The 288,358-nt window shown below is 36.4% G+C and overlaps 3 protein-coding genes across 3 annotated transcripts; 1 reads left to right on the top strand and 2 right to left on the bottom strand.

Annotated features, from left to right (window-relative positions):
* The first annotated feature begins 50,435 nt into the window (after positions 1–50,435).
* On the top strand, positions 50,436–165,773 carry LOC138705264 (neprilysin-2-like). The gene is made up of 11 exons (XM_069834098.1): positions 50,436–50,592; positions 124,537–124,667; positions 135,109–135,692; positions 144,025–144,419; positions 145,938–146,096; positions 150,239–150,382; positions 153,750–153,846; positions 153,942–154,110; positions 158,262–158,380; positions 159,608–159,739; positions 165,217–165,773. Exons 1-11 carry the CDS (start codon positions 50,570–50,572, stop codon positions 165,553–165,555), a joined length of 2,292 nt encoding a protein of 763 aa, XP_069690199.1. The 5' UTR covers positions 50,436–50,569; the 3' UTR covers positions 165,556–165,773.
* A 44-nt stretch (positions 165,774–165,817) lies between these two features.
* On the bottom strand, positions 165,818–201,358 carry bor (ATPase family AAA domain containing bor). Its single transcript, XM_069834099.1, has 10 exons — positions 200,834–201,358; positions 200,495–200,708; positions 200,152–200,412; positions 192,825–192,982; positions 187,756–187,909; positions 183,334–183,436; positions 177,564–177,811; positions 177,321–177,488; positions 172,242–172,440; positions 165,818–166,234 (listed from the first exon to the last, which is right to left on the bottom strand). The coding sequence occupies exons 1-10, from the start codon at positions 201,021–201,023 to the stop codon at positions 166,130–166,132; spliced, it is 1,800 nt and encodes a 599-aa protein (XP_069690200.1). The 5' UTR covers positions 201,024–201,358; the 3' UTR covers positions 165,818–166,129.
* Positions 201,359–219,875: 18,517 nt separating this feature from the next.
* Pgd (phosphogluconate dehydrogenase) lies at positions 219,876–254,209 on the bottom strand. The gene is made up of 9 exons (XM_069834096.1): positions 253,491–254,209; positions 253,194–253,414; positions 251,966–252,210; positions 246,399–246,575; positions 246,230–246,314; positions 239,316–239,551; positions 231,930–232,063; positions 226,311–226,533; positions 219,876–220,138 (listed from the first exon to the last, which is right to left on the bottom strand). Exons 1-9 carry the CDS (start codon positions 253,499–253,501, stop codon positions 220,019–220,021), a joined length of 1,452 nt encoding a protein of 483 aa, XP_069690197.1. The 5' UTR covers positions 253,502–254,209; the 3' UTR covers positions 219,876–220,018.
* Between the last annotated feature and the right edge of the window lie 34,149 nt (positions 254,210–288,358).

The raw sequence follows: 288,358 nt of genomic DNA, 5'->3' as shown, positions 1-288,358 counted from the left end.
GTCGTTCCTTGAAGAGTAATTTGGCGGTTGCAACCTATTTTTTATTTCACTCCAGGCAGGCTCACCTCTGTATGTTTTGAACAGTGCGCATAATCGAATTCGCGTTCTCCTGTCCGTGAGTGTGTCCCATTTTAATGGTGAATTTTTCCGACAACACTTGAGAGCCCGTTTTTGAATCTTTTCCAGTGTCTTAATATGTTCTAATCTGTAAGGATCCTAACATGCAGCACCATATTCCATTACTGGACGTACTAGTGATTTATATGCAATCTCTTTGGATTTATCAGCTTTGGATTTATTTTTATGAAACTGTTATTACCACAGACCGGAAGTTTAGGCATTATAAATCATTAAAATAGGCAGGCAAAAAGGCATCATAAATAGCTAAAACAGGCAGGCAAAAAGGCATTATAAATAGCTAAAATACTCAATAAATGACAATTACAAAAACCTTGCACTAGACCCACAACTTTGCACTTTCCACAATGGGATTTCGGCAGCAAGAAAAGCTTTACATAAGTCGAATGCAAGTTGAGATTTTCGACTCGATGTTGCAATTACTGTTGGAAGCAAAGAAATCTTCTTCCCAGTAGCCTTGGAAAGTGCATTTTTGTGTTTGGTTGTACTGATATGTTGCGATATGAAATATTCAGCTAGCTACAACAACGTTGCAATGAAAACTGAAAGAAAAATAACGTTAGACACGCACTCATTGTTGCCTTGTCAAATAAACACAAGCGATAATTAAAAATTATCATAAAATTTCGGTTACAGATTTATTATTATTATTATTATTATTATTATTATTATTATTGTTATTATTATTATTATTATTATTATTATTATTATTATTATTATTATTAAAACAAAATTGTTTCATTTGTGAGTTATTAGTAGGGTTCACTATCTGCTAACGAGTGAATTAGTATCGTTAATAACGATCATCGAATAATGTAGCTACTTGTAAGAAGGCAGTCAGCGCTACTGATAAGGTGGTGAACTAGTAAGTCACAAATGTAAACGATTTTGTTTCATCATTACTTATTTCGCGCCACTATTGACTTATCAAGTCTACGTGAATTCAGTTTCTCATAGTTGAGTTAGTTAACAGTATCTGCTCTAGATTCTTAGGTGGTGTAACTACACAATAGTAATGTGCGTTACGAGAGCGGTATGTTGAAGTTTCATATTCGAGGAAAAGTTTGAAAAAGCTCAACTACGTTTCGCTTTTTTAATTTCCGAGAATTGAAAGAAAACATACCGCTCGTGTATCGTACATTATTTTGTGTGAAGATCGTTTATTACATACCTGAAAGAGGAATTTCTAATTAGTTGCAATGAAATCTCCATCTTGGTTTCTGTTCAATGACGGCAAAGTTGCAAAACAAAAATATCTATCTTCAACATTGTTGCTTTAAAATGTTTTCTGTGTTTACTTTACTCCAGCAGGCCGTGATTTACATCTGTCTTTTTTTTTTTTCCAGTCTATAAATGTTATTGATTTTTTCACGGCTTCCTTAATGTTACTTGCATAACTTTAGTGGAGTTGTAGAGTTTACTTAATTTTTGCAAATATTTAAAAACAATAATTAACAGTGCAATTTAGGTGAAATTGCAGTGGTAAGTTTCCAATTTATAATTGTTACTATATTGAACGTCTCTAAAAATAATATGTTAAAAGCCTAAGGCAGTAAAATTAATATGTCACTTAAGCGGTAAGAAGAGGGAAATTGTTATGTGTGTTAGGTTGGGAATACTGAATGTGGAATTTTAGACTTACCGCGGGTTGGTTTTGTGCGGAGAAAAAGCAAATACGCACGATCTCGCACAAAATTAACAACTTCATTCCTCTTTGGCAGATGTTAATGTAATTTTATATATAAATTATTAATAGCATCTATTATTTGTATGTGCAAACTCTCATTACGTTTCACCCCCTTCTTATGAGGGTGTAATTAGACAAAATTATAACTTCACTCCTATTTAACAGGTTTAAAAAAATTATATCAGTAGCATAGGTCTATTATTTTTATGTAGGCCTATAAGTTGTTTTGGTTGTACCGAAGTGATTGTACACATTACCGAAGCATACGCTAAAATGGGAAAGTCCACACCTGTGGAGTAACGGTTAAGGTAAGCGTTCAGTACATCGTATCGCACTCCTCGTACGAATCGCACGCAACGGATATTTTAAGTGCAGTGCGTTCACTGTAACGGCTCCACCTCATCGCTTCATCGGATTCCCTATCAGCTGTTTGAAACATGACGTCGTACGATATTGACATTGCTGAAAGCAGAGGAGTTGAGGTTAGGTCTATTAATTATGACTGTTAGCGAATAAGAATTTGTAATTGCTTCATGCGTCTTAATTGAAGAGGAAGAAACGAAAGAAATATTGGTTACATGATATACTTGCAAGAAATGATTTGATTACTGTAATGGGAACGCCTCAAATTATATAATTCTTCGCAATTTTCTACAAGCGAAATAAGTTTTCCGTCTGCCATTTTGGCGCGACACTGAACATGGCACAACATAATAGTAACAGTTGAGCAATTAAAATTGATTTATTAAAGAAGGCCATGATCGCACGCATCGGAAAAGTTGCCCATCCGAGAAACGCGGACGGATTTGCCGTGAAGCGATGCGTCCGATACGATGTAGTGAAAGCGGTTACATAACAATTACAGCAAAGATAGTCTTTTTCCGATCCGTGCGATTCGTCCGATGAGTGCGATACGATGTAGTGAACGCTTACCTTTAGAGCTTCTGACCGCGAAACCAGGTGGCCTGGGTTCGAATCCCGGTTGGGGCAATTACATGGTTGAGGTTTTTACCGGGATTTTCTCTCAACCAAATATGAGCAAATGTTGGATAACTATCGGTGCTGGACCCCGGACTCATCACAGGCATTATCACATTCATTTCATTCAGACGCTAAATAACCTGAGATGTTGATACAGCGTCGTAAAATAACTCATTAAAATGAAAAAGATGAGAGGATGAATAAGACGATATGGAAGAGGTTACGATACAGATATTCCTTAAATATACTCTCAGGGAAAGTACATCTTTTGTGAAACAAAGTAGAACCTTTCCTTTCAGAAGTATCTAATTTTTACCAAATAGCACAGTCCCTTCTCCGAACGAGTACTTTCTATTTTTTGGAATGACAATCGCAATTATATTTTCTTGAATAAATCGATGTTGTGAAGCAGAAATTCAATTTAAAGTCAACGTTTCTCAGAGCTGTTCCACTTAATTAGTTACGTAGTTTTTCTTAAGTTCCTATTAATCACAAAGCAGATGTAATTAGATACAATTTTACGGATTTGAAGGAAGACAATTGAATTGCTACACACAAATTAAATCTTAATCACATGGAACAAGTCTTCTAAGTTAATTCTTAATGAGAAAACGCACAATAACCTGACACTGACAAAAGTGGCAGGACAGGGGATTCCAGGAAATTGCTACAATTGCATTTAACGTCTATACAGGAATTAGGGTAATGACATTAGGATAAATAAAATATACCATTTGCTGTAAAACTGAAGTGAGTCAAAAGAATACAATGAAATAAGCCAAACCTAGCTGCTTCTGTGCTTCAACTGCTAGCGTGCTGGTCTTCCATCCAGGCCGGATTCGATCCCCGACCAGGTCATGGTGGAATTTGTTGTGGAAAAGCAGATGTTGCAGAGGGTTTTCTCGGGGTACTCCCTTTTCCCTCTATCACTTCACAACACTCTCCACCTCCTCATTTCAACATCATCCGCAATAGTATAAACAGACTGGGTGAAGTTTTGGAGATATTACAGGTTTCCGATGTTATAGAAAGGACTTGCTCCTGGAGCATAAGGTACGCGCATGCGGACGGGATCTGGCTCTGTCAGGAGCTGAAGTAAGATGGCCCACCTGTCAGTTTCGGCTGATCAGGAAGACCTTGGGGCTACTGGCCGCTGAGGCTTATCAGGCTATTCGTCTGCGAAACGAGACCTGGCTCTATCAGAGGCTAAAGTAGGGTGGCCATCTGTCAGCGTCTGATTCACCTGACTCATCTTGTCGGACTTAGACAATCATCGCACATACGTGGAACAGTCATTAAGTTCTGACACTGACGCCTGAAGGGTAGGCACCCACAAGAATCTGGATGTCTCAGAAGATGCCGCGTGATACGGCGTACACTTAAACAGATCGACATCCTCCCTCAATATAGTCGCCGTTGGCCGCTATGCACGTCTGCCAACGTTGGTGTAGCTGCTGGAAGCACCGCTGAAAGATGTTGGCAGGAAGATGCCGTACGGCTTCTCTTGTGGCAGTCATGACCTATTCGGCCGCATAAAAATTACGCCCTCGTAGGATTGATTTCATGAGGGGAAAGAGAAAAAAAATCGCATGGTGCGAGATCAGGTGAGTACGGAGGGTGTGGCAAAACAGCGACCTGTTGCCTTGCAAGTTCCTCTTGGACAAGGATGGAGCGATGTGCAGGGGCGTTGTCGTGTAGCAACAGCCAATTCTTTCTATGCCAAAACTCAGGACGCTTACGACGAATTGAATTGCGTAAACGGCCAAGAATATCTTTGTAGAGGATCTTGTCTACAGTTGCACCTTGTAGGATGAATTCTATGTGAACAATTCCATTTGAATAAAAAAAACTGTTAAAGCATCACCTTGCCTTTTGACCTGTCTTGTTGCGGATTTTTCTGTTGTGGAAATAATGGCGTTTTCCAGGTGGCGGATTGTCGCTTCAGTTGCGGATCGTAAAGGAAACACCATGTTTCGTCTCCAGTTATGATCGGTTATAGCAGTTTCGCCTAATTTCTGACAGAACGTGACGTTTGCCCGTTGCTCAAACTGCAACATACTAGAGTTCCGACGCGCGCATTCAAATCACCGTCACAACAAAGATCGTAGTTCTGCTTACAGTGCTGTCTCTTGTTGGGTCGAGAGACTAACTGACAAGGTATCATAGCGCCACCTATGCGCTATAGTGCACCACAACGCCACTATGCGCTTAGTATTAGAACTTAATGACTGTACCACGCATAAGGCATACAATGGGTCAAAGAGTGTCTAAGTTTACAGACCAGTCCCAGGCTCAGCCCTCGTCAAACCAGCCAGCTAACAGTCAATCCTTTAGTGGTAGTAGTAGTAGTAGTAGTAGTAGTAGTAGTAGTAGTAGTAGTAGTAGTAGTAGTAGTAGTAGTAGTAGTAGTAATAATAATAATAATAATAATAATAATAATAATAATAATAATCAGATTCCAAAGCAGATCATATAATTATAATATTTATAACCTTTATAAATCAAATCTTATTACAGTAAAAATAAGAGAAAAAATAACCCATTGGACGGAAATAAACTCAGGAGTCAGACAAGGCTGTGGCCTCTCTCCTTTGCTTTTTAACGTTTATATGAATGCCATTGTAAAAAATTTTACAGAAACAAAATACGGATATATCACTATTAACAGAAATTTAAAATTAGATGTAATAACGTTTGCACTTGATCTTGTTTTACTAAGAACATCTGAAGATGATTTGCAATGGTCAGTACATAATTTAAATTTAATAGCTCAAAAATATTCAATAGAAATATCCATTAACAAACCAAAAATAATGGCCTTTTGTGGTAAATACCAATACCAAGCAAAATTTGTTTAAATAACAGAATTTTGGAAAGAGTTAATGAGTTTCATTATTTAGGATATAAACTTTCTTTTGTTGAAAATTTGGATTTATCAGAGAAAATTGTAAAATTCAACAAATCAATGGGCATCATTAATAGAGTTTTAAAACCTTCATTAGTACAAAAATCAACTCGTACTCTCTTTATCAAATAATAGCTCGACCAGTCTTATGTTATGGGAGTGAAGAGTGGACTATAAGGACAAAAGATGAAAGCAGACTAACAGCTTGCGAGATGAGATTCGTGCGCCTAACAGCTGGCTACACTAAATGGGATCGAAAGAAAAATGAAGATATCCTTCAAGAACTTAATGTGTCATCAATACTGGACTATATCTCCAGATATCAGTTAAACTGGAAGGAACACGTCTCAGGAATGGTTTCATCCAGGATCCCTAAGGCAATAATGAAGTATCGTCCAAATGGGAAACGGTCACTTGGTCGACCTATGAAAAGATGGCAAGAAACTCTCTTTTTCAGGCCGTAACAGTTCTTTTGGGACTAGTACTTGACAGGATGGTGATGATGATGATTATGATGATGATACTTCTTTTACCGATGATATCCATATTATAGCAAGCGGGTACAGCTTTGCCGTATGTGCTGCTTCATCGAACAGGAGTGTCACACTCCTATCGCGAAGAGCTGAGAAGTGATGATGGAGTAATGAGGATTGGAAAGGAGTCGAGTTGTGGCCCTTGAAATTGTTACTACCCCAGCATTCCCCTAGACCAGTGGTCGTCAGCACTCGCTGAAATGTGCAAAGGGTACGCGGTGCTGTCCCGTGTGCACCGTCGTGCAACAGGCAGAGATAGAGAGCATACCCGCTAGCAGCTACGGAGTGCACCCTAGTGCACTGGGTTTTCCGCGGGTAAGAGAGACTAGCCCCAGCGTGCTCTGTGCTGACGACCCCTGGCCTAGAGCCTTAGGGGAACTTTGGAAACCACGAAGTCAGAATAGCCGGCTCTTGGAATAGAACCTCGGACATCCTGAATAAAATGTGGGAATGATAACAATTACCTCATCGTGCTCGGTATAATATAATAACAACAACGAGTCAGTCAGGATAGGAGAAGGAATGTGAGAAGGAAGCGAAATAGGGAGAGGAGTACGACAAGAATGCCCTTTATCACCTACCATGTTCAACATCTCTTGGAGGATTTAGTGAAGAACTGTTTTCAGAACATGGGAGGAGTGATAGTAGGAGGAAGAAGAATAAAATGCTTAAGATATGCTGACAATATAGCGTTGTTAGCAGAAGAGGAGATAATATTAAGGAATATGCTAAATGACAGCTGTGAGCAGTATGGAATGAAGATATATGCCAACAAGAAGAATACCATGGTCATAAGAAGAAAAGTGAAGAAAGTAAACTTGCGAATTCTAAACGAGGTAGTAGAGCAAGTGGACAGTTTCAAATAGGTACTTGGGGTGTACCATAAGCAGTAACATGAGCTGCTGCCAAGAAGTCAAAAGGAGAATAGCAATGGCAAGGAAGCTTTTAATAGAAAAAGGAGCATTTGCTGCGGATCTCTGGAGAAAGAAGTCAGAAAGGGTCTAGTGAAGAGCTTTGTGTGGAGTGTAGCATTGTATGGTGCAGAAACATGGACATTAAGACGAAATGAAGAGAATCGACTAGAAGCATTTGAAATGTGGATATGGAGAAGGCTGGAGCGTGTGAAATGGACAAACAGAATAAGAAATGAAGCTGTGTTGGAAAGAGTGGGTGAAGAAAGAATGATGTTGAAACTGATCAGGGAATATGTTCCTTCTGCCTCCCTATTCAAGATATGTCACCTTCCGCCTACTTCATCACTGATATCCTCAGCCAACGGAATATCTCTTCAGGTGGTGGAGCACTGTTGAATAATCTGGAAAGTGTTTGAACGGCCTGGTTCGAACCCAGATGCAGTCACACTCGAGCGCGTGCGGGGTAGCTCAGATTTTTGCCGTCACGGCGTTGTGTAATCGTGGTTTGTGAAGGCCACGCAATTGTTCTGTAATTGCATTATTCCACACAAATAGCGCGCGTGACGCAACCGACTGTATAGAGAGACACGACGTTGCAAAAGTTCAGAAAATAACTATGTTTCTTTAACGACATGTTTTTAAATTGATAAGGCATTCTTTAGACATTTGCACTGACAAACTTTTCAGAGTTCGTCACCCCTATGAAATAGACGATCTCTTCGCTGTATTAGATCTTCAGTACACCAATATTACATTCGTATCGAATGAGATTCTTCAGTTGGTATTCCGCATGGTTCATGTAATGTACCATTTATAATTTCCTTAGTTTTCTTTTCTTTTTATGTTTCTGTTATTTCATCTTTCATTCTTCCTTTATCTCGTCTCTCTTTCTCCGCTCCCTTGATTGTTTAATTTATTTCTTCCTTTCTTTCTCCTACTTTATAGATCTTTGGCTGTTTCATATTTTCCTTGTATTTATTTTTTCTTCTTTTTATTTCCTTCTTCCGAATCATAGTTTCTTCTTGAGTTGATTATTTTTTTATTTAAGTCTTTCTTTCGCTTCTTTATTTATATTTATTTTCTGTTCTTTCCACTTTTTCTCTTTTTCATTTATTTATGTATTCTTCCACTCATTCCTTTGTCTACCATTCATTCATTCGCTCGTTCTTTTGTCCATCCATCCATCTTATTTAGTAGTAGTAGTAGTATTTATTTATTTAACCTGGTAGAGATAAGGCCGTCAGGCCTTCTCTGCCCCTCTATCAGGAGATTTCAACTATAATATGAAGAATAAAATTACAATTAGTATTAAATTTACAATTACAAATAAAATTACAATATTAAATTTACAATTACAATTACAATAAAAATCAAAGTACCTGACTAATGAAAGCTAGATAATTTATCAACAGTAATCTCACTAGAGGTTTTGATTTATCTAGAGAAAATCAAAACTCGAGTGGGATTTAATTGACTATTACACGATTAGAAGAAAGTGTATAAAGATTAGAAGTAACGAAGTACTCCAATACAATAAAATATTAATTGACTTACGAAAATACAACTGTCTTCAAATGTATTATTGTACCATCTCAACATTACAAATATTACGCTAGATGCATGCTAGATGGCAGTAGTGAGTTATGATTACTAGCAATGCCTTCTCGTCGAGAAGTTATCGATCTATATCACGATGACAATGTTACTAGTCAAGAAGGCTTTGTTAATTCAGTTTCATTTTTATTAAAACAGTTGCATTCCACTTCAATTATCCGAATCCCAGTAATCAACGTCACTTGACAGATGATTTTCAATAAATCTTAATATTAAACAATTTCTGATACGTGACTATCCATAATATCATACAGCAGAAGCTATAACATAACCTAACTAATATACACAAGTGTTAGAAAAGTTTTAATTAACGACGATGACATAAAAAATAAACATGAATAATTTTAAAAGTATTAATTATTGAATGTACAATTTTCAAATTTGAATGTGATTGGTGGTTCAATTGATGTTATATTGGACGTGTACGTAATAGAAGTGGAACTCGTTGATTTAGGCCTACATGGTGTATTCAACTTCTTCAGGATTTCCGAATGGTGCTCTTCATTTATTTGTAAATAGGATTTCAGAAGATGCATAGGTATGATCAGTGATTTTTATTAATTCTTGTTCTTGAATGCCAATGCAAGTCATATTTGAAACTGCTGTGCATCAACTGGAGTGGTTTGTAATTTTTTTCTTTTTTTTTTTTTTTGACGTCCAGACCAGCGCAATGTGAAATGTTGGCAAACAAAGAAACAAATGCTAGGGACGCGATAAAATTAAACAAATGCTAGGGACGCGATAAAATTAAACAAATGCTAGGGACGCGATAAAATTAAACAAATCGCTAGGGACGCGATATAATTAAACAAATGCTAGGGACGCGATATAATTAAACAAATGCTAGGGACGCGATAAAATTAAACAAATGATAGGGACGCGATATAATTAAACAAATGCTAGGGACGCGATAAAATTAAACAAATGCTAGGGACGCGATAAAATTAAACAAATCGCTAGGGACGCGATATAATTAAACAAATGCTAGGGACGCGATATAATTAAACAAATGCTAGGGACGCGATAAAATTAAACAAATGCTAGGGACGCGATAAAATTAAACAAATGCTAGGGACGCGATAAAATTAAACAAATGCTAGGGACGCGATATAATTAAACAAATGCTAGGGACGCGATATAATTAAACAAATGCTAGGGACGCGATAAAATTAAACAAATGCTAGGGACGCGATATAATTAAACAAATGCTAGGGACGCGATAAAATTAAACAAATGCTAGGGACGCGATAAAATTAAACAAATGCTAGGGACGCGATATAATTAAACAAATGCTAGGGACGCGATAAAATTAAACAAATGCTAGGGACGCGATAAAATTAAACAAATGCTAGGGACGCGATATAATTAAACAAATGCTAGGGACGCGATATAATTAAACAAATGCTAGGGACGCGATAAAATTAAACAAATGCTAGGGACGCGATAAAATTGTGCGATAAGTAGCCATGATTGGTTGAAAGACGTCCTTTAGTACCGTTTTATTGGTCGAAAGTAGTGTGACGTAGTAAAAGTGTAATAGTCATAGAAAAACAAAGAATATTTTATATTTACTGAATTACAAATTAAACCTAGAATAACAAAATTGTATAGTGATGAAATTACTGGATATTGAAATATTTTGTGATAGATTAAGGAAACTATTTACAAGAAATCAATTACTGACCAAGTGCCTAGTAAGTTTGCGTTTGAATTCAATTTTATTTCGACAGTCCCTGATGCTAGCAGGTAGCGAATTCCAGAGTCTTGGCAGGGCTATTGTGAAAGAGGATGAGTATGAGGAGGTGCGATGGGATGGTATTGTTAGTATTGTTTCATGACGAGAGCGTGTGTTCAGATTGTGGTGGGAAGAAAGGTAAGTGAAGCGAGACGACAGGTACGAAGGAATAGAAAAGTTCAAGTTTTCGAAGAGAAAGAGAAGTGAATGTACATTTATTTTCTTATCTAGTTTAAGCCAACCTATTGCTTCCAGGGATGGGGTGATATAATCATATTTACGAACATTGCTTACAAAACGTACACACAAATTATGAGCACGTTAAGTTTCCTTTTGTTGTCGCTGGAGAGGTCAGTCAGTAAAATGTCAGCATAGTCAGTCTTATCCATCTTATTTATTTAATGTTACGTTTTTATCCCATGTGATCTTTCATTCTTTACCAGATTATCACTTTATCCTTTTTCTATTTTCTTAAATTAATTACTTATTGTTCGTCCCCTTTTCTTCCTTTTTCCCTTCTCATATTATTCGTACCTTTTTTTACTTGGTTATTTAACGACGCTGTATCAACTACGAGGTTATTTAGAGTCGATGGCATTGGTGATAGCGAGATATTTGGCGAGATGAGGCCGAGGATTCGCCATAGATTACCTCACATTTACCTTGTGGTTGGGGAAAAGCTCGGAAAAAACCAATCAGGTAATCAGTCCAAGAGGGAATTGAACCCACGCCCGAGCGCAACTCTGGATCGGCAGGCAAGCGCCTTAGCCGACTGAGCTACGCCAGTGGCTTATTATTCTTATCCTTTTTTTTTTTTTAAATCATGTATTTTACTCCTCTCACATAATTTGTAGCTATTGAACATCAGTAGCTACAGCCAGTGTACCTAATTCAGTCATTAACAAAAGGCAAAAGTAAAATAACTCCAAAATTCGGATTTAAAACAAATGAGAATCCGAACGCCTCGTTAGATTATGAATAAAGCAAATAGAACTTCAGTTATATTCTACGTATTCTAGTTCATTGTAGTTCATTGTCGCTAGACGAATTTTTGTTTTTTGCCAGGTAATGAAGAAAGACTTTTGTGGCTAGTGTAAAATAATCTGTTGTTTTCGAATGCATTCTTTGCGGGTTTCCCCTTTATAACCCAGCAGGTTTCTTCCTATATTGCTTGTTTTCTTTTCAAGGTTTCTTTATAACAACAATTAGCTTTTATTTTGCATAGTTCCTGTTTCATGGTACAAAGAGCATTGAATTGTGATTAATTTAAATCTATGAAGGTATTTTGTGTTGCATTTATATAACACTCATCCTATAGGTATGGATTATTAAATTTGACATTCAACAACGCATAACTCCATTTTAATTTTCGTAAACCGAAATCCAGGATTTTTCATTTTGCTCCTCCGGGTAGCTCAGTTGTTAGAGTAGCTACGGACTGGAAGGTCCGGGGTTCGATCCCAGGATTTTTTTCTCGTTGCCAAACTTTCAGAACGGTCCCGAGGTTCACTCAGCCTCCTGTAAAATTGAGTAGCGGGTCTTTCCCGGGGGTAAAAGGCGGTCAGAGCGTGGTGCCGACCACACCACCTCATTCTAGTGCCGAGGTCATGAAAGCATGGAGCTCTACCTCCATGCCCCCCAAATGCCTTCATGGCATGTTAAGGGGATACCTTTACCTTTACTTTTACCTTTATCTTTAACACTGAGCATTCTGCACAAATTCAAAACATGCAGTTGCAAGGAAATAATTGTGTCAAAAATGAGAGCCACCATGGTATTATAGCTCTGTTAACAGAGATCTGGCTTACAACAACCGCGGCAAATCTCTGCGGAATTTTAGATGTTTGTTCTGAACAAAGCCAAGGTCTGAGGACTTTTTAGTGTTCTATTTTCTTCCTCGTTGTATCACCAACACGCTCCACAATTGAGGCGCTTAGAATAACAACAGCCTCGAATTTTGAGATGGTATACGACTGTGTACTTCTCAGTGGCCGCTCTAGATGCTTAAAACGGGGCGGGGGGCGGACTGGAACAGAAACCAAAGGATGTCCAAGTGCAAGAAAAATTTAAGGGGAATTGGACGTTATCGCATGCAAAGTAATGGTAAAAATAGCCTATTTTCAAGCGGTCAGAATTGTAATACTATTTATCACAGCTCTTTCGTTTTTTTTAGTGATATATGTATACACATTAAGCTTTAAAATGAAAGAAGAATGGTTAATCTAGTGTAAATCTTACCCTTAAATTAATTTTTTAATTTAATCATATTTTTATATAAATTCACTACATACCTGTGATTAGGTACACTCTATTCACTTATCATAGCACACATTGAATTAAAATTTTGGCCACTTACTGCTAATAGATACTAAAACATACCCTACTAAAATTATTAAAATATCTGTAACATTATGGGCATACGGCTCATAATAATCTTCAATTCCTTTTTAATTTATTGACGGTGATGATTGCTATAAGCCCTATGCCCATAATATTATAGATACATGAATAATTTTAGTAGGGTATGTTTTAGTATCTATTAGCAGTAAGTTGTCAAATTTTCAATTCAATATGTGCTATAATAAGTGAATAGAATGTACCTAATCACAGACATGTAGTGGATTTATAAAAAAATTGTGTTTAATTAAAAAAATTAATTTAAGGATAAAGATTTATCTAGAGTAACCATTCTTTTTCATTTCAAAGATTAATGTATATACATATATCACTAAAAAAATAAAAGAGCTGTGATAAATAGTATTATATTTATGACTGCTTGAAGAGAGGCTATTTTTACCATTATTTTGCATGCGATAATGATCAACTCCCCTTAAGGGTTGGCCAAAGTGCATGCAAAATTAAACAAATTATAAATTATAATTTCGAACTCATTCGCAGAAACTCCTATATTTCACATTTTGTACTCAATTTCGCATTTTATCGCGGATTAGAAAACCACCGCAAGGAATGAAATTCCCTCTCTGCGACACAATTACGTGATTACGTAGCATTTGGAAACTTCTCGCTATTATCGCGACTGCAGAAATCTGCCATCTCTAATAATGATATTTGATAGCCGTCCCAACCAAGGTTTAATAATCGGCCTTCTAATCAATTCTAAATTAATATTTATATTTAATTTAATTTTTTCTTTAATAGAAACCCTAGTAAGGTAGGCTATCATTGAAAAATTTATTGGATATGTAACAAACAATTAGGCTACAAGACAAATTACATTTTATAAAGAATATAAATGATAATTAATTATGCTAAACGTTGACTTCAGTGCAGTGGAGGATATCATGTCCAGGGTGATGTCAGGAACTTTTAATTTTCGGAAGACTTCTAAGGACTCCCGTGGGATTGTGCCTCTAGCCCCAATCATAATTCCTATAACGTCCCATGTCTTGATGTTATATTTGGTCCCCAAATCACTGCAGCATGGCAGATAAATTGCCCGTTTTTCTTTGCAGACTTCTCTAGGTTGTTCCTCGCTGTTCTCAAAACGGACTGTGGGGTCGAGAATGAGTCCACAATTTTTTTTTCCTGTCTATAATTATATCTGCTACTGTCAGATGTACCATATTTTGAATGTAGACAGTATTGTTGGTTGTATAGAACTATCTAAAAATGTTGATTGTGGTGTGCATGTACTGGATGTACTATGCATGTAAAAATATTACGTTTAAACTTTATTTCATTTGTTATTTTTTAACAGAATAAATAAACTGTATGTTAAAAATAGCATATTGTTATCTTAATTCCAAAACCTCTTAACTCGCTCGGATATCGATTTTCACTTTTTGCGCGTTTTCAATAGACTGGTATATCCACAGAGCCATCTGCTGACAAAGCAGTGAAGCTTAATTTAAAATACTAGCGCTAATACTGACAAGGGAAGTACCCCAGCTCGAACGGCTAAAACCGAGTATAAATGATTTTAAAATACAGAGCTGTGCTTGTTCTACCACCTATCAAGGTTATTTATCTGTAAACCTCCGCAGTCGTGTACAATCAATGATTGAAGAATAACGAATCTAATGACTAGAGAAGCACAAATCGCTGAAGAAACAACATCGTGTAACAGACAGTTACGACAAGGAGATCCACAAAATACATAAATGAGGTATTATGTGGCAAGAAGCTACACGACATTTGCTTTAAATAATATACGAGTATAGGGTATTTCAAAACTCAGTTCAAACATTAAACCGCTATAAATATTATAATATGAGATAGGGAAAAAACAAAAACATCACAGTGTTGGACACACAAAGATGTTTACAAAACATTGGGAAGATGTTCGCCGTTCTCTTGTTCAACGTACAGCTTTCTTTCTGCGACACCATGTACAGCATTTTGGAGATAATGTCTTGGAATATTGGCAATTTCTTGCGAGATGGCGTCTTTCAGTTGCAGTAGGGTTGTTGGATGTGTCAGGAAAACTCGTTCTTTAAGGTAACCCCACAACCAAACGTCGGCCGGATTGAAACCTGGAGATCGCGGAGGTCACATTGTTGGAGTGAAGTTAAGTATTCACTTTGACTTGCAGTTCCTTTATTTGCTGGAGAAGACGTTCCAGAACTGTTGGAACTCTCATACCCATGTGCTGTTTCTTCTCCGCCATCAGACTCACAATCACTATTCCTATCCAATGTGTCGGTATCTACTTCTGATAATTCCCGGTAGTATTTTTGCATTATAATATCAACATGTATGCAAACGGCTCATCCTCACCCCAATTACATCCTCATTATCCGGTATTTAAGTTCGACGTACGTTTTCGCGCAGCAGGTAAACAATGTTCACAGGATTGACTTCAGCCTACTCATGTCTGCCGTTAGTACGTGCACTTCACTACTGAACACCGCAATGGTCTCGCTCGTACTCTCTGTACAGCTACGACGTAGTGAGGCCAGTACGCTAACTTTCAGATGGTGATAGCGGCCGCACACGTAGTTTTACAGATGAATGGCATTGATAGCTATTCGAACAGGTACAACATTATATTTTAAACACGTTTCCAGTCGGTTTTAGCCGTTCGAGCTGGGGTACTTCCCTTGTGAGCTACTACGAAACCACTTAATTTCTTTCTCTGTGAATACACTTTCAAAACGCGCAAAAAAAATTGACATCCGAGCGAGTTACGAGGCTTTGGAGTTAAGGTAACGATATATAGAATAAATAAAACTTTAATGAACTAAATTTCACATTAATTTTAAATTCATTAGTTTGCTTTATATCAAGCAAGTGAGCAGTTTATTCAGCAATAATTAGGGAATTTTAAAATAACTATTTCATTAAAACTGGGGGAGGCGGGCTCCCCGACCCTGGGCTAGAACCGCCTCTAATACTCCTGCTATTTACCTTTCATACGGTGTAGTATGAAATTAAGTGGGATATGTCAAATCTCTCATATTCCACATTGAAAATAATTATTAATCCTTAGCGGGAAAGAAAACTTGCTCAGTGAATAAATGGCATAGCCCAACTGCGTGGCCTCTTGTTTGCGTCCACTACAAGTTCATGGCGTTGTAGTCAATATGATGGCGTCCACTAACTCTTTTACTGGACAAAACAATAGTAATATACGTTACAAGAGCGGTATGTTGACGTTTTCATGTTCGAGGAAAAGATTGAAAAAGCGAAACGTAGTTGAGCTTTTTTAATTTTCGAGAACATGAAAACAAACATACCGCTCGTGTATCGTACATTATTTTGTGCGAAGATCGTTTATTACATACCTGAAAGACGAATTTCTAATTAGTTGCAATGAAATCTCCATGTTGGTTTCTGTTTAATGACGGCAACTTCGCAAAACCAAAATATCTTGTTGCTATAAAATGTTTTCTGTGTTTACTATACTCCAGCAGGCCGTGATATACGTCTGTCTTTTTTTTCCCCAGTCTATAAATGCGAACTTAAAACAAACGGTAAGGTTATGTAATGATTTATTTTTCATTTTAATATTTTAACAATATTATTTATATAACATATTGCAGTAATAACATCGGCATCTGGAATCTTGTTGATTTTTTCACGGCTTCCTTAATGTTACTTATATCAGGAATGCAATAAGTTTCGTGGAGTAGTAGACTTTACTCAATTTTTGCAAATATTTAAAAAAATAATTAACATTGCAATTTAGGTGAAATTGCAGTGGTAAGTTTCCAATTTATAATTATTACTATGTTAAACGTCTCTAAAAATAATATGTTAAAAGCCTAAAGCAGTAAAATGAATGTCGCGCTTAAGCGGTAAGAAGAGGGAAATTTTTATGTGTTACGTTGGGAATACTGAATGTGGTATTTCACACTTACCGCGTATCGGTTCTGTGCGGAAAACAAGCAAATACGCACGATCTCGCACAAAAATATTTATTTTGCTCTTTGGATTTACTTTGTAAAAATGAAAGTTTCCGATTCAATCATACACAGTGTTGCCAACTCAGAATTCCATTTACCGCTGCACAAGCTTAAAAAAACCGCTAAGCTGTAGTTTAAAAACTCCAGATTTTTCTTAACACATGATTTCCAAATTTTAAATACAAACTATATAGTTTTAGGAACCGCAGAATTTTAGGTTTCAAATTTTTAAAAAATTCTAATATTTGTAATATTCTGGAAATTGAAATAATACTCACCTCTGGCCAGAAGCTTGTTGTGAATGGCAATATTATGTTGTTGAACAACAGAAAAACACTCGCTACTCCTTTGTGTGTGTATAATTAAATCTGAATATTTTGCATTTGACATCACCTTACATCATTTACACCGACTTTCGAACTATCACCGGTAACTTCTTCCACCCAGTCTTTAAACACATTATGTTGTTGTTTATTTTTTTTTTCTAAACTTTTATACGTATGTATGTAGTTTTACGCGGCATATGTCTTTAAAATTTAATGAAGTAGATCAAGAATATACTGGACACCGGAAATAATTTACATTCACAATCACACCAGTCGGTTCGAAAACTTATTTCAAACTGAGCTGGAGACGTGACGTGCCTGCTGACAATGAGTTTGGTTTCAAGTTTTAAGTATATCTGTGTTAAATAATATACCATAAATTAAAATAATAATTCAGTTCATTATTCTATTCTTTATGATTAAATACATCTATTCATTTACAAAAACAATGCATACATTAGATTAAGAGGTTAACGAATGCGGAATACCTTATTTGTACAGCAACAATGGATGAGACAGGAAATGGACGTGGTTGCACTAAATCGAGTTCACATAAAACGTTGATATTGTATACTCGCACAATGAAAAATTGTGCTAATACCATACTAAACTCTGGTTTATGATTAATTAACATTGTCCGCAAATACATATAAAAAAATATAACATCTTTACACAAAAAAAACTTTAAAATATCATCTCTCTCTGCCTGGAATCATAAAAAACGCCAAATAAATAGCTAGCCGCTGACGGTAAAATTCTGTAGCTGACCGTAGTCCTAAAAACACCAAATTTAGCTACAAAACCGCTGACTTGGCAACACTGATCATACATAGATTTCTCGTATGAGGACACTCTGTAGGGATTTTGCAGTTATTGAGTGTATACAGTCCCGAACAATAGTGTAATGTCATTAAAGCAACAAGAGTTAAAAAGCCCTTTCACACTTTATGAAATGAACACAGAAGATTTTTTTCATATTAAAAAAAGTATTAGTTCCAAATTTGTGTTCAGAAAAAAAAAAGTTGATGGTGTTCTTCTGCTTTTACATAATGGTAGGGGAGAGTCGGGTAGTATCGGACATCGGGTAATATCGGACGGTGAGTTTCTTTCATCTACCACACGATTATAGTACCTGATTGACATGGTTACGTTTCTGTGATGTCGCATAGAGAAACGTAACCATGCCATTCAGGTACTACCATATGGCTGTAGATGAAAAAAACCCACTGTCCGATACATCTCTGATTGTAGAACATGATAATCCTGATATTGTAAAATTCCAGTGCAGTGAACAAATAAAGAAAAAAAAAGTTAATTTCAATGATTTGATGAAATTTTTAAACCTATATATTAACCATTTACCATAATTTTTAAAATAAAAATCTTATTCATCATAGTCTTAATGTTGCAGACGAATGTTAAAATATGGAAATGGAGTTTGATTAGTTAATAATTAAGTTTCCATATACTCTGTTTAAATAAAAAGCACAAAAACGAGAAACTACTAATGATAAAGAGCCACCGGCGTGGCTCAGTCGGTTAGGGCGCTTGCCTTTCGGTCTGAAGTTGCGTTCGGGCGCGGGTTCGATCCCCGCTTGGGCTGATTACCTGGTTGGGTTTTTTCCGAGACTTTACCCAACCGTAATGTGAATGCAAGTTAATCTATGGCGAATCCTCGGCTTCATCTCGCCAAATATCATCTCGATATCACCAATTTCATCGACACTAAATAACCTAGTAGTTGATATAGCGTCGTTAAATAACCAACTGAAATATACAGTAAAAAAACTAATGATAAAAGCTAAAAAATTTACAGGTAAACTTTACACAACATATTTAACACACCCTGAAGAAATGAAATCTTTAGATAAAAAATTTGCAGAGCTTTAAAAACAAACATAAAATGTTATTTTTCTCAACATGAATTTCGGTTGGGATCTGCCGTTATTATTCTGAGCGCTTCAATTCTCCATTTCATTATCTTCTCAGTCTCGAAAAAAATAGGACACCACTTATATTTGTTTCACGCTGAATCGATCGTCGTTATGGTTGGTCCAGATATTTGTATATGTCAGTGGCGGTGGATTCTAGACGACACATAGATGTGTAGAGGCACCGGAGCCCCCAGGTTGCTTGTCTGAGGGGGACATGACGACTCGTGTGGTTCTGCACGCCACCACAAGAAGTGTGGTATATGGATTTGATGGCTTGAGAGGAACGTGCAGTGTGGCAGATGGTGGAGTCGGCTTAGCCGGGCAGCATAGGTGGCACGCAACTCATTCCATCATGTGTGCACAAAAGCCTACTCGGACTGAAGTGTATAGGAATGCTCTAAGTTTCCGTCCGAAAAGGACTCTACAGTACAGGGATATCATTTTATTTTTACTAACATTTCTAATATTAACCTAGCTATACCTTTGCATTAACGGTTGAGAACCAGAAACACCGTTTACTACTCTCTTCCACAACTGGAGTTCGATGATAGTGACGTAAAATACAAAAAAATCACTTTACTAGGTATAGGAGGGAAGAAAAGTAGGTCATCTATTTACGTAAACTAGGAAATATCACAATTTTAAGTTTGATAATTTTCATTAGGTTTTGTTTAATCAAAATACAGTACTGTATTAACACTAAGTGTTTAGTCACGAACTGAGCTATCCATTTGGACGTATTCATTATACTGTCTACAGCACATTAGTGTACAATATAGAGAATGAAGTTAAATTGAAAAATAATCATAATATGGATATTTAAACACATTTTTGAAAATGTGTGCATTCACTTCGATACAGGCTTCAGTTCTTTTGTGCATATTATAGTACTATAGACTATTGTACCTAATTCCAATTACCAGTTTCGTCCTTCGTACTAGTAACTCATGTTGAAATAATTCTGTACCTATTCTATAAAAGAGTACCTTACGTACTGTAAATTCAATCTTCACTTCTGCCCGATCCAAAAAGATAAAATTACTCCGACATGCTATCTACAGTCCATGCAAGTGGTTTTGTCGCAGGGTAGTAAAAAGGGGGAATCACGTGGCAATTACTTAACGAGGCCCTTTTATTTAAGTTATTTGAAACAGTTGTATAATATTACGTAGATGTCCAATTCCTAACAGAAATTAATGTTTTCAGAAAAGAGCTAAGACAGCCCAGCCACTAGCCTTTACAGAAGGGCGAGCAGAAGCGGGTGGGGGAACCGAGATGCGACTTAGCCAAATGGACGACAGTACTTGTGCGAGAATATGATTCAATATTGAAAGCTCTTTCGTCACTGGAAAACGCGAACATATTTCTGGAACGTACTATACTCACTCAGTACTGTTTACTATGATCGCAAGGCGACTTTGACTGCAAACGCGGCCTTGGTTCTGTGTTGTGGACGGTTGGAAGTTTACTTGTAGAGGGGGTGGGAGTGAAGTACATTCAAAAACTCAAGTATAATAAAAATTGAATTAAAAATAAAATGATGTCCCTGTATATCAGTGATGTCAAAGCAAGCGCATTTTTTTTTACCTTGACGTCGTGCGTGGGCATCAAGCGCTAAGTATGGAAAGAGGAAGGGTTGTGAATATGAATAAGCAGCCTTTTGGATTAAGAAAACAGTGGTGCACAAACTTCAAACGGAACGTGAAATTGTATGTCGTTATTTTTATATGGCTTCTTCCTATTTAATATTATCTATATTGTCTGTAAAACAAAAGTACTAATGCCAATTTCTTAATACTGCAGTTGTGTGTTAAATGTTAATAACATAATAAAGAGTTAAGAAGAAAAATTCACATAAATTCCATAGTAGTACAACTATACTGTACTAAATGGATAAAACACATCATTCATAAAGAAAGTGATATCCTAAAAAAAAAAGAGACTGAGTATGACATGATAATTTGGAATTGATATTGATGGTACCTTTAGCCTTATAAAAGTAATCAATAAACCAATCAAAACAATATTACAGTACAAAGCAAAGTTACCTAGATGCTGTATATGTTTTAAGTGTAACTAATATTCCATAACAAAACTCTTATCGCATTATGCTTTTAAGGTGATATTTGTGAGCAACTTCCTGTCATCAGAATATTAAATTATTTTCTCGAAATTTGGTGAAGCTATAGTGCTGACATTTTTCCAACACATGGGCACGTATCTTTCGCTTATGATGTAACAATAGTTGCTTTGTTAATTCATTTCCTTACAAACAATTTCCATGCGAATATTTTCAAAATTTTCAATACACTATCTTCAGTAATACGTATTTACGGTATATTATATTTATGAAAACATTCTGTAAGGCTACTAAATAAACAGGCCTATATCTGAAAATTTTACTTTTCTATAAAAATAAGTTGAGAAAATATTTATTTTGAATAAAAAAATCAAACTTGTGAAAAGTGAACATTTAAATTAAAACTTACATTCTTATAATGCACTTATACTTCTCAGGCAAATCTAAAAATTAACATGGATACAGTTTTAATAAGTTCTCTTCCCTTTATCTATTGAATCAGTGCTGGCCATCCCTGAATATAGCTCGACCAAGAGGCGTATAGCTACTACCTCTTTCGTCTGTCTCTTTCCTTTCCGCTGTAAAGCCCTCAGGCTCTCCTGAGCTCTAAAGCGCGCGCTTGCTCCTATGGGCGTCAATTGACATGCCTGCTGTATATCTCTATGTCAACAATAGGGATGAGACTCTTTGATAGAAAATCGTACTTCAATTTTAATTTAATGAATCAGAAATAAAGAATAGGCCTACTTCTCATAGTTGCAGTAATATGAATATTTCATGCATCATTAAATAATAATGAAGAACTCAGAATTAGACACAAAATAATGCGGATCTACCAATCAGATATTTTGAAGAACCTCGGAAAAATCTTTTCATCCATAGATGCAACAGTGAAAGTCTTAGAACGACATGCAGACACATGCTTAAAAGTTACTCTCCGTCACTGTTGCACCTGGCTTAAAGGCTAGAAATGCCCATGCTGAACATGCCTGAACTACAGAATATAGATTCTAAAGGGCTATTCACAATGAAAATTAAACATAGCCGTAACATAAACACAGAAGTTTGCGGCCAGGCTACAAATGGGATCATTCACAATGATTCACATAAGCATTGACATAAACATTGCCGTTAGACGTTAACATGAAAGTCTACGAACTCCAAACTTTCATGCTTATGCTTACGTGATGTGCAAACAGTAGACAATCGTGGAGCGCTGATGTAGGTATCAGTGGCGTAGCGTCAATGTAAGCTAAAAAGCTCAGCTTCCCCAGTTAATAATAATTTCATAATAAACCGGCAGTTTATGGACATAATTATTTATTAATTTTAATAGAATATATTTACGCGTTAAATATTGTGATGCGGCAGCTCAGGATGATTTGTGATGCAACAGTTAACAAGAAGCCTGCACACACCAGCTTCCAAGCAGACTGGTTTCTTCTGTGTAATCCACCCCGCAGATTTTCCATCCCTTTCTAACTAAACTACCCTAGTCGCAAGGCTCGCAAGAAGCTAGCTTTAACATTGAAAATAAGTAGTTTCCGAGTTATCCCTTTTCGTCAGTTGTGTTCAGTTGAAGTGTTAGTGTGCATTGTGGCTGATATAATAAAGAATGAGTGAAATAACAGATCCTGACACTAATTTACTTGAATTTTTTTAGGACAATTGTATTATCAAGACTGACTTACGAACAAAAATGTGATTTAAAAAACAAATGACCGACTCCCTTGCTGTCAATGAAGGACACAACCAAAAGACAGACGTATACTTACGTAATGATACTAATATTGTGATTTCTCTAAGTATGACAGGGAGTGAGCTAATGTTATACGTATACGTGTCTATTTGTTAGAGATATGTGTAAACCGTGAAATCATATTTTACTACGTATCATTTGAGGTCAAGCCTTATTGGTGTTACTTACGATGTTCCAACCAATCTTCGACTGCTGACTTGACATTGACTACTATTTATTTTAAGACTGTATTTTTGTAATACGTTTTCTCATAATGCATGAAAGACAACTTGAGTTAGCTTCTTCTGCTCAAAATTTCATGGTACGCCACTGGTAGGTATACGACAGAATATGAGGAAATGGCGTCGTTATGTTTCCATGGTTACCAAAGTATCTTTGCGGTTATGTTTATGTTCCCATCGTGAATGTTCTTGATTTTACCGTAACGTTTACATTTTTAAGTCAACGCTTAGGTTATGTTTAATTTTCATTGTGAATGAGCCTTAACGGTTTATATCGACAGATTCGATGCAAGATTATATGGCAGCCACACGTCACTGACTCCTCTATCAGCTGAAAACCTGCATCCTGCTTTTAGTGTTTCAGTAGATAAGTTTGTATGGAAACTTGCAACCTTCTGTTATAGTGTCACCATAAAAATCTTCGTCCATTTTGTAGTTTCAATAGTGAGAATGTAAACTTTTTTGGAAGTGAAAGTGTAGAGTTTCCATGGGAATCATCAACTTTTCTTTATAATTTCAGCATCGAGAACGTAAACCCTTCATAAAAGACTTCAACTTTGAGTTATAGTTTTTTAATCAGAATGCGAAGAGTCAATGGAAGTCTTCAGCCTTTTATTATAATAATTAATAATAATAATAATAATAATAACAATAATAATAATAATAATTATTATTATTATTATTATTATTATTTATTTATTTATTTATTTAATCTGCAGAGCTAAGGCCAGTAGGCCTTCTCTTCCGCCCAGCCAGACTCTAATTCTAATTGAATACAATTGGTTGCATAGTTATTATATTAATATCTAGACTATAAAACAACATGAAAATAAATAATGAAAGTTGGATAAGTAACGTTAGTCTGACAATAATAAACATTGGTAAGAAACGATGATGATGATGATAATGATAATAATACTAATAATAATTTATTTATTTTATTTATTTATTTAGAATATTAATGTGCGAAACAACAGCACAAGGCCAATAATAATAATAATAATAATAATAATAATAATAATAATAATAATAATAATAATAATAATAATGAGATAATTTAAATATTTATTCTGTGATATATACAGGGTGTTTAAAAAATACGGGGCATAATTTCAGGTATTTCCCACATGTAGACAATCAAAATAGTTCATTACAACATGTGTCCGGAAATGCTTCATTTCCGAGTTATGGCCTTCACAACATTGAAATTCACCGGAACGTTTTTCTTTCCGCAGGTCGTTGTCATTACAGAAGGTGTTCAAAATGTCCACCTCCTGCTTGAATACAGACCTCACATCGATGTCTCATTGACCTGCGAACACGATCCAAAACTCCAGGAGTATTGCGTATGTCCTCAGAACATGCCACAATTCGATTCCGAAGGGATTCCAAATCAGGCACCGGAGACGAATAAACCAATGATTTTAAATGGCCCCACAAGTAGAAATCGAGAGGGTTCAGATCAGGTGAGCGTGGAGGCCAAGCAATTGGGCCACCTCTACCTATCCATCGATCAGGAAACCTTCGATCCAAGTACCGGTGAGCCGTACGACTGAAGTGTGCAGGAGCGCCATCATGCAAGAAGTGAATCAGTTTACGACTGATCAGTGGAGTGTCTTCTAAAACATGAGGTATGGTTCCGGTGAATTTCAATGTTGTGAAGGCTATAACTCGGAAATAAAGCATTTCCGAACACATGTTGTAATGAACTATTTTGATTGTCTACATGTGGGAAATACATACCTGAAATTATTCCCCGTATTTTTGAAACACTGTATAACCATTAAACATTGAGAAACCTGAAAGAGCTATTATTGTTAACAAGAATTGTTAGGAAAATATTTCGTTAGTCTATTCTTAAATTGGTTTGATGTCTGACAGTCACTGACATTACTCGGTAGGGAATTCCAAAGCCGAGGAACAGCCACAGTGAAAGAAGATGAATATGAAGATGTTCGGTGGGAGGGAATGGATAATATTGAGGAGTGTTGTGATCGTGTGTCTAAGTTATGATGGGTAGATAAATTTTGAAAACGAGACGCAAGATAGACAGGAGTGGAGAAATGCAATATGTGAAACAGAAGGGAAAGACAGTGGATTTTCCTACGATCTTCTAGACGGAGCCAGGACAACATTTCGAGGGATGGTGTTACGTGATCAGCCCGGCGAATATTGCAGACGAAACGGACGCACATATTATGAACACGTTGTAGTCTCTGCGCCGAAGTAACGCTTAGGTCAGTAAACAGAATATCACAGTAGTCGAAGTGGGGCTTCACGAGTGTTTGCACTAACATTTTTTTCATGGAAAAGGGTAGAAAATTCTTCAATCGCCTAAACGAGTGGATTAATGAGAATACTTTTTTTGCAGGTTTCTGCAACTTGAATGTTCCAATTTAAACTTTTATCCATATAAATACCTAGATTCTTTACTGATTCATTGATCGGAATTTCGGTGCCGTATATTTTAATCGGGGACAAATTTCGTATGGTAATAGTGCTTAACAAATGTGAATGGCCCACAATGATTGACTGTCATTTTTCTGGATTTAGTTTAAGTCGGAATTTCCGTGTCCATGTCCAAATTGAGTCCAGATCGTCATTAATTAATTATAATGTCAGGTATGAGCAATGCTATTGTAGCATTACTAAGAATGGGAAGTTTGCTTGAAAATCTTCACATTTTCGTCGTAGTTCCGGCAATGATAATGCAGGGTTTTTACAAAAACGTTCATCCTCCTGGCATATATTCGGCAGTGAGATTGCGAAATTCCCATAGAAATATTAGTTTGATTAAAATTTAAACAATAATAAAGCGAAATGTACATAAAAATGTGCGCACTTGTCTTACAGTTTCATCAGCAAGAATTGTAATTTACAAAATATATCTGCGCACTTCTCTAAAATTGCGAAATTTCTGTAGAAGCGTAACAAATAAAATTACGATAGAAGATGTCAAAACAAGGTATAAACAGTACGCATCATGCCCTTGAAGGTCACATTACTACTGGAGTATAAACAAGAATTCACAGCCTCCGAAATACGTAGAAACTGAAAGTGTGTTGATGAATTAACGTGACGCAAGAAACCGGTTTCGACTGCGTATTGTTTCGGGGAACATGTGCCGTTTGCAGCAAGTGGAGCACAGCCATTAATAATCATCCGACACTTTCGATCGCGATTAAAAGTCCAGCATCGAAGGACTCGGTATGGCATAGTTGCGCCCCCGCTATCAATTGGGAGGCCTAGGCATGGCATAGTGGCGCCCCGAAGAAATCAGGTAGCAGAATGGACGTGGCATAGTTGCGCCCCGAAGAAATCAGGTAGCAGAATGGACATGGCATAGTTGCGCCCCGATGCACATAGTACACAAAATAAATAAATTACTTAAAACTATTAAAATGGTAGCTGCATTGAAACCAGGTAGGCCTAGTATATGATCAATTTTGCTGGTTGAATGTTAGAAAAGGCCGTATGGCCTTAACTCTGCCAGGTTAAATAAACCATTATTATTATTATTATTATTATTATTATTATTATTATTATTATTATTATTTAAAATAACACTTTTTTATCGATCACACACAATAAATGAACTGCATTTTTTGTTTGTACACCTATATCTTAACCCTACGGTACAAGGTTTCGAAAATTGAAATTTACAACCATAGCGAATTGTTAACTCTTTACCCTTTTCACTAAACTTAACATTCATTTTAAATTAACCTCACTATACGCCACAGACGGTGTGAAAATCACTTATAAAATGTCAAGACTGCTAAGATCCCATATTCCAACGACTCAGTCATTTGAATATGTCAGTTAATAAAGTACTGCCAACTTCATGGTATCTATTTTTACGGTAGGCTATCGATAATCGCTGCATGAACAGTAGAAAAATAGTTAATAAAGTACTGTCAACTTCATTATGTCCATTTTTACGGTAGGTTATCGATAATCACTGCATGAACAGTAGAAAAACAGTTAATAAAGTACTGTCAACTTCATTATGTCCATTTTTACGGTAGGCTATCGATAATCACTGCATGAACAGTAGAAAAACAGTTAATAAAGTACTGTCAACTTTATTATGTCCATTTTTACGGTAGGCTATCGATAATCGCTGCATGAACAGTAGAAAAACAGTTAATAAAGTACTGTCAACTTCATGGTGTTCATTTTTACGGTAGGCTATCGATAATCGCTGCATGAACAGTAGAAAAACAGTTAATAAAGTACTGTCAACTTCATGGTGTTCATTTTTACGGTGGGCTATCGATAATCACTGCATAAACAGTAGAAAAACACTTAATAAATAACTGTCAACTTCATTATGTCCATTTTAACGGTAGGCCATCGATAATCGCTGTATAAATAGCAGAAAAACATTACTGCCAACTTCATGGTGTTCATTTTAACGGTATCGATAATGAATATAAATCGAATAAGAAATCAATAAGGTTGGTTGATTACGAGCTCGAGTTTCCGTAGTGTCTTTTTCTCTTCCTATTTCATCGGGGCGCAACTATGCCATGCCCCTTTTCTCTACCTGATGGGAACGGGGCACACCTATGCCCACAAAACAGAGACACTTTTTATCCGCTGCATCTTACTTGACCGTGGGGCTCAACCATGCCTTTCCCGAAGGACCGGGCCCAAAATTTTGATCCTCCGACACCACGGAATACATTCACTGGTTTTTTGCCCCGGTGAAAGCGTGTCGCCGCCTGGGTCCGAGGCCGTTGCCCTCGTGTAGAGCGATATCTCCGCTGCCACATTGAATCATTAATGTTTACGATTTTTAAATATGGCGTCTCGAGAGTTGATCGAAGTTGAACGAGAGTGAATTCTAATTCCTTATGTATTCCTGGATGAAGGAGCAATTGCAAGTAGAATGTAAGAAAGTGACAACTCTGTTTTCGAATGAAATCAGATGTTCATTAATTTGATAGCAGAGTAAAGGCTCATTTAAAATGAAATTTAAACATAACGTAAGCGTTAACTTAACGCTGTTTTCGAATGAAATCAGATGTTCATTAATTTGATAGCAGAGTAAAGGCTCATTCACAATGAAAATTAAACATAACGTAAGCGTTAACTTAACGTTACAGTAAAATCAAGAAGTCATACCATCATTCACGATGGGAACATAAACATAACAGCAAACATACTTGGTAACCATGGAAACATAACAACGCCGCCATTTCCTTATATTCTGTCGTATACTTCAGCGCTCCACGATTGTGTTCTGTTTGCAAATCACGTAAGCATAAGCATGAAAGTTTGGAGTTTGCAAACTTTCATGTTAACGTCTTACGGTAATGTTTATATCAATGCTTATGTGAATCATTGTGAATGATCCTATTTGGTAGCCTAGGCGCAAACTTCTGTGTTTATGTTACGGTTATGTTTAATTTTCATTGTGAATGGGCCTTTATAATCATTGTATCGTCACTTTCTTCAAGCATTGGGTCTTTGATTCATTTTGTCCTCACAAATGACGTCTCAGCGATTCTGTTTACGTAAATAGAAGACAGTAGACCTGTATGTTGACGTCATTAGCTTATATAGAGTGCAGGATACAGCAGCTGTAGATTAAATGATGCATCTATGTAAAATTTCCTCTATAAACTCTTCTTACGTACAAATTGTGGTATGTTTATCTTTTGTGGGTGAGTTACTTGTTCTGTAAGCAACAAGCCACCGGACGTAGATCAATCGACCAAGGCTGGGCGCACACAGGAAGAGACGAGACTGTCAGAGGCAAAGAGGTTCAAGACAAAATGTCAGAGACTAAATACACAGTCTACTATATACAGTCGCGAAGCTTGAGGTGTTTTTTTGCAAATCTCGTGATAAAGCGCTCCAAGCGGTTAGCAACTAGAAACAATAGACTGTCCATGGTCGACTTTGGACTGTGTCGTATTTCTATCGAGTGCTAGCTCGTATTTCACATTGATGCTTGTGAAATGTTCGTTATTGGTTATAATGAAAATGTTAATGGGTAAAATATAATAATTGGAATAATAATATGGGACAAGGAGGAGACGTTTGTAGTGCTATAAATTGTAGCAACAGTAAGAGAAAGAAGCCAGAGTTATCCTTTTTCAGATTTCCGAAAGATTCAGAGAGGTTCCTGGGTTTCCACAAGAATGCTGTGCAGAAACAAAACTGTTAATTTGAAGTTCTTTGTGACTGTTAGAATACATTATATCCTTAAATTTCACAATGAAATGTTTCAGTCTAACCGAAAGGACATTAGATACCGGTTAAAGTTCTGTCACTTAGGCTGCTAAATTTCCAGAGAAATAAAGGTTAGGTCTACTTTTATTTTCAGAGGATATATTTTTAATTGTAGCTATTAATTTTGTTATTATTTGTATGTGTTATTTTACTAAAGACGTAGAAAAATTAAGTTTGTTTTAATGAAATTTATTGATCACGTTTTATTTTCAGTTCTGGTGAGATTATTATTGCTTAGGCCTACTTTTTTCTTCAAAGGATATGTTTTTAATTATAGCTGTTAATTTTGTTGTTATTTTTATTTGTTGCTTTACTGGAGACGTAGAAAAAGTCTGTTACAATAAAATTTATTGATCACGTTTTATTTCCAATTCTGGTGTGATTATTATTGCTTAACCTCATCCTACTTTGTTAACTACGTAAGCCTACACTACAAGTACCGGTACACGTTAGTTACTCCATGAATTCATATTTCCAATATTATTGTTGTAAAGAGAAATGCAAATTAATATTTATTGGTTTCATAGTTAATTATCGCTATAATCTTGAATGAGTGAAGCTATTATAGTAAATTTCAGTTCGTTTTGCACAAACAAAAATGATATTAACTTATTTCTTGCAGGTATCTTCGAGTTTATGGTGGAATTTAATATACTTAATTAAAATAATAAATTAACTTTATGCATTTAATATTTCAATAATGGAAGGAAGGTGTTAATTTTTCCAAAAGAACACGACAACGAAAGTGAAACATATTTTGTCGGCTGCTAGGAAAGAGATCTACGATGATGAGGCGATAGTAGCGATCCTAGTGGTGGGCAACTACCCATGTTTGCATTTTTACTACATATTGAGCTTCGCGACTGTATATAGTAGACTGTGCTAAATATCTAGTTTCATATCTTGCTTCTCTCAGTTTCAGTCATTATGGCATGTCATGAAAATGTGCCTATTATTTTATATTATTACCTGCTGTGTCTGGACGAAAATCCAGTTCGCAAATTTCGGATACATCCCATAAACCAAAGGAGGAACCTTTCACATTTTATAGATGAACTTCGAGACGATCATAAGAAATTCTTTAACTTCACACGAATAAATGCACAAAGTTTTGACTATCTAATTTCATTGTAGTACTGGTGCACGATAGAGGTGGGAAAAAATAACGTAACGGTTATTTTGGAACAGTTCCTTGCTTGGAACTGTTCCAAAACGTAACGTTCCAAAATACGCTAGCACAAAATACTTGCTAGTACAAAATACTGGTTTCACTTTGGAACTACATTATGACAACGCCTGTTCCACAGAACGGATCATGTTTGGCACTATTGAAAGCAGTGGTGCCAACTTTTAGAAGACACTGGGTGGACTCAAACATTTGAGGTATAAGTTAAATAAATGTCATAAGTATAATGATAATACGATAAATTATTGGGTGGGCTCGGATTCCACGAGCCAATATAAGTTGGCGCCACTGTTTGAAAGCAGAATTGAAAATCCTTTCGTCGAACTGAAAAAAAAATGTTGGAATCTAAAGTGAAAGATAAATAGTAAAGATATGAAGAGCCTCTTTAAAAAAATGTACACATTATCTTGAAACTAACGTTACTGAGTAGGGGAGACTAGGGAGATTTGATCCCCTGGGAGACTTGTTCCCTCGTTTGAATCTCCCTCCAAAAATATGTTATTCTGGTTACTTTTAGGAAAACAGGTTTGCTATACTGCTGGCTTGTGTTTTGTTTCTGCCAGTTTGAACAGGTGCCATGTACTGAAGATTAGCACATGTTTTATGATTTCCAGACGTTTTGAGAAGTTTATTTGGTAAGCAACATTTGCATATTAATTTTAAATGTATATTTGTTAAGTTTTCTCATAGCAATTATTGAAATCACTAGTCTATTGGCTTTCTTATAACATTCCTTGCAATTTTTAGAATATGTTCTATGTTGGCCAAAAAGAAAGGTTTTTATTAATCATGTCTGAGTGGGAGACTTGATCCCACAACTATCAGGGAGACATGTTCCTGGGATCAAGTGACCCCAGCATAATGATATATACCTAGATAAGCCTAGTATATATTAAAATAAGTATTTGGTGTTGTTTCAGAAATGCCACACAAATACAAAAGAAAAGAGGGTGCTAAACCTAGAGAACCAATAGATAGTGATGCAATGAAGAATGCTGTTGCTGCTGTGAAAGCTGGGGGGACCTATAAAGGGACAGCTAAAGCTTTTAAGGTCCCATTAATGGCACTTAAGAGATTGTGCAGGAAGTTAATACAAATAAAAGTTATACACCAGACTACAAAAAATCACAAGTTTTTACAAAGGAAGAAGAAGAAGAATTGACAGAATATTTATTAATGGCCTCACGTCTATATTATGGTTTGACCAACAATAATACAAAAACACTTGCTTATCAATATGCAAAAATGAATAGAAAGAACTATCCTAAAAATTGGGATAGAAATGAGGCTGCAGGTTCTGATTGGCTAAGAGGATTTATGGAAAGAAAACCTGTATTTTCACTGAGAACACCAGAAGAAACTAGCCTAAGCAGGAGTACTTGCTTCAACAAGCACACCGTTGGAGTGTTTTTTGATAAGTTGAGGGAGGTACTGGCACGAGAACAGTTTCCTCCAAGTTCCATTTGGAATGTAGATGAAAGTGGCCTCACTACTGTTTAAACCTGGGAAGATAATTGCAGAAAAGGGTGTGAAACAGTGACATCTGGTGAAAGAGGATCTCTGGTAACTATCTGTGTTGCAGTAAATGCCAGTGGAAATCACATAACCCCTCAAGCCGTAACTCCAAAGAATATAATGAGTAGTTTTATCTCAAGTGGTATTTGGCCATTAAATTCTAATATTTTTACTGATGATGAGTTTTTGACGTCTTATGTCACAGATAGACCAAACCCTGTTAAAGAACCACTTCCTCCTGTGGAAAATTCAGTAGCCTCATCTTCTGAAATATCTGGGCAAACAACTCCAACTAAATTGCCTAAAGCAAAGGAACACTTTACGCCAGAAGAAATTCGACCATTTCCCAAGGCTCCACCAAGAATAGCACAGTCTGCCAGGGGAAGGAAACGTGGTAGCAGTTGCATACTTACGGACACTCCTGAGAAAAATACAATTGAGGAGAACGTCATAGCAAAAACAAAAAAATGTAGGCCCATGAAAAAATATAGAAATGCCACCCGTGTAAAAAAGATTGCATTAGATGTTACTGACAGTTCTTCAGAAGAACTTGAGAAAATAAGTCTTCATGACAGCAGTGATGACAATGACTTCTATGAATCATCAAGCAGCCCAGAAGACAATGAACCTAGTGAAAAGCTTAAAGTGAATGACTTTGTGATTGTCAAATTCTCCACAAAAAAGACAGTAAAACATTTTGTGGGAAAAATAATATGGCCCGATTCTGAGGTAGAAGTAAATTTTTTAAAGAAAAAGGAAGGTTCTTATTAATTTTACTTCTCAGAGCAAATAGACAAAAGTGTTGTAAATGTAGAAGATTGTGTTACCAAGTTGCCACAGCCATCTATTTTACCGGGAACATTGAGAACGGCAGGACTAAAAACCTTTAAATTTGATTTGTCTTCATTCTTTTTGTAGGTGCTTGATCTAGGCTAACATTGTATTTAATTTTTGTCTTAAAATGTTCTAATGTAAAATCAAGAGTGGGAACAAGTCTCCCTAGTTGAGGGATCAACTCTCCCTAGTATGAGGGACACTTGATCCCTTTGTTTCTTCATTTATATATACATTTTCTTTTAACAATTCAATTCTAAGAAGTCTAAATTCCATTTTATTTGTTATAACAATGTTTCATTTAGTAATAAAAGTCGACAGTTATTAAAAAAATGAATGATTAATCAATCAAGGGCTAATTATTCAAAAAGGGGATCAAGTATCCCTGGTCTCCCCTATAGGATCCTATCAAACAATTATTAGCATAATGCCTGTATTAGAGTATAGTAGAGCAGAGTATTGTGAATTTTATCAATGGAGATGAAAATATATAGGTTATGTTTTATTTACAGTTGGAGGTCGCAGTATAAGTCTCGCTCAAAATGGGGAGTTGCGTGAAAACATCTAAGCCAGGGCCGGGCATGAGAGCGGCTCCATTTAGCCGGCCAGAGCTGCTCTCGCTCCGCAAGGCACTTCAATTCCAAGCCAGAGCAGAACGCTCACGCAGTGGCGGACTCGCATTACAGCTACCTTCCCTGCATTAATATAACAAGAGCCACGGTTGTTATAGTCATTCAGTCTGTCAGTACATAATAGATTATAAGGATATTACATCAATCCATTGTACAGTACACAATTTATAAGAGTCTTATTAATTTAATGAAATAAACTTCGCTCTATGCACACACACAAATCATTAGGCTTATTTACATAAGACATACGCACATACTGCAATCTCCTCACCACGGTTCTACGAGACAGGCGTATGGCTTCCACTTCCCCTACTTGCTGTAGACAGAGTTCATCTGCCAATATAATTAAACATCGCTTGATGAATTCACCTTCGTTGAATATTTTCAATTCCTTTGCAATTTCGTCGCAAATTTTGTAGCTAATTCTCATAGCCTATTCACTAAGTGCATTATTGTCATCCTGTTAACATATAATATAATATAATATAATATAATATAATATATAATATAATATAATAATGATATATGATATATGACCATAAATTAATACAATTTAAAGAAAATTTTTCTCAGGTAACATTATATTAGAGTATCTATTCTATATTTATATTGCATTATAAGTTATTGTAATACATTTAGTAATATATAATTTTAAATTATACAAATATTGTGATATATCATAGTATAGTATATTACAGTTCATGATATATAATATGATGTATGATATATCATGAACTGTAATAATACTATATTATGATATATCATAATACTTGTATAATTTAAAATTATATATTACTAAATGTAGACAAACTTATAATGCAATGTAAATATCAAATATATAATGTACCTGAGAAACATTTTCTTTAAGTTGTATTAATTTATGGCGTTCATTACCAACATATTTGCCATATTCAGTAGCATATTGTAAAGAATAATGTCGTTGGATATTGAACTTCTTAATCAGTTGGAGTGTTTTATGCCAAATTAAACACTTTGCTAATCCACTCTCTCTACCAAAAAGAACTCCTCCTCCCATGATACATTAAAAGCATTGGGAGTAGCGGGACGCTTTAGTGTATGAGCGGAAGCTCCGTCTTCAAAGTTCGCCATCATACTGCAGAGTCACCACTGCACCGACACTGAATGACGTACAGTATGCATACGTCACAGCGCTCGCAAGATCCGCTCTTTAAAGCACACAGCGCTTATTTCTCAGAATCACGTAATGTGCCCAGCCCTGGTCTAAGGTAACACAACATGAATTGAGAAAAGTTGTCTTTAAAGTCCATTAGACTAATCAATCTGTTATACATGTGATCAGGGGTTAAACTACTACTAGTACTACTACAACTACTACTACTACAACTAGTACTACTACAACTACTACTACAACTACAACTACAACTACAACTACAACTACTACTACTACTACTACTACTACTACTACTACTACTACTACTACTACTACTACTACTACTACTACTACTACTACTACTACTACTACTACTACTACTACAATTGATCTCTTTGGCCCTTTCGTCCTCAATCTCAATGAGGTCATGAAAGCTCAGAGATAGCCTATACAAGTTATTTGTCATGTGGTCAGCATGGCGCAAAGCCCTTTCGGAAAGCTGAGACAGCATCAGTCAGGAGTCGCGTGAATTTTCAGACTTTTATTCTTCCTGTGTCTTTACATCGGAATAGATAGTTGAGGATTCGACCTCGAGTGGGGAAGGAATCTTTTATTTCAGCATAACATATAGAATGATTTACATCCCACTCAGCATCTTATCAGTCCAGAACCGGAATTGCTTCCCACATTATGGAAGTCCCGTCGTGTGTGTGCGTCTAGTCTAGAGTATAGGTCAAGTAAAAAAAGGAACACCGTGAAGAGGAACAGGACATTCGGTATAACAAACAATGCATCTTCTATTGCCAAGGTCGTGTACATAAGGAAAATATACTTCTTTGCACTTCCTACGCCTATATTATGACGTGATTATAGTTGCATTAATCTTCAGTCTGTTAGGTTTTCCTCGTGATTTATGGGATTTATCTGAAAACCTTTCCTGAACTTCACAACTGGACTCTCAAAATCTCTATGATATAAGCGAAATTTGAGCTCATAACCATTTATATCACGTAGCGTGAAGGAGTGTCTAAATACCGACCACATTATAGCTGGAGATATAATTAGGCCTATTCTTCTTCTTAAGGCGCTATGCCATTCTTTGGATATTCTGACCTTATACAGGGACATCATTTTATTTTTACTAACATTTCTGATATTAACCTGCCTATACCTTTGAATCAACGATTGCTAACCCCTTCCATGACTGGAGTTCGATGGTGTAATATACAAACAAATCACTTTACTAGATATAGGAGGGAAGAAAAGTAGTTCATCCATTTACGTAAACTATGAAATATCAAGCTAATTTTCATTAGGTTTTTGTTTAATCAGAATACAGCACAGTTTTAACACTGAGTGTTTTTACTAATGAACTGAGCTGTCCATACGGACGTATTCATTATGCAGTGTATATTAGAGTGTCTATAGCACATTAGCGTACACTATAGAGAATGAAGTTAAATTGAAAAATAATCATAATATGGATATTTAAACACATTTTTGAAAATGGTGGCGGTTCATTTCGATTAATGTATGTAATTCCAATTACCAGTTTCGTCCTTCGTACTAGCAGGCCTAACTCATGTTGAAATAATTCTGTACCTACTCTATAAAAGAGTACCTTACGTACTGTAAATTCAATCTTCACTTCTGCCCGATCCAAAAAGATAAAATTACTCAGACATTCTATCTACTGTCCGTCCAAGTGATTATGTCGCAGGATCGTAGAAAGGAGGGAAATCACGTGACAGTTAATTACTTAACGAGGCCTGTTATTTAAGTTATTTTAAACAGTTGTATGGGTATAATATTACGTATATGTCCAATTCCTAACATAAATTAATGTTCCCAGAAAAGAGCTAAGACAGCCCAGCCATTAGCCTTTACCGAGAGGCGAATAGAAGCTGGTGGGGGAAACCGGAATGCGACGTAGGCAAATGGACGACAGTACCTGTGCGAAAATGATGCAATATTGAAAGCTCTTTCGTCATTGGAAAACGCGAACATATTTTTGGAACGTACTGTGACGGTAAGGCTACTATGACTTGGATCTGTGTGGAAGACGGTTGATCTTCATTCGTAGAAGGGGTGGGAGTGAAGTACATTCAAAAACTCAGGTTCAATAAAAATTGAAGTAAAAATAAAATGACGTCCCTGTATTAGTACCAACACTAGATTCCTTCACATGGCAGGCCTCCCTGACTGTAGGGTCAGCACGATACGGGGCCACCGCGGAGACGACGCAGGGCAAGTATATGGCCTGTGGAATTGAATTAAATCTCCGCCCATGCTGGGACATAAACCACGGACCGCTTGGTTAGATAGCGCACACTCTATACACTGAGCCATAGCTGCGGGCTTAGAGGTGGAAACCTTTATAATTTCTTTGGACATTTTTGCACTGGACATTATTGCTTTGGATATTTTACACATTGGATATTTCGCTCAAAGAATAATACATATTTCTTCACAGAGTTTTGTGTTGGACACTATTGCTTTGGACATTTTACACTTTGGACATTGTTGGTTTTTAGGCATTTTGCACTTTGAACATTTTAAACTTTGGACATTATTGTTTTGGAAATTTTATATTGGACATTTTGCACTTTGGACATCCGAGCTTTGGTTATAAAGTAGTCGAGTTTCTCGTTTGCACGCCATGCAGTTTGAAAAAGGCGCGACAACATCGCTTTAGAACAGTATGCAATCGACAGGTCTGTTATTGTTGTTAACCTTTTCTTTGATCTGCCGGTCGTTACTGAGGCTCGCGCGGCGATAATGTGCCGGCGGCGTATCGTTTCAAAGGATAGAAGAATGGAAATTTAATTTTAAGAACTCGAATGAATTACCGCAAGTAATGCACACTGGTAACCTGGGAACTAGAGTAGCAATTGAACATTTTGTTTAATGTATTACAGCAAGTTTTGAATTGATTGCATTTTTTTACATTTATGATGTAAATTACGTATTTCACATGTCGTGTAGAAATTAATTTTTGTACGTACAGCATAACTTCCCAACTCTGCTTGCAATTAACAAGCAAAGTAAAGCCGGAAGGTCCGGGTCGTAGATTTATGATGTACAGAAGAAGTCTATCTCTCATAGAGAACTCTAGGAAACATTTCACGGCCATTTACGGTCCTAGTCAAGATTTTGAGCTAGATTAATGAGCCCTCGGTAATGACATAAGTGCACGTAGGCTTGACCTACACTCCACCTCTAATTGATACCATCTATCTATTATATATATAATTTGAACTGGTAATGGAGATTACGGGAAAAAAGGCTGAACGGATTTTAATGAGTGACCCCTCATTTTCATGCCTGGCATCCAAAGTTTTTCGGAAAAGTAGTAGTTTTCAGTGAAATGTCAATTTTCCCACATAATTTTCCTATTTTCCAAAATCCATCTGTTGTCAGTTTTGAGAACTAATTTTATTCAATCACGGCCGACTTCATTGAATTTCAGAACAAAACACACACTACAATAAACAATAGGCTATTACACGAAGGCCATGACCTGCAGGATTGCCGACATATTTAGAGCTCAATTCAATTTGTTATTAAAAACTGATTCTGCAGTGTATAATTTTCTGAGTACAGCTGTGTATTGGATATTCAAATCTACGAAACTTGAGGTGGTTTGATGACATTATTGCCATTATAAATTAAATATTATTATAGTTAATATCATGATGTGACTATTTTTCATTAATTGTACATATTAATGCTATATTGATGATATGAAAGTGAAACGTTTTGAGGTTATGTAAATAAATGTAGACAATATCTTAATTTAGATCTTCATTTCTATAATTTACTGAGTGACTGCTATATATAACTACAAAACTTAAGTAAGATAATAATATTGTTATTAAAAATCAAATATTTTTATACTTATTAAACCAGTGGGGTTGGGTCTTTTTCATATAATTAATAGCGGTGTAGTGTAGATATTAATATGTGTCATTGTCTTCAGTATTGGCTCGAGAGAGCGCAAAAATTACAGTTCCTAAGGAAAGATCAAAAGGTATTACTTACTGATAAAATAAGAGGCCTAGAAAATGTTGTAGTCTCCAGATCATTTCAGCAAGATCTCTTAGTAGGATAAAATGATTTTACGCTCTACATTTCAAGTTCTACATGCAGCAGCTATACGAAAATGCTATTGTTCGAAAGCTTAGCAAACCTGACATTTTTTTAACTTTTTCCTATAATCCACAATGACCTGAAATAGCTACTGCTATCGTCCTGATATTGATACTTGCGTTTTCGCGTTGAAACTCAAAAACTGAAATTGGATAGGTTCAAGAAAAAGTATTTGGCCTAAAAAAATCCATTCAGAGGGAGTATGTTTCATTATTATGGAAGCAAATAACTATCAAAAAGACAAGTATTCTTCATTGAAAATAAATCTGAAAAATTTTTATTTGAACGTCTAACGAACTTAGTTTGCAGCAGCATTTGCTGCACAAGCCACCAGTACAATACAAACCGATCGGCTATCTGGAAAACCTGTCTTGCAATGTCATTTTCAAAATATCGACATTACATATGAGCAACACTAATAAAAATAAATTCAAAATGAGAAATTAAAAAAATAACATTATGATTTGGTAACGTGCGTTCAGAAACCAGTATTGTGTGAAGAGAAGAGAGTGGGCATGACAGAGATGGAAGATTCGGCACACGCATAAAACATCTCTCTGCCTCCGATAACTTATTTCCCACAAACATTGCTCTCTGTGAGAAAGAAACACGTGCTTGCACTTCAAAAGTATGGTATTTTACTTCCGTTTGTAAAATGTGTTTATAATATTATTAGTTTGAGAATATTAAAGTCATATAATGTTTATGGTACGGAGGTACATCAGACAGACTATTTCGTTTATACAGGGTGCGTCAGAAAGAACGGATGGATTTCACATGGCAAGAAAATTGTAAAGATTCATCAAATCAAAAATTTATTGTTATCAACATATTCACCAATACATGCAGTTTATATATGTAAAACAACATTATCCATATAATGTCCTTGGCTTTCAATACAGGCATCGAGGCGTTTTCTGATGTTCGCCATCACTTTCACAGTCATAGCTGGTGCAATTGCCACGATTTCTTCACGAATCGCTGTCTTCAGTTCGTCCAGTGTATGTGATCGATGTTTACAAACTTACGCCTTCAAATGGTCCCAAAGAAAGAAGTCGCAGGGCGCGAGATCTTACCGTAGCCTCGGACAATCTCAGTGCAATAGAATTTCGTCCAGGTGATTTCTTATTTAATGTTGAACCTGTGATACGAAATGAAGCCTCCCACCGCAAAATTGTATTCCGAGTTGGAATCCTAGCGTGACATCCGATGTCGAAATGAGTCCTGAGTGGCGATCACAGACTCTTCATTTTTCAAAAATGTCTCTACGATGAAAGCACGTTGTACACCAGACCAACACCATGTTCTCAACTGAAAATGCATTCTCTGGCTGACCCAACAGTCGTGGTCCCCCTCACTATATCTCTCTCCTCGTTGCGTATCGATAGTTTGAAATCCATCCGTTCTTTCTGACGCACCCTTTATAACGTCATTCCATTTTCCACCAATGAAGTGTAATGAAATTTTGAATTTCAATCAATCACAATCAAACATCGCGATAATTTTTGTAGCTATATTTATCGCTATCAATTTATCGCATGGTCGTTCTTTTGTTTAGTCGGTGTCGCCAACTGTTTCCCCGTAAATTGATGAGTATGAATCCATTAAGATGCATATTACTTACTTACTTACAAATGGCTTTTAAGGAACCCGAAGGTTCATTACCGCCCTCACATAAGCCCGCCATCGGTCCCTATCCTGTGCAAGATTAATCCAGTCTCTATCATCATACCCCACCTCCCTCAAATCCATTTTAATATTATCTTCCCATCTACGTCTCGGCCTCCCTAAAGGTCTTTTTCCCTCCGGTCTCCCAAATAACACTCTATATGCATTTCTGGATTCGCCCATACGTGCTACATGTCCTGCCCATCTCAAACGTCTGGATTTAATGTTCCTAATTATGTCAGGTGAAGAATACAATGCGTGCAGTTCTGCGTTGTGTAACTTTCTCCATTCTCCTGTAATTTCATCCCGCTTAGGCCCAAATATTTTCCTAAGCATCTTATTCTCAAACACCCTTAACCTATGTTCCTCTCTCAGAGTGAGAGTCCAAGTTTCACAACCATACAGAACAACCGGTAATATAACCGTTTTATAAATCCTAACTTTCAGATTTTTTGACAGCAGACTGGATGATAAAAGCTTCTCAACCGAATAATAACACGCATTTCCCATATTTATTCTGCGTTTAATTTCCTCCCGAGTGTCATTGATATTTTTTACTGTTGCTCCAAGATATTTGAATTTTTCCACCTCTTCGAAGGATAAATCTCCAATTTTTATATTTCCATTTCGTACAATATTCTGGTCACGAGACATAATCATATACTTTGTCTTTTCGGGATTTACTTCCAAACCGATCGCTCTAGTTGCTTCAAGTAAAATTTCCGTGTTTTCCCTAATCGTTTGTGTATTTTCTCCTAATATATTCACGTCATCCGCATAGACCAGAAGCTGATGTAATTTCCGTGTTTTCCCTAATCGTTTGTGTATTTTCTCCTAATATATTCACGTCATCCGCATAGACCAGAAGCTGATGTAACCCGTTCAATTCCAAACCCTCTCTGTTTTCCTGGACTTTCCTAATAGCATATTCTAGAGCGAAGTTAAAAAGTAAAGGTGATAGTGCATCTCCCTGCTTTAGACCGCAGTGAATTGGAAAAGCATCAGATAGAAACTGACCTATACGGACTCTACTATATGTTTCACTGAGACACATTTTAATTAATCGAACTAGTTTCTTGGGAATACCAAATTCAATAAGAATATCATATAATACTTCCCTCTTAACCGAGTCATATGCCTTTTTGAAATCTATGAATAACTGATGTACTGTACCCTTATACTCCCATTTTTTCTCCATTATCTGTCGAATACAAAAAATCTGATCAATAGTCGATCTATTACGCCGAAAACCGCACTGATGATCCCCAATAATTGAGATGCATATACACGGTTAAACTGTTCTTTCAAGTTTATGCATTCAAGCAATGAATGTAAGTGAAGACGATGTTCAAAACGGTCGACCATGTAGACAAAATCTTCATGCATCTTAATTGAACGTGCGTTTTAAACTTGGTGATTTCGATATTCTTCCCAGACAGAATGCATACGCGCATGGACAATTGAACTGTGTGGTCCCGTTACACACTACAGCGAGAATGAGTTTGTCGATCTATGGAAAATGCTTTCTTGTAGCACGGAGTAACGGTCGAAATAAGGCAAGCTGACACATGGTCCCGCGCCCACAGGTAACTAACCTAATTGTAACCTATAAAATCTGTATTACGTGAATGAAATTAAACAATTAATATAAAGTCAGATGTTCAAATTTATGTAACATCAGCGCATATCAAACCCAAAGATCTATACAAGGTCTTTGATCAACTGCCTTCCGTATGGCCTAATAAAATACGTGTTTCAATTATCTATACAGAGATGGCGTCACTGTTTAGCAACATATGTCTCGCTGTAGTGTGAATACATAAGCGTTGCTATATACTGTTTCCACACAATATTACATAGTTCTTAGTTCTTGGTGTAGTGTGTAATGTAACGACGAAGTACTGAATAAAGTGTGATCCACATCTTCATCATCTAATTCCATGTCCATTGTAGGCTATCTGAAAAAAATTACACTACTTCATTCTGATTTGATAACTGCGTTTTCAACAATTCTTAATTTAAATTAATCAGGTTATTTGTAATTATATTATAAAATGTTTAAATTATATTATGATTTCAGCAGATAATGGAAACGTATTTCTGTTATAATAATAAGAGAAAAATGCAGTACATGTAATGAACATTGTTAAACCTGTATTTCGCTTTTCGCAATTGGCATTACTGAATAATATCCTATTTCTTTATTGCAGTAATCGATATTCAATCTATCTCGACTTCACAATGTCTGAATAGGTTAAGTATTCGTAAATATACAATTATTAACAATTTGTGAGCGAATTTTAGGGATATATTATTTATATTTTTATTTTATTCACGAAATAGTCCTAACAAATGTCACTGGAGGTCTGAGATTTCCCAGACTGTTACACTCTTATTACGTCATACTACTTTTGACCAATAAAACGGTACGAAAGGACCTATTTCAACCAATCATGGCTGCTTATCGCACAATTTTATCGCGTCCCTAGCATTTGTTTCTTTGTTTGCCAACATTTGAAACTGCGCTGGTCTGGACGTCAAAAAAAATATATATACATATATAAAATTACAGACCACTCCAGTCGATGCACAGCAGTTTCAAATATAACTCGCATTGGCAATCAAGAACAAGAATTAATAAAAATCACTGATCATACCTATGCATCTTCTGAAATCCGATTTACAAATAAATGAAGAGCACCATTCGGAAATCGTGAATAAGTTGAATACACCATGTAGGCCTAAATCAACGAGTTCCACTTCTATTACGCACACGTCCAATATAACATCAATTGAACCACCAACCATATTCAAATTTGAAAATTGTACATTCAATAATTATTCCTTTTAAAATTATTCATTCGGAAATTCTAAGTAAGTTGAATACACCATGTAGGCCTAAATCAACGACTTCCACTTATATTACGCACACGTCCAATATAACATCAATTGAACCACCAACCACATTCAAATTTGAAAATTGTACATTCAAAAATTATTCCTTTTAAAATTATTCATGTTTATTTTTTTATGTCATCGTCGTTAATTAAAACTTTTCTAACACTTGTGTATATCAGTTAGGTTATGTTATAGCTTCTGCTATATGATATTATGGGTAGTCACGTATCAGAGATTGTTTAATATTAAGATTTATTGAAAATCATCTGTCAAGTGACGTTGATTATTGGGATTCGAATAATTGAAGCGGAATGTTGCATTTTAATAAAAATGAAACAATCAACAAAGTCTTCTTGACTAGTAACATTGCCATCGTGTATGAGATCGAGAACTTCTCGACGAGAAGGCATTGCTCACTACCGCCATCTAGCATGCATCTAGCGTAATGTTTGTAATGTTGAGATGGTACAATAATACATTTGAAGACAGTTGTGTTTTCGTAAGTCAATTAATATTTTATTGTATTGGAGTACTTCGTTACTTCTAATCTTTATATACTTTCTTCTAATCGTGTAATAGTCAATTAAATCCCACTCGAGTTTTGATTTTCTCTAGATAAATCAAAACGTCTAGTGAGATTACTGTTGATAAATCCACTCTCTTCGCTTCCACTGCTGCAGAATATATAGTGTAAAATTTTTGCCGATGTTTTTACGACGAGTGGTACTGTAATGTGCCCTCCTTTCACGATATTGAATGACCGCAAAGTTATCCTGCTAGAAGTATAAAAGTTAGGCTACACTTTCATGTTTCAAAATGTAGACAATACAGAGACTGACGTAAAATTTTCAAACGTCACCTCGCTTTTCAATAGCCACACACAGGTCTACCTGGTCACTGCCTACGGCTTGTAATAAGAATTAGTGGAAGTTCGCATATAGTAAAGACGTAAGAAATTCCTATACCCAAGAAGTCAATGTTGGTCAACAGACGTGTGAAGAACAGAAGTGACACAAACATGAGTGAATTCAGATTACTTTTTGGATGCCCACAAAGAGAGAAGAATGGCATTATAAGACATATACAGGGTGTTTCCGGGCTGGTGTTGCAAACTTTCAGGGATGATGGGGAAGGGCACATATATCAATTTGAGATAAGGAACCCTGATTCGGAAATGACTGAGTCGAAAGTTATAAGCAAAATAGTTGAGTGGAAATAGAATTGTAATTTCGCAACACGTGCTCTTCTTCCCTTAACCTTTGGAACAGTCGTGGAAAGACAGTATGGGCCGGATGTCTCCTACGTGGGTACTTGATCCCAGGGGCGAATGCTGGTCACGAAAGTTAGGCTTGCTCTTTTATTGATGAGGGAAGATGGGAGGATATAATTCATCTGGTTTGCACACTTTTCGTGTCTTGTAATAGACAATGTTAAAGTATTTAAATTGTCAAAGCCACTTTTACACCATACACCATTATCTGTAGAAAATAACAAACACGGGCAACAAAACAGTTTATTCAGTTTTTTTTTCGATCCTGCCAACCAATGCGTATTGTTGTATTGAGATGTACTGAACGAGCGCACATATTCTCTAGTTTTCTCCTTATGCTGTCTTTTTAAATCTGGGAGTTTTTTGTGGTCTGCCGTTCTTTATAATGTCGGTCTTCTCTTGAATAGTCCTCCGGGAAAATGGATTTAATAATGAAATTTCAATAACACACAATTCCGAACTCATTGCAACACTTCAAATTAACGTTTAAGAACTAATAATACATGCAGCAGCTAACATATGCATTCCGCTCATAAAATTACATTACACTCGCAAATCACAGTACATTCACTGGTAAAAACTGCTGCCAATCAGTGTTGCCAACTCGATTCTTAAACATCCGCTGTGAAGCCTTGCAGAAACCGCTAAATTGCTATATTGTCAATGTAAAATTATATTATTTTGCCGCTGTGAGTGCTAAAAATACCCGCTAAATCCCTAGATCAGCAATACAAGTTTCATAAATTTTACCCGCTAAACTAACGCCGAAAAACGCTAGATCTAGCGGGAAAACCGCTGAATTGGCAACACTGCTGCTATCTGTGTAACGTTAAATAGTTTGGTGTAGCTCTCGGACCAGAGCTTCATACAGCATATAACAGAAGCAAGTGCGACTGAGACGTTCTAGGAGGAAGGCACTTGCGCGCGCATCATATTCTCGCTGTTTCTACGTCTTTCCTGTAGCTCCGAGAAACGAGCAAGCGTTGCGATCTTGCGGTGTGCAACCTGCGGATGGTATTATGCCTGGACATTATTACAAAAATCAAAAGAAACTTTAATGTACGTAATCCCATTTTGAGAAATACACATTCTACGAAAATATTGGGCTTGCGCAGCAAGCCTAGCATGCCCTGAGAAATCGCCCCTGCTTGATCCCGATACAATCTGTGAGTTTGTGTACTGTTCCCATTGGCTCATCCATATTCGAAAATCAGGTCTGCATATTCCGCTCTCTCGTCCACACCTGTGGAGTAACAGCGCGTCTGGCCACTAAACCAGGTGGCCCGGGTTCGATTCCCGGTCGGGAAAAGTTACCTGGTTGAGGTTTTTTCCGGGGTTTCCCTCAACCCAATATGAGAAGATGCTGGGTAACTTTCGATGCTGGACCCCGGACTCATTTCACCGGCATTATCACCTTCATCTCATTCGGACGCTAAATAACCTCAGATGTTGATAAAGCGTCGTAAAATAACGTACTACAAAAAAAAATATTCCGCTCTCGTGTACTCCTCCATTTCACCAGGATTGATCGACTGGACACTGCAACTTGTACACATACACTTCTGTCTACAGACGTGCATATCAGGACCGACCATGTCCGTTACACATTACGCTATCTGCATTGCTTTAGTGTAGTTTCCTGTCCCTACCCCTCAGACAGCGCACTGAATGGAATACTGTAAGTAGACAACGTAAACAACGTCAGATGAATACAGTATGTGTAAGATGTACAGATAAATACACATAAATAAGTTGTACAGAGGAATAAAATTATTCCATTTACACACAACTATTTTTGCTTGTAACTTTCGGCTCGGTCATTTCCGGACCAGGGTTCCTTATCTCAAATTGATACATGTGCCCTTCCCCATCATCCCTGAAAGTTTGTACGGAAGGTAAAGATACGTGAAAGAAATGAATGAGCTGTCGACAATTTAACGCTTTATTCATCACCAGGCTTCGAGACTTTGGACCCGATACAATAAATTTACTGTGCATGTACTATAGGTTGTTGACTCGCTGCAGGTAGTGAAAGGTAGAGATGTGTTCAGGTAACAACGTTGTTATTTAGAATAGAGTATGGTAGTATGGGGAAACACACACATACAGTATGTACATTCTGAAAGTAAATATACATTACACAATGACAATGTCGAAAGAATGTGAAAAGCATTTATTCTCCTGCCTTTTATAAGCATTTGTGTTTAATTATACACAGTGTTAATGGTGGAAATAAACATGTATGAATTTTAATTTCTTCATTTACCCTATTGGTCGTCTTTAGGAAGTGCAGTTACAGTACCGAATTGCAATGTACTACAAGATACATTTTCAGTGTCAAAAACGTAAATCTTTTTCAGTTGTCTACCAAACACAGTTTGTCCTGTGAAAAGCTGCGCTCTACGTCGCATGACTTTATAGGAGCAAAACGAAAAAATCTAACATCATTGCAGTCTCTGAGAGACTGTCCTTCATTCTCGGGTGACTATGTCCACTAATTTGCTGTTTATATTACACAGTGATCCATATCTGTTATTTTTACATAAAATTGATTTCCATTTCTGTTTTACACGTTCAGTAACCGGTGTACTTGGTGTCTCATTAATTCTCTGTGTCATTTCCTCAACTAATTTGAGGGCTTCCGGCATCTCTTGCTCTGACTTTTCTAACCGTGTAATAGTTTCAGACACAGTTTGAAAATAGGTTTGTATGAAAACCAAATTATTCATCAGAACCTTCAAATCCAGAGCGTTTTCCTTTGCGTATTTGTTGGCATTCATTCTACAGTACCCCCACCCACTGTATGCTTTACCACTATACTCAGTACGCCGTTATGCGGATTTCCCACTGAACTGCTCTATCGGGTCCGAAGTCTCGAAGCATGTTCATCACCTACATCAAAATTAGATAGGAGGTAAATGCGCACAAAGTATGTTTTCCTTACACAAGTAACTAATGCGAAATTACTGTTGTCACGCCAGGAGAAGGCGGCTGAAGTACTTAGACGGGGCGGAGGGGAAACAGTCGCGCATGCGCACCGCGCTGTTCACTGCAATATTCCTGTTTCACGAACATCTACTGCACGTGTCTATGAGTCTTTGAGACTTTGTGAAAATAATAGTGGGGTTTTTACTGTAGTGTTTTATTAGTTTCAACAAGACAGTATACCAGTATACCACAAATCTTGTATTGCTTTAGTTATCCTTTGCTTTTCGTGTTAATAGTGTTGATAATAATATAGTTAATAGAATTTATGTTATTGTATACTGTTATTTAGGTTTATAGCAGTCTTTTGTTTATTGTAAATATGTCGACAAAGAGGAAACAAGGATTGACAATCTATAGCGAAGAAAGGAATATTATTAGAAGTGCAAAATAATTCTGTGATGAAGAAAAAGAACAACAGTGCCTTTGCATTCCTCTTACGAAACCTACAGCAAAGGTAGAAAAGTACTCTAATCTATCCACAAGAACAATACAGCGTATAAGGAATGAAATGAAAGACTGCACAGAAGAAAGTGCGTTGTCGACACCTGAGGGAGAAAAAAATGTAAACGTCCAGACTACCGAAACGCAAATGTAGATAACTTCGACGGGAGATTGACAAAAAAGATATAATTGAGAATTTTTATTTGAAAAAGAAAGAGGGCCACCGGCGTAGCTCAGGATGTAGCGCGTTTGCCTTCTGATCTTCAGTTGTGCTCGGGAGTGAGTTCGATTCCCGTTTGCGCTGACTACCTGGTTGGGTTTTTTCCGAGGTTTTCCCAAGCGGTAGGCAAATGTCAGGTAATCCATAGCGAATCCTTGGTTTCATTTCGCCAAATACCATCTCGCCATCATCAATTCAATCGACACTGAAGAAGCTAGTAGTTATTACAGGTCGTTAAATAACAAGTTAAAAAATAGTACCAAGCTGCAACAAACGTCTTTTACAAGAGAAAATTGATTTGAAATAAAAGACAACATTAAGACGAATACTGAAGAAAAAGGATTTCAGGTGCAAGAAGTGAGCCAAAAAAAAAAAAAAAAAAAAAAAAATTAGGAAAACGCTGTAAATTAGAATACGTGAAGATATCTACAGCAAATAAGAAAGCTTAGGAAAGTGGAAAAACCGATTTTGTATCTGGACGAAATGCGGATAGATGGGCCTACCAATTTAACGTTTCCCAAGTGCTGGCAGGATAAAAATGTTACGGGAGTTTTGACTACCGTAAATGTGTCCAGAACACTCATTGTTGTCCATCAGGATGGGGGCGGTGGGGCTAATGGCTTTGTTGAGAGATTCGAATTAATATACACGGCTGGAACATAAACAGACGATTATCATGGACAGATCATACTCCAGAAATTTTGAAAAAATGTGATAATGATAGTCATAGCGACAGCACCGAAGATGCGGAATCTTTTATGTCTGACTCCGTTGTAGCCAAGTAAGTGGACGAAGTTTTCAGGTCAGAGTGTAGCGTAAAGTTCCCCCGTCCCGCCTATCTACTCCCCGCGCCAACTCCTAGCGCGAAGACTTTTAACTTCGATGATAAATTTGACGCTACAGGAGGCGCCATCATATGTGAAATGCAATGAAACGCTGTGGTTGCCAAAACAATACTAATGTACGAATTCAAGAATAAATATTGTGAGGTGCACTTTTTCTTTGTGGGGTAGGAGGAAATATAGCAACGCTCTTTCTGAACAATAGGTAGAAAAGGAGTCCCTCAGGCACTCACTGGACAACTGAAATAACCTAGGGTGGATGAGCTTCCTACAGTAACGCAAAGTGTGAAGGAAAAAACCAGGGTGTGAGGTGTATTCCCATACTCTTTTCTCCACTAATGCCTTTACAATTTTTTGGAATGCTGGAAAACCAGCCGTGTATCTATCTTTATTTACAGTATTGAGTGACTGGACCCTGACCCTTTCTCAGCAACTTTTGAATAGCTTGGGAAATCCGTTTCAGTGTCAGGTACCAGAGTTTCTAATGTGAACAAATATTGTCATACAGACTGTTTTAAATTATTTTCCACTTACGATTTTTTAATTAAGAGACAGGATATGTAGTTTTACATAAAAGAAAGTAGAAATATATAAAACATATGTAATTATTATCAAATATGTAAAAATATGTAATGATAAATTTTCATATATGGTGGGTAATGTTCTAATTCGTGAACATTTATCATTTTTAGTTATGTATATGCAAAGGGAAAGAACACATACAAATCCTAGTCTTAGTGATTACAAATGAGTGCAAAGTTCGCAGGTTCAAACTTGGATGAAGGAGATAAAAACCTTCAGCATGGCTTCGCTCAGAAGGTAAATGAAACAGGAAGCCCTGTGTCCTAAGTTTAAGGTACGTGAAAGAAATGAGTGGGCTGTAGACTAGTTAACGCTTATTCATCACCTACATCAAAATTAAGTTCGATAGACAGGAGGTAAATGCGCACAAAGTATGTTTTTCTTATACAGGTAACTAATTGCGAAATTGGTACCATGTGAAAAAATTCAATTCTGATGGTAAACAGACACGCAGACAGATAGGTAGACAGACAGACAAGCGTGCGGACAGATAGACAGACAGACAGACAGAGAACTACTTGTCTGTCTGTCTATCTGTATGCGTGTTTATCTATCACTCTCCTCCATCGTCAAGGTCTTTCGCAAATGTAACGCATTCTATCCTGCTAGAGCGTACCGCCTTTGGTACTAGTAGAATGTAGGGGTTGTTGCACACAGGTGTTGCGTGGTGCGAGGTTGTGCACCCCTTGCCTGGCACGGCCGGCGCGGAGCAGCTCACGTAAAGCTCAGGCAGAGGCCCGCAGCTCTCAGTTCGCGTCCAGCAGCCTCAGCGACAACATGACCAAGCAGACCGTCATCAAGTAAGTGGAGGTGCATGCAAATCAGGAAGTCGCGGAGACTTTCAGAAATACTCGGCTTTCACTTATACAGGGTGTGTCTTAGCAACAGAGTTCCGGATCCCGGAGCTGTAGTGCAAGTGTTGAATTTTTCGGGTATCGAACTCGGAAAGGGCAGACGTGACGTGAAGTGTTTCAACGCCGTTATATTATTTTCTTAGTTTCTGTGTGGTGACCCTTTGACGTTTCTCTGATCTTCGTTTCGACCGTCGTGTAAATTTATGTTCTTCTTACGGTATTTTTTTTACTTATGTCATATGAAGAGTCCACTGCAAGAATGATGGATGTCACTTTTTTTGTCGAAATGAAGCAAGACCGTCAATACATAGCTTAAGACATATGAAGGATACACGGGAATAACGATCAAGGTCCATTTTAGAAAGCACTTAATATTTTGTTATGTGTGTATTTAATAAAAATTGACGTAGTGGAATGTCGAGAACGATTATTTCTTATTACTAGCTAGACCACATGATAGTACTTCCTTTCCACTATAAGATGGCATTATTACAGAGGTGTGAAAATTATTAGAATAATCTTAATTTTAATAGTTCCTTCACAAATATTAATTGAACTGATGAATATTGGTATATATTACTATACTGATGTAGGATATATTTACTACTAACAATGCCGGAAAGCATTGTTGTACATTGGTATTTTTCTTATTTTACAATTGTTATGGGAATTCAGAAATTATTATATTATGTTGGCGGAATTGGAAACATAAAAAATTATATGCACAAAACAGATGTATACGTTCATTTTAACCTTCACAACAATGTAAACGCAACGAACAATTTGTTTAAAGCATTTTTTAATTAATTTTTTATGTTTCCAATTCCGCCAACATAATATAATAATTTCTGAATTCCCATAACAATTGTAAAATAAGAAAAATACCAATGTACAACAATGCTTTCCGGCATTGTTAGTAGTAAATATATCCTACATCAGTATAGTAATATATACCAATATTCATCAATTCAATTAATATTTGTGAAGGAACTATTAAAATTAAGATTATTCTAATAATTTTCACACCTCTGTAACTCAATTTCAATTTTTGATGGGCCCTGATCGTTTTTCCCGTGTACCCTTCATATAGAATGTGCATAGAGAGTTATATGGCATTAACACTGATAGTCATTGTCCAGTAATGATCTGAAAATCACAGTTAAGCTTTGAGCGCTAAGCATTTCAAACTTTCAATTGCTTCTCCTGCAAAATGTATTCCAAATGACATCCATCATTCTTGCATTGGACTATGTATTCCAAATGACATCCATCATTCTTGCATTGGACTCTTCATGTTTTTTTCTAGGTTTTAGATGACGGCTCCACATTGTGATCATTTCATTATACATACGCCATGGAATAGCCTTAGTCTTAAATAACAAAATAAATAGAATGGTTAAAAGATGGAAAGAAGCAATGTGACATCAGTGAGGAGAGATTTGGTTTGGATTGTTTCTTTACATAACTGTTACAAGAAAAGTGCAGTTTCCACCTTTTAATAGATTTCCTTTGAAACGTAAGTTGTGTTTACTTGTAACTTTCAACAACAGCTTATCTTCGAAATGTGTTTTCTTGTAACAGTTCCACAATAGAGTTCCTTAGTACGGTCATATTTCATTATACAGTATGCGTTTAAAAATAACGAGAGATTTCTTATGATCATAACAATTGTCCGCATTTTAAATGTTCAGCAATACATCACTTTTCAAATTGTCGTGTTCTCACGTAACGGTTCAACTGCAATTCACCTTCTGAACGCTGTTTCTCCTTCAACAATACATTACATTACAAATATTTTTCTATGATATATTTTTTTAAATATTCTAATTTTTTTAACAATCGACAATACCTGTACCACATTTCTAACGCAGTGCCAACAATAACACCTCTAAAATGCGTGCATCACCTTCCTAATACCGTATTTCCTTCAACAATAGATTACTTCCTGAAATCGTGTTTTATATCGTTAAAAATACATCACTTTTGAAGCTGTGTTCATGTAAAAATTCAAGAATACATAAGTTTTTAAATGTCTTTTCATGTAACAATAATTTAATTTGCACATAACTTGTTTCCTGAAGGAAAATGAATACAAAGAGGCATGCTTCAAGAACTAAAATTATAAAATATTGCAGCCTCTTTTTTTCACAATATGAAGCCATTTAATGCATATAGTACACTAAAATTTTGCGCGAATTTATTTATGAAAACATTTTTTCAGAGACTCCATTCTCTTTTTATTTTCACTAATTTAGGTGCGTTTTGCTGAGATACTGTTCCATCTGTATGTAAAATGTTTATTTTTTTCGTAAACATTTCTGAAAATTTCCACCTGAAAGTTTAGCAAATAAATGCATTAGTTGAAGAAAAAAAATAATATCTTGCTCAGAAGTTCGTTAACGTTTTGTAACAATAATAATACTTTAAAAATAAAAAAACTAAAACTAATTTATACATAATTTTATCTATAAATTGTAGAAGTAAAAGTTTAATTAATGTGTATGAAATTGTTCCTGAGAAAAGGGTAGGCCTATCTAAATAAGTGAAAACATTTTAAAAAAATCAGAATACAGCCTTTGAAAAAATATTTTCCATAAAATAATAAATATTTGTCTAATATATGAATTAAATAATTCTCAGATTACTTTATAATGTAGCAAAGTGTCATTCAGTTACCTTCAGTAGTATTAAAAATACGAAAATGTTCTAACTTTTTTCTGAGTTATAAACACAGGAAGGCGTGCTCTAGTTATCCCGTGTCCTTAAACAGTAAATTACGTTCCAAAAGCCGTATTTTTTTATAATATTCAACGAAACATCACATTCGAAGTGTGTTTTTTTTTTTTACAGTGTTCAACAATAAATTATCTCCTTAATGCAATATTTCCTTCGCCAATAAATCATCTTCGAAATGTATTTTGTGCGAGATCGTGCGTATTTGCTTGTTTTCCGCACAGTACCAATACGCGGTAAGTGTGAAATACCACATTCAGTATTCCCAACGTAACACACATAACAATTTCCCTCTTCTTACCGCTTAAGCGAGACATTCATTTTACTGCTTTAGGCTTTTAGCATATTATTTTTAGAGACGTTTAACATAGTAATAATTATAAATTGGAAACTTACCACTGCAATTTCACCTAAATTGCAATGTTAATTATTGTTTTTAAATATTTGCAAAAATTAAGTAAAGTTTACTACTCCACGAAACTTATTGCATTCCTGATACAAGTAACATTAAGGAAGCCGTGAAAAAATGAACAAGATTCCAGATACCGATGTTATTACTGCAATATGTTATATAAATAATATTGTTAAAATATTAAAATGAAAAATAAATCATTACATAACCTTACCGTTTGTTTTAAGTTCGCATTTATAGACTGGGGGAAAAAAAAAAGACACGTATATCACGGCCTGCTGGAGTATAGTAAACACAGAAAACATTTTATAGCAACAATGTCGAAGAAAGATATTTTGTTGTTCCGAAGTTGCCGTCATTAAACAGAAACCAACATGGAGATTTCATTGCAACTAATTAGAAATTCGTCCTTTAGGTATGTAATAAACGATCTTCGCGCAAAATAATGTACGATACACGAGCGGTATGTTTGTTTTCATGTTCTCGGAAATTAAAAAAGCTCAACTACGTTTCGCTTTTTCAATCTTTTCCTCGACCATGAAAACGTCAACATACCGCTCTTGTAACGTATATTATTATTCTCATAATATTCAACAACGAACCAAGCGCGCTTTCTTACAACATAACGATTCAGTAATGAATAAACACCGAACAAAATCTCTTTTCATTAGAAGACCCGGAATTAGCAAAGGTACAAAACTGCAAGATTTAACACAGATACTGTCAGCTGATGAGTTGACGACTGTTCACCTAAAGGACCTATGTATGTTCAAATTGCTTCAGATAGTATGTGATGGACGAAGTAGAAAGTTTTTCTCGGAAATTTAGATTTCTTCTATGGTTCTCATTCCATAATTTTTCCAACAACTCACTTCTAAAATTTCAGTTTTTTTTTTCTGTAGATTTATCTTTTTATTTAATAGTGTTTGAGCGGGTAGGAAAACCTGTTACGGTAGACGTCAATCATATTAATTAGCCTTTGAAGGTGGAATATATTCAATGCCGTATGACACATTGGGTTTATAGTTAGACAAGCATACATTCACAGTTTTTTCTTTTTCAGTTGAAATCTCTTTCCAAGAAAACCGAAGTTCATTCTCGGTGTCTTTTTTTTTTTTTTTTTTTTTTTTTCATAATATTTTGGTTTATGACTATGTCTCGTGACCAGAATATTGTACGAAATGGAAATATAAAATTAGGAAATTTATCCTTTGAAGAGGTGGAAAAATTCAAATACCTGGGAGCAACAGTAACAAATATAAATGATACTCGGGAGGAAATTAAACACAGAATAAATATGGGAAATGCCTGTTATTATTCGGTTGAGAAGCTTTTATCATCCAGTCTGCTGTCAAAAAATGTGAAAGTTAGAATTTATAAAACAGTTATATTACCGGTTGTTCTGTATGGTTGTGAAACTTGGACTCTCACTTTGGGAGAGGAACATAGGTTAAGGGTGTTTGAGAATAAGGTTCTTAGAAAAATATTTGGGGCTAAGAGAGATGAAGTTACAGGAGAATGGAGAAAGTTACACAACACAGAACTGCACGCATTGTATTCTTCACCTGACATAATTAGGAACATTAAATCCAGACGTTTGAGATGGGCAGGGCATGTAGCACGTATGGGCGAATCCAGAAATGCATATAGAGTGTTAGTTGGGAGGCCGGAGGGAAATAGACCTTTAGGGAGGCCGAGACGTAGATGGGAGGATAATATTAAAATGGATTTGAGGGAGGTGGGATATGATGATAGAGACTGGATTAATCTTGCTCAGGATAAGGACCAATGGCGGGCTTATGTGAGGGCGGCAATGAACCTCCGGGTTCCTTAAAAGCCAGTAAGTAAGTATTTTGGTTTGTGCAGAGAAAATAAACTTATCGCTGTTTCGTTACTGTCCTCATACCGTAGGCACACGCTGGATAACTTCGTTAATTACTCTGTACGGAGTGAATCGTAAGTAATATCATTAGTTCCAGGGGATTATTCTTCGAGATATTTGAAATTAAATAGTTCAATATAGTTTTGCTCGTTTTTGGTTCTTTTTCGAGATAAATATTCTTGTATACGAAACATTTAATAGCGTTTTTTTTTGGGAAAGTTATTGATTTAAATTTCAATATGCTCAATCAGTTTAAGAGAGCAGTGTATTATGATAATAAATGATTGAAAGAATTTTAATTTTGTCCTTTAAATACGCAGAAATTGTATCTGAACAAATGTAACTTTTCGTTTTGAAAAGAATTTTAAATTGTTACTACATTTGTTCGGATCAAATTTCTGCACATCTAAAGGACAAGGCTAAAATTCTTTCAATAATTTATTATCATAATACACTGCTTCCTAAATTGACTGAGCATATTGGGAATTAAATCAATGGTTTTCGCAAAACACTCTATGAAATGTTTAATAAAGGAAAAGGAAGAAAAAACGAGTAAAATTGTACTATACTTTTTGTTTGAAATATCTCAAAGAATAACCCCCTGAAATTAATGACATTACTTAGATTCAGCCGTATATATATAAGTAACAACTAAAACACCGGCTTTCAGTATTTTATTTGTGGCATGATTTATTGTGCATAAAGATGGATTTGGTTCAGATTTTATTAAGATGTTCCCATTATCATTTTATTTTGCCTTAAAATTCAAAACAACCTTTTAACACATTCTATTTTTTTATTCTTCCTGTGCATGAGCGTAAGAACGCGCGTATTTTTTACTTATTTTTCCTCCTTTGTTTCTCTTCTTCATCATTATCATTCCTTCTAATAATAAAGATGCAGAAAATAATGTGACAGACTTACGTTGTATGGTATTCACAAGATGTTTGTTCTGTAGGTTTTCTAAGGCAAGGCAGCAAATGTTTACAATTTTCACCAACACTCTCGATTTATCGGCTAGGATAGTCGTCACATAAATAAAGTGAGTGAAAGCCGATTGATTTTTATCTTCGCACGAACTACACAACGTGTGAAACTGGTGTAATATATAACTTGACAAAAAATGTGTTTCCTAAAGGTGGTCGTCTCTTTAACCAATGTACCGATTTCAGAATTCTTAAAGAGATTTTGGGTTTTCCAATTGTGAATTAAGATTTAACGTCTTAACACGCGGTTGAAAATCCCGATATCTTCTAAAAATAATCACTGCTAGGGACTAAAATATCATATCAGTAACCTTTAGATAGAAAACGTATCAGAATATTTGTAACTTCTAACTTGATGTTAGTAAAAGCAGAGAAATTTCTACACTCTTTAACATTTCCGCGTCATCCCACCGTTTTTGCAGCTGCAACATAATGTCAAATTCGCAAAGGACCGAAACGTGAGAGAAATGAAATATTAAATCGTTTCGGAATATGTATGATAAGAACTTTGTGTTAAATTTTAACGTACCTTGTTAACATGTTTCGACCTATTTTGGGTCATCTTCAGAACTGGTCGTTGTTGGTCTTGGCGCCTCTTGTTTCCTGTGAGGGTGCGTTCGTATTGTAGAGTCAAAGAGTGTGTGTGTTTTGAAATTGAGTTGTGTGTTCAGAATATCGTTGGGGTGTGTTTTCGTGTGTCTGTATATTTCATATTGTTCTAGTGTGTTGAGTTTCTGGCTTTTTGGTTGGATGTGCAGTATTTCCATGTCTGTGTTGATGTCTCTGTAGGTGTGGTTGGCATTTGTGATGTGTTCTGCATATGTGGAGGTGTTTTGTAATTTTGTTATGGCCAACTATACCTACAGAGACATCAACACAGACATGGAAATACTGCACATCCAACCAAAAAGCCAGAAACTCAACACACTAGAACAACATGAAATATGCAGGCACACGAAAACACACCCCAACGAAATTCTCAACATACAACTCAATTTCAAAATACATACACTCTTTGACTCTACAATACGAACGCACCCTCACAGGAAACAAGAGGCGCCAAGACCAACAACGACCAGTTCTGAAGATGACCCAAAATAGGTCGAAACATGTTAACAAGGTACGTTAAAATTTAACACAAGAAAGTTCTTATCATACATATTCCGAAGTGATACAGTTTTAAAAGTTGTGTAATCAAGATGTATTAAATCGTTGTTGAAAACCAAAAATTGTTTACACAAACAAATTGTAAAATCCTCATATTTTATATATTCCATTTAGGGATTCATATTTTTGTTTGTATTTCACATTCGTTAACAACATACGTTTTGTCTTTTTCCACATTGTATGTATGTATGTATTTATTTACACTGCAAGTGGGCAAGCACCCGGTGGCAGTGGTATACACAATATAAACAATACACAATAAAATTTACAATACACAATACAATTTTACAATACACATACAATTTAACACAATAATAATAATAATAATAATAATAATAATAATAATAATAATAATAATAATAATAATAATAATAATAATAATAATAACACATAGATAAAATACCTAATTTTACAATACAACCTACATAATTATGTATAGGTCCTACATAAGTTTCAATAGTCTTTCACTTTACTCTCATCTCACTCACTGTAGTGGCACTATGACGCATTTCACTGACACTTTAGCACACATTTCACTGACACTATAGAACACATTTCATTGACGCTATAAATTATCCCTGATCGGAACTATTCACTGCACTGTAAAACCATAACTTCACTGACTCACCTCGCTTCACTGATACAACAGTTCAAATAAGTCAAATAATTATACCCTTATGCATACTTATAAACAGAACTACATTTAAACTAAACATTTCTAGTCTAAGGCCCTCTTACACGCTATTTTTAAATAATTTACAATTCGAACCAAGGAAGTAACTCGTCAGGCTAAATAAATACATGTCACATTAAAAAATTAAATGTTAAATGTCACCTTCATTTTAATTTGCACTTTATACACATCTTTTTAAATTATTCTTGAATCTCCTTAAGGAAGGACAGCCCTCAAAGACCGCTGCAGGTAGGTCATTCCAATCATTTATAGTTATATTTAAAAATGAGAATTTACCTACATTTGATTTTAAAATCATGATCGTTCCTACCATAGTACGTTGGCTTTTCTAACAGCCGTTATGTCTGCCCATGCTTTCTGACCTAGATGTGCTCTTTACAATGATGTTATTCTAGTTTTCCTAAGTCTGTTTTCCAAAATTTCCCATTTAAGTTCTTTTATCGTATCGTTTCCATCTTCTCTTTTACCTTTAACAAATAAACTTCTCTTTTACCTTTAACAAATGAATTGCAATATGTTTTTCTCATATTTCGTAGTATAAAATTAATATTTCTTCGTTGTTGGATACACTCTTTTAACACTTGTATAATCACTGATTAACGTTAAAAAAAATACCTGGCTGACTAGTTTCGATGTCGTGTCCGTCGATCATCATTGTCCGAAGCTCCACGTGGAAACTAGTTAGCCAGGTAATTTTTGTAATACTAACACAGTAAGAAGTTATAACGTTAATCAGTGAATATTTCTTTCTCTCAGAAAAAGCTTGCCACGCCACGCCTCAATTCTTTGATCAGTCACGTCAAGGACTACCTCAATGTTTCTGCTAGTAATACAGTCAAGGAACCGGCCCTGTGTTACATAACCCAAATTCGTCCAGTATTTCCGTAACGATGCTTCCAGGTCAAGCGTCTTTTCAGTGTCGACAAGATGAAGGAATAATGAAGATTTCGAAGATCGAAATAAGATATTCCTACTCCGCTTCAAAGGGACCCATAGCTAGCTAGCTAGCTCACGGCTTCTAACTAAAAGTATGGGAATTCGATTCCGGGTAGGCCCCGTGAGATTTGTTGTGAACCCAGTGGAAGTTCGACAGACATAAATACATAAATAAACTTCCACATTTTCAATCCAGTATTTGGCCATTACTGTCATATTATGAGCTCATCATCTCTGATCAGTTTATGTAGTAGAAAATAAACATCATCAACATCACCATCATAATTATCGCAATTATAGTGAGGGTCACATAAGAACAGTTCTTAAACACCAAATATTGCCGTCTTGTCAGTGTCGCCAACTGTTACCAGATATCACACGATCCTTCGTACTTAGGGTGCTATTCATAGACATTTCGCAGCACGCGCTACGAGCGTACTAAGCTAGCCCCGGCTATCCACTGATTACTTGTACAGAATTCAAATCATATCCTATCGTTAACACTGGTTTATAAACACGAAAAACGCTGATCATCCACCGGAAGCCCGCGCTAAGAATGTCTATGAATACGGCCCTAAATGACTTATTTACTTACCATACTTTATGCTGGAAGGTTTTTCTAAATAACTCAATAATTTGTAACATATTTTCGTAGACAAACTATACGAGAAAGGAATCAATATATCAAGTAGGCATATTTGGTCTGTTAATACGAAATTCATTGGTTTCACTAAACAATTGACTCACGAGACCTAACCTAAAAATGTATTATGTTTGACCACATGAAATTATTAGTACTAACTCCGAACTTACTTGACTATAGTCTTGAATTATAACCACAATGCAACACATAAAATAATTATTATGCATTAATATTAATACTGATATTAATTAGTTACTTATTAGTATGTTCAAATTTCACGAGCTTCCAGTAACAGGCTCAGAAATCTAGTACAGTTTCAATTTCATGGAACTCCAGTACCGACAAATATTGTCGATATTTGCCTCAGTTGCCAACATACTAGTTACAAAATCACTACGATTTGTAGTATTTGTCAGTATCGAAATTCGAAACGAAGTTGGCAAAAGAAAATTCAACCTGCAAACTAGAAAATCACCAAAATCCACTAGTATATGTAGTAATGGGGGAAAAATGGTTAGGTTTCACCCTTAGGCCCGTAACACACTTGCAGAGTTTTCGCCAGCGAGAAATGTGTTGCGAGAAAATTAAAAAATTGCTAACATGGATTCAAATGGACGTCCACACACTGGAAGAGATTCTCGTTCGTGGCAAAAATCTCGCGCGAGTTTCTCGCTGGAATCGGTAGCTCTGCGAATTTTCTTGACACATTTATCAAAGATGTTTGACATTTATACTCTTTATGACGATTGAATGTTGAAAAAGATATCACAGGTGGCGATGAATTGTATTGTTTTTATTTGAAAATGAGGAAAGATGGCTGATAATTGCAGTCAGAAACTTATCGAACTTGTACGATGTCACCCGTAGGCCTATTTATATGATACACGAAACTTAAAGAAGAAATCTGGAGACAAATATCAGATTACCTGAAAATAAATACGGCTATATTTTATTTTGACGAGATTTAATAGTATTAATTAAACATTTGAAAATATGTATCTATAACGTAATTTGAATCAGAATATAGCAAAGAATTCGCTATCATATCATGAATGGCAAAAAAGAAACTGTGGTCCGTTGAATCTGAAATAACGCCTAAACGTATCATCGTTCAAATCGAAACCAGTGTCCAAAACTCGCCCTTATTTTCATAAGATACAGTGTGGTTTTCAGATATTTCTGGCTTTAATTTTAGGCCTACTTCTCCTTTTCATTAACAAAATATGTTCATGTAATTCCATTTCCTCATCATCTGAATACTCAGATTCAACATAGCGTTCGTACGTAATTTGTAAAGTACGACAATATACTTACAGGTTATATATTTAAGAACGACATTATACGTAAATACATAACCTATAATATTTCCCCTAACGAGACATTACTATAATCAGAAAAATGCTTTCTGCATGAAGGCAGTGCATAGATGATCATAGCGAGGTGTGATCTGTGATAGCGAGAACTCGCCAAGTGTGTGGAGGAAGGCTCTTCGCTTCTTTCTCGCAACACATTTCTCGCTAGCGAAAACACTTCAAGTGTGTTACGGGCCTTGGGGTATCAAGTAAGCTGACCCGGACTATAGACAAAAACCTGTTCCAATTATGAAGTTAAGAACTATTTATGTTTCATTCTAGCGTTTCCTTAGACGTCGCACTTTTCTCCTTCCTGTGGGTCTGTAAATAAATAAACAAACAACAACAAACAAATGCGTTGCGCAATAGCCTTTGAAGGTCCAAGGCCTGCCAACCGACTGCTGGCCTCACGTCCGCATGACAGTACTGGTGGACGACGACCTAATTAGTACGGGTGTAACGTATGGTTGGCACAATGATCTTGCGAAACGGATTTTGCTATTAACTGTATTGTAGCTCTTCAAATTCATCACAATGCCGAGTGGGCGTCGGTCTCGTACACAGGCCGAAATCTCATGAGAAAGTCTCTCTCCCCACGAAGATTCGAACCAGTCCAAGGCATGGCGCCTCAGAATACGCAGCTACGATGCGGAACCTATTACTAACTTCACGGAATTGTAATAATAATAATAATAATAATAATAATAATAATAATAATAATAATAATAATATTTATTTATTCTGGCGAAGTTAAGACCATCAGGCCTTCTCTTCCACTAGAAACAAAAGAAGCTGATACAATTTTACAGACTATGTGGTTCCATGCTTAGAACGTGCTCCATTTTAATCTGTTCTTTGTTTTTATATTATGGCCGGGTAGCTCAGTTGGTAGAGCAGCTGGCTACGGACTGGAAGGTCCGGGGTTCGATCCCAGGTGGTGACAGGATTTTTTCTCGTTGCCAAACTTTCAGAACGGCCCCGAGGTTCACTCAGCCTCCTATAAAAATTGAGTACCGGGTCTTTCCCGGGGGTAAAAGGCGGAAACTTTTTTCCTATTTGGTGTAGATTATGAATTTTTTTATGTAGAGAGCTCATAGCTGTGGCAACTCAACCTAATAAAAATATTTTGAAAAAAAAAATTATTTGGGGGCCCAAATTTGAAAAAAATATACCCAATGCAGGATTGTACTAAAACCGATATATCTAAACCGTTTTTAAAGATAGATTCAAACAGTTTTTTGCAATGTATTTGCAAAAGCATGTTCTACAAACTGTCTAACAGAATTTTGATATTAGTCCCTACGTTTGTAAAGAAACAATTAAAATTTAGTAACAATTTTCTGATTTCCTTTCTTGCAAATAAACGGACGTATTTTTTAAATGAAATTAATTAACAAAATTCTGTTACAGAGAAAAGTTTCCTAACAGTCCAAAGAATGTGTGTTCTAAGTTTCTTGCATATATCTTTAATAGTTCAGAAATTATATCCATTTTGTCTGGCAATGTAGCAAAAAAAAATAAGTTACTGGAAACCGATAAAAGCGGGCGTGTGATTTAAAAATCCATAGCGCAGGAAGCTTAAAAATGACGTCTCAACATCCGATAAGGACACAAATACCCACAAAATGTTATGCAATGCATTCCACACATATCAAAGGGTATTTTAAAGAAAAAAAAATTTGAAAATTTAATTTACCGGAAACAACAATAAAAGTGGGCGAGTGATTTAAAAATCCATAATGCAGGAAGTTTAAAAATGGCGATCCACACATGTCACAGAGTATTTTAAAGATTTTTTTTTTAATTTAGTCATTTTTCATCAAAAATACCATCCTCTCCCCTTAAAGTTTCCAGCTTAAATTTTCCCAACATATATTCTGGCTAGATTTGTGACCTCTTAATGGATAGATATCCTATTTCGATTCTTTCAGTTCTTGTTGCAGTTATTCTAGGATTTCCAGAATGTTTTTTTTTTCAGGAACGGGGCATTTCCAAATTTTTACTTAAAATGCTGGGACATTTTGTAAAAAGGGACATATTAAAAATTGAGAAAACTGAAACTAAAATAACTGCATATAAGACATTACTTGTGTAAAATTACACATCTATACTAATAATTAGAGCCCGGATGTTAGGCAAAATGCTTTTTTAAACTGAGTGTATGTATGAAAGACCTATTAGAGATAAGCACGTTTCCACACATTTGGGGACGATAGGCCCAATTTTTATTTTGCCATTTTTTTGCCTATTTTAGTTCCCGTTGCCTATTTTAAGGTAAAATGCCTTTTTTTCAGCCTTTTTACGTCGTTATTGTACATTGTCTATGTTTTTAATGCATTTAAATAAACCGTACATAAATTATATCAAAAACCAAAAAAGAACGGTTAAAATATTAAAAATATATATTCACTTCATACAAATATTTGCTGAGAATCTTATTCTTCAGCAATACATATGTTTCCAAGAAGTCGTAAACTTTTCTCCCCTACCGATTTCATCTTTTATGTCACTTAACAAAGATGTTTGAACAGTATAACCCTCAGTGCTCAGGTCACATCGAGGTTTACCAGCGAAAGAAAGGGGATGAGGGAAGTATTAAAAGCAAGTCTCCAGGTCCCGTTACTGTTGTCGCTTGCACGCACAAGTCACTCGTACTTTGAAGTCTCTAATCCTTCTCACACCCCTCTTTTTGAGACAATACACAGTCGGTTTTCCCCGATCTCTGAAATAAAGTAGAGACAGTCCTTCTGAAATAAGTTGTTTTAAGCTTGCTCCAATCACTTCTGTAGAAGTAGAAAGATCTTTTTCCACTATGAAAAACGTTCTCTCTGACAGGCAATATCATAATGATAATGATAAAGTCATGGCATAATATATTAATGAACCTGATGTTAATTACTAGGCTCACTATGACAGTTGACAACTTAAAAAAGCATCTTGTTGTGACATGCAACCAAGGAAAGTGAATACCGTATGGAATATTAAGTATTTGTCTATTTTTTGTCTGTTTTCATGAATAATAAAGGCCTATTTCACTGCCTATTTTTAATATTTTTAGTCCCTATATGCCTGCCTATTTTAACCAAAATAAATACCTAAACATCCGGGGTCTACAATAAATCTGTAACCAAAAGTTTTCTGATAATTTTCGCTTTTCCAAAAATAATTGGTGTTAACATGTATAATTAATTTTTGTTTGCATGTCTGTCTTTCTGTCTGTCTGGATGTTTGTTACCTTTTCACGCGAGAATGGCTGAACGGATTTGTATGAAAAATTGGAATATAAATTAAGTTCGCTCTAACTTAGATTTTAGGCTGTATGGCATTCAAAATACTTTATTTAAAGGGAGAGGGTTATTAGGGGGCCTGAATTAATTAAATCAAAATATCTCGCTTATTATCGATTATCATGAAAAATGTTACATAACAAAAGTGTCTTTAAAAATGATTTCCGATAAGTTTTATTCTACGCAAAATTGTGATAGGACTGATATTTAACGAGATACAAGGGTTTTAAAATAACAATACGTTTTATCACTGCCGCCTCAGACTTTAATGAAATGAAAACAAATGACTTCGTCTATTTAAGGCGGCACACAACAAACGGAGAATATTATTCATTTAACACTATTTTTATACGGATATATTTTCATTCTATGATGGGAATATATAAATGTTTATCAATATTAATATACAGATAATGTTTGTGTGTTTGTATGAAGTAATCTCAGAAGCTAATTATCCGATCTCGATAATTCCTTCACTATTTGAAATTGTAGTTTCTCTAGATGGATGTAATGCTATGTGAGGACTGAGGTAAGATTAAAATACGTCTTTACGCACAGAAAACTTTATATTCTGTCGAAATATTGTGTAAGTTGATTATAGAAACTTTATTTAGTCCACATAAAGTACTCTATTTTTATACACTTCAGTTTCTTTCTGTCCACAGAACATAATAGTATTTTTAACTTACTACAAATGCTCGGAATCACACTGTTCTTGCACTAAAAGATCGGGCATATTTTTTAACGTATGGAACAATATTCAATTCTTCTTTAGAAAATAAGGATAGATCACGCACCTTTAAAAATACAGCCAACAGAAGCATAGAGGAAAGAAGAACATCGCCATAAGCACTACCAACACCGTAAAAGAAATTGGTTAACAGTGTTTCATGCAGTGGTTAAATTTAAAAACAGAATAAAATCTGTAATCCACAGTTACTTTTCAGGAAGAGCATGTAAAAAGCGGCGAAATTGAAATAAATTCAGGACACCAGGTCGGATTACCAAAGGTGGGACTGTCCCAGGAAAAACAGCAACAATGGAAATCCTGTTATTCTTTTAACGTGAAATTCTCTAAATTGTATGTCACAAAGAGCTAGACAAGTTCGTAAAGTAAATATTAATTTTATCTAAACTTATTTATCTTCGGAAGGTCCACTTCATTGTTTCTAATAGGTTTTGTAAGTTTATTTCAGCATATATGAATCATAGCAAAACAGCGTAAACAAAGAATTAGCACGGAATAATTCCAATTTTTGTCTTTAAATTATTGCGAAAATTGTGAAAACAGTAGTATAGCCTGTCTTCGGGTTCGATCTTGTCCACGATGTCTTTATTAAAACGCTATTAGTCTTGAATGAATGCTAGATGTGCAGTAAGTCCTACATGAGGTTGCCACACGAGTGAGATATACAAACATCGCAAAGCATTGTTTCCTTTGAAAATAAGAAAGAAGATAAAAATAATGATAACGACAAAATTAATCCGACGACCAGCCTTCTAGAAGTTCCCATGGATTTAAGAAAAATAAAAGCACAGAAAATGCAACATTTAGTTTAACTGACAAAATTCTGGAGGCAGTTAATAAAAATTACAAGTTGGAGGGATTTTCTGTGATTTATCCAAAGCATTTGACTGTATAAATCATAAAGTGCTGCTAGATAAATTAGATTATTATGGAATTAAAGGTGTTGCACACCAATGGTTTCACTCATATCTCATAGATAGAAAACAGAAAGTTGAAATCAATACAACTATGAAATCTACATCGACATGGGGAACTATTAATAATGGAATTCCTCAAGGATCAATATAAGGTCCCCTACTTTTTCTAGTGTTTATAAATGATCTTGCCCCCCCCCCTAATAAAAGATGTAGGCCATCCCATATTATTTGCAGATGACACAAGTATAGTAATTATAGCCAATAACTCCAACACATTCCAATCTTCAACAGAGGAAATTCTCTTCAAAATATGTGACTTCTTCTCAGTCAATAAATTGGTATTAAATTGTAACAAAACTAACATGATTCAATTTAAATCCTGTGCAAATTCAACCTCGCAAATTTCTAGCGCAATAATTAACAATAGATCCCTATTAGAAACAACAAGAACCAAATTTCTTGGCTTAAAAATCGATAATGTGTTAAATTGGAAAAATCATATTAAAGAAATTACCCCCAAACTGAATTCAGCTCGTTTTACTATTAGATCTATGCAAAAGATAGTAAATATCAATACCTTAAAAACAATATACTTTGCATACTTCCATTCGGTAATGAGTTCTGGAATAATATTCTGGGGAAATTCCACAGATAGTAACAGTATATTCCTATTACAAAAAAGAGTTATTAGAATAATGGTAGGTGCCAAATCTAGCGAATCGTGTAGGACTATTTTCAAAAAACTACAAATAATGCCCATGGCTTGTCAGTATATCTTTTCATTAATAGTCTTCCTCGTATGTAATCGTGAAAACTTTGTAACTAATTCAACAGTTCATAGCATAAATACACGTCAAAAAATGACTTTCATACTCCATCGGCAAGTCTATCGTGCTATCAAAAAGGAGTGCATTATATGGCAGTAAAAATTTCTAATAGCCTCCCTATCGATATAAAAAATGAAACTCAAAATATAAGATTATTTAGGGCCAAATTAAAGAAGTACCTAATTTCTCACGCCTTCTATTCTGTAGGTGAATTCATGACATTCATTAACGCTTCATGAAATTGATACTAAAACTTTGTGTTGTACTAGTAGACTATATTGTAAATCTCGTCTGTATATATTTCATCTAGACTATGACTATAAATTAAGACTTTATAATAGTATTAAGTTTTTTGACTTGTTCCATATTCTAGCTGTAAAGCAATGTATGAATACCATGGAATGTTAATAAATACAATACAATACATAATAAGGGAAAAACTCTTGAAAATTCTTAACAAGGCAACTTGTTCTACTCGTATTTGGGATTAGAACCAAGGCCCGTTAGTCTCATACAAACTGTGATCGCTACTCCACTGTTATTAGTCTTGCACTCGCCACATTTGTATTGAATATGACGCAGGTAAGACCCGCATTTACCACTTCCCATCAGTTTGTGTTGCGACAATGAGGTTCGCCGCCCGGGGCTCGCGACCAGTAGGCCACTGGGTCACCTGTTAGGCGCCCGCTGCCCCGAGCCAACTCGAACACTGCTTCACTAAACGACGCATAACAATGAAAGTCCGCGCCCAAACGGACCTCTTGTAACGGTCCCAGTTGAGACACTTCAACTAGTCTCAGGTCGCCATTCAAATCCTCTTCTTAGTCAAACTTCTCGTACTCCATCTTCTCCTCTCATTTCTTCTTTTCTTCACTTTATCCTTCACTTCCTCTTCTCCTCCGTTTTCTACTTTTCCGTCTCGCTGTACTCCTCATTTTATTTATCGTCTTAACGTTCATCATTATTTAATCTCTTCTTTCGACCTACATTCCTCATGAACCTATCGGTTTCTATATAAAAAAAAAATGTATACTGAAACCTGCATTATGGTTCTGCTGAAAGACGTACAAGATCAGTCACAAGTTACTTCAAACGGCATAAATATAATAAAACTAGTGGCTTGTGCAGCAAACTAAGTTCATTAGACGTTCAAATAAAAATTTGTCTAATTTATTTTCAATGAAGAATAGGCAGACATTTTGAAAATTATTTGCTTCCGTAATAATGAAACATACTCCCTCTGAATAGTTTTTTTTATGCCAAATACTTTTTCTTGAACCTATCCACCTTCAGTTTTTGAGTTTCAACGCGAAAACGCAAATAACAATGTCAGGACGATCAGTGAATTTTTCATGCTATTTCAGGTCATTATGGATTGTAGGTGAAAGTTAAAAAAAAAAAGTCAGGTTTGCTATGCTTTCGAACACTAGACATAGATCTTGGTATAGCTGCTGCATGTAGAGCTTGAAATGTAGAGGGTAAAATAATTTTATCCTGTTAAGAGATCTTGCTGAAATGATCGGGAGACTACATAATTTTGTAGGATTCTTATTTTATCTGTAAGTAATACCTTTTGGTCTTTCCTTAGAAACTGTAATTTTTGTGCTCTCACGAACCAATACTGAAGAGAATGACGCATATAAATATCTACACCACACTGCCGTTAAGTATATGAAAAAGACCCAACCTCACTTTATTAATAACTATAAAAATATTTGATTTCTAATAACAATATTATTATCTTACGTAAGTTTTGTAGTTATATACTATTTAGCTGCCACTCAGTAAATTATAGAAATGAAGAACTAATCTAAGATATTCTCTATTCTATAACCCCAAAAGTTTCACTTTCATATCATCAATATAGCACTAATATGTATAATATTAATGAAAAGTAGTCACATCATGGCATTGACTATAATAATACTTCATTTCTAATGGTAATAATGTCTTCAAACCACCTCAAATGTTGTACATTTTAATATCCAATACACCACAACTGTATTCAGAAAATTACACACAGCAGAATCAGACTTGTAAATTATTTTTAGTAATTCTTCAAGTTTTTAATAACCAATTGAGCGACTAGAAGCATTTGAAATGTGGATATGGAGAAGAATGGAACGTGTGAAGTGGACAGACAAGAAATGAAGCTATGTTGGAAAGAGTAGGTGAAGAAAGAATGATGTTGAAAGTGATCAGGGGGAGGAAAAGGAATTGGTTGGGTCAATGGCTGAGAAGAAACTGCCTACTGAAGGATGCACTGGAAGGAGTGATGAATGGGGGAAGAGTTCGGGGCAGAAGAAGATATCAGATGATAGACGACATTAAGATATATAGACCATATGTGGAGACAAAGAGGAAGACAGAAAATAGGATTGTAGAAAGCTGGGTTTGCAGTGAAAGACCTGCCCTTGGGCAGAACACTATGAATTAATGAATAGTAGTGTGTATGAGTCTGCCTACTAAAGGATGCACTGAAAGAAATGGTGAACGGGAGAAAAGTTCGGAGCAGAAGATATCAGATGATAGGCAACATTAAGATACAGTGCGAGCCAGAAGTCTTTCCGCAGTGCTTGTGTAGCCACGATGCAGCCGAGAATCCACTAGGCAGAGAATTCAAGTAGCAGCACTGGCAGCTAAGCATATGATGGGCTGGGGATGTGAGGTTGTCAAACCGGAATTAATGTGGAAGTGTCAACCTTCTACAGGATTACGTGCCAGCTTTCTACGGGATTACTACAACTAATGGAGCTGCGGAGAGACTTTTGGATCGCACTGTATTTGGATCGTATGCGGAGACAAGAGTAAGACGGAAAATAGAGAAGATTGGAGAATGCTGGGTTTGCAGTGAAAGACCTGCCGTTGGATAGAAAACTATGAATGAATAGTAGTGTTAGTCAAGTGTCCAGGCATCTTCAAATCAGTTACAGTAGAGTCTAGAGTATTCTAAGGAAATATCTGTGCCCATATGAACTAAAACTAGTGCATCACACTCAAAGAAAATGGCAAGCAGAAAATGTTTATTTGTATTAGCAGGATTCTACTTGATAGTCATTGACTGAACAAAGTATTCTGGATGGACGAAACACACTTGTTTTTAATTGTGATGTTAACACACGTAATTGAACAATATGATCTTAAAATGACCCCAACAAGATCTTCATGATTTGAAAGTCACTGTAGGATGTGGCTTCACTTCGCAGTTCATCGTCGGTTCCTATTTTTTCGAAGAAGATAGGCTAACACTGGAATAAGAGAGAAAGTTACAGTGAGCTTTACTTTACGTTACAGAACTTTGTTACTCCTAGACTGAGGAATCACGACTTGCAAGATAGCGAACCGAACCACACTTACACCCTTGCAAAACAATTAATTACACTGATCTTTGGCGATCGTGTCATTCATAGGTACTATTCACGATCTCCAGATCTCAATCTGGCTCATTTTTAGTTCTGGGGTTACCTTAAGAACCGAGTTTTCATGGCACACCCAACAACCATAAGGCAAATGAAAGAAATTGGAATATTCCACGACATTGTCTGCAAGATGCTGTGCATAGTGTCGGAGAAAGACTGGCGTTTGTCGAAAAAGATAACTGCGAACATATTTATGTTTTGTAAAAAGCAAACTCCAAAGTTTGGCCAATACAATTATGTATTTCTTCTTCCGACTTCAAATGATATTAAAATATTCATAAAGCTTTACATTTTAAAGTTGCTTTTGAATGAACTTGCTCTTTTTTTAGTTCATATAATATAACGTGTAATGATGGTAACTACCTTCAAAACATTCCATAATTCTCTCCTCGATATCACATTAATAGCAAAAAGTTTTAGATAAATGTTGAGATGAGCCTCAGTAACGGCCCATGGATCTACACAACTGGTTAAATTAAAGCCCTTTTCAAATTAAACTTTCTATTCTGTTGGGAAATGCCTGTTATTATTCGGTTGAGAAGCTTTTATCATCCAGTCTGCTGTCAAAAAATCTGAAAGTTAGAATTTATAAAATAGTTATATTACCGGTTGTTCTGTATGGTTGTGAAACTTGGAATCTCACTTTGAGAGAGGAACATAGGTTAAGAGTGTTTGAGAATAAGGTGCTTAGGAAAATATTTGGGGCTAAGAGGGATGAAGTTACAGGAGAATGGAGAAAGGTACACAACACAGAACTGCACGCATTGTATTCTTCACCTGACATAATTAGGAACATTAAATCCAGACGTTTGAGATGGGCAGGGCATGTAGCTGTTCTGGGCGAATCCTGAAATGCATATAGAGTGTTAGTTGGGAGGCCGGAGGGAGAAAGACCTTCAGGGAGGCCGAGACGTAGATGGGAAGATAATATTAAAATGGATTTGAGGGAGGTGGGATATGATGATAGAGAATGGATTAATCTTGCTCAGGATAGGGACCAATGGCGGGTTTATGTGAGGGCGGCAATGAACCTCCGGGTTCCTTAAAAGCCAGTAAGTAAGTAAGTAAGTAAGTAAGTATTCTGTTGGCCTATAGCATCATTGACCTTGGTGGTATGCACCATGAGTTCACAGAATTGCAGATATGAATCCCGACTTCGAGTATGAGTGACTGCTTTGTCTGTACTTCGTGGAACATTGTTTAGCGACTGGTTCTCCTCCGTTATGTGATCCAGTAGGTTATGTCCTCTTTTCGGCTTCTCTTCCTTCAAAACCTTCCAAGTTCGTTCAGTAGAACAGTGTACTCAGAGTGAGACAAATGACCTACAGTCTAGGAGCATCATGAATATTCCATTAGTACCGAGATACTTGCAAAGTCGAGAGTAGCTTATGTAATTATAATAAATTATACGAATGTCGTTCTTGGAAAAAAAATTAGTTGTAGTTTCTTGTGACAAGAAATTAATCTAATCTTCAAAGTAAAGTAAATCCATGGCACTACAGCCCTGAAGGGCCCAGTCCGACCACCCGGCCTTACGCCCACATGCCAAAGCAGAGGTGAACGATCATCCAACCAGAACGGAGGTATCGTGTGGTTAGCACGATGATCCCCCCAGCCGTTATAGCTGGTTTGCTAAACCGGATTTTCGCTACGTATCGTAGCTCCCCAAGTGCATCACGATGCTGGGTGGGCACCAGTCCCATACACTGGTCGAAATTTCATGAGAAAATTTCTTCCCCCATGAGGACTCGAACCAGCGCGCATTCCGTAACGCGAGTCCTAGGCAAGATGCCTTAGACCACGACGCCAAGGCGCGGGACTAATCTTCAAAGTAAAGACCATTAAATCCTACGGCAGCTTTTCTCAACCTATGGTCCACGGACCACCTGTGGTCTTCGAGGTCTGCCCTTGCGGTCCTTCAAAAAAGACAGAAGAAAAAATAAAATTCAAAAGAAATGCGTATCACACTATAGCTTAAAATCTCAGAGTTTGGAAATGACACATGCCAATGGAATTTCACTCACTTTTTCTCTCAGTACTGACGTTTTATGAAATTCATTACCCTACCCGTCTATAGACTTCCCACTCTACTCTCAGCAACAAAAGAGGGATTTAAAGCACTATACACGTGGTGTTTCTCGCCATCTTTGCCCTGCATATCTGGTACTGAGCCTGTAATCCAACCAGGGACCACCCAAATTCACAACAGAGGACCAAAGTACCGAACCTTAATTCAGTTTTAAAATATAAATATACTGGTATCAAAATATGCTACGAAAATGATAAATTTGCTTTCGAAGAGAACAAGAGTAAGGTGGTCCGCGGAACTGTTCTGACTTTAAAAAGTGGTCCGCACTTCAAAAAAGTTTGAAAAACGCTGTCCTACGGTCTTGAGCCATCATTTAGCGAGGTTTGCTGTCCCGCGACTGTACCTATTTCTGTTTTTTGATGCGAAGAATTCGGTGATAAACATTTCATCGGTTTCCAAGATTTGGAAATTTCTTCTACACAGGAAATGGGCCAGGGATCGAAACAGAAGGAATCTGAAGCCGCAAGATCAGATTTATGTGGCGGATGTGATGATAGCAGTTCAAATTTTTCACTTCTTGGATTTTCTCCATGGTTTTCCGAGCGATATGGGGTCTCGAATTGTCCCGTTACAAGCAGTGGCGGCTATTCTAGTGAAGTACGTGAAGGCCACCTTCACCCATTTTCTCGTGCTTTAATAAAATAATAAACTGCGTTTTATCAATAAATTAAAATAAAATGCATTCCACACTAGACCATATTTTGCTCTACATTTTAATCTGTCTTGTCCGGCTTAATCCGCTCAGTTAACCTCCCTCTACAGAAGAATCCCTCTAACAGTCAGGCCACAGTATAAGAAGAATCAGCAGGGACAACTCTTGTCGGCACCTTTGATGTTGTTGGTACTAAATTCAAGCTCAGTAAGGTCTAGTTCTCAAAGAATCCAACTATGTCGCTAGTATCAAATCAGTATAAAAATATTAGTAAAATATTTATTTACTTATTTATTTATTTACTTATTTACTTATTTATTTTTTATTTTATTGGTCAGTAATGCGAATAATCTTGTATGTATATTATCTATCATTAATATTATGTCGCTAGGAAGTCAAAATACTTATATCCATTGTTGACGTTCATGTTCGCACTTCACCGCAACGGACGCCATGATGTATTATGTTGTACTTGGATCAATTTTACCAACATAAGCCTCAAACAGTGACTTGAACGTTAGCGTCAATTAGTGAATATTTTCATGATGATTGCATACGGAAGTAATTATTATTATGGTTATAATGCCATTCCTTTGCCTCATGTCTTTAAAATTGTTAAAAGATGAGTAATGAATGTCTTCAGTTAATATTAAATTATGCCAGCCCTGTCGTAGATGGAGATCCATCTGGCGGAGGTTCCAGATAATACACCCGGCTTCGTGACATGCGCACTCAGAATTTGTTCCCACGAAATGGTTTAGGTGTCTTTACTGTATGTTCTCTATACTGTGGTCAGGCCACATGGCTAGCAGACTAGGTAGTGAGGGATTTGAATGATGAAGGTCCGAATGATACTTTCCTTTTCGCCTTCAGTAAACAAACCCGGTTGCCATGACAACGAGTTGCTTACTGTGAACTGCCGACCCTCAGCTCGTCTGGTCGTACCGTACCATTAACGCGAGGCTCTTATGAAGGTCTGGTAAGAGGCATTCACCAACAATCGCTCTCTAGTACCATCGCCAGCTATTAGCCGACGATGCTCGTACAAACATTGGACCAGGGTTGCAAACTGTAAAATTTTGTAACTAAATAAGAAAACAAAAGTCAATAATTTACAATTCATTTTATATATCAATATGCCTGGTAAATTATTAATAAGTATTTAATGAATTTCAATCTTAAGACATATCAACTTGCAAATGTTTATTTGCAAGTTGATATGTCTTAAGATTGAAATTCATTAAATACTTATTAATAAAAGTCAATAAGTATGCTGATCTTTTAGACAATTATATCTTTGTCCCCTTTGCTGTGGAGACCTTCGGTCCTTGGAGTCATGACGCTAAAGTTTTGGTATCTCAAATCGGCCAAATTTTGATCTCCATTACCGGTGATCGTCGTTGCACTACTTATTTGCGTCAACGTTTAAGTATTGCAATTCAACGCGGAAATGCAATGAGCGTTTTGGGTACCCTTCCCGAGTCTAGCCCTTTGGATGAACTCCTTCTCTTGTAAAATTTATTTAGTATAGATAGTTATTTTAGAAGTAATTTATTTTTTCATTAAAAGATAATAAGAAAACATAAAATAATGTAATAAATAATATGAAATACAATTCGATCGTCCAGTTCAAAAGTGCGACAACTCAAAAATTGCCATTTTTTAGTTATTTATACTACTGAAAGCCCCTTTCGGAACTCTTTCCGATTCAGTATTGAGATAAGTCATATTTACAACCATATAGAAAAAAAATAAACTGCTTTAGAAGTAATTATAACTATGGACTTTACTAATTCATTATTACTACATTTCGAAATGTATTAATAATGAACTGGAAGATTGTGATATACTCGTCCTGAATACTGACTCATTTCTAATTCTCGTGGTTATGAACCAGAACTCTGTTCCTGTCTAAGTGATTTATTTGAAACTTTCAACTGAAGATATCTCAAAACTTGTTTTTTTTAGTTGTCGCACTTTTGAACTAGACGATCGAATTGTTTTATAAAGAAATAATGAGTTTTTATTTAAAAGCAAACAAATAAAATAATGAATTGCCTTATCCAAAAACTGCTCTAACAATTGCCTCTTTTAATTTTTTCTGATATCTTTAACTTGAAATTACATTGAAACTGTGTAGACTATATTTGTTCTAAGTTATTTCCAATTATTGTAAAAAAAACTCCGGACGAAAGTTTTAGGACTTTAAGACAATTATGAAAATGATTTCCTATATTAACGTAACAGTAACGGCTACGGTTACGGAGATAAAGCAGAAAAAGACTTCATTTTTAAATAATAATAATAATAATAATAATAATAATAATAATTCGCGGCGCGATAGCCCATGAAGGATCAAGGTCCAACAACCGACTGCTGGTCTCACGTCCACTTACTTCAACGCAAGTGAAATATCATCCGACGAATAGGTCTACTAGATCGCATGTGGTCAGGACAATGATCCTGTAGCTCAGACCTGGTTACTAATACTTCAATCAATGCAGTGCAATCCTTAACTCCTCACCCTGCCTTCCCAGACTCAGACAGTAATGTTTTGGTTAGATACGAGTAGACAGAAAGGTAAGCATTGCTCAGTGACGGATTGTACAGGGACATCACTTTATTTTTACCAACATTTTTAACATTAACCTGGCTATACTCGGAAACCCTGTTGCCCCCTTCCATTACAGGAGTTTGATGTTACTAGTGCAATATGTAAACAAATCATTTTACTAGGTATAGGAGGAGAGAAAAGTAGTGTATCCATTTATGTTGTAGGGAAATATGATATTACAATTTTCAGTTTGGTCATCACTTTTACGAAATTTATCAAGATACAGTAGTGTAGTAACATTTTTTTTTCAAAAACTCAACTTTTTAGGCGGCTATGTTCGTTATGTAATGTCTACTTTATTTAGCATATTAATTTTTGATGTTAACATACAATATAGAGAGTGCATTTAAATTGAGGGGCTCATAAGTAAAGGGCTGTAAGTGCACTTAAGTTACTTTTGAGAAAATGGGGTTTAAATATTTAAGCTTTCGTAAAACCGGTGAAATTTTTATTTAAATTTTAACGTGTGATGCGATTAAAATATCCCCTTTCCACTAAAATTTTAGATACTTTTGCTTACACTCGATGCACTTAACTCATGTTATTACAAATGTCACTAGCATTCCTTTGCTTCTAGCCACCTCAATTCAAAATAAGCTAATCTGAATTTTTAAACAAGTTGCTGAAAATGGTTGCCGTTCATTACAATGCAGGCTTCAATTCAGTATGCATATTATTAAAAACATTTTGAAGCATATTCTCTGAAATTTAATTTATCATTTCTTCAATATAATTTTTTAGTACGATATTATTAATATAGGTTCTTTCTTCTATAGAAAACGCAACCATATTTCTGAAACACACTATACACTGCAGTGTTTACTTCACTGCTTGAAGACTTCGAATGCAACAGCGGCCGTAAGTTTGTGTGTCTGACGGGAGCAAGGACATTAGTGAAGGGGTGAGAGTGAAGTACATTCAGAAATACAGGTACAATAAAAATGCAAGTAAAAATAAAATGATGTCCCTGTATAAGACACTCATCATAGCTTTCACGAACTTTCGGCTCCCACTAGTCGACTGAAATCCACCACTGATGCACAGTGTCTTACTTTGCGTTAGTTTATAAAACGGCGTAAGCGAAAAGGACATGGGCGGAGGTTTATGAGCTGCTCTAACTGTTAGGTATAGCTGGTTTACAAAACCGAATTTCGCTACTCATTGTACCCCCTACAAATTCATTACGATGCTGAGTGGACACTAATCCCATACACTGGCCTAAATTTTATGATAAAATTTCTTCTCCCATGAAGACTCGAACCAGTGCGTATTTTGTATTGCTATTCCAAATAAAATTATCATCCAGCCGTACGGAAATAGATCGGAATAAGAAATCTTATTTTCCTAAACAAAATTAATTTTCTGTAGACAAAATCGTAAGCGATCCTTACAATTCGTTTTCGCTTCTCTCAAAAGTAATTTAAAAGTCTGGTAAGACCATGAGAGTTGGCTCTTTTCACATACCGCTGCTCAGCTACTAAAGCCGTTAAAGGAGATCCCTTTCATACGTTCAGACGAATGTCATAATCTTGTAGTAAACTACTTTACATCTCGGCCTTGAACGATTGACTTTCACTGCACTGTATGTTATTTAATAAATAATATTCCTAGATACCATTTAATCATCAAAATATTTTAATATCAGTATAATTTTTGATGATGTAGTCCTGCTAGGAGAAAATGAAGATGAAATTTAAAAACTTACATAGCAGGTAGTCAACTCTCTTGAAGGCATTGGAGCCTATACTGAAAAATGTAAACAAAACAAAATATTTTGGCTTACTCGTCACCATCATCTCAATACAGATCTACAAATTGAAACTGGAACTTTAAATACGGTATCTTGGAACATTCTTGAACTGAAATAACAACGTGAATGAGGAAATCAATACCGGTATTAGAATTTAAAATGCAAATAAAACTTATAATGCCAGTTCAAATATTTTACAATTTAGAATCATTTCCAATACATATAAGATACGAGGGGGATCCAGGAAATAACGACCGTTCGCGCATACCCGCCGCGCAACTGACTCCCCTTTCTTGTTTGAAGGTCAACTGGCTTCCTTAACATGTGTTCTCATAATGTTGTGAGTACTGGTTGCAACAAGTCGCCATTGTGCATTTTGTGTTACTTCAAAATGAACGACGTGATTGATAATCCCGCCGACTGTGAGGTGAGGAGTGTGATTCGATTTTTGAATGCCCGACATTTGAAACCTGCAGAAATTTACCGGCAATTGAAAGAAGTGTATGGTGCTACTGTAATGAATGAAAGAAATGTGAGAAAATGGGCGAACAAATGTCCACGATGAAACTCGACCCGGACGCCCATCACTCATCACAGAAGACCTGAAGACTAAAGTGAACGACAGAATCTTGCAAGACAGGCGCACATCACTCGACGAATTGCATATTGCCTTTCCTGACATTTCTCGTTCTTTGCTTGGTGAAATTGTGTCGCAACATCTTGGCTACCACAAAATCTGTGCACGATGGGTTCCACGGCAACTGAGTGACCAACACAAAACTCAGAGAATGGCCTCAGCATTGACATTCTTGATGCGATATCACACAGATGGAGACGCCTTTCTTGATCAAATTGTGACTGGTGATGAGACCTGGGTGTCTCACAACACCCCAGAGACCAAGCACCAATCACGTCAGTGGCATCATCCCTCATCACCCAAGAAACCGAGAAAATTCAAACAGACTCTCTCAACACAAAAAGTCATGGCTACTGTCTTTTGGGATCGCAAAGGTGTTCTTTTGCTGGATTCCATGCCAAAAGGCACTACGATCAATGCAAATCGTTATTGTGAGACTTTACGAAAACTACGGCGAGCCATCCAAAACAAGAGGCGAGGAATGCTTTCGAGAGGAGTTGTGCTTCTTCACGACAACGCCCGCCCGCACACTGCTGCTTCAACTCGAGAATTGCTGGATCAATTCGGTTGGGAAATCTTTGATCATCCGCCCTATAGTCCAGACCTTGCTCCTAGCGATTTTCACCTTTTCACTAAGCTGAAAGACTTTGTGGGTGGTACGCGTTTTGGAAGTGATGAAGAGTTGAAGAAGACAGTGAACACCTGGCTTAATGAACTGGCGGCAGAGGAGTATAACACGGGAATTCTAAAGCTAGTGAACAGATACGACAAATGTTTAAATGTAGGTGGTGATTATGTAAAGAAGTAATGGAAGCTTCAGTTATGTAACAGACTTTGTTTTTTTAAATAAATATTTTTTTTTAATTATTACAACAAAACGGTCGTTATTTCCTGGATCCCCCTCGTATATACACCGTGTTCCGCTTATAAGTATAATAAAAGAAATAGTTATAATTTCATAACAATGCATGCAAATGGGTTAAGATTGGTACCATTGTAAAGAGGAAATTGGGAAGTTTTAATCCATTGTTGTTACTTATTTTTAGAAGACTCACGCATGCGCAGATCATTAAATAAGAGAATTCGTATCGTATCTTTAGTCAGTCAGCATGTGTCGTAATTGAACACCAACGGGATTCCCCTAAATGGAATGTTTGGTGTGGGATCATGCGTGACAGAATCATTGGTCCCTATTTCTTTGCTGAAAAGACAGTCACTGCAAACACGTACCTGGATATGTTGCAACTGTATGCTGTGCCACAACTCCCAGATGGAGCAATTTTCCAGCAAGATGGGGCTCCACCACACTTTGCCAACATGGTTCGCACATTCTTAGACGAACAATTCCCTGCAAGATGGATCGGAAGAGGATCACCGTACATCACATGGCCTGCCAGATCACCAGATCTAACACCACCTGATTTTTTCCTGTGGGGGTTTGTTAAGGACCAGGTCAACAGGACGCCAGTACGTGATTTGGCAGACTTACAAGAAAGAATTTATGCTGCTGTCAACAATGTTACACCACAGATGCTTCATAACACTTGGGTCGAGGTTGAATACCGGTTGGATATTTCCCGTGCCACCAATGGAAGCCATGTTGAGGTTTATGGAACATAAGGTAACAAAAATTCCCAGTTTTCATTCTTTGTAGCAGTTGGTTTCAACTATATACTTGTATTAATTCAGAAGTTATAGCTATTTCTTTTGTTATACTTATAAGCGGAACACTCTGTATTTACGAATCCCTAGTAGAGTACGGACAGTTTTGAAGTATGCATGTGAAATATGGACACTAAGCAAAATAAACGCACCAAATCTAAGAATATTTGAAAGAAAACGTCGCGTAATTTGTTTGGTACGGTGAATGATCCTATCACTGAGCAATGGATAATTCTAAAAAAAAAAATGTTAAAATTTATTATTTATTTGAAGAGCCAGACTTAGCAGTGAAAAATTTAAAATCACAGGCATTAAATTGATTGGACGTGTCTTCAGATTTACACGTCATGTACTGAGTAAAACAGTAACAGAAGAAATGTCAGTAGGAAGAAGAGTATTAGGACGTCGGAAATTAGTATTCTTTAACAATTCGGAGTGTGAATTAAAGTTTTTTTTAAGTAGGCAACTGGAAGACTTACTATTTAAGTAGACAAAACTGTTGTAATATTGTGAAGTCAGAAGAATGAAGCTTGTACAGCATGTTAATGTGTAATAATAATAATAATAATAATAATAATAATAATAATAATAATAATAATAATAATAATAATAAAAATGCATTAAAACAGAATTTACAAATAAAGAACTTACTGTTTTTGATCCACTTATTGCTTTTAAGGAACCCGGAGGTTCATTGCCGCCCTCACATAAGCCCGCCATCGGTCCCATACTGAGCAAGATTAATCCAGTCTCTATCATCATATCCCACCTCCCTCAAATCCATTTTAATATTATCCTCCCATCTACGTCTCGGCCTCTCCAAAGATCTTATTACCTCCGGCCTCCCAACTAACACTCTATATACATTTCTGGATTTGTCCATACGTCCCACATGCCCTGCCGATCTCTAATGTTCCTAATAAATTATGTCAGGTGAAGAATAAAATGCATGCAGTTCTGCGTTGTGTAACTTTCTACATCTTTCTATAACTTCATCCCTCTTAGCCTCAAATATTTTCGTAAGAACGTTATTCTCAAACACCCTTAACCTCTGTTCACAGATAATTAAAATTAACTTTATACAGACTGTATATTAAGCACATAAGAACATTCTGTAAATATTATTTTATTCATCTGTATATAATTCCAAGCTTGTATCCACTGTATGCATGTAGAAATGGACTTATTATCATTGTTTTTATTTTATTTTATTGGGTTATTTTACGACTCTGTATCAACATCTAGGTTATTTAGCGTCTGAATGAAATGAAGGTGATAATGCCGGTGAAATGAGTCCGAGGTCCAGCACTGAAAGTTACCAAGCATTTGCTCGTATTGGGTTGAGGGAAAACCCCGGAAAAAAACCTCAACCAGGTAACTTGCCGCGACCGGGATTCGAACCCGTGGCCCACCTGGTTTCGCGGTCAGATGCGCTGACCGTTACTCCACAGGTGTAGACTATCATTTTCAGTTTAACAAAAATTACGTAAGCATTTCCATGGCAACCGAAACCAAATTTCCATTTTACAAAATCATTTCATTCTTTTTATTAGAATACTAGCCGTACCCGTGCGCTCCGCTGCACCCGTTAGAAATAAATATAAAATAATTACATAATTAAAATAGGATATTTGATCCAGGGAACATTCGTGTTTGATATAAGGATAAATCGTTTATTATGTTACTTAATTTAAATTGTATTTGCATAATTAAAATGCGATCATTTTGATCCAGAGACCACTCATTTGGTCATAAAAATTATTTTAGGAAATACAGGAAACGAATGTACAGAATAGCCTATCAAGTTTTCTGTGCATAAGAAGCTATTTTAATCTTACCTGTCCTCGATTCACTCAGAAGTTACTGCAATAACATTATATCATTATGTCCATCTAGAGAAACTACACTTTCCAATGGTGAATTAATAAATAATTATACAAATCGGTTAATTTAGCTTCTGACATTACTTCATACAAACACAGAAACATTATCTGTAGGCTATCTTTCATAGCTTTCGATTGTTGCTGTCCAAGGCCCCTTATAGACGAAGTCATTTGTTTTTCAATTCATTACACGGCCTTAGATGGCAGTTATTTTAATTTTAAAACTCATTTATCTCATTAAATAACAGTCCTATCAAACTTTTTCAAGGAATAAAACTTATCGGAAATATTTTTAAAGAAACTTTTGTTATGTAACATTTTTCACAAAAATCAATAATAAGCGAGATATTTCGAGTTATTTAATTCAGGCCCCCTTATAACCCCCCTTTTAAATAATGTATTTTGAATGCCATATAGCCTAAAATCTAAGTTACATCGAACTTAATTTATATTCCAATTTTCATCGAATTCCGTTCAGCCATTATCGCGTGAAAAGGTAACAAACATACAGACAGACAGACATACAAACAAAAATTTCAAAAAAGCGATTTTCGGTTTCAGGGTGGTTAATTATATATGTTAGGACCAATTATTTTTGGAAAATCGAAAATTACTAGAAAAATTTCGGCTACAGATTTATTATTAGTATAGATGTCGAATATAGACGTTATACGTCAAAATATTCCAGTAAGTTTAGAAAAATTAGAGAACCATATCTTGGTTCCTCGGTCCCCTACAGGTCGGGAACCTCTGCCATACAGCATTCTGGGAAGGGGTGTTGTGTTGTATGTGTCTGTTAGATAAGATATTTCACACAGACTTAAGTCTTACTGTGCTTACAATTCCTAGGTTTTATATGCAGTGTTTAATTTTTCATTACCGGTAACACGTTGTTTACCTTCGTCAAAACATTTCTTGTTTACCGTAATCTTGTTGCGTAATGGATTCTAATTATACAAGTATACCATTGTTTTATATTTTTACGGTGATTTTCTCTGTCAAATGCATAAAATTATCTCATTTATGTATATTTTATCTGCATGAAACTATCTTATTTATGTACATTCAGTCACACGAGTGTGCAAAAGGAATACCACTGTAGCCTGATAAACAAATGAATGTTATGAAACGAGTGAAACGTGTGATGAGGAAGTGTGTTTCGTAGTCATGACACCGATCTTATAAATTTCGTTGTCATAATAATAAGTTACACGACAGACATTCAAACGTTAATTTCTTATTGAATTACTGGTAGAAATAATCTATTATATACCGGTACTGTTCAGTGGCGGCTCGTAGTCAAATGTCCAGGGTAGGCAAAATTTACAGAACATTTTTATGTAATTCCCGCGATTCAATGACAGCTCGCTTTCATCATGCCCCTCGAAAACTTAACTCTTGCTTACATAACAATACTGTTACATCAATGAGCCGTCTCATAATTTGTCGGTTTTTTTTAGTTTACTGTTATACTGTTGTCTTGCAACCCTTGTTGTTCAGACATTTCCGAAATTGGATTCAAATTCTTTTCAAGTCTCTTTAGACTTACCGAGTTACAAATATGATATGATTCCAAGTACCTTCTTTAGATTACAATAACAAACATGACCACCTACAGCTTAGCTTTAACTTCACTTCCTGTTAGCCATTTATGTGTTTCATACCATACTTACTTACTTACTTACAAATGGCTTATAAGAATCCGCAGGTTCATTGCCGCCCTCACGTAAGCCCGCCATCGGTCCCTACACTGTGCAAGGTTAATCCAGTCTCTATCATCATATCCCACCTCCCTAAAATCCATTTTAATATTATCCTCCCATCTATGTCTCGACCTCCCCAAATGTCTTTTTTCCTCCGGCCTCCCAACTAACACACTATATGCATTTCTGGATTCGCCCATACGTGCTACATGCCCTGCCCATTTCAAACGTCTGGATTTAATGTTCCTAATTATGTCAGGTGAAGAATACAATGCGTGCAGTTCTACGTTGTGTAACTTTCTCCATTCTCCTGTAACTTCATCCCTCTTAGCCCGAAATATTTTCCTAAGAACCTTATTCTCAAACACCCTTAACCTATGTTCCTCTCTCAAAGTGAGAGTCCAAGTTTCACTACCATACAGAACAACCGGTAATATAACTGTTTTATAAATTCTAACTTTCAGATTTTTTGACAGCAGACTAGATGACAAAAGCTTCTCAATCGAATAATAACACGCGTTTCCCATATTTATTCTGCGTTTAATTTCCTCCCTAGTATCATTTATATTTGTTACTGTTGCTCCAAGATATTTGAATTTTTCCACCTCTTCTAAAGATAAATCTCCAATTTTTATATTTCCATTTCATAGTGTTTCATACCACGAAGGATTAAATTTTCTTGCACCTTTAGCACTGACTTTATGAACAATAGAGCTTAATGCAGGAGTGGGTCGTCCATTGTCCAAAATACTTCTCTTTTCAATGTCATTACGACGCGAAAACGGACAACGTAACAGTTTACTTATTATATCAGTCATAATATAATATTATTGTTATCACTTACATTAACTATAAATCACCAAATATAGGTAACATTAATATACAGTACGTACTTGCAAAAATCACATTTTCTAAAATACACTGTTTAAAAAAACATATTTTAAAACACACTGTTTAAAAACTGTTATACTACTCGTAACAATCTACGTTCCAACTCGTGAAACTTTCAAACAGAAATTTCGCAAATCGTAGGTGTTCGATAATGCTCGTGGGTTCTCGTTAGGGCAGGCAGAATTCAAGCGCGCTGGCTTGAGCATAGAACGCATGCGCTAAGAAAGCATTTAGAATAGCGATCTCTTTTAATGCTTACTCCAGGGCCAGCTTTGAAGTTACGTGGAAGGTCGGCTAACTTCGCTTCTGCCTACCTTCGGACCTCTGTTATTTGTCTATGCTTCTGACGCATCGTGATCTGTCCAGTGTATTCTTGTCGCATAAATCGAACTGCCAGCAGTAAGCAACGTCCAACTAACCCTCAAAAAATCCCATTCATAGTTAATTGAAGAATTTCTAAGAACCTAGACAAGAGTATATAATTATGTAAGGTTTTCCAAATGTGTTGGGGTAGTTAATAAATATCCACTTTTAGGTTTTTCTAAATGTGTTGAGGTAGGCTTAGCCTACCCTGCCTGCCCTGAGGAGCCGCCTCTGGTACTGTTCAAACTTCTTTTGACTTCGTAAGTTCGCAATCATGATGGTAAAAACATCTTCATGCAAGAGTGTACATCTCCCCGTACTTACACATCAGTAAGAAAAATGTTAATTAACACGTTGACAACCGTATCAGACAATCTCGATTACTAGCCAACGCGAGAGGTCTGAGATTTATCTAGTAAATCTCAGACCTCGAGTGACATTTATTAGGACTATTTCGTTTATATGACGTCATTCCATTTTCGACCAATGAAGTGTAATGAAATTTTGAATTCCAACCAATCACAGTCACACTTTGCGATAATTTTTGCAGCTAAATTTATCGCTATCAATTTATCGCATGGTCGTTCTTTTGTTTAGTCGTTGTCGCCAACTTTTTCCCCGTAAATTGATGATCATGACTACATTAAGATGCAACTACATGGTTAAACTTTTCTTTCAACTTTAAAGCGATGAATGCAAGATTGATATTTAATATTAATTAATATATTTACGCAGTGAAGACGACGTTCAAAACGGCGCACCATGCAGACACAAAATCTTCATGCATCTTAATTGAATGTACCTTATAAACTTGATTCTTTCAATATTCTTCCCCGATTGCACGTATACGCGATTGGAATACTGAACTGTGTAGATGCAGCTTTAGTTCCGTTACACACTACAGCGAGAATGCGTTTGTCGAGCTATAAAAAATGCTTTCGTGTACCACTGATTGTAAGTAACGGTCGAAATAAGGCACAGCTGACATTGTTCCTGCTCCCACAGATAACTGAACCTATATTGTAACCTATAAAATTTGTATTTTGTGAATGAAATTAAACAATTAATAGAAATTGCCCTGACCGGGAATCGAACCCGGGCCACCTGGTTTCGCGGCCAGACGCGCTAACCGTTACTCCACAGGTGTGAACCCCAGTTTCTTTTATATTCCTATCTTACCATTTACCCTTGATTTTGAAAATGAGAGCTATTTTAAGGGTTGCAAGTCTTCATGTAATTCTTCAATTATATATATGTTTCATTTCTTGTCGAGTAGTCTTAGCTGGAAGTCTGAGGAATATCATCTCTAATGTTCCATTTTCCTTTTGTCAGATTAATAAGTCCACATATGGACGAACTAATATTGGAAACAAAATCGTGTAACTGCGTTGTAGGCCTAACTTTACTATATAACGCTTCGTGGTAGACCAATAGGAATTGTGCAAATGTTCCTGAAATCATTTTCCGCTCGCAGATGCTCGGCGCACGTGTAAACAATAATTATTTCAAATCTTACAATTATACCGGTCACGGAAAAACCCTGAGAATAATTTCATACCTTGGTTACATCTTGCCGGAGCCGTGTTGTGAAATTTTCAACGGTATACTGCACGAGTACGGATGAAGAAGACCCGAATGTGAAGCAGGTTTGCCAAGTGTTGCGTTGAAAGTTGATTTGTCGTACAGAGGTCAAGTGCAAACTATACGTAGATATTTTGTAAAAGGACACTGACAGTCCTTTCCTTTCATTTCAACTTGTTTATTTTATCAGTTGGCCATGATACAAGATGTAACTTCGAGGTTGCGTGAAGTACGAGGTGGCGAGTTCGAATTCTGCATAAATCGTGGATAGCCGCTCCTTTCAGATGGAGGACTGGCATGTGTAGACCCCAACTGAAGATAGCCTTATTGCATCTTCATCTTGTAGCTCATCAAATTCATTGTTAATTCAAGTTTGAATGTAAGATGCTATTTACAAACGATGGGGTAGTGATACCAGCGTATAGGGAATTACAAGTATGGACACTTCGCATCGGTACCTTTGATGTAGCAGGACTGATTTCAATGACCTTCAAACCAGCTTGAGCGTGAGATTTCTGCTTTTTCCCTAGAGTTGGCGCTGACATCACATCAGCTAACAGTCGACACAACGGAATATAACAGACATACAATTAATACATCTAGGTACATTATATACTCAAATAAAATAAATTGGATCGATGAAATAATAAATCCGTCATTAACTGTAATGTTTAGACTCTAAAGTTCCTTTATAATGAGAGTTGAGACGTTGACCCCAACAACAATTAAAATATGTAATGATATGATAGCACTGACAATGGAAAAACAAAACTCCTATGAGAAGTAAAACCATATGCCTATATATTGTATATAAATATTAAACGAATTTGATACATAATTTTATAATGCATTGTATTATTTTATAATATAGGCCCTAATTTATTATATACGAAACAAAAAATTATTATTACTCGTACAACTAGTTTTTCACTAAGAAATAAGGAAAAGCTGTTAATTTGAATTTATTTGAAGCAAAGCGTTACTGGATTATGCAATAAGGTAGGCGATGTTTGAGTCCTGTGTTCCAACTCTATTCTTAATTATTATCTTAGCGTGTGCTCGATTACACTAACCTCTAGCGCTTGAAAGTGGAACTAAAAGCCGGCGCACAGAGAAACAAAAGACAGGAAAATTCGCTCAGTGTCCATTCTTTATAATCCCTATTCCCTGGTGATACTGTGTTAATGGAATGAAAATGGCCAAGGAAAACAAAGTATTCTCACAGAAATCAAACCGTTTGGTTAGAAGCCCTCAACTATGTGAACCAGAATGAAAAAAAGTAAAGAAATTGGCTGTGGATAAATTCCGGAGAAAGAAACGTAGAAAATGTCAGAAAATGTAGACAAACATTGAGATACCACAATGGTTATAAAACAAATATTGTATACAGGGTGTAAAAAAAGTACCCAATATTTTAGGAGTTGCTAGTATGCATCAAAACAAGAAAATAACGTCTAATAAACATGGGTTCTACAACACATACTTTCTGAGATCTGAACACTTTTTCATAGGAGGTGCGCAATCCGACGTCCATTCATGGCAATGCATTCCTTTGCTCTTTGGCGTAAGGATTCACGTACTCTTTGAAATTGACCTGGTTCCTTCATGTATCTCCATAACCAAAAGTCTAGGGGATTTAGATTTGGGGAATGAGCAGACCAAGGTGTGGGGCTTCCCCGACCAATGCAGTGGTCCTGAAATGTCAGCGTCAGGTGTTCACGCACATTGCGGAGAAAATGTGCTGGTGCGCCATCGTGCATGAACCACATCTGTAGTCCTGCTGACATGGCACATTCTCCAGCAAGGCAGGCAATACGTTAATAAGAAAGTCCTGAAAGTCTCTGTGGTAGCACGTATGGCTCTATTAATCTATCACCAAGAACGCCTGCCCATATGTTGATTGAGAATCGGTGCTGATGCTTTGTTTCTTCAACTGCATTGGAATTTTCATTAGGCCACACTAGCTGATTACGAAAATTTACAACACCATCTCTGCTGAGCCCCGCTCATATCCGCAACTAGACTTTTGTTTTTAGTATTCCTTTCGACTTATCATTATTCCATGCCAAGGGTGTCAACTACGGTATGATTTTATTGTAGACTGCTACACTGCCATGAATGGACGTCACATTGAGCACCTTCTATGAACAAGTGTTCAGATTTCAGAAAGTATGTGTTGTAGGACCCTTTATTAGACATTATTTTCTTATTCATACTATCACCTCCTAAAATATTGAATACTTTTTAACACCCTGTATAGCGACGGTTCGATCCCAGGAGCCAGCTATCCTGACTTAGGTTTCTCCTGATTCCCCAAGGTCTCTCCAAGATCTACGAATTACAATCTTCATAACATTATTTCGTTGTCATCTTACTTTCTGCCTGAGTGTGTTCACTTCTATCGAAAGGAAAGAGCATTAGAGGTAAATCTTCTGAACAGTAGAAAAAGCCTAGCAAAAAAAAGGAAGTATATTCAATTAATAGTAGGCTATTACAGAATTATTTTCGAAATCTGCATTTCCTTCACAAACATTTTGTGGGCATGAAATGAATAAATGTCAGGAACAACGTCGTATGTAACAAATTGTATCAGTAAGTAATGAGCATTTGTTGCATTTTTGTTTATAATGTAACATTTTTTCTCATTAGGCTTACATTCTGTAACCAATAACTATATTATAAATTTATTAGTTTGTCCTACAGAATAATATCTGTAATATTGACAATTAATATTTGAGGAGAAAAATTCGCTCCGGCGCCGGGGATCGAACCCGGGTCCTTGGTTCTACGTACCAAGCGCTCTGACCACTGAGCTACGCCGAATTTAACCCACAGTACCGGACCGGCCACAAAGGGAAACATTGAAGGAGGAGGGTTCGGTCCGGTACTGTGGATTAAATTCGGCGTAGCTCAGTGGTCAGAGCGCTTGGTACGTAGAGCCAAGGACCCGAGTTCGATCCCCGGCGCCGGAGCGAATTTTTCTCCTGAGATATTAATTACCAATAACTATGCCTGGCAACAAAAATAACACATTTGTCAATTATGAAACTTATTTCTTTTTGTTTCCTGAAGAGTTCGAAAATTGCTACATACAACGTTATTCCAGGCACGTACTCAAATGTAGAATAATTCAAAATATTTGACTAAATTTCCAACTAGAACAACTTTCAAATAATAGATCATTTCCTCCTGAATCAATCAGTTGTAATCGGCCAATTAACGAAGCTTTATCAACAGCGTGGTTTTCCAGAGTCAATGGAATTGACAATATTCACATAGCATTTTGTAGAGATGAGCCCGAGGATTATCTGACATTTGCTTTACGGTTGGGAAAAACCTCGGGAGAAATATACTGTAACTAGGTACATAATCAGTGTTAGTGCAGGTATTTGAACCCACGCTGAACGCATCCCCGGAGTACGAGATCCATTCTGTGCCGATAGCTTCTCTTGAGCACATGCCTAAACCAATCTGTAGACTCGTAATGATCGTGCAGAGCTGATATAATTACGTAGTATTCCTTTATTTTTGTTTTCTCATAATAACATCTTATTTACTATAATAACCAACAATAGCTACGTGATCATTACCTAGTCCGAAATTGGTTTGGGTGTGACAGTGCAGAGGGGTCTATGAACTATGGCACCACAAGATAAACCCGGCGGACATAGGTTCTACTTGCAGTTATTAGCCTATAGCGAGTTCAGAATATGTGCGTCAGATACGTGTGCAACATCCGACGATATGATCACATATCACCGTCCTTCGCAAGTCTTTCGTGGCTCCGACTTAAAGAACGTAGAACTTTACACTCTTTGTCTTTACTCTTTCGAATTCTGCACACCTCAACACCAAATTACCTTTCGTCTCGTTTCTCTTATCTATACTCTAACCAAGACGTAAATACCAGATCACTTATCTGTGGCGCGTTAAGTATACCTCTTCCTAGAACATCTCGTTATTCATCATCTTTTACAGTATCCACCTCGCGACAATGGAATTCCCTGTCACAAAGTATTAGGGGCTGCAAGTCTATAAACACTTTTAAAAACAGCTTAAAAGATAACATTCTTAGCATTTCACTCCAATCATACTGACTTAAACTATCATTGTCTACATTGTTACTCCTTCCTTTAGACATCATCCTGATAGTGCTGTATTTTCAAAATTGTCTCATAATAATCTCTTTCTATTATCTAACATTATTTGAAATATATTAACATTCTATGTATTTTAGCTTAATTCTGCTGCATAGTTTGTATTTCAGTGTTTAATTAAAAGTTCATACTATTTTGTTGTTTAATTCGTAAATTACTCTTATATACATGTAGCTCTTATCTAAATCAAATTGTTGAACTCTTTGTAAGTTCATGCATATGTATGTATACTTTTTGCTGGTTGAGTGGAAGGGAAGGCCTTACGGCCTTAACTCTGCCAGCTAAAATAAATCATTATTATTATTATTATTATTATTATTATTATTATTATTATTATATGCACGCTTTCAAAATTTTTAACTAAACATGAATGTTTGGTACCGTATATTCCTTTTTTCCTGAAGCATTTTAACTCATAATTTTATATTCAACTAATTATTCCTCTCAAACATTAAAACAATTTGAACATATATCTGTGAAACTGTTCAGTAATTCCTTAGCTCCATGGAGAAGTTATCAGTTCCTCGCTTGTCAGATTTATTTCGAAATTTATCTCCGCTATGTGGCTTAATTCTCGCGCCGTAGCTGCGTGGTCTAAGGTGTTATGCCTTGGAATAGCGCTATTTCGAGTCTCCGTGAGGGAAAGAACTTTCTCAAGAAATTTCGGCCAGTGTATGGGACCGGTGCCACTCAGCATCGTGGTGAATTTGGGCATCTACAGTGAGTAGCGAAATCCGATTTCGCGAGCCACTTATAATGGCTGAAGTGGATCATACATTACCCTCTTACTGGTTCACATCTGTTGAGGCATGTGGATGTGAGGCCAGGAATCAGTTGGTAAACTTTGGCCCTCCACAGACTGTCGCATAGCGGATTTGTTTGTTTTCATATGGCTTAGAACTCTCTTATCTCTGTATGAAAGTGTAAAAGGTTCAAACGTCTAAAGATATACGTTGTTTAGTATACAATGAACGAAGATAATAATTGAAGCGTCGGCTGGAACAACGTTGTAAGTTACAAAATTTTCATTTGGCGTGTTTCTGTGTAATAATGTTGTATGTCATGTTACCTTGCTATACTCCTTGGCTTGCAACTGTCCATCAATGCAGTACGTGAAATTTGTCCACTCAAAAGTTTGCTGCCCTATAAGAACAACGTTGTACGTGTACACATTTTTCAAGCTCCGGTAAATTTTACTAAATGTTTGTGTGCATTCGATGTGGGTCTCTGGCGTTTCGTCAGCCCACGCGAGTTATGTGGATATAAAGGGAAAAGTTGAGACGTTGTCGGAGTTCCCGGGTAGCTCAGTTGGGAGAGCGCTGGTACGTTTAACCAGAGGTTCCGGGATCGATACCCAGCCCCGGAACAATTTTTCCCTTGAAATTATTATATACATCTTTCAAGCCCCCCCCCCTTTTCCTCTAACTACTAATCACTTTTCTCTATAAATTATCATATTGAATTATTTGTCCTATTTGTTCTTTGACCTTTTCTCCTATCTTTCTCTTACATTCATTTACTGTTCCGACGTTTAAAAGTTAGTACTAATTTTATGCTGTCACTTGATCACATCTCTTAACCCTTTTTCACTATTTCCACTCATTCCTATTTGCGCTCACTTTCACTTTCTCACTATTCTGCCTACACCTTAGCCTTTCTCACAATTCTGACTTCCTATAAATACTATATCTATCTCTACACATCAGCTTATACAATTTCCCTCTCCCCTATAGTTCTCGATCATTTACAATTTCACTTTACTTTAACTTTTTGATCACATCCCCACATTTTTTTTAACATATCAAATACTTCTGCTAAATCCTCAGCTGTCGCAGGTTCTGACTTTTCATTACTGTTCGTCTCTGCCTTATTTCTGTCTTTGTCTTTCATTCTATTTATTTCTTCTTCTATTCCTCTTTTATTTCCCCCCCACGCTTTCACTTTCACATCCTAAATTTCCACTTACACTCGCACTTTTCAGTACTTTCTTCCCTATCACTTCCTGAATCTTGGAGTGAAGAATACAATGAGTGCAGTTCTGCGTTGCGTAATTTTCTCCATTCTCCTGTAACTTCATCCCCAAATATTTTTGTAAGCACCTTATTCTCAAACACCTTTAGCCTCTGTTTCTTTCTAAAAGTGAGAGTTCAAGTACTCCTTGCAACCATGATCACAAAATCCAAATCATTGTCATTTCTGCTCTTATGACTTCAGCTAAGGCCTTTTACCTTTTGAAGTAACATTTTCGTTTTGTGGATGGAATGTAGTTTTCTAATTACACTCATAAACATAAATATTGTCAACCAAGAAATTCAACCTTGGAATAAAATCAACAACTTTCATAGTCTCAAGGAATGCACAACTCACATTTTCAGCATAGACACGACATTTAATGTGTAGCATAACTGATAAAATTCCTGTCATGCAAATAGAGAAGTATAGAGGTGCTTATTGGATGGAGCAGGAAGCATTCCTAAGCGCTTCTGCCCACAGAAGTTATCTCTGCACCCTTGTTGAAATGAGTTACCTGTATGTGCCGACCATGTTGCCCGTCTAAACCCACCATCCACCATCCAACGCTACGCATTTTTCTGCAGCCTTCAAATTCGTGTACCCTATTTCTGGTGTTCACGTGCCATAGATAGGTCTATATACAGGGTGATTCACGAGGAAAGGTAAAAAATTTAGGATACGATATCATAGGCCATTTTGAGTGAAAAAGTTCATATGAACATAGGTTCGTTTTCGAACGATGGCGGAGCTAGATGCATTTTTTTTTTGGTATAACGTCTCGCCCCAATGTGAATCAGACGTTACCATATGCTGCTGACGTGAGACGAGGCGAGACAAGGTCAAGGTCGCAATGAATGACGTAACATTGGAATCTGCATTGTGAACGATGTAGATGAGAGGAAAAAACCGGGTGGTGGGGCATTACAAATGTCCAATCGCCTGCCCTTGTCTGATGTAATGACACAGAACCCGCAGATAACACAAATAGCCTACATTAACATCAATTCACAGCAGTTCAGTCAGCTACTTGCAGTACAGTAGTTATACAGGTACAGTTATCGGAAGTGTTAAGTTGTGTTTTTCAAGATGCCTTATAAATTTTCGACTACATAATAGTCCACACCTGTGGAGTAACGGTCAGCGCGTCTGGCCGCGAAACCAGGTGGCCCGGGTTCGATTCCCGGTCGGGACAAGTTACCTGGTTGAGGTTTTTTCCGGGGTTTTCCCTCAACCCAGTATGAGCAAATGCTGAGTAACTTTCGGTGCTGGACCCCGGACTCATTTCACCGGCATTATCACATTCATCTCATTCAGACGCTATATAACCAAAGATGTTGATAAAGCGTCGTAAAATAACCTACTAAAGTAAAGAAAGGAAAGACTACATAATACGCCGATATTGTGTATGTTTATGGTTTGTGCGATGGAAGTTCCTTGCGTGCCGTCGCTGAATATGAACGACGCTTTCCGAACAGAAGGGTACCATATGGAAGAGTACTTACTGTCTATGGGGTTGGATGAAAGACTTGGTATAGCAAAGGAACGGGGAAATGAGAGAGGCGCTAATCGACCGTATTTTGGATGCGACATAGAGAACAGTTACGTGCAACTCTCCCGAGCGATGAGCGCGATTCACGCCCGAGCGCAACAGTGCATTGAAGCAGAAGGAGGTACCTTTGAAAATGTGCGAAAACATCGACCCCTACATCTAGAATATTAGGTATGTATGCATACATGAATATAAACTTTAAATTTGTCCGTTATCTGTCTCTAAATGCGAGTTAGCAGAATGGAATCTTAGACGTTTTTGTGAAATCAAAGAGCCATATCTCCGTAACCATTCGAAAACGGACATATATTCATATGAACTTTTTGACTCAGAATGACTTTAGAATTCACATCCTAATTTTTTTTCCTTTCCTCGTGAATCACCCTGTATATATCTTATTAAAGCAAGCAGAAACCTGAGGGTCTTCGATGCCTCTACACAGAACTGTGAATCGTGTAAAATTAAAAATTATAGTTTATTTAACGACGCTCACAACTACAGTGGTTATATCAACGTCGCCGGTGTGCCGCAATTTTGTTCCGCAGTTCTTTTAATGCCAGTAATACCTAGAAGGCACCACTTATGAGGCAACTAGGCCAGGAGATAATGGAGTAGGGTGGCCAGTTCCTTTCTCCCCCCCCCCTCCGCTAAATATATAGGCTATATTTTTAGTAGGTTATTTTACCGGCGCTTTATCAACATCTTAGGTTATTTAGCGTCTGAATGAGATGAAGGTGATAATGCCGGTGAAATGAGTCCGGAGTCCAACACCGAAAGTTACCCAGCATTTGCTCATATCGGGTTGAGGGAAAACCCCGGAAAAACCTCAACCAGGTAACTTGCCCCCACCGGGAATCGAACCCGGGCCACCTGGTTTCGCGGCTAGACGCGCTGACCGTTACTCCACAGGTGTGGACAGTAGTCCATGAGACTTACCTTCCTGATGACACTGTCATTCAATAGAATATCTTTGTAACTAGTTCCCCTTCACAAAATGTAGTCTAATGCCCACGTGCATCAACGTCGGTTAGTGTAACCATCGGTTAAAATTGTCACCTAATCCCTGATTAAGCATTTTTATGGTGGATCGACCTCGGTTACGACTTAAATAGGAGGTTAACCACAGTAATCTCTAACCGGCCAAATATGAGCGGTTAAAGGAGATAACCAGCGATTAGTAGAGCAAGTAAAGCAAAATGGCGGCCAGAACCACAGGTGATTATTTCGAAGACGATTATTATTGTGCAGTACTTGAATTACTTGGATAGAGCGTGAGCGTGAAGGTTCTTTAGTGGAAAGAGAGAATTCTTACGAGGAATTAGGTGACAGAAAATTTCAGGAGGGATTTCGTTTATCAAAATCTACAAATGGATTACTTGAAATAACACAAGAACAATCATATTTCTCCTACGGATCGGCTGCTTATATTACGATTCTATGTAACTGTTATTTTCCGTATATTTTAAGAGGGAATACTCGAATACCGGTATCTCTTTCTCTATGTCACTGGCTGAACAAAGAGAGGTTATGGATGGATCTTAGGATAATGCACAATTCCCTGGTGTAAATGGGGTCCAAGATCGTACACACATTCCTACCAATCGTCTGCATCCTTTTCCTTTATGGATATTCCATCTTTTTTATATAATACATTTAAATCTAGTAATTAAGTGTATCGATACTTCAACCTAACATTGGGATATAATCATTTTTAGATTCAATTTTCCATTTTGTACGATTTTAACCTAACAGTACTGAAAAACAAAGAAATGGAACTCACAAATATAACAGCGCCCAAAGGCAAACAAATGAAACGCGAAAATGTAACATACTTTCATTTCGATGTAGAACATAGTGAGCGCAGTCGTTTTTAGACGTTGACTATTATCTTTGCAGCGGTATGGATGCTTTCCTTTAGTCATTTTGTAGAAACAATGTACTATCATAGACTTTACTCTGGTTAAATGAGGTGTCAGCTAGCCAAGTTTTAGTAATCGGTGATTATGAATGGTGCACATAAATTACATTTTAACCACGGCTACTGTTTAACCGTCGTTTCGTAATCTATGATTACTGCGTTTTTAATCAATGTTCATGCACTTCGCCATAACTAACATAAGGTGATAGTTGAGGTAGCATGTACTGTACATCCCTCAATGTAGCAATATTTCTTCATCGTTTCTTGCTCTGATCGATAAAAATCCTTTGCACGATTTCGTCCGCAAATAACGTAAAGCCGAGGGATCCTGTGTGTTATTCAAGCGAAACATGAAAATCTCGACTACGCAAGATAGAAGAGCACGGACTACAAATAGATTGTTATCTGTGGAAGAGCTGTCAGAGCCTCGTCGAAGAAACAGAGACAACTGAGCAAGTTCGGCGCCGTGTTTGTAGCTCAAGCGCTAGCGGGCTGTCTTCTATCAGGTATTTCGAGTTCAATCCCCGGCCAGATCGTGATGGAAACTATTGTGGACAAAGCAAACGTAACCGGGGTTTCTTTAGGGGTACTCCCGTTTCTATGTAATTCTACAAAAACACTCATATTCCCTCATTTCATCTATCATCAGCAAATGTTAAAAACAGGCTGAATAAAGTCTGGAGATAGTATGGGTTTCTTTCGATGCTTATATAGAAGGGGTTGGGAATCCGGGCCCTGGAGGTTATCAGGTACTCGTTTGATAATGAGATCTAGCTGTCAGGGCTGAGTAGGATAGCCTACCTGTCAGCATCGGAATCACGAATGCCACACAGGCTACTTTTCGGACTTGAACATCCCATATAGTCGTCCTGGATGGCGCAGTTGGTATAGTGCTGGTGGCCTTATGTGCCCGAGGTTGCTGATTCGCTCCCGGCCCAAGTCGATGGCATTTGAGTTGATTAAATGCGACAGGCTCATGTCAGTAGATTTACTGGCATGTAAAAGAACTCCTGCGGGACAAAATCCCGACACACCGACGACGCTGATATAACCTCGACAGTTGCGAGAGTCGTTAAATAAAACATAATTTAATAATTTTACATCCCATATATAGGGAATACAATGGGCCAAAGTGAACATAAGTGCAAGGATTCGGCCGGGGTGCAGCCCTCGGAAAGCCAAGCCAATATAAGTTTAGTGATGATAGAATCGCCTTGGATTCATATTTTACAAATGTATATATGTAGACCGTATTCGACAGATACTGGAGAAAAAATGGGAGTATAAGGGTACAATGCACCAATTATTCATAGATTTCAAAAAGGCATATGACTCGGTTAAGAGAGAAGTTTTATATGATATTCATACTGAATTTGGTATTCCCAAGAAACTAGTTCGATTAATTAAAATGTGTCTCAGTGAAACGAACAGCAGAGTTCGTATAGGTTAGTTTCTGTCAGATGCGTTTCCAATTCACTGTGGGCTAAAGCAAGGAGATGCACTATCACCTTTACTTTTTAACTTTGCTCTAGAGTATGCCATTAGGAAAGTCCAGGATAACAGAGAGGGTTTGGAATTGAACGGATTACATCAGCTGCTTGTCTATGCGGATGACGTGAATATGTTAGGAGAAAATCCACAAACGATTAGGGAAAACACGGGAATTTTACTTGAAGCAAGTAAAGAGATAGATTTGGAAGTAAATCCCTAAAAGACAAAGTATATGATTATGTCTCGTGACGAGAATATTGTACGAAATGAAAATATAAAAATTGGAAATTTATCCTTTGAAGAGGTGGAAAAATTCAAATACCTGGGAGCAACAGTAACAAATATAAATGGTACTCGGGAGGAAATTAAACACAGAATAAATATTATAAATGCCTGTTATTATTCGGTTGAGAAGCTTTTATCATACAGTCTGCTGTCAAAAAATCTGAAAGTTAGAATTTATAAAACAGTTATATTACCGGCTGTTCTTTATGGTTGAACTCTCACTTTGAGAGAGGAACATAGGTAAGGATGTTTGAGAATAAGGTGCTTAGGAGGATATTTGGGAGGAAATTAAACTCAGAATAAATATTAGAAATGCCTGTTATTATTCGGTTGAGAAGCTTTTATCATACAGTCTGCTGTCAAAAAATCTGAAAGTTAGAATTTATAAAACAGTCATATTACCGGCTGTTCTTTATGGTTGGACTCTCACTTTGAGAGAGGAACATAGGTAAGGGTGTTTGAGAATAAGGTGCTTAGGAGGATATTTGGGAGGAAATTAAACACAGAATAAATATTAGAAATGCCTGTTATTATTCGGTTGAGAAGCTTTTATCATACAGTCTGCTGTCAAAAAATCTGAAAGTTAGAATTTATAAAACAGTCATATTACCGGCTGTTCTTTATGGTTGGACTCTCACTTTGAGAGAGGAACATAGGTAAGGGTGTTTGAGAATAAGGTGCTTAGGAGGATATTTGGGGCTAAGAGGGATGAAGTTACAGGAGAATGGAGAAAGTTACACAACACAGAACTGCACGCATTGTATTCTTCACGTGACATAATTAGGAACATTAAATCCAGACTTTTCAGGTGGGCAGGACATGTAGCACGTATGGGCGAATCCAGAAATGAATATAGAGTGTTAGTTGGGAGGCCGGAGGGAAAAAGGGCTTTGGGGAGGCCGAGACGTAGATTGGAAGATAATATTAAAATGGATTTGAGGGAGGTGGGATATGATGATAGAGACTGGATTGATCTTGCTCAGGATATGGACCTATGGCGGGCTTATGTGAAGGCGGAAATGAACCTTCGGGTTCCTTAAAAGCCAGTAAGTAAGTAATTAAGTAAGTATATATGTAGGCCTACTATTCATTCATATATTTTGTCTCTAAACGGGAACCTCATCAGAGGTAAGAAAATATGTGTGAATATTATGTTTATGCAATTCTTCGCCGTAATATACCGAGATCCCTAGAAGAACGCACCGATAGCTACCGGTATCCAATGATGTCGCAACAAGTAGGCCTACCAGTCAAAGCCATTAGCGATTATCGAAAACTCTACTCTCTCTAGTCTTCTGCGAATCAGTGAACACTGTATGCAAGTAACATACTTAAAATCAGAGGCAAAAAATGCAATCTTCAAGAGACCGCAGACTTGCTACTCTGAGAGGTGACTGGAGCACGTGCTTCTGTTCCGTGAAAATGCCGTGACTCGCGGGGATTGTCACGGTAATGTGCACAAACAATGCAACGGGAACTTTCACTTTCCACCTTTGCAAGAGCTGTTGGAGCGTTTTTAAGGACTTAGGACTAAACTGCCAACTTTGCAATGTTTTATGTCTATCAGTAATATTATCATAAGACACCAACGCGCTAAACCAGCCCTGGCGAAAATGTAATGTGCGCCAAGCCACTGTGTAACCTGCAACGTGCATAGCACCTATGGAGGGAGGCGGACACCCGAAAGGGAAGTGAAGCAACTGTCTGACTTATTAACGGATTTTCATTTTCCTTACGTCAAGCACTTAAATATAATTTTATACAGTACAATGCTACAAACTAATGTTTAGTACGTGTAACGAAGAAAGAAATGAACAATATCACAACCTAAAATTAACTGTCTTCAGAACGTCTCTGCGACAAAGTTTCAAAATCAGAAATTATGTCACTTAAGCCTCGTTCACACTTTTCAAGTAACTTGAATTCAAGTCACGTGATTTCAAGTAACCTGAATTCAAGTCTCAGTTCAGACATATTCAAGTTATTTTGTTTTCAAGTAGGATAAAATGGCGTCGATGGATGTTGTGCAATTAGGAATTTATGTAGTAGCAAACCTCCGTGCCAGGGAAATGATAAATATATTGAAGAAATGGAAGACGCGTTATTCAGTATGGGTTAGGAATTAAATTAGTAAGAGAAATACACGACCATTGACCATTACAAATAGGATAAGTGAAATCTTCAAGCAGATTTGATAATCCTTATCGCAAATGTAATAAAATATTAGCAAGTCTCATTTACCATAATTGAAAATTATTATCTTGAAGCTGTTAGAGTTCCCCAAAAAAAAAAAAATTATCAACCACACTGAACCGTGCCAGTTTCGGCGATAAATGTCATCCCTTCAAGCAAGGCTCTTCTTTTCTTAATCTCTCGTATCTTTCTCACTTCTCCTCTATTTACAGTTTAATGGTTTTTATTATTGCCTTTCATAGGCTATCTCGTGTGTCCACGTTAAAATCTACAATGAACTCTTCCTTCCTTGGCAGCTTCCTTTGCATTTTTATTACGAAACTTTTCAGTTTCTATAATCCGCAGGCCTTCGTGAATTTTATACACTTCAGAAACTCAAATACTTGGTCATTATTTCACTTACTGCTGTTCCCTATTATTTTTACATTCCCAGTAGAACAGAAAAACAATCAGCTGTTAATTTAATGCTCTTAAAACAGTTGTTAATTTGAATTCCCGCGCTTTACTCCTTGAATTCAAGCTATCAAGTAGCGTTCACACTTTTCAAGTATCCTTTCAAGTCAAGTAAAAAGCAGAACGGGATCCAACTTCACTTGAAACTTGAATTCAAGCCGTTAATTGATTTCAAGTCAACTTGAAACATAGTTCACACTTTTCAAGTTCGTCATTCAAGTGACTTGAATTCAAGTTACTTGAAAAGTGTGAACGAGGCTTCACTGCCAGTCGTAGTTGATCACGAAGGTATTTGTCTGTCAGTCGTGATCTAAATTTGTTGTTTTTTTTTTTTTTTTACTATTTTAATTGTTGAAAATAATTTTTCACAAACGTAAGTTGTAGCGAACATGGCTTCAACAGAGCAAGCGAAAGAACGAAGCTTCGGATATTTATTTTTTGGCAAAGCTTTGAAAGTTCAACATTTGTCAAGTCCTTACATCTAGCTTTAATTTAACATCACATAGTAAATCAGTGAGTTCAAATTGAAGAGTTACCGCATTATTCGTACATCTGCTGAAAAAGGGTCGACGTACAAAGATGATGATGATGATGATGATGATGATGATGATGATAATAATAATAATAATAATAATAATAATAATAATAATAATAATAATAATAATAATAAAACTTTTAATTTTCATGAATAACATTTGTATAATGCCGTTTTATGTTATACAACCGATTTCCTCGTAATACTCGTGAACAAATCATACATTTAATATTCTCATCATATTGACAGCAAAAAAATGCGTCCTCCCATCCTACTTTGAAACTTTCGTTTTTGTAGAGGTACATGGTTTCGAGACATATGCCACTCGCAGGTCAGAGACAAATACAGGGACATCACTTTATTTTTACCAACATTTTTAACATTAACCTGGCTATACTCGGAAACACTGTTGCCCCCTTCCATTACAGGAGTTTGATGTTACTAGTGCAATATGTAAACAAATCATTTTACTAGGTATAGAAGGAGAGAAAAGTAGTGTATCCATTTATGTTGTAGGGAAATACGATATTACGATTTTCAGTTTGAACATCACTTTTACGGAATTTATCAAAATACAGTAGAGTAGTAACATTTTTTTTTCAAAAACTCAACTTTTCAGGCGGCTATGTTCGTTATGTAATGTCTACTTTATTTAGCATATTAATTATTGGTGTTAACATACAATATAGAGAGTGCATTTAAATTGAGGGGGGCATAAGTAAAGGGCTGTAAGTGCACTTAAGTTACTTTTGAGAAAATGGGGTTTAAATATTTAAGCTTTCGTAAAATCGGTGAAATTTTTATTTAAATTTTAATGTGTGATGCGATTAAAATATCCCTTTTCCACTAAAATTTTAGATACTTTTGCTTACACTGGATGCACTTAACTCATGTTATTACAAATGTCACTACCATTCCTTTCCTTCTAGCCACCTCAATTCAAAAAAGCTAATCTGAATTTTTAAACAAGTTGCTGAAAATGGTTGCCGTTCACTACAATGCAGGCTTCAATTCAGTATGCATATTATTAAGAACATTTTGAAGCATATTCTCTGAAATTGAATTTATCGTTTCTTAAATATAATTTTTAGTACGATATTATTAATAATAGGTTCTTTCTTCTATAGAAAACGCAATCATATTTATGAAACACACTATACACTGCAGTGTTTACTTCACTGCTTGAAGACTTCGAATACAACAGCGGCCGTAAGTTTGTGTGTCTGACGGGAGCAAGGACATTAGTGAAGGGGTGAGAGTGAAGTACATTCAGAAATGCAGGTACAATAAAAATGCAAGTAAAAATAAAATGATGTCCCTGTACAAATGGAACGGAGTTTGACTCCAGTGAGTGAGAGGTTGGGGGTGGGGGTTGGGGAAGGTAGGAAGGAAGAGAAATTCACAGCTATCACTGCGAGCCACAATGTCTCGCGAGTCACGTTCTCGCCACGGCTGCGACTGTCGTTAAAACAGTGGCATCAAATACGGAATAATCTATCTCTGCGTGTAAAAACATGTATCTAGCTGTACATCGGGCAAAATCATCGGAAGTGAAACGTTAACGTATTTACAAAGACGTGCATGATAATAAATTATATAGGTCACTCATATAATACTTTTAAATTATAAAAATTCAGAGATTTTAAGTTCATATCCTATATACTCTTTGTTTTCTGATATTTTCAGAAATTATAAGCGTCCAAATACATGTTTATAACCAAGAAGTGTACCGCTAAGAGAATTGCTAGCGGCTCGGCTCGCTTTTCATGGCGAAGATCAATGCTCAAATACAGTTTGTGATGGACAAGGACGACGGTTGACAGGTCTTATCGGAGTACTTCCGTTTCCTGTGTCACTGTTTTACCACTTACCAATTTTGTGTCAATAAAATGAAACAGATTAACAAATTTTTGTACTGAGTACTGCCGTTGTGACGTTCCCGGAACTGGTGGTCGACGACAGACCGAACAATTACCCATCTACATACGATTTCTGAGTATAATGTGAAAAATTATTGTATCTTAATAGTAATATGCGTTACAAGAGCGGTATGTTGAAGTTTTCATGTTCGAGGAAAAGTTTGAAAAAGCGAAACGTAATTGAGCTTTTTTAATTTCCGAGAATTGAAAGAAAACATACCGCTCGTGTATCGTACATTATTTTGTGCGAAGATCGTTTATTACATACCTGAAAAAGGAATTTCTAATTAGTTGCAATGAAATCTCCATCTTGGTTTCTGTTCAATGACGGCAAATTTGCAAAACAAAAATATCTATCTTCAACATTGTTGCTTTAAAATGTTTTCTGTGTTTACTATACTCCAGCAGGCCGTGATATACTTCTGTCTCCCCCCCCCAGTCTATGATGAGTCTGGAATCTTGTTGATTTTTTCACGGCTTCCTTAACGTTACTTGCATCACGAATGCAGTAACTTTAGTGGAGTTGTAGAGTTTACTTAATTTTTGCAAATATTTAAAAACAATAATTAACAGTGCAATTTAGGTGAAATTGCAGTGGTAAGTTTCCAATTTATAATTATTACTATATTGAACGTCTCTAAAAATAATATGTTAAAAGCCTAAAGCAGTAAAATCAATATGTCATTTAAGCGGTAAGAAGAGGGAAATTGTTATGTGTGTTAGGTTGGGAATACTGAATGTGGAATTTTAGACTTTCCGCGGATTGGTTTTGTGCGGAAACCAAGCAAATACGCACGATCTCGCACATACTAATGTTTACTAATTATTACAAGCATCAGATTTCTATCAATTTTATCTTTGCAGTTGTCAGCAATGCGTATATAAAGCATTATTGTAAATTCATTCCTACTATCAGAATTGGGTAATTATAGACGAGAGTTCGCTGAGTCAATAATTAAATTGAATTAGTTCTTTTGAATTGAATTAATTGATTTTGTCTCACTAAACCAAAGAAAAAATATGTAACAATTAATTACGGAAAGTAATATGAAGTATGCAATATTTCTCATAATATGCAGCTTTGATATAAGATAATAATTTTACATTAAATATTATTCAACATTTCTTAAGTGTTTCATATATTATTCCACATTAGTAACTCACGTTTTAAACAATAGTCCGAATCTCGCTATGTTAATATTTGTATATGTGGACGTAATTCCATCCCTCTCCGCTAGATGTCAGGTCCGCGATATTTCGCACTCACGCCAATGCTGCTAGTATAGGCTACAGCTGTCCGGTATTATTATAGTAAGGTATTTGTTGTAAACACTATTGTACCTGATGATGCCCCTAGGAGGGTGAAAACGTTTGTAGAATAATACAACAAATGTAAATATATAAAACATTGAGTAATTTGTTTTATATTTTGTGTTAAGCCATAAGATTGAAAAAAATTTTTAATATATTGATATATACAGGGACATCATTTTATTTTTACTAACATTTTAATACTAATCTGGCTATACCTTTGGTTCAACCGGAAACACGTTTTCTACCCCCTTCCACGACTGGACTTCGATGATACTGGCGTAATATACAAACAAATCACTTTACTAGGTATAGGAGGGAAGAAAAGTAGTTCATCCATTTACGTAAACTAGAAAATATCACGCTTTTGAGTTTGATCATTTTCATTAGGTTTTTGTTTAATCAAAATACAGTACAGTATTAACAATGAGTGTTTTTACTCACGAACTGAGCTGTCCATGCGGACGTATTCATTATGCAGTGTATATTATACTGTCTACAGCACATTAGCGTACAATATAGAGGATGAAGTTAAATGGAAAAATAATCACAATATGGATATTTAAACATATTTTTGAAAATGGTGGCCGTTAATTTCGATACAGGCTTCAGTTCTAATGTGCATATTATCGCACTATAGATTATTGTACCTAATTCCAATTACCAGTTTCGTCCTTCGTACCACTAACTCATGTTGAAATAATTCTGTACTTAGGCCTACTCTATAAAAGAGTACCTTACGTACTGTAAATTCAATCTTCACTTCTGCCCGATCCGAAAAGATAAAATTACTCAGACATGCTATCTACTGTCCGTCCAAGTGGTTTTGTCGCAGGGTCGTAGAAAGGGCGGAAATCACGTGACAGTTAATTACTTAACGAGGCCCTTTTGTTTAAGTTATTTTAAACAGTTTTATAGGTATAATATTACGTAGACGTCCAATTCCTAACAGAAATTAATGTTTTCAGAAAAGAGCTAAGACAGCCCTGCTTTTACAGAGGGGCGAGCAGAAGCAGGTGGAGGAAATAGGGATGCGACGTAGGCAAACGGACAGTACCTGTGCGAAAATATGATTCAATATTGAAAGCTCTTTCGTCACTGGAAAACGCGAACATATTTTTGGAACGTACTATACTCACTAACTCAGTGCTGTTTACTATATGCGGTCTTGGATCTCTGTGTAGAGGACGGTTGAACTTCATTAGTAGAAGGGGGTGGGAGTGAAGTACATTAAAAAACTCGGGTACAATAAAATTGAAGTAAAAATAAAATGATGTCCCTGTAGTATTGGACTTAGCAGACCACATCAAAAATGAATTGTAAATTAGATTTTCTTTATTCAAATCCCTTATTTGAAGACGCTCTATCAACTGCGTGGCTATCTAACGTCAAGTTTGTAAATTGAACTAATTTAATTGTATATGTTTGTATAGTTTGGCTGATGAATTGTATATGTTCTTAAAATGATTACTAGTCTGTATAGCTCAACTGATGAATTGTTTATGATTATAAATTGAATTAATCTACTTGATATTAATTGCACAAATTTGTATAGCTTAATGAAAGTATGCTACTTTGTATTGTATATATTTGTATAGTTTTGGCCGATGAATTGTATATGCTTTAAATTGAATAGTAATCTATATAGCTCTACTGATAAATTGTTTGTGTTTGTAATTTGAAGTAGTTTGCATGATATGTATTATCAATTTCTGTATATCACAACTGGTTGAATTGTTTATGCCTTAAATTTAATTAAATTGTTTTGTATTATAATATAGCTCAACTTATGAATGATCGTTTGCGTTTGTAAATTTAATAATCTGATTGGCTATGTATTGTATACTTTTAGTAGAGCCATCGATGTAGCTCAGTCGGCAGACTCGCTGGGCTGCTGATCCGGAGCTGCGTTCGGGCTTGGGTTGGATCCCCCTTTGGACTTTGGTTTCTTCCGAGGTTTTCCACAGCCGTGGGACTGAAGCCGGATGGTCTATGGCGAGTCCTTGGCATCAACACCTTTGATTTGATTACTCCCTTTGATTTGATTACCTGGTTGGGTTTTTCCGAGGTTTCCCCCACCGAAAAGGCAAATGGCGGGGTAATATTTTGGCGAATCCTCGGACCTCATTTCATCTCACTACATCTCGCCAAAATGTAAAAAAAATTGTACAACATTGTAAAAATTGTAGAAAATTACTAAATTGTAAAACTATAAAAATTTGTAAAAATTGTAATTGTAATATTGTAAAATGTTGACATGTTCCACATCTTAAAGCTTCATTGCTCATGTAAGATCTATGGAATAAAATAAATGAATGAATGAATAGAATTAGTGATATCGGCATGAGCCCGGGGATTCGTCATGTAATTGCCTGACATTCGTCCTACATTTAGGGAAAACTTCGAAATAAGCCCAACCAGGTAAACCAGGCGGGATTCGAACCAGACCCAAACGCAGTCCGGAATTACAATTCGAGCTCTCTACGCCGATGGCGCCTATAAATTAGACGGACACAATGCGACGTGGAGTGAACACGGGGTCGAGCCTTGGCGTAACGTCCTAACACAAACAAGAGCGCGCACCGTCAATGGACAATCATTCATGCGCTAAATGAGATTTGAGCCAACAGCAGCGTCAAAGCTGTCGGACTACATCGCGATCAATGTTGGCATTAAGTGTAATAATTATAACAACGATTACTTTCATATTTCGTTTTGAGAAGGCTATATAAACAAATTAAACTGATATTATTTTAATGTACCGAAGTACATATGATATTTCCATGCAGATATTCTGCGTCATCATACGATGAAAGAGTAATGGAACGGAGAAAAATTCTCTCCGGGGCTGGGATTTGAACCCGGGTTTTCAGCTCTACGTGCTGATGCTTTATCCACTAAGCCACACCGGATACCCACCCCGGCGTCGGACAGAATCGTCTCAGATGAACTTCCAACTCTTAGGTTCCCTCTAGTCGCCACCTCTGCACTACGTCATAGATGTCTATGAACGTAGGACTGGAGTCCACACATGTGCTGAGGTGCACTCGTTACGAGTGACTAGTTGGCCGGGATCCGACGGAATAAGCGCCGTCTTAAATCACGAAGTGATTTACGCATATCATATATATTATTTTAATGTACCGAAGTACATATGATATTTCCATGCAGATATTCTGCGTCATCATATGATGAAAGAGTAATGGAACGGGGAAAAATTCTCTCCGGGGCTGGGATTTGAACCCGGGTTTTCAGCTCTACGTGCTGATGCTTTATCCACTAAGCCACACCGGATACCCACCCCGGCGTCGGACAGAATCGTCTCAGATTAACTTCCAACTCTTAGGTTCCCTCTAGTCGCCACCTCTGCACTACGTCATAGATGTCTATGAACGTAGGACTGGAGTCCACACATGTGCTGAGGTGCACTCGTTATGAGTGACTAGTTAGCCGGGATCCGACGGAATAAGCGCCGTCTTAAATCACGAAGTGATTTACGCATATCATACATATTATTTTAATGTACCGAAGTACATATGATATTTCCATGCAGATATTCTGCGTCATCATACGATGAAAGAGTAATGGAATGGAATGAACCTGCACAAAATTAAACTCAAACAAGCATTAGCCTACTTTTTGGATTTGAAAATGAAGATCTAGGAAAGAGAGACAATAAAAATAATGAAAGTCCAACAGAAAATGTCAGACTATTAGTGGGTTTCAAGATAACGAGCAAATTAGAAATAAAATTCTCCTAAAAATTACAATAAAAAAGCATCGTCGTTGTTTTTATGAAACTTCCTATGTGACAGTACAGAAAATAATTTTTCAGGTGAAAGAAAAAAATTAATTAAAAGTCAATGAGCTTATATAAGAGTATGAACAAAATTATTGTTTATTTAACGACGCTCGCAACTGCCGAGGTTATATCAGCGTCGTCGGTGTGCCAGAATTTTAACCCAACAAGAGTTCTTTTACATGCCAGTAAATCCACTGACATGAGCCTGTTGCATTTAGACACACTTAAATGCATCGACCTGGGCCGGGATCGAACCTGCAACCTCGAGTACAGAAGGGCAGCACTATACTGACTACGCTACCCAGGCCGACTAAGAAGAATATTAAATAATTCGGTTGAAAATGTTGATAAATATGATGAACATTAATGACATCATCGAGTATCAGTTGTAAGCCCATTGATATTTAATTAATTTTTTCTTTCTCCTGAAATATTATTTTCTGTACTGTTACATAGGATGTTTCATAAAAACAACGACGATATATATTATAAAATTACATACATCGCAATGGAAAGGATAAAAGATAACAATATCTTCTGATCAGGAAGAGGAAAAGGAATTGGTTGGATTGCTGGTTGAGAAGAAACTGCCTTCTGAAGGATGCACTGGAAGGAATGGTGAACAGGAAAAGAGTTCGGGACAGAAGAAGGTATCAGATAATGGACGACATTAACATACATACATACATACATACATACATATATATATATATATATGGACCATATGTGAAGACTAAGAGAAAGGAAGAAAATAGAAAAGACTGGAGAATGCTGGGTTTGCAGTGAAAGACCTGCCCTTGAGCAGAACATTATGAATGAATGAATGAATGATTGAAGATAAAAATTACACACATCCCGATGGCAGAAGTACAAAAAATAACAATATCGTTCATGATGTAAAATTACACACACATCCCAATGGCAGGAGTACAAGAAAATAATATCGTTGAAGATAATAAAAAATTAAGACTGGTTCACAATAAACCGGGAATGGAAACGACAACGAGAACGACAACGGAAATATTGTTAAAATATATGTATTTAAATGTGAGCATTCATAATTAACTATTGTGAATGCTCACATTTAAATACATTTATTTTAACAATATTTCCGTTCTCGTTCTCGTTGTCGTTTCCATTCCCGGTTTATTGTGAACCAGCCTTTACACACATCCCGATGGCAGGAGTACAAGGAAACAATATTGTTCATTATGTAAAATTACACACATCCCAATGACAGGAATACAAGAGAACAATATCATTGAAGATAATATAAAATTACGCACATCCCGATGGCAGGAATTCATGAGAACAATATCGTTGAAGATAATATAAAATTACATACTTCCCGATGGCAGGAATACAAGAAAACAATATCGTTCATGGTATTAAATTACACACATCCCGATGGCGGGAATACTAGAAAACAATATCGTTAAATATATTGGAAGAAATATTTTGGTAGGCCTATAATAAAAATATATAATTTAAGATCACTATGGAAAGCGTACTATTACAAGACAAACGGAAAAACACTAGTGGAGGACCAGAGCGAAGATAGACTTTTGAGTATGATAATAAATAAAAGTCAGTATTACAGTTGTATGATCACATTTATAAAAATCATAGGGTGCTATTCATAGACATTTCGCTAGCCCGGGCTACGAGCGTGCTAAACAGGATTCATATCATATCATATCATATATCATATCATATCATATCATATCGCTGACACTGGTTTATGAATACGAAAAACGTTAGTTCCCTGATCATCGACCGAAAGCCCGCGCTAAGAATGTCTATGAATACGGCCCATTATAACTTTATAAATGTGATCATACAACTGTAATATTGACTTTTATTTACTATCATATTAAATCAATCACTTTAAGTATTTTGACCATAGCATTCGTCAATATATAATGGATATTAATGAGTAATGACCAAACATTCAATAGTCATACAATAACGACAATGAAGCTGTGTTTTCAGAATTTTGCGGTAACTGGATCAAGACGATTTTGAGTTATTTAAACAAATTTAATAGAGGGATTTAATCTTTCCCAGGTTTCAAAACTAATTGCGAGTTTTATTCCCTTAATCGCATTGCTCGAGATCTAATTCTTCATTTATTCTCTCGAATTTCTTGAATTGTAGACCTATGTGTCTTCTTCTTGTAGAAGTTAATGATTTGAAATTCAGATATTCACGCAAAAATATTTAAGATGGTGACTTCTAATAATTGTTAAAAGAACTGTTTATAAAAAACAGTATTATACCGTGGCACTAATGCATATAACTTACGACTTATGCAAATATAAAACACGATTACGAAAACTTCGTGTGCCATAGTTTGAAAAGTCGTGCTCCATTTTATATTATTCAACAGTGAGGAGAAAGCAGGCATCACCCGCATGACGTGAGCACAGTAATCTCTCTAAAAATATTTCGTAATTTAGCTGTAATCTATGGACAGATTTATATATCAGTGTTTCATAATAATTTTCCCAGACTATTACACTTTTACTACATCACACTACTTTCGACCAATAAAACGGTACGAAAGGACGTCTTTCAACCAATCATGGTTGCTTATCGCACAATTTTATCGCGTCCCTAACATTTGTTTAATTTTATCGCGTCCCTAGCATTTGTTTATTTTTATCACTACCCTAGCATTTGTTTCTTTGTTTGCCAACATTTCAAACTGCACTGGTCTGGACGTCAAAAAACAGAAAATTACAAACCACTCCAATCGATGCACATCACTTTCAAATATGACTCGCATTGGAATTCAAGAACAAGAATTAATAAAGATCACTGGTCATATATGAAGAGCATCATTCGGAAATCCTGATTAAGTTGAGGGATACACCATGTACACCAACGAGTTCACTTCTTTTACGCACACGTCCAATATAACATCAACTGAACCACCAACCACTAAAACATTAAAAATTTTGAAAATTGTACTTTCAATAATTGTTTCTTTTAAAATTATTCGTTTATTTTTTATTTCATCATCGTTAATTAAACGTTTCTTGTTTATTTCATCATCCGTAATTAAAACTTTTCTAACACTCGTTTATATTATTTAGGTTATGTTTGTTATAGCTTCTGCTGTATGATATTATGGATAGTCACGTATCAGAGATTGTTTAATACTAAGATTTATTGAAAATCATCTGTCAAGTGACGTTGATTGCTGGGATCCGGATGATTGAAGTGAAATGCAAATGTTTTAACAAAAATGGAACTGAATCAACAAAGCCTTCTTGACTAGTAACAGTCCACAGAGTTCAATGATTATTCCATAGTTGGCACAACTGATACCGGTAACAAGAAAACATAATCATAAAACACTACTCCCATCTAGCGTAATGTTGAGATTGTACAATAATACATTTGAAGGCAGTTGTATTTTCGTAAGCCAATTATAATTTTATATTGGAGTACTTTGTTACTTCTAATCTTTATATACTTTCTTCTAATCGTGTAATAGTCAATTAAATCCCACTCGAGTTTTGATTTTCTCTAGATAAATCAAAACCTCTAGTGAGATTACTGTTGACTATTACACTCTTACTACGTCATACTACTTTTGACCAATAAAACGGTACGAAAGGACGTATTTCAACCAATCATGGCTGCTTATCGCACAATTTTATCGCGTCCCTAGCATTTGTTTCTTTGTTTGCCAACATTTGAAACTGCGCTGGTCTGGACGTCAAAAAAAAAAAAATATATATATATATATATACAAAATTACAAACCACTCCAGTCGATGCACAGCAGTTTCAAATATGACTCGCATTGGCATTCAAGAACAAGAATTAATAAAAATCACTGATCATACCTATGCATCTTCTGAAATCCGATTTACAAATAAATGAAGAGCACCATTCGGAAATCCTGAAGAAGTTGAATACACCATGTAGGCCTAAATCAACGAGTTCCACTTCTATTACGCACACGTCCAATATAACATCAATTGAACCACCAACCACATTCAAATTTGAAAATTGTACTTTCAATGATTATTCCTTTCAAAATTATTCATGTTTATTTTTTATGTCATCGTCGTTAATTAAAACTTTTCTAACACTTGTGTATAGTATATTAGTTAGGTTATGTTATAGCTTCTGCTATATGATATTATGGATAGTCACGTATCAGAGATTGTTTAATATTAAGATTTATTGAAAATCATCTGTCAAGTGACGTTGATTGCTCGGATTCGGATAATTGAAGTGGAATGCAACCGTTTTAATAATAAAAATGAAACAATCAACAAAGCCTTCTTGGCTAGTAACATTGCCAATGTGTATAGATCGAGAACTTCTCGACGAGAAGGCATTGCTCACTACTGCCATCTAGCATGCATCTAGCGTAATATTTGTAATGTTGAGATGGTACAATAATACATTTGAAGACAGTTGTATTTTCGTAAGTCAATTAATATTTTATTGTATTGGAATACTTCGTTACTTCTAATCTTTATATACTTTCTTCTAATCGTGTAATAGTCAATTAAATCCCAATCGAGTTTTGATTTTCTCTAGATAAATCAAAACGTCTAGTGAGATTACTGTTGATAATTCAAGTAGATGGAGACTTATTTTTAACAACAGCAACAACTTTTATAGGTTATGTCCTCTCGCTTATCATTTTGAGGAGCAACAATAATTGAGGACCGTTTTTGCAAAACTTGCTGACTGAAAAAACTAAATTTTACAGGAGAGACAAAACACTATAGTAAGCAAGTTTTGCTGTAACTCTCACCTATAGCAGAAAGCAAGTTTTGAAAAAACGATCACACTTTGACACACTACAATGAAGAGAGAAAACGCAATTTTACTAAGACGCTTTGAACATCTTGTAGAGGCCTGCCTTATGTTAACGAATCCATCAAAATCTCAATTTTGCAAATTTTGTAGTTAGCAAGTTTTGCAAAAACGGTCCTCAATTACAAATTTATTATCAGCGATTCTATATTTAGGTACTGGTCTAATACAAGTGGTTTTGCTCGTCGATTATTAAATGAACAGCCTAAGAATATGAGAATTATGCAGGTATGAACCTATCACACTCGTGGGTCTTAGTTCGAATTTAGGGTTAAGATACAAATTAGATTTACTTTAAATGTTATTTTAAGTGATCGTGCTTCATATAATTTAGGATGCTCCTTGTTTTTTTTTTAAGTTGGTTATTTAACGACGATGTATCAACTACTAGGTTATTTAGCGTCGTTGAGATTGGTGATAGCGAGATGGTATTTGGCGAGATGAGGTCGAGGATTCGCCATAGATTACCTGGCATTCACCTTACGGTTGGGGAAACCTCGGAAAAAACCCAACCAGGTAATCAGCCCAAGCGGGGATCGAACCCGCGCCCGAGCGCAACTTCAGACCGGCAGGCAAGCGCCTTAACCGACTGAGCCATGCCGGTGGCTTGCTTCCTTATTATTATTATTATTATTATTATTATTATTATTATTATTATTATTATTATTATTATTGTTAGTTTTGTTTATTATTAATTGTCATTATTGAGTGTAATTAGTTACCACTGCCACCGGGTATATACCCATTTGCAGTGTAAATAAATACATACGTGTATACATACATACATCCAAGGAAAAAATCAAATATTATTTTAAAACTCACTAGGTTCTGAAAATGTTTGAAGGTAAAAATAACTTTAATTAATACCAAGGTTTTTAATAATGTCTTAAATACGAACATTCATCTAAAAGCCTAAATTAGTCGTCGGGAAATTTGTGATGTCACGGTGACATCACTAGGTGAAAATCGCAATACAAATGACGTAATGATAGTAATAGAAGAGTATATACAGAGCAATCCGTTGTGATCCCAGTGGCGGACTCTGAACACGTGCATGTCACGTACACATTAATGATTTATACATGGACAATTTAGTCCTACATTTTTTTTTTCACTTAAATTTTCATTGTGTCACAAACATGGGCAGGGCGCGAAAATCACGACATAGAGGCAAACAATAGACGTTTACTAATCTTCACGAATTAAGCGATTCTGATTAATAATTTACGGATGCAACAAATCGCGAAATAGAGTTCTAATAGAGAAATATGAACACATTCGCGAATTATTACTTTTGCGTCGTTTTTTAGCGAATTTAATATTCTGAGTTTTTTCGGATTGTTTTTTTCACTTGAATGTGTTACATATCCAAGTAAGCTACATTACAATGGTATTACACGTGTTCTGATTACATTAGTAAACTCAAAAGACGGATAATTCAGCATTTCACTAATAATTTGAAAGTGTTAATTTGAGGGCTGCAAGTTTTTTTTCGCTTTGGTGAAACGAGCGTTGAGCGACTTCCGCCGATTTTGGAATAGACACCGAAGCACTTGAACTGCCAACATAGAAAACAAAAAATCACACTCAATCGCTTTCACCTTCATCTTGACGGAATAATAAAAGCCTAAACTAACCTAACCTAAGTGCGTCGGTGTCTATTCCAAAATCGGCGGAAGTCGCTCAACGCTCGTTTAATCCTGAGTTAATAGTCCAATTACAAAATAATTGCATTTTCCAAAATTGTCATTAATCTCCGCCAAGAATACAAATCAATCTCGAACAATCTCCGCCGATGCTAATATTAAAAAAAACACAAATGATAAAATTAACCTCCATAAATACCTGCCCCTGAACATAGAATATGTCATGAATTGGCACTTTTTAAAATTGAATTGAATTTCGAGAGGGGGTACTACGACCCAGCACTGCGAACCCTCAAGCTAGGCGCATTCTCAAACCCACACCGGCTGACTACACTAAGGCCGTGTCTCAAAGCTACATTTTCAGCTGAAGTGAACTAGATTGTTGACTAAATAGCCGGATGTGACATCAGAATTTACGATCCAAAGCTACATAGTGCATAGCAATCAAGTCTGTAGTAGCTAGTAAACGAAAATGCTTACTTGATTGTTGACTTTTATACTAAACAAACATGGATACCTCATTAACAATTGGGGGTTATGAAATGTGAAGATGCTTTGGAAATAAAATGAGAGTTCAATGTAGAATAACACGTTAACTTGGAACATTGACATTGTTGGTATCTGCGTTACATTTTTTTAATATTGTAATATTTCAGGCTCTTATTTTTTTCCACATATATTTTGATTGTTGATAGCTAATACACGTTACAAGAGCGGTATGTTTATGTTTTCATGTTCGAGGAAAAGATTGAAAAAGCGAAACGTAGTTGAGCTTTTTTAATTTCCGAGAACATGAAAACAAACATACCGCTCGTGTATCGTACATTATTTTGTGCGAAGATCGTTTATTACATACCTGAAAGAGGAATTTCTAATTAGTTGCAATGAAATCTCCATCTTGGTTTCTGTTCAATGACGGCAACTTTTAAAAACTAAAATATCTATCTTCAACATTGTTGCTATAAAATGTTTTCTGTGTTTACTATATTCCAGCAGGCCGTGATATACGTCTGTCTTCCCCCCCCCCCAGTCTATAAATGCGAACTTAAAACAAACGGTAAGGTCATGTAATGATTTATTTTTCCATTTTAATATTTTAACAATATTATTTATATAACATATTGCAGTAATAACGTCGGCATCTGGAATCTTGTTGATTTTTTCACGGCTTCCTTAATGTTACTTGCATCAGGAATGCAATAACTTTTGTGGAGCAGTAGACTTTACTTAATTTTTGCAAATATTTAAAAACAATAATTAACAGTGCAATTTAGGTTAAATTGCAGTGGTAAGTTTCCAATTTATAATTATTACTATGTTAAACGTCTCCAAAAATATGTTAAAAGCCTAAAGCAGTAAAATGAATGTGGCGCTTAAGCGGTAAGAAGAGGGAAATTGTTATGTGTGTTACGTTGGGAATACTGAATGTGGTATTTTACACTTACCGCGTATTGGTTTTGTGCGGAAAGCAAGCAATTACGCACGATCTCGCACAAACGTAATTTTCATAGATATCTTTTGAACATATTTTACAATTCTACATCTTTCTACGTTTCTTTTCTAGTGTCTAAGGAATTACCATTCAGTTCATAAACCTGAGAATCAAGTTTCATGAACTGTTTACTGGAAAACTGTTTATAAACACAGGATTAGAATTTCCAAAAAAATAACAGCTGATAACTCGTAATGAAACTGCATTAGGACACTGCCTTCTTAATTTAGTGTTATACCGTAATGTCATAGTTTTCAGAAAAATAGTCAATGAAGAAGGCCATGATTCCAGCATACATGTTCAAAGCTCTCTAGTGTGTAGTTTACAAGTCAGCTAGTTATTAACATGTAGTATGTAGACTTGAGCTTTGAGACACGGCCTAAGGTTCCCGGGATACCGGCAACCTCACTCGTCCTAGGCCAACCGGCGTTGAGGGAATGCTATGCAATGATGACGGAATGGAGGTATGTTGACAGAATAATGTAGATGTTTATATGAAGGAAACGGGAGAACCGTGAGAAAAACCCCAACGAGTGTCACTATAGATTTTTCTATAAAACTCCAGGCCTGACCGGGACTCGAAGGTCTGACCACTCTTAATACAACTCGTAAGCTTTCCTATGTTAGTCGCGATCTTCATTAAGATTTTACAATAAGTTTACTTCTTTTATGTTGTCCGTGTAGACTACTATTAGAAACAAGATTGTTCGGGACAAATAATATTAACAACGTCATTCAAGCATATTTTAATGAACTCACCTTCATTAGAGCATTTCACTGATTTTGTGATAACCAAGAGCATAACTGGCATAGAGTTACTATCACTCATATCGTTTTTCATTATATTTTCAGTACCATAACCGTTATTTGAATTTTGTTCTTTCAAATATTGTAATTGAATAATTCGCCCGGTCCAGACCTACGAAAGGAAACTATTTTCATGCTTTAATAATACAATAATTGAATAGATATGTCCGCCAAATTGCTTATCACTGACATTACCTATTCAATTATTGTAAAAGAGCTTATCGGACCCACATATCATGTTCATCAAATATTTTCATGATTATTTTCAACTATATAAATTCTGTTCAAAATTAAGTTTGGTTATATTCATGCTTACCTATGATTTCGTGGTAACCAGTAAGATATGTGTCACAATATCTCTTGATGTTTGATTTACAAATGTCTATTAGAATTATTTTATAGCACAGGAGCACCTACCACTATCACCATGTTCACAACAAAAATTCTGTTCTTTCCGTTCTTTTTAAACACGCATTTCCGAACAGACGTCGTTGTCTTGAGGGAGATATGATCTAAATCTAACCAGGTACCGGTAATCAGCCAATGATAGAAGCTTGTGTGCTGGGGTTGTAGGGGAGTTGGATGGAAGGGAGGGGGGTGAAGCAAGCCGAGTTTAGTTCACTGCTCTTGCCACGTCACTATAAATTGTTAGTAATCGCAATTACATTTTTTGGCGATGCCCAGTCTAAAATATATTCTAATATTTTTAAGTAGTTCAAACTGCAGTGCTCTATTGCACCAGACATTGTCTAATCATGCACGTGATGACGACAATTATTAAAATTAACATTATAACTTACTGCAACCAAATAAACGGAAACATTCATATTATATTAATTATTTATAATTATTTATTTAACATTGTCACCATTCGTTGTTTTAAAGTGTTAGAAAATGTTATCAATATAATTTTATTTTTGTCGTAGAATACGTATTTTCCTGTACCTAGTGTTGAAACAAAACTAGCTATGAAGAATGATTTATTCTTTATTTAGATTAGAAATTTAACGACAGTTTCCTCAGTTATAATACTATATGGGTTGCTCAGTTTCTACAAATGATAATGATATGATATATTTGGTCACAGCACTTCTTTACATATAATGGTGTACCTCACAAATGATAATGCAGTAATTGAGGGAATGCGAACCACGAGGACAGCAGTTGGTTTCGCCAACCGTAATTAAGATATTTTGAAGAACGTGTAATGTTTAGCGGTTGTCAGAGTCCTTATTTTCGTTTCTAATATCGTGAAATCGATTATGAGATTTTAAGAACTTTAGTTCGTTGACTTAGTTGCCATTGTTATATCAGTGGCTAATTGTTGCGCAATTGGCCATCTTGAATATTTTTAATGAAAATAGAGGCAGTTGTTTCAACTTTTGATGAGATTTCGTGAATATTAATAAAATGGCAGATAATTTTGTGCTGAAGAGATGTATCTGAAAGATCTCGAAAATATGCAAACTGAATGCCTTCGCTAGAAACAAAATATTGTACACTCTCTATTCTTTGCGTAAACATGAGATGATTCAATTTACAAGCTACATTATTTCTCTCATCGCCAATTTAAAAATAAATTAACAATGAATATTGATCTAAACCTTTGCACTTTTACTCACATTTAAGCTTAGGCTATATTGTATTAAATCAGTTTCGTAGTATATACGGGCTATTCCATATGAAATCGATCAGTAAAAAACCTCGCATTTTTTTATACTCTAATTTTTTCCCTACTTATACAAGGTTCTGAGGGGAGTGCATTTTAAAAAATATACTATCGAAAGTCAAACGGTTTTCGTATTATTGAGCGACAAATTTATCGTAGGCTATTTTATAAAAACAAGCCTCTTTTAGCGCTCAGAACTCTGGAGCCATTTACTGCAGAACATTGAACGAGAGCTTATTTTGAAGCTGACATTTGGTATGTTATGTTAAGAAGTAATCCTTATTTTTATTCTATACAGAGAGCCAGATAATCTGATTTTACTTACTTTTAGGCTTTTTGCCCATTTGTAAAAATATAAAAAATATTGAGAAAAACCTTGCATTATTAAAACAGATTGGGCATTGTTTGCTTAGTGGCTCGGCAATAAGTTTCGAGGGTATTAAATGAATTATTTTCACAAGCCTAGACCTGAACGTCGCAGTACCCCACGTACTGGCCGAGAGCTGAAGATAAGCGAGCATTGGGCGTCATTTTACTCTTGTGTTTATGAAAACTTGTGATAAAGCTAGCCCAGCCATGACTGCTAGACGACACATCACATGTTTGTCTCCTGGCCTTGCTTGTCTCGACTACCTACAGTCAGCTGGTTAGTTCACGCGCGTACTATTTATTTCCTTTATTTGATATTTTCAATACTTTCTTATCAACGGTGCACCAGTAAAAATATGTTTATTTGTACTTTCAATGCGGAATCTAACTATGTATTTTTAAACTATTTTTTCCTAGCCAAAGGCGTCTCAATGAGGAAAAATCTAAACTTCTCCATTTCTACAAAAAGTAAGAAAATCTGTTTATATGTCAATATAAACTTTAATTTCTCAGCATCAAAATAAACCATGATTTTGATCATTGGCTGAAAGGGTTTCGGAGCTACAATAGTTTAATTTTATAAAAATACGATAAATTTAAATATTTTTAATTTAAACACTATGAAGTTCTGATGCCTCAAACTTTGCACAAAGCATTGTATCACAGTTCTCTACGTACAAAAAAAGTTTAATTGTATTTAGAAATTGTAAGGTCAATTTTCTCTATATTTCGGTCGATTTGAGATGGAATAGCTCATACCGGAGTTAGAATTCTGTTTATTGTTAAGTTTGGATTGTAAAAATTCAGCCATGGAACATGACAAAACGATAATACAAAATTTGGGTAACAACAGTCTCAAGACTAATCACGTTAATCTGTACTGTACTTACATTTGTCAGAATTTAGTATTACAATGCACAGTGAACTGCATTTTTAGGTTTTGAAAACTAAATGATTGCCGAATTTCAGCCAACACAGATTCTTTTGTATGCAGTAACAATAGACTTACATAGCAGAATTACTATGGAAACCATTTTGTTTAGTGGAAATGGATGGAGGAGAAAGGTGAGTTGTAAAATAGGATTTATTTGCCACCGTCTTAAAATTACTTTGCAAGCAGAAACATTTCCTTCGTATAGGACAAAAAGTCTGTATATAAGTGTGGGAATTCACAAAAACTGAAGTTTTCTTAAAAATGTATAAGTAAACATGTTAAACTACGTATTTAGTCTAAGTTTTCAATATGCCAAAATATGTTAAAAAAAAGTGCTTCAAAAACTTACCAGTGTACACAAAATTATTTAATTTGTAAATAATTTTAAATTGGCACATATTTCACTAGTAAACAAACATTTTATATAATAATCAGAACCCTACAAATAAGCAATCTATTTCTACACAATCGCGTTCAAATTTTAACATTTCATTTATTACTATGTTCATTGATGTTACATTTTTTTCATTTAATGTCTCTTCGATTGATTAATCTCTTCATTTCATTTTCTTAACTCCCTTATTATAGGCCTAACATGTTTACTTCTTAGTTTTACGAAGAATAAAGAGAAATAACTGATATATTCTGATATTTTAACAAATTAATTTCGGGATATTCACGAAAATACACATTTCCAACATCCCGAACATACCGTAACTTATTCTAATTTTTTAAAATTAATTTCGAGATACGAAAATACACATTTCCAGCATTACGAACATGCCGTCTGTGTAGAGCGATTATCCTACTGAAACAAATTTGTTCGCATTCAGTATCTCCAAATCAGTTTAACCTGTACATGAAATGAAATCATTTCTCTTAAAAAAATGTAATGGGTTGTTGTCTTAAAATATATCACAAAATTATCATTTACACAAAATCGGGTGTAACAATTTTCTGTGTGTTTTTTTTTTCTTCTGACAAAAAATAAAGGTGCAAATTGTCTAGAGGCGGCTACAGGTTTAAGGAGCACTGGCTATAGGATGACGTCAATTGTTTACTTTACTGATGCCTTCAAGTTCGTAATGTTCGTATGCAAACTGTAGAACGTCGTGTGAAGTGAGCTCTGTTCATTCGAAATTTAATGGGTGCGGATTTTGTATTATTTATTGCATTATATGTTTTGACACAGCATGACTATTTTCTGTTTAAAAAGTAAACCTTTCGTATAGAGTTCAGTTGTCATCTAGCAAATACCACCAATAAAATCGGAAACTTTGTCTCTGCTTGTAAAAGACTTCGGAAATGACTATTTTTCATTCAAGGACGAAAATATGTTACGGTGTAAAGTGTGTAAGTTAGACATAAAAGTTAATAAGCGTCATGATTTACAAAAACAGTGTGATTCTAAAAGACACTTCGAACATTTGGAATAATTTAGTGATTTGATTTCGGATCAGTTCACTTTTTATTATGATTTGTGACCGCTAACAAGCGAATATTCTCATGGGGGCAGATAAAAAAGTTTCCCCCCCCCCCACCGTGTTAATAACATCAAAACAAGTACTTGTATGAATTTTGGCCACTCGAGCGCAATTACAAGGGCTGTAAAAAATAAGTTCACCTGCGGCCGCGTCCCCAAGAAAACACAATTTCATTGGAAAAATTTACTGGAATAGTTATAGCAACTGATGGGCTATTTTTCAACATATTCCCCACTGGAATTGAAGCATTCGTCATACCATGGAGTCCACATCTGTGGAGTAACGGTTAACGCGTCTAGCCGCGAAACCAGGTGGCACGGGTTCGATTCCCGATTGGGTCAAGTTACCTGGTTGAGGTTTTTCCGGGGTTTTCCCTCAACCCAGTATGAGCAAATGCTGGGTAACTTTCGGTGTTGGACCCCGGACTCATTTCACCGGCATTATCACTATCTCATTCAGACGCTAAATAACCTAAGCTGTTGATAAAGCGTTGTAAAATAACCTGAAATAAAAAAGTCATACCATGCAATCGACAGAGAGGTGCAGACGGCTGTCACACACTGGTTCCGGTCCCAGGCGGCAGACTTCTACGACACAGGGACAAATGTCTCATTTCCGGTAGGGAATATGTTGAAAAAATATCTCAACAATTGCTGTATCTGTTCCAATAAATCTTTCCACTAAACTGTATTTTCTTTCCCTAAATGTCCCCAGGGAAGCATTTTTACGCCTCATAATTGCGATCGAGTGGCCAAAATTTGTATAAGCACTTGTTTTGACATTATTCACCATCATCATCAAATATATCATGGTTTAGGCCCTTAGGTCTGTTCCATTTCCAGAAAATCAGAACTGTTCTTTCCATCTCTTTCTGGGCCTGCCAAGATCCCTTCTACCAACTGGCTGATATTGGAACATCTGTAGAGGGGTGCGGTTTATGTCCATTCTCATCAGATGTTGGTACCACTGCTGTCTAGAAGAGTCTATGAAGTCATGAAGACTTTGTATTTGTAACTCTTCACGAATTTCACTGTTTCTCTTCTGATCTTTCAATCTGTAACCAGCAAGAGGTCTTAATAATCTCATCACCGCCACCTCTATTCTTCTACGTTGTTCCTTGGTCAGTACCCAATTTTCAGCTCCATGTGTTAACAATGGTATTGCCATTGTCTTATAAAATTTCAGTATTGTTTCCTTCCGGACTCTTTTCATTAGAGTTCGTTTTATTGTTCCCAGGAGCTGTAGAAATCTGGAGAGTTTAGTTTCTTGATCGCTTGGTTGGTCATATGTAATATTACACCCTAGGTAATTAAAATTTGAAACCTGTTCTAAATTGATACCATTGATTGAAATTTTGGTTCGTTTGGATTGAGATCCCATGACTCCGAGAATTTTTGTTTTCATTGTAGATACTTTCAAATTGTAATCGGAAGATATTTTATACATACTGAATACTGCTTTTCGTAGATGTGCTCATTATCTGATAGGATCAATAAATCATAAGCAAAAAGCATAAAATTTAGAGGTGTTTTTCCGATAAAATTAACATTCAGTTGTGCTTCCCATTTGACATTATTAACATGGTGAAAGAAAAAAAAATTACTTTTTTATCTGCCCCCATGAGAATATTTGCTGGTAAGATGACGCCTCTCAATGTTATTTTCTAAACTCCGAACGCTCTAGAGCAGTGATGTCAAAGCAAGCGCATTTTTCTGACCTTGACGTCGTGCGCGGGCATTAAGCGCTAGGTATGCTAAAGGGAATAAGCAGCCTGTTGGATTAAGAAAACAGTGGTGGACAAACTTCCAACGGAACGTGAAATTTTATGTCGTTATTTTTATATGGCTTCTTTCTGTTTGTTATTTTCTATATTGTCTGTAAAACAAAAGTACTAACACTTATTTCTTAGCCTAATATTGCAGTTGTGTTTTAAACGTTAATAACATAATAAAGAGTAAAGAAGGAATATTCACACAAATTCCATAATACCTACAACTATACTGTACCTACTAAGTGAATTAAACACATCATTCGTAAAGAAAATGTTATCCCAAAGAAAGTAACTGAATATGACATAAGTTGAAATTGATATTGTTGGTCCTATCTTTAGCCTTATAAAAGTAATCAAAACAATATTATAGTACAAAGAAAAGTTGTCTACGTATATGTTTTAACTGTAACTAATATTACGTAATAAAACTGTTATCGCATTATGCTTTTAGGTGATATTGGTGCGCAACTTTCTGTTATCAGAATACTAAATTATCTCGAAATCTGCTGAAGCTATAGACCTGACGTTTTACCAACACATAAGCACATATTTTGTTTGTGATGTAACAGTATTTGATTTGTTATTTCATTTCCTTACAAACATTTTTCATGCGAATATTTTCAAACATTTTAATACACTATCTTCAGTAATACGTATTTACGATATATTAGATTTACAAAAACATTGTTTCAGTAGCTGTAAGGCTACTAAACAAACATATCTGAAAATTTCACTTTTCTGTAAAAAAGTTGAGAAAATATTCCTTTTGAATAAAGAAGCAAACTCGTGAAAAATGAACATTAAAATTAAAACTTACATTCTTATAATGCACTTATACTTCTCAGACTAATCTAAAAATTAACATGGATACAGTTTTAATAAGTTCTCTTCCCTTTATCTATTGAATCAGTGCTGGCCATCCCTGAATATAGCTCGACCAAGTGGCATATACCACCTCTTTCGTCTGTCTCTTTCTTTTCCGCTGTAAAGCGCTCAGGCTCTCCTGGGCTGTAAAGCGCGCGCTTGCTCCTATGGGCATCAGTTGACATCACTGCTCTAAAGGAAGGATTCGAACTCGGAACCATCAGTTCCAGATCTATTTCGACACACACTTAAAGACATTAATGGAACTTTTTTTTTCCTTTTAACAGATTTATTGTACTTTATTTTAGTCGATTACCATTGGAGAAAAATGTTTGAAGTCGACAGAGAGTAAAATGTTGAGCTCTCCTTGCAGTGACACAGAAGGCGTCATGCCACGACCACGCTTTCATGTTTATTGGCATTTCCTCGTAACGCGATAGCGGATAGCGTATAAAACTGTATGAATGTGTTGCATGAAATTTAATCCCGTGTTCTTGGGTTGCCCCTGAACATAGTAGGCCATGTTTGCGGACTCAGCAGCCATTGTTTGTTGCAGGAACCCGACGTGGTGGCGGCGGCGCACCAGCATGGAGCGCAACATGACGATCCTGGCGGCCGTGGCCTGGTGCCTCGTCGCGGCTCTCGTCGTCGCCCTCGCCATCTTCGTGGTCCGGCAGAGACGCTCAGGTTGGGCCGCTGCCAAATCCCGGAACAACCCTCCCGCTTAACAAAAACATCCCGACCAGCGTATTGACCGCCCAGCATGACCATGAATTGGGCGCGTGTGGCGCTGGCCTTGGCGGTCGTCGATTTAAACAAAATTCTGTAGTGGTAAGAGGTGTCAACCGCCAGGACCTTGAGCCAGCGCCACTGTTTGCATTGAAAGCGAATGTCATGCTGGCGGAGCAACGCGTGGGCCGCGGACAGGCTCTGGCACGACCTATGTAGCAGGATCTTTCGTTCTTGGCCAGTATAGCACGTTGCGTTCTTGTGCAAGGTTGCTGAGTATGCAAGAGACAATCAAACATTCGGGCTTGTAGTAAACATTCAATCTGTCACGCTGCTCTTGTTTTGTTGTCCTCTTTTCTGTTGTTACATGCCATCTTTGCGAGAACAATCAAGGCCACAAACGAAAAGGTCCTCCAACATGGTCAAATGCAAGAACTATAATAATAATAATAATAATAATAATAATAATAATAATAATAATAATAATAATAATAATAATAAATTTATTTATTTATTTAATCGTCCACACCTGTGGAGTAACGGTCAGCACGTCTGGCCGCGAAACCAGGTGGCCCGGGTTCGATTCCCGGTCGGGGCAAGTTACCTGGTTGAGGTTTTTTCCGGGGTTTCCCCTCAACCCAATATGAGTAAATGCTGGGTAACTTTCGGTGCTGGACCCCGGACTCATTTCACCTTCATCTCATTCAGACGCTAAATAACCAAAGATGTTGATAAAGCGTCGTAAAATAACCTACTAAAATAAAAAAAATATATATATTTAATCTGACAGGATTAAGGCCATAAGGCCTTCTCTTCCATCCTACCAGATAGCACGTATAAATACAAAAAAGAAATACAAACACTGATGAAAATAATATATATTAAATTAAAGCCCTATAGAGGGTCAACAGAGTCAAAAGTACACTATAGAGCTCTCATCGAGCTAATACAAGAAAAAAGAAAGGAAACAGAGATAGCAATGATGATAGTGATAACTGATGATGATAATAATAATAATAATAATAATAATAATAATAATAATAATAAATACATTACATATTAATTGTCAATTTTACAACAGCATAGTTACAATATTTACTATATGTCATGGGTTAAGCCGAAGTTGCGCAACCTGACAGGTGTTCAACAAGCAATTCCATGCACTAGAATGTGATTTTTAATTTAAATTTGAATTTTTATATTGTCCGACAGTCTCTGACGTGGTCAGGGAGAGAATTCCAGAGGCGTGGAATAGATATGCTGAAAGATGATGAGTACAAGGATAGTACAGAGGTCCAGAAGTTTCTATCCATTTTGATAAAAAATGCAATGTGATGGTGTCACATAATATTAATATATCTGAGTAAACTTCCCGCCCTGTAATCAGTGAGTAAAACACAGCTGAACAAGCCTGATGATGTTTGCTTTCTACTAACTTCCATCCTTACCATTTCTAAACTAGTATATTTCATGCTACTAACAATAACAAAAACATCCACTAACCAAAGTGATCTTTTTTTTAGATAGTACTATAATTGTGCGAAGTTCGAATCACAGTCATATAAAAAATAAATAGATCTTAATGGCAAGATAATAGAATATTTATAGCACTGTGTTAATATACATAGATCTTAATCTGTTTTTGAACAATAGTTGTCTTTTAAGTGTTCAATTACCCTTCCTGCTTTTACCCTATAATGTCCCCAGTTCTGACATTGATAAGCTCCTTCATGGATTACAATAATTATGTTTCTTCATTACATTGTCAGTACATTTCAATCAGTAGCGTAACCAGAGGCAAGTTTTGGGAACATCATTTGGCAAATTTGCCCATAACTTACAGACCTGGCCTTGGGCAGAAAACTATGAATGAATAAAATGAAAGAACAGTTATTGTTTAGTACTATGAAATCTGTAGTGCTTGGGAAAAGTGACACAAGTCAGTTTCCACAAACCTTTTTTGATAATTTATTGACTACTTACGGAACATCTGCTCGCTTGGAAAAAAAGATATAAGTATTTCTCCCATTACATTAATTCATACAGAAAAAAATCAAATCGCCATAAACCAGTATAAGGTGTCAATAAATTATCAAAAAAGATTTGTGGAAACTGACTTATGTCACTTTTCCCGAGCACTGCAGAAATTTAAAATGAACTTACCAAAAGTTGTTATAAAGCAAAATCCATTCTCCATTTTTGCAGAGTGAATTAACAGATGCCGGCCCAAAATAAATCTAGTTATTGTGTTGAGAATAGTACCATATCTTCATAATTTCTTTCAAAACCCATCATCAGTTTAAATGAAACTGTTAGCAGAAATATAAAGAATTTGATATTCTAAAAGCCATCAGCGTGGCTCAGTCGGTTAAGGCGCTTGCCTGCCGGTCTGAAGTTGCGCTCGTGCACGGGTTCGATCCCCACTTGGGCTGACTACCTGGTTGGGTTTTTACCGAGGTTTTCCCCAACAGTAAGGTGAATGCCAGGTAATCTATGGCGAATCCTCGGCCTCATCTCGCCAAATACCATCTCGCTATCACCAATCTCATCGACGCTAAATAACCTAGTAGTTGATACAGCGTCGTTAAATAACTAAAAAAAATATTCTAAATATTGTTCATTGTTGATAGACACAATCAAACAGTGTTTTTTCTTTCAGTATCGCGGCCGCGGTGAGCTACTCCTCACCCCCTCCTTATGCCACTGATTTCAATATGATCACCATCCATCCCAAAACAGCGCTCTTAATGTTACATAGTTTCTCTGAAATGTTGCAGCATGTTTGCTGTAATGTGTAGTAGATTGGATGCCTAATGACATTAACACCATTATTTTTGTTTTGTACACTATAAATTCCAGTGCCGTAGCATCATGTCTAAGATATTCAGTCTAGGACTCGCATTACGGAATGGGCGATCATCATGGGGGAGGAACTTTGTCGTGAAATTACAACCAGTTTGAGACCAATACCCACCCAACATCGTGATGAATTTGGGAAACTACGTTAGGTAGCAAAATCTGGTTTCGAAAACCAGCCGTAATAGCTGGAGGAATAATTTTGCTGAGACCACACATTATCCCATATTGTTCACTTCTGCTGAGGGATGTGGACGTGAGGCCAACTGTCGGCTGGTCGATCCTAGTCCTCCAGGGGCTATCATACTGAGATTACTATAAGTTTTAAGAAGCTACAAATAAAAAAATATAAATGCATTATATCTGAGGAATGTGGAGTCCATGGTCTTGGGGTAGTTCAGAAAGGCTTCATTTTCACAACAAGAGTTACTTTTTCTCATCATCAAAATGGATCTAAACTTTAGGACTTCTCAGTAGTAAAATCAATGAATTAAGATTTCTTAAAAGGGCCAGAATGTCTAGTAATGCGAAAGTAGCCATGTGGGAGACTTGACAGTGAGTTATGTGCACATTAAATGCAACATCAAATTGCGAGTCAGATTGTTGTCACAATTTTTCTGTAGTACCAGTATGCCTATGCTAAATCTTACTATTATAATGCATTATGCAATTGCTATAATTATGAAAATACCATGCGTAGTACCAGTAGATGTTGATGTTGATTCAAAAGCAAGAAAGTCACTTAAAAGGAAAGGTGAAACACACTGTGTTAATATGGGCTGTAAATGAGACAAATTGTGTGATATGTGAGGAACAATGATACATCACCATATTAACAAAATATTTAAATAGACACCAGACAGATAATATTAAGAACTGGAGCTGCTGCATTAACTTTAAGGACATAATCCAATGGCATAACAAGTATCGATTGCCAGAAATTTCAGGAACAGTTTTCCTTGTCAGTGACAAACTGTCATGGAGATTGAAGCTTTCTGGAATATATGTAATTAGGGCAATAAGAAATCATTTATGAAATTATAGCTGAACAGTCTCAGAATTTGTTAAACCAAGGCAACCAAGATATGCACACACAATTATCAGAAATATAAAACCTACTGAGAAAGTCATAGAACGAAAATCAGATTCTACAATCTTGCTTTCTTATCCCTCTTGTGATATTCAACCATTCAGACACTATATATTACAAAAGGATCTAAAAATACATTTAAAATTGCAAGCCTCATCCAGATCTCAGATGTTCTTCAAACTGTCAAATGATATCCTGTGTAATTTCTATAAAATAAAAAAAAAGAAGAAATACCGGTACCAATCTATATCACAGCACACTCATTGCTAAAACTCCAGTTGTGAACGAAATTCCTCCATGGAAATGGGTGATTCCAGAACATAGCATACAAATTCCAGGAAATCATTCCAAAAATGATCCTCCATACATTCTTAACTTAGATGCCATGGAACTACTCTGCAGCACATATAAGGATCACCTTCAAATTTATACAGATGGATCTCTAAATCCTAATAATGGGACATCAGGAGCAGGGTATTATATTCCAAAATATCAAGAAAGTTATTTCATACCATGTTCATCCTCCTCCAGTCTTGACACTGAATTGCTAGCTATTGATGCTGCTCTTCAGTGTGTTACTCAAATTTCTGAAAAATCTATTTGCATACTTACCGACTCCAAGGGGGCTATATTTAATATAATTAAATATGTACCAAACCTATATCCACATAGAATTATTCCAATTCAGAAACAACTAAGTAAACTAAAAGAACTCCAAAAGGAAATAACATTTCAATGGATACCTAGTCATTGTGGTATACCTGGAAACGAGAAAGTCGATAATATTGCAAAACAGGCAACATATTTGCAACCAACACCTCTTAAAGTGATATCTCTATCCAGTGCTTTTGCTTCAGTAAAGTCTCATTTTACAAACCTATGGATCAACAATTGGCTCTCTTCTGACAAAGAAAAAATTTTACAGTCTGTACAAAAGAAACCAAATGACCTGGAAATGTACAAAAACTTGCCCAGACATGTTCAAACATTTTTAACAAGAGCCAGAACAGGTCACATTGTCACTCAATTGTACCTACACCAATTTCACATTTCTGATAATCCTACTTGTCTGTGGTGTAATAATCATGATGAAGATCTGGAACACATTCTTCTATACTGTCCATCCATAAACCACAAAAGAAGTAAATTAAAATTATCAGTACCAGTTGCAGAAGACACGGCCCTGTAGTATATATTGACTACTCCCCAACTCTGGCTACTAGCAATAGGCATCTATAATGAACACTGATCAAAATACCCCTCATTTCTCATGCAAAACAACAACTGAATATATTGTCAGCAAACAGCTGGATACAGTACATTAAGAAGATTGATTGATCTCTCTTGTGAAGGGAGTAACAATTTTTTCAGCTCTCATAAAGCTGCCACTAGACCAACTAAAGATACCCCAAAAAAAGAATAAAATAAGACAATTTTAAAATATCTTGGTAGAAAAACTGTTCTTATAAAATGTCATCCATTCTCAACCTTTACCAAGAACAATCACAATATCATAAACTTATAAGAAAATTATAACTCTGATATTAAGATTAAGCTGGGAATGTCTACCTTCATTTTCCACACATTTCTGGCAGTGCTTAAAAAATTACCCATCTCTTTTCTTAGTTCTCTTTGAGAAATTGACTTAATCTCTTGACAAATGTTATTCTTTGGTTCATCTAGCAGATTTATCAAGGGGTCATATTATGTTCTTAATGACGACTTTATCATCGTTTCCTTGCAAACAATTCATGAAGTAATCATTAGGTCACCAAGGATGACTTTTCATTTAAAAAAAAAAAAAGAAGTTTTATTGAAAAAGTTCTACAATTTGATTCCTAATGTATGTTACTATTTTGCCAGTTTATAATCTTTAAACAAAGTAAATGACATAATTATAATAAAAAATTAACGCCACATTCTTACTTCATGTATGAAAAACTAATTAAATTAAAATTCTCAATGTCAAAAATATGCCGGTAATGTATTTAAATGCAAAATAAATACATCCAGTATTAATACACAACCAATAACATAGAATTCATTCGAAATCTAACTTAAACAAGTTCCACTACTTTTAAAAACTGATAATGATGTATATCAGAATATAATGTACTATATTTGTTATGCATACAATTCGATATGCAATTCCTGGTACAATGTAAAATAAACAAGACCTTGCTCAAACACACAGCTATTACATATGTTGTCACAAGTAATTTAAATGGAGTGTTAATAGGACTGATAAAAAAGCATGGGTTGGTACAAGTAATACTGAGAGTCACAGGGTGACACAAAAGCGTGATTCTCAAAGTAGCGAGTGCAACAATAGTGCTAATTTTAGTTTAATGTACACAATTAAATATAACTTATAATGTTCATGGTCCCAAAACAAAACTCATATTGGCCCGGGTTCGATTCCCGGTCGGGACAAGTTACCTGGTTGAGGTTTTTTCCCTCAACCCAAAATGAGCAAATGCTGGGTAACTTTCAGTGTTGGACCCCGGACTCATTTCACCGGCATTATCACCTTCATCTCAGTCAGACGCTAAATAACCTCAGATGTTCATAAAGCATCGTAAAATAACCTAAAAAAAAATAAAAACTCATATATTATGTTCACTTGTTTAATAACATCATGCTATTAGAACATGTTTGTACTTTCTTTCAGTCAGAAATTTTATTACATTACCACATTCCTTAACTTACTTACTACTTACTGGCTTTTAAGGAACCTGGAGGTTCATTGCCGTCCTCACATAAGCCCGCCATTGGTCCCTGTCCTGAGCAAGATTTGTGCATTCTCTATCATCATATCCAACCTCCCTCAAATCCATTTTAATATTATCTTCCCATCTACGTCTCGGCCTCCCTAAAGGACTTTTTCCCTCCGGCCTCCCAACTAACACACTATATGAATTTCTGGATTCGCCCATACGTGCTACATGCCCTGCCCATCTCAAACGTCTGGATTTGATGTTCCTAATTATGTCTGGTGAAGAATACAATGCGTGCAGTTCTGTGTTGTGTAACTTCCTCCATTCTCCTGTAACTTCATCCCTCTTAGCCCCAAATATTTTCCTAAGCACCTTATTCTCAAATACCCTTAACCTATGTTCCTCTCTCAAAGTGAGAGTCCAAGTTTCACAACCATAAAGAACAACAGGTAATATAAATGTTTTATAAATCCTAACTTTCAGATTTTTTGACAGCAGACTGGATGATAAAAGTTTCTCAACCGAATAATAACAGGCATTTCCCATATTTATTCTGTGTTTAATTTCCTCCCGAGTATCATTATATTTGTTACTGTTGCTCCCAGATATTTGAACTTCTTCACCTCTTCAAAAGATACATTTACAATTTTTATATTTCCATTTCGTACAATATTCTCGTCACGAGACATAATCATATACTTTGTCTTTTCGGGATTTACTTCCAAACTTATCTCTTTACTTGCTTGCAGTAAAATTCCCGTGTTTTCCCTAATTGTTCGTGGATTTTCTCCTAACATATTCATGTCATCCGCATAGACAAGCAGCTGATGTATCCCATTCAATTCCAAACCCTCTCTGTTATCCTGGACTTTCCTAATAGCATACTCTAGAGCAAAGTTAAAAAGTAAAGGTGATAGTGCATCTCCTTGCTTTAGCCCACAGTGAATTGAAAACGCATCTGACAGAAACTGACCTATACGAACTCTGCTGTACGTTTCACTGAGACACATTTTAATTAATCGAACTAGTTTCTTGGGAATACCAAATTCAATAAGAATACATTTCTTAACTATCCAACATAATATATTAATCATAATAAATATTTATGTATCTTAGAACACAAGAAAACATCTTCAGAACGACATTTTATGAATATAAAGAATGTGCAAGTTGAATCTCTCTTGAGGAAAGGCAAAAGTTTCTCCTTTCATTGTTGTAACAGATTAATACAAAAGCCTTCATTTATCATATGAGAACGTGTATTTCCTTGAAGAGATCTAAAAGACTTTCACAAATTCCAGCTACTGTTAGGTCAGGAGTTCAATTCTCAAGAGTCCTGTAGGATTTATATTGTATAAAGAATCTATGGCTACATCACTCTCATCATCTCTAAACAGGAAAATTAAATATCATAATTACAATTTTCAGAACTCAGCACTGACACCAATAAAAGCGAAATAAAAATTATATCATCATTTACATAGAAACCTGATTTGCATATTTTCTTGAACAAGTCGGCTAGGTACAATTTTCAGTTCATTCTCTATACAGGGTGTAACAAAAAAAGTGGGCAAAATTTCAGGTATGGAATCCTAGTACCTATGTATAGAAGAAAAAAATGGTTATATTAACATGGGTGCAGAAATGCTCGGTTTCTGAGCAGGGCTTGCAAATATGTTTGTTTGCTGGAATTATTATGATGCATTCTGTTTAAATGTCCTTAAACGATCTGTTCAAAATGTCCACGAATAACTATTATTATTTATTTATCCACTTCCACATCATGGCACACAAGTTAGCATAAAAATAAATATAAATGTACTTCAGGAATTAAAAAGTCCACCCTTGTGAACGATGTTGATAAATATAAATCTGAATAAACAGACAAATCATGTGCTCTAAATGGATGATTCTATTTATTCCACATCAGACTCTAAATTATAGATTTGGTAAGTTTGTTATATGAACAACTTTCTTGCGTTAATTAATTGAAACTATGATGGTAATTTATCTTAGTTAATAACCAGTTTCAGCTTCATGTCGGCCATCTTCAGATTTCTAGTGAGGTCCTTTCTTATTTCTGGTTTCTTCTTTTGGTGTCTTGGCAGTGGATGCATTTATGATAGGTAGACTTGTGTCAAATAGGGTGTGCATTTTCAAATTTAATTGTGTGATGAGGACGTGTTGTGGATGTGATTTTGTATGTCTGTATATTTCGTATTCTTCTAGTGTGTTTATTTTCTGGCTTTTTGTTTCAATAAGAATTTCCTTGTCCGTTTCTATGTTGATGCAGTTGTGGTTGGTGTTGGTTATGTGTGGGAAAGTATTGTGTGATTTGGTTATAGTAGCTGTCATGTGTTCCTTGTGTAATGTTTGAAAATACCTCCCATAAATCTGAAGATGGCCGACATCAAACCGAAACTACCAAAGATAAATTACCATCATACTGTAGTTTCAATTAACCAGGATATAAATAATTGATTAAATGGCGATCTTACTCGTGTTAATTATGTAAGCATGTGCGGCTTACAGCTGTTTCGGTGCTATTCGACACCATCCTCAGAGCCTACGAGATCTTGGCGCTAACACAAGAAATACATCACACTAACATACGAAAACAAAACACACACAAGATCGCATCCTCATTCAGAAAACCGAAATACAACATAGCATGAAGAACAGAAAACACACTACAAAGACATCTCAACACACAAACAACACAAACAAATAAATACAACCACACAGGCGTATACAAACTCACATGCAATAGTTGCGACAGTTTCTACATTGGACAGACAGGCAGATCATTCCAAACTCGATACAAAGAACACATTAAAGCAATAACCAGAGGACACAATACAGCTACATATGCCGAACACATAACTAATGCTAACCACACATACAATAACATAAATACAGACATGGAAATCCTACACATGCAACTCAAAAACCAAAAACTCAACACATTAGAACAATGTGAAATATACAGACACACTAAAACACACCCTAACCAACACAGATCAATTTCAGAGCACACACACTATTTGACACAACTCTTCATCACACGAACCCACCCACACAACAAGCAGCGAAGTTGAGATAGCGCCGAGATCTAGTAGGCTCTGAGGATGGTATCGAATAGCACCGAAACAGCTGTAAGCCACACATGCTTACATAATTAACACGAGTAAGATCGCCATTTAATCAATTATTTATATTCAAGTGTTAAAATTAGTGTACGAAAGATTCAACATGGATAACCAGGATAGTTAACAAATTTACCAAATCTTATGATAAAAGTGTGTAATCAAGATGTATATCTGAATTAAAACCAGGGGCGTATTTTGCGGGCTACCGGGGCTACCGGCGGTAGCCCAAGGAAATTACAAAAGAAAAAGTTTATAATATAACATAATGTAATAATTTTGTATTATTAGTTTTACCATAGTAATTAAAATTAAAGTAATTGTTAGATATATTTTGTGTAATAATAGGGTCAGCGGTAGCCCAAACCCTTTAACCAGTATACGCCCCTGATTAAAACTTAAGATATAGTACAAAGTGGAATGGAAATGTTCAAACAACTACAATGCATACATTTTATCTTCCCTCACTCGCATGTGTACAGCTGCATTGTGCACTGCCGCATCCACTCCACATCCGTGAGTAGAGGAAGATAAAATGTATGCACTGTAATTCAAGTCAAGAAGTAAATTCATTTTGTATTCTATTGCAGAAACGCTGCCATCTCTGCCTGCAGCACTTTCCAACACAGATAACACGAAGAGCGACAGTAACAACAGTAAAAGCAGCAGCACCAGCGAGCCTGCTGTCTGTTTGACTCCAGGCTGTGTGCACAGCGCATCCAGTGTACTGAGCAGCATGGACCTCACAGCAGAGCCATGCGATGACTTCTACCAATTTGCATGTGGTTCCTACATACGGGACACCCTGATCCCAGATGATAAGTCCACAGTGAGCCGCTTCAGTGCCGTCACAGACAAGCTGCAGGAGCAGCTGCGTTCTGTGATTGATGCTCCCATTACTGCCAAAGACACTCGACCATTCCGATTGGTCAAAAACCTGTTCCGTGCCTGCATGAACCGTACGCACATCGAGGCAAGGGGGCTTGCACCCTTGCACGACATCCTACATACCCTGGGTGGCTGGCCCGTGCTTGATGGTCCAACCTGGGACGAGGGTGGCTTCGACTGGCGTCAGAGCGTCTACAAGTTCAGAGCCATGGGCTACAGTGTGGACTATTTCATGGACTTCTCTGTATCTACAGATGTCAAGAACTCCACAATGCGGTCCATAAGTGTGAGTACACAGCCTTCAGTAAACGTTTGGATTTATTTGACCTCATAAATAGGGACCGGATTTTTATGTAATATCAAGGTGTGAAATGTGTACATATTTATGTATGAAAAATAAGCTGAATATGTACCAAAATATGTAAAATCATGCAAATATTTAATTTTATTTATTTTATTGGGTTATTTTACGACGCTGTATCAACATCTAGGTTATTTAGCGTCTGAATGAAATGAAGGTGATAATACCGATGAAGTGAGTCCGGGGTCCAGCACCGAAAGTTACCCAGCATTTGCTCGTATTGGGTTGAGGGAAAACCCCGGAAAAAACCTCAACCAGGTAACTTGCCCCGACTGGGATTCGAACCCGTGCCACCTGGTTTCGCGGGCAGACGCGCTGACCATTACTCCACAGGTGTGGACGCAAATATTTAATATCAATATCTGGCAGGTATAGGATAGGTAAGACTCTCCAGCTGTGATTTCATAGAGCACCCGACTTTTTTTTTTCATTGGGTTATTTTACGACGCTGTATCAACATCTAGGTTATTTAGCGTCTGAATGAAATGAAGGTGATAATGCCGGTGAAATGAGTCTGGGGTCCAGCACCGAAAGTTACCCAGCATTTGCTCGTATTGGGTTGAGGGAAAACCCCGGAAAAAACCTCAACCAGGTAACTTTCCCCGACCAGGATTCGAACCCGGGCCACCTGGTTTCGCGGGCAGACGCGCTGACCGTTACTCCACAGGTGTGAACCCCGACTTTTTTACCGCACACTTGACACATTACTATTTTTCCATCTGTAGAGAAAGCTTCGTCCATCGCAATCCATGAATTTATTTTTGTCGTTAGGGTTGAAGATACTGGGGGCATTTTAGTTAGTTAAAAGCAGTAGATAAACTCACTTGCACTTTATACTGCAAGTATAAAACTAGTGAACTGAGTGAAATGAATGACACAACAATACTGCAAGCACTGTTTCGCTTTACAGGATTAGGAGAAAATAAGAGGAGATGTAAGACACATGCATTTTAGCTTCTCCCTGTAAGAAACAAAGTACTGTACCTACTGAAACCTCAAACTATAGGCATTTACAGACTGTTGTTTGAAAAGTGACATTCCAGTCTTATTCAGAAGGGTAGGATTATTCCAGCCGAGAACCTTACTTTCCAATCACTCGGAAAATCCCATTTCTTATAGGTCTACTAAATTTAAAGTAACCTGAAAAGCTATTTATTTTAATCTTTCAATATCTTTCCAGTTTGTTCCTTTACTCCAGCTTCTTTTCAAAAGTCGGCTACTTTATTGCGGCTCATGTCAGACTTGACATGGGTTTTCCCTGGAAAGATTAGAGAGATGGTGAGTAAGGTTGCAAATTGCATGGGAACGGCTTGTTAAGACGTGTGCAGGACAATTATAGTTCGAGACAAATCATGTCGTCTTCGTCCCACTCCACCGCATGAAAGCAACGCTACTTTCTGAGTGATTTTTACAATACAAGGTAGTTGTATAAGAAAGGTTGCCTTTGTTCACTCATATTTACAGTGTGCGGGATGGGGTGAGTGCCTCTATTACTTTCTGGAACTAAGGACATTATGTTTCGTCCCGAAATATATCCTTTCTTGGGTAGGTAAAAAGGCTTTTTAAATCTGTGTATTACAAATTGTAAACTTCCCTGCAGAAGTTTTTTTCCCCCCTTTTAGATAAGTAAAAATGAATAAAACCTCTAAATATGTAGATTTATGTAATACCAAGCCATAATATGTAATGTGGGCGTAAATATGTAGTATCAAATTTTAATATATTAATGGTAATTACAAGATTCGCAAAGATTTATTATTTATGTACTGTTAGGTTGAAAGGAATATAATATGTAATTACATAAAAATCCGGTCCCTACTCATAAACAACAGTAATTTGTGTTCTATTTAAGTAGCTACTCAACACTCCACGAATGTCTATGTGCTAAAGATTGCTCTGAGCTTAATGATGAGGCCAGACACTACCTCTCAAAGAACTGTATCGGCCGGTAATTATTTTAGCTCAGATGTATTGTATTTCTAGATAAAACTGTTTTAAAATCGAACTGGTTAAAAGAATTACAATCAGAAGTAAACATATTAGGTGTAAATTGGTTATGGAAAGCAGGGGCGATTTCTCCGGGCATGCTATGCTTGCTACACAAGCCCAATATTTTCGTAGAATGTATATTTCTCAAAATGGCGTTACGTATATTAAAATTTATTTTGATTTTTGGAATATTGTATAGACGTAATACCATCCGCAGGTTGCACACCGCAAGTATCGCAACGCTTGCTCGTTTCTCGGAGCTACAGGAAAGACGTAGAAATAGCGAGAATATGATGCGCGCGCAAGTGCCTTCCTCCTTAGTCCGTCCTAGGCGCACATGCTTCTGTTATGTGTTGTTTGAAGCTCTGGTCCGAGAGCTACACCAACGACTATTTAACGTTACACAGAGCAGTATTGATAGCGGGAATGTGCTATGATTTGCGAGTGCAATGTAATTGTATGAGCAGAATGCATATGTTAGCTGCTGCATGTATTATTAATTCCTAAACATTAATTTGAAGTATTGCAATGAGTTCGGAATTGTGTGTTATTGAAACTTCATTATTAAATCCATTTTCCCGAAGGACTATTCAAGAGAAGACAGACATTATAGAGAATATGTACTCAATACAACAATATGCATTGGTTGGCAGGGTCGAAAAAACTAAATAAACTGTTTTGTTGGCCATGTTTGTTATATTATATCGAACTTCTACATCTGATGAGCGAATATGATCCATGACTCATAATGATTTCATAATTATAAAATAAATTATTTATGTAGGTCTGATTATTTTTATTAATTATGAATTATTATATCCTCCCATCTTCCCCTATGAATAAAACAGCAAGCCTAACTTTCGTGACTAGCATTCGCCCCTGATGGAAAGAATAGGGACTTTAAATATCAAGTTTATTGGAAAAACTATAAAAGATAGAGAATATGAAGTCTCAAGATGGGAGGTTTTTAGTAATATAACGAACTTGTATTCAGTAAGGTATTAGAAAGAAATGAAAACTTTCTGGGAACAGGAAGAGTACAGTACGTCAGATTCAATACAAGAGAAGTGAGAGTAGGATTACCCTGGTGGAGATTAGGTATTTGGAGACTCAAAAATAGAAGAGGTAATGTGGGTAAGGATATTTTTCCCCTATGTGGGTGTTTTGAAGACGCAATCCATAGTATATTATACTCTCAAAATGCACAGCAACAAATGACCTGAGAATTAGAGGAATAGAAAATACATTTTTTAAGGTGAATGAGAAGATAGCTTTCATAAGACTAAGTGAGCTGTTAAACATTAACAAGCTTAATAATTTAGATAAATTTCTGTTCAGAGCCAAAATAAGATGGGAGAAGAAGATAATAGTACAATGTGAAGACAGATTATAATGTGAGAGAATCCTTCACTCTATAAAAACTAGTCCACACCTGTGGAGTAACGGTCAGCGCGTCTGGCCGCGAAACCAGGTGGCCCGGGTTCGAATCCCGGTTGGGGCAAGTTACCTGGTTGAGGTTTTTTCCGAGGTTTTACCTCAACCCAATACGAGCAAATGCTGGGTAACTTTCGGTGCTGGACCCCGGACTCATTTCACCGGCATTATCACCTTCATATCATTCAGACGCTAAATAACCTAGATGTTGATACAGCGTCGTAAAAAACCCAATAAAATAAAAATAAAATTTAAAAAAAAATACAAAAACTGTTAGTTAAGGAGTGACCAAATTAGTAATCTGTAAATAAGTGAAACGATTATTTAAAATAAAAATAGTAAAAGATTTAAGAATAGTAAATATAGTGAATAATGAGTTTATTATGGTAATATACCGAACTAGGGTTGTTTATAAGTCATGAATAAGTATAGGATACGAACATTAAGTTAAAGTGTGATATCTTTGTATTGACAGAATGAAGAAAGGATAATTCAGTTAAATAATTAAAGACAGAGAATAGGAGAATAGAATAAGAATCATTTAAAGCGGAGAGGGAAAATGTCTGCGATGAGTGATAGAGGTATAGGAAGAACTGAGCATTACCGATAGTATTAAAAGAGTCAGTCCCGCGCCGCAGCGTCGTGGTCTAAGGCATCCTGCCTAGGACTCGCGTTACGGAATGGCGCTGGTTCGAGTCCTCATGGGGGAAGAAATTTTCTCATGAAATTTCGGCCAGTGTATGGGACTGGTGCCCACCCAGCATCGTGATGCACTTGGAGAGCTATGATTGATAGGTAGCTAAATCCGGTTACGCAAACCAGCTATAACGGCTGGGAGGGCTTATCGTGCTAACCACACGATATCTCCATTCTGGTTGGATGATCGTCCACCTCTGCTTCGGCATGTGGCCGTGAGGCCAGCAGCCACCTGGTCGGTCTTGGCCCTTTGTGGGCTGTAGCGCCACGGATGATTATTATTATTATTATTATTATTATTATTATTATTATTATTATTATTAAAAGAGTCATATTAGTGGGAATATACATATTATTATTATTATTATTATTATTATTATTATTATTGAATATGCATCTGTTGTATGGAACTCCATAACTTCCACTGACTCGGCTAAATTGGAGAATATTCAAAGAAAATTTATTTCCCTGTGTTCTTATAGATTTTTACCAAATTTCGATTATAACTATGAGACTAATTGCGAATATTTCAATTGCGGTAGTTTGTTCACCAGACGTCAGGATCTTGATTATTTATTTTTTTGTAAAGTCATTAAGGGTGATATTGATTGTGAATCTTTCATAAGCAATATCAGTCTTCGTATTCCTGCTAAGGGTTTAAGATTTCATAACTTGTTTTATAATAGGAATTCTAAATCTCTGTCTCCGGTCTGCAGATGTATTAAATATGCTAATTTGCATGGATTGAACTTGGATCCATTTAATGTGTAGTATATACTTTTCGAGTTTTATGTCAGTTTTATTATTTATGCCATTGTTAGATATGTATCATACTATTCTCGTCATTTGCATAACTTACAATATTAATTATATGATTCCTGTCTTCATTTATATGGTTTCATTAATTCATTTATAATACATTTTATTTAATTGCCATCATTTTAATTATCTCACTGAACTAATTTTAATAATATTATTTGTGCTATTTATTTTGTTGCATTTTGGTCAATTGAGTAATGTATACTATTATATTGATTGTATTTTCATCTCATTGCCATTTTCTATCATTCATTCTCATCATCATTTGTTGTTTTGTTTCGTTTTGTACCTGTGCTAAACTGTAATTGGCCTTGTGCTGTTGTTTCGCACATTAATATTCTAAATAAATAAATAAAATAAATAAATAAATTAAAAGAGTCATATTAGTGGGAATATACATATTATTATTATTATTATTATTATTATTACAAGAGTCATATTAGTGGGAATATACATATTATTATTATTATTATTATTATTATTATTATTATTATTATTATTAAAAGAGTCATATTAGTGGGAATATACATATTATTATTATTATTATTATTATTATTATTATTATTATTATTATTATTATTATTAAAAGAGTCATATTAGTGGGAATATACATATTATTATTATTATTATTATTATTATTATTCTTTTCGTGTTGTATTGTATGGTATAGTATAGTAGGTACACAGTATTAAATAGAATTAAACTGTTATTAGCAGAGTTGTTAAGTTAAGAAGCTGTTCATTGTACTATAATCTGTGCATTTCGAACTGGCTGCTCAAGGTCACGTACAAACGTACAAAAATACAAACCCCGCACGAATCACTGAACTGAAGTACTGGTGACCATTTTCGCCGCACCCTCCCCCCTCGTCCCTCTCTTATCCGGTTCATGTTCTGGTACTATTAAAAAGCGACACCTATCCAACTGTATATAAATAATTAACATTGCTCTTACTGTATTCGTGCAGTAAGCATTTCAAATCTTTCGCCCACACCTGGGGAAGGATGCAGTTCTACATAAAAAAATGCTAGTTCCAAAAATTTGCTGCTGCCTCGAAAAAAGGTCCATGCGTAAATACAGCCCTGATCCTGGTCAATGGGTAACTTCATCACATATTCTAAAGCAAGGTTACAGAGAATTGGGGCCAGCTTGTTTTCCTGTTTAAATCTCGTTTAATATCAAAAGGTAACCTAGTAGTTGATACAGCGTCGTTAAATAACCAACTAAAAAAAATAAAATAAAAAATATCAAAAGGTTCTGTTGTCGTTCCTTGCTATGTTATTTGTTGGATAAAAGAAATGGAGCTTCAAAATTAAAGCATACCACTTACCTCCAAGGCTGCTGTGTCCAATACAGTCATACCCTTAATATCCCGCAACACTAAATGCCCTTCTGAGCCTAAATGGAATATTTTTGCATTTGAATGTAGTTATCGTTAATTATATTTAAATGATGCAGACATTTACTTCTGCTACCTATTTTTTTAAAGATATTTAATATTTTAATTTCCCTTATAATGCATTTTGACCACTGCCTGCTAGATTGCATCCTATAGCTGCGTAAACTGCCTGCTCAACTCAATCGAAGTTATTTTACCGCTAAGTGGCAGGCAGTGCCCGCTGCTATTAACATTATTTTATTTATTTATTTGGTGGTGTCAATAAAGACACATGTCATCACAAGTTCCAGGTCACATGGGCCCTTGCCTTAACAAGAATATTGCTTAGAATAACATGAGTACGTAAATGAAGTGTGACCATCTTCTCCATCAGAAACGGAGACTGGTAAGCTGTAGGTAAACTTTCAGAGTCAATGATTTTTGCAGAAAAGTTAACATTACTTGATTGTTCACTGAATGCTATGTGTAATTATGGTTTAATAAGTGGATTAGGATGTGTTTGTAGTTTCTGAAGATAATTTTTACGTAAGTGCTGCACGCAGTCACTGAATAAAATGATTTCCAGGTCACTGTACAGTTGTGCGTTAGTAATGTAAAAATCAGCACCTGTGATGGTTCTGCACACAGCTCTTTGGATGGCATCGAGTTTCTTGATGTGGCGGGGATGGGTTTGAGCCCAAACTTCTGACGCATAGGACATGTATGATCGTATAAGTGATGTGTACAGCAATAGTTTGGTTTTGAGGGGAATGAAGCTTTTAAGTATTGGATATAATGCTAAGAATCTTTGCAAAGTTCTGTCTCGTATTAACTGTATATGTTGTCTGTATGTCAAACGACTGTCCAGTACTAGACCAAGATATCTCACCGTTGTTTTGAAGGGAATGTGTTGATTCTGAACAGAGAGCGGTTGTAATAATCGTCGAAATCTCCTTGTAAAAACTACTGCTGTACTTTTTTCGCCGTTAATTTTCAGTCGCCATCTTGTAGATCATTGGGTGAATAAGTCCAAGGCTTCTTGCATCTGTTGTAAAGCACATTTGATGTCGTAATGTTTTGTATAAAGGACTGTGTCATCTGCATATAAGGCGTGTCAGCGTTGGTGTGCTTGGGAATGTCATGAACATATGAGGCGTAGAGAATTGGACTCAGAACAGAGCCTTGAGCAACTCCTGCTTCAATTGGTCTTGAACTGGGAAGACAATTACCTTGTCGCACTATGAATGATCTGTTTTTCAGGTAGTCTGCAATAAAATGTACGTATGCGTCAGGAACTGAAATTTTCTGTAGTTTGTAAAGAAGACCATCATGCCACACTGTGTCGAATGCCTGTTTTATGTCCAGGAATGTTGCTATTGTGTGTTCGAAATGTTGATATCCATTGTTTATGTAATGAGTGAGCATATGAAGTGGATCTCTTGTGCTGTGCTTAGATTTAAAGCCGAATTGTTCGTGTTGAATTCTAACTGGCTCTTTTAGAATTGGGTCTAGGCGGGCTAGTATTAGGTGTTCCAAAATTTTTCCAAGGAAGTCAAGTAGACTTATCAATCTATAGTTGTTAGGGAGTGTGGGGTCTTTTCCTGGTTTAGCAATTGTGATGACAGTTGCTTCTTTCCATTGTGATGGAAAATGTAAAAATTTCAGACAGGCGTTATAAAAACATTATCATTATATGCAAAGTCATTACCTGCCACCTAGCAGCTGCTTGCGCATAACTGTTCATTGGGCAGGCAGTATAAGCAGCCATATGATGTGATCCAGCAGGCAGTGATTTTGACAATTTGTGTTGGTGCCTGATCTCTATAGTGAAATGATCATTGTTGATAAAATTGTATTTAGACTTTTACTACTCGTAGTTTACTATTAAAACATTAAAGTAAAAATATTTTGTCATGAAAAATTGTGTAATTTACATTGCAGGTGGATCAGGCATCACTTGGAATCAGCCGGGAGTACCTCACAAAAGGTTTTGGAGAGAAAATAGTCGATGCATACTACAATTATCTTGTAGATATTGCCACGATCCTGGGAGCCCCGAAAGAGCGAGCTGAAAAAGAAATCCGGGACTCAGTAGAATTTGAAATGCACCTGGCCAATATCTCACTGCCAAGCGAAGAGAGACGGAATGTAACCAAGCTGTATAACCCCATGAAAGTGCGTGATATGCAGTCTAAATTTCCTTCCATTCCATGGCTCACCTATTTCAACAGCATCCTGCCAAAACACATGCAGATCACAGAGGATGAAGTCATTGTAGTGGGCGTGCCCAGCTACATCCAGGGGCTTGAACGACTCCTAGAGCAGACCCCTAAAAGGTAAGTCCCACAAAGAAAACAAATTGCCTAGAGTGAGCATTGATGACTGTCAACCAGCTAACAGCAGATACCAAGAAGTATAGAGAGAGCGATAGTGAGGCTTGCATTTGGAAACTTTAAATTAAATAAGAAAGTCATTCATTGCAACATACATGCCCTTTACCAATTCTGCAAAGTAGCAAATAAAAATTCAACAATGAATAATACAGTCAACTCTGAATATAGTGATCTCGGTGGTAGTCAAAATTCGGCTATAGTGAACCTAAATTGTTGGTCCCGAACTGCATACATTAAAAAGTTGTTGTTTTCTAATGCCAGGCATTTGACAAAGTCATTTGACCTCTTGCACTCCAATATTTTTCAAAGATATTATCATGGCCAGCCCTGAAGCACAGATTTTGAGGTGTTCCGAATCCATTTCTTGGTTTGAGTTGCACAATGGGCAGTTAGGGGACTGATATATTCCAATTCTATGCAGGTGTTTAGCCAAACAGTCATAGTCTCTTGCCAATCTAAATGCACCTACAAACGATTTTCGTGGTAAATCGGGAATTAACTGTGGATTATGATGCAGAGAATTCCATTTTTTCCCTTGAGATTGTGTTATCAAATTTTGTTTGTTGAAGTCTAAGTATGTAGATTTAATAAATCTTTTCACAGAGTAATATGTAGATTTAGTAACAGGTCTGTAAGTAGCAGTGCTACCCTTCTTTGCTAAAGCATCCACATTCTCGTTTCCCAGGATTCCACAATGGGATGGTATCCATTGGAATACAATTCTTTTATTGAATGATATTAATTGAGAGAGCATTTTAGTTATTTCTGCTGTTTGAGATGAAGGTGTGTGTTTAGAGACTATTGATAGAATAGCTGCTTTGGAGTCTGACAATATAACTGCATTCTTAAATTTATTGATGTGGCATAGAAGATTCCTAAGACTTTCACTTATTGCAATGATTTCTCCATCAAAATTTGTTGTTCCAAATCTGTGCTTCAGTGGCTGACCATGATAATATCTTTGAAAAATATTGGAGTGCAAGAGGTCAAATGACTTTATTGTCAAACGCCTGGCATTAGAAAACAACAACAACTTTAATTTTTATCTGGTCTCTTAAATCCAAAATCCATTATGTTCGTGTTCATTAATTGCTGGTTTACCGTATATTTATTGCATATGTCTCTCTTCTTCACTTTCACTTTATTTATACTTAGACAATGTACCCAAGTTATCAATATTTAACAAATATTTCTTTGCTTTCAGTTCATTATAGAAGTTATATTCATCACAGTTTTTTTCTACTAAGATTTATAGGATCATAATATCAACCACTTCCTATCACACTTTTAAAGCAATTTTGAAGTAACTGCCAAATTTTACTTACTTTACACACGTTCATTGTATTCTGTCCAACTTTTGCTGGTCATTACTGACTAACAGTAAGTAGGCATGTTTTCTTTTGCAGCATATTCAATTATAAGCAGAATCCAGTTTGTGATTCATGATCTTGTCTTCTGCAGGGTCCTCGCCAACTACGTGATGAGTAGGGTGGCAGGAGCCAGTGTCAATTACATGAATCAGGAACTGCGCAGCCGGCAGCTCAAGTTCTCCACGGCGCTATCAGGCAAGACGGAGCGTGAAGCACGATGGAAGGAATGCATCGACATTGTCAGTGGAGGGTGAGTTCAAGTTTCAGACCTGTATCAAGAGTTTAACAAAGTGTTGTCAGTGAACTAACTGACACACCAATGTGCTTGTTTCTTGCAGAATCCAATCTTCCAGGTGGACATGTCGACTTGCATTAGATAAGTATCACCAGCACATAGCACTGTCTTGCTGTCCGAGCACATTCACTGCTCTCTGCAGCCTTCATAATCTTTTGTTCACAGTTCCAAGAAACAAGTTGTTAAACATCTGAGTAACAGCCAACACTTCGAGGAGCGGTGTGTGAAGTTCTTGGAGATGATATTATAGTTTTCTTCTCTTTCCGTTTTATTTTCTGTTCTAATTCATTGTCACTTCCGTAATCTTCCATTGAAAATTGTCTACATATTTGAAGGGCCCACAGAAATAACTTGCTAAGTCACTTTCCTTATGGGAGTATAAGGGTACAGTACATCAGTTATTCATAGATTTCAAAAAGGCATATGACTCAGTTAAGAGAGAAGTTTTATATTATATTCTTATTGAATTTGGTATTCCCAAGAAACTAGTTCGATTAATTGAAATGTGTCTTAGTGAAACGTACAGCAGAGTTCGTATAGGTCAGTTTCTGTCAGATGCGTTTCCAATTCACTGTGGGCTGAAGCAAGGAGATGTACTATCACCTTTACTTTTTAACTTAGCTCTAGAGTATGCCATTAGGAAAGTTCAGGATAACAGAGAGGGTTTGGAATTGAACGGGTTACATCAGCTGCTTGTCTATGCGGATGACATGAATATGTTAGGAGAAAATTCACAAACGATTGGGGAAAACACGGAAATTTTACTGGAAGCAAGTAAAGAGATAGGTTTGGAAGTAAATCCCGAAAAGACAAAGTATATGATTATGTCTCGTGACGAGAATATTGTACGAAATGGAAATATAAAAATTGGAAATTTATCTTTTGAAGAGGTGGAGAAGTTCAAATATCTGGGAGCAACAGTAACAAATATAAATGATACTCGGGAGAAAATTAAACACAGAATAAATATGGGAAATGCCTGTTATTATTCGGTTGAGAAAATTTTATCATCCAGTCTGCTGTCGAAAAATCTGAAAGTTAGAATTTATAAAACAGTTATATTACCGGTTGTTCTGTATGGTTGTGAAACTTGGACACTCAGCTTGAGAGAGGAACAGAGATTAAGGGTGTTTGAGAATAAGATGCTTAGGAAAATATTTGTGGCTAAGAGGGATGACGTTACAGGAGAATGGAGAAAGTTACACAACACAGAACTGCACTCATTGTATTCCTCACCTGACATAGTTAGGAACATTAAATCCAGACGTTTGAGATGGGCAGGGCATGTAGTACGTATGGGCGAATCCAGAAATGCATATGAAGTGTTAGTTGGGAGGCCGGAGGGAAAAGGACCTTTAGGGAGGCCGAGACGTAGATGGAAGATAATATTAAAATGGATTTGAGGGAGGTGGGATATAATGATAGAGAATGGACTAATCTTGCTCAGGATAGGGACCAATGGCGGACTTATGTCAGGGCGGCAATGAACCTCCGGGTTCCTTAAAAGCCAGTAAGTAAGTCACTTTCCTTAAATTTTACAGGGGAGCATTTTTTAACTTTAATACACTGATAAGACATGGTTAGTTTACATCTCATTTAGTTTATTTTTTTATTGTAGTTGATTATTTAACGACGCTGTATCAACTACTAGGTTATTTAGAGTCGATGAGATTAGTGATAGCGGGATGATATTTGGCGAGATGAGGCCGAGGATTCGCTGTAGATTACCTTGCATTCACATTACGATTGGGGAAAACCTCGGAAAAAACTCAACCAGGTAATCAGCCCAAGCGGGGATCGAATCCATGCCCGAACGCAACTTCAGTCCAGCAGGCAAGCGCCTTAACCGACTGAGCCACACTGGTGGCTCATTTAGTTTAAGTTACTATGTTACAATGCAGGCTTTATGCCATTCTGATTTACTAGAAAGATAGCTAACTTTATGAGCTAGCAGATGGGACCAAAAAACAAAAAGTGACTTAGCTTGTTCTTTCATTAGGTACAGCTCTCCAAAAAAGGAATGAGATGATGGAATATTCTAAGTCCCACATACAAAACATTGCACATGATCAGAGGCTTGGAACCCAGATACACAAGATAACGCGTAATTCAGTTATTTAAATTCAATCTATTTGGTTTCTTGTTGGAAGTAGTTCCCAAACTTATTTGAAAACTGCAAAAAAAATGTAAATGTGTGTGTTATAAATATACATATAAATCATGCAGTAACATCGATATTTGAGCCTTCATAGCGAAACCAACATGCCCCGCAGAAGAGATATCTTACATCACAACTCAATAGTTCAGTCAGCTAAAACTTCTTCACTTCATACGGAAGGGAGCAGGTTCGAACCCTACACCTACGAGTTTTTTTTTTTTTTTTCCCTTAATGACGTTAAAACTGAGTTTTACAGAGTCGGGATTAAGTGGCCAATCATGAGCACAACGAGACTTGTTTTTGACGAGTGTGAATGGTCACAGAACTTTAGTTAGTGGTTCTTATCATGATCCTTACTGTGGTCAGTGTCATTGTCCTTTTAGTGGTTCATGTGACATTTATCGTGGTCATTGGCAGTGTCCTTGTAGTGGCCCTTGTCATTGCCCTTATCGTGATCCTTATCATAGTCAGTTATATTGTTCTAGTAGTGGCCCTTATTGTGGTCAGTCTTGTCCTTGTAGTGGCCCTTACCACCTTACCAGGATCCTTATCAATGTCATTGTAGTGATCCTCATCGTGATCATTTCATGGTCATCATTGTCCTCATAGGGTCCTTCTCGATGATCCTTATCATGGTCATTGTCATTGTCCTTGTAGTGATCCTTATCGTGATCATTTCGTAGTAATTTTCATTGTCCTTTTAGTGGTCCATGTCATGGTCAATGTCATAGTCCTTGTTGTGATGGTCTTTATTGTGATCACTGTGGTTCTTGTCATGACACATATTATGATCCTTATCATGATCCATTTTGTTGTTCTTGTCTTTGTTTTGCCCTTGTCCTACCATGTCCTTGTTGTCTTTGTCATGGTTCTTATTATGATTCTTTGTGGTCCTTATCATCGTGATCATTATCGTGATTCTGTCGTGGTGCTTGTCGTCCATGTCGTGATCCTTATCCTCTTAGTGGTCCTTCTTGTCTTTGTTATGTTTCTTATCGTGATCCTTGTTGTCTTTGTCGTGGTTGTTATCATGATCCTGTTTATTATTATCCTTATCATTCTTGTAGTCTTTTTTCATGGTCCTTATCGTGGTATTTGTTGTTTTTGTAATGATCCTTATCATATTTGTTTTTATCATGGTCTTTATTGTGGTCTTGGTTCTTATCGTGGTTCTTGTGGTCCATATCATGATCCCTGTAGTCCTTATTGTGATGCTTGTCGTGGTCCATGTTGTGATTCTTGTCATTGTCCTTGTTGTAGTTCTTATAGTTGCTGTAGTCCTTATCGTGGTTCTTGTTGCCTTTCTCATAGTCCATATCATGATCCTGGTTTTTGTCATGATCCTTGTCTTTGTCCTTTTCGTGGTCCTTATCTTTCTTATGGTCTCTATCATTGCTCTACATTCATCATTTCATAAAAACATCGTTTTTTCCCCTACGATAAGTGACTTTTTGTCACATGATTCCTTCCATACTTTCATAAAAGATAAAGAAAGATCATGTGACGTAATCAGGGATCAGTACAAGAAATGATAACATTTTGACTGGTGTATACTTTGCAATAGGGTGAAAATACGCAGATGTCTTCCTGCATGGTTACATCGATATTGTGTGACCTGCACAATCGAGCTTAGACTTTCTCAGTCTCATTCTTTTTTTGGGGAACTGTACATAATTTCTAAAAATAATGACGTTACGTGTTCAGTATGCACGAACTTAAATCTAATCTTAAAAAGGTGCTGCATATCATGAAACAAAAAAATCGAGGACAAGAGTTCATACCAGATTCCAGCATCCAAAATTTAAAAAAATCGTAAAATGAAATAAGATTTGCAAACTGAGTAACCCACAAAGACAAAACTTTTAGGAAATGTTAAAGAAGAACAAATGCTTTCAGGAGTTCACGTAGCACTCTAACTTGCTTTCATTGATGATTGCAGCTTATCCATCTCTGTTGGATCACTCTATGTGCGCAAGTTCTTCAAGGAGGAAGCCAAGGTCAAGGCCATGGAGATGGTAGAAGACATTCGTAACGAGTTTATTGATATTCTAATGAATGTTGACTGGATGGACCAGAAAACCAAGTAAGTCCTTTCTCGTCATTCATAACACTGGGTAACAAATTTTGAGGAACTTTTTGTTTCTCCTGGTTTTTTGGTTTCATATCGATAAATCACACATGCTGAGTTCAGAAATATCAGTATTTTCAATGTAGCATCAATAGTTCTTTGGGAAATTAACTGTATATGTTTAAGTAATATGCATATTTATTAGGTCTACCAGAAAGAATAATGACTATATAATATAATATTTACGATGGCCAATACATATTTATACAATAACAGTCTTGAATTAAGTATGTTAGAAATATGTGATCGTGCTTGCTGATTACTATCCCTGACCAAACCCCACACACATAGTCTCCCATCTACAATGCGTGCAAGCCGACTGGGATGGCTCAAGCGGTAGGGGCACGGCATGTCTCTATCGTTTGGTCCGAAAGGTTGTGGGTTCGAGTCCCGCCTTTGGCACGGGTGTTGTATACGTACTAGTTTAAGAAAGCGGAAAAACAGAAAAAGAGGGAAAAAAGAAAAAAAGACAGCAAAAAAAATCATGGCTGTACTCCATTTTCCTTTATATCGCAATTCTATAGTTTGCATGTCTTGGTGGAATCGTTTTCCATGTTCTTCAGACACATCACCTAGATTCTGCATAAAGAAGTCCAAATGGGAGTGCAGGTTGTTTTAAATTTTTCAAAGATGACATATCGACCATGCAAAAGTAGCAATTGTCATGGTGGTTGGTTGGTTCCCTCCAAACTCTGGGAACAGCAAAAGGCATACATTTCCGAGATCCTCGTAGCCATCCTTCCAAAGTTATATTACAGGAACCACAGCACACATGTGGTGCCCATGAATTGTCTTGGTCTCGTATTGGTGCTTCAAAGTAAGCATTGCGAGCTTTATAATATTTGGTGCCAGGTCTTATGTTATGCTTCTTCTGCTTTGAACTGATGTAATATCCACAAACGTAACAGAAAGAGCCCGGTGGATTTCTGCAATCACCTCTAGAAGTCATGCTTCAATGTAGAACAAACATAATTAAGAACATCATTATATTTCTAGAACCGTTATCATTTCAGAAAAAATAATTACATATTTGAAATCAGCGCAAAAAAAGAACCAGAAACAATTAAAATATCGAGAGAAACATTTTCGTTGTTACCCAGTGTAATCAGTGGTTATCTGAATAACACTTGTATTCTGAATTTTAAGAAAAGCAGTTCCAAAAGGGGGAGGGGGGAGAACATTCCTAATATGTACGTCTGTTACAACTGAATCCATTTGCTAATTTGAGAATGTGAGAAGTTCCATTTCTGAAATAGGAACACTGTAAAGCAGATTATATTACCTTAATAATAGGATGATGATTTACACGAAGTTAAACATCTGCAACAAGTATAAAAACGTAAAACTGCGTGTAGTAACTTACCCCATTCATAAGATAAATATGAGAGTAGGCTACAATATTTAGTTAACAGAGAACATAAAACAATATGAAACAAATAAAACGATCTTAAATCAAACAGTACTGGACATGATTACAAGTTTTCCAAAAACAGATTGACTACATACATACACTAATGAATTTGTTATGAGTGACAGCAATGCAGTAGGTGCAGGAAAATTTCGTTAAGTACCAGTATTATGCTCTTGGCACAAATTTTACTCACTTTGATGGTGAATTAGAAGCTATTAATTCTGCTTTGGAATAATCCCTTTACCGTATCTTCAAAGAAATCATGGAATGCAGAAATCTTCTCAAATTACTTCAACAGAAAACAATAGATCTTGAATGGATTCCCGCACACTGTGGTACTATTGGCAATGAAATGGCAGATTAGTTAGCAAAGAAAGGAGTATCAATCATACAACAGCCAACAGGAAATGCTTCATACCATTTCACAGCCACAACCATAAAAAAAGAGTCAAACAACAATTTTACGAGGCGTGTTCTTAAAGTAAGTTCCATTTTCAATTACAGCTGTCACATCACTGCAATCGTTATTTTGCACATGCGTGTTTTCTTCTTCAGTCCTCAGGCAAGCTGTGCATGCAGTTTCAGAGCTTCAGTCCGTGTGTGTGTGTGGTTAGTTGTGATCAGTTGAAATGTTTAAAGTGATCGAGCACCCCGCCGACTGTGAGATGCGGTCTGTTATTCGTTTCTTGAATGCGAGAAACATCAAACCAGCTGACATTCATCATCAACTTTGTGAGGTGTATGGTGATGATGCCATTAGTGATGGAATGGTCAGGAGATGGGTTAGGAAGTTCAACGAGGGCCGCATCTCTGTGCATGACGAGCAGCATACCGGTCGGCCATCTTTGATCAATGACGATTTGGTGCGTGCTGTCGATGAGAAAATTCATGACGACAGGAGGTTCACAATTTCTTCGCTTTCCTTGAATTTTCCACAAATGTTGCGGAGTGGTTCGCATCGCAGGCAGGCGAATTCTACAATGAGGGGATAGAAAGACTTGTGCCACGACTCGATAAATGCCACAATAATGTGGAGATTATGTTGAGAAGTAATTGAAGTGTGGGGAATACAATGCTACAAAAATGGTTTGTAAATATTTTCCCGTTTACTTTCTACACCCTTTTGGAACTTACTTTAAGAACACGCCTCGTATAAGGAAGTAATAAAACTTACAAAGGACAAATCACGAAAGAATATAGCTGACAACACCCCAACGAATCCAAGACGCATACCAGTTGCCAGTGGCGATGGTCTTAAGAGGCTTAGCCTACCGAAAAAATTTGAGTCATTATATCTAGTAAAGCCCACCGAGTAAGCTTCCAGTGCCACCCCTACTAGGAGACCTTTGCCCTTCATGGGACACTTTGGCTTGTTCAGTCATTCGTTCATTTAGTAACAGTAGGCCTGTAAGTTCATAATAATAACGATGTATGTGATACTTGATTTCATTCTGATCCTTTCATATAAATAAATGAAGTTCACTGTTGGCAGTATGGAGAGTTCAGTGCGAGGCTTGTGACAATACAATTTATGAAAATTAATCATTAATGTTTGAAGTCGAGAAAAAGATTTTTAAAACAATGAGCAAGATACATGAAATTCATTCATTCATTATTTTCTGTCCAAGGGCAGGTATTTCACTGCAAACCCAGCATTTTTCAATATTTCCTATTTTCTACCTTCCTCCTAGTCTCTGCATATGATCCACATATCTTAATGCCATCTAATATTTGATATCTTCTGCTCCGAACTTTTCTCCCATTCACCATTCCTTCCAAATTATCAGCCTCAAAATGAAAAGCAGTGTATGTAATTATTCGAATTACAACAGTACATGTGCATAGTATTACACGAAACTAATAAGGGCATTGATTGAAATATGGCTATAGTTAGCTTTTTTATATTTATAGGGAAAGAGGACTCGAAAAAGCAAGAGCAATGGCTGTTCACATTGCATATCCAGACGAACTGCTTGATGACAGCAAATTGGAAGGTTTCTATGAGAAGGTTAGTCTTGAAACAAAATGAAGCCAATATTCCTTTTTTTTTTTTTTTTTTTTTTTCTGAATTATATATTAACCTGCCTGGTACTCTTCTTACAGCTCGAAGTAGACCCCAATCTCTACTTGGAAAGTATCCTTAATGTTACAACCTTTGGGATGAACTACTCCTTTGGACGTCTACGCACCAAAGTCAACAAGACGGAATGGATTACACATGGACGTCCAGCTATTGTAAATGCTTTCTACAGTTCCATCGAGAACAGCATCCGTGAGTACAATTTAAACAAAAACTAAATTTACCTTCTTAGCTTGAATCTTATTACAACCTCGAACATAAATGATCCATCAATTTTGTAACGGTATGTTTGGATGAGTTATTTTGTAATCCAACACAATGTGAATTGTGGTATCATTTCTGAATATATCTGTTTACAAAGTTAACATGGAACAACCATTTGAAATATATTCCTGAAAAAGCTCGTAAAAGATTCTCCCTTCTGAAAAGACTAGCAGGAAAGAAATGGGGTTGCTCTAGAAATATTTTGAACACTACATACAAAATGTTTATACAGCCAGTGCTGACGTACTGCGGAGAAATTTTAATTACTTCACCTTTCATAAACGAAATAGAATATGTTCAAAACCAAGCTCTCAGGCTCATCACTGGTGGAATCAAAACAACTCCAATAGATTCTATGAGATTCCTCACTAATATTAACAGCATCAAAATGACAATAGAAGAAAAAGCACTGATTTAATATGAAAAACTTATCAGATTACCAGGAAACAATTGGCATTCATACAGTCCTCTCCGTAGATTAAAAACTCAAAAAAGTTTCATATCAATGGTTCAAGAATTAAAGCAGAAAATCAACGTCCCGAATTTAAAAGAAAACTTACAAATTAAACCAAACCCTTTAACTCTATTAAATATAGAGTATAATCTAAATTTAATACAAGAAATACTGAAATCAGAAGTAAACACTGAAATAATGAAACAACTGTCTTTAGAGACAATTAATATTAGGTACCCTCCACAAAACTGGCTTCATTTATACACCGATGGATCCAGAGAACAAGGTGCAGGTGTTACGTGCTGTCTCTTCTCACTTTATAGATCTCTTGGATATGGAACAACAAGTTTTGATGGAGAAATCACTGCAATAAGTGAAAGTCTCAGGAATCTTCTCTGCCACATCAATAAATTTAAAAATGCAGTTATATTGTCAGACTCCAAAGCAGCTGTTCTATCAATAGTCTCTAAACACACACCTTCATCTCAAACAGCAGAAATAACTAAAATGCTTTCTCAATTAATATCACTCAATAAAAGAATTGTATTCCAATGGATACCATCCCATTGTGGAATCCTGGGAAACGAGAATGCGGATGCTTTAGCAAAGAAGGGCAGCACTGCTACTTACAGACCTGTTACTAAATCTATGTATTACTCTGTGAAAAGATTGATTAAATCTACATACTTAGACTTCAACAAACAAAATTTGATAACACAATCACAAGGGAAAAAATGGAACTCTCTGCATCATAATCCACAGTTGATTCCCGATTTACCATGCAAATCGTCTGTAGCTGCATTTAGATTGGCAACAGGCCATGATTGTTTGGCCAAGCATCTGCATAGAATTGGAATATATCAGTCCCCTAACTGCCCATTGTGCAACTCAAACCAAGAAATGGATTCAGAACATCTCAAAATCTGTGCATCAGTGGCTAACCATGACAATATCTTTGAAAAATATTGGAGTGCAAGAGGTCAAATGACTTTACTGTCAAATGCCTGGCATTAGAAAACAACAACAACAAAGTGGCTTCCGGTGTAGCAGTTTATTGTTCGGCGCATGCATCGATCGCTTTCCACCCCCACCTGGATCATGGAGGCAAAGGGGTAGTGTTTTGGTCACTTCGACTTTTTGGTCATCCAATATTTTGGTCACCAGTACACATTTTCTTAAAAATAATAATTTATTTTGACAAGTAAAATATTCATAGGTACACTGTATAAAATATTATGTGATTAATGTTTTAAAATTGCCACAATGCATAAAATATTACATAATTTATGTTTCAAAATTGCCACCAAAATTGGTCTGATGGCTCATTGATCATCAATATCTTCCAATTCATCTATATGTCGGGACTCAGATGACAAATTTTGTCTTCGTACTTTTCGGACAGTTCTCTTCATGGTTTCTTCCTTTGGCAGGTTCATGTTTGTTTCACTCAAAACATTTCTTGCGTGATGCTGAATAACAGCTGCAGGTATGCATCAATTGCTCGTGCCATTTCTTTAATTGCCTCTATGGTTTCAATGGCGTGAATCCTTCCCCAGTTAGGACCATGACTTGGATGTTCATAAGAGTCTTCAATTACATATGTTTTATCTGGAGTTAGGGTTATTGCATTGGTCGCATCTCCAAACAACACCAGAAACTCGAACTTTATGCCCGGTATACATATACCCTTGATGTATTAGTTTCACAAATCCCCTAATACTTCGAGTGAATCGAAATTCCCCTTCGTGATGGTCCATCAATACAATAAATTTGATAATTAAAATAAGAACGTCACCTTATACCTAAAATTTTTTTGCCAAATACTTACATGTTGTTGTTGTTTTCTAATGCCAGGCGTTTGACAATAAAGTCATTTGACCTCTTGCACTCCAATATTTTTCAAAGATATTATCATGACTAGCCACTGAAGCACAGATTTTGAGATGTTCCGAATCCATTTCTTGATTTTAGTTGCACAATGGGCAGTTAGGGGACTGATATATTCCAATTCTATGCAGGTGTTTGGCCAAACAATCATGGCCTGTTGCCAATCTAAATGCAGCTACAGATGATTTTCGTGGTAAATCGGGAATTAACTGTGGATTTTGATGCAGAGAGTTCCATTTTTTCCTTTGGGATTGAGTTATCAAATTTTGTTTGTTGAAGTCTAAGTATGTAGATTTAATAAATCTCTTCACAGAAAAAAATACTTACTTGTGTAACCACGGAAACAACCTTAAAATCTATATATATAATTTGAACTGGTAATGGAAATTACGGAACAACGGCTGAACAGATTTTAATACATTACCCCTCATTTTGAAGCTTGGAACCCAAAGTTTTTCAGAAAAATAGTAGTTTTCAGTGAAATTTCAGTTTTCCTACATAATTTTTCTATTTTCCAAAATCCATCTTTCGTCAGCTTTGAGAACTAATTGCATTTCAAAATAAAACAAAACACACACTACAATAAACATTAGGCTATTACACGAAGGCCGTGACCTGCAGGATTGCTGACATATTTAGAGTTCAAATTCAGTTGGTTATTAAAAGCTTCAAGACTTATTAAAAATAATTTGCAGGTCTGATTCTGCGGTCTGTAATTTTCTGTGTACAGATGTGTATTGGATATTAAAATCTACAAAACTTGAGGTGGTTTGATGACATTATTACCATTAGAAATTAATTATTATAGTTAATGCCATGATGTTAATATAGAAACTACAAAACTTGCGTAAGATAATATTTTTATTAAAAATCAAATATTTTTATTAAAAATCAAATATTTTTATAGTTAATAATCATGTTGGGCTGGGTCTTTTTTATATATTTAATGGCCATGTGGTGTAGATTCAGTATTGGCTCGAGAGAGCGCAAAAATTACAGTTCCTAAGGAAAGACGATATTACTTACTGATAAAATAAGTGGCCTAGAAAATTCTGTAGTTTCCCGATCATTTCAGCAAGATCTCTTAGCAGAATAAAATGATTTTACCCTCTACATGCAGCAGCTATACTAAGATGCTATGTCTATTGTTCGAAAGCATAGCAAACCTGACTTTTTTAACTTTCGCCTAAAATCCACAATGACCTGAAATAGCTATTGCTTTACTCCCACATGAAAAACCACTGATCGTCCTGACATTTTTATTTGCGTTTTCACGTTGAAACTCAAAAACTGAAGGCGGATAGGTTCAAGAAAAAGTATTTGACATAAAAAAACCATTCAGAGGAAGTATGTTTCATTATTATGGAAGCGAATAACTTTCAAAATGTCTGGTATTTTTCACTGAAAATAAATCTGAAAAATTTTTATTTGAACGTCTAGTGAACTTAGTTTGCAGCATTTGCTGCACAAGCCACTAATTACATTTAAATCTCATTAAATTTTTCAAATAAAACATTAATAAATTATTAAATCTAATTGGTGACAAAATGCCGGTGACAAAAATATAATTGGTGGCCAGAATGCAAATGACTAAAATGTAATCAGTGACAAGAAGGTATAATGATATCTCCAGTGACGAGAATTCCTAGACCCATGTTTTTCCCATTATAGTTATATTTTTCCATATACTGGTATATCTAGGCTCTACTCCGTAACTGTACACTTCATGTTGTTTCAGAGTTCCCTGCTGGCATCCTACAAGGTGCATTTTTCAACAGTCAACGACCTCGTTACATGAACTACGGAGCCATCGGGTTCGTCATTGGCCATGAGATCACTCACGGCTTTGATGACCAGGTAACATGAGAGCAAACAGTGTCATTAATAAGTACTATTCTGTGGGTCAGTAGTCTGCATCGACATGGGGAACTATTAATAATGGAATTCCTCAAGGATCAATATTAGGTCCCCTACTTTTTCTAGTGTTTATAAATGATCTTGCCCCCCTAATAAAAGATGTAGGTCATCCCATATTATTTGCAGATGACACAAGTATAGTAATTACAGCCAATAACTCCAACACATTCCTATCCTCAACAGAGGAAATTCTCTTTAAAATATGTGACTGGTTCTCAGTCAATAAATTAGTATTAAATTGTAACAAAACTAACATAATTCAATTTAAATCCTGTCCAAATTCAACGTCGCAAATTTCTAGCGCAATAATTAATAATAGATCCCTATTAGAAACAACAACAACCAAATTTCTTGGCTTAAAAATCGATAATTTGTTAAATTGGAAAAATCATATTAAAGAAATTACCCCCAAACTAAATTCAGCTTGTTTTGCTGTTAGATCTATGCAAAAGATAGTAAATATCAATACCTTAAAAACAATATACTTTGCATACTTCCACTCGGTAATGAGTTTTGGAATAATATTCTGGGGAAATTCCACAGATAGTAACAATATATTTCTATTACAAAAAAGAGTAATTAGAATAATAGTAGGTGCCAAATCTAGAGAATCGTGTAGGGCTATTTTAAAAAAACTACAAATAATGCCCATGGCTTGTCAGTGTATCTTTTCATTAATAATCTTCCTCGTATGTAATCGTGAAAACTTTGTAGCTAATTCAACAGTTCATAGCATAAATACACGTCAAAAAAATGACTTTCATATTCAATCGCAAGTCTATCGTGCTATCAAAAAGGAGTGCGTTATATGGCAGTAAAAATTTTTAATAGCCTCCCTATCGATATAAAAAATGAAACTCAAAACATAAAATTATTTAGGGCCAAATTAAAGAAGTACCTAATTTCTCACGCCTTCTATTCTGTAGGTGAATTCATGACTTCATGAAATTGATACTAAAACTTTGTGTTGTACTAGTAGACTATATTGTAAATCTCGTCTATATATATTTCATCTAGACTGTGACTATAAATTAAGATTTTATAATAGTATTAAGTTTTTTGACTTGTTCCATATTCTAGCTGTAAGCATGTATGAATACCATGGAATGTTAATAAATACAATACAATACAATACAATACTGTATCTCCAAAATCTTTGCTCACCAGGGTCGCCAGTTCGACAAGAATGGCAATTTGGTGGAATGGTGGGAACCAGATACAAAGAAGAAATATCTCCAGAAAGCGAAGTGTATCATTGAACAGTACGGCAACTATACAGATGAAGAGACAGCCATGCATGTATGTACCGCAATTGACTATTTATTTCTTATCATGTTTAACAAATGCTTACATTCTTAAACTTCAGAGAGATTCTGTTTCACCGTTTCTCAAACTATGATCCGCAGACCACCTGTGGTCCTCGAGGTCTGCCCTTGTGGTCCTTCAAAAAAGGCAGAAGAAAAAATAAAATTCAAACGAATTGCGTATCACTCAATAACTGAAAATCTCAGAGTCTGGAAATGACACATGGCAATCGCCTTTCACTTTTTCTCTCAGTACTGACATTTAATGAAATTTATTACCCTATCCGTCCACTGACTTCCCACTTTACTCTCAACAACAAAAGTGGAATTTAAAGCACTATGAACGTGTTGTTTCTCGCCATCTTTTCCCTGCTTATCTGGCGCCGCCCCTGTAACCCAGCCAGGGACCACCCAAATTCATAATAGAGGACCGAACCTTTTCATGTATTTATGACTTTCTTAATAGTTTTGCAGACACCCAGTCTGCACATTGAAATGGTCACGTGCTGTACATCGTACTCCAATAATACAACTCTGAGGTCACAATTTGAAACTTATTTTCCGAGTAAATATGACCAATTTTCATGGGTTCGTGATCACTTTCATTGCGATGTTGAAACTAACAAACTTTCATTGAGTGAAAGAGAACAGTTAATTGAACTCTTGAATGACACCGGACTTAAAATGAAATGCCAAGCGGAAGGTATGGTTAATTTCTGGACCTCATCACAAGTGAAAAGAGAATATAGTGAACTGTACAATGGTGCTTTAGAGATTATAAATCAGTTTGCTTCTACGTATCTGTGTGAGAAAGGGTTTTCATCACTATCTCTAATAAAAACAAAGTAGGCTACCGAAATCGACTCGATGTATGTGACGATCTCCGACTTAAGCTTACCAGCATACGTCCAAATATAGAACAATTGTGCATGAATCAGCAGACTCATCCATCTCATTAATGTAACAACATTTATTCATTTTTTTTGTTAATAAGTTAAAGATTATCCAAACTCTAATAGCCTTGAATTATTAAAGAAACAAAAATGAATTTTATTCTACTAATATCAGCTTAATTAGTTAATACTAATATAAAATTAACTTAATTTAATTAATTTTAATCAATTAATTTTATTTTAAAATGTAAGTATATTGATATTAAAGTATATTACAAAAATTATAAATTTGCTTTCCAAGGGAACAAGAGTAAGGTGGTCCGCGGAACTGTTCTGACTTAAAAAAGTGGTCCCCACTTTAGAAAAGTTTGAGAAACGTTGTTCTATGTAACAAAAGTAACAACAATGGCAAGAGAAAAACCTGCTTTAACACAAATAACGTGCACAGGTATGGATATGTCTGAAATGGAACTCACACGTTTTTCCAGTGTTTCTTCTTCTCTTAATTCCAATTCAGGTTACTTACCTCATCAATGGTGACCTTAATAGTGTGCGAAGATTATGGGACATATACTGTATATAAAGATAGATAACTACTCTTTACTCAAAAGGGTCACCGGTGTGGCTCAGTCGGTTAAGGCGCTTGCCCGCCGATCAGAAGTTATGCTCGGGCACAGATTCGATTCCCTCTTGGGTTGATTACCTGGTTGGGTTTTTTCCGAGGTTTTCCCCAACCATTATGGCTATGAGACATGGAAAACAAGTAAAATTATACAAAATAAACTGCAAACATTTGTTAATAGATGTTTACGAAGAATTTTAAAAATTAGATGGCCAGATATAATCACAAACTCAGAACTATGGACGATAACAAATCAGAAAGAAATCACAATAGAAATCAAAAGACGAAAGTGTAATTGGATAGGGCACACAGTCAGGAAAGAAGATGGAGCAGTAGAAAGAATGGCTTTGGATTGGAACCCCCAGGGTAGTGGAACAAGAGGAAGGCCAACAAATACATGGAAGAGAACAGTTTTGAAGGAAATTGCTAGGGAGTGGAAAACATGGAGCGAAGTGAAGAAGTTGGCTACAATTAGGGTCCAATGGAGGCATTTTGTGAATGTCCTATGCTCCTCATGAGGAGATACAGGAGTTTGATTGGTTCCCCAACCGTAAGGTGAATGCCAGGTAATCTATGGCGAATTCTCGGCCTGATTTTGTTAAATACCATTTCACAATCACCAATCTCATCGACGCTAAATAACCTTGTAGTTGATACAGCGTCCTTAAATAACCAACTAAAAAAACAATTAACCAAATTCCTTGAGTAGTTACTCGATTTCTTATGGATAATAAATTAGTCTTTGATGTGACCAGAGAAAATTTTCAACAATTGTTACTCTCATTGAAGTAGTTAAAATTTCGTATGTATAACGAGTTAAGTATTTATTTTTCACAGAGTAGTTACTCTTATCATTTTTAAGTGACTTCAGTAGTTGACGCATGTCTGAAGAGTAAAGTTTAAAAGTGAAGAAATGGCAAATTTTATCGGAGTATTACGATGTAGGAAAGTATATAAAGCAAGATCCAACTCCTTCAGATGTGACTACAACTTGCTACATTGATTTAAGGAAAATGTAAAACGGATGGCAGAGCATTTTCTAAGGGAATCAAGTGAAAGATGTGGTGCAGAAACAGTTGAATGTTAACAGTTATATATTACACTATATCACACTCTGCTTATGTATTCAAGACCACCTAAACAAAAGTAATTACTCGAAAACGTAAATGATTACTCAGCTAATGACTTCTCATCTTCAGTAGATTCTCGGAAAATTCACTCGAATTTTATACGTCAAATGTCGTTTTAACGAATTTCTAGGGACCCTATCATTCATTTTCGTTGTACTGAAAGTTCGTTATACTGGAAAATGTTGTTTTAACGTATTTTAAGGACCCTGTCATCATCTTCGTTATACTGAAATTTCATTATATATAGTTATATTGCTCAATGCTACACGTTAAGTGAAGTGGGTAGGCATTGGACATACTTTTTACACAAATATAACTATGTTTTTCTTTGAGAAAAAGTCTGTATTTTTTTTCTGAACTGAACATTTTACAATTGATTCTTCTAGATAATTTACAATAACACTTGCACTTTTTGTAACATCCTCTGGTAACTTTTTCTTGTCCAGCCAAAAATACCCATAAATCATTAGCAACATTTACAGCTTCGGCAAAAGACTTTTACTTCATTATCATTGTCACTTCTTCATCACTTTCACTCACACACTGATAATGCCCTCTTCTGTCACCTCCCTTTCACGTCTGTAGGTGTAAAACTTCATTGTAATGATCGTATGTATCATGAAGGGGAAATTTTTGTTTTCGTTGTAGTGAAATTTTCGTTATATTGCCGTTTGTAAATTGAAATAATGTAACATTGAACCTTATGCCGGTAAAGAAGGAGAATTTGTTTCGTTATACTGACGAATCCACTAAGGTACGGTCACACGTCGCTACTTTTGCAGCGATGCAGTACAAAAAACTGCGCAACTCTCGTACTGCGACGTGTGAACAACGGTGCAACCCGAAAAGTAGCGGCTGCCGAACCTGCTACCCGCTACTTTTCCATGCTGCACGCAGCTTAAAAGTAGCGACGTGTGAACAGGGTTCTCAGGGTTGCAGCCGCAGCATTTTTGATATCGGTTTTGTTGAAACTTTCGCTGCGGTTGCGACCAGTGTTACCACCCGAATGTGCCAATGATACTTTTATTGTTTGGATGTATTTTAATGTTAAATGTGATGAAAATAAATTATTTGTAACAGTTATTAAATACACAACACAGTCTGAGCATAACTGCTGACGATATAATTCATTTTTTAAATTTTCCGTAGCGTAGTTCCAAACAGGAGGGTTGCCAACATTCATTACGTGAATATGCTGTTGGTTATTTCTGAATACTAGATACGACAGAAAAGCAAATAATAGATAAGTAAGCTTTCGCATGAGTTTCTTAATAATGCGAACATAACCACAAAACGTATATTCAGAAGTCAACACGGAGATGGAAACCTGCAACTTTTGCTGCACTCGGGTTGCACAGCAAGAAAAGTAGCGTGCAGCGCGCTGCTTTTGGTTTACGTGTGAACACGACACGCAACTTTTGCAGCTGCAGTACAAAAGTTGCGCTGCAAAAGTAGCAATGTGTGACTGTACCTTTAAACTGGCATTTGTTAAAACGACATTTGACTGTATGTCTATCTGGTAATATTTGGGAGGATTCTAAGGGTCGATTTCTAAAACGAGGTCTTCACCACGACCATGGCTTTAAACCACGTTTGGATTTATAAAACGAGGTCTTTTTCATTTTTCTGAGCCATGGCTCAAAACCATGGTCTGAAGCAGAGACCACGGCTGGGGTAGGTTTAAAACCACGGCTTCATGTGTGCAAGATGGAGGTAGTAGATCAGCTGGATGATTATCAAAGGAAAATTTGTGTCTACGGTATTAAATCCCCGGATTAGAGTGATGAGAGACAGGAATAATCCTTTGTAACTATATAACGACGATAATTTCAGGCGAATATTTCGATTTTCGAAGGAATCAAAGCAAAATTTAGCAAAAATACTAAATAATAATCTGCAGCGAAATTCAAGAGGCTGCGTGTTTTAAATTTTTTTACACCTTCTTGTTGCTTTGAGGGAAGTAAGATATAATATTTTATATTAATTACACCTTTATGCCTATAAGACATATAACTTAATTCTTAGCCTTTACAGTGGTTTTGGACATTTTATTTAATACTCGAAATTGAAGTGAGCCTATAAGAATATGAAGAAAATGTGATTGTGTTTTCTTATTTTAAGTTTTATACTACTGAGGTTTTTCACGTAGTAAGTCTAGTATATGTGAAAATATGTAGAACTACACTGCATTTTCGTTTCAATTGAAATTTTAATCCAATTAATATTTAGGTTATTAATTCCTTAGAATCGGGTTTTCAGGTAGTTAATGTTGGTAGTAGTTATGAACAAATGATAAACTACAACATAAACGCTCGATTTGTGCTAATGATTTGGGCAATATCATTCTGTTACCTAAAAATCCGTTCCCTATTAAATACTAAGAAATGCTTGTATTTTAAACGCACATATATTCTGTAAATTAGTAAATATAACAATACCTTAGCTGAGAACAAAAGAATGTGACTTACTGCAATTCAATAAAATTATTAATCCCGATGTTCATTTCTTTCTAATATCGACTGTTTACAGTAATAAAAATCGATTCTAAGCTGCGTTGCCATACATAAAACCCACGAACCTCAGATTCTTCTCAAGCCGCGTCTCGACTTCGTTTTAGAAATCGCATAAGGATTCAGACCTCGATCGTGGTTTAAAAGCCGAGGTTTGGAACCACGATTTCATCCGTGTTTTAGAAATCGACCATATCAGTCTTGGTCACCAATCTAAATTTGAATTTCAAGTGAAGCATAAAAAATTATGATGTACCATCTTGTTAACAATGTAGAAATATCAAATTACTCAAATTGTTCATTTTCTCTATGCACAGTTGAATGGAATCAATACACAGGGTGAAAACATCGCAGACAATGGAGGCATCAAAGAGGCTTACTATGCGTACCTCAACTGGGCCAAGCGCAGTGGTGAGGAACCTCGTCTGCCAGGGCTCAGCTACTCACCGCAGCAGATGTTCTGGCTGTCAGCAGCGCAGACGTGGTGCACCAAGTACCGCACGCAAGCCAAACGCCAACGCATCACCACGGGCGTGCACTCATTGGGACAATTTCGTGTGCTTGGACCCCTTTCTAACATGCGGGAGTTTTCAGAAGACTTTGGCTGCCCCTTGGGCTCCCCAATGAATCCCGTTCACAAGTGTCAAGTGTGGTGAGTGTACCGAACAACTGTGTGTGAGTGTGCACTGCGTCACAGGGGCCTTGGCCCTTCACATACCTCAGAGTCAGTGTGTGACAGCAACATTATTTAATTTAATGAACTCATTCCCACATGACACAGAGCACACGTTGGCAAGACTGTACAATAAGATCTTGTTTTACTTTTGTTGTACTGTGATGTTGATTTTTGTAGAAATAAATTTATTACAACCAAGAGGTGACGTGTCTAGGGAAAACGGAGTAAAGAACTTCACAAAGTTCGGAGGCTACAGTAGTGTCGACGTCTACCAGGCCTCTGGGATCAAGGGCAGCAGATATGGAACAGCGACTCCCTGAGACCCGTCCTCTCGCCCAGGAACCTGGCAGCCATCCACATCTTTTATTAACAATAAATAAAAAAATAATAAAATTTATAACAACGTATATCAGTTCCAGATCAACAACGGAATCAGGGGGGCCATGTGTTGGTTTCAAAGCCAACAAGCAGCGTGAGAGCGACACAGACCCCCTGAGCACGCAACGGAAGTTCCGACTGTGACAACTAGCACTCTACTCGTGGCAGCACCGGCTCTAGCTCTCCTTAGCTGACAACACAGGAACATACATTGTGTCCTTGTCGGATGAGTAGGAGATGCTCTTTGAGTCGCGGCGTTCCTCCTCACTCTGCCACTCCACCTGTACACACAAAATAACATACAGAATCCTATAATCATTAACTTGCAACTGTTAATTTACCTGTCAGTTCAGAATAGTCAAGATTACCGAAGCAATATAATACGCCGACAACTAGATCAGGGTTCACAATCCAAAGCACAACACATTATCCCAACAGTAGGATTCTTTGGTGAAATGAAATGAGTGATTTCGTGAAGTAAGCTGTCAATTCGGTGGGTATTTCGTGAAATAAAGGGTGCGGCAAAACATCCTCCCTAATTTAAAATTTAAATAAAAAACAGATGGATCAAAATAAGGAAACTTTATTAATATGTATGGGATCTAAACAGTGGGAATTTTTCATTTTTGAATAACGTGACTCTCAAATGGTGTCCTTCACTAACAATGCAATGTTGAATGCAACTTCGGAAATTTTGCATCACTCTAGCTAGAATTTCTTGAGGAATAAGATAAATTTCTTCCTGTATTGCATTTCTTAGGTCTGACAAAGTCCTCGGGCGATGTTTGAACACCTCAGCCTTAAGATGTCCCTCATAGAAAAAAATCCGCAGGGTGCAAGGTGTGGTGATCGTGCTGGCCAGGAGACGTCGCTATGTGAAGAAATTAAGCGTCTGGGAAACATCTGTCTCAGGACTTGGAGAGAAATCTGAGCTGTGTGAGAGATGGCTCCATCCTGCTGAAACCATACCTGGTCGATCTGCAGCGCATTGGGTCTTGGTGCCAAAAAATTGTTGATCATAAAAGTGTACCGCTGAGAGTTCACTGTCACAGTAGCACCAGCCTCTTCAAAAGTATCCCGACTCTTGCAACTGCACACCATACAGTAACACGGTCGTTACGTAGAAGTTTCTCGTGAAGTTCACGAGGGTTTTGTCCACTCCAATATCGGAAATTTTTATGATTCACGCATCCCGATAATTGAAAATGTGCTTCATCACTAAAAAGAACCACAGCATCTTCAGGCACATTTTGAAGGCTGTTTACACATGACCTCACATAATTTTCATAATCACGTTCAAACAATTCTTGAACAACGACCATCTTGTAGGGATGAAATCGCAAGTTATGGTGCACACTCCGATCAGATAACTGAAGGGCTCTAGCGTGTTTTTGAGCAGATCTCTTTGGAGACTGCTGAAATGAACGCCTTACTGCATTAATGTTTTCTGGAGTTGGAACGCTACGTGGCCTTCCTCCTCCCTTTTTAATCACGTCACCACTTGCTCTAAAGTTTGATACCCACAATTTAATACTTTTCCGATCTGGAACTGCCCCACGAGGCGGAATCTGGAAGCGTCCCCGAAAAGCACGCTGGGCAGCGACAATGGAATTACCACTTACCAGAAACGATACCACAGCGTAAGCACGTTCTTCACCTGTCCACGGCATAGTAGGAATTCATTACAGATTACAATTTACACTAATTGAATGTCAGTTCAGTTTATTCAATGTCCTATTCAATTCTTGTTTTGCGCATGTCATTTGATATCGCTACGGCAACGCATGTAAACTTAAATTTCCCACTGTTTAGATACCATTCATATTAATACAGTTTCCTTATTTTGATCCATCTGTTTTTTATTTAAACTTTAAATTAGGGAGGAAGTTTTGCCGCACCCTACATATTGCCAATTATATATTAAACTTTTTGTTACCTATTGCTTACACATATCACATATCAGCATCATCAAAATATAAACTAAGCATGATTTCTACATTGTCCCCACGAAGATTTGTGCAAGAGTCAGTAATTATTCACGTACGCAGGGAACCACAATGCCTGCAAACAATTCACACCAATTCACTGTGGTCCTCTACTAATCCCTCAAAACCTCTTCACATCAAAATGCAGCCTCTGGTGCATAACATACTGATGCTGCAGCAAAGATTGAACAATGTTTATGTAGCATAAAACATGTTTCAATCTTTGCCGCAGTCAACTACAGAAATCGATCTCTTTTTGGATAGCCATAGGGATAGTAAAAGTTAGCGTACACAATATCCATAGAGAAAACACAATTAGCATTACCAAGCAATTGAGGCATTGACATGGGAAAGCATGTAAGTCACAAAAAATCGAAAATCCGTTTTTTCACAGATAAGATAGTACGAACCCACACTAGTGGTATGGTAAAGCCAGTATGTCGCTAGCAGAAACCGTTTAGTTTCAGCAGCTCATCAAAGATGGTGTCAGCGTTAAGTAACGTCCTTTGTAACAGACCCACAAATGTTTTTTGCTTGTCCTATAAAATTTCGTTTTTGTGACATATGCTTTCCCATGTCAGTGCCTCAACTGACAAATTAGCTGCAACAAAAGTCACAAATTGTTTCGGAATGAATACAATTTTGGTGCATATTTCATAGTTTTTGCAATAGAGGGGTATATTTCGTGGTTACTTTAATACTTCGGTACAATGATCCGAATTACGAGTTTGTTTTGCTTACATATGATGTTTTAGGTTTTTAGAAGGGTAAATATAACAAAGAAAGTAATTATGGAAAATTTCACGCACATCGCTAATAACAAAAAATATGGTCTTCACTTACTTACTTACTGGCTTTTAAGGAACCTGGAGGTTCATCGCCACCCTCACATAAGCCCGCCATTGGTCCCTATCCTGAGCAAGATTAATCCAGTCTCTATCATCATATCCCACCTCCCTCAAATCCATTTTAATATTATCTTCCCATCTACGTCTCGGCCTCCCTAAAGGTCTTTTTCCCTCCGGCCTCCCAACTAACACTCTATATGCATTTCTGGATTCGCCCATACGTTATATATGCCCTGCCCATCTCAAACGTCTGGATTTAATGTTCCTAATTATGTCAGGTGAAGTATACAATGCGTGCAGCTCTGCATTGTGTAACTTTCTCCATTCTCCTGTAACTTCATCCCTCTTAGCCACAAATATTTTCCTAAGAACCTTATTCTCAAACACCCTTAATCTCTGTTCCTCTCTCCAAGTGAGAGTCCAAGCTTCACAACCATAAAGAACAACCGGTAATATAACTGTTTTATAAATTCTAACTTTCAGATTTTTTGACAGAAGACTACATGACAAAAGCTTCTCAACCGAATAATAACACGCATTTCCCATATTTATTCTGCATTTAATTTCCTCCCGAGTGTCATTTATATTTGTTACTGTTGCTCCAAGATATTTGAATTTTTCCACCTCTTCGAAGGATAAATCTCCAATTTTTATAGTTCCATTTCGTACAATATTCTGGTCACGAGACATAATCATATACTTTGTCTTTTCGGGATTTACTTCCAACCCTATCGTTTTACTTGCTTCGACTAGAATTTCCGTGTTTTCCCCAATCGTTTGTGGATTTTCTCCTAACATATTCACGTCATCTGCATAGACAAGAAGCTGATGTAACCCATTCAATTCCAAACTCTTTCTGTTATCCTGAACTTTCCTAATGGCATATTCTACAGCGAAGTTAAAAAGTAAAGGTTTGCCACTACTGTACATATAATTAAATTTCAGCCTTTTCAAACGTCTTTTCATATTTCCATCATTCCATATTTTGTCATATTTCTAACTAAATATTTTCATTCTTTCTTTATGAATGTAAAAGGCTGCAATAGCTAATTAAATATGATATGATGTAAGTATATCAAATATCTTATCCAATAATGGTATGCATTATTATATTTACGTCATTAATTATTTATTTATTTATTATTCTATTCGCGAAACAGTTTTATTAAATATTACGTGAGTTTTCCATCTTTTGGATAAATTCACTCGCGCATTATGTTCATGAATCTGCAAAATGAAACCTTCTTGTGATATTACCTATGACAACCCCAATATCACCAATCACCAGGTCCAGGATTCTTTGAATTAAACATATCCCACGTAAGAAGCACCAATAACTCTGACAGGAAATAACATACACATGCTTACACAGATGTTACTTCTTCCTAGCATCCTAATGAATACTGTAAAACCCCGATAAGACACTGTTCAGGGGACCGGGTGTAAACCGCGTATTAGGCGGGTATATTAATTTTGACTTATATACAGTATCTATTAGCATTTTTCTTTATTGAAATACATGATTCATGAAAGGTAATATAGTATTACTCCATTATGTAATTACTGTACTGTACGTCAAAGAAATTTACAATATATACTGTACTTAATTCTTTCGAGAAAAAAAAACATTTATAGTTGTTTGCAGTGTGCGTGGTATTCTCGAAGTTCTCCAGTTTGCCACACTTCAGTTTCCTGTGATTACATCCTCCCGACGTCGCAGCTGTAGTGATTGAGTCGCGATTTTTATTATCGTTCTTAATGCCGATGATGGGATTCCTAATGAATCAGAGAGTTGTTTCTGAGTAAGAGTACTGTTCTCATCGTACTTTAGTAAGATTTCCAATTTTTCCGACACAGAAAGGGCTTTTCATTTAACACTCCTTGTAATCACAATCACAGACACTTCAATACACTAAAGGACAACAAACTGCCCAGCAAAAATTTCCAGAATTTTTTTACGGCCGAGTGAGGAATGTTGTTTGAGAGAGAGGGTTAGCAAGAGGGTGAGGTATTGTAACTGTATGCAGGCTTTAACCACGCAGGTAAAGAGTCGAATAAGAGAGTGTAACAAGAGAGTGGGGTATACTAAGGTATGAAGTATGAAGGTTTTAATGCACAGGTATAGTCGGACCATCGGATCTGTGTCCCCGTAAGATATGCGAACTGAACCCTAATTCCTTCTCAGCCTCGGTAATTCATTTCTCTCCCTGCATTCCTACCTCTCTCTTTTCTATCTCTCTCCCTTTCTGTCCCCCCACTACTCACAATTTTGGTCTTCTTGCGGGACAGTTTACAATATTTGCACTTGCAGGTCAGTGTTGTCAACTCAACATGAATACTGTAGCACGAAGTGGCGAAAGAAATATTATTAAGCAAGCACGTAATAGCATTTTGCGATGAAGAGAAACAAACTGGTCAATATCTGTTTCCTATAAATCAGGCAACGAAAAGAGCAACTGATATCACAGGTGGGCTTATTTTATTTCAATTGATTATGTATTAAAATTATTTACTTAACTAATACCAATAATACAACATTTTATGTAATTTATACAGACAGGTCAGAACTCCTATTAAAGAAAATCAGGAGAGAGGGAGTCTGTGCAGGAGATGAAAAGCTAGAATCACCAGAGAAAAGGGAACTTTTAATAATTATTGTAGATGATATGAACCGATGTATTTTAAGAAGAAAGATACAAGAATTTTATGCTGTTCAGAAAGTTGTTTCAACATTGAATAAATTACTGAAAAGTAGTAATTTCCAAGGTTGGAGAGAAAAACTACGGAAAGTGATTCGAGATATGGGATTTAGGTTTAAAAAGTGTAGAAATACAAGATGTATTTTGATTGAAAAAAATATTGTAGCATGGAAGACCAGTTATTTATGACACCGTTTGACGAAAGTTTGGTAACATCCCTATTCGGCAAGGTTCGTGGCCTGCTGTTTAACGTGGTGGGAGGAAAGCGGGTGGAATGGAGTGAGTACAGGCGTTAGCTTTTCCAAGAACGACGACAGAGCTGGAGGGGCACAGATCCAATGGTCCGACAATAAAGGGTCGAATACCAATACTTTTCAGGTTAATGGCACCAGTGAGTTCAATGACAAAGATGTTTCATTGCTGTTACAGTACATTGCTGAAAATTACATCGAAAATATTCCACAAAAACAGCATTTTATGCGGGACTTGAGCGCAACAAACAGGTATTTTATAAAGGCGTTATATATGAAATGTGCAGGGACCGGAAAAAAAAGTGAAAAGCGTATTACACAGGATAGCATAGTAAGCGGGCGCATCTTATCGAGGTTTTACTGTACAAGTGTTATTGAACATCACAATATGGCATGATGTTGGAAGAGGTTAGATGAGAAGTCTAAGTATTTGAACAGAAAATGTCTTATAGGATCTGACACAGATCAAACCATTTGGCAAGAATCCATGTCTGAGCCTCTGTACCTTTTGTTTGTGTTGTACTACAGCATCCATTACTCGGTCCATCACCATCTTCTCTGTGAGAACTCCATCTTCTGAAGCATATGCAGCAGCTTGCCATGCTACTCCCAATTTGGCAATTTCTCGCCCTGACATTCCTTCTGTCAGGCGGGCTATCTCAGTACATAATAAACTGTAGTCGAATTGTGCAAGTTTCAGGCGCCTGCAAACAATCATACAAGTCAATGACACCACACAAATATCAACTTAAAACAACATTTATACAAAATGAAAAATTATAATAGGAGAAAGCTAAGCTTCAAAATACTGACTGTTCAATTCTCCTATAACAAACTGCATCGTAACATTTTTATGAGATTTAGTTTACCCTGGTGTTCTAGTACAGTGGTCATCAGCATTCACTGAAATGGATATAAGGTAAGGAGTGTTTCGGAAAATGCACCGTAGTGCAAGATGGGAGAAAGCAGCTGTAGCGGTGCGAGAGATCAGTAGCTGTAGACCAGGATGCTATTTTCTGCAAAGTTAAACATTATCATGTCGTAGCTTCTATGACAGTCAATCAATCACACTGTAATTTTTAAGGAGTCATAGATAAATGTCTAAGGAAAGAATATGTTGTTTTTGTTGTTGTTGTTTTCTAATGCCAGGCGTCTGACAATAAAGTCATTTGACCTCTTGCACTCCAATATTTTTCAAAGATATTATCATGACCAGCCACTGAAGCACAGTTTTTTAGGTGTTCCGAATCCATTTCTTGGTTTGAGTTGCACAATGGGCAGTTAGGGGACTGATATATTCCAATTCTATGCAAGTGTTTGGCCAAACAATCATGGCCTGTTGCCAATCTAAATGCAGCTACAGACTATTTTCGTGGTAAATCGGGAATTAACTGTGGATTATGATGCAGAGAGTTCCATTTTTTCCCTTGGGATTGTGTTATCAAATTTTGTTTGTTGAAGTCTAAATATGTAGATTTAATAAATCTTTTTACAGAGTAATACGTAGATTTAGTAACAGGTCTGTAAGTAGCAGTGCTGCCCTTCTTTGCTAAAGCATCCGCATTCTCGTTTCCCAGGATTCCACAATGGGATGGTATCCATTGGAATACAATTCTTTTATTGAGTGATATTAATTGAGAGAGCATTTTAGTTATTTCTGCTGTTTGAGATGAAGGTGTGTGTCTAGAGACTATTGATAGAATAGCTGCTTTGGAGTCTGACAATATAACTGCATTCCTAAATTTATTGATGTGAAATAGAAGATTCCAGAGACTCTCACTTATTGCAAAGATTTCACCATCAAAACTTGTTGTTCCATACCCAAGAGATCTATAAAGTGAGAAGAGACAGCACGTAACACCTGCACCGGCACCTTGTTCCCTGGAGATCAAGGATCCGTCGGTGTATAAATGAAGCCAGTTTTGTGGAGGGTGCCTAATATTAATTGTCTCTAAAGACAATTGTTTCAATATTTCAGTGTTACTTCTGATTTCAGTATTTCTTCTGTTAAATTTAGATTATATTCTATATTTAATATTTAAGGAAAGAATATAAAAAATTTCGAAATCAAAATTTCTTTTGGAAAGTGAGAAAAAAATCCTAACTTCGAAGTGACCTGTTCAAAATAAGACACTGACACCCTCAAAAGTTGGTAAGTGGCAAACTGTTTTTATTTTTCACTTTAGATGGAGAGTCGAAGCAAAAGAAATGTTTAGAAAGAATGAAAATTAGTTTAAAAAATGGTTCCTATTCAAAATCTTTACTAATTTGTGTTACGGATACTTAAACAAAGGAGTAGTTTCATCTAGTGGACTTCCATATGTAGAGTGACTAAACTTTTGTCTGTTAGAACTGCAGATTCTCATAGAAATCATCACAGTGATTTAAAATTTGTTTTCGAAATGTTTCCATTGCTTAAAGCAGGCATGCCAGAAATCAGACTCTGAATGTGCAGTTATGTGCGCGGATCGCCGGTCTGTGCGGACTGCATCAATCAAGCGTTGCTCTTACCAGTTCTTAGCTGGAGGGATGTACAATAATCTATTCTGCGCTTCTAGGGTTAGATTAAATAGGCATTTGGACATTATAAACACACTTAGCAGAAGGAAAAAAATATGGTTATTATCAGTGTCTATACTTGACAATTGTAATACTAGAAACTTTAGGCTTACTCAGTTATACTTCACAAAGTAGTGGTTTGTAAAGCATAATATATTAATATGATTTTTATACAGTATTTGAAGAAAAAGAATATTGCAGTAATTTCGAAACAACAAAAAACGAACAAGTATTTCATTTTACGTAGTAGATAGACCTACTAATTATTTTAAAGTAATAGACCCTACTCTTTCATTGTTCGTCAAGCATTATTATTTATTGGGGCATTGGTACACAAATGTTGAAGAAAATATGCTCCTAAATTAATTACATGCAGTAGGACATTGTGAAGTTTTTACACTGAAATAATTTCCTTGCTGTATGTCAATTAAATAGAAAAATGTTTTTCACTTAACAATAAATCTGAATGACAGATACTGTTATTACTAAATAACTTCAGAAGCTTCCATCTCACTGCACAGGGTGGTCCTCTCAAAATCAATACATTTAAGGAAAGGTTGAAAAGATTAGACTGAAAATGTAATTGTAGGTGCAGTGTAATTATCTAAGTTGTGTCACGTAATTAAGTTGATATGTAATTAATTAAGATGATATGTAATTAATTAAGTTGATATGTAATTACTTAAGTTGATAATAGTTGGGTTTAATAGAAGTACTTATAAGTTAGGTTTACTTTTGCTTATTGTAAGCGTTATTATACAGGGTTGGGCAGATAAAACTGGCCCCATCTCATGTCATATGATTTGGAAAATAAATTATGTAGGGTATTGATTTCTTTTCTTTCTTTTTTCTTGAAAATGTAATTATGTTGGCTACACTGTATCTTCCGCGTGTTTTGTCACTGTTGTTGCGTCATTGTTGCTTATAACCTCTTCTGGTTGCTGTTTAAAAGTCAGACGTTCTAAAGACATGTAAAGAGTTGTTCTTTAAATAAGCATGACTTATTCAATACCAGAGCGAATATTCATTGTGGAGGCGTGCGTACAGACCAGCTCTATTAAGGAAACACAACAATTATTCAGAGACAAATATCCGCTTCGCTCAGTACCAGCGAAAAGCATCCGCAGTATCACCCATGGGGAATTGACACGTGTTTTCATGAACCTGTTAAAACGTGCACAGAAGTGTCTAGATGCAGATGGAGGGCACTTCCAACATTTATTATGAAGGTAAATGCATTTTATTTTCATTCCATTTGAAGTTTGTTTCAAATCATTAGTACCTATCAATGTCATAACAAGGGCTGGTTTTATCTGCCCAATCCTGTAGCATAGTTTTAATTTATTGTCCTAGGTTTATTGCATCTATTTAATTATAGCTAGAATTAGATTTATGTTTATTTTACTTTTTTTCCTACAATTATTGTAAATTTTATTAATATTTATTGTAATGTTGTTATTGTATATTATATATCACTGCCACCAGGTATATACCCAATTGTAGTGTTTAGTAACATACATATACATACAGGGTTAGTTAAAAGTCCCGCACCACCTAAATAACTTTTGAAGCATACGGTTCAGTGACATGAAACTTGGTATGTGAGGATAATCATATACCGTGCGTTTTTTTTTAAAGCGCTTCATGCCTTTGCTGCAGCAAAATGAGGGTCGAAAAAAAACGTAAGTCAACTGACTGCAAAATGGTGGACAATTAATATTGGCTTCTATTACTGCAGTAATAAATTGAACCCTAAAAGAACCAAACATATTAAATAATTTCGACTTCCATGATAATGACATGGAATTATTATTACTAGACGATTTTGACAATAATAAACATTGCAAAAGACCAAAACACACATTCCACCATGATGGATTGTGCAGCAAACTCGTAAAGCGATGTTTTGATTTGCTCACGGCTGCTGCAGCGACGGTGAAGCAAATGTAATAAAAGAACGGTCTTGCTGCAGCGCTTTGTCTTGCTTTAAAAAAAAAAACGCACGGATACTAAGAACTCAATAATGGTATTACCGAGTTTTTTCTACTTCCGGTTTAACCGGAAGTAACTCCAACTCTCTTATTTTAAATGGAACACCCAATAATTTTTTTTTATTTTTGAATAGTGCCCATTAAGAGCCTTTCAAAAAGTACCCACACTCGATACTCCTGTACAAATTCAGTGTTGCTAAGTCAAGAAAACAGAAAAGCGTATCGAATATTAAAATAATAAAATACTCCCTCCTTAACAAAAACAAAACAAAATATTTGAGGAGAAAAATTCGCTCCTGCGCTGGGGATCGAATCCGGGTCCTTGGTTCTACGTACCAAGCGCTCTAACCACTGAGCTACGCCGAATTCAATCCACAACACCGGACCGAATCCCTCTCCTTTGTTGTTTCCCTTTGTGGCCTGACTCCAAGTTAGGCATATATGTTGACGTATATGTCCAATGTCAACTGCCATTATACTAGGAGCGCACTCAGCTGAGTGACTTGTTTGGCCGGGATTCCGCAGTTACATGCACAGTAATCTGTGCAAATATATGCACTGCGGCTATGAGAATATTATCGATTTTATTAATTTGTCCTACACAGATATTATTCTGTAGGACAAATAAATAAAATCGATAAAACAAAGCTAGCTCACCTTCTAAATTATGTGTTCAAATTGGTAGCCCTCAGCTGCTTTAGAATGTGTCACTCAATCACAGAAACCATTTAAGGAATGATTTAACCAGGTTTTAGGAATATCTTGCACCACTTCCATTTTTATTTAGCAACACTGAATTTGTACAGAAGTATCAAGTGTGGGTACTTTTTGGCTCTTAATGAGCGTTATTTAAAAATAAAAATTTATATTGGGTGTTCCATTTAAAATAGGAGTGTTGGAGTTACTTCCAGTTAAACCGGAAGTTTCATATCATTGAACCACATGCTTCAAAAGTTATTTAGGTGGTGCGGGACTTTTAACTAACCCTGTATAATGGCTGAGTCTAGATTGGAATTTCTTCCTGATGTCTATACCTCTTTCCTTCCATTGCTGGCCGTAATACAAATTGGTCAAAATAGAGACGAACTAGCCGTTCACGCTCATCACGTCCTGGAAGAGAGAATTCCACCATCTCATCCAGACGATCGTTCACAGCCCAATCAAACTGCTCTGGGGTGTTTGATGCTAGGACGAGCATGAACCTGCAAACAGCACCAATCAGTCAGCAAATGTAGCTTTACATACTGGACACGGTCAGCAGCACAGAGCACACTCACTTCTGAGACTGTTCGCCTGTCCGATACAGGAATGCATTCAGTGTAGCACGCAGGTCCTCACTGATTGTTTCAGAACTTCTCTTTCTAAGGAAAGCATCTGCTTCGTCCACGAAGAGCAGAAGTCCTTTGTGTGACGTGTTGGCCCAGTCGAACACTTTGTGGACTGCTGTCACACCCTCTCGACCCATTGGAGCCACATCACCTCCTGTCATCACTGCATAATCCATACCGGAATGCACCGCCAATTTCTAATAAACACAAACAAACATATCTACTTAATGCAGTATTAAGGTACGGTCACACGTCGCTACTTTTGCAGCGCTGCAGTACAAAAAACTGCGCAACTCTCGTACTGCGATGTGTGAACAACGGTGCAACCCGAAAAGTAGCAGCTGCCGAACCTGCTGCCCGCTACTTTTCCATGCTGAGCACAGCTTAAAAGTAGCGACGTGTGAACAGGGTTCTCAGGGTTGCAGCTGTAGCATTTTTGATATCGGTTTTGTTGAAATGTTTGCTGCGGTTGCAACCAGTGTTACCACCCAAATGTGCCAATGATACTTTTATTGTTTGGATATATTTTAATGTTAGATGTGATGAAAATAAATTATTTGTAACAGTTATTAAATACACAACACAGTCTGAGCATAATTGCTGACGATATAATTCATTTTTTAAATTTTCCGTAGCGTTATTCCAAACAGGAGGGTTGCCAACATTGATTACGTGAATATACTGTTGGTTATCATTTAAGTATATAGGCGTTTTGAAAAGATTTACAGTAAAAATAATGCCAATTTCTGAATACTAGATACGACAGAAAAGCAAATAATAGATAAGAAAGCTTTCGCATGAGTTTCTTAATAATGCGAACATAACCACAAAATGTATATTGAGAAGTCAACACGGAGATGGGAACCTGCAGCATGACTGCGGCTGCAAAAGTAGCGCCTTATGTGTGAACAGACTCGCAACCTCCAGTTGCAACTTTTGCAGCACTCGGGTTGCGCAGCAAGAAAAGTAGCGTGCAGCGTGCTACTTTTGGCTTACGTGTGAACATGACACGCAACTTTTGCAGCTGCAGTACAAAAGTTGTGGTGCAAAAGTAGCGACGTGTGACTGTACCTTTACAGTCTTACTAATAAACCGTGTATAGTTTTTTATACCAGACTTATGCAGAGTTGAGACAGAAAACTTTACTAATAAACCATGCAGAAGCGATGGACGTATAAACAGCCTGTAACTATACAATGGGAATTGCTTTGCAGTAGTTATATACACGAAACCCCTTGTTTAAGCGTTGTATATAGAGAAAAAATGGCCGCCCCTCTAACAGCTGTTCGTATCGACTGTCACTTTATGATGATGGTTGCCTAGTAACCAAAGAAGAACAAACCAAAGAGCACAGAATAAATAGAATAATATTACTGTAGCTTGTATACTCTTTGACCAAAATATAGTATGGTAATCGATTAGAGCCAGTTGTACTATCGATACTTAACAAGCCACACTAGAGCACTCTACCGGATGCAATAGAGAACCTCAGATATTCTATTATCTTTCGTAACGGAGTAATGACGAAACTATGACGTAGCTGTGTAACAGTTGTACTGTTATACACGACGTATGTAGTGATTATTAGTAAGGAATTTACACACGACGTATAAATGAGCTACTCATTGTATAAATATAAGACAGTTAAACGTCTGTATATAGAGTTTTTATTAGTAAGATCGTTAGAATATAGAGTAACAATACAGTAGAATGTGAAGGAGCCTACAGAAAATAGATTCTACAATGATATCAATTTAAACTACAGATAGGATGCGTATTTTCCGGGCTAGAGGGCCGTGGTCTGTCGGTATTACAACCAAACGTTTCGTCCACTACTCCGGTGGACATCTTCAGTGGCGTGGTACACGTGTGCGGAGAGATCTGCTGTGTGTATCAGGAACTGGCATTGAGACTGGCAGCACGTGGATATTTAAGGTGTGGGACTGTTGTTGCTTGTCGTTGTTGCCGCGGTCCGCACCACTGGCTTCGGTGTTCTGATTGTTTGTCATAGTGTCTAATTGTCAGAGAAAGGGTTTGATGTGTGTGCTTCTGAGGGCCGGATACCAAGCTTTGTAGACCTTGAGTCCTTCCTCCTTACTGATGTGCTATTAATGTTGCAGGATATCATGTAAACGGCCAACTAAGCAAGACACCTGACATGTGTGCAGTGCATACACTTAGGATGGATTTGAAAGACGTTCTATTCTAGGATATTTATTGTTAAATGAACTGTATTTGTGTTTAATTGTTTTTAATTTGTCGTGAATACATCTGTTGAAAGTTCACCTCCCCCTTTTTCAAAAGTGGGCTGCATGGCTTATTTCAGACGTGGGGTATTCAAGAAAATAAGGTATTCTTAATGTAAAATATTCGTATAATGTAATGTGTTGTGCAGTAACTAATTGTAATAAGTTAGGAGCAGATTTCTATATAATTAAATATTCCTTTTGCATTAACAAAGTTAAAAATTCGGAACATGAAGTTTCAAATTTAAAACCCGAATTTTATTTCACATAAAAACACATATTTTCACCAAAATATGTAAATACATATTTTCAGAAAATCTATTATAAACACATAAATCTTGGAGTTTTTTTTACTTTTATAATTTTTACAAGAAATTTTAAATATTTTAAAACTAACTCAATTATGTCACTCAGAAGTACGTTATCTTTTTTAAGAATTCTTGGTTGCTTCGTGTTTCTAAGCGCTGTGTGGCGTATCCGTGATCCATTTTCGTAATAGTATCGCCTCAAGTTCTGAGAACTGCTAGGCAACATATCAATGTTATTATTAGAGAATAAATTAACATGGACAAGAAGGAAAGATCTTGCAACACATAATTAGGAATGTTTATTGTTGCTGAAGATGATTTCATTCCACGCTTTGTTTGTGAAACACAACAGATAAGAGTTCCGGTATGAAAATGATTTAATTTAAACAAATCTCTTGCCTCTCGCATATGTCTATCAAGTAAGCAATATATCTTGTTGTGATTCCCTGTTATCGGGCTTCGTCAATCCTTCATGATATACTGAAAGATGGTTGTTTAAAAAACGATTTGGCTTTCCTATTAGCAAATCTAAGTTTTTTGTGTGACACCATAAAAAAACTCGAAACATCCAAAAACCTGTTGCCTGAAACAGGGAGGTGCGTGCCGTGGAAATTAAACTAGACTTGCTACCAGGTTCAGAAGCACAATTACTAAGGGACAAATTCCAGAATGTGTTTGGGAAAAACAGTGGATATAAAAAAATGTGTATAGTTGCTCAAGTATTGGAGGGTGTGCCTGTAGGTGAAATTGACGGTGTATGTGTTTGTGACATTCCTCTCTTTAAATATGCACGTCTGACGTCCTGTGATGTGGAAAGACCGTTTTCACAGTATAAGTCGTTGTTCAGAGATAATCGGCATGCATTTGTGATGGAGAATTTGGAGACGACCTTCGTTGTTCACTGCAATTCTCGGCCAACAGGTATTTTTGTAATATTTAAAAAAAATTTTTTTTAGCAAATATTTTCGTACTTTTTAGCACATAAAAAATAAATATATTTAAAATTTTTAGCACATAAAAATCCGCTCCCTAGTAATAAGCTTTCATCTACTGGGTGTTCATTTCAAAGTGTGTCATGACGTCACTGTTGTAAGTCAGCGATTTGAAACAGGTTTCAGCTTTTATGTCAGAGAAGTTGCCTATTATTCAAGGCGTTCAATAACTTGAGAATGTGTATGGTATAACTTGAACGTCGTAGCAACAGATGGCAGCCTGTACGGTCTGTGTGCTAGCATAACGTCTTTCGAACTGTGTTTTGCGTGGGCAAGTCGTACGCAGGGTATTTGTTATCATCGGTTGCGTATGGCAATATTCCACAACACAAATCAAATGCTCCGTGTCCATGTTGACCGTCGAAGTTAATGTCAACAAATAAGTAAGTAATCGTCTTAACCCTCTCGCCATATCCCGACAGTAAGAAAAAACTCACCTCAGTACGTGTTTCCAAACAGTTCACATTCTTGCCATTATTGGCGTTACCGTACGTATTGGTACGTACTCTTCAGAATGAACGCCGTACTTTCTAGGCAACTTCTCTGGCACATAGGTAATACGCCTCTGCGGAAGTGTAGGAAGATTGAATTCTCTAGGCTCATCGGCTAGCTACATGACGGCATACAGCGAGCCATGACACACTTTGAATTGAACACGCAGTATTGTCATAAGTATAGTCCTGTGATACTCAAAAGTGTAATAAATCATGTGTTTATAATATTCAAGATGCATGTCAAATGAATAAAAGGTGAATGTCACTGAACACTGATACCGAGAAATCACATCATAGCTTCTGCCTCTTCTTATTATTGTTGCAGAGGAGATTGATATTTTAGTATGAGTCACAAATTGCAGTGATTAGTGGAAAGCAACGAGACAGTCGGTGTACATACAGTAAGTAACAGCCAAATATTAGTATCACTCATCAAGAATGGCAGTGTCGATAATACAATTCTCAAAAATAGTGTTACCAGTTCCCTAGTTAGTCTACGGCAATGATCAGTAGAGGGAGGCTGTTTGCCCGGCTCTATTTGTAACAAACATAAGGTACTTTAAAACCATTATTTGTATAATATTAGAACAAACCTTTGCTAGATTCTTGCAAAAACGAGAATAAAAACGAATTCAAATACATGGCAGTTAATAAAAATGAATTGTTAACGTATTAAAGAGATTCCACTTGGGGTGTACTATAAGCTGCTGCCAAGAAGTCAAAAGGAGAATAGCAATGGCCAAGGAAGCTTTTAATAGAAAAAGGAGCATCTTCTGCAGATCTCTGGAAAAAGAGCTAATGAGACTAGTGAAGTGCTTTATGTAGAGTGTAACATTGTATGGGGCAGAAACATGCACATTACAACGAACTGAAAAGAAGTGACTATAAGCTTTTGAAATGTGGATATGAAGAAGGACAGACAGAATAAAAAACGAAACTGTGTTGGAAAGAGTGGGTGAAGAAAGAATGATGCTGAAACTGAACAGGAAGAAAAAAAGGAATTGGCTGGGTCACTGGATGAGATGAAACTGCCTTCTTAAGGATGCGCTGGAAGGAATGGTGAACGGGAGAAGAGTTCGGGGCAGAAGAAGATATCAGATGTGAGGTTAGATTAGCTTTAATTTTATTATCTTTTGTATTTTTAGTAGGGAGTTATAATTTAATAAAGTTTTATGATTTCCAGGTTTATATATGAATAATTTTTTTTACATTTCCTTTATCAATAATTTGATTTACTTCCTGTGTAGCTCAGACCAATCGTACTCCTTTTCATTTTGCTGAGGATGAGTCGGAATTGGTTTCAGGTTTTAATGTTGAATACAGAAGTGGTGGTTTTGCATTAATTTTTTTGGCTGAATATGCTAGTATTTTGTTTATAAGAATATTGTTTTGTATTATTTTTTTAGACGACATTAAGATATATGGATCATATACAGAGACTATGAGGAAGACAGAAATAGGAAAGGCTGGAGAATGCTGGGTTTGCAGTGGAAGATCTGCCTTTTGGCACAACACTATGAATGAATGAAAGAGACACTCAATTTTGTCTGTCCTAAATTGATTCTCCAATATATACACCTCAATCAATGCGTCAGAAAGCACACAAATAATTTATTAAGTACACAATATTCAAGTAACTTCAAACTACCGTATACAAAATCCAATTATTTTCACATTACCTTGGCAAACATCGTCTTCCCTGTTCCTGGAGGCCCATGCATCAAAATGTTCCTGTACATACCACGATTTCGCTTGGTGTTCTTCGTTGCGATTGCAATATCACTGCAACAAATAATTACACCTCACAATGATGATCACTTACTGTAATTGATCTCTACTTCCACACAATCACATCTAGTCCTACTTTTAAGTGTGATATTCAAGGCCCTTATGGCAATGTCGGAGCAATGTGGTATAGTTAAAGGCTCGTCTCCACTATTAAACATTTAACAACATGTTAAATGTTAAACTGTTTACTGTTAACATCCCAACATGTTGATTAAACATGTTAACGCTAATTTCATTTAACACTTTGTCCACACTGTTAAACATGTTAAACTTCACTTTCCTTGTGTAGTCCACCATAAATAGTCTATGAGATTTTAAAGTAGGTAGTGTCTTGTTTTCAAACCTTGGACAATGGACTCAGATGAAGATGGTTTGGCTTTTGTAATTGCCTCTATTGCTTGTTACAAGGCCTTGAAAAGAAAGAAATGAGAATGTGTGTGTGTATCTAATGCTCTGGATTTAACAATGAAGTCATCATCCTTCTTGCTTCCCAATATTTTGATGGAAGGTCCACAAATGTCCTAAGAGTTTCACAATTAGCCAGGTGCTCCATCTCCATGTCCTCTTCTCTGGTGCACAGTAAGCATTTAGGTGAATTCAGTACTCCAATACGATGGAGGTATTTACTGAGGCAATCATGACCAGTAATCAATGTAAACATGGCCACGGCAGATTTTCGAGGTAGATCAGGAATTAGTTTTGGATCTTTGAATGATTCTTTCCATTTTGAATTTTGATGTTTTGCCTGTTCGCTGTAACTTATTCTTTCTATGACTCGCTTTATTGATTCATATGGGAACTTGAAATTTGTTTTTAAGCTGATATAAGTTCCTTTCTTTGCTAACATATCTGCTTTCTCGTTACCGTTCAGTCCGCAGTGGGCCGGGATCCATTGGAAGACCACTTTTTTATTTAGCATTTGAATTTGTTTTACCATGCAATGAATTTCTTTTATTTTTTCCATTTTAGGAGATGTAGTTGAGCTGATGGACTGGATTGCAGCTTTGGAGTCAGACAGGATGACTATGTTTTTGCACTGGTTTAGCCAAACAAATACATTTTGAAGTGATGTATAAACGGCTTCAACTTCGCCATCAAAATTTGTTGTGCACTTGCCAACATTTTTATAAAGAGAAAAGTATTGGCAAGTAGCTCCTGCTCCAGCTCCTTCATTTTGATCCATGAGAGATCCATCAGTGTAAATGTACAACCAGTCCTTTTGTTGATATTTTCTATTAATTGTTTGTAGGGCAATGGCTTTTGCTATTTCTGGATTTATATCTTCTTTGTTGAAGACTTCATCAAGATCAAGGCAGCAATCTACTTTGAAGTTATTAAGTGGATTATATCGAGATATCAAGTTTTCCTTTTCACTTGGTATTTCTAGAATTTGCTTAAGCTTTTCTACCTCTTGTATGTATCCATTTTGAGTCCTCAATGTAAATTTAGAATCTTTGTATTATGAGAATATGGATGTGGCAATATCTTAGTAAAAGACACAATGCAGAAGACATTCTAAACGAGCTTAAAGTTGAAGATCGATTTGGATTCAAAAACTTTCTGAGAATGTCAGAACACGATTTTAATAATGTAGTGCTGCAAAAAATATTTCCTGTCATATCAAAGGAAGACACACAATTAAGAGCAGCCATTTCACCTCATTTAAAAATATTACAGCGCGATTGATTGACTGTCATAGGAGCTATGATATGATAAATGTTAAAGGAGGGCTAATATGTTATTATTTCCGAAGTTTTACGAATGTTAATGTTAACATACGTCACCAAATACGACCATTACTGACGTCAACATAGCATTAATGTTTAGCGTACCCCAAGGATGCGAAAACTCTCTATTGTATTCTCGAGAACAGTTAAATAATAATTTCAGTTCTCTAATACAGTCGGCATTCTTTGGTTTGTCTCTGTATTATTTTGCAGCCACATTCCACAAACAAGGCTTTTCCATCAGTGCATTAATCAATTTTATTTTAACGGTATTTTCTTTCGTTCACTCCACTACTTCGAACAACTTACAGCCAACACCAAGGATCGTATAAAGAGGTGCTCCTAGTTACGCGCCACAAAATCGAAAGTTAGTTGCTATGGAAGCTGTACGAAATTTGCCGAATTGTACCGACATTGCACGAGCAAGTGAATTGACTTGACATGTTTTCCATTGCTGCTGGAAAACACGCCAACATGTTAAAAGTGTTAACTTCAATATACAGTAGAACCCCGATTATCCGTCACCCTATTAACCTATCGACGGATTATCCGACTGTCTTTCTATCACTTTTTTCTTTCTTTCTTTTTTTACTGCCGAAAGAAACATGTAAGAAACTTAGTACTATACCTTAAATTAGTACCTATTTTATCTAGTGTTTATATTATAGGCCTTTACCCTTACAGAGTACTATTGCCAGCAATAGGAACAGTTACTTGAAGGTGTTTTTCCCAACTTGTAAAATAGTCACTGCCTGCTTTCAAAGAAATAGTCCCAAGAACTTCTGCACAATATATAGCAAACCTGTGCAGCTTTCAGTCCTTGTCCTACGTTAGAATGCCCGTACTTTATAACTTCTATGCAAGATAACTTCCACAGGTGTTAAAAGTGTTTACTAAGTATCGAAATAAAAATGCAAATAATTGAGAGGTTTGGAAAAAGAGAAACCATGGCCGATTTCGCATCAGAATACGCGATTAGCGTTACAACTGTGCGCGATTTAATGACAAATAAGGATAAAGTATAGAACGTAACTTATGTAGATCTACAACAGGAGACCTCTACCTATCCTTCCGCAAACAACAATCACAAGGAATTTCCTTGGCCCTTATAAACCCGTCCCTGACAACCAGAATTAGATTAGTAAACTTCTGATTCACTATCTAGCATGTTGAACACAACACTACGGAGGAAATTATGAGACTGTAGTACAGTGGGGCACGTATGGGCGAATCCAGAAATGCATATAGAGTGTTAGTTGGGAGACCGGAGGGAAAAAGACCTTTAGAGAGGCCGAGACGTAGATGGGAGGATAATATTAAAATGGATTTGAGGGAGGTGGGGTATGATGATAGAGACTGGATTAATCTTGCACAGGATAGGGACCGCTGGCGGGCTTATGTGAGGGCGGCAATGAACCTTCGGGTTCCTTAAAAGCCATTTGTAAGTAAGTACAGTGAAACCTCTCCTTACAGACACCCCCACGATACGGACACTCCTCATATACGGACAGATTTTTATGTCCCAACTGAAATAATGTAGAAATAATGATAAATTTAACTCTCGTTTACGGACACTCTCAGACACGGACACGGACAGCTGTTTCACAGTCCTCAAGCTTGCTTTACCTCCTGACTGCGGACAGAACTTGGATTTCAAGACCTAATGTGTTACAAAAATGGAAAATTTAGTTTTGAGAACTGTACAGACATTCCTTAATATGAAAGAAAACAATAAGGGTCCCGTAGGCTACCACTAGCCCAACCGGCTACCCCTTGTTAACTGGAAGAGGGTGGATAAATAAAGTCATAAAATTTAACCTGTCTGATGGGTCCAAGATTTCTGCGATTGTGAAATTGTATTCGACACATGATAGGGTTAGTAGGATTATTCTCTTCACTTCAATCAGTTGTTCTGTTTCGAGAGACATGGAACCTGAACGTAAAGGTTAAGTTGAAAACTATAAATTACAGTACAGCATATCTGTAGATCTAGAATAAAATTGCATGACACAGTACTGTGTTTTTCTTCTTCGGTCTTATCTACTGTAGTTAAAAGTTGCAAAGAATTTACTGTACTATAGTAGACTGTATTTAGAATTAAACTACAGTAATACATTTCATTTAAAGCATGAAAGGATACATAATGCATGTTATAAATTTACTGTTAGATTGGGGAGCCTCCCTCCCAATAAAGGACACCTCCCAGATGCGGACAGATTGTTACGTCCCTTCGATGTCCGTAAATGAGAGGTTTCACTGTATTCACTTATAAAAATATTTTATAGTACGGATTATCCAATTTTTTCGATTAACCGTCCAGTCCACCCTCTTCATTACAACGGATAATAGAGGTTCTACTGTACTCAGTCAACATGTTAAGTCAATTGAGACTTGAAATGTTCATATACATATTAAATTCAACATGTTATATTTAACATGTTGTTATTAAATGTTTAATAGTGGAGACGAGGCTTAATAGAATGTACACACTCTTTGTTCATTAAACAAATTTTGGATACTTCATACTGCAGACAAACAAAATGTGAGATGGGTGAAGACAGTGTGTTAACACATCCCTCTACTCACCGGAGTCTCTCCTCCAGTTTAGGGGCAAGCACCACGCCAGAAAGTGCATCTTGTGATCTGAACCGGGCGAACACTTTCTGCACTGACTGTACTGGATGCCTCACCACTTCCATCAGGGAGAAGCGCGATGTTTCCCGCACCAGTGAGGGTTTGCCTGCACGCATAAGGAATTAAGAGACCAGAGGACTTCCAACCAATTCATTGAACACTTCTAAACAAGAAAACAACTACAGTCGAACATATAAGCTGTTATAAACTCACACGTACAATAAATAGAAATTATATATTTGATGCAATGGCAGAATTTGGAATCCCTAGAAAGTTAATTGCCTTAACCAAGATGACCTTAATGAATACACAAAATAAAGTTAAAATACAGAATAAATTATTAGAAAAGTTCATAACTCATAATGGAATTAGACAGGGTGACTCCTTATCAACACTCTTATTTAATATTGGTCTAGAGCGAGTTATTAGAAAGATTGCCATTAATCCAGGGGGAACCATATTTAATAGAATGTTTCAATACTTTGCTTTTGCTGATGATGTAGCTGTATTTGCACGGAATGTGTCATCCTTAGATGATGTCCTCAAACAGATACATAATGAGACAAATGCTTCAAATTTAAATATTAACAGAACAAAGACAAAGTATATGAATAACATAACCACGAGAGACAATACTGTAAAAACTGTTGTCTTAAATGAGGTTACTTTTGAGAAAGTGTCAAGGTTCCGATATCTTGGCTCGATAGTCACCGAGGATAACAACATATTAACTGAGATTAAGGATAAAATAGCCATTGGCAATCGACGCCTCAGAGCATTAGATAAAATTATAAGAACCAGATATATCTAAAAAAAAATGAAGGTGAGGATTTATAAAACAATTATTAAACCTACGGTGACTTTTGGAAGCAAAACCTGGAATCTACCTGAACGAGCAATAACCATCTTAAACACGTGGGAAAGGAAAATTTTAAGAAAAATTTATGGCCCTATTTATGATAAGGGAGAGTGGAGAATTAGGACCAATTCTGAACTACAAAAACTATATAAAGATCCAAGTATTGTCACTGATATAAAAATTAGACGGCTGGAGTGGCTGGCCACATTATCAGAATGGACAATAATAATATTCCTAAAAGATTACTAGATGCCACGCTAAGTGGTAAAAGAAGAGCAGGAAGACCTAAACTACGAAGGTTGGATGATGTTCAGGATGATCTAGTTAAAGCAGGAATTAAGAGATGGAGACGGAGAGCCCTAGAGAGGGAAGATTGGGTGGCAATTCTTAAGGAGGTCAAGGCTAAACTAAAAGGGCTATATGACCACAGATGATGATGATAAACTCACACGTTCAGAATGTATTTTATTAATTATATACCACCAACACATTTACTCCGAACAGTGTCATATAAATAGTGTATGGCGAAACATTTTCTTTTTAACAAGCTACAAAACTTACTGGTGCAGTGAATAAACTTTTTTCATGGGTAGAAATGCATATACCAGCCGTGGCGAAAATGCGACTCACGAGCACATTGTGGCTCGCAATGATAGCTGTGCATTTCCTTTGCTTCCTACCTTCCCCAACCCCCACCCTCTCACTCACTGGAGTCAAACTCCATTCCATTTGTATTTGTCTCTGACTTGCGAGTGGTGTCGTAGCACTGTCTCTCTTGAAACCATGTACCTCTACAAAAACAAAAGTTTCAAGTAGGATGGGAGGACGCATTTTTTGCTGCCAATATGATGAGAATATTAAATGTATGATTTGTTCACAAGTATTACGACGAAACGGTTGTATAACATAAAACGGCATTATAAGTTACTACAGGTTACTGATGAAACATTAAAAGGTTAACCCTCAACTGGCATCGCTTTTTAAGTGTACATTACGATATCAAGCAATATGGATCTATATTGACCCATAGATACCAGTTGAGGGTTAAGTGTTGTTGTTGTTATTATTATTATTATTATCATCATCATCATCATCTCTGTACGTCCATCCTTTTTCAGCAGATGTACGAATAATGCGGTTAGATCTTCAATTTAGATTTACAATGTGATGTTAAATGGAAGCACTTGACAAATGTTGAACTCTTCAAATCTTTGCCAAAAAATAAATATCCGAAGCTTCATTCTTTCGCTTGCTCTGTTGAAGCCACGTTCGCTACAACTTACGTTTGTGAAAAATTATTTTCAACAATGAAAAAATAGCAAAAACCAAATTTAGATCACGACTGACAGACAAATACCTTTGTGATCAACTACGACTGGCAGTAAGTGACATAATTCCTGATTTTGAAACTCTGTCGCAGAGACATTCTGAAGACAGTTAATTTTAGGTTGTGATATTGTGTCCTATGTTTTCTTGTCCATTTCTTTCTTCGTTACATGTATTAAACATTAGTTTGTGCGAGATCATGTGTATTTGCTTGGTTTCCACACAAAACCAATCCGCTGAAAGTCTAAAATTCCACATTCAGTATTCCCAACCTAACACACATAACAATTTCCCCTCTTCTTACCGCTTAAGTGACATTGATTTACTGCTTTAGGCTTTTAACATATTATTTTTAGAGACGTTCAATATAGTAATAATTATAAATTGGAAACTTACCACTGCAATTTCACCTAAATTGCACTGTTAATTATTGTTTTTAAATATTTGCAAAAATTAAGTAAACTCTACAACTCCACTACAGTTACTGCATTCGTAATGCAAGTAACATTAAGGAAGCCGTGAAAAAATCAACAAGATTCCAGACTCATCATAGACTGGGGGAAAAAAAAGACAGACGTATATCACGGCCTGCTGGAGTATAGTAAACATAGAAAACATTTTAAAGCAACAATGTTGAAGATAGATATTTTTGTTTTGCAAATTTGCCGTCATTGAACAGAAGCCAAGATGGAGATTTCATTGCAACTAATTAGAAATTATTCCTCTTTCAGGTATGTAATAAATGATCTTCGCACAAAATAATGTACGATACACGAGCGGTATGTTTTCTTTCAATTCTCGAAAATTAAAAAAGCTCAACTACGTTTCGCTTTTTCAAACTTTTCCTCGAACATGAAAATTTCAACATACTGCTCTTGTAACGCATATTACTATTGTAGCCTTGTACCGTATAAAATTTTATTTAAGTGCTTGACGTAAGGAAAATGAAAAACCGTTAATAAGTCAGACAGTTGCTTCACTTCCCCTTCAGGTGTCCGCCTCTCTCCATAGGTGCTATGCACGTTGCAGGTTACACAGTGGCTCGGCGCACGATCGCATTTTCGCCACGGCTGGCATATACAGTTTTCTCATGATATTCCTTTTGATCACTTCGAAGTTAAAATGTCCAATCCAAACGTCCAGAGGAAAAGACTTCCACATTCAAAAATGTTCATGAACCAAAATGCCCAACATTTTTCAATACATTGTACTTCAATATAGCCATTGCTAAGCAAATTCTGAATACTAAGTTTTCTGTTACAAACTTCAATTAACATAATGGCCCAAATCATTCCTTCGCAGAAAAAACAAAACATTTTAGTAGAAGAGGGATACATGTACCTACTATCACTCCGAAAGTAGAGACGGCAATAAATTGTATTGGTGGTGTGCGGAAAGCAAAACTTGCAATGCAAGATGTATAAGCAATTCAGAGCTGGATAACATAACGATGTTAAAAGATGGACGAAAACAGCATTTGCATGAGGCAGATCTTGCTGCAGTTGAAGTTCTGTGGGTCAATGTGACATAGAAGGAAAGGGCTACACGAAGGACCATCCCGAATTGTAAGAAAGGTAATCAGACAAATTGAAGATGGAGAAATTTTGGCATTGCTTCCTGAAAGAAACAGATTTAATAGAATGTAAATGATGAACAAAATAGAATTCAGTCACAGAATCAATCTTCTTAATGTTTGCCAACAACATTAAGTCCACTATAGTCCACTGTAGTCTATTCAGTTGTTGTTTTGCACGAGAAATGAGGGGTATTTTGATCGGTGTTCATTATAGATGCCTGTTGCTAGTAGCCAGAGTTGGGGTGTAGTCAATATATACTGTAGGGCTGTGTCTTCTGCAACTAATACTGATGATTCTAATTTAGTTCTTTTGTGGTTTATGGATGGACAGTATAGAAGAATGTGTTCCAGATCTTCATCATGATTATTACACCACAGACAAGTAGGATTATCAGAAATGTGAAATCGGTGTAGGTACAATTGAGTGACAATGTGACCTGTTCTGGCTCTTGTTAAAAATGTTTGAACAAGTCTGGGCAAGTTTTTGTACATTTCCAGGTCATTTGGTTTCTTTTGTACAGACTAAAATTTTTCCTTTGTCAGAAGAGAGCCAATTGTTGATCCTTAGGTTTGTAAAATGAGACTTTACTGAAGCAAAAGCACTGGATAGAAGAGGTCTTGGTTGCAAATATGTTGCCTGTTTTGCAATATTATCGACTTTCTCGTTTCCAGGTATACCACAATGACTAGGTATCCATTGAAATGTTATTTCCCTTTGGAGTTCTTTTAGTTTACGTAGTTGTTTCTGAATTGGAATAATTCTATGTGCATATAGGTTTGGTATATATTTAATTATATTAAATATAGCCCCCTTGCAAAGTATGCAAATAGATTTTTCAGAAATTTGAGTAACACACTGAAGAGCAGCATCAATAGTCACAGAATGTTCGGAACGAAATTATGATAATCCAATTCCAAGCAGACCACGTAAATATTAGGCCTTCTATAAACAGGATTGTATATTATATTGCCAAGCAAAAGAGAATAGAAAACACAGTAAGGAGGTACAATGAGTACAAAAATAACAATGATGTTAATGCTATTTGCGTGCTATATCATACAACTTAAAATTTCGTATATAGTCAGAGGCATAGGACGAAGAGGTTCTAATTTGGCAATGATTACTTGATCATCGATAAAGAATAATGCATCAAGCCAAACATTTCGAGATAATTAATTCCCAGCTTGATGACTTTGCCTCTATATTTTAAGAATGTTGTGTGTACTCAACAGAGATGTAAGAATAAGTGTTTTGCTCACCTAGTCTAGCTTCAATATATCTAGCAGCCACTCCTGTTGTGCCTTTGGCTGAGTATACTCCGAGAGCAAGAAGGGAAATGCCACCGGCAGCTGCAAGGATCTTGTCCCAATCTGCCAGGAGGGCATGAGCTCCTGTTCCTAGCACAGATCCTGCTGTCCTGAAATATAGAACACATACTACTACAGAATATAGGCCATAAAGTAAATCTATTTACTTCACTAAAATTTAGTAGTCAGCAACATATTTTCTACAATACAAAGATTTATTTTTAGTCAATAACTTTACTTTCTATATGTTTAGGTACAAGTCCTTATATTACATAATTTAATACTGTATTAACGTTTTCGTCGGTCATGCCGACATCATCACTAGGGAGCAGATTTTTATGTGCTAAAAAATTTAAATATATTTTTTTATGTGCTAAAAAGTGCGAAAATATTTGCTAAAAATAAAAAAAGATTTTTTTTAAATATGACAAAAATACCTTACTTACCTTGGAAAAAAAAAAATATTACTAGGTACTCACCAACCACACTTGGGTGCTAGTAGTGAACAACAAAGGTCATCTCCAAATTCTCAATCACAAATGCATGCCGATTATCTCTGAACAACGACCTATACTGTGAAAACAATCTTTCCACATCATAGGACGTCATATTTAAAGAGAGGAATGTCACAAACACATACACCATCAATTTCACCTACAGGCACACCCTCCAATACTTGACCAACTTTACAAATTTTTTTATATCTACTGTTTTTCCCAAACACATTCTGGAATTTGTCCCTTAGTACTTGTACTTCTGAACCTGGTAGCGAGTCTAGTTTAATTTCCATGACATGCATCTCCCTAACTGTTTCAGACAACAGGTTTTTGGATGTTTCGAGTTTTTTATGGTGTCACATAAAAAGCTTAGATTTGCTAATAGGAAAGCCAAATCGTTTTTTAAACAACCATCTTTCAGTATATCTTGAAGGATATCGATTGACGAAGCCCGATAACAGGGAATCACAACAAGATATATTGCCTTACTTGATGGGCATGAGCTAGAGGCGAGAGATTTGTTTAAATTAAATAATGTTCATACCCGAGCTCTTATCTGTTGTGTTTCACAAACAAAGCGCGGAATGAAATCATCTTCAGCAACAATAAACATTCCTAATTATGTGTTGCAAGATCTCTCCTCCTTGTCCATGTTAATTTATTCTCTAATAATAACATTGATATGCTGCCTAGCAGTTCTCAGAACTTGAGGCGATACTATTGCAAAAATGGATCACAGATACACCACACAGCACTTAGAAACTCGAAGCAACCAACAATTCTTAAAAAGATACCATACCTATTTCTGAGTGACATAATTGATTTAGTTTTAAAATGTTTACAAGTTCTTGTAAAAAAATTATTGAAGTAAAAATACTCCAAGATTTATGTGTTTATAATAGATTTCCTGAAAATATGTATTTACATAATTTTTTGTGAAAATATGTGTTTTTATGTGAAATAAAATTCGGGTTTTAAACTTGAAACTTCATGTTCGAAATTTTTAACTTTGTTAATTGTGTTTTGTCACACGAAAAATAATATTTAATAAATAGAAATCCGCTCCTTAATCATCAGATACAACTTTTTATGCTGCAATATCATCCCTTAAATAAATACATGTGCCTCTGTGATCAAAAATGCAATATACATTGACAAACGATAAAACATATTAAAATCAACATGATTTGGGAACATCAATATTTCTTTTCTCATGTAACTGTGCCCTTGTTGTCAATTAGTTAAAAACACGAATGTGTAATTAAATACATATATAGAAAATTTGCAGGTCTTCACTATATAAAAATCTAAACCTGAAGAAATTCATGTACAATACTATGTGAAGAGATGCTTACAATTATTAATCTATGTTTATCTAATTTGCTTATATGTTGTTGTTGTTATCTAATGCCGGGCTTTGGCAATGAAGCCATTAGCGTTCTTGCTCTCCAATATTTCTCTGTGGTGGATCCATCAGGTAGAACTTCACAGGTTTGTAGATGATCTTCAGTCATTTCTTCTTCTTTGTTGCATAGAGGGCAATTTGGATTTGTGTAAATTCCTATTTTATTCAAGTGTTTGGCCAAATAATCGTGTTCTGTAAGCAGTCTGAATTTTGCTACTGCAGATTTACATGGGATTTCTGGAATAATTTCAGGTTTTTTTTATTAAAATGCTCCATTTTTTATTTGCTTATATCCATATTCTTATTGTCCAGTTACTATACGCGTTTTCTGTGTCAGAAAGATGTATATACACAATAATATACGTGTTGAGATTGTACATTGAAGGGATGATATTGCAGCATAAAAAGTTGTATCTGATGATGTCGGCATGACCGACAAAAACATTAATACAATATTAAATTATGTAATATAAGGACTTGTACCTTTGCAGACTCTCATTCAGTCCTAACCAGATCGAAAAACTATTTTGCGCGCAACTACTAAATGTACATAGGCCAAATTGAAATGATCGGGACGAAATTGAAATACAAACTGTTGAGCCATTTATACCCGAACCCAAACTTTCAGAAGTCGAAATTGCGATAGAAAATCTGAAAAAGTACAAGTCTCCAGGTATCGATCAATTCCAGCAGAATTAATACAAGAGGATGGAAGTGCATTACTATATAGCGAAGTTTATAAACTTGTACTTGCTATTTGGGAAAAGGAAATTGTACCAGAACAATGGAAGGAGTCCATAATTGTACCTATTTTTAAGAAGGGGGACAAGACTAACTGAGGTAACTTTCGAAGAATATCCCTTTTGTTGATGTCGTACAAAATTTTGTCCAATATTCTTTTGAGAAGATTAACTCCGTACGTAGATGAAATTACTGGGGATCATCAGTTCAGTTTTAGGCATAATAGATCGACTATTGATCAGGTTTTTTGTATTCGACAGATATTGGAGAAAAAATGGGAGTATAAGGGCACAGTACATCAGCTATTCATAGATTTCAAAAAGGCATATGACTCAGTTAAGAGAGAAGTATTATATGATATTCTTATTGAATTTGGTATTACCAAGAAACTAGTTCGATTAATTAAAATGTGTCTCAATGAAACATATAGCAGAGTCTGTATAGGCCAGTTTCTATCTGATGCTTTTCCAATTCACTGTGGGCTAAAGCAGGGAGATGCACTATCACCTTTACTTTTTAACTTCACTTTAGAATATGCCATTAGGAAAGTCCAGGATAACAGGCAGGGTTTGGAATTGAACGGGTTACATCAGCTGCTTGTCTATGCGGATGACGTGAATATGTTAGGAGAAAATCCACAAACGATTAGGGAAAACACGGGAATTTTACTGGAAGCAAGTAAAGCGATCGGTTTAGAAGTAAATCCCGAAAAACAAAGTATATGATTATGTCTCGTGATCAGAATATTGTACGAAATGGAAATATAAAAATTGGAGATTTATCCTTCGAAGGTAAAAGGTAAAGGTGTCCCCGTAACATGCCATGAAGGCACTTGGGGGGCATGGAGGTAGAGCCCCATGCTTTCCATGACCTCGGCACTAGAATGAGGTGGTGTGGTCGGCACCACGCTCTGACCGCCTTTTACCCCGGGAAAGACCCAGTACTCAATTTTATAGAAGGCTGAGTGAACCTTGGGGCCGTTCTGAAAGTTTGGCAACGAGAAAAAATCCTGTTACCACCTGTTATCCTTCGAAGAGGTGGAAAAAATTCAAATATCTTGGAGCAACAGTAACAAATATAAATGACACTCAGGAGGAAATTAAATGCAGAATAAATATGGGAAATGCGTGTTATTATTCTGTTGAGAAGCTTTTATCATCTAGTCTGCTGTCAAAAAATCTGAGAGTTAGAATTTATAAAACAGTTATATTACCGGTTGTTCTGTATGGTTGTGAAACTTGGACTCTCACTCTGAGAGAGGAACAGAGATTAAGGGTGTTTGAGAATAAGGTTCTTAGGAAAATATTTGGGGCTAAGAGGGATGAAGTTACAGGAGAATGGAGAAAGTTACACAACACAGAACTGCACGCATTGTATTCTTCACCTGACATAATTAGGAACATTAAATCCAGACGTTTGAGATGGGCAGGGCATGTAGCATGTATGGGCGAATCCAGAAATGCATATAGAGTGTTAGTTGGGAGACCAGAGGAAAAAAGACCTTTGGGGAGGCCAAGACGTAGATGGGAGGATAATATTAAAATGGATTTGAGGGAGGTGGGATATGATGATAGAGACTGGATTAATCTTGCACAGGATAGGGACCGATGGCGGGCTTATGTGAGGGCGACAATGAACCTTCGGATTCCTTAAAAGCCATTTGTAAGTAAGTAAGGACTTGTACCTTACACATATATAAAGTAAAGTCATTGACTGAAAATAAATCTTTGCATTGTATATCATAGACTTTTCTGAAAAATTATTCAAAATGAACTGCAAAACATATTTTCTTCCTGTACTAGTGGCTCAGTGAATAAACATACAGCATACTTTTCGACAATAAAGCATATCTGTAGTGTACCAGGAGGGCCTTGGGAAATAGTATAAAATAAGAATACGAATATCAGAACATATGCATAAACATAAAAATTCTATTTATGGCAGTCAGATGTACATGAATTGCCATTTTATGTCTTGAATATAACATCCCGCAAATGGCCTCCATCGACGTTGACTGTGACTGGACGTTCTTCATTGTCTTCAAGTTCACTTCATCAGACATTGCCAGAGCAGACAAAATGGTCTCATCTTGCTGCACTCTTTCAAGAAATGTTATACAAAATGTTATTGTTGTTTTCTAATGCACCCCAATATTTTTCAAAGATATTATCATGGCCAGCCACTGAAGCACAGATTTTGAGGTGTTCCGAATCCATTTCTTGGTTTGAGTTGCACAATGGGCAGTTAGGACACTGATATATTCCAATTCTATGCAGGTGTTTGGCCAAACAATCATGGCCTGTTGCCAATCTAAATGCAGCTACAGACGATTTTCGTGGTAAATCGGGAATCAACTGTGGATTATGATGCAGAGAGTTCCATTTTTTCCCTATGTTATGCAAAATATTGTAGCCTATTCTGTCTATCTTCTGGTAGCAGCCCTTGACACACCTGCAATTTGTAAGGATGGGATTTCAAGTCAGACTTCACAAACCTACACAGGGAAGTACGAGACATGCGTAATGTCATATGGCGACGAATCGATCGCTACAGATTTCATTGCAGAGCCATATAGACATGATGGATATTTTCAGGTGTACAAACTGTTTTCTGTAGCCCCTCATGTTTCGTATTCACAACTGAACCATATGTTCTCCACAGATTCACCCACCTGGATATCGTCCTTCTGTCTGGAATATGGTGATGATGGTTATCTCCATGTCATAACCCATGCTGCGCGAAAATAACACTATTTCAACACGAATATATGCTTCCCCTGCCCCAATACGGATCTCCTGCTACCAACGGTTCATGGCTAACAAAATGGCAATAATAGTTGTTTTGTTTGGGCAAAACAATTAACAGAAGAATCCATTAATAACTACATGATTACCAATACAAAATGTACTATTTCCCGTGGCCCACCTTGTACTTCCAATAATATCGGTATACTGGTCAGTCACATGGGCATAATGTACAACTAAATTTAACAGAAGAAATACTGAAATCAGAAGTAAACACTGAAATACTGAAACAATTGTCTTTAGAGACAATTAATATTAGGTACCCTTCACAAAACTGGCTTCATTTATACACCGACGGATCCTTGATCTCCAGAGAACAAGGTGCCGGTGCAGGTGTTACGTGCTGTCTCTTCTCACTTTATAGATCTCTTGGATATGGAACAACAAGTTTTGATGGTGAAATCATTGCAATAAGGGAAAGTCTCAGGAATCTTCTATGCCACATCAATAAATTTAGGAATGCAGTTATATTGTCAGACTCCAAAGCAGCTATTCTATCAATAGTCTCTAAACACACACCTTCATCTCAAACAGCAGAAATAACTAAAATGCTCTCTCAATTAATATCACTCAATAAAAGAATTGTATTCCAATGGATACCATCCCATTGTGGAATCCTGGGAAATGAGAATGAGGATGCTTTAGCAAAGAAGGGCAGCACTGCTACTTACAGACCTGTTACTAAATCTACGTATTACTCTGTGAAAAGATTTATTAAATCTACATACTTAGAATTCAACAAACAAAATTTGATAACACAATCCCAAGGGAAAAAATGGAACTCTCTGCATCAAAATCCACAGTTAATTCCCGATTTACCACGAAAATCATCTGTAGCTGCATTTAGATTGGCAACAGGCCATGATTGTTTGGCCAAACACCTGCATAGAATTGGAATATATCAGTCCCCTAACTGTCCATTGTGCAACTCAAACCAAGAAATGGATTCGGAACACCTCAAAATGTGTGCTTCAGTGGCTGGTCATGATAATATCTTTGAAAAATATTGGGGTGCAAGAGGTCAAATGACTTCATTGTCACACGCCTGGCATTAGAAAACAACAACAACTAAACAATGTTCTGTGATATTGCTAAAGCTGGTCCGGAAAAGAAAAAGAAATTAGCTGGATCACTGGCTAGGAAGAAACTGCCTACTTAAGGATGTACTGGAAGGAAAGATGAATGGAAAAAAAGTTCGGGACAGAAGAAGATAACAGAGACAACATTAAGATACCGGTACATGGATCATGTGTGGAGACCAAGAGGAAGACGGAAATGAGGAAATATTGGATAATGCCGGGTTTGCAGTGAAAGACTAGTCTTTGGCAGAACACTGTAAACGAATAGCCATTTAATAGAAAAAGGAGAACTAAGAAAAAGACTAATGAAGAGCTCTGTGTGGAGTATGACACTGTTAAGGGGAAGAAACATGAACTTTACGACAAACTGAAAAGAAGAATCATTTGAAATGTGGATATGAAGAAGAATGGAGAATGTGAAATGGACAGACAAAAATGAAGTTGTGCTAGAGAGTGGATGAAGAAAGAATAATGCTGAAACTGATCAGGAAGAGAAAGAGAAATTAGCTGGGTCACTGGCTAAGAAGAAACTGCTTACTGAACAACGCACTGGAAGGAATGGTAAACAGGAAAAAAAGTTAGGGCAGAAGAGGATATCAGATGATAGACAACATTAAGATAAAAGGATCGTATAAAGAGATGGAGAGTAAGGTGGAAAAGAGAGAAGGTTGGAGAGTGCTGAGTTTGCAGTGAAGGACCTGCCCTAGGGCTGAAAACTATGAAGGAATGAAAATATTGTCAATGTAAACTTACTTGATAGACTCCAAAACTGTAATTCTATTTTCGGCTGCCTTCAATCGAATCTGCTCAAGTGTCAAGTCTTGGTTCTCCCTGTCCACCTTCGCTTTAGCCCGCAATTCTGCTTCCAGCCTTTTCATCTCATTCTGGTGTCTGAGTTCCATCTCGTGTTCAATGGTAGCCTTTCGCATAGATTCCTGTTTGGCCACAGACTCCTCCTGACGACGAAGGTTTTCATCGTTAATTCGCTGTTGCTGCAGTAATTGGTCTTCATACCTAAAATTATAAGAGAAAAACTATTGTGATTCATGAATCCATATGCAACAAAAATGAACACAATACATAAGTAATTCTTCACCTTTTACGAGCCAACTGATCTTGATATTGAGCACGAATTTGACTTTGCTTTGTTTCCTCTTGCAAAGTCTTGCGCTTCTCTTCACCATCTACCCTCTTCTGTTCAACTCTACTGTGTTCAATATGAGCTTCATACTCTTTTACTTTAGCAAAATATTCTTGCTGTTTCGTTTGTTCTTGTTGTTTGGACAGATCCAAAGCTTCTTTAGCAAATTCTAAAACATGACGAAACATACAACTGGTATGACATGCGTTAACTTTTTATACATGGAATTTCAGGCACCTATGTAATGGCAGAATAAATTTATATACCATTTTCGGGCAATAAATTTGTACTTACTTGATCGTTCTAACTCTTTTGCAGCTTGGGCAGCTCTTTCTAAGGCCGAGGAATCAAACCGGTAAGCTTCCATTGCCGTTTTAGTACTTTTATCATCGCTACCTCCACCACCACCTTCACTGGGAGGAATTGGAATTTGTGGTACGTCTGAGGGTGGCTGGTTCCCTCGATATCCAAATAGCCACGACATTTTATTTTATAACTTTTATTATAAAATTATGGTTACCTATAGCTGCACACGACCACCACGAGGTTCCAGTCTCAAAGTTATGCAATTCCACCAATAGCGAATAAGATCACTCTTCATATGCACTTTATTTACAAGCAGGCAACATACAATTTAATCACAAATTTACCTCTTAATAACGTATGGAAGGTTATTCGGTCACACGTCAGTTCTTTGGCAGCGCTGCATTACAAAACAATAAAACACAAGAAATAATGGGTATACAAAGAGTTTGTAAAATGTAAGTATTACAAACTTTTTGTGCGTATAGCAGTACTCTTGTAAATAAAATAGCCTTGTACGCTTCTACTTTTCACTGTTCAGTTAGTTCAGTGTGAACAACAGTACAACTAGCGACTATCTAGCAAGCTATTCGTCTAGTTCATATTATCACAGTCTAGTATATACAGTAGCGAAGCTCAATACGTAGTAAATATGTAAACATTAGATAGATGCTCACCACTAGGATCGCTAATATCGCCTCATTACAGGCAATGCAACAGTCTATTGTTTCTAGCACCCTCAAAACTCAATCTTCGTGACTATATCCTAGTAGACTGTGATATCACAGTCTAGTATATACAGTCGCGAAGCTCAATACGTAGTAAATATGCAAACATTAGGTAGTTGCTCACCACTAGGATCGCTAATATCGCCTCATTACAGGCAATGCAAAATAGTACCGTCACATCTTAGCATGCAGGCTTTCACGTACCGTCACAGTCTATTGTTTCTAGCACCCTCAAAACTCAAGCTTCGTGACTGTATATAGTAGACTGTGGTGATATTATCTAGGCTATTCACCAACAAACTAGAAAGAGAAAGCTATACATAGACTTACTAAATAACCGCTAGACCGCTCACTGGCGCTAGTGTCGACGAGCGGCCATTTGTTTGGTAGAGCTGAATATGTATGGTTCTTTCGTGTGCTGTTTTTATTGCAGCAATGCACACGGATCTAACGATAACGAAGGAAGGAATGTTATATTTCACTGGTTAGTTAATCCTTAATTTCTACGACGATTTTTTCTCCATATTATGTTACAGAAGACTAACTATTGTTCTTGCCATGTGACTCTTTATGCTTCAAGTTTTCTCTGAGTAAAGATTCGCTTAACCGAAAGTGGATAGGTGCAATCCGCAGAGAGAATTTCTACCCTACATTGAATCATTCAGTGTGTTCAACTCATTTGGAAGATAGTTTATTAACCTTTAAAATTACGTTATTACACACTGCTATTGTCCTTCACTCACTCTATATCATTCATTTTCTCCACACAGCTGTTGTTTCAGTGCATACATGAATAATAAAATTATTCACCGAACTTAAACATACAGAAACTGTATAAATTATAAAAATATTTTTTAATATAACTGACTGAAAGTAATTCCTGTCTTAGTTACGGATTAATGAAACATTTTCTTGTGCTATTGCTGCTGCTGCTGCTACTGCTATTATTACTACTACTATTCCTGCTACTGCTGCTACTACTTTTTTGATTTCATACAGCAGTTTAACCTACCACGGCCGACTTGATGCTCGCTTTGCTTCTTCCTTACCAAAAAGCGAAGGGGACATCAAGTCGGCCGTGAAACTACAGACTGAATTAAAAAGTTGACATTTCTTTTATTAACCGTGGTTATGAATGTTCACATTCAGAGTTCCTATGAAAATGATGCAAGTCTGAACACAGTACCTATCTCTGACAGCCAGGGTTGTCGGGTATCCCAATTTGGGCGGGATTCTCCCAATTTCCTGGTTGAGTCCCGATTAAAGGGAGTCCCGATTTTGCAGATATTTGCCTTGAACATATTTAAACAAATTAGTCTGTATTTCCTATTATCCGATATTTTTATTTATATATTGACTCAAATGGTAACACTGTAAACATAGAGATAACCTGCGGATATTTAGTAAGTCTATGAGGTAGCCCAGCTGATTGCCGCAAAGCAACTAAACTCGCAAAATAATAAATCTTCTAGTTCTACCGCATTGTTTATTAATCCGTTTCGGTCCCTAGTCGTTGTTCTCGCAATTAGTAAACATTGTGTATTTCAAGTGCGTTGACTGGCAAGAAAGACAGCGTTTTGATATCGCACTTTACACTAATAACAGAGACATACAATTGCTGCGTTTTATAGTTTAGTGACCTATGTTTAAAGATGGATTCATTGTCAGATAGTGAAACTGTTGCAGTACCGGTTCCAAAATTAATTTATTAGCAAATTGTTAAAACACAGACTATTCGCGGTTAGTAAAAGAAAAAATTATTGTAGTGTTCACTGTACTATGAGTCGTTCGTATTTTAGTGTTTCTCATGGAGGCGAATAGGCCCATTACATTAAAACGCATGTGAACACTGTGCAGAAAACTGCTATAAATCTTATGATAGGCTAAATTGTTGACAAGTCTAATGTCTTAGGTTAGCTTCTGATATCCCGACTTCCCTCGCAGAAAACCTAGCAACTCTGCTGACAGTAGAGACACGGTGTTAAAGGTATATCGCAAAGGAAGTATTGTTCATTTAAACAAAAACATTTAGCTTTCGGATACGCAATACAACATGTATTCAAATAGCGGTTTCGAAATCCCGCGCGTTTTCTACCTAACAAATGGCGGCTTTCTGCTGCTTCAATTTGGGAACATATTTCTCACTTCTCCGCTACGGCGTGGTAGGGGCTCGTTTATATAGAGTGGCTGTTGCACGCCATTTAATAAGCAACCAAAACAAAGTGGGCGTGGTGAAATTTAAGACCAAACCCCTACAGCTGAGGCTGCGCAGAAGTTTAGAGTAGGGACTAATAGGGATATCCTGAACTAGCACCAACAGATAGCGCGCGTGTATTTTGAGGGATGTGCTTTGAGTGTGCATTTATTTTCCAGTATATAAACATTGAGGTTTTACGTAGTGCACTGGTATATTAAATACTCTTAAAAACAACACAAAATGGCAAATTCTTGTTGTGTTCGTATGTGTAAAAACCAGGAAAAGCTTCGGTAAGATCCCGAAAGATTCTGAATATATGCTTTCAAACTTAAAAAATTATAACTAATTAAATTGCGCCCATTAAACAAAAATAATTACTTCAAGTAAGAAATTGCTGACTATAGTTTCATTTTTGAAGAGGGCAAAAAAATGGAATAAAAACATGCAAGTTATGTTAGTTTAGATTATATTCAGTACTCGTAGGAGTCTCCGAAGTTTATGCTTGCATTTTCGGAATTTACAATGTGACAATACTAGGCCTACAGTAAACTCTCAATTAGGCCTAACTGGGTTGTTTATTATCCAGGACGATCCGTAGTGAAAAAATATAGGTCTATAAATAATACAGTCTATGTATAAAATAAGAAAGTAGGGGAACATTGACTCCAAAAATGTATTTCGTTAATACTGCCTTTAATGCAGACTAATTATTATTAGAACCATGTTTTAACTTCAAAATCATCCTACATAGTATTCAAAACTGCATGTTCTTAGCCTACAAAACGCACGAATAATCGTGATACTACTGTGATCATATTACATCACCCTATTAAAAATTGCCTTTGATCTCTCTGCAACTAGAGAAAAAACTACGAGGAATTCAAGCCCGATAGTCTCTTCTCTATAAAAGAACACATTGATGGCTGCATATTCTGCTTTTTGTGTAAGGTACTTACAATACTAATGATTAAAGAGGCAATAGTCACCTTCGACAAAGTTCCACTTCTTTTTATTCGTGCACTTCGTTCTCAAAGTTCTCGTTTAGGTTCATGAACATTCAATTTACTCGTATCCATATTCTGCATACTGCAGATTTCCTTATCCATTTCCTATGGGGAATCGCTCAGTATTATACAAGTTTACGTTATTATTTATTGTAAATTAAATTAAATACTGAACTACATTAAATTATACTGGGTTATACAAAATAATTATAAATATAATTTTGACACGCACAGAAAACCAACAAGCGGGAGAACGTAATCAACTGTAGCATATGCCATAATACAGCCCTACAACATGTTGTGCCGCATGGAACGCTCCTGCCATCTAACGGTAAAACTTCGCATAAGATATTCCTGCATCCACCGCCATGCTTTGGGAGAAGCACCGGCTAGCAGACGGCTGTACTATGCAATGTTCAATGTTTAATATACATGTTTGGTGTCTCTTATAAATCACTCTGAATGCATAAATAAAAACAAATCCTATTAACATTTAAAGCGACCACGTTATGGATATAATCAAGCTTAGTTACCGTTAGTCTGACAAGAAACAAAAGAAAACTGTAACAATTTGATACCGTAACTAAAGATGTTGTATAGTTATTTGATAATATATAGAGCGAACAGAAATACAAATGCATATAGTAGTAATAGTTCAGATGAAAAGAAAATTATTAGTATTAACTGTTATTAACAAAACACTGCCTGTGTAAGACATTACATTACGCCTATACTGTAAACACATGTTTGCTTTGATGTGGACCAGAAACGAATATATGTATTCGCTTCCATATCACATAATAGACACATGTAAAATAAAAACACGTACCTCAGGTTCTAGTTTGAAATATAAGTAGGCCTATCACACATTAGTTTATTATCACAGCTGTAGTATGAAATAAACGTCACATGCATGAATCAATCATATAATAAAACTCAGACCTTGTGTACAGAACATCTTATAGATTTATTAATTTGTCATACAGAATAATATCTGTAATATTGACAATTAATATTTGAGGAGAAAAATTCGCTCCGGCGCCCGGGATCGAACCCGGGTCCTTGGTTCTACATACCAAGCGCTCTGACCACTGAGCTACGCCGAATTCAATCCACAGCACGGGATCGAATTCTCCTCCTTCAATGTTTCCCTTTGTGGCCTGATTCCAAGTTCGGCATATATGTTGACGTATATGTCCAATGTCAACTGCTATTATACTAGGAGCGCACTCAGCCGAGAGACTTGTTTGGCCGGGATTCCTCGTTCCGCGCAGCCGAGACTGTAGGGACTTGGCCTGAACGAGTACGATTCGGATGATTTTTTTAAAGTTGTTCCCCAGTCTTTACAAGTTTCAAAACTATACCATAATACCACAGTCTAGTATATACAGTCACGAAGCTTGAGTTTATGAGGGTACCGGTACTAGGAACAATAGACTATGCAGGCACTACTGGAATTTCGCATTGTCTGTGATGAAGCGATACTAGCGATCCTAGTGGTTAGCAACTATCTATGATTAGATTAGATTAGATCTTTATTAGCCGATAGAATTACAAGCATTCATGGCGTCGTCAGTACACAAGAAAAATGACATAACATACAATATAATACAAATATAGACTTAATTCTAAATAAATTTAACAGTTTAATATTACGTGACATGCAAAAGAAAAGAAAACAAAATATATATGACAAGCTTGATCTTCAGTCTCCACTGTTCTAGCTAGTATCTTCTCTTTTTGCTTTCCCTGTCTTTTCTTCAACTCTGAGTTACCTGAAACATAAATGGTCAAGGGCAGTATCAAGAAACGTTAAATACTAAAATTTTAAATTTAGATATTCATTTGTGCAAAATGGCATATGTGTTAATAAAATGTTCTTTACCTCTTTTTTTAATTTTCTTATGTTAAGTTCTTTGATTTTCTGTGAAAGTTTATTATATAAATTGCTGCCTCTATGTGATATGCTGTTAAGACTTCTGGTAAGCCTGTGGTAATTCAGATGTATGTTTTGGGATGTTCTGGTGTTATACTCATGATAGGTTGAATTTGTTTTAAAGGAATCTATGTTTTGATGAATAAAGCACACTGTTTCTAAAATATATATGCAGGGTACAGGTAAGATTTTTAGATCTCTGAAAATGTTTATACTTTCAGTCCGAATAGGAACTTTTTTGATGATTTTGAGTATTCTTTTCTGCAATTTGAGGACTTGTGTCACTTTTGGAGAAGATCCCCAAGTAATAATGCCATATGATAGTATTGAATGAACATATCCAAAATAGACTGATATTAAAAGTTCCATGGATGATATCTTCGCAAGGACTCGAAAAGCATAACATAAGCGACTCAGCTTCTCAGTTAGATGTTGTATATGCTTTTCCCATGTTAGACTGGAATCTATCCATATACCTAAAAATTTAGAGCTTTTGGATGCATATTTACTACTTATTGAACTTCGTGACTGTATATACCAAGCCCCTACAGTCTCGGCTGCGCGGAACAAGGAAACCGGGTCAAATTGAACGCTGCGCTTGCCGCCATGATGTTGGAGAGCAGACGCATATAATAATAATAATAATAATAATAATAATAATAATAATAATAATAATAATAATAATAATAGCAGTACGTAAATCACGCAATTTAACGCTGTGATGATCTAAAATTGACAGATTATGTCCATTTTCGACGTTTAACGTAAAATTAGGACGAAATAAATATATTCAAACTTTCGTTGATATGGGTCAGAGCATTAAAGGAAAGAAAACACGTAGGCAGCAATTGATAGAAAACATGCTCATACATCCATATGTAGGCCTACACAATACACATTATAGAATGTATAATTTTACATTAATCAGCATATTGTTAGGTTTCAGAGAATCGAAAATTATATTAATATATATTACTCTTAGATCACAAGACGTAAATACATGCACCTTGATTACACAAGTTCTTATTATAATCAAATTCTTAAGTGAAATAAATATGTGATAATCAGTATAGACCTGTTGTTAAGTTTTAGAGAATCGAAAATTATATTACCGGTACTTTTAGACCGCAAGACATAAGTAACCACACAAAATATAATGCGCAAAGGTAGCAAAATTACATTGCATTTATAAGTCATTCTTCAATTAATAAAGGGAATGCTATCAATTATAAAAAGTAGCGTACCGGTACCTAATATATTGCAAATAATAGGGAACATGAAGACCTAAAAGCTAAACATAATCACATTATGCAAAATAAAAAACATTCTTTTTGAGTGGATTTCTTTACATTATATATATATATATATATATATATATATATATATATATATATATATATATATATATATATATATATATATATATATATATATATATATCATTGCTTGCGGAGTGATAGTACGTAATGTTATGCAAATATGTAATATCAATAAGATGACATTCCTTGCTTTTTTAATAATATATAACCAGTAAAATATAAAAAAGGCTATTTATATTTGAACTATATGCATTTATAACCCCCGGTGAAAAATAATGCATTAGGAATATCTGCAAAAACAAAACAACAACAAAAATTGCTGTGCAAATGACAGCATAGACCACTCACAAATATAAAGTAATTTTAAATAAGTACTTCAACCCAATTTGAAAAGACAACATAGGCTGGCTCTTGATTCTTGAAAGGGGAGATTTAGGTAAATGCTGCCTCATGATGACTTAAAAATTGACACATTAAAATGTAAGATATTATAATAGGCCTTCATATTAGTTACGTAACTATTTACCTACATTTATAACCACAATGAAAGATAATATTGGGAATGTCTGCAAAACAAATTCATGTGCAATTGACAATATAGATACCAAAAAAAAAAAACTAATTTTAAATGAAAGGATAACAACAAAGGCCTACCTCTAAATTCTTGAAAGGATGTTTTGTGATAGATGCTGCCAGATGACGTAGAGATTAACAATTACATTACAAGTTAACAGGGATGATACAGCAACATCTTTCAAAATTCTATTGGCATTACTTTTCCAAAAATCTGTCTTTAAAATGAGCCGAACACAATTTTACCTAAAGTGAAGGCATAAATTTATCTCTTTTAATAGCAACAAGCCACTTAGCAAGTAGCTCGGGCTTCGTCAAAGGGAACCTGTAAAGATGGATTGTTGCCTAATTATAAACTTATTCAACTACGGTATCTAAGATATACATATGTTACAGTTTCAATGTAGCCTCCAGAATTCAATTGTATTATTTTAAAGCTTGTGTACTTACTTGTCAAAAGAAATTCCTGACTCTCTAAGCCTCACAGGAAACTACCATTTTACACTATTTACAAAGCACATCACTTCATATCAACTATAATAATATTTACAAGACATACAATTTCATACTGTTATCATCAGTAATTGATTAACTAGCGGACTTACTCGTGTTAATTATGTACATAAGTCTGTGCGGCTTACAGCTGTTTCGGTGCTCCATCACACCATCCTCAGAGCCTACTAGATCTCGGAGTCATCTCGAACTTCTCTGCCTGTTATGTGGGTGCGTTTGATTGTTGAAAGGTGTTGAATAGTGGAGTCAAATAGTGTGTGTGTACTGAAATTAATCTGTGTGTTGAGAATTTGATCGGGGTGTGTTTGTATATTTCGTATTGTTCTAGTGTGTTGAGTTTTTGGTTCTTGGGTTGTATGTGTAGGATTTCCATGTCCGCATAACACGAGTAAGTCCGCTAGTTAATTAATTACTTATATTCAAGTGTTAAAAGTAGTGTACGCAAGATTCAAAATGAATTTACATCACTTTCACATTGTTCACAAAAAACACCCGAGACTAAACACAGCACAAGCAGGCCACTACCGTGTTTACCGCTGTTTCTACCAATTTAATGGCGGCGTAAACATGCGCAGACTGGTTTCAATTTTGGACAGCACACCAGCGCTCCGTGTGAGTCTAGTATACTATATACCGGTAACGTCTTTGGTATATACTAGACTGTGAAAATACTGTATATTACAGAATGGAAGTTGGCCCTAACTATGTTAAACAATCTTTATCTCTAAGCTCGTAACTTGAGTAAAATACACTACTGCTTGTGAAAAGTGCAACACCCAGAAAGAATGGCCCGAACGACTCCAAACTCGGGAGATGTGTAGAACAGTTTACCACCAATAATTGATTATATTTCCACAGAGATGGCGTACACATAGACCCAACAGTGACATCTCTTGTGTCACCAGAGAGGTCAGTGTTATGCCTTGCTGAGTCAGAGCAGAGCTTCCAAACGAAGTGGAAACGTGAAAGCTAGTGCAGGTATGCCTCGTCGACGTGGAAGGGCGCAATATCAGCACGTGAGTTCGGACGGGGCAAAATGGTTGGTCTCCGGGAAGCAGGTTTGTTATACCGTGACATTTCGGCTCGTACAGGGCATGCTGCTACGACAGTGATGCGTGTGTGGAACCAGTGGATAGAAGAGGGTCGTACGCAGAGACGAGCGGGTACTGGACCACGTAATGTGACCACAGCACGGGATACCGCCATCTTGTCCGCATGGCCGTGACGGACCGTACAGCTTCATCCACAGTGTTGAGTCGACGTTGGAGTCCTGAAACGGGTTGGACCTGTCTGCGTCGAAGGTTCGTCGCCGTCTTTTGACGGCTGGACTAGTGGCTTGCATGCCGTTGCGTCGGCTTCCATTGTCCAGAAACCACCAACGCCCCAGACTGCAATGGGCATGTGAACGCCGTCACTGGCGTGCTGAGAGGCAAAATGTAGTGTTTTCGGGCTAGTCACGCTTCAACTTGTCCTACAATGATGACCGCATACGTGTTAGGCGCTACCGTGGTGAACGCAGTCTGAGAACCTACGTTGTTGAGCGGCATAGCGGACAAACCCCTAGTGTGATGGTTTGGCGCGCCATTGGATACAATATGCGATCTCGCCTCCTATGTATTCAGAGCAATCTGAACAACAACTGCTACATTAAGGAGGTTTTAGAGCCCGAGGTATTGCCCCTCCTTCAGGAAACTCTACATGCCATATTTCAGTAGGACAATGCCCGGTTACATGTGGCGAGGATTGTGCAAGCATTCTTCGAAGAATGACGGGTATCACTGATTTCCTGGCCAGCACGTTCGCCAGACATGTCGACCATCGAATGTCTGAGATATGGTTGGTCGGCAACTTGTTCGTCATGGTCCTCCAGCACCCACTCTTGACGCTTTTCGGACTCGCATACAAAGTGCATGGAGGGAGATTCCCCAGGAACGTAGTCAGGCCCTCTTTGATTCCATGCTACGACGTTTAGAGGCTCTGATTGCAGCGCATGGAGACTTCACACCATACTGAAATCTCACGGTCACAGATCAAGTACAGTTCTGTAATTCTAATCATTTGTGTATTGTCATGTACCTAATCTATGGTATCAATTTAATTTCAGTCACATGTATCCTTCTTGGTGTTGCAATTTCCACAAACATTAGTGTATAACACTTCAAAACACACTTTCAGGCTTTTTTGTTTTTTTTTGGTAATAGTGTATAAATTGAAGATCTGTAATTCATGCGTCAGGAGAAAGGAAAATAATTTCAGTGGTATATTTACTTATGCCTATATTTAGTACCACAACCGTTTGGCTTAACAAGGATTCAAGTTTATTCCGCCGTAGAACGTAACAAATTGTTATAAATAAATGTTTAAATTACTTTTTCCACCAACATAACATGCTGTATTTAAAAAATCTGATGTTACAACCTTTTTCTAGAGAGGTCTTCAATTACGTTCTCTATTGTCCCTCCTTTCAAAATACTGCCAACGATAAACCAAATAAATGGTTCACAAACAATGAACTTAAACTAAACACAGATAAAATGACTATAATTCCATTTGAAGCCTAGTTGAAACCTAATATGGCAATACAATATTAAAATAGTATTTCGACAATGACATCCAAAATTCTGCTATGTTGTAGTAGCAATCTGAGGACTTCTTCCTTAGTTAGCCAGATGTTTACAATGTGTTATACAAAAGCTCAGATTGTTGATATGGTTTTCAGTTATGACAAAATAAATATCGCCGTATTATAAGAGTAGCAGTGCAATTGTATTCTGAAAGATATCCTGATCATGCCACACCTTCGCGATCTGTCGTTACAAACACAGAAAAAAAAAAAAACACTTGAAGACACTGGAACCGTGGGTAATAGAAGACACCAACAATGCAAGATAGTAACCAATGAGAGAAATGTAATTAACCATTTAGCAGCTGTGTCATACAGTCCACATATCAGTAGGCCTACGAGATAGATTGGATGTGAGAGTGGGATCAGTCAAAGAAATGTTCTGCAAATACTACATTTCAACAAATTCCACCATTTCCACGTTCATTTCATCAGCAGCTACGTGGCGATGACTTTCGAAATCGGTTACAATTCTCTATATCAGTGGCGGATCGTGATAAAATATTGCATGTGTTCACAATTTTATGTTCCAAAACCGAAGAGACCTTTAAATCATCAGTCAAAATTAACAGAATTAATATAAATGTCATGATTCTAACGTCTCAGCATCGAAAAAATACAGTGTATAAGTTCAAAATACTGTATATATTAACAACAATAACAATAACGATAATAATGAAACTCCAGTTATTTTATTTGTTTGCTCACCACATTTATCTTGTAGGATGCCATTATACCCTGGCACATATATGAAGTTACAATCCCGTAGCAGCACTGTACACACACCCATACAAAATAAAAGCTTTGACAGCGTCAAATGCTGACACCTATAGACTAAAATATAGACTATTTTGTGCCTGGAGAACGCATCGACGTACCTTACATCTGCAGGACAGATTCGATGTTCACTTAACGTCTTGTGCTCTTGACGAGTCATAAGCGGCCAGCTAAAGACAATTTTGTCCCGCGCATGCGTGTCAAGTCGTGTAGCCTCCTTGAAAAGAGAACTTTCATGTGAACGTACGTTGTCAAATGTAAAGGCTACAAGAAGGCTGTGAAAGTTGCGGGAAGTTTAAACTACTCAATTCGGACATTATACATTCCCACTACGTCAATACGATATTAAACAATAATAATAGTCGTGCATTAACGGAAATAAGGTGTTCACGTGCTCTTATTGACGCACTGCCACTGCTCTAAATGGTGTATATGGCAACTGCAAATCGATGACATGTTCCTGACTAAAGTTTTGTTTACGGATGAAGCTTCATTCACAAACCATGGACAAGTTAATTCGGACACATAACATAGCCTGCATGTTCACCAGATTTAACGCCAATGGCCTTTTATTTGTGGGGAAAAATAAAACAAGTGTACCAAGAAGTACTGACGAGCTCCATAGACATGAAAGACTATTAACACAAGCTTGCTCTGTGATAAGTTCAGATGAAATTTGACGTGCAGTATTATCTGCACAGAACCACTTTATAGTATGTATCAATGATCAAGGTCACAATTTTGAACATATAATATGATGCAAGGCCAACGTGAACTAGCAATTAAAAACGACTGACTATGACTGACGAGCACTTGCGATTAATAATCGCACTTCACAACGGATTTTGTGGAAGCAGCATGAATTAGCACTGTGATCTTACGTAATAGATAAAGAAAACACAAAAAAAGATTTGGGATTCATCCAATTATAAGCTAGAGATTTTTACTTGGTTATTTAACGATGCTGTATCAACTGCTCTGTTATTTAGCGTCGATGGAATTAGTGACAGCGAGATTATATTTGGCGAAATGAGGCCGAGGATTAACCACTGATTATCTGACATTCGTCTTACAGTAGGGGAAAATTTCGGAAATAAAAAACCCAATCAGGCAATCAGCCCAAGTGGGAACAGAGCTCGAGATTTTGAATGGACAGTTTTATAAGTTGTTCGATAGTTTTAGAGGATGTGATAGTACATTTTTCAATTATGTGCGAATGAGTGAAGACAATTTCGAAAATTCGTTACTATTAGCTGCACCTACAATAACGCATCAAAGCAACAGATTGCAATTGGTCATTTCCCCTGAAGAAAGTTAACTGTAACAAGACAAGTAAGAAAAATATACAGTGTAACACATATAATATACTATTTATTACATGGTAATTATGATATACAATTGAAAATGTTAAACAAAAGATTAATTATAAAAACTTAAAATTGTGTTACTCAGCACGTTAAAAAGTGTTAAAATTTAAAATAGGTTATGTACCTTAGACAGACGGCCCATTTCGACGCCAGTGCCGCGTCATCTTCAGTGTCCTATGAACTACTGTTGTTCCTGTTGATCTTGAATTCTGCCATTTGCATTCTCAGTTGTAGGGGTGGGGGTATGTTGCTCTTATGGTGGGGGGTGGTTCTTTGTGTGTTATATATTATGATATCGAATAATGTGTGGGTATTTGAACTGTAATGGGTGTGTTATTGTATGTTTGTATATTTCGTATTGTTCTAACACGTTTAACTATGGACTTTTAACACTTTTAACGTGTCGACTAACACAATTTTAAGTTTTCAAACAAAATGTTAATGTGAACTAGAATCAATAATTATAAAAGTACATATGTGTGGTATATTACGAAATATTAAACAGAAAAGTAATTTATAATTGAAATTTAAAAGAGTACCGTCCCTTAGGAAATCATTTGTTTAAGAAAAAGAATAGTTAATAGTACATAAAAAACTAATAGTTATGTATGGTCTATTACGAAACAAATTCTAGACAGGTCTAATCATCAAATTAAAAACAACATATTCATGCCTACTGCCTTGTGCAGATTTCATAAACCAATAAACAATACTAGGCCTACATGCAGTTTTTTTTACCACAAATATGTCCACTTACAAACAACATTACATTTACTTTTACTTCACTATTCAAAATTACAATCCAATATTACGATGAAGATGGCAGGATCTACTAGGTATGTCTAATGTTCATAAGTTATGCAAACTGCAAAAATTTCTTCTTGCAAAAGCATTAAACAAAACAGCAATAGCTCCAATAAAAAAATACATACCGGTATGTAAGCTATGGTGCATTCTGAAATATTGAAGAATTATCAGTTGCTTTAATTAAAAAAAAAACTACACATTTAATGATGAGACTGATGAAGTACCAACGTTATTGTTTTCCCATTCATTTTGCGATTCAACATAAAGATGAAATTCCACCTCTGGAGTAATGGTCAGCGCGTCTGGCTGCGAAACCAGGTGGCCCGGGTTCGATTCCCGGTCGGGGCAAGTTACCTGATAGAGGTTTTTTTCCGGGGTTTTTCCTCAACCCAAGATGAGCAAATGCTGGGTACCGGTAACTTTCGGTGCTGGACCCCGGACTCATTTCACCGGCATTATCACCTTCATCTCATTCAGATGCTAAATAACCTAAGCTGTTGATAAAGCGTCGTAAAATAATCTACTAAAATAAAAAAATAAAGATGAAATTCAAGGTGAGGTATTAGAAGATGTCCGCTTGTTGATTAAAGTTGATAAATAGCGAGTTACAGACTCAGATTGGTGCGTTTATAAATTAATAATTTGTAATGGATTATAATTAAGATGGTGGCATTTGGTAGGTGGGCATAGAGTACTGGAATGGCATAGGTTGTGTATGGAACGTATCAATTGGATGTGGTTAGTAAGTAATTGACAGTCAGTGGAATGTGGATGTTGATGGTAAATATTGAAACATATTGAAAGAAGATTCTTGGTGTAAAAGACGTAAGTCTAACACGTCTCTTTACACCAATAATTTCAGACCGTGTAATGAGTTTCCTTAAAGTCGGAATAAGGATATTAAAAGAATGTCCTCGTCAATTTCCTTGTCTTAGCCCTTCTTTTCTCTTAGTACTTCCAGAAGTTATTCCACATATTCCTTTTACTGTTTCCTTTTCTTGTTAATTTTGGTTGTATCTCGTCTTGTATTGCAAATGGTAGCATTGTCTTCAACATTTTGATAGCTGGTCTGTAAATCCATGTTCTGTCATTTTCCTCAACATTGCGAATCCAGATTGCTAAGAGATTCCCTTTTCTGAATTGTAGCAAGCAAAAATAATAGGTGATTAAAATACCGGTACATGTATCTACACCGCTTCCTTCCGATTCTGATTTCACTGAATTCTGGGCATCATATTCCCTTTTAAAGCAAGATTACGTCATTGATCAAGTCCAGACTATGTGGTTATTAATCGCCACTGTGTGCCAACAGATACAAACACGTGCGTAGCAACTCGGATTGCAATAGTTTAATCATACGAAAATACTGCGTGCTGCAGATTTTAAATTGCATGCGATCAGAAATCACAAGTGCACACTCACCCATTCACAGTGACCTACATTCATGTGTGATTTGTAATCAATGCGATCGTGCAATTAAAAATCGATCGTGCGAGCTAGGCCTAACTCAATTACACAAATATTTGATCTGTTCTTTCATAAAAGTGTTGTTCATAATTGACTTTTAACAACTTCAAATGACCCTCAAACATATCCATCGTATGAGTTTTCAAACACACTATTAAAAGGTAAATAATAAAATAATGAAGTTGACTTTCACTTCTCCCCTACACCATCTTTGAAAAAAACTATCATATTCACATTATGTCCCAATTGAAACAAATTAGCTTTTGAATAATTTTGAGGGAAAAATTGTTCCGGGGCCGGGTATCGAACCCGGAACCTTTGGTTAAACGTACCAATGCTCTACCTACTGAGCTACCCAGGAACTCTATCAGACACCGATCCAATTTTTCCCTCTATATCCACAGACCTCAAAGTGGGCTGACAAACCGTCAAGCAACCACCATTGAGTGCACACTAACTCTGTGTGACAACTAACTCTGTGTGACATATATTGTGGTTTTCTGTTAACGAACAGTGATGTATATTATGCAAATCAAGCTTTCAGGTATAACTCCCTGTAAAGTTGATTTGAATAATTTTGAGGGAAAAAATGTTCTGGGGCTGGGTATAGAACCCGGGACCTTTCGTTAAATGTACCAATGCTCTACCAACTGAGCTACCCGGGAACTCGAACCTGGTTCGATACCCAGCCCTGGAACAATTTTTCCCTCAAAATTATTCAAATCAACTTTACAGGGAGTTATACCTGAAAGCTTGATTTGCAAACTAACTTTTGTCTGAAGAATTTTCTTCTATCACTAAAAGTGGCTGGGTTATTCAAGTGGGCTGTTTTAAGTGCTTCACCTGTTATAATCTTGTAACAGCTACAGACAAATACAGAATTTCATTGAAAATAAAATGAAAAGTGTGTCTGTGTGTATATCCAATGCCTACCTGCTTCACTTACGTGATTTGGGTTATAAAATGAAAAGTAACGTCATACAAAAATATTTATATGCTGAACGATTCTGAAACACAAATTGGTCGAAACTGGAGCCAAAATGTTTATCCCATTCAAGACTATGTATATACTACACAAAAAATGTTATATTTAAAATAAAAAAAAAAAAAAAAATCCTGCATTAATAAATCGTTGTTTCTTTTCCATCTTCCTCCTCTCCCATTTCTTCTTCATACTTTTCTTTTTTTTTTTTTTATCTTTAATTTCGAACACCAGTAACGCACTTGATTTATACTTGTAAAAAACATGTTGAAAGTGAATGTCAATTTTTTCCAAATTCCTTAATATAGTATCGCAGTTAGATCTCTCCCCGGTAAAAGCCTTAGCAATAACAATTGCAGAAGATGCAATGAGTATGAAACTTTACCCCACGTGCTAGGTTTCTGCCCTCAGGGCGAATTACTGCGAATTGACAGACATAACACAGTCCGCTCAATAATTGCTAACAGGTTAAGGGAACATGGTGACTACAAAGTACATGAGGAAGTTCAATGTCTTTCTACTGAAGGATCTACACGGCGTGCTGACATCATAATAATTGACTGAGATAAAAAAAACTGGTCTCATTCTTGACCCCACTGTAAGGTTCGAAATTAATGAAGATCAACCAAAGCAGGTACATGAAGAGAAACGCGCTATTTACCTTCCATGCTGTGATGATCTCAGTCATAAATATAATATTCAAGATTGGAATGTCATTGGACTTATGTTTGGCGCGTGAGGAACAATTACCAAATTTACATTGGAGATCCTCAGAAAATTAAAGGTTCCTGATAAGACTCTTCAGACAATTGCATCAGCCATTTTAAAATCTTCATTGAACATCATCAATCACCATCTCTATTCATCTTTATAATATTCAATGTAGTATATTATTTATTTTCAATAAATTTTTATCATTTTGATAGCTACCAAATCTTGTCGCAGAATATTCTTTTTTAAAATTTCATTATGTATTTTTTTTAACATTAATTTACATTTTCTTTTTTGTTCATTTGAATTGATTAGGATGCCGATATTTTAAATCCAAGATCTGGACGGCTATCATTTCTATGATATTGTTGTTGTGAAACAGATTAGGTCTATTCTTGAGATTCATCAAATACAAAACTTTAGTGAAAAGACACAATTATTAAAGACAAGTAGCAATGATATTATAATGGTGGAGACATCTGTAAGCAGAACCCAGCAAGTAATGCTCAATAACAATGGACACACATAAGCATTGCTGTGAACGTCATGGTAAGGATATCAAAGCAGTAAAAATGTGAAGGATGCATGGTTAGGAAGTTAGACAGATATTAGAAAAAAATGGGAGTATAAGGGCACAGTAAATCAGTTATTCATAGATTTCAAAATGGCACGATTCAGTTATGAGAGAAGTTTTATATAATATTCTTATTGAATTTGGCATTCCCAAGAAGCTAGTTCGATTAATTAAAATGTGTCTGAGTGAATCATAAAACAGAGTCTGTATAGGCCAATTTCTGTCCAACGCTTTTTCAATTCATTGCGGGCTAAAGCAAGGAGATGCACCATCACCTTTACTTTTTAACTTTACTCTAGAATTTGCCATTAAGAAAGTCCAGGAAAACAAAGAGGGTTTGGAATTGAATGGGTTACATCAGCTGCTTGTTTATGCAGATGACATGAATATGTTAGGAGAAAATCCACAAACTCTTAGGGAAAACGCGGGAATTTTACTTCAAGCAATTAAGATAGATTTGAAGTAAATCCTGTAAAGACAAAGTATATGATTATGTCTCGTGACAGAACATAGTACGAAATGGAAATATAAAAATTGAAAATTTATCCTTTGAAGAGGTGGAAAAATTCAAATACCTTGGAGCAACAATAACAAATATAAATGACACTCGAGAGAAAATTAAATGCAGAATAAATATGGGAAATGCCTATTATTATTTGGTTGAGAAGCTTTAGTCATCCAACCTGTTAAAAAAAAAAAATGAAAGTTAGAATTGAAGAGTCCACTGCAAGAATGATGGATGTCATTTGGAATACATTTTTCAGGAGAAGCAATTGAAAGTTTGAAATGCTTAGTGCTCAAAGCTTAACTGTGATTTTCCGATCATTACTGGACAATGACTATCAGTGTTAATGCCATATAACTCTGTATGTACATTCTGTCTTAAGCTATGCATTGACAGTCTTGGTTCATTTTCGAGAAGAAAGTGACATCCATCATTCTTGCAGTGGACTCTTCAATTTATAGAACAGTTATATTACTGGTTGTTCTATATGGTTGTGAAACTTCGACTCTCACTTTGAGAGGAACAGAAGTTAAGGGTGTTCGAGAATAAGATGCTTAGGAAAATATTTGGGGTTAAGAGGGATGAAGTTACAAGAGAATGAAGAAAGTTAAACACAGAACTGCACGCATTGTATTCGTTACCTAACATAATTAGGGATATTAAATCCAGACATTTGAGTTGGGCAGGGCATGTAGCACATACAGGTGAATCCAGAAATGCATATAGATCGTTAGTTGAGAGACCTCGTAGATGGGACGATAATATTAAAATGGATTCGAGGAAAGTGGGATATGATGGTAAAGACTGGATTAATTTGCTCAGGATAGGAATTGATGGCGGGCTTATGCAAGAGCAGCAATGAACCTCCAGGTTCTCTAAATGCCATTTTTAAGTAAGCAAGTAAGTATGGTTAGGAAGTCTGAAGTGAATGGTAAGAAAAAAGGCGTGCGTGAACAAAGCAAAGTCATATATTTATGTACAAATATAAATTTAATATAAATAATAATTATATATATAATTTTTTCAATATTACAGCTCTTTATAAAATGCAAGGCCAATCACAGAATATGCAATCCCAGTCACCGTCATGTTCTTAAGCTTGGTATGTGCTGGCAGACACGTTGCCACCATGTCCTGTCCAGTTGGTGTGCATAAACTTGCCAGGTGCATTCACCAACTCGTATGTATGTGCACCGAAGTAATCTCTCTGAGCCTGTAAGCAAAATACATCTTCAATACATTCTGTGTGATGCTAAAAATAAGACATTACTATTACCACAATCTACTGGGTGTTCAGTTCAAAATGTGTCATGGCTCGCTGTATGTCGTCATGTGGCTATCCGATGAGCCTAGAGAATTCAATCTTCCTACACTTCCGCAGAGGCGTATTACCTAAATGCGAGAGCAGTTGCCTAGCAAGTACGGCGTTCATTCTGAAGATTACTTACCGATACGTACGGTAATGCCAGTAGTGGCAAGAATGTGAACTGTTTGGAAACACGTACTGAAGTGAGTTTTTTTTTTCTTACTGTCGGGATATGGGGAGAGGGTTAAGACGATTACTTACGTACAGTATTTGTTGACATTAACTTCGACGGTCAACATGGCACGGAGCATTTCATTTGTGTTGTGGAATGTTGCCGTACGCAATCGATGATAACAAATACCCTGCGTACGACTTGCCCATGCAAAACACAGTTCGAAAGAGGTTATGATAGCACACAGACTTTACAGACCGCCATCTGTTGCCACGACATTCAAATTATACCGTACACGTTCTCAAGTTCAGATTGAACGCCTTGATTAATAGGCAACTTCTCTGACATAAAAGCTGAAATTCGCTTCAAATCGCTGACTCACAACAGTGACGCCATGACACTTTGAAATGAACACCCAGTAGTACAGCGTTTCTCAAACTTTTTAGAAGTGGGGACCACTTTTTTTAAGTCAGAACAGTTCCGCACACCGTTCCCTTCAAAAGAAAATTTATCATTTTTGTAGCATATTTTAATACCAGTATACTTGTATTTTGAGCTGTAATGCCAGAAGAAGAAGAAGAAGAAGAAGAAGAATACTTGTATTTTAAAACAGAATTAATTAATTAAAATTAATTTCATTCAATTAATTTTATATTATTAACTAATTAAGTTAATGTTATTAGAAGAAAATTCATTTTTGTTTTTCTAATAATTCAAGGCTATTAGAATTTGGATGATCTTTAATTTATTAACTAAACAAAATAAATAAATGTTGGTAGACTACTCACATTAATGACATGGATGAGCCTGCCGATTCTTGTACAATTTTACTGTTCTATATTTGGATGTATGCTGGTAAGCTTAAGTCGGAGATCGTCACATACATTGAGTCGATCTCGGTACTTTGTTTTTATTAGAGTTAGTGATGAAAACCCTTTCTCACACACTGAATTATAATCTCTAAAGCATCATTGTATAGTTCACTATATTCTCTTTTCACTTGTGATGAGGTCCAGAAATTAACCATACCTTCCGCTTGGCATTTCATTTTAAGTCCGGTGTCATTCGAGAGTTCAATTAACTGTTCTTTTTGACTCAATGAAAGTTTATTAGTTTCAATATCGCAATGAAAGGGATCACGAACCCATGAAAATTCATCATATTCACTTGGAAAATAAGTTTCAAATTGTGACCTCAGAGTTTCAAAATGCGAACATAGTATGTCACTGCATAATTCTTTTCCAATAACGAAATAATTTTCAACCAAAAAAGATTCTAGAGCTGGAAATGGTAGAAAAATCCTCCGCTTTACACAACTGACCCACAAACCAAGTTTTCTCTCGAACCCCTATATTTTCTCATGCACATTGAGAGCAGTCAAAGAATTACTTTGTAGACAGAGATTTAGTTCGATTAGTTTTCAGAATACATCTGAAAGATATGCCAATGTACTTCGCCACATGTCAACTGATATGCAGGGAAAATGATGTCAAGAAACACCACGTTCATAGTGCTTTAAATCCCTCTTTTGTTGCTGAGAGTAGAGTGGGAAGTCGGTAGACGAGTAGGGTAAGAAATTTAATAAAATGTCAACACTGGGAGAAAAAGTGAAAGGCAATTGACATGTGACATTTTCAAACTCAGAGATTTTCAACTATAGTGTGATAAGCAATTCATTTGAATTTTATTTTTTATTAATTGATTAACTAGCGGACTTACTCGTGTTAATTATGTAAGTTTGTGCAGCTTACAGCTGTTTCGGTTCTTCATCACACCATCCTCCGAGCCTACTAGATCTCTGTGTCATCTCGAACTTCTCTGCCTGTTATGTGGGTGCATTTGATTGTTGAAAGGTGTTGAAAAGTGGAGTCAAATAGTGTGTGTGTTCTGAAATTGTTCTGTGTGTTGAGAATTTGATCGGGGTGTGTTTTAGTGTGTCTGTATATTTCGTATTGTTCTAGTGTGTTGAGCTTTTGGTTTTTGGGTTGTATGTGTAGGATTTCCATGTCCGCATTTATGTTATTGTATGTGTGGTTAGCATTGGTTATGTGATTGGCGTATGTAGCTGTATTGTGTCCTCTGGTTATTGCTTTAATGTGTTCTTTGTAGCGTGTTTGGAATGATCTGCCAGTCTGTCCTATGTAGAATTTGTCGCAACTATTACATGTGAGTTTGTATACACCTGTGTGGTCGTATTTATTTGTTTGTGTTGTTTGTGTGTTGAGATGTCTTTGTAGAGTGTTTTCTGTTCTGTAAGCTATGTTGTATTTCTGCTTTCTGAATGAAGATGCGATCTTATGTGTGCTTTTGTTTTCATATGTTAGTGTGATGTATTTCTTGTGTTCTTGTGTTTGTGTTGTGTTTTGCGTGTTTTTGTGTTTGTTAAGTTTTTGTTTTGTCTTTCTTATGATGTTGTCTATTATGTTTAGATTGTAACCGTTTTCTTGTGCTATGTATTTGATTGTGTTTACTTCTTGTTTGTAGTGTTGTTGGCTCATGGGTATGTTGAGTAATCTGTGTACCATTGTCCTGGATGCAGCATGTTTGTGTTGTATGGGGTGGTTATTTTTTCTTCTGTCCTTTTTGAAGGACCACAAAGGCAGACCTCGAGGACCACAGGTGGTCCGCGGACCATGGTTTGAGAAACGCTGGTCTAGTATATACAGTCAAGAAGCTCAATATGTAGTAAATATGCATCCACAGATAGTTGCTAACCACTAGGATCGCTGCTATCGCCTCATTACAGACAATGCAAAATAGTACCTGCACAATCTATTGTTCTAGTACCCTCATAAACTCGAGCTTCGTGGCTGTGTATATTAGACTGTGCTATTACTTTCAAATGTTAACAGTAACATACAGAGAGGTCCCACTCCAATCTCTACCTAACAAAACGTGTCAGCATATCAGCCAGCCTAAAGACAAGTCTGTACATGCTTCCTAATGCAGACTGGTTCCAATGCACCCTCTACTGCTTAGCTTCCTCAGGACAGGTGCTCCACAATATCATCATTAAGGCAATGGAACATTACTATCTGGAACCGGTCTGCATAGGAGTTCTTTGTAGAAGGTATTACATCTAGAAATACGTGAATAATGTTTTTTTTTTTTAAAACGAATCCAGCCCAAAATAAAATTATGAAAATTCTCAGATATTATTATTGGGAAGGAGGGAAAGAGAAGGTTGGCAGCAAATTTTCTTGGGTACTGGGTACTCTCGTTTCCTGTCATCATTTCAGCATATCTACTACATTAATAATAATGAAGATGATACTGAGGAAAGCAGATAAAAGCAGAATAACGGCTTGCGAAATGTGATTCATGTGAAGAACAGTGGGCTATACTAAATGGGATCTGAAAAGAAGATGTGAAATTTTAAAGGAACTAAAAACTCAACCAGTTTTAGATTACATTGTTCAATATCAGTCTAATTGGAAACATCATTTGGAAAGAATGAGTAATACTGTTATTGCAAGTTATCTTGAACCTTACATCCCCTAAGTCTGTCTTTCGAACTGCTTGGTACGGCATGTACTCATCAACTAACGGCACGGCAAGGATGCCCCTCCCTCGGGTAACGTAACTTTTCAGAAAACGTTGGTTCTTTCACTTTACAGCTCTCTACTGTAAAAGAACTTGGATCAATACAGACATCATCATCTCACGACACTCTGGTTTTGAGAGGAGAACATGGTTTCGTAGCAGGTTTTAATTAACCTGTAATGATTAAGTATTTAAATATAATCGTGTGTACACTCCTCCTCTCTCATCCGGGCTGGGAATCAGCAATGGCAGAGTTACTACAGCTATTTGTATACATTATATAGGTCTACATGACTTATACCTACAGCTGATATGTACATATTCTTATAACAATATTTTTCAGGCTTATTATTTGAATTTACATTAATTTAGAATTATACACAATCCATATCCCTATCATAGTGTGAGGTTCATTTGGTTGTAATTCAATATTATTCTTAATTCTCTTCACGGAACTAATACTTTTGCCAGAGTATTTAACCGCTCTTTCATATGCCTTATCAAGAGGTTCCAGCAAACATTTGTTTAATTTTTCTTCCTCGCAATGCTTAATTATATTTGCGATAATTTCTCTTTCTCCGCTGTGGATAACAGTGTTACTTTTTCTCCGCCGTGGTGTGATTTCACCATAATTACTCCCCTGTGGTTGCTGCTCCATGTTAACACTACTGGTACGCAGTGAAGGAAATAGTTCTATGTTTCTTGACAAGAGATTATGATGCAGAGCATGCGCAAACAACTCAGTTGGCTCCACCCACGTTATGCGCTTCCTTCCCTCTGCCCCTCTGTCAGCGCTCAGGAAGTTCAAGATAACTTGCAATAACAGTAGTAGACTCCTACTTGTACCACATGGCCAAAGATCTGTGGGTCGTTGTGCTAAGAGATGGCGTGAAAATTTTATGTGAGACTGTAACAGGCCTTGTAGCCTAACACTTGTTAGGCAGAAGAAGAAGAATATAATAATAATAATAATAATAACAACAACAACAGTAACAATAGATTCACTATTGATCCACTACACGAGATGCAACATCAGTAATCAGTAAGATGGAAAAGTAATCTACAGCTTTGGCACATTTTGGCACATTATTTTTAGGGAGGAATGCTTTGAATATAAGGTGATCATAACAATGAATAATCCATTAGTGGACTTTATTAGATACCAAATAATTATCTTCCTAGTTTTACGCCATATATCAGATTTTCAAAATTCTTCTTTCCTTCAAGCATTAGGCCCTATGGCCTGCTACGATCTCACAGTTGAATTTTCGACCCAGCATTTCATTAGACAACCTAGAGTCTCTTCCTGTTTGGATGACAGTGAAACATGACTTTTGGGATTCTTTGTACGCATGCGATGCAGATGATTTTTCCATTTGTTGTGATATGTTGTATCTATATGATGTATTAAAGATTCTAAATTGTAATTCTTCCATTACATCCTCATTACGTTTATGATCCCATTTGGTATATCCCACTTTGTAGCTCATAATTTCATCTCATTAGTTGTTATTCTGCTTTCGTCTTTCTTCTTTAACACTTTGCATCTGGCAGTTGTACATATACAACCTTATTATTAGAGACAAAAATTATCTATCATGTATCAATTTTGTTATTTTAAAATTTTATGTAATGTTAAGCTTCATTTAAATAATTTAGAGTCCACACCTGTGGAGTAAAGGTTAGAGCATCTGGCCGCGAAACCAGGTGGCCCGGGTTCGATTCTTTACCACAGGCTCAATTGACTGCAGTGGCTGGAATGCGAACCTGCGATCTTAGGCATGATATGCTGGCCGGACATATCTTGTATGCCTTAAACCTCTTTGCTAACAAACTCAACACGACTTTACCTGGTTATCCAGGTATACGAACTCCTAGGTAAAACCCTAGATCATATATACCCAGATTGCTCAGCATTATAGGCTTTGACGGTAACAACTTTTGTCAGGTTTACTATGCTGCCATCTAGCTGATACATAAGGAGTCACGTCATAACTCCCATTTGAAGTGCATTAGCGGCTGTACTGCCATCTCATGTTCGTTTATGGCAGACGGGTGGCGATCCTGGCAGTTGTTCTCTTCAAAGTGCAACCAATTTTAACACAGGAATGAGCAATCTATATGTGATCTGGAGTAAAACTTAGAAATTTGCATGCAACAGTGATTTAAGTCTCCCGGACTCAAAGTGTCCATGCCACACTAACCATAACAAAAGTACTGTTCTCAACAAGGTAGTGTATAAGCGAATTCTAGCATGTCTTTGTGTATTTATGCTACCAACTAAAATTATATAGTGTTGTAGAAAAAAAAACACAACTGTCAAATGCTGGCTAGTATTATAATAAAAGTGACTGATTTACATACCTGTATCAAATTGGCCGGCAGTCGTTGAGAGCGATATCCATCATAGAAGGCCAATGCAGTGCTGAATGTTGGTAGAGGAATACCAAGAGTTGCTCCAGCAGCCACCACAACACGCCAAGAAGCTTGGCAACGTTGCACGGCTTCACTGAAGAAGGAATCAACAAGCAGATTCGACAGCTTGGGATTACGTTCAAATGCTGTCTTTATGTTGCCCAGGAAAACACTGTAAACACAATATACAACTATTAGGGATTTTCTACAGACAAGCCAAATTCCTTATTGAAGTGTAGCTTCAGTACATAATCAACCTTCTTAATGTATCCAGCTGTTTACTGACAACATAACGTCCACTACAGTCCACTGTAGTCTATTCAGTTTTTCACGAGAAATGAGGGGTATTTTGATCGGTGTTCATTATAGATGCCTGTTGCTAGTAGCCTAGATCATATATGTAACCAGATAGGTCAGCGTTATAGGCTTTGATGTTAACAACTTTTGTCAGGTTTACTACGCTGCCATCTAGTTGTTACATAAGGAGTCACGTCATAATTCCCATTTGAATTGCATTAGCGACTGTAATGCCAACTCGTGTTCGTTTACGGCGGACAGGTGGCGATCCTGGCGGTTGTTCTCTTCAAAGTGCTGCTGATTTTAACATAGCGATGAGTTATCTGTTAGTACATATATGATCTAGGCTAGTAGCCAGAGTTGGGGTGTAGTCAATATATACTGCAGGGCTGTGTCTTCTGCAACCGGTACTGATGATTTTAATTTACTTCTTTTGTGGTTTATGGATGGACAGTATAGAAGAATGTGTTCCAGATCTTCATCATGATTATTACACCACAGACAAGTAGGATTATCAGAAATGAAGGGTACACGGGAATAACGATCAAGGTCCATTTTAGAAAGTTTCGAGAAAAACGAATTTTAAAGTTAATACTTAATACTTTGTTATGTGTGTATTTAATAGAAATTGACGTAGTGGAATGTCCAGAACTATGATTTCTTATTACTAGCTAGACCACATGATAGTACTTCTTTCCCAATATAAGATAGCATTATTAACTCAATTTCGATTTTTGATGGACCTTGATCGTTTTTCCCGTATACCCTTCAAATGTGAAATCAGTGTAGGTACAATTGTGTGACAATGTGACCTGTTCTGACTCTTGTTAAAAATGTTTGAACATGTCTGGGCAAGTTTTTGTACATTTCCAGGTCATTTGGTTTCTTTTGTACAGACTGTAAAATTTTTCCTTTGTCAGAAGAGCCAATTGTTGATCCTTAGGTTTGTAAAATGAGACTTTACTGAAGCAAAAGCACTGGATAGAAGAGGTCTTGGTTGCAAATATGTTGCCTGTTTTGCAATATTATCGACTTTCTCGTTTCCAGGTATACCACAATGACTAGGTATCCATTGAAATGTTATTTCCTTTCAGTACATAAGAAATAAAAATATGATGAGTGTTACTAACAGATCACTGTCATCTTAAAAAACACAAGTCATGAGTACCATCAATGAACATATGGGTACAATAAAACTGAATCTATAATATAGCATAGCATTTGTTAATGATGGAGAAAAATTCATTCCAGCACCAGGGATCGAACCCAGAACTCCCAGTTCTATGCACTTAGTGCTCTACCACTGAGCTAAGCCGAGGCTCAATCCACAGCACCAGATCGAATGTTTCTCCTTTGGTTTTCCCCTTTGTGGCCATACACCATGTTCGACATAAAATTCTATCATCATACAAGGAGCGCACTCATATGAGTGACTTCTGCGGCCGGGACTCCACAGTTTGTTTGCACTGTTAAGCAAATATTCTACATACAGTAAGGCCACAAAGGGAAAAAAACCAAATGGAGAAAGATTCAATCTGGTGCTGTGGATTGAGCCTTGGCGTAGCTCAGTGGTAGAGCACCCAGTGCCTAGAACTGGAGGTTCTAGGTTCGATCTCCAGAGCCAGAGAGAATTTTTTTCCGTCATTAACAAATAATAACCATAACAGAGAATTCTGTAGGACCAAAAAATTAACAATCTCTATTTACTATAATAAAGTACTCAAATTTATAATACATTCTTGAACGTAAAATTATTTATGGAAAGTCTTAGCTGCTTACAGCCAAATGTTGTTTTCTAATGCCAGGCATTTGACAATAAAGTCATTTGACCTCTTGCACTCCAATATTTTTCAAAGATATTATCATGGTCAGCCACTGAAGCACAGATTTTGAGGTGTTCCGAATCCATTTCTTGGTTTGAGTTGCACAATGGGCAGTTAGGGGACTGATATATTCCAATTCTATGCAGCTCTTTGGCCAAACAATCATGGCCTGTTGCCAATCTAAATGCAGCTATAGACGATTTTCGTGTAAATCGGGAATTAACTGTGGATTATGATGTAGAGAGTTCCATTTTTTCCCTTGAAATTGAGCCAAATGTGGCTGATATATTTCAAACGCCAATCCAGAACATTTTACGTCACTGACTTTACCTTGTTCTTCCTGTGTGATCTTTGGAGCAAGCATGGACAGCTTCGAATTTCAAAGTGGGCTGCATCTTAACAGTGAACACGTGCTGTATTTTTGCGTTATGTTATTACATTTGCACAAACAAACTTAATTTTGAGCAAAATTGATTAGAATATATAAATGACGTTTTGTAGCTCCTGGGGTTTAAAATACGATCAATAAGTGTAAAAAAAACATATAGCCGAAATAAATTAACATGGTAAGTATAGGAATTTTGCTAGGATTTCAGAAAAAATAAACGAGTGAAACATATAAAATAAGTTTTATTGTATATGTAGACGATGTAAGAAGGAAGGAACTTCCTCGTAATACTGGTGACAGACTACAGTCACTAATCACAGTTATCGACCTAATCGTGATCAGGTTTGTAGTATGTCACCATCCCGATCGCGATCAGGAGCTAAATCCTGTTTCCAGAACAAGATAATCGCGCTGAGGCACGGCCCAGTGGACGAAAGTAACATTTTAGTAATCGTTAGTTTCGAATCACCTTGATTTATATTATTTAGGAAGTCGTGATAGCTTCTGCTGTGGAATTTTGTCACCCCTTCCATTGCATCATATGAAATAGAAACGAAAATGAATGGCTAGAAAATGAATTTGGCTACTATTAGACGTAGTGCAGAAATTTAATGCAGATGTGAGAAAAGTAAAAGGAAATATATTAACAAATGACAGACGAATTATTCATATTTCATATATAGAGAGAGCAATAGAAGGCTGCTGAAAGATTTTTCATTTCAATAAATAATGGATTACAAACTGGAACTGTTTTTTTTTTTTTTTTTTTCAGATTTTCAATTTCAGTCTCCATTACGATGCTATCATTGAGGTTAGGGTTGATTTTAAAAATATGCTTTATTACAAAAATAATATAAATTTTTGGCATTATATAAATGTTATAAGTTATAAAATCTCTTTTCAAAATAATATAAATAATAATGATATAAACTGAATCAGTTTACATTGTAAAGCATATAACAATTTTAACAAATAAATTCTCATATCAAGCTGCAAGAGAAAAAAGGGGGGGGGGGTAAAAAACAATGAACAAACATCAAAAGAAAGTATGAACTTTAGGTGTTATCCAGGAGAGAAACAAACATAATAACAATAATAATAATAATAATAATAATAATAATAATAATAATAATAATAATAATAATAATGTTTTATTTTCGCTGGCAGAGTTAAGGCCATAAGGCCTTCTCTTCCACTCAACCAGCCTTAATCAATACAATACATACATTTAAATTACAAATATTTACACTACACTTGAAAGGTTCTCCAGTAATATTCTTCACTACACATTTATTTAAATTTAGATAAATCTATAAGGTAAAGTAGTAACTTAATTTATGAGCTAATTTAATTCAATGAATTATAATTAATTTAATATTTGAGATAGCTAGTAAAATGATGAAAATTAATTTAATATAAGCTTACTAGGACTATGTTACAGGGAGAATATATATATTTCTATTTCTATAATGAGAATATTAATGTAATTGCCATTAGAGGTTTTGTAAATCTATTTAGAAAAATTAATGATAATAATAATAAGAATGGACAGATGTTAGTTTCATTATAAGTAACAAATATTAATCAGCATAGACGTATGTACATAGAGAAAATTGTTTCCTCTATGGTAATTCAGCTGTTGACCAGACGGGACCAAGAGTGACCTAGTGCGTCACCACATTTTCGGTAATCGCGATCAGGCCTGTCACCAGTATAACCTGTTTCAATGTGTGAAATTGGATGGAATCTGATATAAATACCTAAGGCGCTGCTCTACAACTCTTGAAAATTTGAAGGGGATTAAACCAGCAATAATCACTTCTGGTTGTCTACTCAGCTGGTGTAATGGGGAACGTAATGGGTCGAAATAATAAACCTGAGTGTTTCAGCAAATTTTGTTACCTTTCCATGGAACTCATCTACAATTGTACAACATTACCTGCCACTTTATAAAATTATTCCCCTTTAACAAACTTTTATATAAAAATGTCCAGTTTTAAACATGAAAATACTGGATAGAATCTGTGGATTTCACTTTAAGTGCCAAATCTGGTGCTTGTGATAAACAAGATCACCCATTCTAGATCAAAGAATTTCTCTGATAGGTTGGTAGAAATCATTAATAATTGTTCTTTGAGGTTATTTTAGCAGTAGTTATATTTTTAACAGAAGAAGGAGATTACACTAGTATTCTTTTCTTTATAAACCAACGAAATGTATATTTTGTGCACTTATACAGGGTGTTTCCGGATTAGTGTTACAAACTTTCACGGATGATGGGGAAGGGCACATGTATCAATTTGAGATAAGGAACCCTGGTCCAGAAATGACTGAGTCGAAAGTTACAAGCAAAAATATTTGTGTGAAAATTAAATAATTGTATTCCTCTCTACACCTTATTTATGTGTATTTATCTGTACATCTTACACATACTGTATTCATCTGACGTTGTTTACGTTGTCTACTTACAGTATTCCATTCAGTGCGCTGTCTGAGGGATGGGGACAGGAAACTACACTAAAGCAATGCAGATAGCGTAATGTGTAACGGACATGGTCGGCACGTCTGTAGACAGCAGTGTATGTGTACAAGTTGCAGTGTCCAGTCGATCAGTCCTAGTGAAATGGAGGAGTACACGAGAGCGGAATAAGCAGACCTGATTTTCGAATACGGATGAGCCAATGGGAACAATAGACAAGCTCACAGATTGTATCGGGACAAGTACCCACGTAAGAGACATCCGGCCCATACCATCTTTCCATGACTGTTCCATCCATTTCCACACAACTATTTTTGCTTATAACTTTCGACTCAGTCATTTCCGGACCAGGGTTCCTATCTCAAATTGATACATGTGCCCTTCCCCATCATCCCTGAAAGTTTGTAACACCAGCCCAGAAACACTCTGTATTTCTCGCCAATACAGGATAAGAATACATTTTACTTTCAGCAGAAAATAAATATATTCAAGATTTCGGTATATATGTATTTATGGATGTATGTGAAGACCCAACATTGTGTTATTAATAATAGCGAAAAATTGAAGTGTTTGATAGATACCTGCGAATGATGCAGCCTCCACGCCACATGAGAGCTATGCCACCATAGTTGAGGTTCCAGCCATGTATCTTTGCAGCCTCTCGGAGCAGCATAAACCCTTGTGCATAAGACACGATTTTGGAAGCATAAAGTGCCTGTCAACATCAAATGAATATTGTATGAATCATCAGAGGCAATAATAATTATCACTACTGAGTGATCGTTGTATATAAAAAAGGAGCATATCTGCTTTAAGATCTGACCACTTAACTATTATCTTATCTCGTACGTGTCTGTCTTATCAAGTTGTGGTCAGTCACACCACAGTACTGATTACCCAAGCAGGAAACACTGATATAAGAAATTCATTTGAAGAAAAGAGGCATGTGCAAATTAAACTTTCAGGTATAACTCCCTGTAAAGTTAATTTGAATAATCTTGAGGGAAAAATTGTTCCAGGGTCGGGCATCGAACCCGGGACCTTTGGTTAAATGTACCAACGCTCTACCAACTGAGCTACCCGGGAACTCTGCCAGACACCGAACCAATTTTTCCTCTATATCCACAGTCCTCAAAGTGGGCTGACAACCGTCAAGCAACCAACATTGAGTGCACACTAACTCTGTGTGACCTAAATTGTCAAAATTATTCAAATTAACTTTACAGGGAGTTATACCTGAAAGTTTAATTTGTATAATACACGTCACTGTTCGTTAACAGAAATCCACAATTTGAGGTCTGTGGATATAGAGGGAAAATTGGATCAGTGTCTGGCAGAGTTCCTGGGTAGCGATGGTACATTTAACCAAAAGGTCCTGCGTTCGAAGCCCGGCCCCGGAACAATTTTTCCCTCAAATTATTCAAAGAGGCATGTGTTTGTGTGCATATAAATTTAATGAAAGCACTTTTCCCATTTCATTGTAATTACTTCTCAATATTAAATTACTGTTTTAACATTACATTGAATGTAACTGAATATTTTTTTCCCCTCATCTTAATGGGTACAGTGAAACCTCTCATTTACAGACATCAAAGGGACGTCACAATCTGTCTGCATCTGGGAGGTGTCCTTTATTAGGAGGGAGGCTCCCCAATCTAACAGTAAATCTATAATATGCATCATGTATCCCTTCATGCTTTAAAAGAAATATATTATTGTAGTTTAATTATAAATGATACTTGGGAGGAAATTAAACACAGAATAAATATGGGAAATGCCTGTTATTATTCGGTTGAGAAGCTTTTATCATCCAGTCTGCTGTCAAAAAATCTGAAAGTTAGAATTTATAAAACAGTTATATTACCGGCTGTTCTTTATGGTTGTGAAACTTGGACTCTCACTTTGAGAGTGGAACATAGGTTAAGGGTGTTTGAGAATAAGGTGCTTAGGAAAATATTTGGGGCTAAGAGGGATGAAGTTACAGGAGAATGGAGAAAGTTACACAACACAGAACTGCACGCATTGTATTCTTCACCTGACATAATTAGGAACGTTAAATCCAGAAGTTTGAGATGGGCAGGGCATGTAGCACGTATGGGAAAATCCAGAAATGCATATAAAGTGTTAGTTGGGGGGCCGGAGGGAAAAAGACCTTTAGGGAGATCAAGACGTAAATGGGAGGATAATATTAAAATGGATTTGAGGGAGGTGGGATATGATGATAGAGACTGGATTAATCTTGCTCAGGATAGGGACCAATGGCGGGCTTATGTGAGGGCGGCAATGAACCTCCGGGTTCCTTAAAAGCCAGTAAGTAAGTAAGTTTAATTATAAATACAGTATACTGTACTACAGTAAATTCTTTGCAATTTTGAACTACAGTAGGTAAGACCGAAAAAGGAAAATACAGTACTGTGCCATGCAATTTTATTCTAGGTCTACAGTTATGCAGTACTGTAATTTACAGTTTTCAAATTAACCTTTATGTTCAGGTGCCATGTCTCTCGAAACAGAACACCTGATTGAAGTGAAGAGAATAATCCTACTAACCCTATTATGTGTCGAATACAGTTTCACGATCGCGGAAACGTTGGACCCATCAGACAGGTTGAATTTTATGACTTGTTTATCCACCCGCTTCCAGCTAACAAGGGGTAGCCGGCTGGACTAGTGGTAGCCTACGAGACCCTTATTGTCTTCTTTCATGTTAAGGAATTTCTGTACTAAATTTTCCATTTTTGTAACACATTACGTCTTGAAATCCAACTTTTGTCCGCAGTCAGAAGGTAAAGCAAGCTTTAGGACTGTGAAACAGCTGTCTGTGTCTGTGTCTGAGAGTTAAATTTATCATTATTTCTATATTATTTCAGTTGGGACATAAAAATCTGTCCATATATGAGGAGTGTCCGTAAGGAGAGGTTTCACTATATTTCGATATTCATCTACGACACAAGCATCTTCTAGGAGTAATGCATATGGTTAAAAGGGAAATAATGGAATGCTAGTAGGTATGTGAAGGAGAAGTTCCCGGAGAAAATTTGCTCCTAGCACCATTTTTATCCACCACAAATTCCAATTTGACGATTTTTCAGCGTAAAAAGCCGAAGTTCTAGCTATTAAGCTAATGGTGCACAATGTAACCGAATATCAATGCATTCAATTCTTCTGATTGCTCACCCAACCTATTTCTAATCACACTGTAATGTGATTTCTTTAAATTATGAAATATGGGAATATAATTTTTTGCTATTAATGAGTACGTGAGATTTTTTTATATAATATCATCTAGTATTATATATCTTGGTTTCAGTGCTCCAAGTATGCGATTTCTTAATATGTTGAAACAGAGAAAAATTGTACAATGAGTCAGCATGATACAGACACTTTTAAATGAATTAGCGAAATACACAATGAAATTGCACTTAAACAGCACAATCACTTTTTAATATATACAAGGTTCGTTCCAACAAGCGGTTCATGGATCAGTTCATGTACGGTTCCTATACCATCTTATGCACATGCGCTAGTTGAGCATCTGCTATGGGATTGAAACTGGACTGGACGCTGTTGGAACGCTTTCGCGGATCGTTATGTACTAAATCCAGAGATGCTATAACTGTGATCATCTTTGCTAAGAATGGGATGCTTAATTATTATCGTTTCGCAGCTAATTCTAATTGCAGAAAATAGAATTTCGATCATTTTCTATTAAAAGATGACAAAAAATATGGAAGGCAAGAATTCCGCTAATTCAATGTCGTGTACTGGGGGACTCTCATCTACAAATAGTTATTTTTTTTTTTAATTATTAATGTATGTACGTTATTTATTATATTTTTAATCAAAGCTGCATGTTGAAATTGTAATTAACTATTTCAATACCCAAATAATTTCCATTCCCTTTCTTTTTGGCGAAAATTTAAATTAAATCTCTAGTTTTATTATTCGTCTGTACTGTCACTTTTCACCTTTAACCTCACTGATATGAACAGTCGATCATGTCTTTCTTCAGTATCCAGGAGGTGTTGGTGAGCTTATGCGCATGCGCGTCTTGCGTACTCTTCCGTACATGCCTCAATCCGTGGACTATTTCTGACCGTTCCGAACCCGTGTCAAAAGCTTGTTGGAACGCCCGACTGCAGTACATGTTTCTGGTTCAGGACTGGTTCGGATTGTGTTGGAACGCTTTTTCTGTACTGCGCATGCTCACGATGGTTACGGACGGTTCCTGACTGTTGTTGGAACGAACCTATATTATTACATTCTTTCGCAATCTAGTCCACACCTGTGGAGTAAGTCAGCACATCTGGCCGTGAAACCAAGTGGCCCGGGTTCGAATCCCGGTCGGGGCAAGTTACCTGGTTGAGGTTTTTTCCGGGGTTTTCTCTCAAATGCTGGGTAACTTTCGGTGTTGGATCCCGGACTCATTTCACCGGCATTATCACCTTCATTTCATTCAGACGCTAAATAACCTAGATGTTGATACAGCATCGTAAAATAACCCAGTAAAATAAAATCTAGTAATCTAAACGTATTTGTCTATGATCAAAACTTTTGAAATATTCCAAGCACTGAGATGGTAACAGTGTACCCACAAATTCTTCTAAACTTACAAGCAATAAACAGGAAGCTGTTTTGTTCGAAATTTCTCTTATCAAAGAACAGTGCATGACAACCATCTCTACCAACGTGTTTCTTAAAGTACTGTATGTCAATATCCCAATGCGCACATTCTTATCCCAAAAGTGGATGTAACAGAATCAGAACTAGTAAAAAGTCTGATGACAGAGCATGAGACTTTCGCTGTGCTGAACAATGGCTATAGTACGAAATGACAGAAAAAATGAAATAAAGAACTTTCTGGGAAAGTGTTTCAAACAAAAAACCACTTAAACTATTTCAAAAATACTACAGATGTCATGAGAATGTAAAAAATACTAATCCTACAACCACTTTCAAAGAGAATTTTTTAGAGAAGGCAGTGAAAATTCAGTAAGAGCTCTTTCATTTAATGTAAGGAGTAACAATTGTGTTTTGGAAGTGCTGTTATATGTAACAGAAAAATTATAGAGACTTTGGTAGTTATGTGGCTTGAAGTATTGTGGTTCATAGGAACAAATAGGTCTATATACCAATGTAATCTTCATCTTTACAATGTTGGATGACGTATATATGTCTGTTGATGTGACATATTAATGAATTTAAATACTTATAGTCACAATCATGCCATGGTATGAAAGAAAAATTTCACAACCTCGAGAGGGATTCGAACCTGCGACTTCCTGTACTCCGGTCAGGCGCTCTACCAACTGAGCTATCGAGTTCGTCTCACGCTAAAGGCTCAAAATCATCCTTTCATATTGGCGACTCTGTTATAGAGTACTGTCCCTAGCGTCTGATCTAGTCAGCACTGCTTATGGGTGGGAAGAAACATTACAAATGTAATACGTCATCCAACATCGTAAAGATGAAGATTACATTTGTAATGTTTCTTCCCACCCATAAGCAGTGCTGACTAGATCAGATGCTAGGGACAGTACTCTATAACAGAGTCGCCAATTTGAGCCTTTAGCGTGAGACGAACTCGATAGCTCAGTTGGTAGAGCGCCTGATCGGAGTACAGGAAGTCGCAGGTTCGAATCCCGCTCGAGGTTGTGAAATTTTTCTTTCATACCATGGCATGATTGTGACTATAAGTATTTAAATTCATCTATATACCATTTATACGCGAATATTCCGCGCATATTTTTTCCGAAATTTAGCAAAGAAAAACTGGGGTGCATGCATTATTTGAAATAAGGTTGGTACCGCTTTGCCTCAAACATTTTTTTAATTTTCTCTCCTAAAATTAGGGTGCTCGGATTATTTGATGGCATGGAGTATTCGTGTATATACAGTATTTACTGACAATCTAACCAATCTATGCTTGGAAAATACTAAAACCTTGACATTTACGTATTGTGTAAGTCAGACTAATCACTGTACTTTCATTTCACAAATATTACCAATTTCATATATTTCACAGTTCGTGTTTAGAAAGTATATAACAGAAAATAACAAAAAAAGGTCACAAATATCACCCACTTGAGAGAGATAGAGATAGAGATAGAGATAGAGATAGAGACATAGAGATAGAGATAGAGATAGAGACAGAGAGATAGAGAGATAGAGATAGAGATAGAGATAGAGAGATAGAGATAGAGAGATAGATAGAGATAGAGATAGAGATAGAGACATAGAGATAGAGAGATAGAGATAGAGATAGAGATAGAGAGAGATAGAGATAGAGAGATAGAGATAGAGAGAGAGATAGAGATACAGATAGAGACATAGAGATAGAGATAGAGATAGAGAGAGATAGAGATAGAGAGATAGATAGAGATAGAGATAGAGATAGAGACATAGAGATAGAGATAGAGATAGAGAGATAGATAGAGATAGAGATAGAGATAGAGAGATAGAGATAGATAGAGATAGAGAGAGATAGAGAGAGATAGAGAGATAGAGATAGAGATAGAGATAGAGACATAGAGATAGAGATAGAGATAGAGATAGAGAGATAGATAGAGATAGAGACATAGAGATAGAGATAGAGACATAGAGATAGAGAGATAGATAGAGATAGAGATAGAGATAGAGATAGAGACATAGAGATAGAGATAGAGAGATAGAGATAGAGACATAGAGATAGAGATAGAGATAGAGAGAGAGATAGAGATAGAGATAGAGAGAGAGAGAGATAGAGATAGAGAGATAGAGATAGAGAGATAGATAGAGATAGAGATAGAGATAGAGAGATAGAGCTAGAGAGATAGATAGAGATAGAGATAGAGATAGAGAGATAGAGATAGAGATATATATATATATATATATATATATATATATATATATATATATTGTCGGAATATCGGATCTGTGAACTGAACCCTAATTCCTTCTCAGCTTCGATAATTCATTTCTCTCCCTGCATTCCTATCTCTCTCTCTCTTCTATTTCTTTCCCCTTCTCTCCCCCACTACTCACAATCTTGAGCCTTCTTGCAGGACAGTTTATTTGCACTTGCAGTCCAGTGTTGTCAACTCAACATGAATACTGTAGCACGGAGTGGTGAAACAAATATTATTAAGCAAGTACATGATAGCATTTTGCGATGAAGAGAAACAAACTGGTTAATATCTGTTTCCTATAAATCAGGCAACGAAAAGAGCAGCTGCGATCATAGGTGGGGCTAATTTTATTTCATTTGATAACGTATTAAAATTACTTACGTACTTTACAAATACTAATAATACAACATTTTTATGTAATTTATATAGACAGGTCAGAACTCCTAATAAAGAAAATCAGGAGAGAGGGAGTCTGTGCAGGAGATGAAAAGCTAGAATCACCAGGGAAGAACAGACCAAGGGAACTTTTAATTCTTGTAGATGATATGAACCGATGTATTTTAAGAAGAAAGGTACAAGAATTTTATACCGTTCAGAAAGAAGTTTCAACATTGAAGAAATTACTGAAGCTTGCGAGAGAAGCAATAATTTCCAAGGTTGGAGAGAAACGCTACAGAAAGTGATTCGAGACATGGGATTTAGGTTTAAAAAATGTAGAAATACAAGATGTATTTTGATTGAAAGAAATGATATTGTAGCATATAGGACTAGTTATTTATGACACCGTTTGATGGAAGTTTGGCAACATCCCTATTCGGCAAGGTTCGTGCCCTGCTGTTTAACGTGGTGGGAGGAAAGCGGGTGGAATGGAGTGAGTACAGGCGTTAACTTTTCCAAGAAGGACAACAGCGCTGAAGGGGCACAGATCCGATGGTCCGACAATACATGGATGATACAGATTGAAAACAAGTAACTGTAGTTACAATATCATGGTGAGGCTTTAAAATCAAAATAATACCAGTAGCGAAACAACAAATGTTAAAAATTTAAGATCACAGTCAAACCTGAAGTGAAATTCACCTGTCTTATGTGTTCAAGGAACTGTTTCTTGTCGCCTGTGTACTTGGACGAAGGAGGCCCTTTAAGAACAGAGCTTGCTTGCTTCCTCTCATCCAGCAAAGACGAGAGACATCGTGCAAACACAGCCTCCCCAATCAAGGTCACAGGCATTCCATAATCCAGAGCGGCTACTGCGGTCCACTTTCCGGTTCCCTTCTGCCCAGCCGAGTCCCGGATCTTTTCCAGCAAGTACGAGCCTAAGACACAGACGAAGTACTCACGTTACGTGAATTCACACGTTCTACTAATGTATTATTTATTACAATAATTTTGCATGGCACTGGATCTATTCCTAAAAATGCCATCACTTTTGTTTTTTCAGTTGATATTTCCATGTTAAATTTTGAAGCAGTTCTCTGTAAGTTGTGAACTGCTCTTTGTAAGTAATATTCTGATTTGGTAATAATAACTTGGTCGTCAGCAAAAAGTAAAGTATCAAGACAAGTGTCAGTTAAGTTGTATTCCAGCATCAGTTCAGACTGTGGTCATATACAGAATGTTAAAAAAGTATGGAATATTATTCATATGGTAATTTCACAAATTTTAATTTAAAAAAAAAAAAAAAAAAAAGTTTTATACGAAAGAGTTGCTGGAGATATACCACATAATATGATGTCAGCGTTCGAAAAAACTTAATCAGGCATACAGGGTGTGACAGTAAACTTTATTTTTTTAAATGACACCCTATATTAAAGTTTATATATTCTGAAGCTCCATTAATGTGTAGAAATTTTACCCATTCACCCGCTTCATGTCTTTTAACTATTTATTAAACAGAAATGTGAAGGGCCAGCAGGACCAGAGAGATGTGTGAGATCATATCATACATCATATGAGCTATTCCATCTCAAATCGACCGAAATATAGGGAAAATTGACCTTGCAATTCCTAAATACAATGAAACTTTTTTTGTACGTAGAGAACTGTGATACAATGCTTTGTGCAAAGATTGAGGCATCAGAACTGCATAGTGTTTAAATTAAAAATATTTAAATTTATCGTATTTTCATAAAATTAGCAACTTTAAACTGTTGTAGCTCCGAAACCCTTTCACCCAATGATCAAAATCACGGTTTATTTTGATGCTGAGAAATTAAAGTTTATATTGACATGTAAACAGTTTTTCTTACTTTTTATGGAAATGGAGAAATTTAGATTTTTCTTCATTAAGACGCCTTTGGCCAAGAAAAAATATTTTAAAAGTATATGGTTAGATTCCGCATTGAAAGAACAAATAAACACTTTTTTTTACTGATGGTATGTTGATAAGAAAGTATTGAAAATATCAAATAAAGCAAATAAATAGTACGCACGTGAACTAACCAACTCACTGTGAGACGGGAGCTAACCCAGATAAGCAAGGCCAGGAGACAAACACGTGATGTTGCGTCTAGTAGCGCATAGCTGGGCTAGCTTTATCACAGGTTTACATAAACACAGGAGTAAAATGACGCCCAATGCTCACTTATCTTCAGCTCTCGGCCAGTGCGTGCAGTATTGCGCCGTTCAAGTCCAGGCGTGTGAAACTAATTTATTTAATACCCTCGAAACCACTAAGCAAACTATGCCGAATCCCTCTTAATAATGCAAGGTTTTTTCTCAATATTTTTTTACATTTTTACAAATGGCCAAACAGCCTAAAAGTAAGTAAAATCAGATTATCTGTCTCTCTGTATACAATAAAAATAAGGATTACTTCTTAACATAACCTACCAAATGTCAGCTTCAAAATGAGCTCTCGTTCAATGTTCTGCAGTAAATGGTTCCAGAGTTCTGAGCGCTGAAAGAGGCTTGTTTTTATAAAATACGCTAAATTTGTCACTTATCCATACGAAAATCATTTGACTTTCGATAGTATATTTTTGAAAATGCACTCTCCTCAGCACCTTGTATAAATAGGGAAAAAATTAGAGTATAAAAAAAATGCGAGGTTTTTTACTGATCGATTTCATATGGAATAGCCCATATATATCATTATCATATATCATATCATATCATATCATATCATATCTATTTATTAAACTTGTTTCATGCACTTCGAACTTGAGACATATAAGTCTGTAAAATCATGTTGAGTAGGCCATAAAACTAAACAAACCATTGACAATAGATGCTCGAAATGAGAAACATTCACAGCCAAACAATGTTCCAGTCTATCACGAAAATAATAGTCAGTCATGTAACTGTCAGAAAGACAATGGACTGTTTCCGTAATAGACTGGGACAATGTTTGGCTGCGAATGGTTTCCATTTTGAGCATCTGTTGTCAAGTTCGATTAGTGATAATGTTCTGTTTAGTTTTATGGCCTATTCAACATGATTTTACATACTTATTTTCCTCAAGTTTGAAGTCCACAAAAGAAGTTTAATAAATAGTTAAAAGACATGAAGTGCGTGAATGGGTAAAATTTCTGCACATTGATACGTAAAATTTAATGGAGATTCGGAATACATGAACTTTAATATAAGGTGACATTTAAAAAATAAAATTTACTGTCACATCTTGTACGCCTGAATAGCTAACTTTTTTCGAACACTGACATCATACTGGTATTATGTGGTTTATCTCCAACAACTTTTGTATAAAACTTATCTTTTTTGTAAAATTAAAATTTGAAAAGTTACTAGTAATATTCCATACTTTTTCGACATTCTGTATATAATAAACAATAGGGATGAGAGGCCAAGCCTTGTCGAATGCCTTCATTTATTGGGGTCCAATTAGATGTCCCATATTTAGTTCATACAGCAATTTCGTTTCAATTGTATAAGCTATAAATAGAGGAAATAATTTTATTTGTTACATTATCATGGTGCAGCATCTCTAAAGGATGTTTCTGTTTATTTTGTCAAAGGCTTTAACAAAATCAATGACTGCTAAATGAGCTTTAACACTGAATTCTCTGTGCTTTTCTATTAAAATGTTCATAATGAAGCTACCACAACAAGAATGTCCTCCTTCAAAACTATTTTGTTAATCTGTAATTTTATCTTCGTAAAATTGTGATAATTTATTTTTTATTGTAGCTGTGTAAAATTTATAACCTGAGTTGAGGAGACTAATAACCTCTGTAATTTTCACATTTCTTTTTGTCTCCTTTCTTATAGATTGGTATTATAATAGCTTTTTGCTAACATTTAGGAGGGTTCGAATTTTGCCAAATACAGAAATCTGTATGTAAATTCTTCACCAGCATATTTAAAGAGCTCATACTTCAGTCCATCTTTCCTGGGCATATATTAAAACCAGAAACATAAACTACTCACCCCTCTACATGTTGCTCGTCTATTACAATGAAGTAATAGAGTCTGACAGTGACAGTGAGTGGAGGCTTTTAATTTCAGCAGTGCAAAGGATTTGTTTTTATACAGATAATGTCGTCACACCTGTTCCTTCCTCCTGGAAGTCCACTTCCAGGAACAGAAATTGTTAATGTAACCGTTGTCAGGCTCAGAGATATTCTGTGACCACTGTACTTAACAATACGAAATCTTTTCCAGTTATCATACTATTATTATGTACAATGCATCCCCTTTCCTAAGTGCTCCCTACTTGAGAAAAGAAATTAGACAGTACCAGAATAGTCTAGAACCTGTGCAAGCATTTTGAACCAACCAACCAATACCAATGGAAATTAGAGTACCTGCAATTATTACATCCAAATTGTTGGTTAATAAATATTTTCAAAATCTCCAGAACACAAAATAGCAAATAATGTATAAATGTTTAATTTTTAAATAATTGATTAAATGGCGATCTTACTCGTGTTAATTATGTAAGCATGTGTGGCTTACAGCTGTTTCGGTGCTACTTGACACCATCCTCAGAGCCTACTAGATCTCGGCACTATCTCGACTTCGCTTATTTATATTAAAGTGTTAAAAGTAGTGTACAAAAGATTCATCATGGATTTAATTTTTGTTATTAGATTCATGATAATTTTTTTGGCTCTACTGGAAATTCTTTAGGCCTAACTGAAGAAATAGATAAAAGGAAAAGTAAAATAAATAGTGCTTTTTTAAAATTTATGAGTGAACATTAGCATATTTTATATTACAATGTACCGAAGTACATATGATATTTGAGAGCAGAATTTTTCTCTGTCCCACTCTTCCATCATCATATTAGCATATTTGATATTTTTATTTTATTGGGTTATTTTACGACGCTGTATCAACATCTAGGTTATTCAGCATCTGAATGAAATGGAGATGATAATGCCGGTGAAATGAGTCTGGGGTCCAGCACCGAAAGTTACCCAGCATTTGCTCATATTGGGTTGAGGGAAAACTCTGGAAAAAACCTCAACCAGATAACTTGCCCTGACCGGGATTCAAACCCGGGCCACCTGGTTTCGCGGCCAGACACGCTGACTGTTACTCCACAGGTGTGGACCATATTTGATACTCATTCTCATGAGGCAGTAAATTTTTTAGGACAAACTATTTACCTCTGAGAAAAAATTTATGTTATTATAAAAATCCTGCCAACTACGATGAAAAAAATGGATCCTGTCATGAAAAATTCTTGCATGTGCATGTTTATAACCCATGAGAATGATGAATGATGCCTGATAAATTTTCGAAGAATTCTTTTTTTTTGCATTAAGCATCCCAATTTCAAACTCTCATACTGAAATAGTAATATACGTTACAAGAGCGGTATGTTGACGTTTTCATGTTCGAGGAAAAGATTGAAAAAGCGAAACGTAGTCGAGCTTTTTTAATTTCCGAGAACATGAAAACAAACATACCGCTCGTGTATCGTACATTATTTTGTGCGAAGATCGTTTATTACATACCTGAAAGACGAATTTCTAATTAGTTGCAATGAAATCTCCATCTTGGTTTCTGTTTAATGACGCCAACTTTAGAAAACAAAAATATCTATACTCCAGCAGGCCGTGATATTTCCCCCAGTCTATAAATGCAAACTTAAAACAAACGGTAAGGTTATGTAATGATTTATTTTTTCATTTTAATATTTTAACAATATTATTTACATAACATATTGCAGTAATAACATCGGCATCTGGAGTCTTGTTGATTTTTTCACGGCTTCCTTAATGTTACTTGTATCAGGAATACAATAGCTTTCGAGTAGTAGACTTTACTTAATTTTTGCAAATATCTAAAAACAATAATTAACAGTGCAATTTAGGTGAAATTGCAGTGGTAAGTTTCCAATTTATAATTATTACTATGTTAAACGTCTCTAAAAATAATATGTTAAAAGCCTAAAGCAGTAAAATGAATATGGCGCTTAAGCGGTAAGAAGAGGGAAATTGTTGTGTGTGTTACGTTGGGAATACTGAATGTGGTATTTCACACTTACCGCGTATTGGTTCTGTGCGGAAAACAAGCAAATACGCACGATCTCGCACAAAATATCATTTTCTCCATCATGAACCAAATCTGGACTGATGTTAGGAATAAACTGGAAGTGTATAGTCACCTTCCAGTCAGGAAATTCAGGTCGAATGGTCTGGAAGTTAATTCGCCTAAGTGTGAACTAAAGATGCTAACTAATTTTGGAAGTAAAAAGTGCAGTTAAATGTATGATGTCCAGTACTTATTAATTAATGTACTGATTCAATATGAAAAACTTATCAGATTACAGTCCTCTCTGTAGATTGAAAACTAAAAAAAGTTTCATATCCATGGTTCAAGAAAATCAATATCCCGAATTTAAAAGAAAACTTACAAATTAAACCAAACCCTTTAACTCTATTAAACATAGAGTATAATCTAAATTTAATACAAGAAACACTGAAATCAGAAGTAAACACTGAAATAATGAAACAATTGTCTTTAGAGACAATTAATATTAGGTACCCTCCACAAAACTGGCTTCATTTATACACTGATGGATCCTTGATCTCCAGAGAACAAGGTGCTGGTGCAGGTGTTACATGCTGTCTCTTCTCACTTTATAGATCTCTCGGATATGGAACAACAAGTTTTGATGGAGAAATCATTGCAATAAGTGAAAGTCTCGGGAATCTTCTATGCCACATCAATAAATTTAAGAATGCAGTTATACTGTCAGACTCCAAAGCAGCTATTCTATCAATCGTCTCTAAACACACACCTTCATCTCAAACAGCAGAAATAACTGAAATGCTCTCTCAATTAATATCACTCAATAAAAGAATTGTATTCCAATGGATACCATCCCATTGTGGATCCTGGGAAACGAGAATGCGGATGCTTTAGCAAAGAAGGGCAGCACTGCTACTTACAGACCTGTTACTAAATCTACGTATTACTCTGTGAAAAGATTGATTAAATCTACATACTTAGACTTCAACAAAGAAAATTTGATAATACAATCTCGAGGGAAAAAATGGAACTCTCTGCATCATAATCCACAGTTAATTCCCGATTTACCACGAAAATCGTCTGTAGCTGCATTTAGATTGGCAACAGGCCATGATTGTTTGGCCAAACACCTGCATAGAATTGGAATATATCAGTCCCCTAACTGTCCATTGTGCAACTCAAACCAAGAAATGGATTCGGAACACCTCAAAATCTGTACTTCAGTGGCTGACCATGATAACTTTGAAAAATATTGGAGTGCAAGAGGTCAAATGACTTTATTGTCAAATGCCTGGCATTAGAAAATAACAACAACAACAACATATTAATTAATTAAATTCTAACATGTTTGTAAGAAAAACTATGTAACGTTTCTTTTCCTTTCCAAGAGTTAGAGTCCTCTTTCTTCACTGTTATTATCATCTGTACAGATAATAAACTAATTTATCAAAAGGAAAAAATTAAATTCATCTATGAAATTCCACCATAAAGTGGATTTCAAATAAATCAGATGCCATATTGTTTGTGACAAGTGATCATTAATTCATACTAACCATCTGAGTCCTTGAACTTGAGGATATCCTTGGTGATTTCTATAAGGAATGAGTCCAACTCACCACGGTTCCATTCTTCAAATACCTGCAATACAAAAGCATTTATCATGTTAACTTCAACTGCGCTATCATCTTGTGTAACATATGGAGAGACTTATTTTCTACTTACCTCACTCATTTCCTGATTCGTGAGTGACAAAGCCGTCTTCATGAGATGGTATGCCTCGCAGATCAGCTGCATGTCTCCATACTCGATCCCGTTGTGCACCATCTTCACAAAGTGACCTGCTCCGTCCTCACCCACCCAGTCACAGCAAGGCTCTCCATTTGCCTTAGCAGCAATCGACTAAAATCACATACAAGAGTACATTATGACTCCTATTGATATAATGATAAGAGCAGTGGATCTAGAACTCTACAGTGGAATTAGTTTTTAAAAGATTTAGCACACTTTCCCATTAGAAAACCTGTTTTTATTTATTTATTTTTATTTATTCATTTATTGTTGAACATAACAGGCAAAGCCCAATTACAATGTTCACGACTAACAAATTAATTTATAAAACATAAACAAGGAAAAGGAAACATACACTTATTAAAAACTGAAACAAAATAGAAATAAGAGAAAGAAAAAAAGAGAAATTGAAATAAGGTGTGAAAGTAGCTTCAAATTAACTAACAACAATATTCTGTAAAATATGATAAGAAATAATTCTGTATCTAGAGAAATTCATATTGAAAATATCAACATTCGGATGAGGATGTAATTTATTGCATAACTGTAACATTTGGAAAACTGGGGAATTTTTGTGGGATTCAGTATTTGTCCTTGGTATGTAAAATAAATTTCGAAATATCGTTTTAAGCTTAGGTGCATATAATGTTATATAATAAAATAAACCAACACAGTCCAACTTATTGTTAATAATTTTATAAAGAAAGTTTAAAGATTGACAATTTCGTCGAATTTGCAAACTAGTAAAATGGAAATGGTGAAGCATTGTAGCATAACTCTCATAGGTAGGATAATCATTATGAAGAGTGTAATATAACCATTTTAGAAATTTATTTTGAATTTTTTCTAGTAACAGAATATATTTGTTAGTAATTGGGTTCCAGATAACAGCAGCATACTCTAATTTAGATCGAACAATGGAATTATACAAAATTATTATAGTTTTGACTTTAAATTTACAAGAATTTCTCACAACAAAACCTAAACTTTTATAGGACAAATTTATAATATTATTAATATGACTATGAAATGTAAAATTACTCCTAAATAATATACCTAAATCTTTATGTTCATTTTCCTGGTAAAACTTTTGCCTCTATTGTATGTAAATGTATGAAAACAAAATACATAATATTCTGACTTTAAATAAAAGAAAATAAACACTCAGTCATGCTAAAAATGGGCACTGCTGATTAGTGCCTGTGAGCTGTGGTTGTCAAAATTATTATGAACAAGCGGTTCAGTTACACATTTTAAAGATGTGAAATCAGGGTTGCTTTTAGGTAAGACTTATATATTCTAATACTATAGTACTAATTAACAGGGTTGTATTCTCTCTCCGATCATATTTCTGATTATTATGAATGATATTATGGAAAGGTCTGTTGGTAATGTTAGAAGAGATATAAGATGGAGATTAAATGATACCTTGGAAGATCTGGATTTCGCTGATGATATATGTTTGCTCTCCCATAGTTTTGGTGACATGCAGAATAAAGTTAATACTTTATTAGAAGTAATAAAAGGGGCTCATGAAAATAAACGTGAAGAAAACTGAAGAAATGAGATTAAATAGTAAAAAGACAGATAAAGTTATAATAAATAATAATACCTTGATGCTGTTCAAGAATTTAAATATTTGGGTAGTATAATTGACAAGGATGGTGGAGCCTTTGAGGATGTAAAGAACCGAATAAAAAATGCAAATAATGCATTTATCCGTTGTACCCAATATGGAAATCTTATATTATATCTAGATCTAAAAAAAATAAAATCTTTAACAGTAACGTCAAATCAGTCTTATTATATGGCTGTGAGACATGGAAAACAAGTAAAATTATACAAAATAAACTGCAAACATTTGTTAATAGATGTTTACGAAGAGTTTTCAAAACTAGATGGCCAGATATAATCACAAACTCAGAACTATGGAAGATAACAAATCAGAAAGAAATCGCAATAGAAATCAAAAGACGAAAGTGGAATTGGATAGGGCACACAATCAGGAAAGAAGATGGAGCAGTAGAAAGAATGGTTTTGGATTGGAACCCCCAGGGTAGTAGAACAAGAGGAAGGCCAAAAAATACATGGAAGAGAACAGTTTTGGAGGAAATTGCTAGGGAGGGGAAAACATGGAGCGAAGTGAAGAAGTGATCCGATCCGATGGAGGCACTTTGTGAATGCCCTATGCTCCTCATGAGGAGATACAGGAGTTTGATTGATTGATTGATTGATAGTACTAATTATATAACTACTGTGTTTGTGAATAGTGGAAGGAGAACAAGAGATATTTCACTCTTCTAGTAAAAATCTAAACATTTGTGAAACAGGTGTTTACAAATTTTAAGCATTATATTGAATATGGAGCAAATTATCTTGTCGTTAACTAATGCTGAGTTCTTAGCAAATCTTAAAACCGTTTTAGTAGGCACCATATTTTTATGTTATGGCGGTTATATCACCTACACACAACCTTCTAACTGTCTGGAGGACCACACCTGTTGTTGGTTAGTGGATTCATATGACCTAGCTGGGAGAACTGTCTGACAACTTCAATGACCATATCCCCTCTTCACCACTTAGGGAACGCTTATGCACGCCATGGCAGGTCAGCATGTCGAATAAATTAGCCTATTGTGATTTGCAATTTGTCAATCACTTTCTTTTTCCACATAGCTGGTATCCACTATTCTCTTCAAAAACAAACAAATTATAGAAGCTGGGGAAGGTATCATGAAACAATTATAATTTTATATGGCTGTAAAGGTCCACCTACATGGTTCAACTTTTCTTTCAACTTCACGCATTCAAGCAATTGTATTGTATTGTAATGTATTGTATTTATTAACATTCCATGGTATTCATACATTGATTTACAGCTAGAATATGAAACAAGTCAAAAAACTTAATACTATTATAAAGTCTTAATTTATAGTCGCAGTCTAGATGAAATATATACAGACGAGATTTACAATATAGTCTACTAGTACAACACAATGTTTTAGTATCAATTTCATGAAGTGTTGTTGAATGTCATGAATTCACCTACAGAATAGAAGGCGTGAGAAATTAGGTACTTCTTTAATTTAGCCCTAAATAATCTTAGGTTTTGAGTTTAATTTTTTATATCGATAGGGAGGCTATTAAAAATTTTTACTGCCATATAACGCACTCCTTTTTGATAGCATGATAGACTTGCCGATGGAGTATGAAAGTCATTTTTTTGACGTGTATTTATGCTATGAACTGTTGAATTAGTTACAAAGTTTTCACGATTACATACGAGGAAGATTATTAATGAAAAGATATACTGACAAGCCATGGGCATTATTTGTAATTTTTTGAAAATAGTCCCACATGATTCCCTAGATTTGGCACCTACCATTACCATTAGAGTGAACATTCAATTCTGCATAACTTTTTCCACAAAAAATTAGAGTACATGCAGGAATTGAAAGCTACCCACAGATGGTGAGTATCTTGTCCATTATTTCGTTCAACAGTAGCATGTAGCGAGCAATTTATTGTTCTAGGTGGCCATGAGTAAATTGAAAATTATTTAGTTTGGTGATGTTGGAACTTTTAAGCTGAAAATGGCGGCAAGTACTATTATCTTTATTGAAGAGTGCCTATGAAGTGTTCAACCAAAATTTTGAGAATGAGTATACCAAAGTACTGGATTGATATTTAATATTTATTAATTATTTATATCCACATATAGTAAGCCTACGTAGTGAAATGACGTTGAACACGATGCGTCATGTAGACACAACATCTACATGTGTCTTAATTGAACATGTGTTTTCAACTTGCAACTTGACAGTGATGATAATCATGATTTCTGTTCGTAAGTAAATTGGTAATATTAAAAGACTATGCTACTGTATTACAGCAGGCCCATCCATAAGACTGTTACCAAGACAATGTTGTTTTTTTTTAGTTGATTATTTAACGACGCTGTATCAGCTACTAGGTTATTTAGCGTTGATGAGATTGGTGATAGCGAGATATTTGGCGAGATGAGGCCGAGAATTCGCCTGGCATTCACCTTACGGTTGGGAAAAACCTCGGAAAAAACCCAACCAGGTAATCAGCCAAGTGGGGATCGAACCTGCGCCTGAGCGCAACTTCAGACCAGCAGGCAAGCACCTTAACCGACTGAGCCACGCCGGTGGCTGACATTGTTGTTGTTGTTTAATCAACTGTCTGAAGACTGGTTCGAACCTCGTGACACCAACAAGATATCACTCATGAGGCAACTATGTCAGGAGATAATGGGTTAGAGTGCCCAGTTTCTTTCCCCCACAAAGTCATTAAGGACCAGGGGCAGCCCGTCCTTATGTGCTACAGTGCTACAGCACAATGATCATTTTTGCTCAAATGTATTTGCAGTGCCATAGTATTAGATCTGTCATTTGACAATTTCCCAGGATTATGTTCATGACGGGTTATAAAGTGTTTAGTCTTCGCTCTTTGGTGCCTCAGGGGGTTCGTTGTGCTACTCAAAACTCCACATGAGAATGTAGACAGTTATGCGCATATGCGAAGCTGAAATCACTGCTCTGATTGGCTATTTTTACGCGGGAAATTGCTGTAGTCAGCTTCAGCACTACACAGCTTGGAGATTGCAAAAGTAAAGCGTAATGAAGAATGCTTGTTTGTAGAGGAACTCGGAACTACTTACAATGTATTTGGTAATTCAAGTACCATCTACCTGTTAAAATTGCTGTCAACAGCTATACTACACTGAACAAAAGAGTGTTCCAGATACAATTTGGATTTCTATACGGAAGACCTGACTTCCGAAATATAGATGGCTGTTCAATTGTCACAATACATAGTCTCCAACAATTTACAGGATCCATTCTGTGAAGTATCGAAGTTGTTAAATATTTTGGTTACAACACCAATGACCACTGCTGAGCCAGAAAGATGTTTTTTTGTTTTTGAAACGCATAAAAACGTTTTTAAGGAACACTATGTCCCAGAATCGTCTCACTGCTCTTGCAATACTGTCAATAGAAAAGTGTATGATGTCCAAGATGGAGGGGTTTAACCCTAAATGACAAGTTCTGCAGTACGAAAGAATGTCGTATGGATTTCATATTTCGTCACTAGGTGAGTCTCAAATTAAGATAAATACATATAAGTGTGTGCAGTAGCCGATATAGAGATTGTAGCACACTCATTATTTTGGCCACCAGCCGCTACTGTTAAGGACTAATATTTGATAGTAACATTCCTACAAAATGTAAGTACCCTACCCTTCGGAAATTTAAACCTGAATCATCACACAATAACTTTCACCTGCTGATGGACAAGTCAAGTGATGAATGACAACGAGTCAGTCCCTCTATTTCCTCAATGTGACATATTCAGAGATCACCTCATGAAGGTCATTTGACATCGTGAAGTTTTTCCTGCCATAAATTAAAAAAATAACGCATTTCCATAGAGAAGATTATGGCCTGATTTAAACAGTGTTAATATCATAGGCCTACCTGAAAAATATTCTTGATGCTCGGCCAAGCATCAGGGTTTCCTCCAGGCATGAGAGAGGGGCCGTATCTTGCACCATCCTCACCCCCAGATACGCCTGAGCCCACAAATAGAATGCCCTTTTTCTTCAGCTCGGCAGTTCTTCTTGATGTGTCTTGGTACTCTGAGTTACCACCATCAATTATAATGTCACCCTTTTCCAGGAGTGGTACCAACTTGTTGATGAAGTCATCCACAGCCTGACCAGCTGAAAGTATCGAAAACAAATACCGTAAAGTATCCTCTATATTCTTCAGACTAATATATTTCTTTAAGGTTTTACTCAGCTATAGTGATCCACAGTAGTACAATACTATAATACATCAGTGAATAAAATAACAGCAATTTTGTAAAAGGCGAGTATTTTGTATGGATATAAATGGAGTAAAACTCAATATTTTTACCAAGGATTAAATTTGTTGTAAAAACGCTTTAAGTTAAGTTACACATTACAAAGCCTATAAGTTCTTTTAATATTCTGCAGTATGTATTAAAATAAAATGTCTACTGTTATAATACCCTTAGTATAGCATACTGAGTTATTAATTTCTAAAATAGGCCTAGTTTTTTGTGCAAAGGTGAGTTATTCTAGAATTTTCAAATTTGTCGAAATGGAGCCACGAAACTAAAAGAAAACGTAATTACAATGATAAAAGTCCTATCATGTGATGTTCCCCTATAATTCATAAAATGAATCAAATGCGATTTATTGTAGGTAGTTCCATACCAAGTAGGGTTATCTTCCCATCATTCACTATGTGTAACGCCCCAAATCTGTAGGTATCAATTATGAAGGAGATGCACGACTTTCATGTTCGTAATCATTAGCTCATACTTTCATTTATGCTTCTACATTATTAGAATGTTACTAAAATTTACCGACAGAAACTTTTATATGTAGGCCTATTAATTGGAAAGTGGACGGCAATTTTTTTGCGTGTGGGGCAATTTAAGGTTTAGCAGCAACTACCCAGCAAATAGCTTATTTCACTTTAAATTTGTGTACATTTGTTCAGCCTATATAGCTTTTATTTTGAACTTCTTCGAAATGTGACATAACAATAACACTGAAACTATGGCAACACACGATCAAAGACTGTCGTATCTGAATAGGTAGAGCTAATGTAGCTACATTAAGTTACTCAAGAGTGAAATGATGTGGTTCTCAACATGACACATAAAATATCTAACCTTTAACAAGCATCATGACACGTCTTGGTTTCTTCAATTTCTGCACCATCTCCTCCAAACTGCGAGCACCAACGACTTTGGTGCCCTTCGCTTCATTTGCCAGGAATTGATCCACCTTCTCGGTGGTACGATTGTATGCACAAACCACATAACCATGGTCGTTCATGTTCAGAATGAGATTCTGCCCCATGACGGCCAGGCCGATGAGAGCGATGTCAGCTCTGAAAATGAGAAGAATGTCATAGACATGATATGCAAACTTACTTCCATGATATTAAACAAACAAGGAATACTTACTTCTCAGACATTGTGTGATATCGCAACTCTTTCTCTGCTGCAAATGACTGAGGGAATGACGAACGGGGCGATTGCTGAGTAGATTATGTAATAGACTCGCTAACTGGGACACCACAATCAAGGCCACACCTCACGTCATTCTTACAACACTTCTTACACTCGTGCACCAAGACATCGCCGGCTGCCGTGACCAAGATTACCCGCCACCTTCACCAGTCAGCATGACAGAGCGCCAGGAACTCCAGGAAATTGCGCTCATCGCCATATTGAGATACTGATCAGCTTTTGTAGTTTTCCACTTAAACAAGTCAATGCACTCAAAGCAAAAATAATCAATGAACATGCTTTGCCCCGGAATCATCAGCCACAAAACGGTATCATGAAATAAAATAACTCTCAGATATTATTATCTTCACTACCAACAATGTAAGAATTTCTCTCTTATAAGATTCGCAACACAACCGGAACCATAGTATTTCCTGATCATAATTTACGAAAAGAAGCAGAATCTGTACTTCGCTGAAAGTTTCTCTCTTTCACGGTACAGCAGCCTTGATATGATTTCGGGCCATTCACCTCGTTGGTCGTGCCTACAATATCCTTGTTCCTATGGCGAATAGAATTAAGCAATCATAAGTAATATAGCGCACATTCAGTAGTTCACATCAAACCTTTCAAATTTAAAATTATTGTTACGAGTGACGTCAGACTACTAGTCTGAGACTACAGTTTAGTCTCAATTCAAAGATGACAGGAGGTTCTCCATTTCATTTTTGGAAACGTGAAATCGGCAAAAATCCAAATATGATATTAAGACAAATACCTTACAATTATACACGTTCAAAACAAATTCAGAATGAACCGTAATTTATGACATGACTATTTAGATTGTATGTACTATACTACGCATACAACACGTAAAATCTTGAGTTTAGATGGCCGAAGTGCTTAAAGCAATGAGTAACATACGGATTATTATTTTTTACTGATAGTAGGATGTCGCCGCAATCCTGATTATACTGTATCAAGGAGTCGGCCTGTCTTACAAGCTGTGGGATGAATGTGACTGGAAAAGTTAAACGAGGAAAAAGCTGAAAATAATGCATTTCCGCCATAAGGAAAAATACAAGATAGTATTATTTTAACTAATTTCTTTCCACTACCACTAAAAATCTGACAGACATAGTCTCCAATTAAATAGTGTAAGTTAGAATTTCTTCTCTCGTGGGTTTCAATTTCCTACGAAGAATTGAGGCATTGACATGGGAAAGGTCGTAACTGCCAAAAATTCGAATTTTTAGGTTTTTCATTGAGAAGATAGTAAATAGCCATGCCAATGGCACAGAGAAGGTAGTATTTCCGTATGTAATGAAACGAAGTTGGAAACGTAGTCACTGAATGTTGTAAGTTGTATGTGCACAGCTGTTGGCGCGGAGAAGGTAGTAACTCCTTTTACAACATCAGAGTGTGTCTAGACAAATATGGGCTGATGACTGTGCAGGGAAGAATAAGAATCGGATGATTCTAATGGTCCTGATTTACATTATTGCCAAGAAACATTTTGATTCAGTGGACTTGAAATTCCTGGTTTCAGAACATTTCTACATGCCATGTGATAGGGAATTTGGCATCATAGAGAAAAGAAAAAAAAAGATGCAAGACCATGGTTCCAGAAGAGGTAAGGCCAAATAATGTAATAGTGATGAAGGATGAGAATTTCTTCGACTTTTCTGCAGAATGTGACAAATTTTTGAATACATCTCTTATCAAAATCAGCACCCTCAACTGGATTAGACTCTCAAGAGCTGATTTTCCTCTAATAAAAACAAGACAGTCATTTAATGACCTTGAAATGTGGACAGAGCACAGGATTTTTAAGAAAGGACAGTCATTAACGTCAGTCACTAACTTGCAGTGCTTGCAACGCTTTGAAAGAAGACCAGTCGTCCCTGATGCCAAAAAGAGAGACTTGTTATCTATGTTAGACTTCCTCGATTAAAAGTATCATGCATTTTACCGAAACATTTGTGCATAATGTATAAATAACGTTAATTCTCAGTTTGGCTAAGGAGTGATTTCAATGTTGTATTTTCATAAAATAGGATTTCACAGATAAATCTGTGCCAGACTTTTCAAATTTCATATGTAACACAAACATGAGTGTATGTCTTTCATTTAAAGCAGTTTCTGTAATAATGTAAGTGAGAAAGTGTTCATAAATTTGTTTTTTGCTTCCCCTGAAAAATTTTGTTTTTGGCAGTTACTACCTTTCCCATGTCAGCGCCTCAATTATAATCCACATTATTTTCTCTATAGTCTTACTAAATACGAGCGCGAATCAGTCACGTAGGCAGGAAGGCTGGGGGCTCACTGGGCTGAAGGCGCCCCCTCCCAATTTTTCAAGAAATATAAAAAAATTATGTTAGATTTAAACCACCAAGAAACAATCCACCACTGGCGCTACGAGTTCGACATTGAAAGAAAAATGTTGTTTCACTGTTTCTATCGATAATCGACCTTCTTCTGCCCCGAACTTTTCTTCCGTTCACCATTCCTTCCAGTGTATTTCTCATTGAACCCAATAACTAATATCAGTATTATCTTTTAAATATGTCGCATGTAAGTTATAGTCAAATTTGTCAAATGGTGTTCCCAAATTTTTCCTCCCCCCATCTTAAACTTCTGACTACGCCACTGGCGCGAATGAGCACCGGGATCGTAAAAGAGTAGACTTCTTCGATTTCATAGAAAGAGCCGAATGTGTATGAATAGTCGATTCCAAACACTTAATGCACATGATATGAATTGGTATTCCTACCACATCCGTGCCAATCGAAAGATTATTCTCGAAATCGGGTGCTTTAATATAAAGATAGTGGTTTTTATATAGCTCATTGTTGTTTAGCCAACTATACGAAGACAGGTCTGAACCTCACAAGTGATACCAAAAAGATATTACTTATGAGACAACTTAGGCCAAGAGATAATGGTGTAGGGTGGCCAGTTCCTTTCCCCCTCCATTGCATACATCGCCGATCACACTAATCAGACTTCAGATGCATACAAACAAATTGTTCTTCCTCTGACACATATCGTCTAGTTAGATGTACTGCCTGATAATAGATGTACATACATGGGACACTCCAGAAGTAATGTACAACATTTATTTAAAAGTTACATTTTTATCCTACAGGTTTGCTACTTTCATAGAATGTAGATATAGTAGAGCCCTGATTATTCTTCACCCTATTAACTGATTAGTGGATTAACCGTCTGTCTTTCTTTTTCTTTTTTTTTTTTTGCTGCACGTTGTATTAGCACGTTATTGTTTTTCTAGAGAGTGTTATTACAAGCATTTTCCTTTACACGGTATGGCCTACTGTTCAAATTGTCGTACTGTATAAACTTCTACATGAAAATTTAATTTAATGTTTTGTACGGGTGTCAAAAGAAATCTCATTGTGCTAAGAATGGAAAAAAAAAATTGTAAATAATTGAATGGTTTGGGGAAAAAGAAACCGTAGCTCGTCTCGCATCACAATACGAAATTGAAATGTATAAAGTAGGCCTACGTAAATCTAAAACACGAGACCTTCACTACTCATATCTTTTCACAGACAGCCATTGTAAGGAATTTCCTTGCCTCTTAAAAACCCGTCGTTGATAACCAGACTTAAATTAGTGAACTTCTGATCCACTACCTAACATGTTAAACGCAACACCACGAAAGGAATTACGAAAGTGTAAAAATATTATTCACTAAATTTACGAAAATCTTTATGGTAGGTCTACGGATTATCCGATTTTTTCGATTAACCGTACAGCTCACCCCCTTCATTACCACGGATAATAGAGGTTCTACTGTACTTTCTTTAGGAACAAAATGCCACTTTTTCACATACCGTCCCTTTCAACTGCCTTACGCCACCTTGGAACAAGGGCCTGTATACCTGCACGATAAAAGTCTGGACCAACACGTCTGAGCCACTCTTTAGCAGGGTGCACAAGGGAGTCATCTTCAAACCTCATTCCGCGAAAGGTTTCCTTCAGTTTTCCAAAGAGATGGTAATCGCATGGTGCAAGATCAGGATTGTAAGGCGATGTTTCAATATTGCCCATCCAAGTTTTCTGATCTGGTCTGTAGTCTTGTGACTGACATATGGCCGTGCGTTGTCGTTCTCCCGATGTGGTCGAACATAACTCCGTCGAGCTTGAAGTTTCTTGAGTGGTTCTTGTGACATGATATCCACAAGCAAGAGTCCTTCTGAATCGAAAAACACAGTAGCCATAACTTTTCCTGCCGAAGGCGCAGTTTTGAATTTCTATTTCTTTGGTGAATTTTCATGATGCCACTCCTTTGTCTCTTTGTCTACGGTTCAAAATGGTGGAGCCATGTTTCATCTCCTGTCACAATTCTTGCAAGGAAGTCATCTCCACCATTCTCATACTGGTCCAAAAGTTCGCTACACACTGTTTTTCGGGTTTCTTTGTGGATTTCTGTCAACATCCTCGGAACCCACCTGGCACAAACCTTTTTTAACCCCAACTGTTACAATATTCTGCACACACTTGCTTCTCCTATTCCAACTTGGAGTGACAATTATTTCTCTGTTACGCGTTTGTCAGCCACAACTATGTTGTTAACGCGCTGCCCATTGTCAGGATTTCGTGCAGTGCAGGGTCTGCCGCTGCGAGGAGTATCCCGAATATTGGCGTGCCTTCTTTCACCAGATACTCTGCTTACCCTCCGACTAACCGTACTGCGATCGACACCTGCATCTCCATACACCTTTTTCAACATCTTGTGAATGTTTTCCACTGTCTCGTTCTCACAGCACAGAGACTCGATAACAGCACGTTGCTTCTGACGAATGTCAAGTGTCCACACCTGTGGAGTAACGGTCAGCGTATCTGGCCGCGAAACCAGGTGGCCCGGGTTCGAATCACGGTCGGGGAAAGTTACCTGGTTGAGGTTTTTTCCGGGGTTTTCCCTCAACTCAATACGAGCAAATGCTGGGTAACTTTCGGTGTTGGATCACCGGCATTATCACCTTCAGTTCATTCAGACGCTAAATAACCATAGATGTTGATACAGCGTCGTAAAATAACCCAATAAAAAATGTCAAGTACAGTAGCCATCTTGAAGGAGTGCTATCATGGCGCCGCTAACGGGAACGACTTAAATTAAATTTGAATACAAGCGGGAAGGATGTATCTATGACCTCCATAAATTGCAAAGGTGTAGAATAAAAACAATTTTAAAAAATGTGCATTACTTTTGGAGTGACCCTCGTATCAGCCAGAACTTCAATCAGAGGAAATACGTACCCCATGTATAATTAAAATTTTCTTTTAGAGGTATTTACTTCCTTTTTGGTGAATCTCTTTCCAATATGAGTGAAACTTCGATCCCTTTACGCACAATACGCGAGAGAAAAAAACACATTTAAATCGCTGAAAATAGTGTGAAAATTGTAGTACACTATTTCAATAAAGTCAAGATGTGATCACTACAAAAGCTTTACCTACCCAACACGCACCAAATATCTTCTTTCTTATATACTGTAGGTATTATACTCGACCAATGATTTTCTGAGATATTTTCACACGAAATCATCACGCAACCCAGTGATACCACCATTGCTGCACTAAGCGGGAAAGTACCAGGCATGGCTAGTGCTCTGTGTTCAATTTCTCATTGAATTGCCTATAATTATTTTTATCTTATTTTCTTTCACTCGCAAAAACCGACAGTATGCGTTTTAGCGTTAATCTCCATACCAAAATTCGGTTGAGTTGTGCTTAAATCGACGTGTAAGTTACTTGCCAAGTAGCAATCGCTAAAGGTACATCTACACGGTTCAGTTTTCCATGCACTTACTGTACACATGCAATCTGGTGAAAATAGTGAAAGAATCAAGTTGAAAACGCACGTTCAATTAAGTTGCATATAGATTTTGTATCTACATGGTATACCGTGTTGAACGTCATCTTCACTACGGATATATGTTAATTAACAAATTAATATTAAATCAAGCAATGCTTAGGCCTACTACTTGATCCCCAAAATTGTGATTCAACATTCCATAGACACCCGTATTTGCGATGATCTTCAATAAAGTTAATCGTACTTTCCGCCATTTTCAGCTTAAAGGGTCCCCCATCACCAATCAAAACAATTTTAAATTTATTAATGGCCACCTAAAACAATCAGCTGCTCGTTACATGCTATTGTTGAACGAAAGATGCACAGGATAACCATAGGCGGCGTAGTTTTCAATTGCCGCATGCGCTATTATTTTTTTAGAGGAAAAATACATGCAAAATTGAATGCGTTTCGTTCACTATTGCGTACATTGGTTTTCTTTGAACTTTACACATTCTAGCAATGCATGCAAGATCGATATTTAATATTAATTAATTTATATAAGTAGTGAAGATGACGTTCAAAATGGCGCACCATATAGACATAAAATCTTCATGCACCTTAATTGAATGCACGTTTTAAAATTGATTCTTTCAATATTGTTTCCCCCAGATTGTATGCGTACGCGCATAGAAAATTGAACCGTGTAGATGCAGCTTATGGGTGTGATTTTGTAGTGACTACCTCAACGAGCTAGATGTAAGAATATAGAGTGACGATCGCGCCGCCATCTTTGAAACAGTTGAATCTATGTCCGCCATGTTTTAACTGGTCAAGAAGTGGGTGTCGCTCCTGTACGATGGGACGGAAAGGGACTGTATATAGCTGCTTTTTTTTTTTGTTTTTGTCAGATAGCAGCTGACGTTAGATGTCTGACATCAAAATATTAATTGACGATTGACGCTAATGTATATAAAAAAACCGACAGAATGAAATACAAAACGTATTAATAGCTGACTGTATGCAGAAAGAATGGCGCCAAGAGAGCTATTTGGCACTGAACATGTGGGAACTATAACACTGGCAACTCAGCCACTGTTACCATAGCAACAGGCCTCCCACGCTATATGATATTCATTTGTTTTTCCAATCGCAGCGCTAATGTCGTGCCCCATCTTTAGAAAAAAAAAAGAGGTTGACCTGTAGAAAGTGTTGCACCTTGTGAATCTTATTTCATATCGCAACAATTCATATATCCCATTTTTACTAACACTTCTTTATTTTTAACAGCAGTCAGAAAACGCATGTAGCAACATTGTATTCCAAACACCTTAAATTAACATCGAAGCTTTAAGATGTGGGTGTGGTTTCTATAGGGTGAGAAGGGAAGTGACTGTATGTAATATGTATATTGTGAATCTTACTTTATATCGCAATAACTCACATATCCCATTTTTACCACTGGTCAGAGAACTCATGCAGAAACATTTCATTCTATACGTCTTACTTTGACAATGAAGCTGTTGTATATGTAATCATTTTATGTCCATGCAGCCTACTTAGGTTCGTTTTCTGAGCCAACTGAGAGATACGCCCGCACCTTGCACCGACTGCTGCTCTCCTCAAGAACGCCGGTTGCTCTCGCTTTCTCTCCTTGCACGCGTGAAAGAGGGTGGACCATGCTTATCACATGGAGGAGAACAAGGAGGGAGTGTGAGAACTCTGGACGCTAAGTTCAGCGCTTAGGTTGTGATGTCAGTAGCTTACTCCGAGAGGGGTATATGTGAATGCAGACCCCAATTAATAATTACAACTATCCCTGCTTATCTCTTCGCAATTGAGTCAACATAAAGCCAAATGGCTGGTCTCTACTTTGAGACGATTCAACAAGGCTTAAGTCATAAATCAATCGACCTCCTACCTAATAGCCAAATTGCCTAGTCTTTTATATTGAGACAACTCATCCTGCCTAAGGTATTCCGTGGCTTTACTAAGGCGTTAAGACAAATGTCGGGATGAGCCCTAAGAGAAATAGGCCACGGACCTGTATGCCCTTCCCCATAAATTTCCCCCTTTTCTAACAAATGACGTTATGCCCTAGTTCAGAATCTATAAAATTGCCTGTTACATGTGCAAGGTCTTCATGTATTCGCAATGCGAAAGGACAGGGAACCTTTCAATTTGCAGATTCAGAATTCACGGCGTCTCTTCTGGCGGTCTTCACCTGCCTTGTCATCGAACAACAGACGACAGAGTCTTCTCGACTCCTCCTGCACTGCGAAATGACACAGTTCATTTCAATGTGCAGATTTTCACCAGCCATTTCTTTCTCGTCCCGTCCCGTGATCACTTTGATCACATTTCCGTCCCCTCGCGTATGTGGTACCTAAGAGGTTACGTCCATTTTCGGTTTTTCCCTTCAAAATTTTCTAAAACTCCTTCAGTGGAGCAGCGTAACCCGGAGTGAGACTAGTGGCCAACAGGTTTAGAGCTCACATATTTAGTTTCAAACAGCCCCGAACCCCTTGTAAGGACGCGTTTTGCGTACCTTTTAAATTTGTCCTCCCAATTCTCCTCTTCAATTCAATTCAATTCAATTCAATTCAATTCAATTCAATTCAATTCCGACTTCAATGCGAAGCACGCTAGCTGGAACTGTAGACTGGGGCAATCGGGAGGGCGATAGGCTTTTTCAAAATTCTACAGGAAACGGATACATCGTGATGGCCCCTAGGAACCCACACGAGCACCGGATGCTGCTAATGAATTTCCCGAGATTTTGGACATCGCTCTGGTGAAAGGTATTACAACCAGGGCGAGACTAACAATCCTGGATGATCTTCCTTCCGACCACCTAACAGTGATCATAGAGATCATGCAACCAGTCAAACTACCCCCACTGCTGAGAAATTCAACTCCAAGGCGGCAGACTGGGTGTTCTTCCAAGACAAGGTAGCCGCTACGATTCCACCACTCCCCCCACCCCCGAAGTCACTCCGGCAGGGATAGATAGGTCAGTTGGCGATCTGACGGAGTGCATCAAGAAGGCAATGGATGCAGCAATAACGAAACGGTCTTCACAACCGAGACGGATGCAGCTCCCAGCCTTTATTAGAGACCTAAAGATCGCCCGCAATAGAGACAGAACATTGTACTAGGTTAGATGAGCATAGAGTAGAAATGAACCGCTTGCGCAGGCGGATCAGTGAGGCGGTCCACGAAACGGTCGTGGATGCTTGGAAATCCAAGGTTGAAACGATGGACAGCAGAAACATGTCAAATGTCTGACGTGTATCTCGAACTCTGTCCAATCAGTCTCAACCTATCCACCTATTAATAGTCGCTCCAGATGTCACTGTCTTTACTCCTGAGGAGAAGGCTACCGCACTGGCAGACGTTCTAAAGACCACTTTTCAAATCATGGAACAAAATTTAAACTTGCCCCATATCAGAGCTGTTGAGGAATCGGTTCGAAACCTCCTCAGCAGGGAGCCGGAAAATGGGATACGACCTACTAACACCCACGAGGTCGCCCATTTCATTCGTCGCCTCGGCCTTCATAAGACTGCAGGAGCCGACGGTATCCAAGGAATTATATTGCAGCATCTCCCAAGGTCAGCTATGAAGCGCATAGCAGAGATAATTAATAACATCTTGGCTTCCGGTCACTATCCCCTTCCCTGGAAAGAGGCCCACGTAGTTCTCTTTCCAAAGCCCGGAAAGGATAAGACGAATCCAAGCAACTATAGGCCTATTAGTCTCCTCAGTTGTCTCAGCAAACTGGCGGAGAGGGTCATACATAGACGCCTCACTGAAGTAGTGTTGCCCCAAATCAGGAACGAGCAGTTCGGCTTCCACCCTGGTCGTTCCACTACACTCCAGGCACTCCGCATGACGGAGGACATTACCTGGGGCATGAGCACGAAGCGTGTCGTAGCTGCAGCTTACCTGGACATCGAGCGAGCATTCGACAAGGTTTGGCATGAAGGGCTCCTGGTTAAGCTACTGGGCATGGGAGTCCCAGATGGATGGAACGCCTCATTTCAGATTATCTCCGAGGCCGTACATTCAAGACGCACGTAGGCACTAGTTTCTCCATCTCTCGTGAAATTTGAGTAGGAGTCCCGCAGGGATCCATTATCGGTCCCATACTTTTCAATATATTCATTAATGACCTCCCGTTTCGCTATATCCACGCCAGAAATAGTAATCTGTATATCTATGCAGACGACACTGCCCTCTTGGCGATGGGCAAAACCTACAGGTTAGCGTCCCGTAGATTGCAGTCGATCTTAGATCACTTCCAGCCGTGGTTCCTCGACTGGAGAATTAAGGCCAATGTAGATAAATGTCAGGCCATACTCTTTTCACTACGAGCGAGGCTCGAAGACACATCACCACCACCCACTCTTTTCGGACAAGCAATGCCGTGGATGAACCAAATTAAATACTTAGGGATCATCATGGACTCTCATCTTACATTCCGAGATCACATCCAATTCCTTCTCCGTAAGGCCAACGGCTGATAGACACTATCCCATTCTGGCGGCCTTAACTCCTGACAACCTGGGGGTAGGACTTACCATGTATAAGGCCCTCATTCGCTCTGTCATTACCTATGCCGCACCCGCATGGGGGTTTGCGGCAGTGTCCCATCTCCGTAAACACCAAGTTATCCAAAACCAGGTGATTCGAATCATTACTCATCTCCCCCGAGTCGCCTCGAGAAGGAAGTTCCATAATGAACTAGATTTTCTAGCCAACCATAGACGAGTTCATTGCTCGACTGGCTAGGAATCTGTATGCGGAAGCTCGTGCTAACCCCAACCCGCTCATATCTGGCCTCGGCCGGTATGATCCTAGGTTACGGAGTAGACACCAGACAGATCCATTAGCTATACTCTTGAGACAGGAGGACAGGGAGGCTGGTGTTACTCCCAGGTTTTGGTAGTGACGTCTCAACTCTATGAGACTCCTTGGATAGTGCAACCGCTTTGAAATGACCTTGTCCTATTTTGGGCTAAACAAAATCACTCCCGAACAGTACCCTCACTTGTCGATCGTTGGAGTCATCATAGAGCCAATTGGCTAGTATATACCCATCGATTCATAGAGTCATTCTACCTAAGAGCCAACTGGCTAGTCTCTGAAATTGAGACAACTCATCCTGCCTAAGGTTTTTCCGTGGTTTTCCTAAGGCGCTAAGACAAATGTCGGGATGAGCCCTAAAAGAAATGGGCCACGGACCTGTACTCACTTCCCCATGACCAACGTAATTCCTCTAATTTTAATAATTCCTTTACATCTATGCCCTCTCGCCTATCTCGTCCTAATTGAGTCACCATAGAGCCAATTGGCTGGCCTTGCATCCTGTTGTTCTCATCTAATAGGTATATTTGAGTTTTAAGATGTATTATAAACGCCAAAGGATAACAGAGAGGGTTTGGAATTGAACGGGTTACATCAGCTGCTTGTCTATGCGATGACGTGAATATGTTGGGAGAAAATCCACAAACGATTAGGGAAAATAAGGAAATTTTACTTGAAGCAAGTAAAGCGATAGGTTTGGAAGTAAATCCCGAAAAAGCAAAGTATATGATTATGTCTCGTGACCAGAATACAGTATTGTACGAAATGGAAATACTATAAAAACTGGAGATTTATTCTTCGAAGAGGTGGAAAAATTCAAATATCTAGGGACAACAGTAATAAATATAAATAATACTAGGGAGGGAATTAAACGCAGAATAAATATTAGAAATGCCTGTTATTATTCGGTTGAGAAGCTTTTATCATCAGTCTGCTGTCAAAAAATCTGAAAGTTGGAATTTATAAAACAGTTATATTACCGGTTGTTCTGTATGGTTGTGAAACTTGGACTCTCACTTTGAGAAAGGGACAGAGATTAAGGGTGTTTGAGAATAAGGTTCTTAGAAAAATATTTGGGGCTAACAGGGATGAAGTTACAGGAGAATGGAGAAAGTTACACAACGCAGAACTGAACGCATTGTATTCTTCACGTGACATAATTAGGAACGTTAAATCCAGATGTTTGAAGTGGGCAGAGCATGCAGCATGTATAAGCGAATCCAGGAATGCATATAGAGTGTTAGTTGGGAGACCGGAGGGAAAAAAAAGCCTTTGGGGAGGCCGAGACGTAGATGGGAGGATAATATTAAAATGGATTTGAGGAAAATGGGATATGATAATAGAGACTGGATTAATCTTGCACAGGATAGGAACCGATGGCGGGCTTATGTGAGGGCGACAATGAACCTGCGGGTTCCTTAAAAGCCATTTGTAAGTAAGTAACAAATTCACAAAACAATAAAGTACTGAAATCAAAATAACATAGACTACTCGTGAATTATAAAGATTTCCTTCCCACTTTCTTCATAGAGAAAGCATTGGTGATGTCATCAAAGTCGATGAGACGAAGCACATCAGACTCGATGCAAAGAAACATAAACAAACTTATTCAATGTTGAAACAATATTGATTTGTAAAAGGCAGGCTGTGGTTTATTTGTAAGCATTGGTTTTGTTGGTGGTATAATTATTATTACTGCTAATATTTCTTACTTCTATAGGAAGTATAAAATAAATTGAAATATAATGTGCAACTCTTTGCGGAATAAATCTTTCATGTCAAATTATGTAGTACACATGCTAGGAAGTGATTAAATAGTATTGTTGACGATAAACGGAGTGGCGCAGATAAAAGTAGCCCTTGTAAGTATAGGGCAAATACAGAAGAAAAATACAGAAGCGAAAAGGACTCACCTTTTACAGAAGATGTGGCTTCACAGTCTACTCACGAAGCTCAATATGTAGTAAATATGCATTTATAGATAGTTGCTAACGACTAGGAACGCTATATCGCCTCATTACAGACAATGCGAGATAGTACCGGCACAGTCTTTTGTTCTTAGCACCCTCCCAACTCAAGCTTCGTGACTGTATATACTAGACCAGGCATGTCAATTGATGCCCACAGGAGCAAGCGCGCGCTTTAGAGCCCAGGAGAGCCTGAGCGCTTTACAGCGGAAAGGAATGAGACAGACGAAAGAGGTGGTATATGCCGCTTGGTCGAGCTAAATTCAGGGATGGCCAGCACTGATTCAATAGATAAAGGGAAGAGAACTTATTAAAACTGTATCCATGTTAATTTTTATATTTGCCTGAGAAGTATAAATGCATTATAAGTTTTAATTTTAATGCTCATTTTTCACAAGTTTTATTTTTTTATTAAAAAAATATTTTCTCAACTTTTATTTATAGAAAAGTGAAATTTTCAGGTATAGGCCTATTTATTTAGTAGCCTTACAGAATGTTTGCGTAAATCTAATATACCGTATATACGTATTACTGAAGATAGTGTATTCAATATTTTGAAAATATTCGCATGGAAATTGTTTGTAAGGAAATGAATCAACAAAGCAACTACTGTTACATCATAAGCAAAAGATACGTGCCCATGTGTTGTAAAAATGTCAGCTCTATAGCTTCAGCAGATTTCGAGAAAATAATTTAATATTCTGATGATAGGAAGTTGCTCACAAATATCACCTTAAAAGCATAATGCGATAAGAGTTTTGTTATGGAATATTAGTTACACTTAAAACAGATACAGTACCTAGGTAACTTTGCTTTGTACTGTAATATTGTTTTGATTAGTTTATTGATTACTTTTGTAAGGCTAAAGATACCATCAATATAAATTCCAACTTATCATGTCATACTCAAATCTTTTTCTTTGGAATATCACTTTCTTTATGAAAGTACTACGGAATTTAAGTGAATATTCCTTCTTAACTCTCTATTATGTTGTTAAGATTTAAAACACAACTGCAATATTAAGAAATCAGTCTTAGTACTTTTGTTTTACAGACAATATAGATAATATTAAACAGAAAGAAGCCATATAAAAATAACGTCATAAAATTTCACGTTCCGTTTGAAGTTTGTGCACCACTGTTTTCTTAATCCAACAGGTTGCTTATTCATATACACGACCCTTCCTCTTTCCATACTTAGCGCTTGCTGCCCGCACACGACGTCAAGGTCAGAAAAATGCGCTTGCTTTGACATTACTGTACTAGACTGTGGTGGCTCCCTGTAACATCAATACACAGGACGTATGTACGTCTAATCATGTTCAGATAGACTTGCAAAGATCCCATAGCGCGTCACTTTTTAACCAAACCTGTATTTCTCTCTTTGCTTGTTGTCTTCTATCCGGAAACTTGTCCTTGAAAATTTCGCGGGTTTTCTTAATAGAACCTGTTCTCATATAAGCTTCCACTCTTTCTTGTATCGAGTATCATTTTGCAGAATGTCAACAGATACGTGTACTGTAATTCGATTGATGACTGATGTAATACTGACAGGGAGAATGCCAACAATCGATTATTGCATAAAATTGTCCATTGTTGTAGCTGTTTACTCATTTCGTTATGATACGATACGATAGAATAAGATAATGGAATTTCAAGCAATCAAAATATCACATTCGCATTCAAACGGAAGGCGAACTACTTTTATCTGCGCCATCCAGTATATTGGAAATGTAACTGAGAGTTGTGGTTACTATTCATAGTGCTAAATAAGAAACACATATCCAATTTGATTTTAAACAATGCATTCTTGTTTATATCAGCAATTTAAGCAGTTTCATAGTATAATAAGTCGGCCTAGGTAGCGTAGTTGGTATAGCGCTGGCCTTCTATGCTCGTGGTTGCAGGTTCGAACCATGCCAGATCGATGGCATTATGTGTGTTTAAATGCGACAGTCTCATGTCAGTAGATTTACTGGCATGTAAAAGAACAGCGGGACAAAATTCCGGCACGCCGGCGACGCTGATATAACCTCTGCATTTGCGAGCGTCGTTAAATAAACCATTATTTTTAGTATAATAACATTATACCGGTATTAAAATATATTTATACAGCTGCACACTTTCCTTTTTCTCTCCCCGTGACAATACGACAATGCGACTTCCGACTTCCACAAAATGTTCAAGAACTTCAGAAAAGATTTACCAACAAGTGTTTTAAAAACAAATTTCACTGTAAAATGAAAATTAAAAAAAAAAAAAGGAAGTAGGGTAAAAAGGGTGGGAGAGAGAGAAAATGCCGCCCCCCCTCCTGGAAATTGCCGCCCTAGGCAACTGCCCTAGGTTGCCTAGGCCTAAATCCGGCTCTGCCAATGTGACCAGCCAATTTCATCTAAAAACAAAGCCACATACTCATTCTTACTTCTTGACTAAGCTCGAAAAGTCTTACAAGGACTTTACCCCTTGAAAGCCAGCACTATCCTTAACAACGGGAAGAATCAGTTCCCCACCTATAGAATGGGGTTTTCCAGCTTTAGAAATACGCAAACTAGCCAAATATGATTCCAAAGCCTTTGAATTCAGTGACCCTATTTTAGATACATCAGATTTTTCTCGATTAAATTGCATTAATGAGCAAACGAATTATTCTTCGCTTCTATTGTTTCAAGGAAGCATTTGAGAGAATTTAGAAACAAAATAGACGCTGTGGTTTGGGTTCGTCACCACGTAAATCCCAACCACAAATAGTTCGCATCATATTTACGATGACATTGCTTTTTTCTTTTCGCGTCAATCTCGGAACTATTCGCACTTACATCAGAGCTCGAAGCAGGGACATTTGATTCACTGTCACTCCCGGGATTATTAGTTTCACTGAGTGTACTTTTCTGTTTAATGTTTCCGATTTAAGCCAAGCATCCATCGTTAAGTATTAAGACGAAAACACACTCACTAACTAATCGCACTTATATCAGAGCTCGAAGCAGGGACAGTTGATTCACTATCACTCCCGGGATTATTAGTTTCACTGAATGTACTTTTCTGTTTAATGTTTCCAATTTAAGCCACGCATCCATCGTTAAGTTTACTTTGGGCAGTATGTCTCACGACTCCGATGTGCTAACTGCACTGATTTTGGTGCCGAACGAAACATTTCGCGAATACATCTTTAAAATCAGATGTAACGTTTGCAGGGTGACTCATTCCGACATTATAGGCCTAACTTAGTAACTAGTAACAAAATCGAAACAGTGGCGGTTTTAGACCTGGACTAGGTGGATAATTACCCAAGGGGTCAAATTGCCGCATTGTGGTTACGATAAACCATTAGTAAAACATTAGCTCTTGAAGTTTTTCAGCAATCTACTTAATAATAAAGAAGAGACTGTAATAGCTAAGGATTTAATTGGCCAGTTATGCCTATTAGATATCATATTTGTTTTACTTCTTCTTGGTGAGCTCTTAAGATGTATCAATTGGCTTTTGAAAATTAAACAGAAAGAAAATACGATGAAAGAGTAATGGAACGGAGAAAAATTCTCTCCGGCGCCGGGATTTGAACCCGGGTTTTCAGCTCTACGTGCTGATGCTTTATCCACTAAGCCACACCGGATACCCACCCCGGCGTCGGACAGAATCGTCTCAGTTTAAGTTCCAACTCTTGGGTTCCCTCTAGTGGCCGCCCTCTGCACTACGTCATAGATGTCTATGAACGTAGGCCTGAAGTCCACACATGTGCTGAGGTGCACTCGTTATGAGTGACTAGTTTTCTCCGTTTCATTACTCTTTCATCGTATGATGACGCAGAATATCTGCATGGAAATATCATATGTACTTCGGTACATTAAAAATAATATATATGATATGCGTAAATCACTTCGTGGTTTAAGACGGCGCTTATTCCGTCGGATCCCGGCCAACTAGTCACTCATAACGAGTGCACCTCAGCACATGTGTGGACTTCGGTCCTACGTTCATAGACATCTATGACGTAGTGCAGAGGGCGGCCACTAGAGGGAACCCAAGAGTTGGAACTTAAACTTAAACTCTGTCCGGCGCCGGGGTGGGTATCCGGTATGGCTTAGTGGATAAAGCATCAGCACGTAGAGCTGAAAACCAGGGTTCAAATCCCGGCGCCGGAGAGAATTTTTCTCCGTTCCATTACTCTTTCATCGTATGATGACGCAGAATATCTGCATGGAAATATCATATGTACTTCGGTACATTAAAATAATATATAGAAAGAAAATAGCCTGTTTTAATGGTGTAATAAACATCTTGCATGTGAAGAGATGTAACATTTTTTAATGAAATGTGGGATAATTCATGCAACCTTGCCAACAGCTTGGTCATCAAAGTACGTGGGTGAAAGGAATGGCTTGGGCAAAATGAAGGTGTTCCCAGTAAATTCAATGACACCTAAATTCTTTCAACTTTAAGTACAGTAAAGCGCCTGGAACTGGATACAAAATGAAAATACATAAGACTGCTTATTGAGGTGATATCATAATATGAATTATGAGCTGAAGAGAAGATTTGAACAACACAATGATTACATATCTAGAGCATTTGATGCTATGAATGGAAAAACTGCATGTTTCTTAAACGCGGATTGCGTGAGTCAGTTCATACAGAAGTGCAAGAAGGACCTGGATATAAGCAATAAATTGAAATAATAAATGTAAATAGTCGAGAATTCCCTTTCTCGTTTTAATGGGATAATAATTGATTTCTTCTCGAAAGTAAATGAAGAGATTATGGTATAGGTTATCTTGAAATTAATTCGTTTCCTATTAACACTCCTGTTACCAGTGCTACTACCGAACGAAAACATATTTGAGATCAACAACGAACACTAAAAGACTGGCGCTGTGATCCGTAGAATGAAATTGAAGAATCCAGAGTCCATAGCACAAGTATTTAGTGTCATTATACAGCGATGGATAAACTTACAGTAGGAATATCTACTCAGATATATTTAGATATTTTTTAAGAGTTTTAATTGATTTGTCTTTTAATCTGTCATTGTTGTTTCCAAACTGTCTTTCGAATTCTGCACACTTCAACACCAAATTACCTTTCGTCTCGTTTCTCTTATCTATACTCTAACCACGACGTAAATACCAGATCACTTATCTGTGGCACGCTAAGTATACCTCTTCATAGAACATCTCGTTATTTATAATCTTTTACAGTATCCACCTCGCGACAATGGAATTCCTTGTCACAAAGTATTAGGGGCTGCAAGACAATAAACACCTTTAAGAACAGCTTAAAAGATAACCTTCTTAGCATTTCACTCCAGTCATACTGACTTAAACTATCACTGACTACATTGTTACTCCTTCCTTTAGACATACATCCTGGTAGTGATGTATTTTCAAAATTGTCACATAATAATCTCTTTCTATTATCTAACATTATTTGAAATATATTAACATTCTATGTATTTTAGCTTAATTCTGCTACATAGTTTGTATTTCAGTGTTTAATTAATAGTTCATAGTATTTTGTTGTTTAATTCGTAAATAACTCTTGTATACATGTAGCTCTTATCTAAATCAAATTGTTGAATTCTTTGTAAGTGCATACATATGTATGTATACTTTTTGCTGGTTGAGTGGAAGAGAAGGCCTTACGGCCTTAACTCTGCCAGCTAAAATAAATAATAATAATAATAATAATAATAATAATAATAATAATAATAATAATAATAATTATTATTATTATAATTAGGCCTATTTCAAAATTCGTTATAGCGATTGTCACATACGCATGTGCTGCCCACCCAGTTTTAGGAACCTAGAACCGCCAGTGGATTGAAATAAATGTGGTGTCGTTAGCTACGATGTAAGCATGACCCTGAATTAACGTCTCGTGGCCCGCGGCGATTGGTGGCCATTTTGAGCGTGGGCGAAAATTTCCGGGCAGTAACACATCTAGCGACTCCGATAGATATCCTATCGCACTGATTTTAACGCTAAACGAAAGATCTCGTTTAGATTAGTCGGCTTTTTATGTCGTAGAATTTACGGCGAAATAGATTGTCTGCTGATTGAGTTTAATCGTAAGGGGTTAGGTACAGCTTACAGCAGTAAAATTTTGGAAAGATTCAACATTTTTTACCTCCATTATTGTATCTTGTACAATAATGAAAACTGGTATGTGTAAAACACTGTCCTTCTGCTATATGAAAAAGATATTTTTACGATTTAAAAATTATTTTTATATATTTTTTATTAAAACATCCAAACTCGTCAGAATGCAAACATTAACGGTCGCCACAACAGTTTTAAGCCATTTCCAGCAATCTGATTGGCTGAAATGGTCATGTCCGCATTTGAAACAAATTATGTATGGAGATGTCCGGTTATGAAAGTAACAACCTACTCTAACGTTCACAAAAACACGTAAATGACCGTTTCTGAAATAAACGAACCACAGATTTGAAAAAAGCGCGAAAAATAGGCCTACTATTGTACTATAAGAACCGATCCTTAACCAAATTTCGATAAAAATGGCGTTGTCCGTCTTTAGATAGATGAATGGATGGATGGATGGATAGATAGATAGATAGATAGATAGATAGATAGATAGATAGATAGATAGATAGATAGATAGATAGATAGATAGATAGATAGATAGATAGATAGATAGATAGATAGATAGATAGATAGATAGATAGATAGATACTAAGTTCCTCATAATTATAATAAATCGTTTTTAAGATTATTTAAAGTAATTTATTTCAGCCAAAATCATTAATTTAATATAATAATAATAATAATAATAATAATAATAATAATAATAATAATAATAATAGTAATAATAATAATAATATGACCGATTATGTCTCTTACCTGTGTACACGTTTTTCTTTTCTTCTTTTTTAAAGTTCGCTGTGAAACTTCGACTGCTTTGTGTTTCTTTTCCACTAGTGCATAATTTGCAAAGAAATTATTTTTTTTCTGTCCGATATAAAAATTCAAATACTTCAGCAATCATTATGTAGGCCAAAGCATACGTTTATTCTGCTTTCTTCCCCAGTTTCCACGTCCGAAAATAAATTGAAATGAATATAACATCGAAGATCGGATGTTATTCTCGAGTCACTTTTATTACTCACTGTTGCGTATAAAATTTTCAAATAAAATGAATATAAATTAAATCTAATTGGCAAGACATGAATACATTATTCTCGGTCTTACTAATAAAAACTCTATATACAGACGTTTAACTCTCTTATACTTATACAATGAGTAGCTCGTCTATAAGTCGTGTGTAGTAAATTCAATCACTACATACGTCATGTATAACAATATAACTGTTACACAGCTACGTCATAGTTTCGTCATTACTTCATTACGAAAGGTAATAGAATATCTGAGATTCTCTACTGCATCCGGTAGAGCGCTCTAGTGTACCGTGTTAAGAATCGATAGTACAACTGGCTCTGATCGATTACCACACTACATTTTGGTCAAAGAGTACAAGCTACAGAATAATATTCTACTTATTCTATGCTCTTTGGTGTGTTCTTCTGTGGTTACAAGGCATCCATCATAATAAAATGACAGTCGATACGAACAGCTGTTAGAGGGGTGGCCATTTTTTCTCTATATACAACGCTTAAACAAGGGGTTTCGTGTATATAACTACTGCAAAGCAATTCCCATTGTATAGTTACAGATTGTTTATACATCCATCGCTTATGCATGGTTTATTAGTAACGTTTTCTGTCTCAACGCTGCATAAGTCTCGTATAAAAACTATACACGGTTTATTAGTAAGACCGAAGGAATATAATATATGGCAGATTTTAGGATATGCACTGTTGTTATGTTTATTTCACAGCAAATACTATTGTTGCACAACTGACGTATGAAAGACAGATTTAGAACACGACTGAGTGACCTACGGCGCGTGGGTAGTGGAATATGTAGCTGGCACAATGAACCGAGTGGATAGGAGCGAGCCTAGAGCAAGCGGGAGAACGCGTTAGTCATGTACTCATTGTTAAATGATAAAAATAACTTTGACATTATTGTTACAAATAAGGCCTGTCTGAGATTCTTACAACAAAACAGGCCTATATTATAGACGAGAAAAATAGTAACGTTATTTTCGTTAGGTACTTCCTTATCGATAAAAGTAACTTCGTTACAGTTAGTTATTTTATTGAAATAATAACACCGTTACCGAACTTTAGTTTGAAAAGTAACTGTTGGACCATTCCATTGTCACAGCTGGGACATTTGCACTGCATTTTTCTGCTCACTATGAAAATTATTTAATTCAATAGGAATAAAAATGAAAAACCATTATACAGGTTATGCACTCTTGACATTAAAATCTTCCATAATTTGTGAATTAAAAAAAATAATTGCCCCAGTTTTAATACTAATCAGTTTTGAAATCTTGTCACAGGTGGGAACAAAAATGGACATCAAGAGTGACACTGTATCAAGTTTTATTAACCCGTAATCACCCAGGTGTGGTCTGTCGGATCATTAAGGTTGGTCACACTGCTTGTATCAGTTAAATTATTTACGTCACACAGCTGTTGGATATGTATTTGTTCATTGTTGTCAGCCTGATTGAGTGGTGTTTTCTCTCACAGTGTTGCCATATTTAGCGATAAGTGCTAAATCTAGGGAATTTTGAATCAGTCTCGGCGACAAATTTTGTAAAATGCGATTAGCGACTTTCTGCTGATTTTTTTATTCTTCCACTTTTTCCTTTCTTTTAAGTTAAAACATTCAACTGAAGTCATGCACTTCTTAGTTTTAGAAGAGGCATGGGTGCATGACTGAGTCGTCTAATGATTCATACGTGAAAGCCTGATCTCATATATTTGTCATCAGTAAAGGTGAGAGATTTGTGCGGTTTGTCGTCAGGTTGCGTGTGCATAGACGTTATACAGCTATATGCCCAGTGCCTGTGTTGACTTCCGACGTAAACAAACCACGCGAAGGGTACAGCCTAAAATTGAGAAATGCAACACTCCGTTAATGTGTAGCAGATGACAATTTACATATATGAGGAATATGTAGAAACATTAGTATAGTTAGAAGAAGAAACTTGCCTTTATGATTCATCCATAGCTTCAGAGCCATCACAAGCCAATTGCACTGCACTACAGACACTTAAATTATCGAATGTCAAACGTCGTCGTCGATCACTCAAACAATTTTTGAACTGCGAAAAGCTTCTTTCAACGTCACAGGACGTTAAGTATTGGGTACTATCTTATCGTCTGATGATTTTGCATTATTCAGCCTGTTACAAATTGTTAAATAGCTCTTATTTTTCTGTTATTTATTCTTTATTCGCTGTGTGCAAGGTCCTGCAGGTCCTTTCTTGATTGTTTCTGACACCTCTTTTATTATTGCTATGCCCTTGGATATTTCCAAACCAGATAGTCTCTACGGAGAGTTGTCTGATTCGGAACGCGCTGCTTAGTATATTTTTCCAAAAATCCTCGAACGGAATATTTGCTTTAATCATCATCGCACTAAAATCTTTAACAAATTCTGATTTTGCATTTCATACTAATTTTGATGTTGAGGAAATCACCACCTTTAAAGTGTGTGCAATACTGTCTTTATGTTTTCTGCTGTTACAATGTCTTTCTACGTAATACCTCCTACATAATATTGTAATTTCATACTCACATGCTGTACATACAATTGTGTTTTCTTGGATGCTGTATCTCCGTAACAAAGTATTTAATTTCACATTCTTTGTTTGCTTAGTTTCCGTCATTGTAGGTAACGACTGCTCACTACGTCCGCTCATCACTGCAGTGCATTGGACTATGAAGGCCTGTGTTCGTTTCGTGTTGTTATGATAAGACGACAAGTAGGCAAATGGATAGCGTGTAGTTGCATTTCTTTTGGTTGCACTGGTCGTAGTCGTTCACCTGTCTGTCCACCTATGGTCCCTGTCGAGTCAACGTGTTTTTCGTGCTGCGCACAAACCCCTCATCTTTAGTGATCAGTGATCAGGGGTGAAAGATGCTGATACAATGATTCTCACGGGTTAGGTCTCTCTCTCAATGCTACTGCTCCAACACTGATAAACGGTGGCAACTTTGATTGACACGTGACGAGTCGCGAGCTCCAGCTAATTCTTGGTTCTTCCCCGCAACGCGGAGATTTTCCACTCCGAACCGACCCGAGACAATTGAGTTTTGGAATTTTGTGCCGACAGTTCATGTGAAGCAAATGAGACTGTAGTTTTTGCTGGTTTTAATAAATTTTTATATATAAGATTTAATAAGTATTAGATTTCAGAAAAAAATTGTGGTCAAACGCTTGGGCGAAAATTTTCACACTTACAACAAAATATCATTGCGGTTGCAACAGTGGGCTATCTTCTGTCATTCAGGACAATAAAATGGGAAAAGAATGGAATGAGAAGCTTTATACAGTAATACTAACTTACAGTACAAAATCCAGTTCAGGCCTGCAAATTTCCACAACGCTCTTCAAACTGTAATTTATTGATAAATGGTGAAGTGGTACCCATATTTCTTCTTTCACAGTTAACTTCAGTGTTTCCTCTTGCATAATGTTTAAAATTCGATGTACGAGGGCTATTCATAAAGTAATTTCCGTTTACTTTTTTTACAAACCTGTGAATGATGTTACAGAATTGGGTTACAATACGTTTGAAAGTATACACTCTAGTTTATTTTTCCACACAGTTTCCAGTCACATTGAGACACTTGTCGTAGCGTTTGACGAGCTTTGAAATTCCGCAATCATAGAACTCGGGCGCCTGCGACTGAAGCCAACCTACGACGCAGGTTTTCAACTCTTCGTCATCGCAAAGCGCTTCGAGCCAAGCTACGTCTTCATGTTCAAGAAGAGTTGGCAATCGCTAGGCGCCAAATCTGGGCTATAGGGAGGATGATCCAATACTTCCCAGTTGAACTCTTGCAGTTTGGTCGCAGTACGACGCGCTGTATGCGGCCGAGCGTTGTCATGCAGAAAAATCACCCCAGAGCTCAACATACCACGACATTTGTTTTGAATAGCCCTTTTCAAGTTTGTTAGTGTGTTGCAGTAACGCTCAGCGTTAATTGTGGCATTCCTCTCCAAGAACTCCACTAGTAAAAGTCATTTTCTGTCCCAGAAGACAGTTGCCATTAGTTTCCTCGTAGAAAGTGTTTGACGACACTTCGTGGGTTTTTTTCGGGGAGTGAGTATGGCCCCACTACATTGACGGAAGATTTGTTTCTGCATTCACATACCGCACCCAAGTCTCATCTCCTGTCACAATCTGATCGAGAAAAACATCACCTTCTCTTTCGTAACGCTCAAGAGAGGACAGTGCTGCTTCCATCCGCTGAGCCTTTTGTTCCTCAAAAAGGAGTTTAGGCACCCATCTGGCAGAAAGTTTCCGATAGTTCAAATCTTCGGTAATCACTTTGTACAGAAGACTCCGACTAATCTGTGGAAAATCCTCATCAAGCTCCGACATGGTGAACCTGCGGTTTGCTCTAACCCTTTCGTCAACCAAATGAATCAGATCTGCATTCACGATACTCGGTCGACCACTTCTCTCTTCATCATGGACATTGGTTCGCCCATTTTTGGACATACGGAACCATTGTCTTACACCACCTTCACTCATTACGTCTGACCCATAAACTTCACAAAGTTGGCGATGGATTTCACTAGCTTTACAGTTTTTGGCCACAAGGAATCTTATTACAGAACGTTCCTCACACCTGGCGGGACTTGCGATTGCAGCACACATTTTGACAGCACGTGACTCAGAAAGGAACAAAGACACGACCTTGACTCTACCGCTGCTCGACGCGTACTGCTTCAAGGTACACTCCACCGCAAGAGCGGTGCCACTGTCTCTGTTGTTACGCAAGCTATATGAAAACGGAAGTTACTTTATGAATAGCCCTCGTAATATAAGATGTCTGAAAAATTTGGGGTCAGGTTCACTTTGTCATCGAATGGCCCTGTTACTAGCAATAACTATTGTATCATTTCATTGATTCTCAATAGCTCTAGAGGTTAAAGATGCCGTTCATGTACATACTTTACCACTGACGCACGTTTTTTAAGTTATGCAAGTTTCCTGATTTTGTACCTTGAGAATACCACGGTGCGAATATCCAACTGCTAAGCCAATGAAAAGTCAGACTATATCACTAGCAACTGTAGTTTGTAGATGTATTCTTTTACTCATATTCATCACACTAATAAACAACATAAAATCATATACAGGCTGACTAAAAGATCTACATAAGAGAACTTAAAATGTAATAAATAAATAAGAAATTAAATATCTTACATTCAACAATACAAAAAGCAAAATTCTTCATCTGACTCCTAATACATTAGAACAGTGGTCCCCAAAGTGAGGGTCGCGACCCCCAGAAGGGTCGTGTAAGGAGCTGAGGGAGGTCACGAGATGATTTACAAAATAATACAAACAGGTTAATATTACATTTATTTTGTATTTAGAAACATAAACATAAACAATGTTGAACGTAAGAATAAAAAAGTTTCAGTACTTATAAATTAAAAATAATTAATGTAATAAATTTGTCTGTATTTCAGAAAACAACTTCTCATATACACACAATGATATCATTTTCAAATTCAAGGAAATTTCTCGCTTTTGTTTTGATGATGATGATAGACAAGACATTTATTTTGCATAAACACAAAGTTGCAAATATTACAAAAAAATTTAAGACCGACGTATTTTTTCAAGCTCCAGGTATTCTTGCATTCCTTTGATGCAAAACTGGTCTACACTCTCCAAAAAGAAAGTCTAGTTTAAACTTTCCAACAGTAGACGCGTATTTCAATGAGTTTTTCCTTGATATTTTCTGGAATTTCAGCCAGTTGAACGAAAATGCATAAAAAAGAATTCACTATCCATCTGTCACTGTCGTAATTGTTTTGAGGTTTTTTGGGGAACATACTCAAAAAGCTGTTGTTTAAAATTGAGAAACTTAATTGCTTGCCAGCTAGAACTAACTCAGTATTTGTCTGTCATACGTAGCTAAATTTTCCATGAGTTCTTCAATACACTGCAATGAATAAAATTTATTTTTGTCAAGTGGTATTGACCAGATTAATATTTCGTGTCATTGTTACATCATATACTCCTATTTTTGTCGTTCTTTGGATGGTATCCAATGTTTTTGATTAAATTTTATACCCATTTTTGTTCCGATAAGTTTAGTTAATTTAACAATATTTTCTTAAAGTCCGTCATAAACTTATCTTATATAATAATGTGATATTTTTATTTCATTTTACTTGATGAACGTTTTCGGTTTTGTAAACCATCTTCAGATCACTGTTACCTCTATTGAAATGTTATACTGATGTGCAGTGCTTTACATTACCATATTGTATTAAAATCTATACTAATGATAAATCTGTAGCCGAAATTTTTCTGGTAATTTTCGATTTTCCAAAAATAATTGATCCTAACATATATAATTAACCACCCTGAAACCGAAAATCGCATTTTTGAAATTTTTGTTTGTATGTCTGTCTGTATGTTTGTTACCTTTTCACGCGATAATGGCTGAACCGATTTATATGAAAATTAGAATATAAATTAAGTTTGCTCTAACTTAGATTTTAGGCTATATGGCATTCAAAATACTTTATTTAAAAGGGGGGTTATAAGGGGGCCTGAATTAAATAAATCGAAATATCTCGCTTATTATTGATTTTTGTGAAAAATGTTACATAACAAAAGCTTCTTTAAAAATGATTTCCGATAAGTTTTATTCTTTACAAAATTTTGATAGGACTGATATTTAATGAGATAAATGAGTTTTAAAATTAAAATAACGCCATATAAGACGGTGCAATGAATCAAGAACAAATGACTTCGTCTATAAGGGGCCTTGGACAACAACAATCGAAACAGGGGCCTTGGACATCAACAATCGAAAGCTATTAAACATAGCCTACAGAGAATGTTTCTGTGTTTGTATGAAGTAGTATCAGAAGCTAAATTAACCGATTTGTATAATTAATTATTATTTCACCATTGGAAAGTGTAGTTTCTCTAGAGGGACATATTGCTATAATGTCATTACAGTAACGTCTGAGTAAATCGAAGACAGGTAAGATTAAAATAGCTTCTTATGCACAGAAAATTTGATAGGCTATTTTGTACATTCGTTTTCTATATTTATTAAAATAATATTTATGTACACTCATTTTAATCTCAGAGAATTAACGAACAACGAGAGTGTATTGATTTAGTATGCAGTAATAGTACGTTAGCTTAGCAATCCATTATTTTATAATTCAAATTTTAACTATGCTCAATTGAATCGTGTTAAAATACATAAAATATATATGCAATAACTGCAATGCAAAAAAATTGGATAATGAGCGAAGGAGATTATTTTGCGCTGTTGTAAAAGTTGTTCCCTGGATCAAACGTCCTATTTTAATTATGTAATTACTTTATATTTATTTCTAACAGGTGCAGCGGAGCGCACGGGTACCGCTAGTATAAAATATAAAATGCGAGATAAAACGTTGATGAATGCACATATTTAAAATGATAACATATTAAATTAAATTAGTCTAAGATGGAGGTTTTGCAGCGTATACAGTCCTTTCAGATATGAAACAGTTATTTTCTTATGACCTTTTACATAATAACTATCATGAAGATTCATAATTATGCAATAACTATTTGTAAATGCAGTCTTATGATAGTTATTATGTAAAAGGTCATAAGAAAATAAGTGTTTCATATCTGAAAGGACTGCATACGCTGCAAAACCTTCATCTTAGACTAATTTAATTTAATATGTTATCATTTTAAATATGTACAGGGACATCATTTTATTTTTACTAACATTTTTAATATTAACCTGGCTATACCTTTCTATTAACGATTGAAACAGGAAACACCGTTTGCTACCCCTTCCACGACGGAGTTCGATGATACTGGCGTAAAATACAAATCACTTTACTGGGTACAGGAGGGAAGAAAAGTAGTTAATCCATTTATGTAAACTAGGAAATATCGCAATTTTGAATTTGATAATTTTCATTAGGTTTTTGTTTAATCAAAATACAGTACAATACACTTAGTGTTTTTACACACGAATTCAGCTATCCATTCGGAAGTATTAATTATACAGTGTACTGTATATTGTACTGTTACAGCAAATTAGCGTACAATATAGAGAATGAAGTTAAATTGAAAAATAATCACAATATGGATATTTAAACACATTTTAGAAAATGGTGGCCGTTCATATCGATACAGGGTTCAGTTTTTTTGTGCATATTATCGCACTATAGACTATTGTACCTAATTCCAATTACCAGTTTCGTCCTTCGTACGAGTAAGTCATGTTGAAATAATTCTGTACCTACTCTATAAAAGAATACCTTACGTACTGTAAATTCAATCTTCACTTCTGCCCGATCCGAAAAGATAAAATTACTCAGAAATGATATCTACTGTCCGTTCAAGTGGTTTTGTCGCAGGTTTGTAGAAAGGGGGGGGGGAATCACGTGACAGTTAATTACTTAAGGAGGCCCTTTTATTTAAATTATTTTAAACACTTGTATAATATTACGTAGACGTCCAATTCCTAACAGAAATTAATGTTTTCAGAAAAGAGCTAAGATAGGCCAGCTATTAGACTTAACAGAGGGGCGAACAGAAGCAGGTGGGGGAAACCGGGATGCGACATAGGGAAACGGACGACAGTACCCGTACGAAAATACGATTCAATATTGAAAGCTCTTTCGTCACTAGAAAACGCGAACATATTTCTGAAACGTACTATACTCAGTAACTCAGTGCTGCTTACGCGGCCTCGGCTCTGTGTCGTGAAGGGTTGGAAGTTTACTAGTAGAAGGGGTGGGAGTGAAGTACATTCCAAAACTTAGGTAAAAGGTGCGTCAGAAAGAACGGATGGATTTCAAACTATCGATACGCAACGAGGAGAGAGATATAGTGAGGGGGACCACGACTGTTGGGTCAGCCATAGAATGCAGTTTCAGTTGAGAATATGGTGTTGGTCTGGTGTACAACGTGCTTTCATCGTAGAGACATTTTTGAAAAATGAAGAGTCTGTGATCGCCACTCAGGACTCATTTCGACATCGGATGTCACGCTAGGATTCCAACTCGGAATACAATTTTGCGGTGGGTGGCTTCATTTCGTATCACAGGTTCAACATTAAAGAAGAAATCACCTGGACGAAATTCTATTGCACTGAGATTGTCCGAGGCTACGGTAAGATCTCGCGCCCTGCGACTTCTTTCTTTGGGACCATTTGAAGGCGTAAGTTTGTAAACATCGATCACATACACAGGACGAACTGAAGACAGCGATTCGTGAAGAAATCGTGGCAATTGCACCAGCTATGACTGTGAAAGTGATGGCGAACAACAGAAAACGCCTCGATGCCTGTATTGAAAGCCAAGGACATTATATGGATAATGTTGTTTTCCATAAATAAACTGCATGTATTGGTGAATATGTTGATAACAATAAATTTTTGATTTGATGAATCTTTACAATTTTCTTGCCATGTGAAATCCATCCGTTCTTTCTGACGCACCCTGTACAATAAAAATTGAAGTAAAAATGAAATGATGTCACTGTACATTCATCAACGTTTTATCTCGCATTTTATATATTATATTTGAATACAAAATAGTTAATGTAACCCATTGCACATCAGTATAATAGTTCAATAGAGGTAACAGTGATCTGAAGATAGTTTACAAAACCGAAAACGTTCAAGTAGAATGAAATAAAAATATCACATCAATATATACGATAAGTTCATGACGGACTTAAAAGAAAATATTGTTAAATTTTTTAGTAAAAATATCGTTATTTTCGATTTTACAAGGATTTGTACTTTTAGAATGGTTATGGAGAGGGGATTCGCCAAAGAATGTTTCACCCAAAAGTGGGTCGCGCCTTTAAAACGTTTGGGAACCACTGCATTAGACTATGATATCTGATAAATTGATAATGTAACTGAAAAACTGTACATTTGCTACCATCAGTTTTTAACAGAATATACTGTAGTCTATTAACAGTGATATACCAGTATCTACCTAAAAGCTGTTTACGTTACAGATTATTGATCTTACTCTCCCACTAAGATCTGTACACAATTACGAATATTCATTTTTATAATAAAATTAATTAAAAGTATAAGTCATAACAAGAGAAAAAGGTATTCAGATGAAGCGTGAATGTAGTGAATGGGAAATGTCAGCTGGTATATTTTAAGTTACGGTTCATTTTATACTGCAGTATATGTTAGGATGCTGGCTTCAATGTTCAGCACGTTAAAATAATATATTCCCTGAGTTTGGTTGCCCTATTTCAAGTTTCTTCAGTTCCACAGTCAACTGCTGTTCCCTAAAACTTGCTACAGCCATTTACAAATCCCTTTATTTTGTCAAAATTATATTTCAATAATCTTAATCTGAACATAAAAACTGCATCAAGGAATTTTATGCTCATAAAGTGAACAGCGTAGAAATGATTATTATAGGTTCATAATAATTGTCTACATTTTCATACCCACTTGGACTTCCCATCTATAGTTTTCTACAGGTTCAATAAATAATATGGCTTAAATAAATGATATAGTAAATGACTGATTAAATGGCAAACTTACTAGTGTCAATTATATGAGCACGTGTGGCTTACAGCTGTTTCGGTGTATACTGAACACCATCATCAGAGCCTACTAGATCTCGGCGTCATCTCGACATCGTTGCCTGTTTGTAGGGATGCATTTGCGTGTTGAAAAGTAGAGTCGAATAGTGTGTGTGTTCTGAAATTGATCTGTGTGTTGAGAATTTGGTTAGGGTGTGTTTTAGTGTGTTTGTATATTTCATACAACCCAAAAACCAAAAACTCAACACTATTTTTGCTTGTAACTTTCGACTCGGTCATTTCCGGACCAGAGTTCCTTATCTCAAATTGATACATGTGCTCTTCACCATCATCCCTGAAAGTTTGTAACACCATCTCGGAAACACCCTGTGTGTATGTATGTATGTATGTATGTATGTATGTATGTATGTATGTATGTATATATATATGTGTGTGTGTGTGTATCATTCGACGATATGCGTCAGAGGAAGAACAATTTTGTTTGTATGCATCTGAAATCTGATTAGTGGTATATGTAGCTAATCGGCGATGTATGCATTGGAGGGGAAAAGGAACTGGCCACCCTACTCCATTATCTTCTGGCCTAGTTGCCTCATGAGTCATGCCTTATTGGTATTACTTATGAGGTTCAAACCTATCTTCGAACAGTTGACTAAACAACATATATATATATATATATATATATATATATATATATATATGAATTATATGAATTATGTTGGTAGAATGTATTAACGAAGTTAAGGTTAGTCAGAACTGTAACATTTATTTCAAATGTAATTTTCCTAAAGTTTTTTAAAGTAACATATCATTTCATAACTCATGAACCATTAAAACTAGACGGCTGAAATTTGGCATACTAATTCTATACATAGTAGAGCAAAAGTATAGACCTACTGTAATCATGGCTTTACATTTCAAATTAATTAGATTACTGTCCCTGATGTCCATATAATTTTATATATATATTTTTTAAATACAAAGTTAAAAAAATATTGCATGCACTCTGTAAACTTAAACATTGACATAATAGTCTACATTGTAGAACGATATGTTTTTTACATATCCTGAAAAAATTAGAGATGACAATAATTGAGTTTGAAGAGCTCTACGTTCACCTAAAAATCGTACCAGCATCCTACACTTTATTTTTCTATACTTTGATGAAATATTTTTTATAGAAAACTGATAAAAGGAAATGTTTTTGTTACAAGTTATTTATGTTGTTCAATCCACCGTCAAATTGGAATAATATTTTTGTTCACTTCTGACTATACTTTATAGTGAAAACCTAATAGTGAAAAATACTGTGTTTTCTAAAAATTTCTGTGCCGCTTCACGTACAGATACCCTTAAATATTCATGTCTGCATACTTCCAAATGTCTATTTGGAACTGAATGTACGGATTTGTGTTCAACTGCTATATTTTAAAGTCAAGTAGATGCGCTATATTTGCTGAAATTTGACAGATTTACTCTCCTTCAATAGGATTAGGTAGGTATTTTTGATATTGCGTTGTTTGTTCTGTCTCTTTTAAGAAGTAGTTTTAAGCTATGCTGCTTGTGACTGTCTATTGTAGTTTATAACCTTCACACAACTGGGAAGGAATGGGGACAAATATCTTAACCTTTAAAGATATATTCTATAATTTATATATACACTTCTTTCAGGCGTGTTTGTGCAAGTATCATAAGTATATGAAAGAAAAACATGTAATATCGAGTGTTTGCCGGTTCGGTTGACCAAAAACAGACGAAATTGGTCGAACTGTATTCCTGGCGTACTCAAGATCGATCACCATGAGTTATAATCAGTTTTGTATACAGTTGAGTTGTGAGAGTGGTGCTAATTTGATTCTTTGCGTGGTTCATTGCGAAATACTGTGTAATATGGTGACAATTCGATATAATTCTGTGGCCGGGAGGAAAAAGGTCTTAAGTAAACATTTTACACTTTTCAGGAATACAGCAGAAAGATTGAAATTGGTGTCAATTATAGAGTTTTTTTTTAATTAAGAGGTTTTTCCTAGATATTATTTGTTTATATTTTTTCTAAAATAGATAATGTTGCTCATTTAACAATTTTCTTGATTATTTAAAAAACTAGCCGCACTTAAGCCCTTTTAAGACTAGAAGCCAGACTGATAGAAGGGACTATTAAACATAAGACCTTTTTCATGTCAAAATAAATGAGAAATGTAAATTATTAGGAATGCAAAATAGATTTTAAACAATTATAGGACTGTTTACCCTGGTGCTTAAAGTTTTAAAAGGAACGGGCATCAGTATGTGATAAAATGGCTAAAATACAAGTTAGACCTTTTTAATAGGGAAGCATGGAAAATAAATTTGTGATGGTTTGTAAGGAATAAAGTATTAAATATACATCTTGATTACACAACTTTTAACACTGTATCACTTCAGAACGACCAGTTCTGAAGATGACCCATAAATAGGTCGAAACATGTAAACGAGGTACGTGAAATTTAACACAGGAAAGTCTTACCATACATATTCCGAAATATTAAATATACTTAAGTCCTTTATTCTGTGTGTGCTCAATTCAAAAAGTACTTAGGACATTTGGTAACGCTCTATAAATCCAGTCAGGAGTCTTATTTGACTTTAGCCGTTCTACCAGATTGTAGAGAATTGTTTCCGCTTTCAGAATATATAAAAATCTCATTTTCACAAAAAATTGACTTAAGACCTTTTTCCTCCCGGCCACAGAATTCAAAACAAAGATTATTTATTTGCGACAATAATGTGGAGAAAAAACATTCTTACAAATACTGCAACAAGAAATTTCGTCGTGATTATCCTGGGTTGCACGTGCCATCACCTAAAACAATATTTAAATTAGTGAAACACGTGGTATTCCCGGTGACTTTCATTTGTGGGCTGCTCTTAAAAAGTATAAGCAAACAATTCTCGTAATCTGGAGGATTTTTGCAATACAGTAAAATGAAACTTCACGCAGCTTTCCGCAATCTTTCTAATAGGATTGACGCATGCTTCAGATCAGAGCGGTGAACACTTCGATCGTCCGATGTAATGGTGAGTATGACGAGGGTTGTTTGAAACGTTCATAGCCTGACATAGAAATGAAACTATGATCGTTCTGAAACAATATTTCTCAACATAATCCCCCCTTGAGATTCACACACTTGATGCACCGGTGCTGCAATGCTGCACAGATTACTCGAGATCTGCAAAAAAGTCTTCTTCTGCTACGATAATATCTTCATCTGACGAAAATTTCATCCCAACCATGTGAATTTTTAGCTTTGGCAAAAGAAAGAAGTCTGAGGGTGCAAGATCTGGTGAGTAGGGGGGATGCGGCAATAATTCAAACCGTAGTTCGTGTAGTTTAGCAACCGCGATTATAGACGTGTGAGCAGGTGAATTGTAGTGATGAAACAACACTTTCTTCATGGTCATACCTGGTTTTTTTCACGCGAATTTTCCCTTTCAGTTGCTGTAGGAGATTCGAATAATATTTTCCGGTTATTGTCCTCCCCTTTGCTATATAGTATATCATGATTATCCTCTTAGAATCCCAGAACACGGCGGGCCACCATGATTGCGCCACTTGTAATTGCGCCAAATGGGTTGCTGTATATCCGTATTGCGTTTGCGCCAGTAACTCAAACATAATATGCAACATTTTCGTTCATAGGTTGGTACAAAAAATATTTAAGATGTTATGATACGATACAAAATCTTCGTTAGTGGAGGACATTGGTTGCAATTCAGTTACAGCTTTGTGAACTTCAAGTAAGGTTGTTGGTAGTTTCGTCATCTGGTGACGTCGTTCTCTGTAGATTGCTTCTCGTAATAGTTTAACGTCAGTAAAATGCAATACACTAGCACAAGGCTATGGATTCTCATTGAATGTTTTAGATATTATGATGCCTGGTTTTTAACTTAAGTTACTAGTCGCTCTCATTTTACACGATGCACGTATTTTTTGCCGTACAAGATCTCTTTCATTTCTTTGGTGATTATGGCCGCCTAAAATTTTCGTTTCACCGTTTAAGATTATTATTTTGGCAGGACAATTCTTCACTGTACAACGCCAACGTATACGTCATCTACATATGTGTACTCCTTAAGAAAATTAAAACCATCTCTTACAAGTAAGTTCTGTCCTCTATTGCTGAAACTTTGGACTACCTCTATGACAACCTTCACTAGTCGCTAGTCTCCCTCACAATCTTTATGTCCTCTCACTCAATGTGGCTACTACTAAAACAAAACACGCCACCTGGGTATCGTGCACCGGTAGATTTCGTGCTCTACCAACTTAAGAAAAATGAAAATTCTTACCCAACCGTCGTTGTCGCAAACCCATTACCCTTAAATATGACCGTACTTTTCAATTGTAAATAAACAATAAATCTGGCGCAAACGCATTGCACCCGAACACGGATGCCATGATGCAGCGATATTTTACTACTTAATTAACTTATTATTCCCAGAACATGA

The sequence above is a fragment of the Periplaneta americana genome, chromosome 8 (genome assembly GCF_040183065.1).
Source record: "Periplaneta americana isolate PAMFEO1 chromosome 8, P.americana_PAMFEO1_priV1, whole genome shotgun sequence".
Taxonomy (NCBI): Eukaryota; Metazoa; Arthropoda; class Insecta; order Blattodea; family Blattidae; genus Periplaneta; species Periplaneta americana.
This window is presented reverse-complemented; position numbering and strand designations above follow the sequence as displayed.

Excerpts from the sequence above, each read along its gene's own strand:
- LOC138705264 (XM_069834098.1), top strand. The coding sequence starts at position 50,570 with ATGACCAAGCAGACCGTCATCAA. Across the intron at positions 124,668-135,108 it reads GGTCCGGCAGAGACGCTCAG|AAACGCTGCCATCTCTGCCT; the intron begins GTTGGGCCGCTG and ends ATTCTATTGCAG. Across the intron at positions 153,847-153,941 it reads TGGAAGGTTTCTATGAGAAG|CTCGAAGTAGACCCCAATCT; the intron begins GTTAGTCTTGAA and ends CTCTTCTTACAG.
- bor (XM_069834099.1), bottom strand. The coding sequence starts at position 201,023 with ATGTCGTGGCTATTTGGATATCGAGGGAACCAGCCACCCTCAGACGTA. Across the intron at positions 200,413-200,494 it reads GATCAGTTGGCTCGTAAAAG|GTATGAAGACCAATTACTGC; the intron begins GTGAAGAATTAC and ends TTATAATTTTAG. Across the intron at positions 177,489-177,563 it reads ACAGGCGAACAGTCTCAGAA|GTTCATGCTCGTCCTAGCAT; the intron begins GTGAGTGTGCTC and ends TGCTGTTTGCAG.
- Pgd (XM_069834096.1), bottom strand. Across the intron at positions 246,576-251,965 it reads GCATCAAGAATATTTTTCAG|TCGATTGCTGCTAAGGCAAA; the intron begins GTAGGCCTATGA and ends ATGTGATTTTAG. Across the intron at positions 220,139-226,310 it reads TGCCGGCCAATTTGATACAG|GCTCAGAGAGATTACTTCGG; the intron begins GTATGTAAATCA and ends TTTTGCTTACAG.